This window comes from Scleropages formosus, chromosome 5 (genome assembly GCF_900964775.1).
Source record: "Scleropages formosus chromosome 5, fSclFor1.1, whole genome shotgun sequence".
In the NCBI taxonomy this organism is placed as follows: domain Eukaryota; kingdom Metazoa; phylum Chordata; class Actinopteri; order Osteoglossiformes; family Osteoglossidae; genus Scleropages; species Scleropages formosus.
This window is the reverse complement of record NC_041810.1, coordinates 2216674-2505031: the sequence shown is the minus strand read 5'-3', so window position 1 is coordinate 2505031 and position 288358 is coordinate 2216674. Positions and strand designations below refer to the sequence as shown.

At 44.7% G+C, this 288358-nt stretch overlaps 2 protein-coding genes across 16 annotated transcripts; both read left to right on the top strand.

The window, feature by feature from the left end:
• Positions 1-66134: 66134 nt before the first annotated feature.
• On the top strand, positions 66135-206693 carry LOC108926675 (CUGBP Elav-like family member 2). Of its 11 annotated transcripts, none has more exons than XM_029251839.1 (14): positions 66135-66403; positions 99933-99968; positions 154639-154835; positions 165452-165534; positions 176482-176530; positions 179128-179262; positions 182877-182956; positions 187957-188118; positions 188971-189034; positions 196167-196301; positions 199414-199545; positions 202703-202882; positions 203163-203306; positions 204593-206693. In XM_029251839.1, exons 1-14 carry the CDS (start codon positions 66351-66353, stop codon positions 204718-204720), a joined length of 1578 nt encoding a protein of 525 aa, XP_029107672.1. In that variant the 5' UTR covers positions 66135-66350; the 3' UTR covers positions 204721-206693. The 11 variants fall into 11 exon arrangements, with proteins under 11 accessions (XP_029107672.1, XP_029107670.1, XP_029107671.1 ...); XM_029251837.1 differs by lacking the exons at positions 66135-66403; positions 99933-99968 and adding an exon at positions 120627-120838 and having other exon boundaries at positions 204593-204763; positions 206347-206693; XM_029251838.1 differs by lacking the exons at positions 66135-66403; positions 99933-99968 and adding an exon at positions 120627-120838 and having other exon boundaries at positions 199414-199533.
• Positions 206694-225782: 19089 nt separating this feature from the next.
• LOC108926678 (USP6 N-terminal-like protein) lies at positions 225783-287903 on the top strand. Of its 5 annotated transcripts, XM_018739528.2 has the most exons (16): positions 226421-226846; positions 227269-227396; positions 229678-229761; positions 260977-261044; positions 263568-263650; positions 265117-265156; positions 265777-265857; positions 270490-270597; positions 271428-271537; positions 274798-274846; positions 276238-276358; positions 277505-277599; positions 278823-278888; positions 279305-279404; positions 280927-281079; positions 284239-287903. In XM_018739528.2, exons 2-16 carry the CDS (start codon positions 227387-227389, stop codon positions 285603-285605), a joined length of 2535 nt encoding a protein of 844 aa, XP_018595044.1. In that variant the 5' UTR covers positions 226421-226846; positions 227269-227386; the 3' UTR covers positions 285606-287903. The 5 variants fall into 5 exon arrangements, with proteins under 5 accessions (XP_018595047.1, XP_018595046.1, XP_018595044.1 ...); XM_018739531.2 differs by lacking the exons at positions 226421-226846; positions 227269-227396 and adding an exon at positions 225783-225934; XM_018739530.2 differs by lacking the exons at positions 226421-226846; positions 227269-227396 and adding an exon at positions 226382-226411.
• The last annotated feature ends 455 nt before the right edge of the window (positions 287904-288358 follow it).

Here is a 288358-nt window from a genome sequence, read left to right as displayed (position 1 = left end):
TCTGTAAAGCATCCTTCACACAAGGCAGCTGAACGTATATTAATGATCACCAGTTTCAGTTAATTTTGTGTTTTATTCATATTTTGATTTTTCATATTTATTCATTTCTCTGGTGAGGACAGTCACATTTGCTCATTAGGAATGAATGGGTGAGATCATAATAAAGAACAAAGAGTCCGAAATGAAGAATTCATACACATACGGTATACCTAGAGTTCTACCGTGAGTCTGATCTGAGTCACCATTCATCTTTGGCTGGTATTTTCACAACAGAGGAACACATTTTGAGTTATCACAGACTGGTATAAATCAAAATTTAGCTAAGATACTTGTTTCTAAACCTTTCAAATATTATAGTGCTACATAAATATATAAATTGTGCTATTTCATTCAAATACGGGGCGCTGTGGGACAGCGGGCATGGCTGGGTCCTGCTCTCTGGTGGGTCTGGAGTTTGAGTCCTGCTTGGTGTGCCTTAGACGGACTGGCATCTCGTCCTGGGTGTGTACCTTTCCCCTCCAGCCTTGTGCCCTTTGTTGCCGGGTTAGGCTCCAGTTCATAACAACCCTGCTCAGGACACGTGGTTTCAGACAGTGTGTGTGTGTGTGTGTGTGTGTGTGTGTGTGTGTGTGTGTGTGTATTTCATTCAAAAACAGTGGTAATGTTTCAGGTAAATGAGGTCTGTAGATCTTACTCCAAACCAGTGTAAAAATTATGATAATGACTAGGAATGCAGTTGGTTAAAAAGTGTAATGCAACATAAAGGTGATTATCTATGTTTTATCCAGTTTTGGATGGAACACCAAAAATACGAAGCTGTCTCTAACCAAACCCAAGGTTTAAAGGCAGTAGGCTGGAGCCTTACCCTTGGAGGTTACTTGGTGCTTGGAGAAATCTGTTTTGGTCATTCCAGACTTTGGGTCTTGGCCCTTTGATAGTTTTGGTGTTGGTCCTTTGGGAATGCTCTTCGTCTCTGGTTCTGAAAGCTATGGTCTTAGCGCCAGCTTTATAACAAGCAGTGCATTCCTACTGATGCCCTCACTAGCGTCAGCCATGAACACCTCTGTAAAATAAGACCTTGCAAAGTTCCCCCTGGACAGCTGAGGGCACAAGTTTCATGTGAACTTTAAAAAGCAAACAAATGTACATCTATAATCAAAGGTGATGATACACCCATCCGAAAAAAGGCATAAAATGATATGACTTGTGACTTTTTTTTTTGGCTGTAGCTTCTTTGCTTGTCAACAAATGTTCACCGTTTGCAGCACAAAAAGTAACAAACATACTGGAATGTTAATTTGGGCTGTGAGGCAAAGGGTGGCTTCATGCAAAATCTGTTATATTCTTTGGCGTGGAGTTCATTCACACTTAGCCATCGTGGCATGACTCTGGGTCTCAAATAATAAAAATATCGTATGCTTGCAGTACGTCATGACAGAAAACAGCTGGTGAGCTTTATGCAATATTATATGTAAATTGCCTAGAAAAAGTTTAAAATGTTTAAAAGTCATGGATAGCCAGAGGAATCTCAATTATCTAAGAAAAATTACTTTTTAAAACAATGCATTAGCAAAGGTGTATATCTTGGGCTGGCATCAGCATGATGTCATGTGTTTGAGTATTCTCCTTCTCCTCAGGGGGAATTCGGAAATATACACTGATAAATGACTCTGCTTCTGATAACATCAGGGAGAAATTCTCTGCAAACTTATATCAATCACTGCTCTCCAAATCTGTTCTGTATCTGAAATACACTCAAAAAAATAGTTATCTGTTTCGAGAGCATTTATTTTGCAATGAGATCATAATCTCGAATTGACTGCAAATGCCACGGCTATCATTCCATTACACATAACATCATTTTCCTGTCACACGGCGTGCATTTCTGCTGCACAACATAGTGTTTTTATCAGATGGCTATTGAGCTGTTGACAGCTGTTCCTGTCGACAAACTAAATAAACCCTAATACAGACTGATACGCACATTGCTGAGGTTGGACCACACACCTCAATTAACAGTGCTGAGAATAATGAATATATTTCAAATTCCCTTCACCGTTTTTGCACACGTAACGGTACCCGGCCAATCAGTAATTTTATAATTGGCAAATCATGGGAACTGGAACAGCAGCAAACTTTGGAGCTGTTGGAAGACATAGACATTATTGACAACTTGGATGAGGATCCTCTTGGATCAGTAACCAGCAAGAAATGTAGAAGTCAAGAGATACACTGAAGATGAGCACTTGGCAGAACTCCAATGAAAGACCTGGAAAAGGTCCTCAAATGTGCTTATGTATGAAGATTAAAACTTTTCACGTAGTGGTATTTTCAATAACGCTACCAGGATGCGAAAGCTGTACATTAAAAAGCAGGATAGGAGAAGCATGGACTCCTTTCAACTACAGTGCTGGAGTAGTCTTTTAAGGACACCACGGACAGCCAGAAGAACAAACACTTGGATGTTGGCTCAAATCAAACCAGAACTGTCATTGGAAGCACAAATGCTAAAACAGATAATCACACTTTGGACACAACATGCAAAGATCAGATTCTCCAGAGCAAAGAATGTAATGGTTGGGAAAGCTGGAGGAAGAAGAAGATGATGAGCACTGATCAGATGGATGGATGTGTGATGCATGGCACAGTGACAATGGACACAAGAACACAAATGTAGGACAGAAGTTTAGGGGGACATTCTACACACAATATGCGCTCACCAAGAGTTTACATCAACTTAGAAGCACTTAACAACAACAAAATAATTAGCAAATAAACAAATGAAATGTTCTGTATGATTTTTGATTGGCAATATCTTGAGAAAAAGGATTATTATTTTTATTACTATGAATCCATCTACTTTCGAGAAGTGTGTCCAGTAAACTCAGTAAGACTCAGTCCGGTAAAAGCAGGGTCAACTCTGGATGGGATTCCAGTCTATCACACAGCATATTATTTTTATTTTTATTTTTTAATCATTTTAACAGGTGCCTATCGATAAATATTAGTATTCATTTGTTTCCTTTTATTTCCTTCCAATCAGTTTACCAAGCATCTGTTTTCTTCAAAGGACTTAATATAAATATATAAATTATAACTAAATTCACCTTCTAGGAATGCCATTTGTTCTCGCTGGCATATGTGTTTTGTGTGCACTGCCAGGTTAAAGTGATTAATTTCATCGTACTTTTAAGAGCTTGTCCGGGGAAACATGTTGGCATTTTAGTGAGAGAATAAAGCCCCACCTCCACGTGTCATTAAAGCCAGTTTGATTAAAGTCCGATGTTTAATGCATTCTATTTATTCATTTGCTTCCGCTCTGAAGCCAGAGGAGGTGTATTTAAGAGGCTTTACCCCTGTTCCAGAGAAAAGGGCGCCAAATCTCATCAAATTCCCTTTGAATGGGCCGGGTGACACAATCTACAACCGCTGGAGGCTATTCTCGAACCCCATTCATCTCATGCCATTTCTCCCCGGAACAATGAAACCACCGGACAATGAGGCGGGCTGTCACCTAAATATAGATGATTAACGGGACCTCGTCACTAAAGGCAAACGGATTCCCAGGCCTGTATGACAGCACTTTGCGGAGCGTCTTCTGAAATGTCATTTTGCTTAAATAATCTCCTTGTTTGGTTTTTTAATCAGAGCGGTAGATGGGAAATGTTGAGACTTGTCAGGGATAATTAATCGCTTTCTGAGAAACATCCTTTGTTTTGACTTAAAGGCCAGCAAGCAAAAGGAAATTGAACAGACCGAGTAGCAGCGTTCAAAGGGGACTGTCCTCATCATCTTAAACATGCCTGTCAGACTCTCAGCACACAGTCCCTCACCTGTCTTCTTCTCTGTGCTCCATTATCTCCTTCCTGTTGTCATTCCTTTGGGCCTCACCTGTCGCACTGTCATTGTCCGGTCTCCCAGCTCTGTTGTTCTCCTTCCTCCATTCCTCTCCGGTCTCACCCTCACTGCCCCTTCACCTCCCCTGCCTCGCTGTTGGTTCCTCTCCTGTCTTACCATCACTGCTCCTTTTCCTCCGCTGTCTCACCTCTCACCTCACCTTGCCCATCTTACTCCCGCCGCCCCCACTGTTAATTATTTAGTTTTTTATTCATCTAGCCAATGCTTTCCTCCAAAGTAAATTAATAATACAGGTGGTCCCCGATTTACGACGAGGTTACGTTCCGCGAAACCCATCAGAAGTCGAAAAGATCGCAAGTCGAAAATGCATTTAATACACCAAATACACACCTCTGCGTGACAGACTGGGAGATGCGGATCGCTGCAGCTGCCCAGCATCGCGAGAGAGTATCGCACCGCATATCGCTTGCCCGGGAAAAAAATCAAAATTCAAAATTCGAAGTACGGTTTCTACTGAATGTCTATCGCCAGCTCACCATCGTAAATCAGGGAACACGTGTATTGAGCTACTTACGCAGATTATCCACTTTATACAGCTGGGTACTTTCTGCTGTATCTGGAGATACTGTACTTGTAAGTGCCTTGATCAAGGGTCAGCAGGAGCTGGAGTTCAAACCTGGGTCCTTGGAGTGTAAGGAAGAAGCTGTAATCGCTATGCTACCTGCTGACCCTTGTGATCTTAGGGTAAGAATATTGTCCTAACACAATATAGTAGTGGGAAGGGCAGGATTCAAACCGGCAACCTGCCCAGGTAGTTACTGTCCCTGCTCCTCTCTCACCTTACTCACTATCCCTACTCTTCCGTGATCTCCTGGCATTTTTTCTGATCAGGCTTACATCCCTGGTTACACCTTTACTGAGTCGTAGTGTCATCATTTTCCAGATCTTTCTCGTGCTCGTGCTCATATTCAGCAAACATTAAACAGTATGTGCAGCGAACATGATTTTTGAAATCATGTGTTGAAGAAAAAAAAGACCTGTCACAAACAAAGACATTTTTAGTGACTAGTTTGCTTTGCTGTCAGGGATACACACCTGAGCTGTGCTTCAGTCCTTGATTCGCTTGCCTTATTCTCACTCCTTGGCACTTCACCCGCCTCATTCACAGTACAGAATAGATCACCATCATTTGTAAAATGAATATTCTCACATCTTTGCTGCACATCCCCTCTTTGTCTGTGCTTAGGAGTTAGCGTGTTGCCTGAAAGAAGCTGTGAAATAAGCCGAGAAGTGGGTGTGGGACCCCAATCGATACCTGTGTGAGTGATAAATTGGACAGATAAAGGGCAGCATTAGCAAACACTTCTTAGAAACGCAATAACCGCAGACCACAATGAAGTCGCACTTCCACTGGGGGGGTGCAGACAGAGAGACAGAGAGGGATTCATTCTCTTACTGCTACAGTGACAGTCAAGGCGGGTGAGCTGCTGGTTTGGGTACTGAACAAGTCTCATTATTGGGCATTTTTTGTTGCATTCAGTTTTTTATTTGATGCTTGAATCCTGGCTCTTTGGAGGTGCAATGATGAGATGCAAAGACTTGTATTCAAGGGATATTTATGGCATAGTACTTCGTCAGATGTTATCCTCCTGTGATTGCAGTGTCGTGTCTAAGTTTTTGTTTTGTTGCTGTGTGTTGCTGCTTTTGCAATTTCCTTTGGGATCAATACACTTTTCATTCATTCATTCATTCATTCTGATTTCAGTCAGTAAGCTCCATAAACACTGCAGTCACATCAGCCTTTCTATACTCTCTTGAGCTTCCTAAACAACTGTTACCAACAGGAGCTTTGACTCTCATGACCCTTAGCTTGTATAACATTTTACAGAAACAAGAGCTAATGCAACAATAATGTCGTAACAGAACACACAAACTGGGACAAGTTTATATAACACAAGACATGGATCCATAGCACTGAATAAAGAAAAATGTTAAAAACTGCAGAAAATTGTACTAAGAGTGGTACTTTTGTTACAGGTTAAGTTCAGGGTCAGGCTGAAGTTAGTAACTTTGCTGTGTCCCATATTTTGGTTAGGTCAGTATAACAATATGTCAATTTTTCATTCACCTAAAACCTTGAGCTGGTCTGTGTGTTAGAAGAGCATGTACGAAATGGATTAGCAGTTTAGCTTGAGTTCATGGATGGAGCGACACAAGTGAAGGGTCCAAGCGGTTTAGACTGTTGGCTCCATGATTAGCTGAAGGGCGCAGTTCGCCTATATGCTGCCTTGGGTGTCTGAGTGTGTGGAATAGAAGACGACCGGTCAAGTACATTATTGCACTGCCTGCTGTGAATTGCTCTGTCTTGTCCTCTATAAGAGTTACTTAATAAATGGTATAATCATCAACTTTTCTTTAGAATCCATTCTATCTGTAAAAGTAACAAAAATTATGGGTGCTTCATGTCACTCTCATATGAATCTCATGTGTGATTCCGCATACAAGTCCCAGCTGTTTCCAAGGAGGGAAAGCAAGCAGAGTCTGCCATGTGATGATAAATTCATACTCTACAGCAAACATTTACAGTGCAAACAATGATCACTTCAGAAATCTAGGATTGATTTCAGAGCAAGCATTAAATTCAGTTTAATAATGAACTAATTTTTAAACAAATAATATTAAAATATTGTAATGACCAGTTGCGTTTAAAAGAATAATGAACTGTCAGATTCCAGGCCACCAGACCGTGTCAACTGTCAGTGTTTGTTCAGCAGAGGAAAATCATATCTGCGGTATAATGGTACTAAAGTGTATGTGGTGTACAGGAACTGGGCCTCCAAATGTCGAAGAAACATGTTTTTGCTCGGGCTGACATTACTCAACTTTTATAAAATGTTCTAATTCAAAGAAAGATTTACTTATTTGCTGATTTATGTATTTGTTTGTTTCTTGGAAGACTGAATAAGGCATCTTGAGTTCTTCTCCGGCAAACTGAAAGACTATTTTTCTCTTCCTTCCTCAAGTTCCCCTCCGAGGTTTTTTAATGTGGATAATATGAAAGTGTAGAATGTTTCCCACAGACTTAAAAAGGGTTCTTTCATCTTTATGAGAATGCCTATGATATGTTTTGTTCAAGACTTTGAAACTCTTTGTGCGATTTTCCCCTTTGTGAACAAGCCACATTGCATATGTATAAATCACTGAAGAGTCAGTCTGGTCTATTAATATCAGGTGGTTTCCATTTTAATATCAAAATATAACTTTTTTAGCCTAAGCACAGCCGTACTGGCCTCCATAATGTTCAGCATTTAAATTTGTGAATATTCAGAACGACTTACAGCATATTTCAAAAAAGATATCATTTTGATTTAGCTATACCCTTATGTGGCTTAACATAGCAAATTATACTCTGTACATTTATTTGCCTTTCTTTACAACAGAAGATTGAAAAAGATGGTTTTATACTAGATTTATACACACGAATGCAGAAGAGGGATGTTTATACAGCGATGGGCATCCCGTTTCTTGGTATCTGATCAGTCATCTGTCATTAGCTAATTTAATGAAATAAGCTTTAAACAATGTCTACAGCGCTCTTCCTATATCTTCTGTGAGCAGTGAGGAGAACTGCGACAAAGCAAACATGGAAATGCTGAAACTGGCTTGGAGAACAGCTTTTTATTTATTAAATTACACAGTTTTCCGCTATTGGCAGGACATAAGTGAACCACTGACAAAATCCATAGCTCGGCGGCCAAGTAAGAGAAAGTAAAATAGCAGGTCTTACGTAGGCATGTTAAGTTTAAATAAGGCAGCAATAGGAAAAATATCTAAGATCCATTTACTCCAAAGGTGAAAGGACCTTTGTTTAGGGCAAAAAATGTCAAAGGCTAGCACTTCTCCCTTCCCTATTGCAAAAAAGTTAAAATCTGGTGAGAGAAGAGAAGACAGCTGTTACTACTTCCATCTCTATCCCTAAGTAACCCTATCCTAACCCTATCCTAACCCTATCCTAACCCTATCCTAACCCTCCCATCCTCAGCAACTAGGTAACCACCAGCAGAGTGTGCCTTGGGGCAGTTCCCAAGGATGGTTGGTTAAGGCTTTGGCAGCTGTGTTTAACTACATGAAGGTCATCTCTCTGTTGTCTGTTTGCCTGTGTTCAAAGTATAACATCAATCTGTCTGGCTTCTTCAGGAAGACCTAAGCCTTCCTTCAAGTTGGTGACTCTGTGCCCCAAATACAAAGCTTGATGGAAGTGACATGTGTCAGCTTTGAGTAAAAAGTGGATTAGCTGATCAGACTAGAGTAGAAAGTGTTCTGCTTCTCAGTACTGTGCTGCTTGAGTCCTCAACTGAAGTCCAACTTTTTGGGTCTCAGACTAATATTGAGCACTCGAAATCATAATGTATAGTTTAGGAAGTGTGGCCAGGAGACATGAGTCATTTTTATAAAGACAGAAGTGGCGAGTTTGCACATCTTAGCACTGTCCATTCTGTTATTTTATGAATTGCACTGAACAAGATAAGGTTTTAAGGAATACGCTTAATTAATGTCCTTTAAAAACATTTACATGTCAGCATGAAACACACATATTTACAGTGACGAAAGCAATCCATAAAAAGCATTCATCTTGAAGAATTAAACGCCCACTTTGTACAACGAGGAGCGCCTGTGGCTGATCAGGGGACAGGTACATAAAAGGAAGATGATGAGCGCACGCAGATGCAAAACCTTGTTCAGCATTGTTACTCACCTGCGTACCTTGCCTTTGCTTTCCTGACTTCCCTGAGTCCTCGTCCTCGTTTCCCTGAACCCTCTTCTGTATCTCCACGACTTCCTGGCTTACCACGACTCCTTGCCTGTCTTTGGATTACATCTCTCTGATTCTCCCTTTGAACTTCGTTTGCACATCGGTGACCCTTTGCCTGTTTTTTGACCATGTTTCCTGGATTGCCCCTTGAAAGCCTTTCCTGTGCTCCGCGCTTGGGTCCGACGCTCCTGCCCCGGGGGAATTCCGTGACAAAGAACTTTTAAAGTTTTTAAAATATATGGTGTAATTTGTCTGGGTTTCAGTTCATTCGGTTACTCGAACTCGGGCTATTGACTTACGACTCAAGGTGGTCAAGTGACTCAGACTCAGATTCCAACGAAAAGGACTCAGATTCAATTCTGCTTCACAGTCCACAGGGGGACAACGGATGTCTAAATTACCCTAAATTAAGGTAGCAACTTCATAGACATAAAGTAGTGTATATTAAGCCAATCTGATTAATTAGTGCAAATTAGTGTTCTGGAAGCAAGTACCTCAAATTGGAGTAATTAAAACAAGTAGTACCTTCTATTAAGGTCTTTTCACAGTACTAGTTTTAAGGAAAAAACAAAGCAAATTGATTCAAGTTTAATTAGCTTTTTTTCTCAAGCACAACCAAAACGTAATAGATGCTATTTTATTCTATCCAGAAGCGTCAAGCATAGACTTTGGAGACGATACCTCCATAACCTGTTGACCAGGAATGGACTCCTGACAGAGCACTGATGAGAAGGTGTCAGGTGATGGGGGGTTGACTGCTGAACAGTGAGACTCTGAGCAGTGCATTTGGAGTTCCAGGAGACGTCTGTTTTCTGACAGTATTTCCTCTTCAGATCATGATCCATTAACTGAGTCAACAATGGGCCATGGGTCCACCCCTCCCTTCCAAGCCTCTCCACCTTCCAAAACATTCCCCATCGCTTATGTCTTTTTCCATTCTCCAGATGCATTGACACCCCACCCCACACCCATGATTTTGTCAGCTGGCCATTAGATGATCCTGTTTACACTCCTTTCTCTTAACTCTTATTTCCACTGTAGAGAACAAAACAAGGTAAATGGGTTTCTCCAGTGCCTTATTAAACCAAGAATCCACTTCTGAAAGAGGTCACACCAGGGTCCAAGGAGCCATTGGAGAAGCTGAAAGTATCCAGGGTCATGTTTTTTCTGTGAAATCCATAATTTATATTTGAATTTCCAAAGTTTAAGGCCACAGAAACTATATAAATGCACTGGTATGCACATTGCATAGCACGAAGCCAATTTTCCTTGTTAGTTTACAAATATAATTTCTTCAGAAATAAATAAAAACAAATAAATGTGGGACTGAAAAATGGCCAAGGTTGACATATTACTCGTTCTCATTGCAGTGCCAGCTGTTATAATTGAGGAGCTGAATATTAACGGCAGATTCAAATAGCAGGACAATAACTGCTCTTATGGCCATCAGCAAGGTACTTAACTTGAACTGCTTCAGTAAATGTTCACCCCTATAAATGGGTAAAAGCATGCAGTTGTTAGATGGGTGAGTTTTCTTAAAATGTCTATAAAAATGTCTGCTTAGAAAATAAATTTCACAATGATGTTGCTGTCTGCCAAACAGTTTTGTTAAGTCTCTGGTTCAGCAGAGCTCTGCTTTTAATTGGACTGAGCTAAAGGAGCCAGGCATGCGTGTGTGTGTAATGAGAATATTTTACATGATATGTTTAGATGCACAAAGGATAGCTAAAAAAAAAGGAGGCAAGGCAGAAAGCACAAGAGCTTGATGCTGGCACAGAAAAAAAGGTTTGGAGCTGCCCTGAAAAAAAAATGACATCTGTAAACATGCATTTAGCCATTGACAAGATCGCATTGACGTGCGGTCACATTTATTTACAGAATATCACACTGACGTGCGGTCACACTGGGTTTCGTAAAATCACTCTAAGTCGTGGACACGTGCCTTTGACAAACACCCATTAGCGTGTGCTCACATTTAGTTTGACCAAATTGCATGACGGTATGATCACAATTGGTCTCATGAAATGTGAGACATTAGGTCCAGGAAACAAGCAATAAAAATTGTGATGGTTTGTTCTTTTCATACACAACAGTAACTACACAGAATCTAGTTTTATGTAACAAAGTCTTCTTGAACTGATGGCATCAATAGAAGGAATGTTATATAATTATTTTATATGGGTTTTTCTATCCTGAGCTTTTGGAAGGCATTTCTTTGGAGGGTTAGGGGGTGTTGGGTCATAATTGCTAAAATCTTAACATCCTGTTTAACTGACTGTATTCATGCCCACATGTAGATACTGTAGAAACGGTCTCCATGGTGACTGGCAACATCTCCTCTCCCTTAGCGCTGAGAAAGGCATTCTGTAACTGTTCTGCTCCTTCAGATTTTCTATGGAGGACAAAACTATTTTCCATGGCTCAGTGTTGCTTATCAGATTCATTACTGACCGGTACCCAGGCCTGTAACTCATAAGCAAGAGAAACAAGGATGGCAGTTTCCCTAATTCATAGGCAGTGTGAATTTGTGTGTTTTGTTTTTTTTTTTTTTTTATCTGAGCAATCCCAAAGAGCCGGCTGAACCTGGGTCACCATCACCCAGCAATTACAGAGGCTTCCATGTCCTCTGGCAATGCAGCAACTCACTTGTTTATTGTTATTGATTATAGAGAACTCAGAACCTACCAATTACAGGACATAAAAGAGATGAAATTCCGACAGTTCCCTTCCACGAAGTCTGCCTCTGTATCATCATACTTCAGTGCATGTATGTGAGTCTCATGACACATTAAAGCAAGAACAATCATTTGTTATATAGACAAGCTGGTCCAAATATTCAAAGATAATGAAACAAATGCCATTATTCCCTGTATATTTAAACTGCATTCTCTGACAAGCCCAGATGAATTTAAGTGCGCACTGTTATCCTAATGAGTAAAGCAATGACGGTGGTGACCTCAAAAAAAGCCTTTCTTGTTACTTCTGAACAAAAAGACCTGTTACTGTGAGGTTCTGTGGTCAGGTAATGAATTTCTAGCAAAGTCTCAACCATGAAGACTGAGAAGCTTTCAGAGCAATTCAGGCATAAAGTAACTGAAAAAGCAGAGAACAGAAGGGAACAAAAATACCAGAGTCTCTGAATGTCCCCACAAACACATTCTACACAATAACTGAGAGATGGACAGCACAGTGTACTATCCAGATGTTTGCCTGGATCAGCCTGTCCCTCAATAATGAGAGACTGGGGAAGGAAGAAGCAGTTGAAGGATGCAACTGTGAGTCCAGCTGTGTGAGAATTGCACAGCACAGGGGCTGAGAGTGTCCAAAATGTGTGTCATTAGACAATACACAGGGCACTTCACTAAACTCACCTGTATGACAGGGTGGCAAGACGGAATCCATTCCTAAAAATAAGCTGCCTCCAAGCCTGCAACAGAGCACCCGAGAGTACAAAAACAAATTGAAAAACAAAACAGTCAAAGACACTGAGTGCAGTGAAGCTTGGTGGTAGCAGAATAATGTTATGGGAGTGGCTTTCTTTAGTATGATCTGGAAAAACCTGTCAGTACCAAAGGGACAATGGCGTGGCACAACAAATAGGCCAAAAAGCTGGGATTTCTAGGTAAAAATCTGTTTCCATCTGCTAAAGCCTGAAAACTAAGAGGACCATATCCCATAGCAGAAGAATGGCCCCCAACACAAGGCAACCACTAGAGTGGAGTGATATAAGAATAAGAAATAAATGACCATGTGAGCCGTACTCAAAATCCTAATGGGGAACCTACTGAGAAGCTGTTTCCATGAAGAAACTGGCAAGCAGCTTGAGAGGCCTTGAGCAAATGAGCCAAAAAGAATGGGCAAAAATTTTAGAGTCCATCTGTCGTTTGTGAATGGAGACACATAGGCACAGCACTTGTGAATTCTTTTCACTACTTATGTGTCTGTGCATTCATTTTCTAAAAAAGCTTATCCAATCACTGCTTATGTCATGTGTTATATTGCACAGTATGTCTTTATTTCCAGTATGACCTATATTCAGGGTATTATGTATTCATGAATGCACAGTGGCTTATTAATACATTCATAATGCATTGAACTGAGTGACAGCATGATGGTTTAGCGGGTAATGCTGAAGTAAGCATTCAGTTTCCAATACGTCCGAAGATATCCAGTTCAGGAGAACTGGTGATTCTAAATTGCTCCCTATGTGTGTGAATGCTGTGTAATGGCCTGCCATCCCATCCAGGGTTTATCCTACCTTGTGCCCTGTAGTTCCCAGATTAAATCAGTCTTGTTGCGATCCTGGCCAGGCGAGCAGTTTGTGAAAATGGATGAACTGGACAGAAAATATTCACAGGGCATGTTATCACACTGCGGATATAGACAGATTAGGAGTGTTTGATATGCAGTGTGATAGCTACTGTTTGGCTCAAGCCAGGCACATTTGACTTTTCTGCTTGCTTTTGCTGCAATCTTCTTTAAAGGAAGCTCCACGCAGCTCCTCCGGGTCTGCACGAGAAGAAAATGCCAAGCAAAGGCGAGGGAGAGCGGGTTCAGAAATACTATTTACTCCGGAGTCTCGCGCTCCACACGGAGGACTGCTCTGAAGAAGCGATTTGAAATTAAAATAAAGCTTCTTTCCAGATGGTCCTCACATTACTAACAACACGTATCGATTCCTTTGGAAAAGGCGCTCTGGAAATCATGCTCAGCGTCGCAGAAGAGCTGTTTAGTCAACGTAACGCATATGCGGAGCACCAGTGATCGACGGCCGTATGCAAGCGACGATATAGAAATTTGTAACGCAGCGCATCGCGATGATGATGCGCGATGGCTTAACAAAGTACGGTGGCTGTGGAGCTTGTTTGCCGCACAGGAGGAGCGCTGAGCGAGGCTTAACAGCAGGAAGGGATTTGCTCGGCTGGCCCATCTTGCCCCGTGGTTGTATAAGCACATCCTTCACACTATTATTTTTGGATTGCTTATTTTATATATATAATAGAACATCTTAACTGTTAAGTTCAAGGCACAAAACGAAATACGCGCTTCCTCGTTCTCTGCAGAGCTTCATCTGAAGCACACTGCAGGTTTGTGGTGACAGTAAGTGGTGTCACTTTGCCTTAGATTAAATTTAACAGTAGTAGTCACCACAATGCACCAGAAGAAGGACATTATTAAGATATATGAAATGATGTGATTTTGACCCTGAGAACCAGATAGGTTTGGTAAAACTGCTCAATCACTTGGTTGCTGGACACTTGAAAGAGTGAAAATAAGGTCCTGGTGGTTCAGCTCAAGGTATGAATCCATAGTTGAATCGGGTTCCTTTTGTTGTTGTTGTTGTTGTTGTTGTTGTTGTTGTTGTTGTTGTTGTTGTTTTTCATTAAAAATTTCGGTAAATGGCTTTGTGTCCTTGCACAATATGACAGCAAATCTGTTAATAAATGTAATGAGTTAAGTCCCTGAGAGATTCTTCCACCAGAAGAGCACTTTTAACTACAGCACTTTTCAAAACTCACCTTTTGATTTCTTCTTTAATTTTTCCCAGTAAAATATTTAATGTAAGCCTTTTGGAAAGTAATCATTCATCAGAATACATATCTGGAATGTGTAACTGTGATGGAATTACATAATTAATTTTTGGTTATTTGATTGCACAACCCTCTGACATTTCATTATTCTGCAATGCTTGTACATTAGCTTGGCTGTGGAGGCATTTGGAGAAATGTGACTTTCAAGCCATGCCGTAGGAGGTGCAAATCACTGTAAAAAGGTTTTAATTTTATTATTGCAAAAATATAAAATCTATTGATTTTAAAATGCTTGGTACATGTGCATTTCATGCATTTAGCAGATGAACTTATTCAGAACAACACACATGACCAAAGTGGGAAAAAATTCAATACATTTAGAGCAAATGAGCAATGGAAAAACAACAGTGTAATTTTTATATTTCTAATGTATACATAATATGTGCTAGTATTTCCATGCAAAAAAGCAAACTGCTGAATCTTAACGGGCACACGGTAGTTTTTAGTGTGTTAAAACACAGAAAGTGGTCTGACATTTAATTTCCCAGCACACTTCATACTTTCATGTTCATGTTTCTGCCACATACCTTCAAAATCCTGACTGAGGAGGTGAGATTTAACCATGCAGGGGTGTGGCTTGGCTTTTAAAAAACACAGAATTGAGTGTCAATGTGTCAGTACAATGAATCAGTTCTCAATATTCTGGCTATTCCAGTGAACTCTGAACCAACCAGCAGGGATGGCAAAAAATTATGAAAGACATGATAGTGATAAACGGGGGGCTGACATTGTTTTAGATATTGCCATCATTGAGGTAAATACTTCACTCTGCTTATTTAAACATGAAGGCATTTAAATGTATAACAAAAATCACTTGCAGAATAAACCCCAGTAAAATATTTTTGTATATTAAATAGAAATGCTCCAGCCAAGGTAAATGAATAACAATAAATAATTGAATAGTAATAAAGACTGTTAAAAATGTAATGATTTTGTCAATAAGGAAATGTAACCGGTACAGATATGCTTATTGCATGTTGAGAAATATTGCACACCTGTGGGGTTGTGGCCCTTGGGGGAGGGTGTTACAGGGTAGAGTGAGATTATATCGAGCTGATGACACCCATATCTCTCTCTCTCTCTCTCTCTCTCTCTCTCTCTCTCTCTCTCACACACACACACATACACAGAGTCTGAAACCGCTTGTTCCGGGGGGAGTCGCAGCAAGTCGGATCCTACCCAGGTAACACAGGGGGGTGGAGGGGGAGGGGACACACCCAGGACGGGAAACCAGTGTATCGCAAGGCACCCCACGCATGACTCGAACCCCAGACTCACCAGAGAGCAGGATTCGGCCAAACCCACTGTGCCACCGTACCACCACCACCCCCCCCCACCCTTATCTCAGTGAACCCTTTTTTTCTAATTACTATTTAATTGACAGCCACTGATGATCAGTCCTCAAGAGCAATTGACCATCATGCTTTGAACCTCTCAGTAAACTTAAAAAAGCACTCAGTCATTTTTGCTGCCATTCACGAATGTTCTGGATAGCCCAGAAAGATGTCAGCAGCCCAGAATGAAAACCTGAGAAGGGGGCACCAGTGTTATCCTTCTCCATGAATCACATTCATATTGACCGCATAAACAGGTAAAAATCTACCTAACTCTTGTCACGGCCTTGGGAAGATGACACCAGTGCACTACAGGAGAAGGTCATCAGAGCTAATTCCACAAACATGACAAACACCTGCTCCTCATTTAAACATTATTTAGAAGAACACCTACCCACAGTGCTTGTGGAATCTCACTGAGAGACATTGTTCTTCATTCCTTGGCAAGCACCATTCAGACAATGGTGTCCGCATTTGAATTATGGCTTTTTCAACCACAACTCCATGGGATATGACCTTCACATTCAAACCCTAACTCTTCAGCTCACGACCCTTGCCCTTCGGACCACGACTACAACATTTCTGAAAAAAACGTCTTGCAAGAAACATGACAATTATAACTGAGTTTTTTGGGATTCCGGTAACTGGAAAGGACGAAACTGTTCCTGACTCGCTGATTGCACAACAAGCACTCATCCACATTAATGGAGTGAGCAATAAAATATACAGAAAACACTTTCCTCCAGAGGTGCTAAAGACAGGCATATCGTCATAAGCATAGATATTTAATGGCAAAACATACCTTGTAATTATTGAACCATTTGGCAGACACTTTCCTCCAAAAAACCTTGTAAGGTGTGTTCAACAAACCACTTACAGAGATGTGCGATTTTTAACATGATATACATTGCTTGAGGGTACGACTGCAGGAGGTAGGAATTGAACCTGGATCTTTCAAGTGAAAGGTGACAGCAGTACACCCAAGCATCATCTTCTTAGTTAAATACTTTGTCTCACTCAACTTTGTGCTTTCCGGGGGGCGCGGCGGTACAGCGGGCTTGGCTGGGTCCTGCTCTCTGCTGGGTCTGGGGTTCGAGTCCTGCTGGGGGTGCCTTGCGATGGACTGGCGTCCCGTCCTCGGTGTGTCCCCTCCCCCTCCGGCCTTGCGCCCTGTGTTGCCGGATTAGGATCCGTCTCACTGCAACCTCGCTCGAGACAAGCAGTTGTTGAAGATGGATGGAACTTAATGTTTTTCCATTTTGTATGTGGGTGTTATATTGATTATAAGATAATTGATCAATTAGGAGTAAATATATAGGTACCTTTGGCCAGTGGGTAGCATAGTGGTTATTAGAAAGGGTCTTACCTTAGGACTGTGATGTTAGAGGTTCAAATCTTTCCTCCTGCTGTGGTACTTAGCCTGGACTGATGCAATAAAAATTACTCAGTTATATAGACGGACATGTAACTATAAAAAGCTCAACACTGGAAGGTGCATCAGAGAAAAATATTAGAAAAATAAATAAATGTGAATGCTGAAAGAAAGTGAAGTGCGGAGCGAAGGAGTGAAGTTCAAACCAACGGCTACTATCAAGTCGGAAGGTGATGTGTTCTGTAGGAAGCAGCTAAGTGCGTCTTATTTTCCACAAGCACAAAATAGTTCTCTGTCCTCGCGTCAGAATAACCAGGTGTTGTCTTTTGTTGTCTCGGTGTCGAAAGGACGCCAGCCTGGAAGGACAAGCGAAATGGATCGCGCGCTCCTCAGCTGGAGAGCCGTATGTGAGCTTTTTACCGTGACACCTCTCGACACGGGCGGCCGTGTAGAGCGCATAGGCAAACACGTGTTGTGTCACCCACAGGGGCGTGCAGAACCTGTCATGCCTAGCATCGCTCACTTTCCCCGTCTGTACCCCAGGCAGAGCGGGGGTGTGACATCATTGCGATGCCCTCAGAACATTCCCTCCACATCCTGCCTCTAACGTGTGCTTAAAGTTTTTTTTTTTTTTGGTCTTTCTGTTCTCCATCTTTCTTTTTTGATTTATGTGACAGTGTAAGTGTAAACATAGTGCCTTTCCAGAAGTCTAAGTGGATTTTGTTCTCATGCACTGCTAAGCAATAAAAGTGGCCTTGACCTAAGAAGACAAGGGGAGAGAGTGTTACAGGAGATTTGACGTAGGGTATGGATGGCAGTGTTTTACACATCTTCCCTGCGGATTTGAAGGAGACTGCTCAGGCCTTCGCGCAGGAGCTGTGCAATTTGGCTCCATGAAAAATAAATTAAACTTCAAAATGAAGCGACAGATGCACTAGTCTAAAAGGTGGCGGGGTTTGAACGCAGGCGTGTCGGAGAAGGCGGCTCTCCGCTCGCCGGGATCCGCACCAGGGGCAGGTGAACCAGGCGGGCCTTTGTTGACTCGAGATAATTCGGTTTCACCAGCAGATGTTGGGAGACCCGGCCAACGCCCCCATTAGCAGCCGAACCCCCGAAGGCTGGAGGCTACGAGACAGCCGCATCGTCTCAAAACGTCCTGAGCTTTGCACGGTCCCAAAATTCAACTCACGGGGCCAAATGGCAGGAATGAAAGGAGAGCATCCATGAGGCACAATTCCAAAAAGTGGAATTCTTCATTTAAACACGGACAGAGTATCGACTTTAAATTATGTACAGCCCCCTTAATTAACTTTTAAATACTCCCAAAAGGGGAGTCAACTATGCTTTCATTTGCAACGATGATTCATCCTCAAAAATCCATTCATAAAAGGAAAATTTGTGAGACCAGAAGACAATTCCGGTTACTTCAAAAGTAGAAAATTTTAGCTTGTTCTCTACACCTAGTGTCATAGAAAAATGCTAAAGTCACAAAACAATTTTTAAAAAAAAGCTTGATATACCAAACACGTGTGTCGCACTCTATTGTATTATTTACTGAACGCAACCATTCAGCAGGTTTTTATGTTTCTTAAGGTGACTGCGTGGTGCGGGCAGTGGAGGAGAGAGGTGAGGAGAGTCAATTGGGAGGAATGAAGGTGATTGGCAGGGAAGTGACATTACTGCACCAACGCTTTATCAAGAAGCATCTAGAAACTGGTGCTCTGTAAAATACAAAAAAAAAAAAAACCTTAATTTAATGTAAATGGGGAGAAGGAGAGAAGTAGGTTATTTGTCTTTGTTCTTCAAAATTAGGCAGCCCACTGTAATTCTACATAAAGCAATCATAAAACATAAATGATCTCCTAATGCTGCGTTACACCTTTTAACCAACTTCGTTCCTAGTTATTGTCACATGTTTTATATTTCTTTTTGGAATGTATGGTCTGCAGATCTCCTTTACCCAATGTGTTTGTGTGTGTCTGTCTGTCTGACTCCTGAATCTGTCTCTGTGCTCTTTGTTATAGTCTCACTTATTCATTTCTTCTGGGCAGCCAGAGTTTACCACACACAGATGTACAAAATGTGAACAAAAACAAGTTAAAATTCAGTGGCACCGGTGATCATTAATTGTATGCGTTCAGGAATCTGGTGTGGAGCGCGTCACAAAGCCTTCTGGCAATCCTATTAAAACGACAATATTTATGATAGATAAAAGTTGTAAATGCGTCAAATTCGATCAAAACATGACCCGAGGGTCGAAGCAGCGACTCTGTTAACCATAACCCCCATTTTATTAAATAAGCTCAATTCACCACACTCAACCAGAGATTTAACATTTAAAGGGCCATAACTCCAGGAGTGACAGCTCCCCAGGGCACTTTTTAGTGTGCAGCTCACAAGTGGAGCATTGGTCCCATGGGAAGAGCAGAGGAAGCCCATTCCTTGTCCTATTCTACTACAGTGGACCATCACCTCTACTCTTCTCCTCTTGGGCAAGCAAGTTTTGATCCCTTTCTCTAGCTGCAAACTCCTTGTGAGCAGAAAATGGAGAGATGTGGGACATGCAAAGTAAAGAAGGTCTGTTTTAGTGGCACTGGCCGACAAAAACCAGGGTAAAGGAAGACCCACATGCGGGCCTACACAAGCAGACCAGTCCTGTGGGGAGAGTAGAAAGTGTCCAGGCTGGAGAAGTACATTGGTCAGGCAACACATCACCATCCAACCGGAGAGGTGCGCTAATACATTTTACCAAAGTCCGACTGTCCCGGGACTTCAGGGGAAGGGAGGGTTATCCATTTCTCAACCGCTGACGGCCAGAAGAGAACCCGTTCGATGTGTGTGCAGGCATCTGTGTGCGTGTGTCCGCTCTAGAGCATTTCCCTCAGACATCTCGCAGCCTTCTGGCTGTCCAAACAAACGCCATGCGGCTCCGTTTCAAAGGAAAGCAATCTAATAAGCACGTTCAAAAAAAAGCTAATAAAAAAGCAATATCTCTGAGCTCCCCGTGCGAAGATGTACGGTGAAGACGCTACTCATATCACAGGAATACCCAACATTGTGCTGCACGCCACGCCTGCTGAAGACTGGTGATGGGGAGACGTCTGGGGCACGTCCCTCAGCACTCCAAGACTGAGAGCTCTTGGAATTGATCTTTTTCTCTCCATTCGACGCTCACTGGAGTTTCCAAAAATAAGGCACCAATGAGCTTAAAAAAACTGGTTTATTAAAAATCCGTACTATCTCATCGCTGTTGGTCAGCCGAACCTATAGTTTTCCCATTGCCCCCTTTATATAGCCTCCGCTCTCCTAATCTGCCTGAGCCATAAAACAAGCCATCCAAAGAGGAGCTTGGTATTCCAGAAATTTTCACAGCAAGCAAAGGAAAGTAAGGGAAGACATACAAATAATGCATGACATCAATAATGGATAAATTACATGTAAATGTAATATAGTGAATAATATAATAAAGGCTATGTAAAGCACAATCAAAAGTTAATCATAATGATATAACGAAAAGTAAATATTAATGTGGTTGTAAAAAAGTAAGTACATCACGACGGATCCCACCTTTCCCCTGTAAATATGATTGCACGCTACGACACCCAAGTTTCCACCGTTAGCTGTAATAACTTGCCCGCGTGCTGAAAAATTTTTCATGGTGTCAACCAGTTTGCGAGCAGCCGGCTCAAGGGCTAATCAGCAGTTGTCCTCAGAAAAGGGAAAACAGCGGGCTGTCAGGTTGCGTACAGGAGTCTGAAGGCTGCTGAGTGACAGCCATGGGAGAACGAGGGCTGATCGGGCGTAACGGTCTGGAAATGGGCGTGAGATGAGCGAAGGAAACGCCTGCTAATCTGATTTGCAGAAGTGTTCCTCTGCGGCCGCTGTCAAAGGCACCAGGGAGCCGGAGCTTTCCATCTCTCTGCCGACTCCCTCTCCCCCAAGTTTCATCTCATGCTTGAAAAAAGTTCTCCCCGGCTCATGTGATCGCATGATGTCGCCGACAGAATAAGGGGCTTACTCCATCTAGACGATGTACATGATCGTTCTGGAGGGATTTGCACGTATGTGGAGATTTGCACAATCGCTGTAATTCTCAGTGGGAAAGGCTGTATGGTGGCCGTCTGCGGAGATTCCACTCAGGAAGAGAGACACGTCCAATCTGAAAGGTGGCATTTCCATGGAGTGCATGTGAACCATCTCACCAATTTCTCCGCGATATAAAATCCAATCTCTAGGTTGTGGTCACCTGAACAAACAGGCATCACTAGAACATACCGGCAGTGGATGAGGCAAAGAGACTTTCATTGGCATCAGTGTGATTGTTAAGCATCAATAACTCCATAGCTGGTGACAATAACTTGAAGGGTTTGAGGTAATTAGCACCATATGAGGTGGAAGCCATTTCGGTTGCCACCATTATTCACCTCAAGTGAGAAAATAATTCAGTATCACATTTGGTCGTGATGAACTGATGGAGTCAATGTCATTTATGCACTGGATCGTGATAATGGGCTGAAGGAGTCAATCTCGTTAACTTTGCACGTGCTAATAATTTAAGGAGTCAACATTGAGAATGTTTCAGTTGCTGGTTATAAAATAGATTACTCAGTAAGATGGACATCAAATGCTAAAAGCATAATTTATGTCACGGGTGGTCATAATCTGTGTAAGGAGTCAACCTGACTGAGGGCACGGTCGGGGATCCGTTGAGAAAGTTGACTTAATAGATATTATATGGAGCGACCTAATGGAGACAGTGTCATTAACGTCACACGTGATCGAAACCAAGTTGCGTCTGTAAAAAATTGTTTAAGGGAGTTATCAACTAATGGAGACAGTCATCAATATAACATGGGGAATAACAAAGAGCTACAGTGATGTCGGTATAGCATTAGTAAGTACAATACATTAACGTCACCTAAAGCATTAATAATCCAATAGAATCAATGCCACCAACATCACATGTACTGACAATGAAGTGAAGGATCCAGTCATCAATGTAACATGCTGGGATAACAAAAGGCAAAATAAGCATCAGGAATTCTCACGTATAATGTTAATTAACCAAAAGATTCAGTATCATTAATGTCACATATACTGAGAAACTGAAGGTAACGTCATTAACATAACATGCAGTTATAACAAAGTGGCAGGAACACTATCATTAAAATCACATGCTGAGATTATATATGATCAATAATATAATGTGTACTAATAAATTGGTGGAATTATGATATTAATGTCAATGTGGCAGGCAGAAGCCAGCACACACCCACTCCCTGCCTGGACTCATAGCTGTACCTGGAAAGAGGCATCAGCTGCATACAATTTGGAGGATGAGGACTTTAAAAGACAGACAAGAGTGTTTTAATGCTGAGGAAGCACAGCTTTTGTGATGAGGTTTCATTTTGGGATCTTTTAAATTGCTTTTGCTTTATCGTCAACTACGTTTTTACGTTTAACGTTTCGAAAACGTGAACGTAACGCCTTAAGACGTGTTGATTCGTGACCTTGCACTTTTATAGTTAAAACCCTAATGGCTGATGGTTATTATGGAAAACATCATTTGAGTTTTGTTTCCAATTAAGGAATAAAACTTGGCCAAGTAAAGCGAAGGTGAATTTTTTTTTTTTTTTTTTTACATAATGTGCAGTGACACCAAACGAATGGAATCAGTGTCATGAACACCACATACAGCAGTGGTAAAATCCAGGCTGGAGTCGTTCACTTAACATGGTGATAAATGCCAAGAATCTGGGTCAGTAATATAACATACAAGGATAAACTGAAGATGATGGTCGTTATCATAGGGTAGCTGTGTGGGCAGAACCAGTCACATTTAGGTAATAAATTAAATTGGACTATCATTAATATGATGTACTAATACCTAATCATACAAATGTTGATTTTATCATATGTAGCAATAACAGTCAAAATAACAGGGAAAATGACAGTCACTAATACATGTCCTGATGAAAATTTGCAGAACAATCGATTTTTACATCAATTCTAAAAACGTGGTTACGTTGCGTTGCGTTACGTTACTTCATTTAGCAGACGCTCTTCTCCAAAGCGACTTCTAGTGAACACTATGTAGTGTTATCAGCCTACACCTTATTCATGGTGAATAAAAAACATGATGAAATACACAAACACACACACATTGTCTGAAACCGCTTGTCCCATGCAGGGTCGCGGGGGGCCAGAGCCTAACCCGGCCACATAGGGCGTAAGGCAGGAGGGGGAGAGGACGCGCCCAGGACGGGACGCCAGTCCGTCGCAAGGCACCCCAAGCGGGACTCGAACCCCAGACCCGTCAGAGAGCAGGACCCAGCCAAGCCCGCTGCACCACCGCACCCCCCATGATGAAATAAAACATGCAAAATGAGCTTTCAGTGTGACGTGTAGTGATGTTAATCTAATGGAAATAGTCATCGATGTAACATGTTAGGGTAAAAGAGCAGTATCAGAGTCATTAACATCACATTTGGTGATAAACCAAAGGTGTCAGTCATTAACGTAACAAGCAGTGATACCATACAGAATGAGTCAGTGACATATACAGTGATGATAAACTAAAGGCTGCAGTCATTAATGTAACACGGTGATAAACAGACATAATGTCATTAACGTCACATACAGCAATAATAAACTGAAGGTGACAATACTGTAACATGTGGTGATGGGCAAAATTAGCATCATTAACGTCATGCACGGCGTTAATAATCCATTGGAATCATACATTACGAGCGCTGGTTATAAACGGAAAGAGTCGGCATCATTAAAGGCAAGTTAAGCGGTAATAAACTGGAAGAATCTGAGTCATTTAGAATAGGCAGCGGTCATAAAATTAAAAGCACACATGACGGTTCCCGTGTCGGTCTCCAGCGTTACCTCCGCCGATCCTGTTTGACAACCCATGTCTGATGTATTCTCCATCAGACGCGTTTCCTGTTTTATATTAAGTATTTCATAACCGAACAGGAATGAGATCCTAGGAAGTGTAGAGAAGGCAGAGGGAAATCAGAAAGAACAGAAGTGTGACAGAATATCCCCAGGCCTGACATGTTTACACCTCATCTACATAATCATCTAATAAATAAATGCTGATTTACATGCTTTTGCCTTTCCATTTTGTTGTGTTTATTTAGAAGATCTCTTCATTGCAAAATAAAATCAGTACAGTGCTGGACAATTAAACAGCTTCTTTAAATGTAAATGGTTCCATAAGACATTAGACAGTGTATAAAAAAATTAAACAAATGTCACTGCATGGTTAGAACCTGCCTGATTTGCTTTTTCCGTTCGTGGTAAATACTTAACGTTTTTCTCGGCCTCGCAACTTCTCCCCCGTGACTAAAATATCAGAAGAAAACTGCATCGAACGATATTCCGGAAATCACCAACCGATGAAATCCGTCGCGTTGAAATGTGGAAATTACTGACGGTCGACATACAAACAGAATGCGATGACAAGCAACTTCACCTCTAATTTCAACCCGCTCGTTGATTATTATGAACAGGTTCTTTCAATTATCGGGGCGCTTGAGCTTTACAGTGTGATTATTAAAGTGCCACTGAGAGTGTCTCACACTCCATTATTATTTACTACAAATTGAAAATCGCGCAATAAAAATATTGGCGTGATTTATTCTCTTGCAGGGGTTTCCAACCTTTTTTGGCCAAGGGTCACAATCATTACTGAGAACTGATCTGAGGGCCACGTGTAAAAATCAGTGACTTACTGCATCATAAATGTCTAAGTTGAGAAATTAATTCGTTGTATGTAGGCGTGGACGCGTGGACAAGCATGTTTTTAAAGCAACTGTGCCAGTGTGTGATTCAACAGTATTCATAGTATTGATGGTTATTGTAGTATTTCTCATTTTATACACGTTGTTGCAGACCACGCTATCGGACACCAATCGTTGGACACCCTTGTTCTTTTAGGTATACAAAAAATATACAGCAAACCATCATGACATACGTAAAAAGGGCCAAATTTGCCTTCTGCCTTTGCCAAGTCTCGTTTGCGGCACCAGTGTGTGTGTCCGACACGCTCCCGCCTGCTCGTGAACATCTCAAGTTTTGCATCTGTTTTTGCACAACCACGAAAAAAAAATACCGGGGTTTGCATCCAGTTACCTCCACTTTCCAGTTATAATATTACGTTATTGTCTCTGTCTCTAAGATTACTGTTATGTGTCTCATTCATAACGATCCCTGTTTATAAGCATTGGCGGGAACACGTTTCGTAATCCTTACATTTGCATTTATTCATTTATTTAGCAGACACTTTTCTCCAAAGCGACTTCCAATGAACTCTATGTAGTGTTACCAGCCCACACACCTTATTCACCGCGGTGATTTACACTGCTAGATACACTACTTACACTGGGTCACTCATCCACACATCGGCGGAACGCACTCTCTCTGACACTCACACATTATGGGGGAACCTGAACGTCATGTCTTTGGACTGTGGGAGGAAACCAGAGCAAGCAGAGAAAACCCACGCAGACTCGGGGAGAACACGCAAACTCCACACGGTCCGCAATCCTCCCTGAAATCCCTGCTGATCTTCTTCACTTCTTCTTATCGCAGATCCTCCTGGGATGGTTTTTCACCTGCATCCTTAGCATTTCACTTTCTGCTCGGACTGTGAATGTTTACCGATGGCGAAGAGCTTTGCTGGGCATTTGTGCAGACGAGCTCTACTGTATGGCCCGCGTGGAGGGTGCGTCCGGTGTTCTGGGGACAAGGCATATTGCTATCAAGTAGGGGGACCCTGGGGGGGCTCGCACCACTTCCCCACCCATTCTGCAATTCCAGATCATTAAATTGTGGAGCGTCGCTCACACAGCAGCCTTTTGTGCGCTTTTGAATTCGAGCCGCTCGTTCCCACCAATGCTGAATGGAGCATTATCGCTCTGGAGAATGGCTCGGTTGCCTCTGCGTTCCTCTTTATATACCTGCTCGCCGCTCACCGCTCGCTCGCTCGGTCCCTCTGCCAGGCGGCTGTAAAGAGCCTCTCTCCTCCTCCTTCTCTCGCTCTCTCTTTCTGTCTAACAGACGTGAGGGCGACCGAGTGAACACTTTCCCTTCGCATCTCCACGGCTCCAACTCTCATGAGACTTTTGAAGAGATCAAATATGATGTTTTGGACCGAACACAAATGGCCAGACATTAGTAAACACGGTTGAGTGAAAACGTCTCTCGGTTCGGTGCGATGCGGTCTGGCGAGAACACATGCCGGGTGAAATGGGGGTAACAGAAATCGGAGCCGATTGGCAGAGACGATGCCGGCGGTGTGTTTGAGGAGCGAGAGGATGAACTGGAGAGCACTCGGGGGAGGGTTTATTTCGGGCCTCCCGGATGGAAGTGTGTCTTGTTTGCGTTCCGGGGGTTTGATAGACTGCCTTTTAGTGCGAGGAAGCAACACGCAAACTGTGTGTCGTAGCCGGGGTGCGAGCGGAGCGACGGTGTGCGCGCGTGTGTGTGTGTGTGTGTGTGGGGGGGGGGTGGCATGGATATGGGCATTCAGCATGACGTGGGATCTTGAATGAAAAGTGTAAGCGCTCTGTTGGGTGTGTGTCGGGTGTGTTTGGTGCGTACGCAAGGAAAGGACTCGGCACACGCAGACCACTCACGGTTATCCGACTGACAGCTCATTCCAGCGTATCGTATGATTTTTACCGTTTTATAAATACTTCCAATCTTTAAAACTGTAATAAAATTTCTCTCTGATATTTCAAGTTGTTTGCTTAAAAATGACTGGAGATGTTTATATAAAAGCTTTTTGGGTTTCATTTTGCCTCTTAATGGATTTTTTTTTTTTCTTTTTTCAGGAAAATACACACACACACACACACACACACACACACACACACACACACACACTTTCAGAACCGCTTGTCCCATACAGGGTCGCGGGGAACCGGAGCCTACCCGGCAACACAGGGCGTAAGGCCGGAGGGGGAGGGGACACACCCAGGACGGGACGCCAGTCAGTCGCAAGGCACCCCAAGCGGGACTCGAACCCCAGACCCACCGGAGAGCAGGACCATGGTCCAACCCACTGCACCACTGCACCACCGCACCCCCTTTAGGAAAGTATATTTTAAAAAATGGGGGGTAGAGTGGGTAGTGCTGCTCCCTACAGCATATGTGCTGCCTGGACATGGGTTCAAATCCAGCACAGGCTCTGTGGGGTTTGGATGTTCTCCCCGCGTTCATGTGTATCTCCTCTTGGTGCTCTGGTTTTCACCCTTCCACATTTTTCGGGCAAACTGGTGACTCTGAATGCCTTTACCGTGTGTGGTTACCATGTGAGTAGCATCCTCTTCAGTGTGTACTTTGACTTGCGTTGCACCCTGTGCTTCTGGGATAGGCTCCGGAGCCCCTCGAACCTGACTCTGACTTGTTAGCGACGGTGAGTAAAAGATATTTTCAATAAGTCGTGCTGATGAACTGTACCACCATTAGGGGACATCCAAGGTTTCTTAGAATCTTATGTGATTCCCATGGTCAGGGAAGGTGCAGAACTGCAGGTTAATTTCTGCAAGAATTACGATTGGCTGTGACACATATCTTCAAGATTCAGCATTTCGTGACGCTTGCATTTTTAACATTTCATGAATTTCTGTGATGATCGTGCTCTCCAGCTGCTATCTTCCCCTGCACACCGAGCGCACAGGTTACGTGTGATGCGTGGTTCTCGGTCACCTCAGGCTGGTTCCGTCTTCAGATCACGAGCCGGTTGCAGTAAGGTAGCACTGGATGTACTATGCAAATTACGTTCTCGTAAATAATTTCATTCCGAGACACCCTCTGCCCACAGAGCCGTAACAAAACGACGACAAAATGTTTTGTGCAGTGTTTTGGGGTATTTGCTAACATTGGGTTTTTTTGGATAATATTAATTATTTTTATCGCCATTAAAACCCGTACACCTGGAAGCAGTACTCCCTCCTACCTGAAGGGGGCAGTGTTTATTCCCTCCAGCGATGGCTCAGTGACTCGCTTCCCGGAGCCCTGGCTTCTGCATCGCAGGGCAGTGGTCAGCAGAGACCTGAAGGAGGTGGGCATGTGGATCTTCAACATGTCGATTATTTACGCCGCATTACCCGAGTAATCACTGTGTAATTGTACAACACAAGGCCCAGTTAAACGGACATCTAGTATTCTGTACACTGTTTAAACTTGCGATGCGCTGTCTCCGACTCTCTGGGTAAATCTTCTGGTTTGATCCTGCCCATGACATTTCTTACAGAATGTAAATGACATCATCAGCATATGAAGTTGCAGGTGAGAGTGCAGAGTCCTTACCTGCCTTGGTGTGAGAGCGTGTCCAGCAACCACTGGTCCACAACTCTCTGCTCCTACGCTGCGATCTACCATCAGTCCTTTGGAATCCCATGCCGAGCCAGTACAAGCTAAGCAAAAAAAAAAAAAAATTTAAATACACACCTAGTCCTTGAGTTAGGGCATATCCGGCTTACGAGGATCCGGGCTTACGACAGGTGTCCTATTAAATTGTTCTATTAATTTTGCAGTGCAAAGTCTCATCATAACGTCGAAATCTGACCGCTCCATGTGCTGCACTATAACATCAGAGCATTTCTTTTTGTTTGGGTCTCGGTACTTGGGTGTCCAGCAGCAGCAATTGTGTTTTGTACACAAAAAACGTTTCGCTGGCCATTTCCTTCGTTACTTTTTTAAACGGATGGCGAGCGAAAAAGTGTTCGCGCTGCACCAATGCGTACTGTAAAGTATTAACCATAGTTTTCATGATTACCATACTGTGCATCATTTTATTACTACTGTTTCTTTATAATTCCACATCAGTGTTTTAAAATGGGGGGTGCAGTGGGTTGGACTGGGTCCTGCCTTCCGGTGGGTCTGGGGTTCGAGTCCCGCTTGGGGTGCCTTGCGACAGACTGTCGTCCTGTCCTGGGTGTGTCCCCTCCCCCTCCGGCCTCACGCCCTGTGTTACCGGGTTGGCTCCGGTTCCCCGTGACCCTGTATGGGACAAGCGGTTCTGAAAATGTGTGTGTGTGTGTGTTTTAAAATGAATGATGTGTGGAATTGATCACAGAGTGAAAAAAATATAACGGATCCCTATGACAGAACAGTGCATTAATTGTTTACGCACCCTCGTGGTTCACGTAATGCAGTTAAAGGGGATTTTCAAGTAACAAAGTCAACTTATGACACTGTCATTGGAACAGAACAATGTCACAAGGGGACGCCCCCCCTGTACTGGGAGGGTCTATGCGCTTGGCCCACTCCATAGAGAAAGACCTGGCTGTCAGAGAGGAGAGACTGGAGCCTCTAACCACTTCCTACTCAGAGATGTGTCAGTGTAGGAGGGCAGCGGAGAAGGACATGTTCTCTGGCCCAGAGCCCTCGTTCTCCGCATCTGCTCACAAATCATCGCCAAAATGTAAGTGGAGCACAGAGATATTGGCAGCGAGCAGCCCTGTGGTTATGAGCCGGGCGGGAAGGTGACAGACAGAGTCGCGGGGCGGGCCTCCCTGTGCCGTATTACATCGATAGGAATGTAGCAATAATTTCACTGTATGAATAGGTAAAAGCGGACACTTCGGGTAGTGACAAGTTTGTTAACTGAATATTATAAGTCGCTGTTGGAATACATAAGAAGTGTAATAAATTATTACCATGTTTAGCCATGAAATTTTAATAAAGCCATCAGGTACATGTCATATTTTTCCTGATTTTTTTGTTTTTATCAGAACATTTCTGGAAGTCAGGCTGCAGTTTTATTTATCGGTAAGGAAAGCAGTAATAATCAGTGCTTACTTTATATAATACACCACCTAGTTTATTTGTTGCATCTTGAATACTGTGTGGGGAAAATTCCTTAAATCACTGTAAATGTACTTGTTTTTTAATGTTTCTGAGCTTGTCTTTATGTCAGTTCAAGGCTATCTATACATTAAAAACACAAGAGTAATGTGATGCCTGCAGCATTGATGGCCACAAATATAAAAACAAGTTTAACTGAACAATTCTCTGTTTAATGTTAGTTTCATTGTGTTCATTAATCTCCCTGATTAAACAACGGTTAGCCAAAGGCATGTATTCTAGTGATATGTCAGCAATTGAATTAGAAATGTTATACTGTGGATTTTTTAAAATTATTTTTATTATTTCCCTATGGTTCTTCTTGCAGCATAGTGGAAAGGAAAGAATCGACCAGGTAGAAAAAACTGCTAGACAGATGACAGATTTTATGACTTTGCACACTTTATAGCTATGAAAAGGAAGAATTCAACACAGTAATGCATACAGGACTATAAAAAATAAAGCTTATTGCTGTATTATACATTCCCAGGACACCTAAAGGTCTTCTTTTCATTAAATCACACCACAGTTAGTTTGTTCAAGCTTTGTATGTATAAAAAATATTAAGTGCTCAGTAATATACTCCTTGTGGCCAAAAATGCAGTTCAGACATATTGGAGTACCTGTGCGAGGAGATAAGGTCTCAGCTTATAGGTCACCAGTCACCATTTGCCCCTTCTTCATGAATGCATTTATGATCCGTTTTGCTAGAGTGTCTCCATAACCCTCAGTGCGCTTGTACAGGGAGCGCATTAACTATAAATCAATGTCCCTTCTCATTCATGCCTGCATTTGGGCAAGCTAAAAATTAAAGGTCATTTCCATTTGGAATATCATCTCTTAATGTCACAGGGCTTTTTAAGGGCCCCATATGATCAGCACTGAAAACCAATAAGGTTGCCATCAGTCAAAGGCGTAAGTAGTTTAGATTGCTTTCGGGAAGCGCGTCGACCCAGGGAGCTTTCCACCTCGGCTGCATTAGGCTCTACTCGGAAAATTCCTCAGCGCCTACGATTCTTCTTCTGGCAGGTCTTGTCGTGCTGTAGGTATTAAAGATCATTAGGAGTAGGGGAAAGGAAAGCGATGGTTTAATCATGGCTTTTACTCCATGCAGTCTCCATCGCCCTTCCTACTTGTTAGCTGAACCATGCCAAAGCAATGGAGGGTCCAATAACAAATGAGGGCGTGAAGGTGTGTCACACAGAAGAGGAGAGTTGTTCTTCAGCATCCCATGGTGAAAACAAGGCTTGAAAGACTATGTACACTACAGTGAAGCTGAAGAGTGACCAGAAGTGGAGAAGATGTGTACTATGCAAAAGTTGAGTGATGCACATGTACACACCGAGGAGATCAGTGGGCTGCTGGCAAGTTGAGCCTATTCCTTGAAAAAACCTTTTGAGTGGTCAAGTATGATGTTCAGTTCATGTTTATCTCAGAGCCTTGACATTTTTGTGTGAAATTTCAGGACATCACTAATGAAGGTAAGTGTTAGGGCACGGAATGTGAAAAGGGGAGAAAGTAGAAGGTGGGTGGATTGACTGGTCAATAAACAGCATCAATAAGCTGATTGATTGAATGATTGAATGAATGACTGAATGAATGACTGATTGACTGACCTTTGAATTGTCCCTATCAAAGATGTGTCCAGTATCATCTTCACAACAAGGTATGAGTGATAGTGGGTTGTGTTTTCTTACCACCAGCTGATGTTCATGAACCCTTGGTTGAAAGTTTCCTGCAAGTCTGTTTATGTGATGCTCGAAGTTCTTGCATTGCTCTCTGTAAATCATATTCCTTCTTTCAAAGTGCCCATTGATTTGCTTGTTGTGCAAGAGTGCAGTCCAGTCCATTACATGGGTTATGAGCCACCTGTATGCCATGGGGTCAACACAGTCCAGGGCAAGAACTCAGAGAAATTTCTAATGTACAGTAAGGTGATACTTGTGTGTGGCAAATCAGATGTCACACTTCCACAAACGCTGGGTGTGGAAGCGGTTGTTTTAAAGTTACTAAATTGGCAAGTTTGCATTATTTACAGCTCCCACTCTACGGTGGTCAAAGCCCCTGTCTAATTAATACCACACACTTGTCAGGATAGGCATTACCAGAGTGAGATGGTGTGTAATAACCAAGTGTGTACTCTTTGTACCTATGAAAAAGTAAGATACAGCAGTTTATAGTATACAATACATTTACATTTACATTAATGCATTTGCCAGAGAGTTCTCTCAAAGGCAGTGCACAACTCACAGTAAACAATCACGTGAAGCAATCATGTGTAAAGCATGTTACTTTATTACAAGCCTTTCAGAGTTATTTGCAAATATTATCGTATATAATGACATTATAAACAGTAATCTATTCAGAATTAATATCTCTTTCATGTAAGCAGTGCAAAACAGGTGTTTTTTTCATATCATCTGAATGTTAATTAAAACAGACCCCTGATGCAGTGAGCATCTGGGTGCTTTGGATCATAATCCTTTTTTAATTATTTGTGTTTCTGCAAAGTTGTGAGGTTTACACCAATGATTATCATGATATTGAATTCAACCAAAAGTCAGTGTGCTATTGTGTGCCGTCATCTCCGAAGCATTCCGCAGGAGGATGAAAGTTTTCATTTCATAGCCAAGATGGTTATTGATGTATTTGTTATTTAGTTTTCTTGACATGTGCAGTGATTAGTATTACAGGGACGGGAGATCAGGTTTGGTTCCAGCGTAAATCAGCAGTTTCGGAGAAGAGGGAGGTAGAACCATGGTTTGGGGTGAGGTTGAACTTAATGGACAGCTCCCCACAGCCTCTCCATACCAGTGTCTTGATAACTCTTAGCCAGTAGCTGGTTTTTGTTAACAGGGAGATTGAAGGCACCTGGTCTGACGACTCAAGAGAGCTTTGGGGAGACAATAGGCCATGGTGTAGCGTGTAGGACGTAGGAAATGGTGCCTTGGCTGTAGAGTGCAGGCCGTAGGGACTAGGGCATTAACGGTAGAATGTAGGGCATAGGGCATAGGGAATAGGGTAATGACTAGAGTATAGGACATAGGAAATGGGGCATTGGCTGTAGAGTGTAGGCCAAAGGGACTAGGGTAATGACTACAGTGTAGGACATAGGAACTAGGGCAGTGACTAGAGTGTAGGACATGGGGGATAGGGTAATGACTAGAGTGTAGGACATAGGAAATAGTGCATTGGCTGTAGAGTGTAGGACTAGGACACTGGCGGTAGAGTGTAAGGCATAGGGAATAGGGTAATGACTAGAGTGTTGGGTACTGGACTAGGGCACTGGCTATAGAGAGGATGCCTGTTGCCAGAGTTTTTTTTATTTAAGATGGCCACTTTTTGTTGCTGACATTTGTGTCTGAATTAGCTTTTGGTTGTGGTTGTTGCCTTAAAGGGGCAGTGTTCCCTTTTCATGTTTGAATTAAAATCTTTTATGTGAAAAACCTTCTATCCTTCACTCATGTCCTAACCATGTGGTTACCTTTACCCCGCTTGCCACTTACACACACACACACACACACACACACACACACACACACACACACACACACACACACACACACACACATTTTCGGAACCGCTTGTCCCATACGGGGTCGCAGGGCACTGGAGCCTACCCGGTAACACAGGGTGTATGGCCAGAAGGGGAGGGGACACACCCAGGACGGGACGTCAGTCCGCCGCAAGGCACCCCAAGTGGGACTCGAACCCCAGACCCACCAGAGAGCAGGACCTGGTCCAACCCACACATACACACACAAAAAATATTTTTTTTGTGTACATAAACAAACTGATGCTTTTACATGTTTGCTTCAGTGGTTTTGTTTCTGGAGAGTGATCTTCCGTTTGCAAACATGCTGGCAAAATTTATGCTGAAGGTGTGGATGTTTTTTGCTTAGGTTGCAGGTCAGAAAGTATGCCTGCGTTTCATATTAGTTTGATTTCAGCTTAATGCACACAGAGTCAACACCTTGAAAGTTCCTCAGCTGTGCTCTCTTGGCTATTGACATGTCTTCAGAATCTCAGGGACCTTTGGAGCGAGACCCTACCAGCACATCCAAAATACCACTGTATGCTTTGTATCAGAACTTACCCTGCTCTATCTTTCCTTATATCCCTACACTGGCAATTTAGACCATCTGAAAAGGAACAAGAAGACACGTTCTTCCTGGCATTTCGGATGATTGAGATTTCAGCACCACCTACCTACACAACTTCAGCAAACCATACATTCTATCAAGCCCACTGTGATTTGCAAGTGCAGGCCACCTGTCTTTTGTAGGAAGGGTGAGAAATCCCAGTTGCACTGTGGTGAAGATTCTTTGTGACTGAGGTCTGAAGAATTCACGCCACTTTTGACGAAAATGTTCTGCCCTCCTCTGTAGAATCTAGGCTTTCAATTTTAACATTCATCATGTTTGTGCTGATGACCTCAGTTTTGTGATACACACTTACAGTACTTGTATGCTGTATGCCTGGAGCTTTCAATAAAGGAGACAGCTGCTGTTGGATAAATGAAGCTGTGAATGAGGGAGAGCAGCTCATAGCTTCAGACGGGGGATTACAGTCCAAACATGTCAGCATTTATGAAGTTTGCATTTTTGCGCTTGTTTGCTCATTTCCTCCTTAAGCACATTTTTGCCGGGGGAACTCATACTTCATTGTTGGAGTCCAGACACATCCAGAGCACCAGCTCACACAGCCATACTATTCACCTTTTTTCTGATCTCTACCACCCGTTGTGCACTATTTAAGATACCTCCCTTGCACAGAAATCAAGGGACTCTCAGATGCATCTTAGACAAATCCAACAGTGGGCAAAATACTCTTGCATGAGTTTCAAGGTAATGTGCGGTGCTTCTAATATGCTGTTCCCTTCCAAGGTGCAAAAAATCTTGTGCGCAGGCAATCCCTATGTCCCACACCAAGGATAGAATGTCGGGCAGGAACACACATTTAAAGGCAAACAAAGCCTATAAAGGGCAAAATACTCACACATGAGTTAAACAGTGACACAAAATACATTTCAGATATGGCTCGCAATCAGAGAGGCACTATTCATGTGTGGCGCTCATCTCTGTACACCCACGCACAGTTTCAGGCTGCAACACACATTTCCACAGTTGAACAAATCCTGTAATTGGGTAAACGACTTTTAATTGATTTGTGAGTTCTTACATACTTGTCTACATGTGATATTTATTTACTTTCAGTGTGATTAGGGTGCCTGTCACCGCTTTTTTGTTCTATCATTACATTGTTGTTCTGCAATTATTATTATTGTGTGTGTGTTCTGCTGCAGCTTCATGCAGTTTTTTTTCCAGCATAAATGCATTTCTCATTTGTCTCTCTGTTAATGTATCAACCTATCTATGCATCTCTCTATTCATCTGTGCATCTATGTATCTGCCTATGTACAGACATGCCAATCAGGTGAACCGGTGACCTTAACTGTACTTTGTGCTCCTGTGACTGTATGCATGTGAATGTCCGGAAATGGGCCAGCAACCCATCTAAAGTGGACCTCAGTGGCTCCAGATTAACATAAATTGGAGTTATTGAAGAAGAATGGTTATATAACCCATGACAGCCAAATAAATCCAACTGTGCTGTGTACTATAGTTATTGAGAAATAAAGGGTGTATCTCCTCCGTTTCTTACCGGAAGGCTCTGCATTCAGACCTCGGTGGTTATCACACCTCTGAAGAGGTATTTAACCCAAAGTGCGACTTTAGAATGGGTGTTAAATCATAAGCAATGCATAGTTAATTGCTTTGGATTAAACGTGTACCTCAGGCACTCGGGTAGCCAATTCTAACAGGCTAAGGGTTATTTGCTCTGGATGAAAGCATCAGTAAGAAGTCTGTGCTCTTCTCTGGTAACATCACATCCCATTGATGAGTCCCAGTGCTGCAGTCATATGAACCGAGTGAACTGGGGGGGTGAGGTGGGGGGGCAGCGGCTTATGAACCATTCATTAGCACAAACAGCGTCGCTTGTTTGGGTTTGATTCTAATTGCAATTGACATGCATGAAAGCGTAGCTGCCTATCACTCAAAGGGACAAAATACACTTAGCATTGGAATATTCATGAGAGGACCCACTGTGTGGCCAGAATCATGGCGCTCTAAGCGTCAATGGGCGTCATCAAAGTCAAGTAATGATACCAATGGAGCTCCTGGGGGACCTTAGCTTGGGCTTTATCAGTGCACCTTGGACTGCAACCACTGCCCCACCAGAAGATGCAGTACACGTTACATGCTTCCCAGAGAGGAATTATGCCATGTTGCAAATGAAAAAGCACCTATTTTAATATTAATTAGCTGGGAAACAGTTGCTTGTTTGATTTGCTTTGGATATATGTGGAACTTTGTAATCGCCCAACCATCGTAATGTTCCAGTCCTGAAATTTCAGAGAAAGAACATGGCCAGCTGTCTGGTTTGTTAATGTCTACAGCGATCAAGCAACCCAGCCCATCACATGACCGGTGACCAGAATAGCAGTTTTTTTGGGCCACATTCCACCCTTTTCCTTCCTGCTTAATGACGTCTTTGCACAAGCGATGGATATGAGTGAGATTCCGGCATCACACAGAGTGCAATTCCTGTCATGCACATATACAAATCAACCCCATGGACTAATTTAATGTGTAATATTTGCCAACAGTTTTTACTGGTAAAGTGATGGGTAGAGGTTCAGCTGATCCAACCTTGATGGAAAGATTTGTTTGCCGAACTCTTGAAGTCAGAGTATCCATAGATGGAAGGGTGCCAGAGGAAGTCGCTGAGTCTTTTTGGGAGTGTATTTGATAGATTATCTGGGTCTGGGGCTCCAGCGTCCACCCCGTCTTGGCTTGCCAGCAGTGCTCCTAATGAAAGAGACCACTGAGGCTCCCACTAAATATGTTTGAGGCCGTGAATGAAGTGGTTGTCTGAAACATCGCTTTGATAAAGGCTCCCTTTGTCCCATTGACTTTTCTGTTTGCATCCAATTTTGCCCTTTTGTTCCTCCATTTTCATTTTCATCACCAATTCCCCTGTCCCGTTGTTCCTGACCACAGACTTATGGGTAATTCATGAGATCTGCGGGCAATGCTCGACACTCAAATGGTGTGGGAGTTTCACTCGGGCATTTACGGTAGCTCAGTTAGGCCATACATCCTCGGTTGAAGCACATCTGTAGATGTGCTGCAGCACTGAAGACAAATAAAGAATTCTTATGGAGATCACTTATAGCTATATTTCCATTTTTTTCTTCCTCAACAGCATTACACAAATAAATGAGTCTGCCCAAAGGTACAAAGCCTGGGGAAGAAAGTGTAATCCAGCACTAAGAAACAGTTTGTTTTGCCCATAAACCTGAAGCTTCATTATGCTTAAACAATAGACTCCATTCTTGTGTTCGCTCTGATTTCATCGTCTTCAATTTATGCTAAGTGAGAGGAGTTTCTGCCCACGCTGAATAATTTCTTGGCTTTAAATGTAAAAGTTCACACATACTTCATAGACAATGGGATCATTTTTTTTCTTTCAGCGGGCAGTTCTTTTCGATCATCGACGGAGCGTTTGTGAACGAAGCCCCTTGTTCACCCTGTTTACTCGTGAAGCTGGCGGTCACATGGTTCGCATCACGCGTTCCACATGCCCAGCCACGGGCGGTCTGTGACTTTCGACCCTGCATACTGATTGTGTCTGTGCCTGCAGAGAGGTGCATTGTGGGCTTCACTGTGCCCAGCCTTCTGTCTCCCCCACCTCCAATGGCCCCTATGCATTCTGGGGATGCTGATGATCTTCCCATCTCTCTTTAACCGCGTTGCGACTATCCCCACTGGGATGAAAGCCATTTCCTTGTGCGTAATAATCGAGCCAAGAAAAATTCAAAGTCCGCTGCTCTCTGCCCCACTGCATCCCTCTGCTCAAGTACGAACATTTCTTTCTGAAGGCGATCAAAAATGGGATCAGTCTGCATCTCGTGCATGCAGCTGGAAAACAAAATAACATGTTATATTTGTGATGGCTTTGAAAGCGTTTTCTCCTATTTTCTTAGCTTTGGTAGAATAATACGTGTATTATCAGCTGTATTTCAGAAACCTCTAGTATTGTGACAAAGAAGGCGATCTTTTTCTGTAGGCGATCATGTAACGCTGTTATATGAACTAATCTTCTTTAATACTCTTGCCACAAAGCTAGCCATTAGGCTCATAGTTTGCTTTTGTTGTCCTCGAAATACACAGTCTAATATCATAAGAGTAGCTGCTATAGTAATAGCTGTTAATACTTCGTAATGTCAAAAGGGAATTCTCTAATTAATTGTGCCGCAAATTATAACACTGAAATATTTTTTCTGACGTTCGGTAACTGCTTATTGCTGGCTCAAATTTTTATACACGAGAATGTTGTTCGAGATTAACACATTGATGTTTTTGTTTTTTCATCCACTGATATTGTATTTGACTTGGAAGTGTAACATGTTCCTGCTTGATGGTGCTGAAAATGCGAGAAAGTAACTGCTGCCATATGAAATCTGGTTGACACGTGCCTCCTGCTTACCACATGTAACCTGCTGATCAGCAGCATCATCCCGTTGGGCTGCTGCCTAAACTGAGCTGGTTACTCTTCAAGCCAGCATGGGTGGGTGTGTCAGGCTCGGACAATCTGAGGCCATCCGCCTCTGCCTTATGCGAAAGCCGATGTGTTGACAGGAGCTTGAGGGACGACGGACCTGCGTGCGGACCCGCCGCTTGAAGTGCCACTCGAGATGCTATCTCTGCTTCGCGCAAAGCACATAAATTAAGTGCCTGGGAGCCAGAATTTCTCTTTTACAGCTCCTCGGAGGAAAGTCTGAAACATGCCGTGTTTTATTGCCTGTCCTTCTTTTCCCCCCTCGTTTTATTACCTGTGGATGAGTTATATCCTGCTACCTGTTGGATTGCTCCTGCATGGCCAGACCTGCTGCCTAAGTTTATAGCTCATTTCCACACAGAGTTTCCAAGATTAACAAGGGTAATAAAAGTAAAGATTGAACTGGAAAAAATATTGAAAGGCATGTTATCTAAAAATAAATAATTAAATACAGATAATAGGAATAATGCATACACTGGGGAAGTAAGACCCCCTCCTAATTTTTAATGATTTTGAAATATTTGGATTATTATTACACTTCTGTCATCTCTCAAGTGTCTCTGAAGAACCCTACAAGTTTCATGCAAGCTGATGAGGAATGGTAGCTGGAGGTGTGGAGTCTGCATGGGTCAGCAAGTGACATGCTGCTTGGAGCTGCTGCATTTGAATCCTACCGCTTGCTCAAGATACTTACCTTGAGCTAATATGGTGAAATGTACTCACCTCTATAAATCTGTACTTACATTAATTCATTTAGCTGGTACTTTTCTCCAAAGTAACTTACAATGTTAAGGTATTTACAATTATTTGCCCATTTAGACAGCTGGGGTAATTTTACTAGAGTAATTTAGGGGAAGTACCTTGCTCAAGGGTACTACAGCAAAAAAAAAAAAAGTTGGGGAGTGAACCTGCAACTTTGGGATCCAAAGGCAGTAGCACTAATTATTACACTACCAGCTGTCCCTCTACCTCAGGAGTAACATGTTGACTAAATGAATTAATGTGGCTCTAAGCTCTGTACACTTCCAAAAAGCATATTAGGCCTATAGGCCTTAGGTACATAGAAATGTTGAGCAGCATCACAATCGTCAACATAGTCTTGAGTAGCTTACATTCAACACTCCAGCTAATTTTCATACAGTATCTCTAAGAGTACTGAACACCTTCACAGTTCCAAGGGTCCTGTACTAGGTTCAGATATGGTACTGATCACGCTGTTAACAAGACTGAGGTCATGAGATGGTAATATCAAGAGGTTTGGATATACATATAGTACGCAGAGAACAAGCCACATATAGGTTATCTACTCAAGGCATGATTAGCTAGTAGAAATCATTGAAGGGCTCAATATACATGGGTAACCTACACAGACTAAATGATACAAGGGACTGGATATTGATGCAGATGGTATTGTTGGCTGGATGTGCCAGTACAGGCCAGTCTGATCTCCATATATTTGTATCAGCTCAGACATCATGTTAAAGTCTGGTGTAGGGGTTCAAATGATGATGATACCAAAGGTCCTGCCCCGAGATTAAAGATGTTCCGCTGCAGAGCCTGAATCGGTTGCTGATATGTGCTGTCCTGATAGGATTTTAAGATCTTTTCCTGATATCATGTTATCATGCTTCTGCCCTGAGGTCATCTTGAAAATTCAGTCCAATCCCCTTGTACGAACTAAACATCTGGCTAACATACCTAGATAACTCCTGTTCAGATAGACTCCAGTTTTTCCATATGTGTGCATGGCACATACCCAGGAGTAACTTCTCTGATTCCACTGCAAAAAATTAATGTTGCAGTAAATGAGCTGTTCTATTGGGTTAAAGCTGCCTGGGCTTTAGAAACAGCTTATAGCTAAATAATTACAATATTGCTAAAGTACCTTGGAGTGCAGTTAATTGCATAGAAGTAATCTACCTTATTTCACTCTGGATGTCGAGACTGATTCACATATTAGTCTCTTTTTTCCCCCCATAATGTGCAGATACTCCTACTTAGACATTTCCCCACAGGAATAGCAGTTATGGTGGCTTGACAGGAGCTAGCTGGTTAGTGTAGCTGCCTTTGGATCTGAAGGCTACAGGTTTAAATCTCACCTGATACTGTAATACCTGCTCCAATAAAATCACACAGTTCAATAAAAGGGCAAATAGTTTTCGGTAGCTTGACATTGTAAGTTGCTGTGGAGAAAGCATCAGATAAATGTATACCATTCTTTCACATTCTGTTTAAGCAGTCAAAAGGAACCACGCAATCTGTATTTCTAGCTTAAATTTTCTGTTTGTCGGAACACATGCAGCATTTTGAAGTACCCTCCAAAAAAGGCCTTGCTGTGCTGGGTTCATTGCGGAAGAGGGTGTCTCTGCAGATCTTTGGGTGGAGCGTCACCTCAACCAGATGCCCAGAATGCACTGGGGTGTGCAGAAATCTGGTATCTGGAAGAGACTGCAAGAATATTTACTTAAACAGTAGCTGACTTATAAATACACAGGCAAAGGTCTATAAAGAATTTGAAACATGTTCTATTGTTCTTAGGGAATATTTTATATAGCATGATAAAACATGGGGATATTTTAAAGTCTTGTAAATAAGCTTTTGCGCTTTGATTCTTTGTTGAGTGCCTTTTTTGTTAGCTCAATAAAAGAATGTCATTGCTTGCTCTCTCTCTCACTCTCTCTCTCTCTCTCTCTCTCACACACACACACACACACACACACACACACACACACTTGCTGTCTTTACAGTGTGGACGATCAAACAGAACATGCCCCCCCCCCGCTTGCCTCATGGCTGATCACAGCAGATGTTGCTCTTTCTAAAATTTTGACTCTTTTTGCTTGACAAAAATGAGTCCTATGAAGAGCAAACAAATGCATTCATCACAGCAGAAAATAAATTAAAAACCAATTACAGTCTTAAAAGCAGTTAATTGAGAAAAATGTGGAATTGAAAGTACATGAATTGATATATTAATCTGTATGTAATTTTAAATCAATCAACATGGACAAATATGCGACTGTGCAGACTGGATGCTGGGATGTCAGTATTAACACCTCAAAGGCTTCCACCTCAATGTTTTGGACTGTCAGCATTTCAAATTTCAATTTCTCTTATGGGAGAATTACTATTTTTATTTTTGTCTTTTGTTTTGAAATTATCGTAAGATTTTCATCATTTCAGCCTAGTACCACTAACTCTCTAGTTTCTTGTAACTTGCATTTTATGATGAAATCTGGCTTGGTCTCTTGTGAGACAAAGTTCACTGCGTCTATGCCCACTTTCAACAGAAGTTCAGCTCTGTGTGGGTTTGCCATGCTCTCGTGTTACCTTGTTTAATTTCTTTTACCGTGGTCAGACTTCTCCATTATGGGGCAATGTATTTTTAGCACTATGAAAGACTGGAATCTTCTGTTTCGGCATGAGATCCCCTTAGGTAACGGGCTCGGCTGTAGCGTGGTTGATTTTTTCTGTAGTTCTCCAATTTGACAATTTGTTGTGGTAGCACTGTGCTGACCACTACCAAGTGTGCTGTACTTTCCAAATCATCAAAACTAGGTCCTGTGACCGTCTGGGGGCCATACCGCTGGGAGGACTGCGGCCATTTTCAGCAACACTACTTACTCTGCCAAAAAAAGCAAAAAATACTTTACAGAGTAGAGTCTTCAAAGGTATAAGATGTATTTCTGGGGCTTTGAATGTAAAAATTTCTGTCTCGTTAGTTCATTCCGTGTGTTACACCAGCACATACTCTCTCGCCATCAAATACAAATACGGCCTCACCAGCCACTTTATTAGGTACACCTGGTTGTTTACAGTGTTCTACATTTATGACTTGAATATAAGGTATGCAGACAGGGAGAGAAGGTCCGGTTACTGTGCAAATAAATGTTACAATGCACAAGGCATGTTATCTAAGGGAATGTGGCACTGGTTCCAGCATCACAGAAAAAGCCACACTCCTATGGTTTTTACGCACTGCAATGTCAAGAGTTTACAAGGAGTGGTGCACTAAGCAATTTGTGTATGAAAACACTTTGTTAGTGAGGTCAGAGAAGAATAACCAGATTCATGAAAGCTAAGGATACAAATGCAGACATAAGAGCTTGGTATAACAGTGGCGTGCAGAAAGGCATTTCTCATAAAACTTGGGAGCAGATTGGCTGTAGCAGCTGAAGGTCACACTGGATTCCACTCAAGTGAGCTAAGAACAAAAATAAGAGGTTACATGGGGTATATGATCACCAAGACTGGACAAGTGAAGAGTGGAAAAATTTTGCCTGGTCTGGCAAATCTCGCAACATGCTAATTCTAACTTTAGAAATTGCCCTGAACCTCATGAATCCATGGATCCATCTTGCCTTATGTCAAAGGTACATACTAGTGGTGGAGGTGTACTTGTGTAGGGAATATTTTCTCTGCAAGCAGTTTTTTTTTGTTACCCGTTAAGCATCATTTAAATGCCTTTAACAACCAAAACATGGCTACTCATTACGTGCATCCCTTCATTGCTCTTGTACCATTTTTCAAAGCACTCCTTCCAGCAGAATAATGTGCCATGTCAAAAAACACAAATCATCTCAGGATGGTTCCATAAACACGACAGCACGTTTACTTAAACGGCCTGCACAGCTCCCACCAAGCCAATAAAGCATCGTTGGCATTAGGTGGCAATGTTACCAGAATGAATGTGCTGTCAAAACAGCTACGTATGCTAGGTGAAGATATCAAGCCAACGTGAACCAAGAACCCACTGGAATGTATCTAGCACCATGTTGTGAGGGCAGCAGGAAGCAAAGCAGTTAGAACCATGGCCTTTGGACTCCAGTGAGCCAGCTTGAAATCCCTTATTCTGCTATTTTTCCCCTTTTCAGTAAATCATAAGTTGCTTTGGATAAAAGCACCTGCTAAATTAGTAAGTATAGTTCATGGTATTCTGGAGACCCAGTACTAGGTAAGTGTATCTAATAATGTGGCTAGTGTGTGTATATCCTCATATCTACATACATATATAAACATAGTCACCAACAACCCAAGACACTCAAACACTCATGTCCATAAAAAATGAGCGGAATCATGTAGTTTATGCAGCTCTGAAATGAAGCAAAGAGCTGAAAACAGACTGGCTTCCTCCAACTGAATACATTCACACCTGAATTTCCTCTCAGGGAAACTCTATAAAAAACCAAGCGTGCCTGCGTGACGGAGCTCGTTTTCATAGTAAAGCCACACGAGAGCAAACAGACACAATGGGACACAAAGAAGAAGGAAATCTATTCTAGGTCATTCTGCTGTGTAGTTTTCAGCATGGGAGCGTTTCCTTGGCAGGGCACTTCTCGGCGTTCCTTTCGTACTAATGAGGCAGGTGACATTGTCGTATGGGTTTCAGTAACAGCTGGGAGAAGGACGCCCGTCCTGCAGGCGTTTTTGTTGGTCTATTTGTTTGTTTTATATCCCGGGGAGCTCAGCGCAGCCGACAAGAAGGAGGGGCTTGCATCCTCGTACCAGCCAATCAGCAGCCTAAGGGATGCGGGCACAGCTCCACAGATGGTGTCAGCGTTCCCCCGCAGGTATGACTGACAGCACTGAGCTACTGTAGACACAGGCGTATGAGGAGCAGGTACAGTATTAGTCAAAACACTGAAAATGTACGTTACCCATTCAAATGGGGCAGCGGGTAGTGTCGTGGTTGCAATTTTTAATCCTACCTCCTACGGTAGTCTCTTTAGCAAGGTACTTGCACCCTGAATTGCTCCAATTAAAAAGAAAAATCTTAATCCAGCTGTAAATTAAGTTTTACACTTAATGCTTTGGAGAAAAACATCACCTGTACAATTAAATATAATTCCCTATATAAACATGTTGTATAACTAAGTATGAGTCCCTTGCTGTTTTACATTTTAGCAAGTGCCTGACCATGATTCCATAAAGCTTAAAATGGAATAATGATGACAGCTGAAGCCTATCCGGCAATGCTGGGCGCAAGGGCGAAGGGACACACCCTGGACAGGACGCCAGTCCACTGCAAGGCACACCAAGCAGGACTCGAACCTTGAATCTACACACAGCAGGCACAGGCCAAACCCGCTGCACCACCACACCCTCAATAATAATAATAATAATAATAATAATAATAGACACTTTTGTGGCACAATTAAAAGTAGCATACAAAAGCACTTTACAGCAGGTATACACACACACACATTATCAGAACCGCTTGTCCCTTACAGGGTCACGGGGAACCGGAGCCTACCCGGCAACACAGGGCGTAAGGCCGGAGGGGGGAGGGGACACACCCAGGACGGGACGCCAGTCCGTCGCAAGGTACCCCAAGCGGGACTTGAACCCCAGACCCACTGGACAGCAGGACTGCGGTCCAACCCACTGCGCCACCGCACCCCCCTCCCAGCAGGTATAGTGGAGTGGAAAAACAAAGCTGGCTCCCTACAAGGTTTTGATATTTCAAATATATAAAAGCATAGATTTTTCACAATCATTTAATATCAGTGGATAAAGGTGGCCATATTTAACAAATAACAAAGTACTTTGCAATAATTTATTTAAGTAAGCAGGGGGTGCGGTGGCGCAGTGGGTTGGACCACGGTCCTACTTTCCGGTGGGTCTGGGGTTCGAGTCCCGCTTGGGGTGCCTTGCGACGGACTGGCGTCCCGTCATGGGTGTGTTCCCTCCCCCTCCAGCCTTACACCCTGTGTTACCGGGTAGGCTCCGGTTCCCCGTGACCCCGTACGGGACAAGCGGTTCTGAAAATGTGTGTGTATTTAAGTAAGCTCAGGAGAAATTCAGTTTCCTGTGGTGGAAAAAGAAAGTACACCTGTAGCTGCAACATCTTAATGAATTTTACTTGGCCTTTTGTTCGTTGGAATAGGTGCAAATGATTTTCTAGTTAACAGGATAGCTTAAAGAGCCCAGATTTGAACAGAAGAGAAACTTGGTTTTGAAGTAACTATACTATGAGAGGGAATACATCATGTCAAGGACATGCTGAGCTGTCAGAAGAAAGACTGTTAAAGCCCATGTGTCTGGGAAAGAACATAAAACCATTTCAAAAGATTTACAGGTCCATCACTGTACTATGTGAAAGACAATTTACAAATAGCAGAAAAATTCCAAATCAAGGACAATAGAGAGGAGAGCGAGCCGTCTGACCAAATTCAGCCCATCTGCTAATTTCCGCTCTCAGAAAAAGGACATAAAAGCACATCTCGAGCTTGCTAGAGATCACCTGGGTTTAAAAGATGGCATCTGGTACAATGTGCTCTAGACAGATGAGTCAAAAGTGGAATTATTTGCACATTGTGACACCAAGTTTTGCACCAACGAAACTTTGCCCTTGAACATAATAAACTGAATAACACCAGGTGTTAAAGTGGTGGTGGGAGCCTGATGATTTGGGACTACTTTGATGCCTCAAGGCTTGGCAATTTGTTATTACTGAGTCAGCTATGGATTCCACAATGTACCTGAGAATAGCGGAGCAGAATGTGAAACTGTCCATCAAAAAACATGCTGAATCGGAAAATTCATCTTCCATCGAGGTCCTGCATAGTGCTCTTTGTGGCTGTGAGGGAACCCTCTTCTGAAATGGAGCAGAAGGCAGTCCGGGAAAGGGACGCTCCATCCGCTCTCTCAGGAGTGGATCGCACTTCCCAAAAGCGTGGGCATTTCATCATGCATCACATGCAATGATAAAAAACAGAGTAAGCCACATGAATACATAAATGAATAAAGCTGTGTCTCAGCAGCTGCAGCGTTAAAGAGAGAACTGATCTTCTAGAGATTGTCCTGCGGCTAGAGGGCCCTCACTTTGCATGATCTTCATATTCAGTACCCATCAGTGGGCCTTTCATCACCATCTTTTCAGATCTGTATACACATACACACATAGCGCTGCTTGAAAATATTTGAAACCATCATATCATTCAGTCAATGTAATACTTACCATTTCTGCTCTGAAATCCTTGTTTCAGCGAAAACAGGTTTGACTTTTCTAAAAGAGCATATCCACTAATTCTAAGAGTCATTCAGAAATTCCTAAAGCTCACCTCTTCCTAACGCAGAGTTTCCTGGCTACATATTTACATTACATTTACATTTATTTATACAATATAAATTTTGTCTGTACAACTATGAGAATGTAAGAGTGCATTCAGCAACAGATGAAGGGTTTCAGTTGCAAGCACAGATTTATATGTTATTATATCAGTAATAAGTACCAGTGGAAGAGCAAAGAGTTTCATATATATATATATATATATATATATATATATATATATATATATATATATATATATATAAAATTTATTTATTCTTTTAATTTTTGATTTTTTTTTTTTTAGCAATTAAACAATTTTAATTACAATCCAACCCCCATCTCTAAATTCTAGTCAGGCTTTGGATTTTTGCTCCCAGTAAGTGTGATGTTTTGTAATTTTAGGACAGTTATTGACCAGAATATTGGAGAATTCATCAATAAAATAGCCCAACATATGTCAGCTTTATGTCATTCCAATTAAAGGTTCAAGAGCAATGCAAACTGTGTGCATTATTAGCATATTTTCCACATCTTTATCATTAGGTCTTCTCCTTGACTCTCTTAAGGTGACTACATGCAAAGCTTTGTATCAATAGCATATTTTAGATAATAATAGCTACAGGCCTGAATTAAATAGTCCTTAATTGTAAAAATTGAGGGAAAAAAATATATGGACATATTTTCAAAACTGCCTCTTATCTAGACGACTATCTACAGTGTAAATGTATAATAACTGCCGCTCCACATTGATCCTGCTAGTTAAATATGCAGTTCCTCAGGGTTCTGTGTTGGGACCAGTGTAGTTTTCTTTATATGTGCTAGAGCTGAGGAGGCTCATAGAGAGCTCATAATTAATTTTCAAACATATTTATCAAAGAAAATGAACAACACTGTGTGCTGCTGCCATATTAAACTAGCTTCCTGAGATAAAAATTTGAATAAATGAAAACAGTCTTTAACCATGGACAAATGTCCTGTTGCTTTGGGGAAATGAAGTGGATAAAAATCTATCACCACCCATTAACTCCAAGGGTGTGAACTTTACAGAATCATATTGGACATAAAACAATTTTTCACCAGGGTCTATCCTTTAATGTGAATTCTTTACTCACCGTGTTTCCTGCAGTTTGAGAATATTGCAAAATTACACCTGTTTGTTCTATACAAAATTTTGGAAAAACATTTATACATCTGTCTACAGTAGACTAATATGTTGTAATGTCTTAACTGAGTCCAAGCACCAGCCTTAGCAAGATGCGACAAAGTCACAATGAGAAAATTCAGAATAGTATACTAACCAATGTTAGAGATGCGGTTCAGTTAAAAGCCCTCAAAAGTAGGCTTAAGAGCTACAACATCTATCTTGGTATTAAAGCTGTTAGCACTGCTGTCCATGTTGGACTTTGCCAAGCTGTTTGTCTAACTGTTGTTTAACTGTCTGTCATTATGTGCAGCAGCAAAACACTAAATTATTTCTTCTTCTCCTGTTTGGCTTTTTCCCACTCTTCTTTTTAACTGTGTACAATTGTTGCAGTTGATTAATATTTAAAATTTCTAAAACATATTTTTCCACCTTTTGCACTAAATTATTTCAAGCACTAAGGTTTACAAAGCCACACACATTGTACTAGACATCTCAGTGGGTAGTGTGTACTGAGTATTGTATTTTTTTCACCTTGGCATGAAGTATGCATTCTACAAAGGGCCCCAGTACCACTATTGTATTACTGATCTTAGTATTAATGCTTTCACTGTCTGGGACTATCAACAATATTTTGGCAGTTTTAGTAACATAACTGTGTGGCACTGTATTCGAGTGGTATCATAACTATATAACTGAAAGCTTCATAATCCAAAAAATTTAACTAAGGAAGTACATGATATATCATTGTTGTGTGTGAGTGTATGTTTTTCCCCTCACATGCCCATGTTTTCTGTTACACTTCCTGTTACGCCACATGTAGAACTGGAGTGGGGTCGGCCCAGAAACGAGGTCATTTACCAGGGAGGCATGAGAGAGCAGCGACAGTGGTAGCTTTATCTTAGGGAAGCCATGCGCCGGCCCCTAGGCTGCATCTCAAAGCTATTGACAACCCACCACAACAGATGTTGTGGGCAAATAAGCCTTTTCATTCTTGTGAAACTTCTAATCTTCTTCCAGAATGCCCAAGGGAGATGCCTGTGCAGAAATGTTACTTGTCTTAGCATTGGAAGCACCGTATCCTGGAGACAGGTCCAAATAAGGCTTAAAATAACTATAAGATAATGTAGTGGATAATAATGGACCTATATCCCCAATGTCATGAATTGAGATATGATAAACAGGAAAACATAAAGGTACATTTCCTGGAGTAGAAAGGAGTGCATTGGCTGAAATTGGACTAGTTTCTTTGAATTTATTTTTACTAGATTGATAATTGTGTGTCTGAGCGGCAGGACACTCCTTTGCTCAAGGGTGTACTGATGAGGAGAGTATTGCTTTTCGCAGTACTTGGTGAATGAATTCTTCAATTAAAGTCATCTGACTTATTGCTTCAGGTATGTAGTTTCAGTCACTATTTGAAAGGTAACTCTGAATTCGCATGCAATGCTCTTTCTCCCAAAGGCTCCTGACTGAAAACTCAGACCTCTTGAAAGTATAGGTAGAACATCTGAATCCAGCAGCAATGGTCTATCATCCATATCACAATGTAATAAGTCTGCTGCAAAGTCTGACCTATCAGGTGAAAATCACAACACTGTCACTTACCCTACTGACTATATGCTTACACCATCCTTATCATTGTCCAGATGATGCTTTCAATATAAAGACCCATGAAGCACAGATATGAAATGAGCGGCATCAGTTACTGCTCCACAAGTATGACAGTGTTTCTTAAGTATTATGAATACTCTTTCTAGACCCTGCAATGGATTGAGATTCCATCCTATCTTAGCATACTGCTTCCAGGATAGACTCTGGATCACCACAACCCTGAGGTAGGATAGTTGATTTTGATAGTGAATGAGTGAGTGAGTAACATCTTGATAATATGTAATATACAGCTATACCCCTGGATACGAGGAATCGACTTTACATGGAGTTTCATGAAATAACTTTGCTCCGGCTTACAAGGCATTTTTCACATTTCAGAAGACAAAATTTGGATTTTGGGACCTCCCAGATCACGCTCCTTGTAGTTATGAGGATGATGAGGACAGTGTCCAATCTGTTTTAACCCTACTATCTGTTGTGTTGGGTGTATCGGTAGAAGTGCCACTGAGTTGAGTCCGATTCACAGAGACCACTGACATGGGTTCCAAGACAAGGAAGGAACGGAAGTGGTTTGCTACTGTCTTCTTCCATGCATCCCATGCATATGGAGAAATCCGTAGACTCCACATACCCTGAGCTGGACCCCATGCCCCCTCAAGCAGATCAGGAGCAGTGAGGCACCAGTTTAACCCACTGCACCACCATGTTAGGGTTACATTATTTATTTATTATGTTCATTGTTACACAGCGATTTGTTACTGTTATTTAAATGTAAGGTCAATCAACACATCTTCCAAAACTGTTTATTCCACTGAGGCTTGTGTTTTTCTCCTGTTTGGTTTTTTGGGTTTCGGGAAACACATAATTTTGCCCATAAGTTAAAATAGAAATGGTTTCTTTGTTCAATAGAAATTAACTTAATGGGCAAATTTTAAGGAAATAGCCATTCAGTAAGTGTATTTTCCGTTCATGCAGCTGAAAGCATAGTGAGGCATTTTATGTTAAGATCTTCGCTAAGAATATTTTGGGTAACAAGGAGGACCACCCAGGCTGCAATAAATCGGTGTCTTGACTCATTTTCAGTTGCTGCTTGTCCAGTCCAAGCTCATTGTGATCTTTCCAAGAAGCCTATCCAGGAAGCAGAGGCCATGAGGCAATGTGCAGTGTAATCGCAAGCACACACACTAAGGACAGCTTACAATCACTAATTACATTACAATTTCTTAGCTGACACCTTTGTCCAAGGCAGCTTGTAGTTTCAGGCTGGTGCATTACATTTATTTACATGTTTTATTCAGAAAAATATTATTAAAGCAGTTCAGGATAAGTAAGAGGGTACTGCATGAAAGTCAAACCAAGAGTGTTCCTTTGTTCTTCTTCTTCTCTTCCCCCATCAACCCAGCTGGCTCATTTAACCTCTGAAAGATCAGGAGTTCGTTCAGGGACAGCCGGACATCATTGCTAGAGTGTCTAACAGGCTGGACCCATAATCTGCTCTATTGATTCAAATGCAAACCAGAGGTCTGAGGGATTTAGATAAAGCTTTCCTGAAGTTCTCTTTACGTGACGTAAGTGACTCAGAGGCCGAGATGATGTTGATGGAGCATTATGTGAATCTTTCATACGGCGGGGATTGAGCTGGTTCGTTTCAGTCACCAGTTAATTTAAACTAATCAAAACTTTCTGCTCTCTGCAGCTAAACAGTGCTGTGTGTGTAGGGGGCATGAAAGCACTGGGCCTTCTACGCAGTATCAACACAAATAAGATATTTCACAAGACTTAGATAAGTTATTAGTAAGTAAGATATGAAGCCAGATGCAAGAAGTGCTTTAGGAGCTAGGTTTGGGTGGCATTTTAAATTTTCTTTTGAAATGCAATCCATGGTATCTAATGAGTGTCTAATGAGTAATGAATGTATGAGATATGCATCCAGACTAATGAGATGCTTGTTGAATTTGGTGCTAAATTACCGTACAGCAATGAATGAACTATGAATGATCAATGCCGGAGGAGGGTGTTTGTTGCACGTGGCAAAAGTGTTGTGCCGACATTGCTGTCTTGGGCCGTCTCTGAGACTGTACCCCAGTTCCAGTGCCACTGTTACCTTAAGCTTGGTGAAAGTTCCCCTACAAAGGATGTTTTATGCTTGACCATTTCTTACTAACCTTAAGTGGAGATTTTTTTGGGAAAATGTTCACACAATCATTTCTAATTTTATTTATTTAGTCAATGCTTTTCACGATGCATGCTTCAAAAGAAATCAAGTTTTACTTGGGTGCCGTTAGAAAACATTTCTTGTAATAAAGTGATCCAGTATGAAATCCAATAAAGTGTGTGTATGTGTGTGTGTGTGTGTTTGCATCATTGTCATGAGACATGTGAGCACTGGTTTGTCAAGGTTAGGAAGGGTTCAAGAGGATGTTTACAGAGTCCACCTTCTAACATATAAAAGAATGTGGTAAAGTCTTCTCTCATCCCACGCTTTAACAGTGAGTACAGCTTCAGTCTAGCATCCCTATAGCCTCCTCCTCTCGTTAATGTAACCCTATATCGTGTAATGCAACCCTACGCCTGCATGGGAGAGCTGGAGTTTTCATATAAAGGATTAAGAATGTTGAATGTTACTGTCACACTGCTCTACCCTTGCAAGGCTTTATGGCTTTTCTTTACCCTGTTCTAATCTGTCTTTTGGCTTTGCAGTAGCCCTCAATGTATGTGGAGTATTGCTCCATACATAGGGTTTTGGAAAGAATGCCTAAGGGGAAGGAGAAAGAGCTGGAGCTCTGGATATTAAGCATGATTACTGGGAGAAAGACACTTCCAGTCATGGGACACTGAATACTTGAGCAGTTTTTAAGATTGTTGCCCTAAAATCTGAAGAATCCCAGTATGAATCCCTCTCCTGCCCCAGGAACCTTGAGCAAGGGACTTAACCTGGATTGGTACAGTAAGGATACCCTGCTGTGTAAATGAGTAAATAACTGTGAGTTACTGTGGTAAATGGCATGTTGGATTTGATCATTTTCAGAAAGTTACAGGTTCTTTGGATTTTCAATAATGAGCCGCAAAGAAGCTGAAAAATGGTTTATTAGAGTTCTGCGGAGTCTCCCCAGATGTTAACCCTTCACACATGGCTGCGGCTATAGCCTCTCAACTGTCCCTCATACTGTATAGCCCCTTTATCTATTTGATGCAGTAAAACAGCCCCTTGTTAAATCTGTTTTAAAATTATTGCATTTATATAATTGTTAAATATAAATAATTACTAAAATGGGATTGCTAATAATTACTGAACAGGAGACCTTGGTATTCCGGAAACTTCCACGGCAGACAAAGAAAATGGATGGCCAACTATGTTATAATGTAGTAAAAGCCGTAAATGAAAACCACATAGTGAGCGCAATAATAAAGAGTAACACATACACACACACACACACACACACACACACACACACACACACACACATTTCCAGAACCGCTTGTCCCATACAGGGTCACGGGGGAGCCGGAGCCTACCCGGTAACACAGGGCGTAAGGCCAGAGGGGGAGGGGACACACCCAGGACGGGACGCCAGTCAGTCGCAAGGCACCCCAAGCAGGACTCGAACCCCAGACCCACTGGAGAGCAGGACCCGGTCCAACCCACTGCACCACCGCACCCCCCACTTAATAAAGAGTAAGTAAAGTATAATTAAAAGTAAATCACAATGATATAATGAAGAGTAAATATTGGCATGAGCTAGAAAACAAACAGTATCCATTAGAACAATTTAGTCTTTTCTCCCAAAAATCGCAGAAATCTTGGTCCTGCATCAGCTCTGGGAATGCATCACTCTGCCAAATACAAATTTCAGTTGTCAGAAGTGTGAAAATATATACGCCCTCATTTGACCTTGTCTGGTTCAGGGTTTAATCGGAGACGGTCTCTGGTGTCGAGGGGCACCTGCGTGTGGGTTTTCCTGGTGCTCAGTCATTTCAATCCTGTTTGGCTCTCTGTCTTATCTTATAAACGGCACAGTTTATGGAGCAGTAAAATGCTGACTTAGAGCATGACTTACTTTTGTGCAGATGTTTCTATGACAGACAACATCCAGATAATAAGATATCCATGGCACCCACGCAAAAATATGGGTTCATTTCAGCTTTTCACTGTTCATTTTTCGACATTTTTCAGTTTAAAACAGTGAACGGTCTGAAACAGACTTAAGAAAAAAGGGCCACTGAAAAAAACAACCGTTAAGAGGAAACCGATCTCCAGTCAGTGGCCATCCCCAGGATCGCCCTTCCTACGCCGCGTACTCTCCAAGGCTGTTCGCCGAGACGGAGAAGTTCAACGTCACCCTGGGACGCTGAACTGTGAGACGCCCCACTGACGGGCCGTGGGACCCACGTGCAGTTGGAAGCCACCTGTTTATACAAGTCCGGGCAGCTTGCAAGAAAAAGCAGGAAAAAAACGTGAGCGAGAAACAGTGCACTGCTAAGGAGAAGAGAGGATGCCTTCGAAATACGAAACAGATGACAGTTATCTCTTGAGCCCTGCTGCGCCTGTTCCGGTGGATACTTTACCCTCGGTTATTTTGTCCCACCGATATGTCCCATTTTCACAATGGCCTTTGTAGTCCATTTTTACCCTGTTTTTATCATCATGAGGGGCCGGGAGAGCACTGGCCTGCAGTGAATACCCAAAGGCAGAGGCATTCCTGTTGGCAGTGCTACACTAGATCTGCTTGCAATAAAATATGTGGCTCTAAGCAATGTCTGCGACTGTCAAGGGAGGGCTTCGCTGGCCCGGGGAGCGATGTGCTATCCACCATGAGTCACTCCTCCGAGCAGGAGAAACTGGAGAGAGTCTGCGACGGGGTCGGCAGGAAGAAGACGCAGCACGTCACACAGAGCGCTCTGTACCCTGTTGCTCATCACCAATTAGAAACACATTCCTGCTCTCTTGTTTTGCCTGTTATTTAAATGAGCTGCCTTCCGTGGTGGAAAGCGGTGTTTAGGCAGAATTTACCCTTCTTAGAGTAAGAGGAAGAACACTCTAGGGCTACGGTAGTTAAGAACCAAAATGATTTTTTAGCAACTTTTAAAAGGAGTTTTTGAGGACTAAAAGATTTTTAGATGAAGGCCCAGAAGGATTCTCGAACTGTACAGCTGCTGCTTTCGGCAGAAATATTTTGTTATATACATAAATGAAATTTAAAGTTGAAAAAAGCAAACAGTGCAGTACAGGCAGTCCCTGAGTTGTGAACGTCCAACTTACATACAACCCGCACTTACGAACCACCCCCTTATTGACCGGAAGCTGATTTCTTTTTTTGTCACCTTAAGTAACAATCAAATGAAAACTTCATAATTAAGCTTATTATATTAAAAATCAGAGTTACTGTATACAGAATGGTTTCTAATAATAAACGGGTGCTACTTTGCCAAGCGCATCAAAACATTGCGCGGTTTGTCGGCTCGTGGGCGGGGCGCGTGAGCCCAAGGTAGGAGAGATTTCCTTCTTTTCTCGTTAACAAGTGTCTCATGTGTTACTGTATTTGGCTTTAATTTTTTTTTCTTTTTACTCTCCTAACCATGACACCAAAGTGTAAATGTGATGCCAGTGATGGTGATGCATCCAAGAAAAGGGAAACGATCACAATTGAAACTTAAGTGGAAATAATAAAGCGAAACGCGAAACGCCAACAAACAAAAGCAAACATTGAAGTTTCTTTAATGTTTTGCATGTGCTTTCTCTCTCACACACACACACACACACACACACTCTCCCTCTCTCTCTCTCTCTCTCTCTCTCTCTCTCTCTCTGTGTCTCTGAGAGAGCACTCGGGTACAAAACACACTTCTTCCCAGCTGCGGAATCTCGCTCCAGACAACCCCCCCTGCACGTTCTCAAACCTACCTCGCTTTGCTCTTCAAGTCCTGTCCCTCATCATTCCTCAGTCCCGTTCCACATCTCTTCGATAATGACCGCCCACCTTGCCTCTCGACCACGCTTTCGGATCCTCATCTCAATCCAGTTTGCCAGTCAGCCGACTGCCAATTCGTTCATCCCGACCATGAGAACACGTCTAGTCCTTGATTCTGAATAAACAATACTGCACTTGGGTCCAGCCTCCTCCGTGTCCTCTTTTCATCATGACAGTAACAGTTATTATTATCTCTTTCTATGTCTCTCTCCATTATAAATACTATAGTTACATTTATTATTATTATTGCATTTACATTTATTAATTTAACACATTTTTCTCCAAAGCGACGTACATCTCATCATATTACCATTACATCATTACATTGTATCATTATTATTATTACTGCATTGTTATATTAAAGATGTTTCAGTGTATCCAAAGTGTTTCTTTAATGTTTTTTATGCATGGAAAGGTGCATGATATACGATAATACTAAGTCAAACATACCTAACTGTTCCGACTTACGTCAAAATCCAACTTAAAGACAGACTGAGGACATGGAACTCGTTCGTAATTCAGGGACGGCCTGTACAGTGTCAGCAGCCTAGTGGTTACAGACATATTGTTGATTCAAATCAAGCAGTATTGCGGTTGTACCCTTGAGCAAGGATCTTAACATAAATTGTTCCAGTAAAAAAGCTGCAGCCACACAACCTGTCAATCATTTTATATGAAAGCACCGGCTTGGCCACAAAGTATAAAATTCATTACCGAGGTTTCTCGAAGTAGAAACCACCAATTCTCTCTACAAGTGTATGAGTGTTTATGTGCTATTGTTTCCCTCAATGCCAAAAGCATCCGTTCTGGAGTCGTGTGATAGTCTTGTGGAGAGCACCTGGTCAGCAGTCTGTGGAGCTTCCAGCAGTCGGAGCCCCAACAGCAAACAACAAACGTCAGACAAACTCTGCAAGGGAGGCTTTTTTGCCATGTGTCTGTCCTTGGGGGATTCGAATCAAATGGAAGAAAAGGGGGTTGGGATGGAAGGGATAACCAATGGAGTTGTCAGCCTGGCATCACAGGTGAGCCAGTAGTTGCCACCGTGCTTTGAGACACACACACACACACACACACACAGAGGCTGAAACCGCTTTTTCCCATGCAGGGTCACAGGGAGCCAGAGCCTAACCCGTCAACACAGGGAGTAAGGCTGGAGGGGGAGGGGACACACCCAGGATGGGACACCCGTCCACCACAAGGCACCCCAAGCAGGACACAAACCCCAGACCCACTAGAGAGCAGGCGCAGGCCAAACCCACTGCACCACCACACCCCCTTGCTTTTAGTCAGTCTTCTCTAATTTTCCATTAAATCATATGAGCACAATATGATGAATGCGTTACATACATTGTTCTGCAATCTGTGACTTTAAAGTTTAGAGATTCGACGAACACAAAACAGAAAATGATTACCCTTTTTGTAACGGGCCTTTTCTCAGCGGTGCCTATAAATCCACAAGAATAGAAGATTTCTTGAGACTTTATGTTTTTTTTTTTTTTTTCTCATGCTGCTATTTGATGAAACTATATCTATTGTGATCCTTATAAAAACAGTGGGGAGTGAACAGAACCTGTGGCCTTTGCACTATATATTATATGTTACAATAAGAAAAAGAGACTTTCCAATGTGTGTTTTGGATTGCTTTGACAGGCCAGGTATTGTTTTGTACCACTCGTGTGCCCTTCAGCCGCGCGCTCACCAATAGCCGCTACACTTCCCATTTTGGTTCCTTTAAGTCTACCCTAGGGGCTTTGATTGTAATTTGGGCAAAGCACCCATCAGACCGCTGCCGTGGCCTCCAAACAGCAGCTCTTAGGGGAACTGAAGGACGGGAGAGTGGTTTTTGCTGTGGTCCTGACTCCATTGCCGAGAGGCTCGGGCATCAGAAGAGTTTACTTAAGCCAGACATTCAGCGAGTAAATTTCAGCACATGGGAAAATACCAGGAGCTACACGGTGTCTCCTTGGATTTATTTACAGGCTAGGGGTGAATTGCACCCACACCCAGTGAGTTATAGTGGAAAAAAATTCAGCATAAATTCTTAAAAGTGAAATAAAAACTGACAACTGTATACCTTTCATTTACTGTAATATCCTACTAGCACATTGCGCTGTCGTTCCACTGGATTTCATTTCCACTCTCTTAACCAAAACACACATCCTCTTTGTATTTCAGGTCAGTGCCTGGATGCCCATTTATGATCATTTGCACAGAGAGTACTATAACGTTTTCCATGCAGACTGCTGAAGAGCTCTGTCTTCCCCAGGTACAATATATATGGACACTTTTGATTGCATGAAGTACCCTAGGAACACGTGTAATTCGATCGGATACGATGAAACACTGCTGCAATGGCTTATTAAAATGTATCATGCAATGGGCTTATTATTCAGGACAACAGCATTTTTGCCTGGTTAGCCGGTCATTTTACTTCTGCAACAGGTATTTTATTTGCATTTTATGCTTTATATCACATTCACAGTCTCAACCGATCACAGTCCTCATTAAAGGTAAACGTGAAATCACAAACGAAATAGATTCACTACTGTTATTATGACTACATTTATGCTATAATTTATTTTGCTGACGCTTTTCTTCAAAGCAACTTACATTGCTAAGCCCTTTGCAATGTTTTACCCTTTTATACAGTCGGGTAGGTTTTACAAGCGAAAGTGTGGGTAAGTACTTTACTCAAGGTACTGCAGCAGGAGTACTGGTACTTATGTCAGAAACTGTCCCGCCCCCCAACCGCAGCCCAATTACACACCCCTGGCAGGAATCAACGGAACAGGCTAAAAAGCAGCCAAACCACTGCTCTCGGGTTGCGGATCTCCCAGAGACAACGGCCAATTCTACTCTCACCTGTGGCCCACGACTCTTTCCCGTTTCCTTATCCCACGACTTGACCACTCCGGTTCTGACCATCGCTCCCCACCTCGATTACGACTTGCTAAGCGACTTTGGCACCTCGGTTGCCGAAACTTCGCCCGTTCCTGCCCACGAGTCTTGTCTTTCCCCGCAATCATTAATAAACTCCACCGCAACTGGGTCCAACCTCCTGCCTCCCATCTCGTGGTTGTAACAGAAACGTTATACAGCGCTGCTAACAGCATGGTGTCCACATGTTTCGCAGAGAAAAAGCCAGGCAATGATCTGAAAAATTTAGTGGTTTATATCACAGACGTCTGTGAGCCAAATTGGCACAGTGTTTCCAACCCGGGTGAACCGTTTCACGCCGTCCGCTTCCTGGATAGACTCTAGACCACTGTGGCTCTGCGCTGGACAAGTGGTCATTTCATGAATATAACTGCAAATAATAACATTAAAAGACAAGCTATAAAGAAAAATTTTGTCTGAAGACCCTGTGGTGTTATCATTGTCTTGCGTAAAGATATCTTTTCGTCAACTTTAGATGGCATATTTTAAGTCCGGGAACCAATTATTTTTCCCATAAGAAATTATGGTAATTTGACCGTCTCACTACAGGAATTCACTTGACGGGGTGATTTCACAGAGCAAATTAACCCCATTATATGAGGAATAAGTGCACTTCCATTAAGTCGTTCTTAATTACCGGATCACTGTTGGGGTTAAAAGATTTGAACGGTGAAACGATTCCTCAGTATCTTGTCTTGAGGTATAACAGTTGGAAGATTCTAGAGTAATTTATCCAGCTATGGTTCTGTTCCAACTGACAACCTTTGGATGTTTAGCCGCATCATTGGCGAGCGAAACCACTCGAACGTTGTGATTTCACTTGTGCCTTTCTCTTGCTCTCTCCCACTCTCATTTCATTCGATGAAGGATGTTCATGTCCTTTTTCCCTTTGCCATTTTTTCCCTTCGGATAGCATGACCCTGTTTTGGATCCTACACTATGCAACACGCTGACTAACTTCACCACCATTTCTCAGTGGCATCCAGGATTTTCATTAATATCCAAAAACTGATATTTCTTGTTCTGTATCTAGAAGGAGGTCTTTGGTGCAAAAAACTGCAGCATTTCCTGTATTTTAGCAGAGTATGAGAAACCCTGGGGTCTATTGATTTAACCCAGAGAAACACGTAGAGAGGGTTACTGTAAGGTATGGAATTACGGAAAGCAATAAGAGTAGCAATAACAAGTACAATCAAAGCTCTTTCCAAGAATGCCTGAGACTGTGGAACTCAACAGTAGAACCTTGGAAACCAAACTTTGACTAACGTAAATCATCCTCTACCAATAAATTTTAAGATACTGTATGCAGTACATTATTTTGGGATATGTATTATGTTACTAACACTAAGTCTTAACTATTCTAGTTTATAGCTGGATGTAAGCAGTGGAAAAGTAATTTTCATTCAATGTGCCTATGTATGGGGGGGTGCGGTGGCGCAGTGGGTTGGACCACAGTCCTGCTCTTTGGTGGGTTTGGGGTTTGAGTCCCGCTTGGGGTGCCTTGCGATGGACTGGTGTCCCGTCCTGGGTGTGTCCCCTCCCCCTCCGGCCTTACGCCCTGTGTTACTGGGTAGGCTCCGGTTCCCCGTGACCCCATATGGGACAAGTGGTTCTGAAAGTGTGTGTGTGTGTGTGTGTGTGTGTGTGTGTGTGTGTGTGTGTGTGTGTGTGTGTGCGCCTATGTATTGTCATGCACACACTGCTGAAGGGGAAAGCAGTTTTTGTGCCTGTTGTCCTAGTCCTGATGACCCCGTATCACTTCCCAGAAGGAGCAATTGGAACATGTGATGGCCGGTCAGTCCGTTTCATTGTGGCTTTAAAGTTAATTATAAAATGATCGTTATAAAATTCTGGAAAACTTGAAGCTTACACACATTGACCTATTCTCGGCATAAATAATGAGTAATTAATGCATAAACCAGTCTATACTTTGTATATTTCCGACCAAAGGCGCAGTGGTAGCGTGTGTAGGAGGAAAGGTGGGTGAGAGGGTATATTCTTTCTGCCTGAAACATATGTGTACACTCGTGTGTGAGTGTGTGGCTGTGCGTGTTCTCTAGTGTGAGGACACCGCAACTGGGAACACCTGATGGTGTGTGGGAGTGATAGACACACGTGGGCGGAGCTATGAGACACCACGCTGGCGATGCGTGAGCTGCGAGGGACAGGACGCTCACGCCTGGATGATGAGCTGAAGTCACACAGGAGACTGCTGCGGAAACCCGTTTCAGTAAAATCTGCTCTGAAAAGTGTCTTAACGCTGTAAATAGATTTTCCACCACATTCTAGTGTACAATATGGCTTCAGCACTGGTTATTTTCTAGGGAAACACGATTGCCCTTATTAGCTGTTGAAAATATGACGTTAAAGTGTCTACATCAGCCCATATTGGAGGGACGAGTAAAGCAACCATAAGGCTGTTACCAAACAAGTACGTCTGTCAAGAAGCAGCAACAATGCAATTCTCGTAATGATAGACAGTATCGCCAACTGCACAACAAGGATTTGTAATGCCAGCTTTATTGCGTTACCTTGACACAAGGGCTGCAGATAAACCTCGGGGAATTATAACTCTTTGCACTAAGGCTGCTATGGCTGTCAGACAATTATATAGTTTGTTCTTCATTTCCAGATGCTTCTCCAAAGAAAACTGTAATCTCCCGTGGTCGATCGCAAGACAGTGTGAGGCCCAGCTGCATGCTGGGAGTGCATCGCGCAAACGGTCACATTGGCAGGATCAAAAGCACTTTCATTCCGGACCAATGTCATTTCTGAACATCACCATCCCGCTGTCAGCAGCCCTATAATCTTCAAGCACTAAAAACATTTATGTTGCGCTGCAGATTATCAAATTATGAATTCTTATTTGTTGATAAAACCACAGTAATAAGGCAGCTGGTGGGGCAGTGGTTAGAGCTGCCCTCTTCCACTTGGGCCCACGTTGGAATCCTATCTCCTTCTGCAGTTCCCTTGGTCAAGATACCTACTCTGAATTGACACGGTAAGAATGATCCAGCGGTGTAAATGGGTAAAGTCACGAGTTAATTTGGAGAAATGCATCAGCTAAACAAATGTAATGCAATTAATGAGTAGTAAAATTTGAAAAATGAGTGAAAGTAATCTTTTGCTGGGTGCAAACCCCTTCACCTCACCTGCAAGTAAATGCTTGAAGGAGCTGTGGTTTCACTGTTTAATATAAAAGTTACAAGGTTATTATATTGTTACTTATGTAGCAAAACTGCATAGAAAGTGGCGTAAGATACGGATGACTTGGTAGCAGGTAGCTGTGTCATGTCTTAGTGGCAATATAATAAATGTACTAAAACTCACAATAATTTCTTAAGACATACTGAAGAAGTGACCAAAACATGGTGTCAGAAGTGGGATAGAAGATAGGACCTCATGTTTGCTGGAACAGAGATGCTCAACAAAGAGATGGAGCGAGAAAGGAAGGAGGGGAGAGGTTGCAAAACAGGGAGAGAAGGCAGAGCAACAGCGAGTAAATGGAAAAAAGGGTCAAAAAGGGGGCAAGAAAAAAGGTAAAGCGATATAGTGAGGGGTGACTTGCGGCACAGCCTACGAGGCCGGTTAGGTCTCTTGGACGAGGCAGCAGAGAGGTCTTCCCGCCAGGAGAGCGAGGATGAACGCCGCGTGTTGCGGATGTGTCGGTGACTCAGCCGCGGAAAGGACGCAACAGGCGTACGCAGCATCGCACCCAATCTCTCGCACCCAGCACATTCTGTCAGGCACATTATATCACATTTTATTCACCTAGGCGACAGTCGCATACTGAGCAACTCACACGGCTGTAAAATGCAAAGCTGTACGTGCAAACGACAGTGAACGCCGCATACCGCAGAAACAACAACAAAAAAAAAAAAACCGCGCTATTGAGACTAATCGCACGGCCCATTTGTTCATTCGCACCTGTGTCAAATGTATATAAATGCTGCTGCCACACGATGCATTCGATGCTCTCCATTAGCTGCAAATGTCAGAGCGGAAAGTTCCGGGCCTTTAGTTAACAATTGTTTCGCTCGCCAGTTAAGGGCGAATATCTGCACATAACGCCCTTACTGCCTCATTGGCTAAACTCCCACCTCCAGATTCCCTAACCCCTTCATCCTCCACTCCTCCTCGCCATCCTCCTCTTCCTCAATCCTCCCCACCGCCCACACAGCTCCGGGCCCCAGCGAAAGGCCATATCTATCGATCAGCAGTTGGAAGGCTCCCCATGGCCACCCACTCGCTGTTTCAGACCCAGAAACCACCGAGACCTCGTAAAACACATATTGAGTGAAACGGATCAATGGCACGTAAGAAAGATGCGCCCTTTGTCACAAAGAGTCACTAAGGCCCCCTTCCGCAACCGTTACACACATGTATTCAATCACTGCCCCCCCCCCGCTGCGTGTCATTATGAGGCCGGTGCTGCTATTCGTTGCACATTTTTAATACCTTGTGTACATGAAAAGCGAACAGTAAATCCGTTGTACCTATAAGTCACGTAAAGACTTTTACGTTCCGAACCTGAAAAAGAGATGTGCATCCAACGGTTTTAAAGAGCTCAACGGGCACAGGCAGCCGCATACATATTCACGCTCACACGCATGTACCGTGTGCACATGAAGTCACTCACCCACGCGTAACTGTTGATACCTACACACACGCAAACCTCTGGATGACAGAAGTGCTTGAGCACAGATATCGACATGTAGACGCATGCAGACACGTCCATGTGCGTGCGTAATAGTAATACACACTTCCGAAACACACACAGACGTGTTAGAAACATGCACACGTCCACACACGAACGCACCGCCCACATACCCCCCGACACTCACACACACACGGACTCGCGCACAAATGTGTAACCACAGCGTCGCACGTGCGCGCGCAAGTCACACACGTGCGCCGTGAGCCCATCTGTGTTCACGAGCGGCTGCTCGTCCCTTGAAATGCGCGCAAACTGGCTGAACCGTGTCGCATCCTCCCAGTTCCGGGGATGCTCAGCCAGATGGAGGACCTGATTAGCCACTGCGAGATATTCACACCGAGCGCCCTCCCCAGCCGCCCGCCGCGTTCCCTACACTCCCCACTCGCGCTCAGCTCTGCCTTCGCCGACAGCGAGACAGCGAGACAAACTTCCCGTGAACCTTCTGGCAGCGCACGATCGGTAAACACCAGGCCGGTCCGCCGCCACGCAAAGTAACGCATTCCTCGACTAAGGAGGTCCTTCGGAACGGAGCGTCCGTTAAATAGGAGAGCGAGCGGGCTCGCTCCGCATGGCGAACGCTCCGATAATCATCGGAGGTGCATATTTAAATCAGAAATCCTGTACTTCCATTCCGGCCCCCTGCGGGCTCCTGATTGTGTGTGCGTGTTGGACTCCCCTGCCAGCGGCGCGAGGCCCCTTTCACGAGCCAAACCTGCTATTTCTGCCTTATCAGGGGGGCCCGCGTCGTCGAACCTCTCTGGCTACACGAGCAGAGATGCCCATCTCGAGCGGCCGTAGGAATCCGGGCCGCTCCATCAGCAGGGTCGGCCAGATGCAAAATAAGGAGGCCGGTTTCGATTGCTTCCACGTTATCGACTCGTGTTACAGGCAGCGGTTTCATCTTCAGATTTAATGCGCTTTCAGCTCATACATTCGCTCTCTGCTTTTTGCCTTTCGGGGCCGTGAACAAGACTAACGGCAGCGTTCGGCGTAAACCTCCGTGCCGCGGACCAGCACCCTGTTTTTTTGAGGGGGCCGTTTAAGGTACATGTGTTTTATGTTGTTTCTAGAGAAAAAAAAAAAAAAAAAAATACTAGAGAAAATGTTTCATCAGCCTTGTATGGCATGTGGGTGTTTGGCTTTAGGCGAAACTCAAGGAATCAAACATCTTGCAGATAATGAAGACAGGAAGTGTTGTAGTGACGCGAGCCATCGCCATATTTATAATTCAATCACAGTTTGCCGCATCTCTCAATAGATCTATGTTGGTAGGGGGGGTGGGGGGTGAATCGGGATTATGTGGGTGGCAGCAATTTCAAAATACCTATCCTGCTATGTACTGGGATGGTTCATTATGTATATCTTCTGTGGTGGGCAGATAAACGTTAAATTGCTCGAATCTGATGATGCCGAGCTTAAGAGCCTGGGATCCTGTTGAAACCAGGAAAGATGCGGAAATATTGACACCATTTAAAAATGGAACTGAGAAAAATTGCCAGCGAGGAGTCGGACGACGTGCGCAATTTTACTCCTGTGGATTTTTTTGCTTGTTTGTTTGTTTTATTGTTTCTTCGAAACAATTCTGGTTAAGTGCCTCACACAAGGACAGGCCAGCAGGGCTCCTGCTGGGACGTGAACCGAGGACCTTCTGGTGAAAGGCTTGCACGGAATGTGCTCCATAGGTTCGGTAACAAACCCATATACAGCAGAACTGCACTGTACGATATTTCATGCGTAACAGGAGAAAGTTAGTGTGAAACCGGCGGTTTGGGTATAATAACGTGTAACTGGTTTATACTTATTTACGCGTGGGTAACAAGGCGGATTTATTTATAATACTCTTAGCTTTAAGGCTGCCTTGTGTTTAAGAGTGTGTGTAAGAGGGACCGCTTGCGCGTATCGCAACATGGGCGACGGCTTTGTGTCGTGCACAATGGTGAACGAATGCGTAACAGCGCGTGTTCCTGTGCGGCGTCATTTCCGAGAAGATGGGCACGTATATATTTCCAAGCGTCCAATGACTGGTATTTGGATGATGTCGCGAGAATCGGCACAAATCCGCGCGTAATTACACGCGGCGGAGCTAATTTGTTCGTAGCGTGTTAAAGTGGCCTCTGTGCAATTGCACACGCAACAGCCGCAAGTTGGATCACTGTACGTCGAAGGAAATGTCATTCGTGTCTCACTGCTGTTGGACTGCAGTTTGACAAACAAGCTTGTTAGGTTTCCCTGTTCTTAACACGGTAAAGTATCTGCTCGTACAGGCATGGAGGCACAAGTTGTCTCAAAGGGACACGTGGAGTCGAGTGGCTCATCTGTTTGTTTCCGGCATATAAATAGATATGGCAGCGAGCGCTGGAGCAGAGAAACAATGATTATCTGTGATGCGCACGTGGCGGGGGAGGCGAGGGCGGGCGGCGGGGAGGAGGGGTTGTTGCTGCTTCTGCAGTGCAAGAGGAGCTCGAACCCATCAACAGGATGTGGTCACTGTGAGAAAGAAGAAGCTCGGTTGAAGGAAGAAAGGTGCTCAGGAGAAGTCGGCGCGCATCTCTCGTTTTAACGCCCTTTCCAGTAACTTAGAGCATTTCAGCATCAGCTTCCAAATTTTTATTGTAACGGGTCATCGTAGGCCATCCCAGGTCACACGAGGCCAGCGTGGCCGAGGGCAGAGGGGAGCCAAGGGTTAAAAATGGATTTCACTGATAAGTTCTGTGTGTGTGTGTGTGTGTTGCAACAAGCTTGCGTTTCCATTTTCTCTTCCACTTTAATTTCAACGCTTCGTTTTTCCACACACGCATCGCATTACAAAAACGGGCCGAAGCCAATAATAAGGAAGTAATAAAGAAAAGACGGAAGAAAGAAAGGATTTAAAAATGGCAATGCAATGTTAACACAGTGAATGTTCTTGCGAAAGAAAGAAAGAAAGAAAGAAGTTTACACGAGAACCCCGGAAGGCGGGAGCGCTCGCGCTGCACTGTGACTGTGTGTGTGGTGAGAAAGAGGTTGAGACCAGAACACAAAATAACGGCCTCTTATAATAAAAGGAGCAACGCGACTAAGGGCCCCCTCACACGGGTACGACCGGAACATAACTAGCTACTTTATGAACCAGTACTACACATAACTAGTAGTTAGTCGTCGAGTTTTTCCGTCAAGCGAGGCCCGTCGTTGAAAGACGCACGCGCGCGCTCGGAGAGCATCGCTGCACAGCGCGGCGCGCGCAGGAGAGGGGAGGGGGGAGGGGGGGCGGAGGGACGCCGATGACAGGCGCTTATCAGGCGGGGCGGTGGGCCGGCTCGCAGTGGACCGCCGCGGTCGTTCGCACACGGAGCGCAGCTCTGCTCTTCTCTTCTCCGCCTTCGTAGTCCCCCCGCACGCGCACACGCACCCGAACCCGCAGCCGCAGCCGCTCACGCGCCCTCTCGCACCCCGCGCTGCCTGCCAGCCCGCCGCCCAGCCATGGTTTCTATAATTTCAGACCTGGATCCGCTGAAAAGCTGGAACGTATTAAGGTAGGGCGACCGCTCGCGCGTCCCTGCTTCTCAGAGTCGGTGGTGCTGCTGTCACACTGTTATTTTGATTGCTGTTGTTCTTCTTCTTCTTCTTCTTCCTCTTCCTCTTCTTCTTCTTCTTGTATTTCACGTGCTCGGCGAGAGTCCTCGGCGGAGATCGGATCGCGGCGCGCTGACGGGGAAGGTGGTGGTTTTTGTCTCGCGAAACGGGGTCGTTGTTAAGCGGGCGCCGCGACGGTTTAACGGACCGCGGGGCGTCGCGCGCTCGCGCGCGTTCGGCTGTCGTTCGCGAAAGCATCCCCCTCCCCGTTGGGGGGCGGGGAGGGGGGTCGGGTGCGGATGTTTGGGGTTTGGATGCGGGTCGAGCGATGATGGGAGCAGCGCGCTCCGGGGCTGTCCTGTGCGCGCGCGGCGCGGGGGGCTCCGCTGTGGGCTGCCTGGGGAGGCGATGAGGAGCGGTGACCCACCCCCCTCCCCCCTTCCCGGCGCATCCGTCGTCACCTCCACCTCATGTTCTCGTGGCCGCGACACGCGACACCGCCCATCATCTCCCGCGTTCTCCTTCTACAGCGCGATTCCAGAGGCATTTCATCATAGAGCCGCTGCCGTGTGCGCGAGGCAGCTCTTCCCATTAGAAAGTGCGTCTCTCTCTCCAGATCAATACACGCTTCGATCAGATCAGGTCATGTCAGCGGCGACGATGCCGAGAGGAACTTGTGTGTCAAGTTGCGCTCCAACTAATAAGGAAGCGGCGGGTGGTTCGTGCGCGGTCCGCTGTAGTTCCCTCACGCACACAAACACTGCTTCGGGGAAGCGGCTGCTGTTGCCACACTGTCCTTTTTCTGAGTCTCGGGATGCCTCGTGCCGTCCAGCGTGAGTCCCGTGCGCTGGTCCGGTCCGGAGGGGTGCTCAACTTGGTCTTCAGGCGCGCGGCCCAACCGGATTCCGGGAACCTCTTCGGACCTCCGCCGCGTTGCCGGGGGGCCGTCGAGGAGCCGTCGTAGATTAAAGTGCTTCCCACTTCCTTCTTCCGAGGTCGTCTTCTGCAGCGGACTTTTGCGATCGGGTCCCCTTGAAGCGAGTGGGACGGCGTGCTTCTCGCCGGGTTTGGGTCCCGAGCTTCTCCGCGTCTCAAGTGACCGGCACCGGCACGGCAGAAAAGAGGATGCTCGAGTCCTTGGCCAGAACCTGGCTCCTTCGAACCCTGTTTTGTGTGCGCGAGGTGCCGATACCCTCTAGGCGCGCTCTGCTTACGGTCTCGGTGAACCGTCGAAACCACCCCAATGCCGGTCTCAAAGATGCTCCACATGACGTCCCCAACGGCAGCGCTGGTGCTGTTGAGTTTCTCCCTACCTGTCCCACCACCCGGAGGGTCATTCAGAGGAAGGGGGTGTTTGGCTGCTTCTTGTCGACTGCAGGGTGTAATCTGGCGTTGGGGGACAAGGATAAGAAAGCGATACTAGGAGTTGGGTGGTGGCGGGGGAAGATCGGAATGGGGGTTGGGTGTTTTTGTCTTACCCTCCTTTATTAAACCTCTGGAAATGGGGATTAGCTGTAGGAGCAGCTGCCTCCCGTGAGAAGACAGAAGGATGTTAATGAAAGACCAGCTTTTCAGTTTTCTCCTCGAGTCCCCAGCTCCCCCCCACCCCCCAACGATCCCTTTTTCCCAGGCTTACAGAATCGAGCGCCTCCTTATCCGTTCCAATTTAAGCACCAGACACTATGGCATAGCATTAGCCCACTCAGCTGTGTGTGTGTGTGTGTGTGTGTGTGTGTTTGTGTGTTTGTGTGTATGTGGTTGGGGGGGGGATGGTACTTGATGAGAAATTAATCTGTGCACCTGTGTGGCATAGCTACGCAGTCCGCCGAGGGAATTTGCCGCTGCGCCCCGATAACCCAGCCACCTCCGGATCGCCGAGCCGTCGGGAAGCGACGCTCTTCAAATCCGCGCAAGGCAGCAGAAGTGCCTTCGGCTACATTCAGAGCTGTCATTCTCGCGCCGCGTGTTTTATTTTCTTCTTTTGTGACGGAAGTCTTTGGGAAGCCGATCTGATTTTTATCGCTTAAAGCTTGCGAACCCAGGTAGAGTCATCGCGGATTCATTCGTGGCTTTTCGGTTTGTTGGCTTTCCATCTTTGAAGTTGCTCGAGAGGAATTAAGAGCCGGCGTGCGCGTGTACGTGTACGGCAAGCCCGCCTTCATCGCCGGTTCGTGCTTTGGCGTAGAATCATTGACGGGTTCATTTCACATCGCTCATCGTACCGTTTTTTTTTTGCTCTCTGTCCCAACATCAGAAGTTGGACCCGTTGTCTGGAATGGGCGCACTTGGAACATGATGACAAGTTTATGTACTGCTTGGATCACTTTTTCTCAATTTGTGGGCGAGACAATGTAGGTTATCACTTAAAATATATACACACTCCGACACACACATACAGGAGGTTATGCGACGATCTTGTCTCATTAACTGGCTCCAGACCAGGAACAACTTGATGGAACTTGATGGAACCCATTCTCTCTTGCTGTTTTTTCCTTCCCCCCCCCCCAAGTCTGAATCTTTGGTTCATTAATGATGACATCATCGCTATCGTTACGCAATGGAAATTTTCTGAGAAGCCTCAGTCGAAATTCCACTTTCCCGAACCGGAATATGCTCTTCTGCCTTTTTGTTGTCGTTACCGTTTACTGCCGGCCGTCTACGTTAGACGTCTGTCTCGCACCCGGCGCTGAAAATGTCCTTGGAGTGGAATAGACAGGGTGACTGAGGTGTGGGCCGGACGAGTAGGGGGGCGAGGGGGGGACCTACTGTCTAGAAAGAACCGGAACCCAGAAATAGCAATTCTGCTCAGTAACACGGGCAAGACGTGTGCTTGCATGATGGTTTCCTTGAGTTCACACGGACTGGCTAAGAGAAACAACGTTTTTCTTTTTTCTTTTCTTTTTTTTTTTTTTTTTTTTTTTTTTTTTTTTTTTTTAATGACACACGATTGCCTTGGAATTATACCTTGTAATGGTGACACATTTTAACGCGTGTTACAGGCGGGCCTCGTCTGTAATAACCCAGAATCAGACCAAATTGCACAGCCGCAGGGAGCAGCCGGCCGCCCAGCGGTTGGAGCTGCTCTTTCTGGAACCGAAGGGCGCAGGTTCGAATCCCACCTCCCGCAGTAGCACCTTGAGCAAGGTGCTTGGCCTTAATCCTTCCTGTAAAAAGGACCCCGCTTTATAAAGGGTCACATTTTTTGTAAGTCACCTTGGAGAAAAACATGAGCTGAATGAAGAAGGATAATTATAGCCGGTCGCGTTGAAAACGGAGGCGGGGAGGGGCAGCGGCATCGATGGATGTTACGCCGCTATCACGTCTCTTTCATGTGAAGTGTCTATTGCTGGGTAAGCAAAAACACGGTTAATTAATAGTACACCCACGCGGGCGGGCGGCACCCCTCGTGGAAAAGCAAGTGTGCAGCGAGGGGAGGTAAAATCCGCAGCCGATGGACCCTCGTGGCTTTTGCCACCCGAGCTCCGGTTTAATTAATCCCGTTAATGGCCGTGCCGCACGGTGTCAGTGTGGGATTTGGGCTCTCGGAGCACAGCGAGATGGAAGCGGATGCCTTTAATCTCCCTAATTATCGAGATGAGATGATAAACTGCGCCGGAACACGCGGAGACGGGGCGGCCGGCGCACAGCGCACCTCCTTCCGGAGATCGCGGCCCCCTTTAATGGCCCCCCGTGCACCGGAACACCTTTGCTGTTATATAAGACGGGCCAGAAGTCTAATCCAGCCTTTCTCAATCAATGTATGGCACAAACCTGGCAGGATTCCTATTCTGAAGTTTAATTAACTTTAATTTTATTTTTTTAATAACCTCTTGTGTCGGGGAATTAACTTGTGGAGTGAATCACTCCAGCGGCAAAGTGTTTTCGCATTAACGTTCCGGGCTTCCGCGGCGCCGCCTTTTTCGCGGTCACGTTGGACTCTTCGCCTTCTGCCGGAACTCGCAGAGCCCACGACTTTCCGAGGTTCTTTTTGGGTTCAACGTGGAATTTTTTTCTCCTTTGCAGAGTTAAATTTCATTAAACCGTCGCTCGGCCCGGAATCCGAGAGGCGACGTTACGCGTTTCGCTCCGTACGGCGCGTTTAAGGACGCGGTAATGCTTACCGTTTCTCCTTCTTTCATCTTAAGATGAGCGCGTTTGCAGGACGGGAGGCAATTTGCACTTATTTAGAGGTGTCGGTTTGAGCTCATCCGCGCAGGGCTCGTGGGGAAGTCGAGGAGCGCACTTTGCTGCGGAAAGGTCGACGCGCAGCGGTCCCGGAGCATCGCTCCGGGTGTCGCGAACGTGTCCGCGTGAGCGCTCAGATGGCGGCGGACGCCACGGCGCAGTTGATGAGGTTAATGGTGCGAGGGAGGCGGGTGCCGGCAGGTGAGCGGCGGTTCACCGGACGAAGTGCAGAGGGGGAGACCCTGGCGGGAGGTGTGCGCTTGAACGCCGCGGTCATGTCGGAGTGAGCAGTGGCCTTTGGAATGACTGGTTCGGTACGAACGTGGGGCGAGCCTGCTGCCGGGCAGGGTGACCGGGTGCGAGAGGATGATCGCGCAAATCGGGAAAACTTGGTTAATTTATACTGGGCTTCTGGTTCTCCCCTTGCGTCGGCGCACGACTCCTCTTGGGCCCGCAGTCGGCATTCACACCGGAGCGGAATCCGTCCCTCGTCAGACAGATCCCAACACGCCGAAGACGGTCGCGTTCGGAGAGGGAGAGGAGACCGGGAAGGACGAGCCCGTGCGGAAAAGGGAGGAACGCGTGCCGGGGCGGCAGAAGGACGGCGCGACGGAGACGTGACGGAGGCGGCGCGGACCCGGCCCGTTCCTCGCCGCCGCGGCCGCCGCTCCTCTCTGCCGCTGTCAATCAGCCATTGTTGAGAGTGACACCGCCGGAGCGAGTGGCCGACTCGCTTTGTTTCTCCCTCCGACTTCCCGGGGAACAATGGGCCTGCCGTTGACGCGCTCCGCCGGCGGCGTGCAGATGGGGGCGGGAGATTTCTGAGGCCTCCGTCAATGGAAATGATTGCAAATAAATAGAGTTTAGAAGGGGGACAGGAGATAATCACCCCCTTCTCCCTGTCTTGTTTGGTGAAACGACCGAGGATGCGTCACATTCAGAAGAAAATAAAGGCATTAATTTAAGAATCGGTGCTACCTGTCCGCAGTGTCATTTTTATGCAACTGTTTTTTTATTATTATGATTATGATTATTATTTTTTTTTTTTTTTTTTGAAAATTCTGCACAGCAGCTTGGATCAGGCGCTCGTACTAGGCGCTCTGGGGCAAAAATTCACGCTTGATGTCTCGAACCCAAAAGGTTTTTTGCCCCTCGGTACTGTGAGTCTGGCTGTTTTCCTTTAGTCACATGTTTTTCACAGCAGAACCAACTTTACACTTCCTGTCACACGGACATTCTCGACCACAACCGCCGATTATGGTAAATATAATATGAGATATAAATCACAGTGAAGTGGGAGGATCAGCACTAATTATTGAGCTTTTGTGTTGAGCTACTTAAACCGTTTTACCCATTTATACGCATGTTGTCGAGTCAGACCTGACCCATAGCGACTACCCGCGTGGTCCTCACGGCAAGGGCGGGACAGAGGTGGGTTGCCAGGTCCTTCCTCTGCATGCTGGGGGAGGCACGCGCAGGGAGAAACACGGAACCTCCGTGCAACCCGAGAACTCGAACCCCAGACCCGCCAAACCGTGAGGCACCGGGCAAAGCCACCACGCACGCAACCACACCCTCCGTACAGCCAGGTAATTTTTAGCGTATCAGTTCAGATCAAGTACCTTGTTCTGGGGTACTAATGCAGGAGGTCGGGTTCGAATCTGGATCCGTCGAGCGCAACACAGCGGCCTGATCGCCCCCCCCAATCACCCACCCCAGTTTATCGCCCTTACAGTGAGATGGAGTTTTCCCGACTCGTTTGCGAGAGTTGCTCGACACCTGCTACGAGGCCCAGGCACGTTCCGGAAACAACGCGTTACTTCTGCCCTTCCATCACACTGCCGCTCCGGGTGTCGGCCGGGCCTCGCTCGATGTTCAGGGCCTACGGCGTCCCCGCGCTGACGTACGGGGGAACGTCACGTTGCCCGACGGTTGCCCTCGGTAACATGTAGATGCGATCTTTATTCTCACAGGATAGCAGTGTGGAAGTGTCAACTGACACGTGGAACGGGGGAGGTCTGGATTCCAGTCCCATCCAGAAGGCTGTGCTATATGTGCCGGATCAATCTCAAAAATCCGGATACCGACGATTTTCCGAAACGTCTTTGTCTGGTTCATGGAGCAACCTCCGTCACTGCTCTGAAAGGAGGCTCTCGCAGGCTTTCTCGCGTAATGTTCCCGCGTCTGTCGAACGAGTCGCGGGGCTCCGGGCCACATTCCCGCGTGGAAAAGCGTGCGGGAAGCGGAGACCGTATTTAGCACCAAGCGCCGCTTCCCCTACGCTTTGAGAACAGCGTGTTGCTTTCGTCTGGAAATAATGAGCCGGTGTGAACGCGGGGAGCGCAAAATCTGTTTAATAATGTAATGCCTGAAAAAAAAGTGGGGGGTGGGGACAAAATTACAATGGGTCTTCGGGGGCTGTATTCAAAAGGACTGGTTTTGACAAGGAAAGGCTGCGTGGAGTTTGGGGGGTGCAAGCCGGGATCGCGGGGCTCATCCCAGATACGTAATTAAATTTATTTATTTTTCGGACACTTCTCTCCAAAGCGACTTACATTGTCAAGCTGCTTACATCACTTACCGCTTTATACAGCAGGGTATTTTTTTACTGGAACAGTTTTAGGGTTGGTGCCTCATTCAAGAGCACTACAGCAGAAGGTGGGACTTGAACCCGGCGGTAGCGGCAACCGCTACTCCACCTGCTGGCCCTTCGCACCCATTGATTTAACTGGCAGAGCTCTCAGCGAACTGCTCGTTTCCGGGGCTCCGTCGGCACGAATTACGGAGCTGTTCTCACCGGGTTCGAGCGTTCGGCGAGGGTGGCGGAACCCGAGACGGAGCTCCCGTGCGCCTCGTGACTTGCAAACCTCGTTTTCCGCTTCGAGAGGGAAAAGGAACGCTCCCTGTCCCCCCCTCCCCCCTCCCTCGGCCTGCGTGATAAGAGCTCTGACTTTCGGCGAGCGGCGAGAACGGCGGTAATAAGTGGAGTGGCGAGTCCCCGGAGCCCAGAAGTGTTTCTCCTCCACAGAGCGCGATTCGTGCGGATGAAGGCGTCAGGGCGGGCGGGTCTTCACACCGCGTCGCGCCGCGTCCTCATCTGCCGCTATCATCGCGCGCTCGCCGGTGAACGTCGATACTCGTTTTTCGAGGTTACGTCAGAATCTGGCGCTCGTCGGTGATCAAATGATTGTGTCTTGGTTTGTGTGCAAGTCTGTGTAGAGGCTTGTGTGCGTATGTGCGTGTGTGGTTATTCTGGCAGCGCAGAGGCGCAGAGGAAAATAACACAGCGCACTTTGTGATCCGGAGAGAATGCGCGCGCGCATACACGCACGCACGCACGCACACACACACACACACAGCCTGATGCTGTTCTGTGCTCCCCACTGCGTGCTGTCTGCACACCCTTCCTTGTTACCGTTACACGCATACGAGGGTGATGCTTGCAAACATGACGTGTGGCCTCATTTCCAGGCTCTCAGCCGCAGTGAGAGGAACACACGTGCGCGCACACACACACACACACACACACACACAAACGCTGTTCCGCCCTGACCCCTGAGGATGCGCACTCTTTAGAGGACCCTGGATCCCTAGAGAGACGTCAGCCGGAGACGAGCGGAAGCCGGGGATGGAGAAGCGACAGGGATCAGAGTTATTATTTGTTTTTTTCACAGCTACTAATATTAAGCAACAGAGCAAACTGGTTTATTTAACACTTTTTTTCTAACTTGGTAAACTTTTTGTTTCGTGACCCGTGTCTAAGCAACCTCCAGCAGAGCGAACATAATTATTGTGAGGTACAGGGAGGGACAAAAAAAAGTGTAAACTGCTCTTGTTTCATTAATCTGGCAGGATGCAAAAAAACTGAGAATCCCACCTCGTTACAATGTGCAACGCTGAAAATAATGCAGAAACCGTCGCGGCATTTATTTTACCGGCACGCATCGTAATTTGTGAGAAATTGCCACGTCTTGTCCTCTCCCGATAAATAGTCCCGGCACAGAGAAGAATGAGGATAAGGATGGAGGTGAGAGACGGTGGGGCGGGGATGGTGAGGCTGGAGATGATGTTGAAGGAATGGACTAGGAGAAGGATGTATGAGGGTCGTGATGGAGTTGGAATTAGGAACTGAGCACGTGCGAAGGCAGGGATACGGTAAAGATGGAAAGGAGCTGATGCAAGAACCGATTCCGAGTTTGTCTATTTCCAGCCGTCACCTGGGATGCAATCGGGCGACTCATTTACATTTATTCGTTTTCTGACGCTTTTCTCCCGAGCAACTTGGCGTTAGCGTTACTTACAATCATTTAGCGGGTTACGCAGCTGGGTGGTTTTTACCGTATCGGTTTAGCGGAAGTACCTGCGTTAAGGGTACGGTGGTACTTCTAACCGCTGTGCCCCCTGCTGTTGACTCTGTTCTCCGAAATAAATGAAAAGAAAGAAAACGCTACAAGGAAGGTGACTGTTTTGGGGTGCAGATTAGGAAAGTCACCCATTCCATATGATTTCAAGCACTTTTAATATTTTTACCATGTTTTTTCCTGTTCTTCCTCTTTTTTTGACCCAGCCAGGGCTGTTTCTTTCCCGCTTTAGCAGGCCTGCGGAGCCACATCCCGGTTTGTGCAAGACAAAACCTGCGACGCGCAAGTCCAGCATATTCCGGCGCGTTCCAGTCCTTTCGTATACGTATCTGTAAAAAAAACAAGGTTCGCTATAAAAACAAATCGCAAGCAAAACCAGCTGTTTGGATGGAAAAAAAGAGGCTGTGTTTTGCTGGCCTGTGATGCAATGTGTTTTCATTGGGACCTGAATGTTGCCCAACAGCAAGATTTGATTTGGTGGGGGAGGTGGTGTCAGTGGGGGGGCTCTGGGAAATCAGGTTCAGGCTCCACACGTCCGATCGGCACTCCCGCGCACCCTTTGTCCGTAATCTTGCGCACTTTTCCCAGCCCGGGGATGGATTGGCGGGGGGGGGCATCACCCCCCGATTCTCTCCCCTTCTCACAGAAGGTCTTTGTTTGTTGGCGTAACCATGGCGCCACGCGGGCGAGTCGCGGCTTCATCGGACGCTTCTTCCGGGGTAATTGGTTGAGGGCGGTAGGTGGGGTAGCGGTTAGTGCAGCCACCTTGTACTCCACCTCCTGCTGTAGCGCCCTTGATCGAGGTACTTACCCTGCCTTGAACAGTACAAGGCTGCCCAGTTGTATAAATGGGTAAATCACGGTAAGTAGCGTAGCGTTTTAAGTCGGTCTCGGAGAAGGAAAGTGTCAGTTAAATCGATAAATGTACATAGGTAGCCTCGTATGGGATACAACTGACTTCTTGCGTGCTCTCGACGGGATTTATTTAAAGCGGAACCCCTGCTGGGTGGGTCTCTGAAGCTTTTCTGCCGTGTTGCCTTCATCCTGATGCACTTTAGGTCTATGAAATATCACAAGATGAGTAAATATGTCCGTGTTGCGAGACTCATTTGTTCACGCGCTCCGCAACGTTGTGATGGACGTGTTGTGCTGAATTTGGACCTGCGTTTGTTCTCCTCTGGGGTGGGGTGCGGTAGCGCAGCGGGTTTGGCCCAGTCTCGCTCTCTGGCGGGTCCGGGGTTCGAGCCCTGCTCGGGGTGCCCCGGAACAGACTGGCATCCCGTCCTGGGTGTGCCCCTTCCCCCCCAGCCCCACGCCCTGCACCGCCGGGCTAGGCTCCGGTTCACCACGACCCCGCTTGCAACAAGCGGTTTCAGCCAGCGTGCGTGATTTGTCCTCCTTTGTTTGGGGCCGACTCCACATTTTGCTTTCCTCCCTATTTCTAGCTGAAAAAGTGGTTTTTCCTTGTTTTTCCCCCTCTTTTGTAAGCCAAACTAAAGCGCGAAAGAGTGTCATGTGTTGGGTGGTGACAGATGGCAGCTGCTCCTCTGATGATGTTGCGAAAAGCCGTCTCAAACCAGGAGCCGCCAGGCGCGGACGTGATCGTAACCGGAGGCGCGGTCCAGGCTGGTGACCCCGTGACCCTACGCAGAGATGAGCGCGTGCATGGCACCTGACCCTTGCCCCCCCCCCAACCACGTTCTTCCTAATCGCATGAGGAGCCGTGTAACGTGACCACGGGCGCTCCTCGTTGTCGCAATGGCCGCCGGCCCTTTAATTGCGTGGGGGCGGAGGGGTTCGTCCCGCGGGACCGGGCCACGGCGCAGCCCAATCTTTCTCCGCGGGACCGACTCATTTCTGCAGTAATTGGACTCGTGTCCGCGCGTCTCCCCCGTGGCGCTCCTGCGCTCGGCCTGGCGGCGCGCGTGCGTGCGGTCGGATGCGGAGGCCGCGGCTGCGCCGGTCACGGGCGGACAGAAGCGGAAAAGGATTTATTTTTTTAAACTTCACTTTGCCTTCGCGTGTGTATTTCTACGCGTGCGTTTGTGCGCACCCCGAGCGTTGCAGCTCCGTCGAATTATGGAGCACGTGCGTTTGTGCGTGCCGGCCCTCTCGTTTCGGCTCCGTGATGATTTTGTACCGCCGGCCGATAGTGTGCGTAACGCGATGACCGAAGTGTGCGTTTGAAAGCCACGCACTCCGGCGAGTGGGTCTAAATCACGGTCTGTGGTCATCTGGGTCACACACATCACACGTCTCGTCACACACAGTCCAGTGAGCTGTCACCGTTTAATGCTCCGTCTGGGCCATCCTGCATACATGCCTGGCACCTTAACCGCTGTGGAGAGCGTAGCAAGAGGGAACCGCGGCGGGCTTGGCGGTTAGAGCTGCCGCCTCTCAGCCGACGGACCCGGGTTTGATTCCCACCTCCTGCTGTGGTACCCTTGGTTAAGGCGCTTACCATGAACTGATATAGTAAAAATTACCCAGCTGTATAAATGGGTAAATCACTGTAAGTCCCTTTTAAACCAAGAATCGGGTAAATGAAAAATGATAATATACTAATGATAAAGAAAGAATTCAGTGTTGTTTATTAATGCGTATGACGGAAGAGTAAAAAGCCAAAAAGTGAGGGATGTCAACCGGTTACCGCTTGGGCATCGCCCAATTCGATGCTCCAGTCACATGACCAGATGCTTGGAGCTGATTGGCTGACAAGGAGAGCCGGTTCTTTCTATGCCGAGGAAGCGGCTCTGGAACCCATCTGCTCTGGCCGCCTGCCACGCCACTTTTCCTTCAGGCCCCGGCGCATCCGTTCAGAGCAGTTTAAAACTGGGGCTGCAAGCCGGAACTGCCCCTCCGTGGGCGTACGGGGGCATCGCTGGTGGCGCTGCGCGAGCCCTTCGCACGGCCCGGTGTCTCACGCTCGCACTTTCGTGTTGCCAGGATACAGAGGTTAAGTTATATATTCCACCCCCCGCCGACTTTCCGAAGACAAAGGGGAACGCAGTGACTCGGGAGGCCCATTGTGTTCAGCGAGCCTCGTGTATCTTCATAGCTGTCGTGGGAATAATATAAGTTGGAGACTTATTCATACATACATAAATGTATCAATTTAGCTGAGGCTTGATCAAGGGTACTACAGCAGGAGGTGGGAACCTCTCAGCGGTTCAAATACTTCTCTGAAAGTAAAGCGGTGTAAAGGACAGCTGTAAAGGCGTTGCTTTTGCGGCTGGACCTTGGGGAGTTTTGCTTCACGTAGCAGAGCGGAGGATCGGTGCCATGGCTGGGGGACCCTTAGCTGACACAACTACGGGTGGCAGAGATCCAGCTTCGAATACCGCCTCCTGCCACAGTTGATCGAGGTACCCTGAATCGATGCGGCGAAAATGACGTAAAATCGGAGCCGGTTTCTTTGGAGAAACGCGTCGAACGTGAACGCAAACGGCACTTCGCGGGGAGATCGTGCGATCGGCTGTTCGCGGGCGAGCGGGACGGTGCCGTTCGACAGCGGAGTTTGCCGTCGGAGCCCTCGCCGTGGAATTCCGGCCCGGGTGGCTCGAGGGGGTGGGAGGGAGCGCGGGCTGTTCGAGCTGCCTGTTATCACCTTCACTTGAGGCCCTTGTCCTCATTAATCGCACGCATACGCCGCACTCGGACACCTCTCCCGACCGCAGGAGGACCGCCTCTCGTGCGCTGGATTGGTTTATGTAATCGCTCTCTCGGCTGACCCGCCGCCGAATGGCCGCCGCTCGAGCGGCAGAAATTGCCGTTTCCCCCGGTGCAGAAGCGCTGAAGAACCCTAGAGCCGGTGCCGTCCGTGGATCAGGGCCATCTCCGCGTTCGGTGGAGTACGCGCCCTCCCACGCTCGGAGGCGACACGTCACGGTGGCCGCACTCTCCGATAATGACCGACGGTGGGTACGCGCTGCCCCTGTGCGCCGCAGCGGGTACATTCGCATCCAACACGGTACAGAGCGTACGCCGTCAGCCAGCACTCTGTAGAGCACGCACTCGGCGGACACGACGCGGAGCGTTTGCCCACGGCTCACGCTCCAGGGGGAGCGCACCCCACGTTAATGCGTCACGGCTCGATGGATGGCCTCGGCACATCGAGCACTTTGATTTATGGTCCAAAGGCATCGGATGGTCCGCTCTTCGTTTTTCTCCGTTGACCTCCTGTAGCTGTCCAACACTCTGGGTGTATATCTATGAAGATTCTCAATCATCCAGGTCATGGCATATCAAAAAAAAAAAAAAAAAGCTAAAACAAAGGCAACTGGACTTGCATGAGTTTTCTTGAATACGTTTCACCGCTCATCCAAGTGGCTTCTTCAGTTCTAAAAGACTGGTGGGGAGTTTTGGTTTTAAACTTGGAACATCTATGGGTGGAGCCCATTTGAGACTCACAAGACTGGGGTCTGTTAACAACCCAATAATCACCTGCCAATTGGAGGATGTTAATGAAATTAACCTGGGTGGTGTCCTGTTTTTCTACAATTAGAAGTACTTAACGACCCATTAATGGCCAGAACCACCAGACCCAAGGTGTAAATAGGTGGGAAACCTTTTGGGGACAGATGCTAAAACTGTATTGTATGTGGTTTTAGAAACACTCTGATTATGGCCTACAAAACCTGGATCTACCTACAGAAAATAACAGCTTTATAGACCTCAGTTGGAGCACTATGCTCCTCTACCTCTAGTCACTTGGTGGTCCCACTCGCTAGGCGTCCAACATCGGAAAGCCATAGAATTTCTTGTATTTGGCTGCGTTGTGGTGCAAGGAGCTCCCTCTGTCCCTCGGAGCTGCTGAATCCTCGTCAACGTTCAAGAATGGTATCAAAACACATCTCTTCTGGACTCGTTTCTTTCCTGACCTCCTAACTGCTCCATCAACTTGTACCACAACATCTGTCGCCATCATCTTTGTATTTCCATCAATTCTACATGCAGCTTCTTGCGTAATGTGTTTTGCGCAACGGCGACGGTTACATGTCTATATCTACAGCTCTTTGTTGTACATCCACTTTTATTTTGTCTCAGTCGTTCGTCACTTTGGAGAAAGGTGTCTTCGAAACGAATAAATGTGCACGTGGGTCGCGGACATTGCGGTCCCTCAATCTGCGCTCATACCGGGATGCCTGAGCACATATCCAACATCCATTGTGGTCCCCGTCAAGAAGAAGACGCTCAAGGTCAGTTTTCTTGTCCCCAGTAAAGCGGAGGCAGTTTTGAAGAGGTGCTGCTCTTCCTCCCTTCCACTTGCAGCAATTCAAGGGCGTGATGGGAAGGTGCAGCGACGTTGATGCGGCACGGCGAGCGCCCCGCGTGTTCGCGGAAAACGGCGTCGACCGGATTAATAATTAAAAGATTACTTTGGATGCGACGCGTCAGAGATGGAGGCGCTGCCCTCGGAAGACATCTTTTAATAAGAGGGAACACATTCTTCTTCTTCACAATGAACTCTCCCCCCTCCCGTTCCGCGTGTGTTCTTGCACGGCGACGACGGCCCGCTTTGGGTGCCGGTTGCGCCGCAACGGCGGCAAACAAATCCTATCATCTTTGTGCTTTTAAAAACATCTGTGTTAATCCCCAGACGGGGGCCACGCTAGAGCGTGCTCCTCCCGTTCCGGGTGGGGCGGGCGGTTTGTTTGCGTACGGGAGCAGTCGGCCCTGGCCGCTAACGCGCCCCCGCGCTCGTCAAACGTAGCTTCATTAATTTGCCTGATGGTCTTTGATTTGCTGGGCATTACTAACTCGCATTAAGACACGTATTTCTGAGCTTTTACTTAATGATGCGTCTGGAACCGAAGCAATTAAACAGCGGCGTAAAATGCTCAAAGCCGCCCCTTAATCGCGTTGTTGAGGAACACTTTCGCCAGTGCGGAAAAACAAGTTTGCAATCTGCGCCTCGAAGTGCCGGGGCTTGCCGGAGAGAGGCGCTGTTACGGCAGTCGGGGGGGGAGACGCGCGGCATCGTGGCCATATCCAGTAGCGCTCGCTTAGGGTTATGACGGCCTCACCGACTCTGCACTTGATGATCCTCATTCCAGGATCCTTCTTCAGATTTCCATTTATTCATTTATCTGATGCTTTTTTCCAAAGCTACTGGCAATGTTCATCTAGTAACAATTATTTACCCATTTGTACACCTCAGTAATTTTTACCAGAGCAATTTAGGGTAAATACCTTGCTCAAGGGTACTACAGCCAGAGGTGAGATTCAAACCCGCAACCCCTGGGGCCAAAGGCAGCGGCTCTAATTACTACACTACCAGCTGTTTTTACATCATGTTCACATTTCTTACTTTAGTGGACGCTTTCATCCAAAGCTACTTACAGTTATTGTTAACTGGTTTTTAGCCGACACCCCTGCGTGAGGTGACCTGCAGTGCTAGTGTGCGGCAAACTACCTAGAGTCATTCCCAAATTTATACAGCAGCATAATGTAGCACACACAAACTATGAGCAATTTAGAGTCCTCAACTCATGTCATTGACTGTGGGAGGAAACCAGAGCATCCAGAAGAGAACGCGCACGCTCCACGCAGACTGAGCCGGCTTTAAACAAATCTTCTTTTTTTTTTTTCTCTGCTTCCGTCCTGTCAAACTGTGAACCACCTGGTCTGGTTGTCTTACCGCCCCGGATTTAACCGTCTTTCCGAGCTCTTGGCGTTGAGCTGGAGAACGTGGACTCGAACAATGAGTTGAAAAACTTTGCCTTACCGCATAACGCACTTGCCGGGTTCTTTGCAACCCAGCGTCGCTCTGGATGTGTCGCTATGCCATTCCTTCATGGATCAAATGAATAAAATGTTGCCGCAGTGTCTCCGTGGTGTGGCTTAAATGCTGCGGTCTGGCTGGGCTGCGCAGCGCTTAGGGATGTCCAGGAATGCTATTGCTGGCTTCTCCCTCGCGGGGATTTAGAAAAGCCAAATGGGTTGTTTCTTTTTCTTTTTTTTTTTTTTTTTTTTTATGCAACTGAGCCTGACGTGTGTCTTGAAGGATCTGCTGTATCCTGCACTTGGATCTGGAAAGGAGGGACTTAAACAGGCAATGGGGACATTTTAAGCTGCATGTTAATATATATATAAACCCCCCCATTCTCACTTCATTTGTCATGAATACTTCGACGCTGACATTTACCAGTTTATGGCGGGAGAAAATTTGTCTGCGTCTCCATGTATGAATTTCTGTTCGGAATGAAATCTATTCATTCTGATGTTCGAAATATATATATATATTTTTTTGGTTGTTTGTCTCCAGTGCTCCCCAGTGAAAGAGCGTTGGAAAAAAATCAAGTTTATTTCTTACATATGCTGGCACTTGAAATAAAACTTTGAATAGTTATAGTGTACTTAGAAGGGCAGGAAGTCTTTAATGAGATGGACTTGTAATACGAAGGTTGGTATTAAAAATCCGAGAAGGAACCTTGTTGCCGCTCCCTTGGGCGAGGTACTTAACGCTGAATTGCTCGCATAAAGCATCTCACTACAGAAATGAGTAAAATTCTTTTTTTGGAGTAAAAGAATTGACAAGAAATACTATGTTTATGTTTATATTCTGGTCGTACGTGAATAGATTTAAAAAAAAAAAAAGAAAACAAAAAGAGGTCTCTGTTCTTCATATATGTGTTTCAGTAGATCCTGTGAATGATCATTAGATTCAAAGAGGCTACAAGATATGCAGATTTATGTAAATGATCTTTGGATGGGCTCGTTGTCCTCCCCGGTGCTCAGGGTCTTCCCTGGATGGGAATCAGAACGCTCTTCTGTCCCAGAGAGCCAACTCTGCTGCCGCCGTGAACCATCTCAGCGCGGCGTTCCAGGGCGCGAAGCAGCAACTGACCTCCTCGGGAGGAGTTGTCAGGCTCACCTGCTGTCCAAGTACCCAGCTGGTTCGTATCTCCACCTACAGCTGTCTTGCACTCAGCTGAAATGATCGTAGAGGTTGTTTTTGGACGAGATTATTTAGTTCGGGCAAAATAATGTGCGAGAAAGTGAGAAGATACCTGAAAGTTTGTCGGTTCGGATCCCTTGAGCGGCCAAGCGCACAGGTTTTACCTGGTTCTGTACCACAGATATGTACAGTACATTTCCCTGAAGCTTTTGGGATTAGGTACCTTGCTCTAAGCAAATGATAGTAGAGTGTGTTTAGGAAACCTGCATTGCTATTGCTACCATCTAATTTACATTCCTACATGTATCTCACAGCAGATGAAGGGCCTTAAATACATACACGATTGTTAAAGAATGCTTGGTTTTTCCGAGACCGTTTTTTTACACGTTAAATGAATAGATGCCTATAGAACTGTTACAAAATACAAAGGTGGCCATGACAAATGGTGTAATTTTAAGCAAGGTTATGGAGCTGTTAGAAGATGAGGAGAGAACTGGGTCTGAAAGGGAAGCATTTCGAGATCCATCCAATGTTGAAAAGGATTCAGCAGCTCCGAGGGACAAAGGGAGGTTTTCTGCTTCTTCAAAGTTAAAATCAAGAACCTATAGATTTTTGATTTTGAACTCTGTGTGAGAGGGTTCACCAAGTGTCCAGCGGTAGAAGAGCCAAGTGCTTTTACTGGGGTCTAGGAAGTGCTCAGGTGTTGCACATAGAGGGAGCAGAATGTTTGACCATCTTCTAGGCCATAACCAGAGTGCTGAACTCAGTACTACTGTGGTATGGTGGCACACAAGTAATGCTGCTGTCTCGCAGCGCCTGGGTGATGTGAGAGAATGTGGGTTCGGTCCCTGCTTAGTCTGTGTGGAGTTTGCATGTTCTCCCTGTCTCTGCGTGGGTTTTCTCTGGGTGCTCTTGACTGTGGGAGGAAACCAGAGCACCTGGAGGAAAGTGCTGTTCAGGTTCACCCATAGTGTGTGAGTGTCACAGAGAGAGTGTGTTTCACTGATGTATGGATGAGTGATGCATTGTAAGTAGTGTATCTAGCAGTGTAAGTTACCATGGTGAATAAGGTGTTCGGGCTAATAACACTACATAGAGTTCATTGGAAGTTGCTTTAGAGAAAAGCATCTGCTAAATAAATAAATGTAATGTAATACAAGCAGCTGCAGGAAGACAGTGGAGAGAAACGAGGAGGGGAGACACACGGGAAGGCTTTGGCAGGTCAAACATAACTCGTGTCACGGCATTCCCGATGATTTCTGTGCTTTTTCACCCGGTGTCGTATTCACACACTTCAGACAAATCGCACGTCTAAGGGCTGAAACCAGAAATGTGGAAAGCAAAGTACCGACATGCGTGTTCTTTAACCACACGCTGTAGAGCTCTAACCCTTGGCCCACACAAAGCACAAATGAAAGGGTTATAAGTAATGCCTTCCTTGCCATGTTGGTATTTTTTAGTGTCCTGCTGCTGAGACAGATTGAGCAGAGATGTTGCTGGAGAGCCCTCGGCCCCAGTGCTTCAGCCCTTTCCTCCTGCTGCGGGTGCGATAAATTCAGCGTGTTTTTACTGGATGTCAGACACGAGACGAGCGAGCTGTGGCCGCAGCGGGTTTCCCACGACCGCAGGTTTCTCTTGTAAAAACAGCCGAGTTGCTCCGAAAGGGTGCCGTCGCGTGTTAACGTTTGCATTTTGGAAATTTATACGAGGAGCTGACGGTAGCTGTCAGCTTGTTTCTGTAGCGGAGTGAAATTTCTTTTGCGTTGTGCTCTACTTCGAGTTGTTGAGTTCTAGCCAGGTGCTGATGTTATTATGCGAGTGCCGATACTTTCCAGTGCTGCGGAAAGTCTGTTTTCACCTTCTCGTAAAAGTTGCAGACCACTTTCGTAGCAGAAGGCATTTCATCCGAATGCACCGGTCACTTTCTTATGTACTCCCTGCTCGTACCTGGAGGGACCTGCTTTTCCTCTACAACAGCATGGATCCAGCAACAAAGCGCCGGACACATTCCTCAGGGTTCTTGGTCCATGCTGGTTTGACGGCTTCGCACGATTTCTGCAGATTCCTTGGCGGCTCATTTATTCCGCTAGCATTTTGTTCCACCTCATCCCGAAGATGCTGTAGTGGTTTAGAGGTGGGGGCTATGTGGGACGCTGGAGTAAAGTAAAGGCATCGTCATGTTTGCGGAACCATCCTGAGATGTTCTAAGATGGCGCGTCGTCCTGCCGAAAGTAAGGCTATGAAGGAACGTGAAGGAACGCAGCACCTCCTCCACCGTTCTGTAACTCACAGGTATACCTATTAAAGTGGCCAGTGAGTGTAGATGTTTGGTTTTTTTCTTTTTTTTTTTTTTGGTTTTGGATGTCTCTCGATGAGCAGCTTTAAGGATCTTGTGTGGATTATGTGAAAGGGCAGGTTGCGCCACAACTCATTTTGAACATCTGCATCGAGTTGTGCAAACTTGACACTTATCCGTCGTGGTGCAGACGTGCTCTCCAAAGCCGAGGAGGCCCGTCCGGTTTAAGGGTCGCAAATTTAATTCCCGTCAATGGAGGCGAAAAACTGATTGCTCCTCCACCCCGTTGCCTGCAACGTGTTGGGAAGTCGGCCCGGATACTAAGATTTGGCTCCCGCCTATTATGACGTTACCAAAAATATTCTACCTGGCCCCCCAGCAGAACGCTCACTTTGTCCAACAGGAACCCAAATAGATATATATATGGATGGATGAATATTACAGAAGCAGACTGGTTGCAAAAAGGTAGCACTGTCAGCTTAGTACCACTGGGACACTAAGAGGTCAGTAACATCCCAGCAGAGAGGACTCATTATAGAGCCTAATGGCTGTTGGCACGAGTGACCTCCGGTAGCTCCGTGGAACAGCATAGCGGAGCATAACGACATTGTCTGCCGTGGCACGTGATGTCTGATTTCTCGCTTCGCCGACCGTCTTTTCTCTCTGAATTGTTGAGCGCGTGAGTTTGCGAGAGGTCCCGTGAAAGAACCGCGTCGGCGCCTTGTCATCTGCCCCGCAGCGTAAGTGGCATTAATAGGGGAATAACAAGGCTCTTATTTTCCTTTACAAAAAACGGTTAGAAAGCTCAATTTGACTCGAAACGATTGGTTTTGTCGTTCCGCGTCAGCGCGGGAAGAGACAGTTCCCAATCGATATGTGTTTCTGTTGGGAGGCTCGGGGCCCACCGGAGTCCTGGCTCCACGGTGCCGGAACCGTGCCTGGAAGGGATAAACCTGCCGGCTTTATTTACTCTTTTATTCATTCATTCCCCCGAACAGAGGACACTTATAATGAGGTTTAACCTGTGGTTGATTTGGGTCAGAGGTGACCGCTTCAGCCCTGGAGAGTCTCAGGCCTACCGGTTTCAGAGCACATTTTAATTAGCGTTGCATTTCCAGCTGAAACGCACGTGGAAGAGATGGGGAACGTCGAAACCCCGCACGCCCTGCGCTCTCAAATAGAGTTGCCGACCCCTGATTTTGGCAGCGCGGTTTAGGAAGACAAATGTGTAGTTAAGCACGTGTGTCAGCGATCGGCGGCGTCTCGCTCGGGTCTTCGCCCGGTGATCCTCCGGCTCGGGCGAACGCGCCGCCCCGTGGCACCGTTCCCAGGAGTCCTTTCTCTGGCTGTGACATATTTAAACCGCACCTCTATAAAAAGAACCACGGCCCAGTTTGCTCGAGCGGAGACTCTTGCTACCGCTCCTTGGCCGGAGAAAGCGTTCACTCGTGGTCAGCAGGGAAATCCTGGACTTTGAGCTGTTGCAGTTTTCCTGAACTAAGTGCTGCTCTTGAGGAAATGGGGACTTGCGTATGGAGACGTGTATAGCTTGGGGGGGGGGGGTCTTCTGAAGGGATGACAAGCTGTCGCACCACCAGAAGGCCCCCGGTGTAGATGGCTCTGATTTAAATGCGGCCGAAAGCGGAGGCAGCAGGTGGCGTAGCGGATAGAGCCGCTGCCCTTGCGCTCGAAGGACCGCGGTTTGAATCCGCCCTCCTGCCGTAGCTCCCTTGAACCCGGTATTTTCGCGTGAATCCGCGAACGTAGCTCGATGCTGCAGGTTTGCTTCGGAGGAAAGCGTCCAGCTAATAAACGGATGTAGGCTTACGGGCAACCTGAGGAAGAGCAGCAGGACAAAAGTGAGTCGTGGAGGTGGCGGCGCCTCGTTGAGAGCAGGCTGCGCTCGCGAGCGTTCATTCTGACAACGTTAAACAATAATCAAGGGCGTCTCTCTGGTCCGCCACTCCCATGATGAAGCCTAATTTGATTATAATAACAAATAATATGCAATGCTGCCAGGTCTGCTCTGCAGTTTTCCCAGGGAACCGGGTTCATTTTGAGGAGTAGTCGGTAGTTATTTCAGCTTAATGCTCTAACAGATGAAATACTGCTGTAATAAACTGAAATAAAGAATAACAGCAGCAATAATATTGCATTTCGGAATCAATATTTTTCTGTCAACGGTTTACATTAATACAAGCTCGAATCTCGTTCCCTTCATCTCAGAGGCTGTACATCACTCTCAAACAAGCCATACACTCCCAGGGTTGGCTTGATGTATGTCTTATTAAAGATCTCATATGAGTGATGCCACCTGCTTCATATCTTTTCACCATATGCAAATGATTTGTACGCCTTTTTCATACAGTATTTTACGCTTTTTTCGAACACTTCTGCAGACGATTAGCTACGAACAGGCAGGCTTCTGATTGGCTACATTATCCTACTCTCCCATGCTTCTGATTGGTTACATCATTCCTCTCTCATCTAAGCATCTGATTGGCTGCATGATCATGCCGATGTCATGCGTGCGCCAAGGTGGCGGTGTCGCGAGGCAGGCTTCTGATTGGCTACGTTATCCTACTCTCGCATGCTTCTGATTGGTTACATCATTCCTCTCTCATCTAAGCATCTGATTGGCTACACGATCATGCCGATGTCATGCGTCGCGTCGCTGTCAATCACGCTTCAGACTGGCTGCGAGCCCGTCTCGGCAGGCGTCGGATCGGCGCGCCAAAATTTTTGCAGGAGGTGTGCGAAAGCAGCAGGAGCTGGGTGCTGCAGCAGTCACGTCGGAGGCGAGTGCGTCACAAGTGTTGCGTCCCTCACAGCATCCCGCTTCGGTCGCTCTGCGCCAGAAGTCAAAGAAGCGACGCCCTTCCATCTGATCCGTCTGCCGTTCGTTCTGGAAATCATCCTTTTTTGCCCATCTTTTGTACCCCTCACATACCTTATTTGGCCGCGCGCACGAACGCTCCGTCACGCAGGGGGACGACGCGGCAGCGGCGCAAATACACCCAAATGGCTGCATACTCGCACAATAGGGCCGCCGCCGCACAGCATCCTAATGCTGGACACTGTAGTACAGTGAAAGGACACAAAGCATAAATGCGTCCTAGTGTGTCCTCCCCCTCCGACGCCTCCGCGCCGTCAGACTTATTCAACATGTTTTGCCTGGCTGCGCATTCATTACTCGGTTAAAGAATCATCCCCTTTATTCGGTCGGAGTAAACAGATATGTTTCCTTGGAAACCGATTGTTAGATCGTCAGGGCATCTTTGTCGCCGGGTACTTGGCACATCCAGCCTGCCTTCGCCCCGGAACGCGGTCGCCGTACAGCGGGGCAAATCGGTCGCCCGTTAACAGCGAGCCGAACTCTGCGGCCCGACGTCGAAAGGAGGGGGCCGTTAGGTCGCAAGCGGCGGCGTGTTGCGGTTGCGTGTGTTTCCTGTGATTTGGGATCAGCGGTCGCGCCGCGGCCGCTCGAGAAGCGCCCGGCGAAACCGGTCCGTCCACCGTTACAAGTGCAGGCACGCGCGGTTCGGGCCGCGGTTCTTTCCAGAGACGCGGCGGGCGGATTTATAGGAGCAAATGCGAGCCGGTCCCCCGGGTGGCTGCGGCAAGAGAAACAAACCGAAGGAGTACGCGGAACGACGTGCTCGACCCCCCTCCGCTTCCTCCGGGGCGGAAGACTCGCCGTTTTGGAGCCAATTTTGATTCTGCCGGGTCGCATGGGAGCGAGCAGGAATTCCACTTTGAAACGATTACACGCGTGGCGTTACGCCACCTTCTCCGGAGCATATTTATTAGCGCGGCTCCGCTCCCATGCAGATGTTCGGCAGTCGGGGTTCCACAGCGCGATTCTCCTGAAATGGGATATTCCTTATAAAATTGAGACCTCTCGGCAGATGTGAAATGCGATTACCTCGAGAGAATTGGAAATATATTGGAATTTTGTCTCTGTCCTTTGTCAGCGGTGGGCGGAGCCTCCCATTCATTCGCCTTTCCGATGGAGAACCGAGGCTTCTGCTCCGTGGAGAGAATTGCGTTGAATCTTCTTGCCTATTTTTTTTTTTTTTTTTTTTTAAGCCCAGTGCCCTCATTTCCTGTCAGCTGTCTGTCATCTCCCGTTTCGCTGCTGCCACTCACGGCGTTTCGCGGAGGCGGGATTGTTTACAGAGGAGCGGTCCGGGCGTCGCGGCAAATTACGGCCCACGTCGCGGAACGCTCACGAAAAGTTAACGAATACGGAAGCTCGGCTGGTGGGTCGGCGGGGCGTTCGGCGCGTTTCTCTCCTCCTTGGGCCCGCGCGTGCTCTTTACCATCCCCGCAACCCCCTTGTCACGGCGGGTTAAGCCCCCGATGGTCGATCCTCCCGCCGGGAGTCATTACGTGGCCCCCTTTCCGTCCGGCCGGAGGTGCCCCGTGCGCTCCGCAGCCCGGCGCAGAGGAACTTTCTTCATTTAGTCGACAAGCTCTTGACAGAAACACTTGAAAATGTTTGCGTGTCTGAATGTCATTGATGCGCTGTCTGTCTTGAAAATCACAGTGAAATTGTACGCGAGCAAGAGGACTCCTCCACCGGTCCAGAGGGTGTTGTGTAAAGCAAACCTGCGTAATATATATGTACTTGTGTGTGTGAGTGTTTTTTATCCTCGCATGTGCCTGTGTCCCGCTTCACAAGCGCAACGGGCGACCCCAAAGCGTGACGGTTTTATTGGGTGATCGGCCACACTTTCACGCCACCCAGAGAGCCATAGGCGGCCGTGCTCCAGCTCCGTGCGCGTCGACTGAAAAGGCCCATTGTGGCGCTCATAGACTTCGGCGCAGTGTTTCGCTCTTCCATTTCGGTCAAGCGCGCTCCAGCTCAGCGTAAGCTCTGCGAAGCACCGGTCACCTGTCAGGGCTTCGCACGTTGGAAAAAAACACTTGCGATTTTCTTAAAGCTCTAGAAATCATAGAAGGCGTTCCAGGAATCTGCACCCCGGTACATACAGGACCTGATCGCTCCCTAGACCCGAGCAAGAACGCTGTGCTCTCACACCTTGAGCCGCTCGGTGGGCCCACTCGAAAGGAGGCCAAAACCGAAAATCCGCAGGTCCTCTGTTTTGCCGCCTCCGTCCCTCAGAGCTGCTGGATCCCTCACAACCTTGACAAAGGGTCCCAAACACATCTTTCAGAGCCACTTCTCCCCGGATTTCCTAACAAGTCTATTTGCCGCTACTCGTGTAAACATGGCACTGCTGGGCAAACTGACTGTTTCGACAATGTCTGTATCTGAAGCTTTTGTGCTGTGAAATGTACATTTGTTTACGCTGAGTTTCATGTTGCTTTGGAGAAAAGCGTCTGCTAAACGAATCAATGTATACGTCATCGGTTTTGCGTGGTTCCAGTTTGGGGGAAAGCCCAATGTTCTGTTAAAAACAGCAAAAAGCCCCTTCTTGGGAAAACTTTTTTTTGTTTGGTTTAGTTTCGTTCGCTTGCTGTAGTTGTTGTTGTTTTCCGTTCCTACATCCATATTGCTGTGTGTGGACGCTGTTCTGACAGCACTCATTGTTCAGAATGAGACAGCAGACCTTCAGCCCTGGGAGTCACTGTGCCTCATGAAAGTCAAACACCTCGACTGTCTCTGTCTCCCACCGGGCCGCTCGGTGAAAAACTGCGACAGATAGGCGTCGCGGGTAGAGCTCGCTCCGCGGTCGACATCCATCCGGCCCCAGCGTGAGCGATACCCGGCCCTATTAATAACCGCTGGAGGGGATGCCGGTCCATCACAGGACAGCCACACACACACTTTCTCACACTGCAGGCAATTCCAGAGTGTTCGGTTCACCTGAAACGCATGTCTTCGGACAGACCGAACGGGGATCGAGCTCAAGTCGGGGGTAATAAGTCCGTAAAGCCGCCGGGCATGGAACGAGGCGGGAGCGTTCGTGAGCCTCAACGTTAGAATAATTTATACAGTCAATAAATAAAAGAATGTGGACGCGATCCCGAGGTTAGCCAGCCGTTGTGCCGAGGCGAGCGTAATTAAGACGCCGCGACAATGACAAGAAGATGGCACGGGGACGCGTTGGAGCCACGAGGGCCCGAAGGGAGCGAAGTTGAATTACGCCGAATTATAGCTTCAGAGAAAGGTTACCTGAGGTGCCAGCTTGGAGAGATGAGTTTTTAGTCTTCGGCAAAAGGAGGTGATGGAGTCCGCTACTCTCGGTGAGGGGAATTGGCTTAGTTCCTTAGGGTGGCAAATGGATAATTAGGTCAGCCAATAGTGGTACAACACACATCTTTGCTGTAATCTCTTCCTGCGTTATTTTGTGTCAAACCATTTCTGCGCGCCCTGCGGCTGCGGAGCCCGCGTCACCTATTAAAGTAAAACAAAAAGGATGATGATTTTTCACAATGATCACAAATCGCTTCCGGTGACGGGCTCATAGTGGAGGTCTTCAAAAGCCGTGTCCCTCGTGGAAATGTCAGGAGTGACACTTTGATGAGGATGCAAAAAGCTTCCCAGAAAGGATGGCTGGGCTTGGGCTTGGGGGTTGTGGTTACAAGCTATGGCTGGGGATAGGGTTAGGGTTAGGGGTTACGGTTAGGGTTAGGGATATGGTTAGCCGTTAGGGTTAGGGATATGGTTAGGGGTTAGGGTTAGGGATATGGTTAGGGATATAATTAGGGTTAGGGGTTACGGTTAGGGATATGGTTAGGGGTTAGGGTTAGGGATATGGTTAGGGGTTAGGGTTAGGGATATGGTTAGGGATATAATTAGGGTTAGGGGTTAGGGTTAGGGATATGGTTAGAGGTTAGGGTTAGGGGTTAGGGGTTAGGATTAGGGTTAGGGATATGGTTAAGGATATACTTAGGGTTAGGGATATGGTTAGGGTTAGGGTTAGGATTTGAGGCATTTTCCTGCCCAATAACAGTATGATGGGGAAACGCAGGTGTCACTTGCTCCCCAACAACCCAACCAACGGTGAAAAAAATACAATATAAAGACCGAAAAAATGTGGGCGTCTTTGACAATCCTGAACCCAAATGTGAATAATACCAGCACCCGGCGTACCAGCGAAATACGCGATACCGTTACCGTGTTACGTGGGTGGGGGGCACCGGCTCGGCACGACGTCAAAGCGCCGGGCCCTTCCTCGTAGGGTGGCGGCGGACGTTATCTCCCGAAGAAACTACAGCTCCGGCCCGTCTCGCCTCGCTCCTCCTGCCGGCACTTTATGCAGATGAGGGAAAGCTAATAACATCTGCGTTGTGATGGATGCGCGGAGCGGCGTATCGACAGCGAGACGGACTGCGGGCGAGCTCTGCTTTCAGACGGCGAAGTTTCCTCCCGTCGAGCCGCTTCTTATAAAAGATCTCTTGCTCTCCTCGTATGTATTTTCAATTCGCTTTCTAGCCGGAGCTCATTTAGACGGATGGGTATTTTTAGTTGGCGCCTGCGTGCGGGATCCTCTGAACGCCGGCTGCCTCGCGTTCCGTCGTGTCGGGCTGCGCGCGGCCCGACTTCGCGTTCCTTCCTCGCTCCGCAGATCGTTGCCGTCGAGGCTTCGACGCGGCCGCCCCCGAAGCGCGTCGCGGCGCGGCGCTCCGCCGGTTTGTTTTGTTCGGAACAATTCAAGTTGTCCGCTCGGCCTTCCCAGCCACCTTAATTGATATTGATTAGCTAATCTACTCCCTTGCGATTTAAAAAAAGAAAAAAAAAAGCCCTCGTCGTCCTTCTGTAAAAGAGAACTCGTCTTCAGCACCTATTTTTGTCGACTGTGGTTAAAACGGGGCACGTTGTTCACGGCGAAGAGGATTGTGGGTCCAGTTGTCGTCGGCGAGTTTTCTTTTGCGATGTGATGTGTTTTTTTTTTTTTTTTTTTTAAAGTCATCTCCAGAAGTTAACTTCTTTTCTTAGAATAGGAGGAATGACACTTCAGTAGAAACAGAGGCCATTTACAAGGGAGTGTAAAATATTGTTTTAAGAATTTCCAGAAAAGTCATCCTTTTTGCTTCAGTTAATGCGCTCGTGGTGGAACGGCAGACATAAAGCGGGTACGGTAATAAGGTTATACCACCATTATGACAGAGACCGTCATTTATATTGATGTGTGATCCTTCACATTTCCTCAGTGATGTCACATGTTGCGGTCGCATCAATTTTCCGGTGTATTCGTCGAGACCTCTTCATGGCTCTTTTTCCTTTTTTTTTTCCTTTATTTCACTCTGCCGGGTCATTGGCTACTAAAATTCTCATTCCTAATGACGCTTCATAAACTGGCAATCTCTGCAGGCGAGAACCCGGGGGACAGAACAGATTATAGCAGCCATATCTCATAGAGATCAAAAAGTAATATTAGGCTATTAGGTGGATTACCTTCAACATTTGCATTATGAGTCAAGTGATATTTAAATGCCGGTTTGTTTTAAATATTTTCTCTGATCAACTTTTACGGGAAGTAAATATTTTGCTACTGTTTTAGGGAATGACGGCCTGATTAATACACGCCTTTTATTTTGAAGCTGATGCCTTTAAGACAACAAAGAATACAAGGAATGTTCTATTTTACTTATTTTTGTTATTTACTGGAGAATTTTAGGGTAAATTCATTTATGAAGGGTATTAAAGCAGGAGGGGGATTCAAACTTTATAATGGAGAATGGAAGCTGTGACCTTTTGTTCATTTGTTCGTTCGTTCGTTCGTTCGTTCGTTCGTTTGTTCATTCATTCATTCACTCATTCATTCATATTAGTGTCAGTGTTGTTATTATTTTGAAAGAAGCTCATTGTGAACATTGAAAATATTGCAACTGCCATCAAAGCAAAGACCGGCCCTGTTTGTGGAGCCTGAATAAAGCGACATTATACCTTGATTACTTTTGTTGGCTTGACAAAGACAAAACAAATCCCCGATCGAGTGCCGCCATTAAAGCAATAGAAGGAGGGCTTAAATTAAAGCTCTAATTGCCGCTAATCATAACAAACTGTAATTGTGTCCAATTATGAACGTAGCACGTCAGTCACGACAAGCGGGGTTACCGAACGTGTCAACAGTTGTGTTGTTGTTGAAGGCAGATTAGTCTGATTGGAGTGTAAATGTGGCCACCAGACAGTCTGTAACCCAGAGAGCCAATCAGTTGGACAGATGGACAGATGGACATTAATCCCAAAGGAAGTTGCACGAGGCAACGGCAGTCCATGCATATAACACTTTAATTGGTGGAAGTAAATAAATACCCAGTAAATAGATATCACACTTAGGGTCGTATATAAGACTAAACAAACGAATAAATAATTAATAAAATGAAGCAGTATTTTGTATTTTACTTAACGAGCAGATGCAGTTTATCATGCCAGTGAAAGTACTGAAAATACTGTAAATTTTTTTATTATCGCAGGTGGTAGCATAGTGGTTACAGCTGCTTCCTTCGGACCCGAAGGGCGCAGGTTCGAGCACCACCTCCTGCTGTAGTACCCTTGAGCAAGGTACTTACCCTAAATTGCTGCAGTAAAATTACCCACCTGTATAAATGGGTAAATAATTGTAACCTAAACATTGTCGGTTGCTTTGGAGAAAAGCATCAGCTAAAGTGAATATCTACAGCATTATTACGATCGTCATCTGCAGGATTATCAAATGGGGGTCAAGAAACTGGAAGTGAGATCGGGATGTGACTGGTTCGTTTTTTGGATTATTGAAGTATGACATTTTCCTGGATAACAACGTCTGAGATTGGCAAAAAATGTGAAAACACGACCAACGGGTCATGAGATCTTTTCTCTCAGTAATTATTATATCATCCTTGAGAACTGTCCTTCGACCCTCAGTGAGCAGCCGTGAACGCGAGTGTTTGAGAAACATCGTGGTCCATGATTCATGGACATGGACAGTGAACGGTCTATTCCTTAGTGTTTGGCTGCAGGTGATGTGAAGTCGGGTGTGTACCAGGGTACGGAGCGTGGGATCCCTTGGGTGGACATTTACAGCACGAGTGTATTACTGCCCCCTATTAGTGGCAGTAGCTGTTCGTACTTTACAGGAACAGTAGAGGAACCTTCAGGAGTATCTGTGAGCACCTGACGCTCCGAGCTCGCCGGCCTCGATATAGTAAGTGAATGAAGAAGTTTAACAAAGAGGGTGATGAAGGGAGGACGAGACGGGGGACGGTTACAGGACACGGACCCAGAGCGTGCCGAGAGTCGTCAACCCAGAGAGGTTCGTCCTCCTTCAAGAAGTGTGCGTTTTGTATTCTGTAGAATATTCCTCTGGAAGTTACTCCTTTACATGTTGTTTGCCTTCAAGTTGCAGCGATGTGAGCGAAACGCTTCTGTGGTTCGGTTTCTTTCGCATCTCGGACGACGAGGATGGAATGACGAGGCTTATTTGACTCGCGAGTGCACCTGCTATGCCCCCCCCCCCCACCACCACCACCACCACCTCCTCCATCGCCACGGAAACTGGCCCCGGAAGGCTAATGGATCCTTTTTCGGAGGGAGGGGGGCAGCAGGAGGAGGGATCAGCTGCTGCTCGCTTGGCTCGCTGTGCCAGGAGTACCAGGTACGAGGAGCAGGCCGCACCCCCACAACACACTCGAGCAGAGGGACGTGGGAGTTGAGGGAGTCAAAATGATCTATTCCCTCTTAGGCACCCTCATCTGCTGTCCCAGCAGCCAACAGCGCTCATAAAAACCGAAAGCACCCCCCCCCCCCGCCGCCCCACAATCCCCTGCTGCCACCCTGTGCTCCCGCTTCACCATAAACATTCCCGTGTAATGTATAGCCCGGGGCATTCATAACACAGAATGTGGCTGAAACCCTCATCTGTATCCGAGACTGGCTGCGGGATCGGGGCTAATGGTGCCGATGTGCGTATTTGTAGAGGAGGAGGTCCTCCGTGCCGGGCCTGATGAATGGGCCCCGTCGGCAGGCGGCCGCGCTAATGCGCCCGCAGCGGGGGGTCCTCCGGGCGTGATGCAACTGCCGACGATGGCTGGGGATTTTGACCCGTAAGCTCCGCCTCTCGCAGCTCTCCTGTATCCTTTACCGTGTCCTCTCCGTTTATTTTTCCGGATTGCCGACATACCGGAATGTTCTGCAATTTAATGAAGAGACGGGTACTCTCACGGATGGTGACGTCAACCTCCGGGTCGCCTATTTTTTGTAGTAGTTCGGTAGCCCTCTCTATTGTTCAGAAATAAGGACGAAGAAGCGTAACCGAGTCCCCGTGTCCTTCCTGCGTGGATCAGGGATGCGGCGCGTTGGGATTTCCTTAATGCGGCAATGGTGACGATGCATTTCTCATAGACTGGTCTTCCATGGATCTCCGTGATATGCGTGCAAACGGGTTTTACCGGGATGCACTGCAGCGCAACGGTAGTGAGACCGGGCGTCCTAATCATCATGGCTCACACCTAGCCTCTCCAAAGTACCCTGGCTCCTTAGAAATGTTCGAAGGTGCTCGAAAATGTGTTTTCTTCACTCATCAGAATTTGAGAATGTGACCTGTTTTTTGGCACTGAGCCTTGAGCTGGAAATAAAACCTGCCGAAAGAGAGCCTGAGCCTGGGTCCGGATTAACCGGGCTCCCTTCCGCAGCGTTTGCAGCTCGTGTCCGGCGCTTCTGTGTCAGTGATCAATTACGAAAATGATGACGGGGGTCGCACGTTTACGGGAGAAGTCGGGCAAAAATCGACATTGGAATAGGAAGAGGAGACAACGTATGTTTGTGGAGACACCTTTTTTTTTTTTTTTTTTTAATTCATTTTTAAAATGGTTTTAATGGAACTCGGAGTTTAAATTAAATGAAACGTTAAAAGTTGAATTTTTTTTCTTTTAAATTTTTATACATCAAAGCTATATCCAAGAGTTTTCGAGAACCTGCCTGGCAAATAAATTGAGGTACACTGATGTTTTTATCAGGGGGGTGTGGTGGCGCACCGGGTTTGACCGGGTCCTGCTCTCCAGTGGGTTTGGGGTTCTAGTCCCACTTGGGGTGCCTTGCGATGGACCGGCGTCCCGCCCCGGGTGTGTCCCCTCCCCCTCCAGCCCTATGCCCCGTGTTGACAGGCTAGGCTCCGGCTCCCTGCTACGCCGTATAGGACAAGCGGTTTCGGTGTGCGCACGCTATTTTTACACCTTCATTGATTGCGTAGGTAGCAAAGCCAACTGAAACCGGCCAGATGTTGACAAATGTTACACATGTTGCTTCAAGTTAATTAACGATACTAAAACCAGTGTCCCATCTATGGTTCACCGTACCCCGTGTCCAGGACAGTCTTGGAGCGAATCTTTACATTCATTTCAGCTTCACTTAAGGCTTTTTCACGGCACACCCTGCGAGTGAATTGTTTGAGAACTGCATTATTAAGCTTCTCTTGATTGTGACGTATTGGTTGGATTTACACACAGGTTCCTGTCCCAGGACATGGTGCTGTGGGACAGCTGATGAAAGCAGGATCTCCGTGCTTGGAAATGTCAGGGTGCTTTTGAGACAGAATAAACTTCAACTGTTGACATCGCACCTGAGGCTCGACCGCAGGCGTCCCGGGCACCCTCCCCGCGAAACGGGCCGTGAGATCCGATTGAGGGCGCAGCTTCCTGAACTACGGGCCGTCCAGGTCATTAGCATTCCTTTGTGGCCGCGCGGCACGCAGCGCATAAAGCGCGGGCTCTAATGGGCCACCTGGCACCGGGGTGCAGCGGGGGGGCAGGACATGGGGGAAGGGGAGGGGAAGGGGTGTGTGTGTGTGTGTGTGTGTGTGTGTGTGTGAGTGAGAGAGAGAGAGAGAGAGAGCAGGGGTCTGTATCCTCCTCAAGCTCAGCTCTACGGTAACCTCCACACTATGGCACGGGCACGGAGCACAGATCCCAACAGCACAATTACTGGTCTCGGTGGCCGTCACCGGCCCGTCGGCGAACGCGGTCGATGTATCGATCGAGCTCGGTCAGAATTCCCAGTCAATAAACCGGAGCTCATCCGGGGACAGGGCTGGCTTTTATAAATTGCATGTTTCTACAGGCTCCGCTGTGACAGCTCCGCTTTCCGCCTTCCAAAAATAATATTCCAGGCTGCATTCTAGACATTTTGAAAAGGTGCCAAAAGAAAAAAAAAAAAAACAAGTCTATTCGACAGCAGTCGGTGCTGGAACCTGTAAATAACTATATTTATGTATTGCTAGTTTTCTTGCGTTTCTTTATGGGGGGGAAACTTTTTAGGAACCGCGTAATGACAGATGGATTTGTGCGAGTGGCTCCTGCGCGCGGGGACCCGTTCGCCGCTGCCGCAGGACGGTTGTGTTCTCGACCCGCGCCCCGGCGGGGAGCGGCATTGCCGCGACGACCGGGTCGCTGGTTTCACGCCGACCGAAAGCCCGCAGGGCCTCGATTTTGCAGCGTTGACTTTTTTAAAAGGATGGTTCCGGTCCTCTTTGCCAGGTGAATTCAGTGCAATGGGGAGCTTCCGGCGGTGGCTTTCCTCTGGTCCGACGAGTTCCTGACGAAAGGCCCCTGTGCCGCTTCGCCTCCGTGTCTTTTCCTCCACTGTGACTCTCAGCGTTCTGTCATTTCTTCATTTATGGTTTACCTGGGGGGTGCGGTGGCGCCGTGGCGCAGTGGGATGGACTGGGTCCTGCGCTCCGGTTCGAGTCCCGTTTGGGGTGCCTTATGACAGACTAGCGTCCCGTCCTGGGTGTGTCCCCTCGCCCTCCAGCCTTACACCCTGTGTTGCCGGGTTAGGCTCCGGCTCCCCGCAACCCCATATGGGACAAGCGGTTTCAGATGGTGCGTGTGTGTGTGTGTGTGTGTGTGTGTGTGCGCGGTTTACCTGTTTGTGCAGCAGGGTAATTTTTACTGTGTCCGTTCAAGGTTAGAGCCTTGATCGAGTGTATTTCGGCGCGGGTGGGAGTCGAACCTTTATTCTGCCTTAATAACATGGATATCCATACTTGTGATGCAGTGGAGATCATCTAGCCTTATAGGTTTATTGGTGACGTTCCTCAGCACCTCTGACAGCACAGTGTCTGTATGCTTTCCAGAGTGGAACACTATCTATCTATCTATCTATCTATCTATCTATCTATCTATCTATCTATCTATCTATCTAGTTAGCTGACACATCCCTCCAAACTGACTTAGTGCTCGTCTGCTTATACTGACTTACATATTTATACAGCAAGGTAATTTTTATTGCTTCAATTCAGGGTAAGATCTGTGATCATGGGTACAGTAGGAGGAGGGATCGGAACCCGGGCCCAAAGAGTACAAGGAGCCCTCTGCCGCCCCAATTTATAGGATGATCATCCTATTACTGTATAAGTTTAGACAGCAAAGTTTTTTTTTTTTCCCACATCACAGTTACGGTAATCCCTAGACACGTTCTTTTAGTCCGGTTACCTGAGTAAAAGCACATCTTCTTGCATTCTCCAGTGTTTGGTCTAAATCTGTTTGTGTGGTTTGTCCACTGCCAAAGCCCTGGCTACTGCTGGGAAGCGGCATCAGATGCCGCCTTCGCTCTGTCCACCCCGCTATTTCGGGCCCCACGTACCCGCTGCGGAATCGCCCCGATGCGGATGGACGCGCTCACCTCCGCTCAGAGACACGTACGAAGGAGCTGCCGGAAATAGGACGGCGCGTCTGAGCTGCTCCGTCCGGCTCGAAACCTTCATTGGGCTCCGTGCTCGCCGTACCGCACGTCCACCGTTGTTTGCTAAGTGCCTCAAGCTCATACACAGTCTCTCTCTCTCTCTCTCGCCCCGCAGGCAGGACGCCAGCGAGCTCACCGGGAGCCTACAGAGGTAAGCTGTCGTCAGTCTCCTTGTGACCCCCAGCGCAGCCGGGTGGTCCAAGCGCCGAGGGCTGCCGTTTGACTCGCCTCGTCCCAGCGGGTGGACCGGCCCGGCCTGCGTCGGCACACTTTCCCGGGGGGACGGGACCCCTCTGACTTTATGCAGCGGGGCAAAGTAACGAAAGGAAGGACTCCGGCCACGCAGGACTCGCTATGGGTTGGAGCGAGTGGGGGGGAGCGGTAGGGAGAGCATCGAGGGGGTTCGACCCCATGTGCAGCCCCAGGGGGCAGCGCGAGGATGGAGATAGGAGGCAAGCCGTACTGTTTGTTCCGAGCTGCCGAGCCTGCGCCTCACACGCACGCACACGCACGCCTCGCAGTTCACATCTGTGTGTGACAATATTGAACACTCCATAGTGCCCATGCTTTTGTTACTTTGTGTTTGCACGAGTCTGAGGCATGAGTTTGTGTGGGTATGGGATTGTAGTGTGTGTATTGGTGATGGGTCACTCACTGTCAATTCCTTATTTTTGGCTTATTATTATTATTACTATTATTACTGATTAAGCTGACACTTTTCTCCAAAGTGACCTACTGTGTTAAGCTTTTTCCACTAATTTATCAGTTTAGAATGGAACTGATATCAGTTTAGGGTAAATACCTTGATCAAGGGTACTACAGCAGGAGGTGGGATTCGAACCTATGTCCTTTGAGTGCAAGGTGACATTTCCTACCCGTTGTATAACTCTTCGGTGAACAAAATGAGCTGTGCTGGTGTTGCTGGGTAGTTATCCATGGCTATACCAGGAGAAAAATGATTTAAAGTAGGAAAAAAACAGGATTATTAAGTTATTGTGAATACCGGTGAGAGTTTAATTTGCGACAGTGGGCGATTATCGTAGTTTGGTGACACAAGGCTGCGCGGCACTAATCGTGAGTTGTTCGTGCACAAAAAGGACATGGGAGGTAGTAGTGGGGGAACTGCCGAACAAACGGAGGCATTTAAACGTGCTGCGGCAACACGGGAACCGAACCATCGCTCGCACGGTAGCCTGACTCATTTTAAACTATGACTCTTATTAATAGTAGCATCATTAGATTATGTGAAAGTGGGTGATTATCATCATTTACGTGATTGACATGCATGTATGGCGCTAAATATAGCAGCAAAATACCCCAGCATTTATGACACTTTCCTCCAAAGGGACTTACACTGTTTTACCCATTTATACCGCAGTGTAGTTTTATTCCATCACTTCAGGGTAAGTACCTTGCTCAAGGGCAGTACAGCAGCAGGTGGGATTCGAACCCGGACCCTTTCGAGTACGAGACGGCAGCACTACTCACTACGCCACCTGCTGTCCAAATCTATAGTTACTTTTCAAATTACACATACGACGGACATTTATCCAAAATATCTCAGCAAAGCCCTTGGATTACCACTAGAAGAAGGGTTTCTCGTCTAAATAAAACTTTTTTTTCTATTTCCTCTGCGTATTTCCGTTTCCTCTCAGGTGTATTCAGTTCTCTTTCCTCAACCACCTTACCTGTGCTGCGTCAAAAGGTGCGTTCGTACGTCCTGAAAACCCTTTCGCCCCCCCCGACGCCGCCGGCCCATCCGTGCGTGGACGTCCACTTTGTTTTTACATCATCTCCGCGCGCTGTTGTGTGCAAATGGAACGTGATGTTCGAGTTCAGCGTTACGCCGTATGCATATTTAATATTCCACACTGGTGCTGGGGCAGCGCTCATCAAAGGAACGCCGTCGGTCCGAAAGCAGCATTTTTAGTAGCTCTGCGCTTACACTTATGAATGCGGCAGACGCTCTTCTCCGAAGCGATGCAAAATTCCGAGTAAATGACAATGCATCACCAACACGGCGAGGTCTTAGATGCAGACGTAGGCTGACTGAAGCACGGCCATAATTGATACGGCGACTGTCACAGGGCACGTGCTGTACGTCATGTACGTTTACATTTATTCATTTGGAAGATTCTTTTCTCCAAAATGATGCAAAACACACACACAGAGTCCAAAACCGCTTGTCCCAAGTGGGGTCGTGGTGAACCGGAGCCTAACCAAGCAACACAGGGCGTAAGGCTGGAGGGGGAGGGGACACAGCCGGGACAGGACCAGTCCATCACAAGGCATCCCAAGCAGGACTCGAACCCCAGACCCACCGGAGAGCAGGACCCGGCGCACCACCACACCCCCTGGAATGATGAAAAATTCAACAGTAAAAAGAAAGTACAGAAAGAACACAGAGAGGGATTAGGTACAGTACATACACATGACTGTTGTAGCACAGCTTGTTTGTTGACACCACCGTTGTCATGGCGCACATATTCCAATGGCTACTTATAGAGGTATGACATATGAATAGGAAAACAGATAAATTATTAAGTGGCTCTGAAACAGATGGGTTTTGAGACCCTTCTTGAATACTGAAAGGGATTCAGCAGCTCTGAGGGTCTCCTCATTGTTAGGAAGGAACTGGGAGGGGTGCGCTGCGTCCTAATATGCATTTGCCGTCGAATCGCAGGCCACGGGTACCAGTGGGAATAAACACAGGTTTCATGGTGTGTTTTTTTGTGCGTCTGAGATGTTGTGTGATATAGTGGTCGGCGGAAGTTAACGTCCCTCGCTGCACGATAGCTTGGAGAAGGATGTCTCAGTCTGTCTTTCTCATTTTTCCTCTCAATAATCTGTTTTGTTCTGCCGCCGTGAGTCTGTCTGATCTCATCAGGAAAATCATTAAATGTTTATGGTTCGACTTGTACAAAATTAATGTGAAATAGTTAATTCCTTATGAAACCGGATCAAAAACTATATGCATCTAAAAAGTCTAGAAATGTTGTGAGTGCATGTGGCTGCCAAATGTTGCAAAGTTTAAAAGTAAATATTGTACATTTATTCAACTTACAACATCATTATAACTCGGAGTCCATTTGTACTTTGATTTGTTGTTTAATCCAAAGTCAAGTTTACCATTAGGTCACAATGAAAGCCTAATACAGACATGCTGTGATTGATTCACTTATATTTATGAATTTGGATAAAGCTATAATGGACAACAAAAAAAAAAAAAATCTGCTTTTTTAAAAATTAAGAAAGAATTATTGAAGCCAGTTTTTTATTAAAGACACGCCATACGATTCACTGACACTTCAACAAAAACAAAGAACTCATGCATATCATCACAATCAAAACTAAAAACTAATGATATTTTTTTTTAAAAAAATCATGCAAATTAACAGAACAAGCAACAAAACAACCAAATCAGAAATGCTCTAATTAAAAGTGACAGATAATCATACGCTGAAAAGAACGCATAAACATTTTACATAAACGTAAAAATCTGTCATCTACAGTGTTACTGAATTTAAAAACATCAAATAACATTCATATTTGAAAAAAACATCAAAATGTACAACACTGGAATTATTAAATAGACCAAGTATGGAAATCAAATTAAATTTAAATTTAAAAAAATCAAGTTTTATCCAAAAGTTTCCATTGTTATATGAAACAATATTAAAATGAAAACAAATTTGAAATTACTGAAAACAAAAAATAGGTGACAACCACAAGCGGCTACTCACTTCTGACTGTTGACTGATTCATCCTGTCGCTATGTCCAGTGCTCATCAGCTTTCGGCCACTCTCAACTTTTATTTACACAGTCGATGAAAGCTTAATATTATAAATGTCCAGTTTATTTACGGGTTATGTTCTGTAAAAGTCTCGGGTGAAGCTATAATGGGAAAAAAAATACACTGCAAGACTCTAAGTTAGTATTTTACGGGTGCCATGGTGGCACAGCGAGCAGTGATACTGTTTCACAGTGCCTAGAGGGTGTGGGTTCAATCCCTGCACCTTCTGAAGTTTGCATATTCTCCCTCTATTTGCATGGGTTTACTCTTGAGTGCTCTGGTTTCCACCCACAGTCCAAAGTCATGCTGTTCAGGTTCACCCCTAGTGTGTGTGTTCTACTGATGTATGGATGAGTGACCCATTGTAAGTAGTGTATCTAGCAGTGTAAGTCACCGCGGTGAATAAGGTGTGTGGGCTGATGAGTGTTCATTGGAAGTTGCTTTGAAGAAAAAACGTCTGATAAAATAATGTGTTTTTATTGACTTTGGACCGTGTTAAATTTAAAATGAAAGTGAAAATGCCTCCTCTAAACAAGCCACGACTTCTGATTCATTCGTTCCGTAAGCGTGCGCGCCATTTGGCATTTTAATCACAGATACTCACAAGCTCCACACAGGGAAGCGACCGGGACCAAGGCGCTGCCTTACCGTTGTTCCGCTTCGGTGCGTTGTACTGCCCACTAATGGCCGGGCGTGGAAGTGCAGGTAGCTTTCGCGGGTGACGAGCAGGAAAAAAAACAAAAAAAAACAGCTAAGTGAAGACAATGCCATTGAAAACACATAAGTGATCTGGAATAAACGTTTATTTGTCAAGCGTTCGTAACGTGAGGCGTCGGTGCAGTAAAATGCACGTGACTCCTAGGTCCGAGGTTTGTAGCGGCAAGTAATCAGTTGCAGTTTTGCTCACCCATGTGCCCCTTTGAATGGCAGGGAGGGAGGGAGGGCTGTGGACCGCTGATAATCTCCCTTGCGGCTGGAGGGTACATTTAGGTGTCGGGGGGGGGGGGGTTAATCTGCTAATAGAAGTCAAATAAAATTATTTGATGCCCCGTTTGTCCTGTTCTCGGCAAACGCCTTAACCGAGACCGAAGCAGTGTGCGTCTCAGTGCGTATTTTTGTTTTTTTTTTTTTTGTTTTTTCTCCCCCTTTCCGTTCCTGAAGCCACGGCAGTGCTGCTGCTGCTGTGTCGCACCACCAGGTGTGGGGCAAGGGGACTGGGACTGGGGGGTGGGGGGGGGGGGCTGTCAGCTAATTACTTCTTTCCACAGTGATTATGTTGTCGCGGAGACAATTGCTTGTAATTATGAGCCCATCTTCAGCGAACCTGCACATAGTGTTTATAATCACGTAAGACACATTGGGGGGCAGCTGACCCTGTTTTTACCCCGCCACCCCCCCCCCCCCCCCGCAATTCACAGATTGACAACGCTTATTATCACGTCGGCGGACGCTTGTCAAGAGGGCCATTTGATCTATTTTCGATTTGCAGGCACGCGCTTTAAATGCCGATAAACTCTCGGGATGCTTCTTAAGAGAAACGTGGCCGTAGATGGGGGGGGGGGGGACTCCCAGCGGGCAGCGGGACTTAACAAGGAGCCAGAAGGAGATTGCGAGTGCCGCCATTTACTTGTGGATTTATTTCCTCGGGAAAGTGGGCACACGCTCATAAACGGCATTGTTTTCCATCTCCTGGCGCCTTGAACGAGTGCCGAGACATCTGCCGCTGCTAACGTCACTCCGGGGGGGACGGGGGAGGTGCCCGTGGTCGACGAAGCCTGTCTGGGCTGCCAAAGCGGCGGGGGCCAGCTGTCCTCTGTCGAAGCCCATCCGTGACCCCTTTCACGGGGGCGATGCAGACCACCGTCTTCGGAGACCTCGCCGTCCTGCTGAGGGATGGTCGTGGCTTCGGTGCTCCGCTAACTCGCGTCCCACTCACTCCAGCGGTAACCGCTGGTCCAGGTCAGGGTCACAGTGGTCCGGAGCCTATCCCGAAAGCACACAACACCGGGCTAGCGAAGGACACACGACTTGGTTGGGATGCCCGTCTGTTGTCGTGAATCGCATGTAAGGTCTCTTTCCTGAGTACGGTCCATCCTCCGTGTTCGCAGCGATCGGGAGGATGAGGGTCCGGTCGTCCGATCGACTGCTCCTCCCCGCCCGTCGTACGTTTTGACGTGGCTGCGATCTTGTTATAGATAAATAAAACGTTTTGACAAACGTTTCCGAAAAATTTTTGTGTCTCTTACCGGGGAGAAAAATGACGGATGACCTTAGTGAGGGGAAGGAGGCTGCTGTAAAGTGTCTTCTTCCAGTTTTGCATTCCCCAAAAAAAAAAAAAAATGTTTTGTCGTGTGTATTGAGAATCGTATCCTTGAAAATCACTTAACGTATTTAAATAGTGATTTAATTAAATTCGGGTTTCAGTTCCCTGGGTCCCAAACCAATTTCTCGACTTTTTTTTAAATCCTATAAAACGCATTGTAAAGATCACGTTGTGATGGACTGGACAATCCGCTCATTCCGGCAAGCATCTACCCGAGGTCCAGTCGTGGGTGGATGAACCGTACTTCAGCAAGGATGATCGCGATTAGATAATAGCTTCTCCGATTTCAGCGCTGCCCGCAAGGGGCGTCCCTGCGCTGGCCGGAACCCTGGAGCTTGAGGACGGGCTCCCGTGAGCCGTGGAGGCAGCCCGTGCCTTTCCGCGGTCTTCGGTCGTCTTCGCGCGGCCCCCGTAGGCGGCGGGACCGCCGTGCCGACGGACCCCGGGTGTCGAGCGCGGCAGATTGACGCCGGGGTCCCTGATGTCTCCGGGGTTCGCGCGCCACGTGGAGGAACGGCAGGGGGTCCGGGCCTCGCCTCACAGTTTGACACCACGGTCCCGGAGGGCGTCCCGCTCCCGTACGGAATACCGTTACGGCGCCAGCGGTCCGCGCAGACAGGGACGAGGGAACGTGCCACGGTTTCGGCCCGAGAGCACCGCGTTGTGTCAAATAAAGGAGGTAAATGGCTTCAGCGGGCTTAATAGTGTCGTTTTAATTTTTTTTTTTTCTTTTTTAACCTTTGTATGTATTAATCTGGCAGTGTTCTCCAAAGCAACCGATGGTGTTCGATTATTTACATAGCCGGGCCACTTTTTATTGTATACAGCTCTTTTTTCATACAGTAATTTAGGGTAAGCAAGGGTACTACGGCAAGGGAGTGGGATTCAAACCGAGGTCCTTTTGAGGGCGACGTGGTAGACATAACCACGACACCATCTGTGCTCTCGAAGTGCCCCTGCACTTCTCTTAATTTATATGTATTTATTCGTCTCATTTAATTAGATATTTATTTATGTCATTCTTTAATAAGAAACACTCCAGCAAATGGATACTTTTCATTTTGTTTATTACTATTTGTTCCTTCACCTGATACTGTTTTTTTTTTCTAAAGCGGCACAGTATGTTACTTCTGCTTGTGCTCCTTACTCTGGTTTACCCTTCTATGCATTTATATGCGGACACAGCAAAATGTGAACGAGGGCCCATCAGCTGTACGTTTACCGTGCTGCGACCTCTCGGAGGAGGTGATGTGACGGCGCTTCAGCGTCGAAAACGATTTCGGCGGTGGGAGACGCCGGACGACGGATCGTGCGCAGCGCTGGCAGCGTGTCCGCTCCGTTTACGGAAGGTGAATCGTTCCAACGATCTTAGATTTAAGTGAAAACAAAGCGGCGCGGCCCACGGCGGCCCTCGCCGGGAGAATTGGAACGCCGACGCGGATGACGTTTCCCGCTCGGGCCGAGGTGCGAGCGACTCGCTCGGATCCGGTCCGTGAAAGGATTTGACAAGTGGCGCTTTTCATCGTTTCCTCCCTCGCTAGGAGACGTGATGGAAATCGTGTTTTTCTGTCAACGGCGTCTCGGGCTCTCGTCCAACACGCGCTGTCCCTTTCCGTGTCGGAGGAAGCGGGGAGGGAGGAGGGGGTTACACTCAGCCCGGTGTGAGATTCACAGGTGCTGATAATAAAGGCGATAATTGGGCCGAGGGCCCAGGTGGACCCGAGTCCGCTGCCCCGCCAGGCACGTTGGCTTGCCGCGTTCGGCAGGCGCCATCCCCTCATCCAGGGAGGGTATGCGGGGCGGCGAGGCCGCTCGGCGGGTAGCGCTGGTGCCTCGCGGCATCTGGCACGTGTATTTGGCTGCGGGTTCGAACCTGAGGAGTCGCTGCCGAGCTCTCCATGTGCTCATGCAGGTTGTCTCTGGGTGCTCTGGTTTCCTCTCACCATCTAGAAACACATACAATTCTGAATTGCCCATTCTGTGAGTGTGTTACTGCCGTATAGATGTGTGAATGACTGTAGGCGGTTCACTGTACTGTATCAAACGCTGTAAGTCACTTTGGGTTAAGGTGTCAGTTAAATACAAGTAATAATATTATAATGGGAGACTCGCGGGGTACTGGTGTGTGTCTTTTGAGGGAGGACAGGAGGACTGTCCAATGGAGAGATTTGTCTCAAGCCTCTTCTCTGACAGCCCCCGGTGCCAGATTACACAGCAGGCTTCCCGTCTCATCTCGCCCCATTTTTCAGTCTCGCGTTTTTTTTCTTGTTTCGTCTCATCTCGCGTTTTCTGATCTTGTCTAGACTTGTGCCCTTGCGTCCCGCCTCCTCTTCTGTTCTCTATTCCGCATCGAGCCTGGACTCCTCCGCCCCCTTCCTTGCCTGTAAATACGCAGATGAAGGGTGTATCCTCCTGCCCTGTCTGGCTGCGGGACCTTTACAGGGACACCTGACCGCCACGTCTGGACAAAGAGCTGACAAGTGAGACTGGGAGGCTGCGGTCGCAGGGACCGAATGCTGCCGACGGTGGCGTAGACCTACAGAAACCTGGGCTGATTTGTAACAGTTCAGTGTCTTCTCTCCGATGTGGTGGAACGAGCTCCCCCTGTCCCTCAGAACTGCTGAATCCCTTTCAGCATGCCGTTAATTTCAACATTGAGCCTGTTTTTGGTAAAATGGGGTCAACTCTTTGTATCGCACTGCTGCACTGGGGGCTACAAGCACTGGTGTGCTGGCCTTGAAGCGTATCTGATAATGACTTCCCACTTTGACAGTGACATTCATGTACAAGTGGCCCTCAGAATCTCATTGCGCACCGCCAGGGACCAGTGTGACGTACATATATGAGCATGTAGCGTGTGAGCGGCACGCTCGGTACCCGGTGCGGCGCTCACTGAACTGGGAGCAGGGGCTCCTGACCGTTTGTGTCGGGTTCCACATATTGTGTCCGGTCAGACCCTCACCGGTGCCTCTCGGCAGAAGCGGCAGGAACGCGAACCCAGCCCATTAGCTGTCCTGGCTAAGCGCCGAAAGAGGCGGATCGTGGATGCGGTGGGGCCGACCGGACCCGACCGAGGGAACCGTTTCACTAGATGGCGGTGCGGTCGGCGCGTTGGCGGGGTCTTCAAAAAAGGCTGTAGCGGTGAGGGTGGGGGAGAGGCACCTCTGACCTCCGCAGCTCGGGGTGGCTTTGATACGGAGGGGGCTGATGGCGTTCCCGTTCCGGAGATAAACCTCGTGGTGCAGCTGAGGAAATCGGGCGTTCGCATCTCTTGGAGGCCACCGAGGGAACGAGCGTAGGCCTTTGTGGAGCATCGTGCTGTCATTATTGAGGTTTAAGTGGCGGCTCTGCGGTCTAATTAATCCTCTGAGGGAGACGGGGGGGGGGGGACGTGCCACGGCTGCGCCCGTCTTACCGTGCTGCGTATCGCACTCGATCACTGCGGACCGCACTTTCGAGAAGCGACATAAAATATTCTCTGTGTCGTTTGGAGTGAGGGGGGCACGATGACGCGGCGGGCTTGGCCGGACCTTGCTCTGTGGTGAGTCTGGGGTTCGAGTCCCGCTTGGGGTGCCTTGCGATGGACTGGCGTCCCGTCCTGGGTGTGTCCCCTCCCCCTCCGGCCTCGCACCCCGTGTTGCCGGGTTAGGACAAGCGATTGTAGACATTGTGTGTGTGTGTTCAGAGTGAAGGTCAAATATGGCGAGAAGCACCCCCACTCGACAAGTCAGCCGTCGACATTTGGCGCGTCGATCCGTGCTGCTCCGTCATCATAGAAGCGCCTGCGTTGTTCGTTGTTACGTCTCCAACGAGGTCTAAAAAGTCTAAAACAGAATGAGAGATGTACTCGACTCACGTTGAAACACTATATTAAGTCCATATCAATTTGTGCACCCGTGCTTGGGATACGCTTTGCTCTGATTTCGCGATCGGTTCTGTCGAATACGAATAACTGCGAAAGACTTCCGGAACTTGTGCCGGATTCAATGTTCTCCGGCCGTTGTGAAAAGAGCTTACCTATTACGGTAAGCGGGGAGGGAAAGTTCTGGAAAAGCGCAAAGTGTTGGTCATGCCATTAAAGTGTCATCGAAGGGAGCTGAACTGGGACCAGCCGGTCGCACAGGGAGGGCGGACAGGATGACAAGAGTAGGCATGAACGAGGAAACTTCCGAGAGTTTTCCATCACGCTCGTGCTCCAAAATTACATCGAACTGGCACTTTTCTACAGTGTTTTACACTGATTTACCCACGTGTACGGCCGGGAGACTGGGTTCTTCCGGTGCACGATGGGAGTTCTGACCACTTTTGTACCCGCTGCCCTACTTGTGCTTGCACACACACACACACACACACTCACACACGAAAAGAACAGTATATTCCTGGCAGCCTGAGGTCATGGCTGCTTGTGCGAAGAGGCAGGCGGTTGCTGTACAGCAGGGAATTCTGGGATGTGAGCCGAAGGCCCGCGCGCAAACAAGCTCAACGTGAAGCAGGGCGATAGCCCCGCCCCCATCAGTTACCTTACCCCGAGAACGCGGCGACGGCGGAGGTGCTGTCCCGGAAAGCACGGGCCGCGAGAATCGGCTCGAGCGTTTCCTCTCCCCGAATAAGCGTTTCTCCCGCCGGACGCGCGCGGCTTCGGTGGGAAATTTGTCATCGCGGCCGAGGACATAATGTGAATACGTGCGCTTTACATTCATCCAGGGACAGATGTTCGCAGCGGGACCCGTCATTCCAGAAAGAGCTCGGGTCTGAGCTGTACCAGGACCGGGAAACCGCTCCCTTGCTTAAGATTTCTTTAGGGTTGACTGAGGAATCCGGCAAAGCTTCTTACCTCATACCTCGACTGACACCTTCCTGTTACAACGCTGGCTAATCCAGCAAGCAAGCAAACAAACACACACACACACACACACAGTGTGCAACCACTTGACCCGAGCGGGGGGTCTCGGCGAGCCGGAGCCTAACCCGGCAACACAAGGCACGAGGCTGAAGGGGGGGGACACACCCCCGATGGGACACCGGTCCGCTGAAGGACACCCCGAGCAGGGCTCGAACCCTAGCCCCAGCGCAGAGCGGCCCCGGCCAAACCCGCATCTACACTACAGTATCTACGCTACATAGATAGATAGTGCGACACGTCACCGAGTCTTCGCGCGGGATGACGCTCGGCCTCGGGTTCGTTGAATTGAGTATCGGGCTTTGTTTGCAACAACGTGGGACCGGAACGTGAACGTGGTTAAGAATGTTACAGAGACCTGACCCGGTCCCTCTCTTTCTCACGCCATGTCAGTCAGCACCTGCAAGGGCTTCAGTTGTACCATCGGGAGTCATGGCAACTAGATGTTTGTTTACGGTAACTAGGTGTATGTGGTAGGGTAACACGGTGTGCAGGTATGCAAGTGTTGCTGCGGGTTGGTGTCCTGACCACTGGCATATCACGATCGATAGATAGATAGATAGATAGACCAATTTATTGATGGATGGATGGATGGATGGATACCACATGCACTTGATTTTATTTATGTACATAGCTGTGTTTATGTATGTTTGGATGTATGTGTATATTTTTGTCCGCAGGTGAGTGTTTTAATATATTTTATTTATGGAGTTGTTTTCCAAGTGTGTTTGTGTGCGCTTGTCTACGGGAATATTTTCTCTCTCTCTCTCTCTCTGTGTGTGTGTGTGATTGTCCTCTGTCTGGCCTGCTCATTCTCCCTGGAGTTCCGCACTATCAGAAGCAGCTCCAGCACTGTGTGCTTTTAATCAGCCAAGAATTGCCTCGCTGGGTCAAACGGATCAACCCCCTGCAGTCCAGGAAAGCTTCTTGGCGACTTCAAACGCCGGCACAGAACCTCATCCGCCCGCCGCCATATGCACTCTGCGTGTCTCTCCGTCTCTCCTGACATTTTATATACGTTTCGTCCAACGTGACGCGCTTAATTAGCCGGAACGGGACCGCGCGGCGGCTCAGCGGGTAGCGCCGGCGACTCGCGTCACCTCGGCTGCGCATTTGGACGCGGGTTTGAACGCACCTCGGTCCGCGTGGAATTTTCTCGTTCTCTCTGTGTTCGGGTGGCTTTCCTCCGGATGCTCTGGTTTCCTCCCACAGTCCGAACACACGCGTTTTAAGCGGATTGGCGATCGGTGAATTACCTGCAGTGCGTGTTTTCTGCGTTACGCTGCTCGGTGAGACATGTGAATGACTGTAGATAGTTTACTGTAGCGTATCCAACAGTAATACTTGGGAGAGTTGGTAGCGTAGTGGTTAGAGTGACTAACTTTAGACCTGCAGGTTTGAGCCTTACCTCTGGCTGTAGTACCCTTGAGCAAGGTACTTACCCTGAATTGCTCCAGTAAAAATTACCCAGCTGTATAAATGGGTAAATAATTGTAACCTCAACATTGTAAGTCGCTTTGGAGAAAAGTGTCAGCTAAATGAGTGAATGTACTACTTTATACTCATGTGTTTGGCTTTAGTGGAAAATAAGAACGTGCACAACGCGCAGAGAAGCGCCCGGGTTCTTCTTGTGATCCGAAAGTGAAAAACGGTTCAGGAAACTGCGAGAAGCAGGAGGGGTTCAGCGCGCGCACGTGCATCGTCGAAAGGCACCGCAGAGCTGCTTCTTGCTTGGATCCGTGCTGGAGAATAGTAACAATAATAATTTATTATATGTCCTCCTCATCTGCATGCGTGTATCCTGCCAGGGAGCGGAAGGACTTGCGTAACGCTCAGTGGGAGTGTTTTGCGGTGCATCACGGGACGTGGCTGGCGCGGGGCGGAGGGGCGCCCGCGACCCAGAGGAGGCGTGTCGAGCGAGCGTTACGTAACCGCGTCTTCTCCCCTCCCGCGGGCCTCGCCGGCGTCCGCCAGCGGCGTGTAACGTTTTAAAGGGAAACCAGATGGTGGGAAGACAGGTGGGCCAATTACTGTGTCTCCCATCATGCAACACTCTAGCGAGGCTGCTCAGGGATGCGCGGCACACTTTGCTCGGCCAAGGAAACTACGCTTAACGGCAGTCCTGATGCGGCTCCATTAGTCACCGCCCGCGCGGAGTAAACTGGTTTCCTGTTGCCGATACGGTGCGTGGAGGGACGGGGTGCGCGCGAGGGCGGCTATGCAAATTGGGAGGACGGTCATGAAGTTTGGAGCGCGAACGGATTTGGATTTCGGGGCGCGGTGAAAAATTGCGAACCGCTCGGACGCGCACGCACGTGCGCGAACGCAAAATATCATTTCGTACGAATCGTTTGCATTTAATAACAAAGTGAAAATCCTCCTCATTTGAATTTCTTTCAGAGGAGTAAAGAAAATGTAGACGGAATACAGAGGATCTGTCCCCTATAGCCTCCCATAAACTATACCTCTAAGTAAGTGGCTGTGGACAGAGATGTCAGCGAATATAATAATAATTATTTTATTTATAAGCAGGGGGATGCAGTAGCGCGGTGGTGCAGTGGGTTAGACCGGGTCCTGTTCTCCGGTGGGTCTGGGGTTCGATTCCTGCTTGGGGTGCCTTGCGATGGACTGGCGTCTTGTCCTGGGTGTGTCCCCTCCCCCTCCGGCTTTACGCCCTGTGTTGCCGGATAGGCTCCGGTTCCCCGTACGGGACGAGCGGTTCAGAAAATGTGTGTGTGTATTTATAAGCAATGACAGATGTTATTATTAACATATTGTTTAAACATATCATTAATATTATCAGATGTCTAATGTAGCAGTAACTGTAATAACCGTAGTAATATGTAGTTTAATTATGAACAATTCTAAATCTGTATGCTTTTGTTTGTTTATGGTTGTTACTAATAAAAATAATAATAATTGTGTGAATCCATTTAGCATCATACATGAACAAAACCCATGTGACTGAATAATAATAGAATTTTTCAGATTTTTAATATATATCAGACCATCATTTTCTAACCATTTTACCCATCAGACTGGACTTCTATCACTAACACATTAGATGGTCAGAATTTCAAGCACTTTTCCTGCAAGATTTTGAATGTGCTTTTTTTGTACCTAATACATTTCTCAGATTTAATGTACTGCTAATAATAATAATAATAATAATAATGCTGTATATGAGGGCTGTGTTGCATGTTACCATGTCAAGTTGAGCTGAGTAAACTGTAAGGTGTACATGTGTGCCTGGCTGATCGGAAAGCGTGCTGCACGTTGCGGCATGACGGACAGCGAGAGAGTGTTCGCTGCAACGTGTCGCTACACGCGCCACACACGGCGCTTCTTTCCGTTCGCAGAGATGGGCTCTATAGGCTGCGCTGGGGATGCAGCAAGTTTCGCGAAACTCCGACGACTCTTCTCGGAAAACGACACACGCGTTTCTGCGAAATGCTCTTTTCTTTCTCCCCCAGAAGGGAGCGGTGCGCAGGAGGAGGGGGTTGATCCCCTGCAGGGAGCGTTATTGCGGGCAGTAAGGCCGTTGCCCGTTTGCCCGAGCTTGCATTGAAACGTCGAGGCCTCCCGCCTGCAAGGGCCCCAGCGTCGGCTTGACAGGCGGCGCTGCGGGGCGAGACCTTTTCGACCGCGAGGTTGTCGGCGCGAGGGAGCCGTGGTGGAAGCGTGCGAGAATGAGCTGGCGTTCAGCACGCACAGAATGCCCCTCTCCGCAGCGTGAAGGCTCAGTCAACATGAGTGCACCTTGTGTACCTGCCTGCATCTTCGCACACCTGGGCCACAGACATTCCACCAGGATGCACTGGGTCTCCCGGGGGCTTCGGTACATTTACATTTATTTATTTATCAGACACTTTTCTCCAATGCAACTGCCAATGAACTCTATGTAGTGTTATCAGCCCACACACCTTATTCACCATGGTGACTTACACTGCTAGATACACTACATAACAATGGGTCACTCATCCATACATCAGTGGAACACACACAATGGGTGAACCTAAACAGCATGTATTTGGACTGTGGGAGGAAACCAGAGCACCCTGGAGGAAACCCATTCAGACACAAGGAGAACAGGCAAACTCCACACAGACCGAGCAGGGATCGGACCCACGTCCCCTCGCGCCACCCAGGTGCAGCCAGACAGCAGCGCTACTTGCTGTGCCACCGCTCTGCCCATGGTACCCTCTCCCCAGTGTTTTGGGAGAATCGGTCAAGCAGCAGGAGGCTTGCGGGCCACCTCACACCCCCGCCCAGGAGAGAACTACGAACGGGGCCGTTTCTCATTGGCTCCCATACGACTGTTACGGTTACGCGTGAACGTTATGATGTTCTGCTGAATTTAGCTAGTTTATGAGCTTAAGATCGAGATGCGATTATTAAGATTAACGTGGCGGCGCTTCCCTTGCCTGGTAATTGCGCACACATCAGTTTGTGTATCAACCCAAATGAACCCCGCTCATGTCTGCGCTCCCACAGCATCCCCAGATCGCTCTCCGCAATATTACAGATAAGCGTACCCATGGATCATCTGTACCGGCGACGTCAGAGGCCGCGCAACATATTCGATGTGCCTCCATAAATCAGCTGCTCCGCTTTCGCTGGAATTTGGGATTCTGTTTGCCTGCGCTCGCCCCGCGGAGGTTTCCGTTTACCGAGATGAATTCCGCGCATAAGCAGAGCCGATTGCAAAGAATGACGGCGGGCGCCTGGATGCTCCGGGTCCCGCCCCTTTCACGCAAAAACCGCAACGTTAAATTATTTATACGTGTTTTGGTGCATTTCTCTCCTAAAGAAGGAGGCGAGAGAGGGAGCAGGAGGGGAGCTGCGTGTGAAGATCTGCGCTCGGCTCTCCGGCGGCTGCACGGCAGCGGCATACAGATTCGGGAGGAGACGCAGAGTTTTCCTCCCTGGCTGGAATCGGGGCCAGATGAGGCTTTGAAAGGAGAACGCAGAGGAAAAGGAAGATGGAAAGTGGGGGAAGAAAGAAAGAAAGAAAGAAAGAAAGGGGGGGGGGAAGAAACCCAAGTGTGCAAACTTTGTTTAATCCTTCTCTTTATTGATAAGAGCTCTTAGTGAAACACACAGAGACAAAACCGTAACGTGTTTGACAAGGACGAACACCAGAGCTTCGCCTCGACTCCGGGTTCGTACACCTCTCTGAAAAGATGTTCTACATTTAATATCGCATTTCTTCATTGAGCAGATGCTTTTCTCCAAAGTGACTTACCATGTTAAGATTACAATTTTTACCCACTTTATAGAGCTGGGTAATATTACTGGGGCAATTGAGGGTAAGTACCATGCTCAAAGGTACTGCCCCCCAGAAAAGGGAATCAAACCTACAACCTGAGAGCCCGAAGGCAGTAACTCTAACCACTACGTTACCAGCTGTCCCCGTAGAGCCAGCATCACCATTATAATGCTTCGTATGTGGAGCTGTAGGAATAAAATTCTGCCGGCACGGAACAGAAATAAGCAACATAGAACGAACTGCTGCAGACATGAAATCGCATTGTGCATAAATGGAGGAAAACATCAATATGCAATGGGTGCGTCTCTGCGCACGATTGACAGTTGAGCGTTAGGCTCAACTTTTGACGATCAGCTGACCTTTCGGGCCTCTAACCTTTAACTAGACAGCTCTGCACATTATTAGAGGGAATCTCTTTTTGGGAGATGGTAAATTACCCCGTTATTTGTATCGCTGTTCATCTTGGAAGCTAAATTTAGTGGCGCAACTTAAAGTGCGAAATGAATCGGCATGAGCGAGTGAACGTGACCGCTGTCTCGACATGTCTAATGGCACGCCGGCATCTCTAAGGCTCGGAAGACGTGGCCGGTTTGCAGAGATGCCGCGCGCGACGTTGCTCGCCGAGATACCTCGATCTTGTTCGGTTTAGCTTTTTAACTCGAGATGCTGTTTGTGTTTTGTATTAAAAGTTTCACGATCTTTCTTCAGAGCATAAATAAAGCATGCGCTATTGACGGATCCGTCGGAAGCCGTGCGATTGTGTTGGGTCCAAGGTCGGTGGACCCATGTTTGGTCACGATCGGTCCTTTTTCTTTCCCCGCGTCGCCGTGGAGATCTCCGGAGTACCTCTTTCTCTCGCTCAGTCTGCCTTGGCGCGCAAAGCCTGTACCTTCCCGCACTGATAGAGAAGGTGTTCGGATAGTTGTTGCAGGAAAACGAGGAAGAGGATGGAAGAGCACCGCTGCACGGGTTGCGTGGCTCTTCTCCGGATGGAGAACGGATTCCTCAGCACTTCATGACCTGCAGGGTTTGTTTACGGTGAAAGGCTGTCGTTCAGAATTACCCGTGATGCACGGTTTATTTACAGCGAAAGGTTATTGTTTGTTGCGAGCAGTTCCCATGTTTCGGAGCCTTTCGGCGACTGAAGGTCATGCAGAATTCGGTGCGCCGAAGGGATTATTTTCGGCGAAAGGCTGTAATGCCGAATTGCGCGCGATACCGCGGTTACTTACAGCGGAAGTTGTTATGCAGCCCTTCCACGCACAGCGGGATTTCCACCCAATGGCTCGGGTGTCGAATTCCACGTGACAGTTTGTGTTTACGGTGGGAGGCCGTTGTGCGCAGTTCGCGTTACGCATGGTTTATTTACAGTGTGGCGCCGTTATGCAGCACTTTGTGCGTCGCGCTCTTTCTGCAGCGAAGGGCGGCGAAAAGGCAAGCCTCCTCCTTCCCCCGGCTGAGATATAAGTCTGCTGCATGAATGGAAAGAGCCCGCTCGACTTCCGGCCTGCTTAGAAATGCAAAAACAGCAGGATTTCATCGCTTTTATCCATGCGGCCGCTTTGAATAATGCATGCTCGTAGTTCCGAGTGGGCTGAACAGCGCCGGTCGGCGTTTCGGCGTCGGGTTATAACCGGGGGATTCGGTGCATTGTTTTCGCTTTGCCTCGCTCCCAGGGCCAGAGGACCGCAAGCGAGGGGGCAGGCATTTTGATGGAGGAGCCAATGAAACGGTGCACTCTCCCCCCGTCCTCCACTTTGCGATCCTTACTCTGGTGTTAAACACTCACTGTGGGCAGAGGACCGGGCCTTGTTGTACTCACCAGTCAAAGCAGCCACACAAAGCTTGAGGGGTTACCATGACAACAGCTGCACATCAGATAGCGCTGGCCCTTGTGTAGCCAATGGGCAATGGCCTTTTGCTGTCAAACTGTATTAGATGCAATGTTGTGTGCAGGAAAGGGAAAGAGAGCGAGAGAGAGAGCGAGCGAGCGAGAGAGAACGAATGGGGGGGGGGGGGGGCGGGGGGCAGCATCCTTATCTAGGTCATTTCGCAAAACTGTAAACACAATGAGGATGACATGCAGTTCTATTTATTGACTCTACAGAAGCTAAAATGGTGTCATCATGGAACTCGGTGTTATCTGTGGAACAGATGTGTTCCGCTGTGATCTCTGTGTTTAGTACACTGTGCTCCGCAGTGAGCGATCACTGTGTTAAAGTAGCACACTGAGCTCCACTTTGATCGCTGTAGACGGTGCTGCTCTGGTCCAGCCACATGAGCATCACCAAACGTCTTCACTCACACTCATCTGCAGTCGCATCCTTGCTTGAGGTTACTGCGTAGCAAACCAACTCCTAACTATGTCAGATAATGGTAAAAGACCATAGTGAAGCTGTGGCAGCAGTATGGTACTAAAGGCCTCTCTGCAGCAGTGCTCCTCAGTCCTCCAAAAAAAAATAAATAAATAAAAAATACTTGGACAAAATTCATTCTTTATTCTCGGCCAATTTGCTAAAGGATTTTCTCCTCCGCATGTGACAGCGAGCCCGATATTGAATAAAGCACCTTATTTAGAACCAGCAGGAACATGTGATAAGAAATTTGGCATTCCAATTTGCCAGTTTTGTAACTTAACAGAATTTAAAGAATGAATGTCATTGTTCATGTGCGTATATGTAAAATAGTAAACCTGGGTTTTAGGCTCATATTAAAACCAAATCAAAAGGAATAGCTGGGTGAATTAAACCTCTGGATACAAGGACTATGGGCAACAAGGCAAAATAAAGGTTAGAACGGTGAACAAGCAACGTAAGTGGGTGTTTACAACAGCTGAAGTACAATGGATTTCGACTGTGGGAAATGATCAGAACCGTGGACTCTGCTGTTTGTTACGTGTTATAAGAGATTGTATACAGACTGAATTGATTAGTCTTGCTAATGAGATCCATGTGAGAGACAGCTGTTGCTCCCTTGTTCTGTCAAAAACCCCAGTTGTTTAAATGGTCTCAGCACATTAAAAATGCAGTGCTATAAAACTGCCCTGGCATCAACTGGTCAGATAAAAGTCTTTACAAAGCCTTCCAGACTATGTATGTCTCTGACAGACTGAGTGAAATAGCGGTGAAGAAAATGGTACCCTGATCCTCGTGGTGGCAGAAGTGGGATCGCTCACCCCTCTACTGACTCACAGAGAGTATATGAGCTAGATGACTGTGTGGCCTCTTGTTCCCCTCTGTTTCTCAGCGTATCCAGTTCATTGTGTTGACAATAGCTATTGCATGGTGTAACATTCATTTTCTGAGTGGGTGTAACAGCGTAATTGTTTTCACTCGGCTTCCAAATATGCTGTTTGAGCATTACGTAAAGTTACATCTCAGCATGCATGACCTTCTTCCAATGACTAAATTCATATGGAAGCCATTCGGATTTTTCTATGCGTATTACTTATGAAAGGACCATAAAACTCAAAAAATGATGATAGTTGTGTCACGTTATGACTTGCAGCAGATGGTTTACATATTAATAAACAGTTTTCCAACAGTTTTGAGTGATAAGAACAAATTTTAAATGCAACATCTTGCTAGCAGAACTGGTTCTTTCCCCCTCGAGAGCGTGCAGACACACGATACACACATCCCATATTTCGTAACTTCATGAAAACTTCATGAACTATGTTTTTAATTTAAAAAGATTGAGCCGGGGGGGGGAGGGCGGAGTGCTGCAGCGGGTTTGGCTGGGTCTTGCTCTCTGGTGGATCTGGGGTTCGAGTCCCGCTTGGGGTACCTTGTGACGAACTTGCATCCCGTCTTGGGTGTGTCCCGTCTCTCTCCAGCCCTCTGTTGCCGGGTTAGGCTCCAGTTCGCCACGACCCCACTTGGGACAAGCGGTTTCAGCCAGCGGGGGTGCGTGCGTGCGTGTGTGTACTGAGACATTTGAAGGTATACAAGGGGTTAGTGACTAGAACGAAGCTACAATGACACTCATGTGGACCAAACCATTTTAGGGCCCTTCCTCCAGTTTCAGGAGTGATCTTAATTTGAACACAGCGGGAGGAACTATCTGAATTTTTCCAATTCGCTGACAAAGGGTTGCCCTTCTGTTCGCATTTGACCTCATCGGAAACGCGAACAGACCTCGTTCCGCACCTTTGATCCAAGCCCCCAGTCCGACAACAGGAATAACGAGCCCTCTTCCATCTCCTTGCTCGAGTTTCAGCCTGTGCGCTCCTGCTCCTGCTTCGGCAGAACAACGGGGCAGACCTCCGCCCATCCCCTCGCTCTGCTGGCTGTGGATGGCAATTAGGCAAACGCGGTGATCGGCCAGCGCTTCCAGCCTGTAGACTGGGGTGGGCAGCGCGATGCATTAGCGTACGATCTGCCCCAAACAACATGAACTGTCAGAAGGGATTATTTCAGCTGGTTGAGTCAGGAGGGGCCCACTGCTCAACTGCTTCACACTGAGAAGGAAGAGGGAGGGAGGAAGGGCTGTGAGAGAAGGGGGGAGGGAGAGCGAGACGGGGGGAAGGTGCAATAGGAGAGAGAGAGAGAGAGCAAGAGAGAGCGTCTGAGTGCAGGAGTGGGAGGAAGAGTGGCTGTTAGCCAGGAGCTACGAGCGGAGCAGCGATGTTGGAACACTCTTCCGAGCTGGGCTTTGTGCAGGGCGTCTGCGGGGAAGGCACTCGCTGCCCCGCCTCCATGACCGTCGCCGGGAGGAACGAGGAGCTGCTCCTGAGGTACGCCTGCTGAGCTTGCGTCGGGTCCACCGTGGTACTCCCTGTCCGATCCGGGCCGCCGGGTGACACGAGGGGATGGGGATGGGGGTGGGAGGGTGCTCTTGCCCCGATGTGTGCTCAGGGCGGCGTGTCCTATTTTTTTTTTTTTTTTTTGTCCTATTTACTTCCCTCATTTAAATACCCCGACTCACCCCTCTGGGGAACAAAAAAAAAAAAAAAAACAAAAGCTGGAAGAATGAAGAAGAGGAGAATTAGGATTCGGCAGAGCAGACTTTGCGCTCACGGGGAGCGGTGGCACGGACCGTTGGCCGAGTTTACCTTTGTTCCGTGCGCCTCTGGCTGTACTTGTTATTGGGGTACTTACAGTAATGTATACATGGCAAAGCGAAGGGAGGCAACGGACATCGTATCAGGCCTAACTAAAGCAGAACATCCCCGCTGTAATCCGCCTTCATCCCGGAAACACAGTTTGCGCCCTTGTTTACGTGCGGAATTGACGCCGCTCGCTGCCACTCCGTGCCGCATGACGGGCTCCGAGAGGAACGCGCAAAACGGGGCGTCCCGCCGTTTGAGAAAATGTCTGCTTTTGTTTTGTTTGGGTCTCGGGCGCCCGCTGTGGGGGTGGCGGGGGGTGCCGAATGCATCCTCGACAATGGGACAGCCGAACAATAGCACCGTCGGGCACTTCATCGCTCGTTCTCACCTCTGCCGCCGCCTCCTTTCTTTCCCCAGTTCCTCTCCTATTTGAGTCATTATGGAACGGAGAGCTATTGTGTGCTGCAAAAGCGGTTCGCTCTATTTGTTTTTGTGTAACCCGTGATAAACAAATCGTTCCCTTTTACGTGTCATGTTTTCTAGTCTTTAATGTATCATCCTGCATATTAAAATCAAGGCAGCCGCTTTAAATGGGAGGTTTCTAGCTGGTTCGGGTAGGGTAAACATCGAAGGACGACGCGCAATCGCGGGTATCGCTGGGCTTTTTCTGTCCGACTGAATTCTGCCCGGAAAAAGGTAGATCTCCTGCCAATGTGACACGGTCAGAAAGTACAGTAAAAGTACACACGGTGCTGCTGTAATACACCACCTGCTTTGGTTTCTTTTAAGACATTCAGTGCCCCGTTTAAATGAATATGACCGCCAGTAAAGACGTATGGCTGTGAGATACAGATGCTTACCTACAAAACAGAGATGTTCATAATTTCGAACCGGATGCCCTAGTGAGCGTTTCAGTGTTTAGAAGGCTCCTTTGCTTGGGGCATTGCTGATTCAGGTTTCTAATACCTGGTTATGTAGTTTTCGTTGCTTCCGGCCAACTTAACGCATCAGCGGTCATTTTTTGTAGAACACAGTTAACACATCATATATTGTTAACATCAGAACACGGGCGGACTAGTATGGATATTAACTTTTTAGTTGCCTCAGTGCTTCCGGGCAGCAAGGTTTGTGACCGTTAGGCTGCAAGTGTTTAAGCGCGAGAGTGAAAATGCTGCTTCTCGGAAAATAAGCTGGCTGCGTACATACAAACGCAAAGGCGTAATAACCGTGGTGATAATGGCACCCGTCAGGTGCTCGTGTAACCCAGTAAGAGTAAAAATAATGTGTGCTGTACTTAGGAAGCGTATGTGATACAGTGTGAAAGGCAGCACGGCGATGAAGAAATGGCTATTTTGCAGAAGGTTGCAGGGTTGTACCCTTGAAAGGGACACTTTGCTCTAATTGCTTCTGCTGCTTAAAATGTTAAATTATGAGCCCCAGAACATGCCCTGCTTAAGAGCGTCTTTCAAGTAAGTGCATAATAAATAATAACTTCCGTTTCAGCCCCAGGGGGGTGGGGTGGGTTTGGCCAGGGCCTGTTCTCTAGTGGGTGTGGGGTTCGAGTCCTGCTTGGGGTGCCTTGTGACAGACTGGCGTTCCATCCTGGGTGTGTCCCCTCCCCCTCCGGCCATGCCCCCCGTGTTGCCGCCACCCTGCTTGGGACAAGCGGTTTCAGACAGCGTGTGTTTTGTCCCCAACACTACACAGAGGTTATCAGTTACAAGCTAGGAGCTCCCTTGAAGACCAAGTCCTGGCGACGGAGCGGACTTCAGCACAGGTACCCCGAGGGCTGATCTGGGATCAAACGGGGGCGCAGAGAAACATTTGATGATAGCTGTCCCCCGCGAGCCCACTCTGTGGAATGAGGTCTTAATCCACTTGCTCACCCAGCGCTGAGAACCGAGAGAGGCCAGAAGCTTTGGACAAAATCCGGGCGGCCTTTAGGGACCGGTCTGTAATTTGCAGTCTGTAATTAGTGGCTGGGCCTCACTGTTGTGGCGACAAAGTGTGTCAGTTGAGCCTTCATTCTGCGTTATCCGAAAGAGTGGCGTACAACACCTGCCCCCCCCACCAAGCCGATCCCGTAGGGCCAGTGCGTCTGCTTGTCCTGAAAACCTCCTGCGTGACCACGACTTCCACCGTAACCCCGCGTCGCAGGTGACTGGGTGAAGGGCCGACGTGTCGGAAATAAATCATCGACGAGGAAGTCGATACCGATTTCCCCAACGTGAGCAGGTTAATTACAAGGTAGGGAGGAGCGCCCGACGGACATTTACCGCCTGTGTGGCGCCGTTTTAGTTTGGAGTAACCGGGCAGCAAGACCCACTTCGGGGGGGGGGGGGGGGGTCACATCCTCTAGCTCATAGGGATCACTGGATCTGCAGGACTTTCAAATGGAAATGCGCCGGGGAGGGCGGAGGCAACCACTCATGTTTCCAGGGTGCGATTTTAATGAGGGAAAGGCGAGCAAGGGAATAAAATACACCTTTTAATGAATGCGCGACACACGGATGAGGGGTTTTGCTTTAAGTCCGGTGCTCTGTGTCACCGGGAAGAGAACCAATTAAAAACGGGCTCTGCTTGGTGGAGCCTCGCCGGGGCGGACCCTGTCCGCCTCCTCTGAAAAGGGAGGCCGTGGCAGGAACACGGCGAACACGGGGGCACGGCCGGAGCCCGAGATCAATGCCGTCCTGCAACAGCCAGAGACACGCTTCGTTTTTAAAACGGCACAAACCCTTCTGCACGGAACCCAAAAACAGAAGGCTTGCCAGCTTCAGCCGCCTGCGACGGCATTGGGTCCGCCGCTGGCATGGGCTAACGTGCGCGCTTGCCCAAACATGCGCTCGCCTCGGCGGTAACTCGAGCCTAAAAACATCCGACGAATTCGGCAGCCGTTAGCGTTACACTGACCCGCGCGGCGTCAGCTGGAACATGGAGAGGATGTCAGGTGTGGACCGGGTCTGGTTCCACTCAACAGCTCTGTTAATTCCCCATTTCAGCAGATCTTCAAGTGGCTGCTCAGCTGCCATGGAAGAGGGCATTTATGAGGTGCAGGAGAGCCTGGAAAGAGCTGTTGGGGCATCTGGGTGACAGGTGACCGTTTCGTCCTGTCTGAGACAGGGCACGTGAAGGGGGCAGCGCTGAAAAACCGACGGTGCTCGGACTCGTGTTGATTAGTCTAACAGATCACTCAGTCAACGAGAATCCAATGAATGTGACACACATAATAATAGGTAGTGTAATAATAATAATATTAAGGATAATAATAGGTGATGTATTGTGGCTCAGTATAATGCATGTAATATAACTCCTGGGTGCAATACTTACATAACTCATATCCCATTTGAGCCAGCATGTGCTATAATGGTTAGAGCTGCTGCCTCTGGCCTTTGAGTTTGTATGTTCCTCCTGCTGTAGTATTCTTGAGCAAGGTACTTAACCTGAATTGGAACAATAGAAATTACCCTGCTTCATACATGGGTAAATCACTCTGAGCAGCTAATTGTATGTCAGTTTGGAGAAAACGCACACACATTGTCTGAAACCACTTGTCCCAAGCGGGGTTGCGGCAAACCAGAGCCTAGCCCAGCAACACAGGGCTCAAGACTGGAGGGGGAGGGGACACACCCAGGACAGGACGCCAGTCCATCACAAGGCACCCCAAGCGGAACTCGAACCCCAGACCCACCAGAGAGCAGGCCCTGGCCAAACCCGCTGCGCCACCGCACCCCTCGCTTTGTAGAAAAGTATCGGCTAAATAAATGCATGCATTATTTTTTAAAATACCAAGTCAATTCCTTTATCACCTGTAATGGAACTTCACTACGCGGTCCTCCTTCCAAGGGTAAAACATCTGATTTTACCCCTAAAAACGGAATTTAGGGGAAGTGTAATGCAGACCACTTTGTGTGGGCCACCAAAGAAAACGCTTTGGTTTGTTGTTGCAGACACAAACTGTATTTACAGCAGGTATAAATACAGCAGGTATCAACTGACATATATATTTGCTGGCATTGAAGACAGTTGGTCGGGTTCTTCGCTGCTCCTTCCAGGTCTAAGAAAACAGTGTAACCCCCAAGGAACGTTCAACTGCCATCGTGAGAAAATATCAATGTGCCTTTCTGAGCTATTCTGTCCAGCACCTGTATTACTTGTCCATAATCTGAGAAAGCAATATAAAAAAATTATAATAATTCTGTCCAGTACTAAGCTCATTATACTGTGTAGATATAACATAGCTTTAAAATGAAATGGTTTGTCAGTGCTGAGAAAAAGTGCTACGGCATAATCGGATTCCTGCAAACTGCAGAAAAACATTTGAATTTCTGCGTTAATAAACCCAGGGAAGGGGAGCGTGGTGGCGCAATGGGTTGGACCGGGTCCTGCTCTCCGGTGGGTCTGGGGGTTCGAATCCCGCTTGGGTTGCCTTGCGACGGACTGGCGTCCCGTCCTGGGTGTGCCCCCTCCCCCTCTGGCCTTACGCCCTGTGTTGCCGGGTAGGTTCTGGTTCCCCGTGACCCCGTATGGGACAAGCAGTTCAGAAAACGTGTGTGTGTAAACCCAAGGATCGCAAAAGGAAAAACTGGCTTGATGCGTCTTAACCGGGAATGCATGATGGGGGACTTTATATTCTGACTTTTGCAACCAAGTTCCAGTTAAAAAGTTTCACAAAAGGACGCTCTGAAAAAATGATTACATCAAAAACGGCATGTTGAAGGGCACACCTATGATCGCACGCCAAACTCTCCTCCTTCCCAACACGAGAGGTGTTGCTTCGTGGTACATTTACTAAATGCAAACTGGTGTGATTCATTACAAATTCCTATGAAAAGTGAAGCTCTATTTGCAGTTTTCTGTCAGTGTCACCAGTCGAGACTTTGGCCCCAAGCATGAGACGAACGGTGTCACGTGACCTTTTTAGTGATGAACGGTGAATTAGAAGAAACCTTATTTTATCCAACTGGTCTTTAAGGAAGAAGAAGTCCCTTCATTAGGGGTGGTGCCTCCGCTCAAACAGTTTATTTAACTGCTTTGGACAGAAAGGCGCTGGGGAAGAGGGACTGCACATCGTGCTTCTGCGATATAAGTCGGCAAAAATACACAGCTTATATACGGCTATGTTTTGGTGTTGGGAATCTTGATGGCGGTGGAATCCAACTTTCATCTGTTGCTGTGCAACAGAGGGGTGGAGATCAGGGGGGCACAAAGCACCGAAGGAGGTTGGAGTGATGAAAGGAAAGTAACCTGAATGGTAGTGAATCTTCAAGAGGGAAATTATGTACCAAGGTCACCGAAAGAGGAGTTTATCTTTGATGTACATCCAGGACCGCAGCTAAACAACAGCACAGCTCACGAGGGTCACCATCACTACTCTACGGATTACTTATCTCTGAAATAGTCTACTTTTTTCCATTTAATTAATTTCCTTTTTCTCTGGAAATGTCACCCAGTAAGGCATGACTAATCCAGTAATGAGGTCACGCTTGAGCTCTAGTATGTCGAAACGGCGTATAGTGCATATACTGTACGTTCAGTTTCGCAAAAGCCCGCTCGTCGAGCCGGAATATTAATTTGTTTACACACTTAATCGGCTACTTTATATCTGCGCGGAACAACTGCTAAACAAACGACGGCTCTGCTCGGCAACCTCTCCGCTTCCAATCAATTAGGTACGGCGCAAGCAACGCGCGAAGTGTGATGACAAATGCGATTTGCCGTTAACTCGTGCGACAGAGGAGAACGCAGCGGTACGCGCGGTGCAGGGGTGGAATTACAGGCCTGAATAGTGACAAGGCGTTTGCGACCTCGGCTATTAGCAAACCGGTATTGAAAGTATCCGACCATTATCACCATTCGGAGAGCTGTAAATCTCAAAGATGAAGGGCACGGTAACGGGGACAAGAGTACACAGTGATTGAGTTACAGGGATTCAGTGCTGAAAACAATCAAAATGTCAGCCTATTGTGCTATATATATCAATACTGTATGTAGTTTTATTATTATTATTATTATTATTATTATTGCTCATAGGGTTTGCAAAAAACAAGACGTTCGTGAACATTACTTAATTATTGCTCCATTAAGATCACTCGCAGACGGATAGAGACAAAGGCACAGGAAGATTTTCAAGCCATTAATAATATTTCAAGTTTAATAGCAACAAATGAAAGTTATTAATGATTTGAGAAACTGCGAAGGCCCGGGCGCGTGCAACAAAGCCGTGACGGAAAGCACCGCAAGAGGGAAACGCCACGGTCGGACGGCGAGATGTTATTTGTCGAGTGCATTTCCTGCGCTTGCGGAAGACATAAATGGTGCTGCTATAATTACAGGCCAAAGGTGTGATAAGACTGTGCTTTCTCGCTGACTGACTCACTTGCGACCCAGCCAGTGTGTCCCTCAAGGAGTCATTGGGGACCAGTTGGGCCGTCAACTTCGGCCAAGAGGACGTGCAAGAGCAGCTGGGGATTCTGGGAATTCTGCCCTTTTGGATCAGCTGATCCTCTCGTAATGAAAAGCAATGTAAATTCGTCAGCGGGGATGGATGATGTTAGGGACGCACGTGGCAACAGCCAAATATTACCGCAGTTTAACTTTGCACGTTGACTTACAGTATTCTCTCTCTCTATCTCTCTCACACACACACACACACACACACACACACACACTGTGCTGCTTCAGCGCGGCGAGCCCATTTACAGTGGACGAATAACAGTAATCATCATCACCGTTGCAATTTTTCATTATCTAAGGCACTGGAGGAGAGATTGCGTCTGCCTGTGACGTCACTCTGGACTCCTGCGCGCACGCCAGCGCGGCGCGAGCAGTCCACGCGGCGGTCGCGAGACGAACGAGCCACGCCCGCCGTGCGGGGAGCTGGGTTTTCCACGCGCGGCCGCGGGAACGCGAAGCTGGAAAGGAGGGGAGGGAGACGAGGGGAGGCGAGGCGAGGCGCGGCGGGACGGAAAAGATATTGCAACAACTGGCGAGCGAGCACCTGTCCTCCTCCGTCTCCCGCCGGCCCCGCGCGGCAGCTCGAGTGGACGCGCACAGCGCGGGACCGCGCCCGCACACACTCGCCCACACGGAGCACAGGAGGAGCGGACGAACATGACTTCTTCTTACGGTCTGGATTTTCTGCCCGATCTGATGGTGGAGAGCCGCCTGCTCGGCTCCGGCGACGCGATGTAAGTACACGAGCGAAGCGTCCCACGAGGCGCCCGTCGTCGATGCCATCATCAAGTGAGAAATATAACATGAATATGATGAGTGCCAGCAGCAGCGGCACGGCTTCGAGAAAGGACGGACGCGGACGGTGCTCTGGCTTAGTCAGCGTGTACGGGATGTCTGCGTATAGTAAACCTGGCCATTAATAAATAATCAACTCGGTCGGTGGCATTTCGTCGAACAGCTAAGCTAGTTGCTCCAACACGAGCGTTCAGCAGGACACCGACCGACTCCGAGAACAATAAAACAGAGCGAATAAAATTATTCGTCCGCCTTTTACGCTGCGATGGTGGCAGCTGTCCTTCGCGGGGTATTTAAACTTAAAAGTTGCAAGTTCACTTTACACTGATGCTCGAAGCCAACACTGTTGTACATCCGTCATGTGCTAAAGCGTCGCTAATTCTCAGACTGCAGTGCATGCAGCCCGACTGTTACCCTGCTTTTACCCCTTTGCCTGCCTGTTTTACTCACCACACTTGTCTTGCCTCGTCGGACTTGACACGGTTCCTTCCTTCCTCCTGTCATTCGGTAGAGCGAACTTACAGCATACGCTTCGTCACCTTCTCCTACTCACCTTCACCGACACCGTAATTTGATATTGATTAATTCGTGGTTATAAACGGCTTTTTTTTATAATCCTGTAACGGTGCTTGTTTTTCTCAGAATCGACGATTCCAGGCTGGGAAAGCGGTGTGTTCGGTGCGGTTTGATAAATCAGATACTGAGAGATAACTGTACGCGAAAATTGTTCGCTTGACCAGCTCAGTCCGTGCAAGTGACAAAAAGCGGCCCTCGTGTCGCCACAATAGCGGCTTCTGTCTTCCGATTGCAGGTCCTCGGTCCGTCGCCCGGTTCGCGTCGGAGAGACGCGCGCTTCCTTGGTAGCTCGAGCGCCGCGCTTCCGGCAGCTTTTGGCGGGCAGTCGGATGTGGGAGAGAGCGAGCGCGCGCCTAGTCACCCCAGGCTCGCGTCGGTAACTGACGCGCTTCGGTACTTGTAATGCGTCTAGTTTTATGCGTCTCTGAATAAAACTTGTCCCTATGACGATTTCTTTTCGTTCATTTTCGTGTGAGGCAGAGTTTCGTGGAAAACGTGTGTGAAGCGCAGCATTTGTTGGTGGCGAACTGACAGGTGAGAGTCACGGGACGGACGGTGCCTCAGCCCGCTCCTCCCGCTTGCCTCGGTACATCGCCCTGTTTTATTTCACCAGGGGTTTTCTCGCTCTCTCTGTCCCTCACACACAAACACACAGAGAGTAGTTGCCCAGCTGTATGTATAAAATAATTGTAACCTTAACACACTGTGAGTCGCATTCGAGAAAACTGCTATAGTATAGATGCACTGAGGCAGCAGGTTACTATCAGCTAGAACCATCACCTTCTGCACCTGAATGATCCATGATGTTTGAGCCTCAGCACCTGCTGCGAGTGTCCTTGAGGAAGCTTCTTGCCTGAATTGATACAGTAAAAATTACCCTGCTGTATAAAATGGGTAAGTTGACATAAGACGCTTGACATACAAGTTGCTTCAGAGAAAAACCGTCAGCTATACACACAGTAGAGTGTAACACGCATGGTGTGATCTTCTTGGTAATTATCAAGAATTGAATAATACCCTGCTGTATTATAACTGGCTAAGGGCACTAAAGTTATTTATCCAGCATTCTGTCACCTTGGACAAAGTTGTCAGGTTAATATGATTAGTACACTTTTCCCCACTTGCAACTAATGTGTTCCTGAGAAAACCTTTGCAATAACTCGAAGATGGAATAACCTCCCGTTGAAGTGAATGGTAATGTTCCTGTGCCCTACTGATGCCTGTTTTTACTGAGATACCACCAAATTGTGTTATAATGGAAACGTACTTCAGTACCTAGTTATTTATAATAATTCAGTGTTATAAGGCAGTTCTGCTTCATTACTCTTTAATTCTGCTTCTTGTCCACCTGTGCAAGCATTTAGCATTTAGATCTTTTGTGACTGACATAGCATACACGTAATACTCACAAACAAAACATTTATACGTGTGATAGTGCTTATATATTAATTTACCGTAACCTTTACTGCAAAGAGTAGAACAATAAAGGCAAAAGAAATAAGTAAAAATTATGCAAATGAATTTGTACTGACTGAACAAGTTGACATCTGTGATTTGCCATGGGTTCAGTCCCAGATCAGAGTTTTCATGTTCTCCTGGTTGTTTGCATCAGTTTAACCCCACCAGTCCAAATACATGTCAGGCGTATTCATGACTCTAAATGGGCATGTGTGTGTGTGTGTGTGCACGTTCACGTGATCTATTGCCCTGGTGTATAAATTAGTTTATTACTTTAAGTTTACTATGGTATATGTAATACTTTGTCACCTTGGGTTAATGTGTCAGCTAAATACTACATAATCATTAAGTAATTTTGGAGAAAATGTTTTGTTAAATAATTAATATAAGGTCTTGTTTTTTCAGCTGTCATGATGCACATGAAATCCAAATTTGGAAACGCCTCATAAGCCAAAGTAGGAGTATTACATTAAACTCTTTGTAGAGAAGTTGAATTCTTAACTTGGATGAGTATATTCAGGGTTTGACTTATAAGAAATGTACTGAGTTGTATGTTTTGGTGTGATTCAAAATCCCCATCAGAATTAAATGTATGGGTCAATAATTACAACACCCACTGCTTGTTACTTTGTATAGCTACGAAAAACTATATTTTTAGCTCCATTCTACTTTTTACTGTTTGATGTTTTTGACTTTTATTTGCTGATTGTTAATAGCAATGCTATTCAAATAGCATCCTCTATTCTAATTTGGCACCTCACTGCCATATATGAGGGTGTTTCTTGCCGCTGCCAACACTAGTTGGAAATTGCTCTGACACTCAGAATACACACTAATCCTCTTCTATTGTGTTTAGCTGTTTGTCAGCTCACCCTGGTCACAGTGCTGCTCAGCATTCAGCAAGCGAGAAACTGCAGAATGCTCTGGATTGAATGCACATAGTTAAATCTTTTTAAGCGCATTCGTCGTCAATCGCTTTTGTAATTCCAAAAGATTGTTAGCTGCCTTTTTTTATGCAACGTTTACTTTGCACGGCTGGCCATTTGACTGCACTGTCAGTACAGACAAAATGCACTTAGAAAGGGTTTTTTCACTGTGGTTTGTTTGTGGCAGTTTGGGTTCAGCCTACAATGCTCAGTGCAGTTTATTAAAGGTATAATGTTTACTGTTGAGTGGTCAGTGTTCTTCCTCACTTTGGTGAATGCTGTCAGACTTGTGAGACTGTACACTCCTGGAATACATTGAAGAAGAAGAGTTTCTTCTCTCCTTGACTTCAGGCTCTTGTTTTCAGATTTAACAGCTTCTCTGGGAAATGTGAGCTTTAACCTTTGACTCCGCTGCATTCAGAATTGGAGCTGTAAGACAAATCACCTTGTGTCCCAAAGGGTCCCTCCAGTACCCTTTGCCACAAGTTGGCCTTCTCCCTTGGTCAGGAGATACAATGAGTGTGCATGCTCCTTCTTTCAAGAGTAGCTAGTTACCCTTTTATTCAGCAGGTAGTGTAGTGGCTAGAGCAGCTGTCTTCCTTCCAAAAGATGCAAGTTCTATTCTCGCCCCTTGCTGTAGTACTCTTAAACGAGGTACTTGCTCTGAATTGCTCCAGTAAAAATTACTCAACTGTGTGCAAAAGTCATTGTAAACAACTTATTATTGTAAATCGCTTTGGAGGAATGAGTCAGCTAAAAGAATAAATAGTTGTAATGGTTTTCAGGGAGAGGTGCAGATGCTGTATATCTCTCTCATCATGTAGGTATTACTGCTAGAGCGGAAACATCCTGGGCCCATAGCACCCATCATAGATGCAGCTGGCTTCCCACTCTTCTGTTTCCTACAGACTGCACTGTGTTGTACTGCTGGGTGCCACAGTAGCACTAGGTGTTGCCTGTTCAGGAACCTGTTGTACATATCTGCTGACTGAAATGTACAGGTGTTTCAGTAACAGCTGTTGAATTTGGTGAAATTTGAAATAAGGTGTAATGTTGTTTGCTAAGCAACGGAACTACGTGAATTAAAATTTCATCCATTATGGTCCTTGGATGGTGAACTGAAACTGAATGCTGGGATGAAAGTGTGTGGAATGTGAAGGACAGTCCCAACAGTGTCTGACAGACCATTCTTGGTTCACTTTGGCGCTGGGGTTTGGTTCGATTTAGCCTTGATGTGTTTTCACCTCAGTTCTAAGTGACTAACACAAAGAAATGCGTATCCTGTATGACTATGAGCTTTTCTCTCAACTGCGGGAGTGTTTCACTTGAGGCCTTGAGATGAGTGAAACGAACAGACAGCCTTCATATCGTTCTTGCACTCCCTCTCCCTTTTCCCTTTCATGAAAAGGGAAAGAATTAGTTTCAACAAAATGGCGCTGTTTTGAAGCCAGACCCGTCTGCTGTTTCTTCGCTTTTCCTCGCGTGTTCAAACTGCTGTGTGAGAGGATCATGTTGGTCACGTTTGCCTGCTCGTTCGGCAACGTCAGATGTTTTCACAGCTTTGCTCTCCTCCTCGGCCTCTGACTTCCAGGGATATGAAATACAGTGTGAAAGGGACGCTGAAGGGCCGATTATGCCCTCCCGTGGCCTCTTTGGTTGACACAGGCCAATATGCCAGCAGTACGGAGATCCTAGCTTAGCCGCCCTGCCAGCTGTTCTGCTGGCAAATGTGTATGTTCCCAAGCCTCTGTGTGGAGGGGGATTAGTTCCACCACTCCCTTGTGCAGTGTGTCCGATACCCATGAACATGCGTGCATGCATGTATGCATACCTCGGCTGCCTTTCACATTATGTAGACATCGTGAGGTTAAGTCTCTGCTGCCCACATTTATGTGCCCAGGTACAGTACATGGTGGTGATAATCCATCAATTTAACAACAGTTCTTTTTGGACATTGTATTCAGGCAACAATAGGAATTGATGAAATATAACAAAAGTTCTAGCGTGACCCCTGCCTTCCTGACAGCAATGGTGCAGAACTGTGGGGTGTAATAATTTAAATTTTGAATTACAATTAGCAAAAAAATCCTTTGAAGGGGAAAATGAATATGGAATTGGGGTAGGGAAGTGCGCTAGCTATGGGGGTGGGGGCGGGGGATGTACGGGAGTCCCAAACCCAGTAATGAGCTGCATGTGGGCTGGAGTACTGCTTTGAAATTTAACTCATCTTACGTCTGCAATTTGCCAAAAGGTCACGACCGGCTCCTTTTCAAAGCCGTAATGCAGTGCAGCACAAAAATAGCGTGCACTGGAAACCCAGAAAGTGCTCCCAGGCTGATTTCTCACAAAGTGTCACCGGAATACTTAATACCTTTCAGTGCCCACTAAAGAAATCCAAATAAATAAAGTAATACTTTTCTTTCCCTCACCAAAATGGGAGGGATTTGAAGGCTGGCTCTCCTGGCTTATTTCTGTGTTCTGATGTGCCATCTTTTCCTCTTTCTCTAAGTATGTACCAGGTCTGCTCTATAACCATGTGCTCTTTGTGTGAGCTTTTCCTGAGGACTCTGAGCCCACGGGGACCTTAGGAGCTTTCTACCTTCAAAGGCCGAAGTCTCTTGTCAAAATTAATGTTGCTGCCAGCACTCACAAGCAACAATAACCCTACCATTCCCTAGCAGCATTCTGATATCTGTCCCTGCATTTCGTGATGAAAGAAACAATGACTTCCTCATTTACTCAGAATACGCACACTGGGGTGGAAAGGTTCGATTAAGACGTTATCCTTGTCAATGTCTTCTGATGACAGAAGAATCCTCGGGCGCTGTATTTGCTAAGGACATGCATGACTTGGACCTTTTATCTGAATGCTCCCTCTGGTGTTTCTCCTTTTCAGATCGACAGCCCATTGGCGCATCCCTGATCTGCCCTAGATTGATGTAATTGAAAATCCTCTGCCCACTGCCCCTCTCTCGTGCCATTCCAAGAGTTACATAAACGGGCCATTAGTTTTGCCTGCTAACGGCTACAATGCTTGGCTTCCCGAGCTGGACCTGGCAGGCTATGGCAGCCACCGCTTTTTGAAGAGGCAGGCTGCGGAGGAAAGCTTATCGAAGCACCCCTCCCCCCTCTCGTTCAGCCTCTCCATTCTGTGAAAAGTAGGCCACAGTCCTTAGCCTCAAATAGGCTCTGCAGGGGGAAAGTGCTGTCAAAGCTAACCTTGACTCCTACACAGAGACGCTCTCCGAGTCAGGAGACGAATTGCCTCTGTATTTAACCACCAGAATGTATCATTTGTGTTCCTTTTATGTCGAAAGATGAAATCACTCATTAAACTGATGATTTTTGAAATGCTGGATTTGCTTAGGAGTCACCCTTAACCAGTGTGATTTGTAACATTTCTGGTTTCACACACTTCCCATGAATTAAGGCTGTTTAATTACTGGAAGAGTTGTGGTCAGGTTTCCAGTTCAGGGTCTGCCCAGGACTAGCACTGTGCAACAGTGTTTGCCCTGTAGCTGTAGGCCATATCTGGTATAATGTGCTGTAATGACCACATCGGACATCCTTGGCTTAGTGTCCCAAAGCATTTCACAGATGGGCTGAAGTGAAGATCTTGATCTGATGTTAAGTGAGCCCTAGTTAATAGGGACATGAGTTTAGATGTGGACATTTTTTGCTCGAAATTGAGGAAACAAAAAGTTCTATATCGACGTGAGATAACAGGACTAGTGCAGTGTTGGCGCAGTGCCATCATTTTTATTTCTTTCCACTTTTTTAAAATTAAATCCCTTGAGAGGCATTTGAGGAGGGGGTTGTGACTGTTTTATTGAAATAGTTGATCTACAGTGGAACTCCCAGGCACTCAAATGCAGTTAGGAGGAGAGGACAGGGACGAGAGACGTCGCTCCACAGTGTGGAAGAGACTTACGAGGAGTCTTTGGCCCGGAGGGTTTCCGCACTCATAATCGTAATCACATTTTCACTGGAAGTGCAATTCTGGCTGTTGTACCCCTGCAGCAGCTGAGTGGGTACCCTGTTAGGGTAGAGGGGGATTTAAGGCAGTCTTTCCATATCTGTTTAGGGGAGAATCGTTGCTGGCAGCACTTTGGCTTTATTGGTAACACAGGACAGAGTAACAGTTTTCTTTTGGTGCTGGTTTTTTCTTTCTAAGATGGGAAAGCAGGAACTGTGTGTGCAATCAAAAAATTTGATGCTATGGTTGTCTGTGTGGAGTCCTTACGAGTGCCCCAGTTGGGTGAGTCTCTTGTTGGCAGCTGGGCCCTTGGGCTTCAGCCCACCCTGCTGCAGACATCTTTGGCTCGCTTGGCTGCACATTAACCCAGCAAACACACTTTGCCTTCTTACTACCACTAGCAGGAGTCAGCTGTCTACGTGACTAGGGTTTGGTATGGCAGCTGTGCTGCTGGGCCCAGGATGGATCCAGTGGTAAGCAGGCAGGTGAGCCACAGGAAGCAACCCTAAACACATAAGTCCTCTTGAGTGCTACTCTGTAGTCCTACCGATCTGGACCTCCTTCAGCTCCACAAGGCAAAACAAACAACTCTGTGTATCAGTGGATGCCGTGATAAGCGTGGCATGTTGAAGTTTCAGTAAAGCATCCATACGTTTTGGTCCACGTCATTTTTCTTTGCCAGCTGCTAGCTTAGCCATTGTTCATACCTGCACTTGTTTCCCTCAGTATTCTCTGCGTGGCCCCTAACCTGCTTGTGCAGCTGTGCCTCACAGGCGTCGATTCAACACCCTCACTGGAGATCAGCAGAGATGAAAATACAGACATCTGGTACCGGTAACGAGTCTGCCTGCCCTTGGTAGAATTGTCAGTTGTTGAGGGCAGTTTGATTGCCCTTATGCTCCGAGAGAATCAACGTCAGCGGGGAAAATTGTAGTTGCTCTTGCTGATGTCTGAGTGCTGTGGGGTTTGTGTCTGCTTTATATACATTTGCATCATTATGCAATATTTTCGGAAGTGATTAGAACATGTTACACAAGCACTTTGGCTGTTGAGGTGCTGTTGGCATGGTGAACGAGAGTCAATACCTTCCATTGTATGGCTCGGAGAACCACGTGTGCATCACTTTCATTTCTTTGTTACCAGTGACTGAAAGTTCCAAAAGCAAGCTGTGAGATGTATTTAGCTGTGTCAATAAAATCCCAATTTTGGCAAAAGCCTCTAGCACTGTAAAAGGATTCCAAGTGGGGGAATTATCAGTATGTATGTGCACACTTTAGGGGAGGGAGGAAGTAAAAGGGGTTTAAGTGTGGATTGTGTGTTGTAGCTGGGGTAATCTTTTGAACTGGTGCAGTAAAACTCGAGTTCCCCAAATGTAGCTCAGTTGTGAAAGAACTGGAGTTGCACTTGAGACCAAACACTATTTAAACTTGAATTTCTTCAGGAGAGAATACCCGTTATGTAAATGGGTAAAAATGTTAAGTTAAATCTGTTTTGTTTAATTGCCTGCTAAGCAACAAAGATTAATAAAGTGCCATGGATAAGGTATGCAAGATCATGTAACAGTAGTCAGCAAAAGGGTTTTTGACATTCTTTGAAAGTGCCCCCCCCCCCCCCCCCCCCCTTTTTTTTTTTTTTTTTTTTTTTTTTGTTTTGTTGCCACTGAGATGCTTAAGGATGTGGGTGGAGCAGTCATTGCAGGGTGATTGGACTGTTGACATCATCCCTGGAGTTCTCTCCGGTGGATGTTGCAGTAGGAACCATTGAGATTCAGCCCCCCCCCACCTCAAAGCCTTAAAGTAGCAGAGCACATTGGAACCTCCAGCGGTTCATAACAGTGATTAGCCCAGAGGGAAGGGATGATAGACCCCAGTCAGTCTGTTGACTATGGTTGGTGTTTCTGTTGTAATGAATTTGTGTTGAAGTGTTTCTGCTATAATTAACCCCAAATATAGTTTGTCTCTGGACCACTACACTACCCATTACCCAGGCTGTACACAGATTATGTATTTAGAAGTCTCTAGCTGTCACTGTTAGTATTCTTTGCCCTGGCCTTATCATCTTGATAGATAGGAACTTCATTGATCCGGTACGAAGTGGCACAAGGCTACAGCAGCACACATGGAATAGCTTAATGAAGAAACTGGAATAAAAAATAGTACAAAAGTTTACCATGAATAGTGCGGAAACTGACTTCAAATTAGAAGAAAAGTAAGAAGTAGTACAGGCATGTTAGTACCACCCCAACAGCAAGAGGACTCATTACAGAGCTTAATGGCTGCTGGCAGGAATGACCTCGGGTAGTGGTCCTTGGAGCAGCAAAACTGGCCCAGTCTGTCTGTGAACATTCTCTTTTTAGCTGGAGTGGTTGTGGTGATTATGATGATGGCGGTTAATAATAGTTTTCATGGCTGTGCAATGGGTGCTCACCCTCACCAGATTTGTCTTTTGGAATAAACATCATGTGTCCGAGTTGCCGTTTTAAAGGTCCAAGCCAGTGCACTAACACTTAGCCAAATGTTTGTGTAAATGGATGTATTAAAATTTCATAAGAATAACTAGAATGTTGTCTGTGAAATGCATTCATGGTGAAAAAGTGAAGGATAATTCTTCTACTTTTTTGTTTTTAACCTCCACATTTTGCCATATGTTAGCTGCAGTCCTATGGGATGGTGCATGTCCCAGAATGGAGGCCGGGCTACTGGTTTGATGGATTCTCGCAGTGCTGTTTCCCCATAAAGGTGTTTCTTAAAAGAGATGCTGTCACACCACCGCCATGAATATTTCACAACCCTCAAGCTGAAGGTCAAAGCTAGACCAAGCAAGGGGGAAATATCGAGAGGCGTGTTATTAAATTTCCTTTCAAATCCATTTCCGCTTGACATTAGCCTGTGAAAATTACACGCTTTTAAAAGTTTTAAAGAGGAGAGAGTAACATTTTGAACCTGGTAATTTAGCAGGAGGGGTTCCATATCTCCTCTGGGTGCAGAGATTGTGGACTCCTCAGCACATGCTGAAAAGACAGAGAGTAAAGCAGTAGCTTCGCTTTGGTGTCTGAAAAATATTCCTTCAGCAAAACATGCTTAACCTTTCCACTGAAGAAGTATTACATCACAAAATAACATAGATGGTCTGACTTCATATTTTGCTTAAATCCAGAACTATTTCTGAAAGTTAAAAATTTGAAATTACATTTGATAACTTGATTTTTGCTACAGTTCCATTTACATTTATTCATTTAACTGATGCCTTTTTTCCTCAAATTGACTTTGAGTGTTGAGCTACTTTCACTGAATTACCCATTTATATAGCTGGGTAATTCTTTCTGGAGCAATGCAGGGTAATAACCTTGATCAGGACTACTTCGGTAAGAGGTGGAATTCGAGCATTGTAACACTTCTAGTGTATATCACACTAACTAGAGGTTTTCTTTAGGTCGGGTGATATTTTCCTTTGATTGCAGCACAAAGAAGTGTTCAAATTTTACAGTACTGTTTACAGGGCATGCATGTTTTCTTTGTCTTCTCTTTAATATTCTGGGCTACTTTATGGTTCAGTAAACATTAACTCCTGGGATAAAACTAATCAGGTAACTTTTTTTAGGTTTACCCAGAGTCTGTCGAAGCAAAACAGTCGTCAGTTTTCTTTTATAATGTCACATTCTTTTTGAATTCTCTTTTGCAAGGTGTTCCATTTTGTTCTGTAGGACCCTGAACAAAATGTAATGAGATTGATTACTGGAAAATAAATGGTGCAGCTCTGAAATGGGGGACTTGGAAGAACCATTTTTGTGGTCCTTTGGCACACCAGTGTAGGTCAGTGTATTGGAGCAGTGTTTTTTTGGCTTTGCTTTGTCTGGTGTCTCAGTGCCTGAGAGCAGTCATACAGTGTTAAACCACTTAGATGTGTTTATGACCCAGTGTAGCTGGACCACTGTGGTGTGTCAACAGCCTTGTGTGGTTCTGTGGTGTTGCTCCACTCATGTCAGGCTTGAAAATCTCAGTGGGGAGGGGGTTTCCTATTTCAAATCCTCAATTCCATTCTCTGCTGTTCTGCCAGATGTTTAGGGCAGGGTTTGGTTTGTCCTTTACCACCTCTGAAGCTGCCATTCTCTGGGTTTTATACAACCACTGCCTAGTTAAACTGTTGGTCCAAACCCACACAACTAACCTCCACCTTGGGATCTTGCATCCTACAGGCCAGTTTGACAGAGTCCTGTTTTTAACCTTTGTCAGATAGCCATTTCTGCATGTAAAGTTGGAAAAAAAATCAAAAGCCAGTCCCTAAGGGAGATCCTTTTCTTCTGGGACTTTGAAACTGTAACTCCTAATCCTGATACAGGCCTTGGCATAATGTCCTTGTATGGCTTTCTGCAGTAAATGTCGTCTAGCTTTATAAATGGATAACTTGTACTTATCTGTTTGAATGACAAAGGAATAACAAAGAATCCCGCAGGACCTTCTCACTGGGAGTGCGCTCTGTGGACTGGTCAGACAAGAGCTGTGGCATTGCTTTTCACTCTGCACTACAGCTCACTAGGTCTTGCAGGTTACTTCCTGCTCCTTACGGTCAGCCAGGTACCCCTGTCTGATTGTAGCTCAGTTATTTATTTATTTTTAATCCATAACCCATGAAGGGTCCATTGAAGCAAATGTGCTCAGCACATGCAACTTGGTGGTTAGCTGTGCATCGACAGCTTGGATGTGAAGAGAGGGGAGGCACAGCAGAGCCCTCCACTGGGAGCAGGTACAAGGGGAGATGGGGCTTCTGAAGTGTCGGGGTAGCACGCTGGCAAGTGGCCGCAGATGAAAGGGAATAATAATCTCCATTAGCGTGCACAGGGAGTTTTCTAAGCTTTTGTATTTTTCCGCTTGTTTAATCGCCGGCTGTCATTGGCCTTGTTGTCCCAGTAACCTGGTAATGAAGCTCTGAGATGCAGCCCTTGCAAGGCTTGAAGAACTGGCTCACTTTCTCAGAATGGGATTGTGTGTGTGTTCATCTGTGTGTTTCTTCAAATTTTCTTAAAACCACCGCATAACACTTTAAACAGAACAGAGAATTGCAGAGCAGATGTGCTTCATCTCCTGTCATAAAGGAATGGTCTAATACAGTATTATTAAAATCCTGTGGTACGAGTTTATTGTATCAGATCTAGAGCTGCTACAAAAATAGAACTGCACAGCACTAATAGATGGGAATGTCTTCAGGGCATTTTGCTGCAAAGCATTGTGGGTGATCATTTTCACATACCACCCCAGATTCTCTCATCTAATGTCTTTGTGTCCTGTGCTGCTTATCTATCTCTTGTATTTTCTTAGTTCTGTTTGCAGTGCCTCCTTGGCATGTTATATTGTCCTTCATTGAACTGCAACCTTGAACCCTGCAGGCCAGCCAAAGCCCAGTCAGCAAGCAAAGGAAATATTGATTATCTGAAGCGGAGGCTTCAAAGTGAAGGCCCTTTTATGCATCTCATGTGCTTTCTATGGACAAGACAAGGGTGAGGCCCCTTTGACTGTGACAGGAGCAGGGGGTCCATGGCTGCCCTTTGGCTGGGCCCACTGATCTTCGGTGCTGCCGTGTCAGAGGACCGCACTTCTACATCTATCTGCGTCTCCGCCATATGGGTGCACGTAGGATGGAGGTATCGGGCGAATCGGTTGTGCCAGAGAGGAATGTTGTCTGGTTCATCTGACATGGCTGCATCTCCTTGGGATCTGCTCCAAATGCTGACTGCATTAGGGTTAGCTTTGAAAATGGTCAATGTTTTTGGTGTCCTTTTCAGTGGAGATGCTGCTTCATTTAATAATTAAGATTGGACAGGGACAGCTGATAGCATAGTGGTTAGAACTGCTGCTTTTGGATGCAAAGGTTGCGGGTTCAATTTCCACCTCCATCTGTAGTACCCTTGATCAAGGTACTTACCCTAAAATTACTCCAGTAAGATTACTCAGCTGTATAAATGGCTAAAAATACTTAGCTTAACATTGTAAGTTGCTTTGTAGAAAAACGTCAGCTAAATGAATGAATGTAAGATGATCCCGGGAATGAATGTGTGCTGTGGCGAAAGGGTTTACAGAGTAAATTGTGAGTGTACATGTTCTTTATCTGCCTGCCCTTTTTTTTTTTTTTTTTTTTTCCTTCCCCCAAACTAGGGTACATGTTATAGATGGAGACCTAAGAACATATACACCCTTATGTTATCCTTTGAAGAATAGAGGTGACAAAATGTGAGAAAGCAGAAAGAGGAGGTGGCAGCAGGTGATGCGGTAGTTATCTTTGTAACCTTTCACTTCAAGGTTTTAAGTTTCAACCCCATCTTTTGCTGTAGTACACTTGATCAAGGTGTTTACTCCAGACTGTTCCTGTGAAAACATCCAAGCTGTATAAATGGGTAAATCTGTAAGTACCTTAACATTGTAAGTTGCTTTGAAAAAGAGCATCATGAATAAATAATAATGCAGTCTGTGCACAGAAAACAAGCCCACTGCCCCTGGACTGACCTTATTGTTGGGTAAAAACTGAAATCTCTGCTTTCTTCAAGCCGTCAAACCTATCAGCAGCATGCTGAATTGAATGACCATCAAATCTCTTCTGGTTGGTAAAATATACATAAATTTTCTCTTGGCACTGAACAAGGCAAACACAGTACGTGGCCAAGATTCAGATTTCAAGGTCTATAAACATGGCTACCTCAAATCTTGCCTGTCTTTGCTGGCCGGTCTCTCTCTCATCTTGTTTGTGTGATTAGACAGATTTGTGCTGAGCACCTGTAGTCTTTTAAAAGGAATTATTTTGTGTGGTTGTACCGGATTTGATCTGACCTGATTACTGGTTGAAGCCCTGTTACTATGTGAAAGTTTAATAATATCTCTGGTGGGGAGGGATTGTTTCAACTTCATTAATCAGCCCTGCTTTTACATCTCCCCCCAGCATGTTGGAACTGTCTGCCAATATTGTATTTTACATTATCTCTGTAAATGAATAGACTCCCACGTAACAGCTTGATCACAATCCATACTGCCTTACAGGTGTCTAACCTTGAGTTGAATACTCAGCAGGAGAGTTTATAGGGCATTAATTAGAGCGCTGCTTGGCTAATTATTTCTAAATCGACCCATACAGGCTAGGAAGAAATACACTAATTCCCATCACTAAGTTCTGTTTTTTTGTTTGTTTTCCCCCTTCTATTTGTTTTTCAGGCTGTCTTTACTGGTATAATGAAGTAAGATTTAAGGATGTTTGCCTTTCTGAAGAGGGGAGAAACATGCATGCATTTACAGGCATAAAATTAAACGTCTAGATTTTGTATAGCCACATACTCGTACAGGGATATATTCCATGGAGCTGACCAGCTACAAAATATACGTTTACACTCACAGGGTATCTCTGAGATATAAGTTAATAAAGTTAATGAAAGTACACATGTGTACAGTGAAGATATCGGCAGGTTGTGTTCTAGTTAGAGCTGCTGCCTTGCACTCAAAGGGCGAAGGTTTGAGTCTAATCACCTGTTGTACATTTGTGTAAGGCACTTACTCTGAACTGGTATAATGAAAATTGCCTAGCTGCATGAATGGCTAAATTTATTGTAAGTATTCAAACATTGCAACTCACTTTTCGGGGGATGTAAGCTAAATAGCCATGCTGACAGAAACAATGAGCTGACATTTCTATTTAGTGGTGTTCTTTTGCAGAAATAGATTGAAATCCCCGAGCCTGCGTGTTCTAGGTAGGGATGTCATACATTTTACCATACGGTAAATTTTCAGTGTCTAAGACATCTTTAAATCCAGTTTTTAGGACTTGGTGAATAGCACAGCAGGCAGAGGTTCTATGGGACTGAAGTACACCCTTACTTACTGCCTTCAAAGCCTGTTTGTCTATGGCAGTTATCATATATGCCTATGGTAATTTGTTGACATACAGATTAAAGGAAGTGTAAGTAAGGGTTTAACTGATGCAGCTTCTTGACTTGTAAATAAAGGAAGATATGTTTTTCCTCCAGCATGAGATGTACGGCATAGCTTAGGCATCCTGTGGACACCAGAGCATTAAACAGTCATAAGGGGCAGGACTTGGTCAAAGTGGGACCCATCCTGCTGAAGGAAACCACTCTCACCTTGCAGCCTCCAGAATTAGAGTTATTGAATGGCTAGAGCATTGCTGTGATTTAAATCACCACAGAAAATGTTCTGTAGCCAAACTGTTGATAATGAATAACACTAAATTCAGTTGTTTTGTTGTGTGGTAAACTGAGCTCTGTAGTTTGGGTGGAACCTTTTACTTCTCAGGAAAGATTTTTCTGTCTTTGCAAAAGCTCACTATGTCAGTTTCAAACTTCACAAGTTTTATTGACTTGTCATTCCCCATCTTGGAATAATTTGCAGAAGTTGCACGTGCCAGTGATGCATTTTTGTCCGTACGTGAGCATTTTGTGTTCCCTAAAGTCTGATGACTTGTGTGCCTAAGAAACAGCTGAATTGTTAAACAAGCGGGTTTGGACTCTGTGATTATGTTTGAATGAGTTGTAAGAAGCTACTGAGATTTGTGGTCAGGTGGATTATATTTAAATGTGTCATTTAGGGACTGATAATATCCCGCGAGTCCTCCATGTAAAGATAATGAGATGTAATGCAAATGAGTGTATATTTAGACAACAGCTGGATTCTGGCTTGCCGGGTTTTAAGTCCCACTAGAGGCCCCAAGAAGCTACGGGTGATCTGACAAAATCTTCTGTAAGTAGTTATTAAATGTATGCAACAGGCTGCTGACATTTAGTGGACTTGGTCTAGAATGTGACCTTTAAAAAACACTGCATGATATTACATTATGAGTTTGTTTGGTTGTTGCTCTCATTCAAAGCAACCTTTAAAACATTATCTTGTACATGTTCAGCCTGAGAGTTTATTCAACTGGTCATGCTAGTTGTACCGTGCTGCTTGAAAGTATGTGTCCCCTACTTTTACCACTAAATTTTTTTTTATCACAACCAGTCTTTCTCATCTGACACAATAGGTGTGCAATTACCAATTCCATATGTTGCTTTTGAAGAAATAATCTGTGTAGCAGAAAAACTGAAGTAGATACAGAAAATAAGTGAACCCCAAGTTGCATTGGTTAAAGTTGGTAAGTAGAATCAGGTGTGAATCATTTATTAATTTTACATTTTCATTTATTCACTTAGCAGACGCTTTTCTCCAAAGTGACTTACAATGCATACTATGTAGTGTTACTAGCCCACACCCCTTTATTCACCTAGGTGACTTAGACTGCTTTTACGTTTATTTTCAGACTTAGCTTTTGTAAGCTTATTTTAAGTTTAAAGAGTAATGACTAGATTAAGAGTACAAGAGTAATGGTCTTCTCTGTAGGGTTCACATACTTTCAAGAAGCACTGTTTATAGCCCTGAATGTTTGTTCAAGCTGTGTGAGTGGAGAACAGGCACACGAAAGAAAACTGCCAACAGAGTGCATACTTACGAGGCCACTATGTCATCACATAAATAGCAGAAAGGCCCATGTTTTTGCACCATGGTCATTATGAGATATGAGGACAATATGTTGCTGTGTTTGATTGCAGTGAAGTGATATGGTCCTATATGACCGCCAGGGTACAATCTGGAGGAACAGATGGGCTGATAGACTCTGGGAGGCAAGTCTTCTCTGGGTTGCTTTCTATTGTTTGGCTGATTGATTATAATTGAACTTGTCCTCCATTCAGACTGTCTTTCATCCCAGTGTTGTAGTGCTGTGTATTCACACAGCAGGACATTCACAGTTGTATGTCCTAAGAACATGTTTGTTTATTAGTTTTCTATTTTGGATTTAGTATAATTAGAGATACAGCTGAAGAGGTACATGTACTGACTCAGCAAGAAATGCAGCAGCAGTGTTACACACATCCTTAAAACGCATGCAATAGCAACGAAAACAGTGAAGAGCCACCATCTTTTGTTAAAGAAATTTAACAGTTTGCCTAATGTTATGAAAATGTTTTAAGCTAAATTCATCTGCATTTTGTGCTTGAGGCAGTTCGATTAAGTTCCTGCCTTGAGAAATATAATGGAGCCATAAACTTAAAGGTTTTGATTACAAACCTAAGTCCTTCAATGCTGTACTGATCTTCTACCTGGATACATAATATTACTGATTAGTTGGGTCTTTAAACCCAAAGAAACTTCCAGAGAAGGAAAGAAGTAACTCAAACTATTTTGGAAACAGCTGCTGGGTCTATCTTGGCCAGGCGTACCCCCCAATACACACACACACATACCATGAGCCTAAAGCGCCATGTAACACCATTGCTGCCCCACAAATGGCTTTTCTATTACATTATACTGCCAGCATATGGCTCTTTATCTGTGGGATGGGTAGCAGATTGTTGTGAGCCCTGCAGGTCAGGGAGCTGGATGATGGGATGAAACTATGCTCCTCTGGGCCTTGGTGGGACTCTGACACATCTGGGCTTGACTGTGGGTCAGACCTGGTGAATTGGCATAAACTTTTTATCCATCGCCAACGTGTTTATTCTTCCATCAATAGCGTAAAGCATTACAAAGGGATGTTCGTTTTAGGTGTGTACAAATGAAGAACATGTGCAGCTTTGTTTGTGTGAACCTCAACCTGGTGCAGGGTATGCTCTTCCAACTACACTGTATGACACCATTTTTCCAGCCCATAAAGTGCCATTAAAACACACTTCTGCCTTAAATGCATCAATGGTTATATGAGGGTTATTACCCCCCCAGGCTTCATTAGAGGGACAGTAATCCACCACGTCGGATGAGCTAATTTTTTATCTGCAGGGGCGTGTCTGTCTGTCTGTGGTGAAGCAGATTTATTGCATTTGGCTTGAGTGCAGACAGCATTGTGTTCCTATCCTCACCCCTCGTTCCCATCACATCATATTCAGTGTGTTTTCCCTCTTCATACTGACGGCATGCACAAGGAATTGAGCCTCCAAGCACAAATAACAGGGCCTTTAAAAGATACCCAGTACAACCCTTATTTCTTCTGTGAAATTGCAGATATGAATCATCTCAGGCAGGTACCTAATGGGCATGAACAGGTTTATGGGGAACTTTGTTTTCCATGCTTTTCTCTCTGTAGAATGGAGTACCATAGAAGCCGTTTAATTTCCCTCTAACTGGTTAATCTTTGTAGGTTTGGCAGAGTTTGTCCCAGAGTGACTAAAACACAAGTGCAAATTATGCAACAAAACTTCAGGGAGTAGAAATGTAATTTCTCAGTTGTTGGTGGATTGAGGCAGGAACAGTGGAATGGAGTTCTCATCCATCTTTTTTCCTTTGGTCTCTTTGTCATCAATTGGCCATTGGGAGGGAGGATGCCATTATCCCCTTTCTATGAGCTTTGCTGAAATAAAAAAAAAAAAAAAAAAAAATAGTGGCGCAACCTCTCCCAAGAGGAGGCTGCTGTTGGTGTTATCAGTATTGGAAGTTTTTGCAGCTCAGTGAGTTTGAATGTGTGTTCTGCTCTGCATCTGTTGTGTGACTACTGTGCATTTTCTCACATTTTCATTGCAGTGCTGAGGATCGCATATATGAGTTCATATCTAATTGAAGATGAACACAGTTGTGGTCAGGCTAGCCAAAGAACAGATTAAGTTACAACTGTGTTTGTAAGTTGAGGACCCAGCATATGATATTTGTGTAAAACTTGTTAAGGTAACCATAGGTTATCCTCTGGTGTGGCATGAGTTTGTCGTGCGCACACACACACACACACACACACTGGCTGAAACCACTTGTCCCGCATGGGGTTGTGGCAAACTGGAGCCCAACACGGTGCAAAGGGGGAGGGGAAATGCCCAGGATGGGATGCCAGTCCGTTGCAAGGCACCCCAAGCAGGGCTTGAACCCCAGACCCGCTAGAGAGTAGGAACAGGCAAAACCCACCGTGTTCCCCACGCGGTATTTTTTTTTTTTTTTCTTTTCTTTATACCTCTTAACAGTATATTGTTTCTGTTATTTGGCATTTTAGATTAGCAGCTATGTGTTTCTGGGAGATATAAAGCTGGATATTAGCCATCTGTATAATTGGGTAGATGCTAAAACTATAAATAAGACATTTTTACTTGAATTCAACAGTGGAGACTAGGCTGGGTTTTCAACTTGCTGTTTTCTTCCCCCAAACATCCATTTTCTTTAAACAGTTGTTCCTTCTGCTGTGTAACCCACATGCCAGCCCCTGAAAACATATTGGGTTTTGCCTGTTTCCCAAAACTATCCCCCCTGACCTGGTTCACTGGGCTTCCATGAACAGTGTCATCCTGTTAAATGGGTTTTGGCAGAACACAAATCTCTGTTCCACAAAGCAATCAAAGGGAGGTTGTCGACACATGGGCTCCAATTGCCATGTGGAATGAGTAACTGCAGCCTAATGATTCTGTACACAGCTCATTTAAAAGCAAACAAGGAGACATATCCATGAGCCCAGGTAAGGTGAACACAGAGGGGTGGGGGATAGAGCAGTCAAGGAAAAGCAGGCATAAGACATGCCTGTCTGTCTCTAGGTATGGGCTGGTCCTTTCCAGCTGTAAAGACTTGACTTTGCTAACATGTCACCGGTTTTAAATCTGCTGAGCCATCTGGCAGTCAGGGTGGTTGGCTGGGTCTGTGTGATCTGATGTGTGTGTTAACCACATGACGTAACAGCTGGGAGGCTGCCAAAGTTTAATACAGAATGGGGATTGTAGAAGAAGGTCCAAACTAGGGTGGGGAAGATCTGGAGACTAGAACATCCATCCTGGCAGGAAAGCATGCAGATGAGTTGACATTGAAGAACGAAGTGGTGTTTGAATACACTCGCCAACATGAGTGCTCCATGTAATGACATTAGTTTAAAGGAACTTGCAGTTCAGTGCTTGTCCCCCTTTCGTTCAGTTTACTCCCCAGGGGTCTGCTCCTTGTGAATAGTTCCGTGGGCATGTTTGTGGGAATTTTGAAGCTGATGGCTGAAGCTGGTGGATAGCAGCTACTTGGGTTGTGTGTCTGGTGGTGGTTTCCATGCTAATGCAGCAGTCAAAGATGATCCCCATGTCACTCAGCCTGGGCTCTGATTTTCTGCGGAAGCGACATTCTCCTCGTTAGCACCACATTCACAAGCTGTCCGCTCTGTTGCCGTTGTTCCCATGGAAACCAGACTGATGTGTGGGGGATTATGTAATCGCTTTAGTGTTATTGGGATCTGGACTGCCTTGTCATCTGTGGCAGCTCAGGGTGCTCTAAATCCACTCAGTTAATGGTGATGCCGTGGCGTATGGAGCAAACATGCTAGTCTTGGTATTGCTGACATAAATGACCGCTTGCCCAGAGCTCCGCAAAGGCAGTCACAAGTAGAGTGCAGCTTTAACACTGAAGCACTTAAATGCTTTCATTGCAAGCCCTGTGTTTTTCTGACAGTCATGCCACTCTGAGAGTTACAGTAAATTGTGTTATTATGCTCTAGAATATTCTGCTAATGTATTGTAATAGTGCTGTCATCTGGCACATTGCATTTATTTGCTACTGTGACTTCGGTTCATCAGTCACTTAATCTGCCAGTCAGTCAGTTTCTTTTTGATACAGCACCCATATGAAAAGCAGTGAAACATACGGACCAGTATCTGGCCAAAAGTGCAATATTACAAAGACACGATTAAAATCCAACTGGTTGTCAACTTTACTGGGAGGGGTGTGGTTTACTGAGGGAATGAAACTATCCTGTTCATCATGAAACTCTTCTTTTTCTGTTCATTGGTCATTTTGAGGGCTGATGGAGAAAGCTGTGCCTCGAGAGGACCAAGAGAGCTCATGCTTTGGGGAAGTGCCCAGATCATCAGTAGCAGCTGTTAGTGCTGCTATGGCTACTGTGTATCTGACTGACAGATATTTGTTTACACCATGCTGACAACTTATTGAGACTAACTCAATACCTTAAGCAAATTGGTCATGGGTAGGTCATTGTTTCACCTGTGGTGTAAATGTGAGGCAAGTTGGCTCTTCTGCTTCCTGTCTGCAGAGTTCTTGAGGCATAGCACAACTTGGTCTTGTTCTAACAGCCTTCATAAATGTGGATGCCAGAGAAAGAGGTTTGTTTTTATTTCACTTTGTAAGAAAGATGACACAGAATCATCCTTTCACAGCTGGTGATCCCAAGTGCCCATTAACCTTTCTGTGGGTGTAAACTAATTTGGTCTGTTCCATGTGGGTGGGTTTTATGCACTTGCAGTGGTACCTTCCTGTCCTGCTCTAGGAATTTGTTTACATCCACACACATGCTGCTGTGGTACATTTTCATCTCTTCTCATTCACCTTTGTGCCTTGCTTAGTCCCTTTTGTTGGTAGTTTTGGTTCTTGAGAAGATATGTAGGCCCTGGACATACACTATGTTTGTACTGTACAAGTTCTGTGAAGCCCTGCAAAAATGAATGTAAAGCTGCTGTCAAGTAAGAATTAGTTTGATACACACCCTGTTAGAGCTTTTCTTTATGGCTATTCCTCTGCTTGACTGAGAAATAAGACTAAATCAATGGTCACAGCAGGGTCCTTCGGAAGTGATGCATTTGGCCGCTGTCCAGTGGGTGTTGGACACGACACGCAGGTTCAAATGCTTGAGGCACGGATCAGCTGAACGAAGGGCTTCTGAGAGGTTCAACGGGGTTAAAGCACTCTTTCCCTATAGTCTAGCGTTTTAGATGGTTTTCCAAATAGGACCTTTATTGCAATATGCAGACACAAACGGACTCACAGGCATGCATGCATCTTCAGCAAGAGTTTGATGTGCATTTGATTGGATACAATCCCTGTAAATATAGGAGAAAAAACACACTTCTGCAAGTGTGACTTAGTTTTCTAAAACCAAGGAATGTGAGTGCCACAATTAATTTTTATTTAGGGAAGAATTAATTTAGGTATGTTAAGCAGAGTATTGCCATTAGAATAGTTCAAATGTTGCTGAAGTGTCTTTTTAACATTTTCATTGAAATGATATGGCTTCGTACTAGGCTACATCTGCTTTAGTACCTCATGCAGTCAGCACTTATTCCCTCTGCGTCATGACATGCGACTTGCAGAGTTCGCATAGATGAACATGGTGTTTGGAGGGCGGAAGTTTTCAGAATGATGCAAGCTAGGATTTTTCTGAAGCTGGCTTTGTGTTTCATGAATCCTCTGGCAGAGTATTGTGACTGAAACAGGTTGGCCCCAGACATATTTTAGTGACCATCGGTAGAGCTGTTGCAAATTTTATGGCCAAGTTCGCAGGAGTCTGGCCTAGCCAGGCTAGCACTCATCCTGGTGGTATCTGCCATCACACCAGTGGTTTCAAGAATATCATCGCCACCCCATGACCGTCCGTGCTTTATTATCAGGCATCGGAGGTTGTTTGAGGAAGTCATCCGACAGAGGTGACACTCTCCTCATTAGCACTTGCCCATATTCTCCTCGTTAGCAAGGGTTGGGGGATTGACATGTCAGCGCAGCTTCATTAACGGCATGACATTTATCTGATTTTCCCACATCGTTCCTTGGTGTGTCTCCATGGTTACATTCCAGATGAATCTAATGGAATGATCTGCGCTAGCTCGGGCCTTGCCATCACTAAGGCTGATGTGAGGTAACGAGCCTGTTGAGTTTGGCGTCCCCTTGCTCTTCACCAAAAACTTGTGAAACACTTACCTTTCTGGTTATTATAATGACTACAGTGGGCTCCTGAATTGCATTGTCTTTGTGCTGATATATACATAATAGCAGTGCTGCTGAAATAAAGATGGTTTTGAAAGTCAAGAAATGCTTTCGAAGAAGTCTCCTCAGTGCACACTCTTTGTTGAAAAATCTTTCGGAAACATGCATTTGGAGCTCACCCATTTGAAAATGTGGTGCGCAGTTACTAAAGCACTTTTTACTAAATGCCTTTCTCCCTCCTATTACCCATAAATTAGTTATTAGTAATACAGGGAACATTTTTATGTCGGTAGTAGATCCATGGAAACTTTCAGTGGGTAAATAGTATGCCAGAAGTTTTTTATTTATTTTTTATTAAATATATACATGGTTTATATACTTAAGTAATGGGATGAATTTATTTAATATAACATCTTTATTTTAAGCATTATATTTGGTTTGGCTCAAATGCTTTTACCCCCCATTTAAAAGAGATTTTAAAAAGGCCACGTGCCATTAATGAAATGAGGATGTCACTGTGGTTACTGCTGTGGGTCACTTTGTGAGAAATCTTTTAGTCTAGAACAGCAGAGAAATTACTTCATTGCAAACTGTGTTTCCTTGCCATGGTGCTGGCTTGTTTTGTTGCAAATGAGATTAATTAGGATCATGAAGCGTTGCCGATTATGGTTATTAAGCAGTCACCTGTCAGTGCTGCCCTAAAATAAGCGCATTTGAAGGGCGAGGCGGGAGAGGGAAGCGTCCCCTGCTGGCACAGCTGTGGGCAGGCTGTTAACTCTGGCCCATTTTCTTCCTGCTGGCACATGGAAATTGCCTTTTGTTTCAACCCACCAAGATGAGAAGTCTGAAGGAATTATGGAGAAAATTTTTTTCCTTAAGCATGCAACGTTTCGATTGCAAATTAGTCTTACAGTTGTTCCAATGGAAACCCAGTGTTACAAATTTTAAAAATATTTTTAAACATTTTTTGCTGGTTAAAAAGTATTGTAGTATATGCCTCATATTCTACTACTGAACAAAAAATAAAGAATATTGCACATCCATAAATCAATGTACGCAGTGGGCACTTTATTAGGTGCACTGAGCTAGTGTCGGGAGGACCTGCTTTTGCCTCCAGAACTTGCATGATTTCAGTCGCCAGGTGCCGGACACATTCCACGGTCTTCCTAGCCCGCACTGGCTTGACAGCTTCACGTATTTTTTGTTGAATTTTTGGCAGCAAATTCATTTTACTTGCATTGCTTGCATCATTTTCTTCTTCTTAGCAAGAAACAGTGAAACCCAGTGTGGTCTTCTGCTGCTGTAGCCTATCTGCTTCAGGGTTTGACAAGTTGTGTATTAAGAGTTGCTTTTCTTCACACCACTGTTGTACTGAGCTGTTATATTTGTACTTGTGGCCTTTCTGTTAGCTTTAATAAGCCTTGCCACTTTTCTGTGACCTGCCATTAACAAGGTGTTTCCACCCAGAGAAGAGGCACTGAATGTTTTTATTTATAGCACCGTCCCTTTGTAAGCTCTTGTATTGTGCAAAAACCTCAGGAGGGTGGCCTTACTGAGATGGTGGAACCAGTGCAGCTGGCACTAACGAACATGCCACATTTAAAGTCCATTAGATCACGTCTTGTCCATTGTAATGCTCATTCAAATAGCAACAAGTCTCTTAGTTCTGCCTGCATGCTTTACATTCTGAGTCATAGCCATGTCACTTAGTAACTGTGAGGGGAGAGCTGTATGTGTAAATGTCCAGGTGTACCTTTCAAAGTGACCACTGAATGCAAGTACTGCTGGGGCATTGCTTAATTGTCTTGTCTTGAGTCTGTGTATCCAGGGATTGCGTGACTGTGTGGAGTAATTATGGATGCCCGCTGTGAAATTAGAAAATATATCCTGAAAAGTGTAATACACACTTCAGAGAGATGAAAGATGTTCACTTTTTTTGATTCTGAAACCTCTTTCGGAAGGACTTGACTGCTATGTGATGGGTCACCCAGGTATAAAGACATAGTTTCTCTGTCTGCCAGCCAGCTCCATTGTTCTCCTTTTAGCACACGCATACATAACTCCCCCCCAAACAAGTAAGATGTATGGAATAAAGGGTAATAAGAGTAACTAACTGCAGCTATTGGTTAGGATAGAAATCTCAATGGAAACACACATCTGAATTGCTATGCACGATGCATGCCATGTCTCCCCCCCCTTTTTTTCTATTTGAAAAAGGCTGCTGGATTGCTCCATTTATCACAACTGCTTTCCTGGACATTTCATGTTTTTCTTTTTTTTTTTTTTTTTTTTTTTAAAAAGTCAATTCATTCAGTGCTGTATTAATCATTATTACAGTTATTTGCCTATTTATATGATTGTCACAGAATGATTTGTGTTGACGCTTTCATTTCTTATTGCTGTTGCTTCATCAGAATCCAGCAGGATTCCTTATTTTTAACTGCTGACCACTATTAAATCACAAATTTTCACAGATCACTCTTACAAGACAGTTGTTCCTGCAGATTCTACTGTTAACTTTCGTTTCTCTGGTCAAGTCAATTAGCATCATTCAACATGTTTTTGCTGGCTGATGTTTAGTTCTTAAATTACCATTTCTAGCAGGTACATTGTGGTTCAGAGATGCTGCCTTCTATTTAAATAATATTTTTCACAAACAAACTAATAAGGAAATGTTTAAAATGCTTACCTGCAACTTTTATCAATGAGTTTTCTTAAGCAATAATTGTCAAGGAATAGTTGTTTAAGTGCTTTGGCATGCAGTTTTGGCTGCATTTTTACATTTTGGAATAATATTCTTATTTTTCTTATTAATTTCAAACTCACAGATTGTATGTTGAAATATGACCTCTAGTTGGCACATTATAATTGCAATGACTATTATAATTTTAGTTAGGATTTTTGTTGTGTGTAATGTGCAATAACTGTACTCTGAGTTTTAGTCTGACAAACTAAATGCAGAATTCTGTACATACTGTACAGGTGTTCATTGTGTATATTTTTTGAGGTCTGTATATTTGTAATTTATGCCAAACAACTGCGGAGAACGCGCCAAAGATTTTCACCACCTGTACACTTGTGCATATGGTGAAGTGACAAAGTGGTTTGATTTTGAAAATTCAGCACAATAGAAACCCAGAATCATAATCCGTTTCAGATCCAATCTCTTTTATGGGTGGGCCTTGATTACTGGATGTGTTGGTTAACTATAGATAATTGATATATGCCAGCTTCTTTGGCAAAATGCAGAGAACATTCCTTTAATGTTCTGATGAGGTTTGCTCTTTGCAGGATCTGTTCCATTGTCTGTGACTCTCCTGTAATCAACATATACATACATGCATTAGATCATATGACATTGCGTGGAGCAGGTCACTGTTGCTCTTGCCTGTCAAACCTAAGCACTACCAGAGCCACGGAAATACCTCTGTAGCTTGAGACTGCTATTATTATTTTCTAAAAATTTTTTTTCTGATGCTAAATACATGATGCAACATGTATTGGTATATGCAACATGCTGCTATACCAGGGCTCACTCTTGCCATCTCTGTTTCACCTGTTATTGTGAGTGATAGATTAAGTGCACACATCTAAACCGTGATCCCTTCTCTGTCCCAACAGTAACGGCACTGGCAGCAAAATGAATGGGGCGCTGGAGCACTCAGACCAGCCTGACCCCGATGCCATCAAGATGTTCGTGGGCCAGATTCCACGTTCCTGGTCTGAGAAGGAGCTGAAGGAGCTTTTTGAGCCCTACGGGGCTGTGTACCAGATCAACATACTCCGTGACCGGAGCCAGAATCCACCACAGAGCAAAGGTAACACGCTGACCAGACTTCACCAGGCCAGGTCCTCACCCTTACTCACAGGGTATGGTCATGATTTAAACACCTACACCTCTGGTTTTCTCCTCTACACAGAATTTTTCTCTTTTTTTCCTTCAAGTCTAAATAACCACAAGTCGAGTCATTTCCCCAGTCTAGGAAACACATTGTTTCGAACGTTGTGTCAGCGTACAAGATTCGATATAGTTCAACAGACAGACAAAATGTCAGTCAGCAGATCACAGTGGCCTGTCTGTGGAACTTGTATACATACCTTCTCCTTTTTTCATGGCTCTCAGCCCTGCTCATAGCTCGGTCCTGTCTTTATAGGTGCAGCTTAACTCCCTCCTTCTTGCCCTTCAAGACATCCTGTATCTTAAAAAATTCCTGGAATAGCTGTACCATGGTACCAGTACCAACCTTCCTTTTAAAACATACCTGGCATGTCCCTGGTATATCCGGTGAATATATACTGGAGTACAGTAGACTCTGCAAATGAGCTTTAAGATTTGTTCCTGGGTTCTGGGGGGGGAAGAGCAGACAGGGAAGACTTTACCACATATACATTTACATTTTTTTATTTAGCTAATGCCTTTTTCCAAAGCATCTTAAAATGTTAATCTACTTACTGTTATTTACTCATTTATACAGTTCGCTAATTTTAGTGAGGCAATTTATGGTAAGTACCTTGCTCAAAAGGATACTACAGCCAAAGGTGAGATTTGAACCTGCAACCTTTGGGTCCAAACCACTACTTTAACCACTATGCTACCAGCTAGTTAGTGTCAAGGTAGCTTGTGCATCTGGAACAGCCTGGGGAGAGGAACATTTGAATCATTTTTTGCTTTTAATTCTCTTCCTTTCTTTGTTTTACTACTTGACAGTTTTTTGTAGGAATAAGTTAAGGACTCTCGCTTTTATTTTGTCGCATATTCTACAGTGTCTGACTGCCTGTCTCTAGCTAAACCTGTTTGTGAGCAGACTGGTATCAGCGCAGGACTGTTTTCCAGTGATGTATATCTATGGTTATGATGAGGAGCAAGAGGAGGATGATTTCTGCTTGGCGCTGCTGTTGAAAACGTATGTGTCATGTTCTTAGTTTCCAGGAAGTCCTATACCCACTTCCTCCCACTCTTGCCATCCAGACACACTTTACTGGCTCTCTGAGAACATCCGTAGACACATACAGGTCAAAGAATCTCATGCTTATCAGTGCAGCCTGAAGGCTTATGGCATTTCTCTCATATACATCCTCTTATGGTGCTGCCAGCACACTGTACTAATGGGCAGTGAGGTAGTAAAGCAAGGCCACCACCTGGGGTCTTGAGTCTGGCTTTCTCCTCAAACATTTTTCCAGTGCTATGTCAAGAATTTGAGTGCAGTTTTCATTTTAGTGGGATATGCTAATTAGTTAGGAGCAGGTGGCTGTAGTTTTTGGTAATGTTCGTGTAAAGTCACGGCAACTGTAACATGCGAGCACCATTTGTGTGAGAATCCATTTGGATCCAAGATGGCGGTGCGACACTAGCATTTTTGTTTCTTAGCCTGACTTTCTTTACTTTTATGGCACATGGACATCGGCGCAACCGGTGTTTGTGTCTATCATCGCCAGACACTGCTCCAGTACAGAAATAAATTAATAACCAACCTGCATGATAATGTACTGGAAAAGCTACATGATCTCTGCTTGCTGCGGGGACCAGGCCCCCAGTCCTTAGTGTTGCCTGATGCCAGAGAGGGGACATCGTAGGCGATGTGCGAGGAAGCAGAAGCGCAGCAACAGGGCGGGGATCTGTGCTAGGCTAAATACAAACCTTCGCTGTCCGGTTCTCTCGTCCATTCTACTCTCCAATGTCTGCTTCCTGGACTACAAGTCAGACTACATCCAACTCCAGCAGGCTGCGTGGCGTGAGTTTGAGCCTGTGACAGTGATGCCTCCCTTCCAGATGTGCTGAACAACTCCTACGCTCAGTGTGAGGCGTACAATGACGTGGCGGTGAGGAAGACTATCCCTCCTCCCAACAACCAGGTGCTGTGTCTTATCTCCGCCAATGTGAGGAAAACTCTACGCAGAGTCAACCCATGGAAAGCTGCTGGGCCAGATAACATTCCTGGCAGATTGCTCCAAAGATGTGCAGACTAGCTGGCAGATGTTCTCACTAACATCTTCAACATCTCCCTGAGTAGCGCCATCATTCCAACATGCTTCAAGGCCACAACCATCGTCCCCATGCTAAAGAAGTCTTCAGTGTCCTGCCTCAACGACTACCGTCCTGTCGCGATCACACCCATCATCTTGAAGTGCTTCGAGAGGCTTGTCATGAGGCACCATCCCCACCACCCTCCATCTGGCCCTCATACATGTGGACAAAAAGGACACACATTCGAATGCTGTTCATAGACTTCAGCGCAGCGTTCAATACAATCATTCCTCAGCACCTGATCAAAAAGCTGAGCCTACTAGGCCCGAATATCCCTCTCTGCAATTGGATCCTAGACTTCCTGACTGAGAGACCTCAATTAGTCTGGATCAGGAGCAGCATCTCTAACACCATCACACTGAGCACTGGAGCCCCCTAAGGCCGAGTGCTCAGTCCGCTGATGTTCACTCTGTTGCCTCACGACTGTGTAGTAATGCACAGCTCGAATCACATTGTTAAGGTTGTCGATGACACGACCATGGTGGGCCTTATCAGCAAGAATGATGAGTCAGCAAACAGAGGAGGTGCAGCAGCTAACGGATTGGTGCAGAGCCAACAACCTATCCCTGAACGTGGACAAAACAAAAGAGATGGTTGTTGACTTCAGGAGAGCACGGAGCAACCACTCTCCGCTGAACATCGATGGCCCTTCTGTGGAGTTCAGGAGCACCAAATTCCTTGTTCACTTGGCAGAGAACCTCACTTGGTCCCTCAACACCAGCTCCATAGCCTCCCAGCAGCATCTCTACTTTCTGTGAAGGTTGAGAAAGGCCCATCTCCCACCCCACTTCCTCGCCATGTTCTACAGAGGGACTATTGAGAGCATCTCGTGCAGCTGCATCACTGCCTGGTTTGGAAATTGCACCATTTTGGATTGCAAGATCCTGCGGTGGATAGTGAGGACATCTGAGAAGATGATCAGGGTCTCTCTTCCCTCTATCAGACATTTACACTGCACACTGCATCTGCAAAGTCACCAGCATTGCTGATGACCCCACGCACCCCTCACACCAACTCTTCACGCTCCTGCCATCTGGCAAAAGGTACCAAAGCATTCAGGCCCTCATGGCCAAACTGTGTAACAGTTTTTTTTCCCCCAAGCAGTCAGACTCCTCAATACTCAGGGACTGAACTTGAGTACTGGTCGGTGCTGAACTGCCCATCATTGTGCCTTTTGTCCTATTTTAGTAATTGTTGTAATGTCTAGCACTGTTTGCAGAAGTACACTTCATGTAGTTTGTATAGGTAACTCTTGTGTTTAATGTAGCACCATGATCCTAGTGGAAGTTGTTTCGTTTTGCTGTGTGTTGTACCAGCTGTATATGGTTGAAATGACAGTAATGCCTCTCTTGACTTGACTCTTGACTTGACTTGAGCAGGCTTCTCATCCGGCATGTCTTGCCAAATGTGGGAATACTTGTGCACAATCAGGGTTGGCTGCCTGCTTCAAAACATTGCATTCTTTCACCAGCTCCAAAGGACTGTCCTTTCCACATCTGAAAAAGCTGCCTTTCTGTCCTTTCCTGTACTTACTTTGTAAAGATGAGTCACAACTTGTGTATGGTGTAGGATTTTGTTTTCATTCAAGTCTCCTTGTGTAAAATGGAGATCTGAGCCTATGCTTGTGAAACAAGCTGCGCTGATTAAATAATTCAGGAAGCCATTCAGTGCTCATTTAAGAGTGCAATGTAATAGTCACTTGTGAGTAGGGGTTTGATGGTTCCTTAAGTCCATGGTTTTGTGGTGGACTGTTGCCCTGCATAGAGCATATTCTGTGTCACACCCTATCCTTCCTGGATAGGCTGTGGACCACTATGACCCCACACTGGACAAATGGCTGCTAATGAAGAAAAAAGTAATACATTCCTCCATTTATTCATGGTCTAGTCATGTTCTTTAGAAGTACATGGTTGTAAGTATAGTACAATCTGTGGGCAGAGAGGACTTTCATATTATTAGTAAACCAAAATACTCTAAAGCACATTGCCCTTGTAACTGAGCACAGAAAATGGTGCAGTTGGATTGAATGAGCTGCTCCATCCTACTGATAAATGTTGAATTTGGTCCAGTCTACTATTGTTTATTTATTGTTAAATACAACAGCTGAAGTTGCTCCGAAAGGGTGCCTCTGAGGTTCAGACATCGCAAGATTACTCAGAGAGTCAGTATGGTTTCTCCAGGGGTCAGTCCCTGGTGTGCATGGTGATTTGACTTACATTAGTGACTGCTGCTTTAGAAATGTTAGAATGAAGGAGAATGCTTATATTTTTGTTTTTCAACAGTGCTCAGATGCTCCATAAGCTTTGATTCCTGGGGTACAGGTGTGTGTGTCTTACAAAATAAGAAAATGGATGTAGCTGAAGAGATGCAGTTACATAAAACTATTTGCTGTGTATTAAAATGAATACTCCTTATTCAAATAAGGAGATGTGTTGTAAATGCAAAAATAAAGGTAGTATAAGACTCAAGAATGGAATTGCATTTTCTATGATAGAACTAGAAGATGTTTGGTAAGCTTTGACCTCAGAGTTTATGAGGCAAATCCTTTGAGGAATTTTACGTCATTTGGGAAGATCTGAATTTTGTCCAGAATCTGAGCTTTCACTATAGATAAACCATTTATTTGGGAGGTCCCCCTTGGAAGAAGTCTGCTTGTTTTGACATAGTGATTGCTCTAGATCAGGAGTTCTGAACCTGGATTCAATGTACCCTTTGGAGATTTGTGTATGGATTTGCTTCTAGAGCAAAAACCCATCCAGAAAACACAAGCTTACTTGGAAAATAACTTTAAAGAAAAGTTACGGAGGACAGCTGGTAGCGTAGTGGTTAGAGTTGCCATCTTTGTATCCGAAGGTTGCAGGTTTGATTTCCACCTACAGCTGTAGCAACCTTGAGCCAAGGCACCTACCCTAAATTGTTCCAGTAAAATGGCCCAGCTGTATAAATGGGAAAACAATTGTAGGTAGTTTAACATTGTAAATTGCTTTAGAGAAAAGAGTCAGCTAAATTAATAAATGTAAAAAAAAATTCCAAATGAAATATTACTGTGGCTATTACTAGCTGTTAGATTAATCAAATTTCAGTGCAATAAATTGAGTGCTATCTTTTACATAAATTTATTTATCAACATTTTTCTAAGATACTTTTACTGGATTCTTAATTTTTGGCCACAGACCCCATTAAGAACTTCTGTTCTAGTTCTGGTCTCAGTTTTGTTCAGACCAGTTTTAATCAACACTCTTCTGCAGAAACTGTACATGTATCTTGACTGATATGCGTTGTTCATACGCACTGAATTTGGGAGTGCAGAAGATGCTAGGAAAAAGATGAGTGATGGTGGTATTGAACTTTTTTGTAGTTTTTTTTTTTTTTTTTTTTTTTTTTTTTTGTGCTTTTCAGAAACAGTTTCTCAAAGCACTTTACAGTAAGAAGAAGGATTTAGGGCCACAGGTGCAACAGTAAACAAATTGATAAACTTGTACAAAGGGAGAATGGAACAGATAATAGTAAAAGAGACATCACAGGTAGGGGGGGGGGGGAAGGAAGCTGTAGTATGATGCAAGTTGTGAAATCTAGTACAGGATGGCAAAAGATGCATTCAAAGAGAAAGACAGACGAGGTATTTGTGAAGGGATGGCGCGCCACCTAGTCTGAAGAGTAGTTTTAATTCTCTTCAGAAAGTCATGAACAATTTGCCCTGTTGTCTTTTTTGTTCTGTTTTTCATCCTTGCCTACAGTTTACCATGATTTTGAAGGTAGCAAGTCACAGCTACAGCTGTGAGCTAGTTTGTTATTTTTACAAACCTGCTCTTGAGTCCAGAAGTCTGGGAAGAGCTACTTCTTCCATTATGTAAAAGTAATTTATTACTCCATTAGATGTGTCTTTTGCAAGTGAAGAAAGCATCTAACTGTAAGCTTTGTAACTTAATCTGTATGAGTGTGTTCTTAAGAGCATGCTGAAATGTTTTTTTTTTTTTTTTTGGGTGATTCTTTAATTTGTACTCTCAAACTCTCCCTAGAAACAATTGGACTTCCTGCAACCGTATTTTTCTGGAAAAGGCCTTTAGTGTTCAGTTATGTCCATATCCACTGTGTATTCAGAAATCTTTTTTCTGATTATATTTACATTATAGCTGGTGATTTAAACATTAATATAGGAAGGATTTTTTTTGGGTACAAGTTCAAAGTAAGTTCCTTGATTAAGGGTATGAAGATGGGATTTGAACCTGGTTACTTAGAGTGCAAGGTGGCAGCTTTAACTACTGAAGCACCTTGTGCTCCCAGGTTAGTTGTTTGTCTGACCCACTGAAGAACTAAAGTGGTTGTTGCATTTTTTTTCTGGAGAATTGGAATGGTGATGGGGTGGAAGGGGTTGACTTTTAACTAAAAGAAGGCAGAACTTACACATCCACCTGCTTCCAGGGGTTCTTACTCATTCTCCTTCCAGCATTGGGTCTCTGTGCTGGTGCTTCAGGGTGAGCCAACTGGGAGTAATCTGACACCACAGTTGTCTGCCGAATGACCACTCCAGGAGCTGGTGGAGGAAGGGAAACAGTCCTTCACTTGCTTGCTACTGTGGGAAACTGCAGAAGGATTCAAACGGCACAGCTTCTTGGTGTGAGGCACAGGTCTCTCGTAAAAGCTACTCCATTATGAGTTGTGTGAATGTTGGGAAGTGTGTATTGTGGGTGGCAGAAAACCTCAGGTGTGTCAGCGAATGAAACAAAAGATATTAATTTCACACGTGTTCCAGAGCCAGTGAGAACAAAGAGTGTGAGGGCCAGTTGAAGGACAGCATTTGTAATGTTTACCAAGCTGTGACCTGTGAGAAGTCTGAAGCTGTGCAGAGCTATTTTTTTATTTATTTATTAGTGGAATGTTGTCAGAGGAGCATGGCCTCATTGAGATGTAAATACATTCTAATAGATTATTTGGCATAATTACAGTAACATTTTGGCATTCTTTCAGTGAGTTCAGCCTAGCACAATAGCATCCTTCCACAATCTTTGTGTTATGTGATGAGGTCAACGGAGCATTTTCATACACAAGTCGTATAGAGGAAAAGCTGCTCTTAGCTCTGCATCCTCATGTCCTTGCAGTGTGTTATGGATGACAAAAAACCAAGCTGTTGGCCTTAATGGTACTAAACATCGAGTCCTCTAATCAGGTTGTGTGTCTCTGCGGAGGACCATGACTCACATGCTGCAATTTCCTTTCACCACAGCTGTTCACTTGGATCGCATGTGCGGGAATGCGGCTTTGAGGATTACCAAAGCTAAAACTGCAGGGACGCAGGGATTCAAGGCTGCTGCGGTGCCTTGTCCTTCAGGAAGAGGAACATGGGTAAACCAAAGTTTAGAGATGGGGAGCTCCCAAAGTCCCAGCTGGCAGGCCAGCATAGCGGGGAACAATCGTTGTGTCGGCGCTTGCCAACAAAATGTAAATGCAACATTTTGGTGTATTGGCTCCATCTAATGACAAACGTGAAGGTGTTTCCTTCAGTGGTTCAAAATTTACAAAATATTTTCAGTATTGAATAAGAAGCTTGTCAAGTACACGTCTCAGCAAGTACACCGTTGCTCAAATAACCAAATTTATTAATTCATAATCGATGCCGTTAATATAGATACATGTATAATATCTACATGTGTAATATCTGTTTACCATATTAGATATATAGTGTTTTATGACTTAGAAAAATTACTTCTTAAAATTTTTTTCCTCTTCCATTTTGGCTGCCATTGAGTCCTGGCATCCATCTTCTAAACTAAGAAGTAACAGCTCAAACTTTAGAGGGATAACGTAGTAAATAATCGTAAAGTAATATATAAAATGCCATCAGTTACATCTGTTTATATTTTGTACTGCTGCTGTTTTCTCCTCTGTGGCCATATTACTTTCATATTTGCAGACACATCCTTGTCAGTATTTGTACCATTTGTGTAATATTGTATTTTATTTAAATGTTGCCACTTTGTTTTAATATCGTGTCAAATGTTTAAATGAACATCCACCACCTTGTGTGCGTAAATGTAAATAAAAATGCACTAGGTAACTGTTCTGGTTAAAGAAGTTCTCTTCTGTACTTCCCAAAGAGGGGGAAGTATGTAAAAGGAGTTATGGATTCTCCTGGACTTTTTTTGTTACCCCCCCCCCCCCCCCACCTTTTTTTTTTTTTTTTTTTTTTTTTTAAAAAAAAAAAAAAAAAAAAGCCTTTTCTCCAGCACAGCTGCCAGTTCTGCTCTCCTGGGCTCCACGCTGTGTTTTACCAGCCCTCCATACCCGCTTTCTACTTCACAACTGTCAGGTTGCCTTCCAGCGGAGATCTGTTCTTCTGAGACTGACAGGCTAGCCTATCCAGGCGTGAAGCATATGTGTGTTTCAGTGTGAGAGTGGGTGAGTGTATTGGTCGGTGTGATGTTGGCAGCAGAACTAAGCTTGTCTAAATGTAAACCATAGGTCATAGATGGTACAGGAAACTTGTAAAAAGCTGTTGAGCAGAAAAGCTTTTTTAACTGTATTTTGTTAGGGAAAGGGTTAGCGTGGTTTGGTGGAGGAACCCCAGTAAATGTTGCCAGGTTATACATCCTCCTGTCAATATGGGTTCTTTGTCAGGTGTCAGCTACATTGTGGCACATGTGCAGGACAGAGAGACTATTACCCTGAAAGCCTTGTCCACCCTTTTGTCTTCCCAGCCCTCCGGCTTTTTAGGAGAAATCTCCTGGTTTAACACATCATCTTCCCGCTGCATTCATTCAGCAGCTCCGTATGTGAGGACAAAATACAGATACACACCCTGGTTTGATGTTTTAAAGCTTATTCATTCAAGTTTTCTTAAAAATGGGAGATCAGAAATTTGGCCCATATGCCATTGCTGCTGTGTGTACCACTTACTTCTGCCATTAGCATGATGACGGGCAGAGATGGCTGAGAGAAGTATTACAGAAATGCTGCAATTCCAAATACTTACACAAACACACATACCCACGCACAGCCCTGTGCTCATTTAGTTCTCCCACATGCTTCTAAATGGCTCAAGCTGTGGTTTTAGGGGATTGATCACGGTTTTAGCTGGACTCACCATTCATACAGCTTAGTGTCCCGGCAGTCGAATCTGGTCCCTAGCCCTAGAAACGGCCCCACAGGGGATGTTCCTTCTCCCAAGCATTTTTCCAGTTTAAATGATGGTTAGTGTGAATGTTGTCAGGCTGCTAGCCAGCTAGACTCAGTGTGCTCAAGCTGGGTGTCCCCATGCACAGATTGAAGCTTGACAGCCTCAGGTACTGCTGTCGTGGGTTTTTAACTGGAGCTGCTGCCATGCTTGTCATCTGGTACCCAGAGGTACAGTAATTGGCTGAATCCATTTTGTCTTGGCTGAGCACAGAGTTGATATCGTCTTCAGGATGAACTGTTTTACATTACTTACCTGGCATTCAGCGTAGTCATATAAATGTGCAAGGGAAACAAGGTTCGAGATCGCTTTTTGCTCTCGCATGGTTCGGATGAAAGGTACTGCATCTAGTGAACCCCATAGCTGGATGGAGAGAGTGAATTGTGAATATTGGCAGTTTTTTGAAAGATCGTAACAAAATATGCAGAGGTCTGCTCAGACTTTTGTTCAGTTTGTATTTAATAATTTAACTGACTTTTCTCTAATGTGTGTGTTAAGATCCCAGCACTTATTTACCCATTTATACAACAGGGTCATTTTTACAGTATGAGTTCGGGGTAAGTACAGGTGTGTGTTTTGAACGTGGGTTCTTGGAGTGCGAGGTGGCGGGAAATCAGTTTAAGTAGCTTGCAAGTTGCAAGAAAAGTGTCAGATAAATGAAACAGTGAGTATTAGTATTGAAACTGATATTTCCTGATGTAATTTCTTAATCTCTGTGATTGCTTGTAATTGTCAATTATATATTGTCCTATACATATGTGTTTATTTATGTATATGAAGTAAGAAGTATGTATAATGTGGTTGGTTTTGTTACCTAAAAGTGTGACGGTTACACTTGATTTAACCAGAAAATAGTCAGATTGTCTTTCTCTGCTGTTTTTATTTTTATGACCTTTGAAGTAACTTTTGGGAAGGAAACTACACAATAAAACATTGAAACTAAACAGATTTTTGATTTTGCTTGCAAAAATGCAGGGTCTCAGAACATGTTGGGATTCACAGTGATGACACATACACATCAGATTTTTTTTTTTTTTTTTTTCCTCTCCCAGTCCCCTTCGGCAGCTGTTTTGTGATGTGTTCTACAAATGCTCTTTTTCTCTCCCTGTCCTACTTTTTTCCCAGGCTTTTGTTTCTTCAAGTTTAATATAATGCTTGTTCTTAGACGTGGGGAGACACCTTCATTCTGTCTCACTCCACTGACTGTAATCACTGAATGCCTTTGTCTCTTACTGCAGGCTGCTGTTTTGTCACATTTTACACGAGAAAGGCAGCCCTGGAGGCCCAAAATGCACTGCACAACATAAAGACCTTATCTGGGGTGAGTGTCCTTCTCTGAGTAATTCTTTACTTGCATTTATTTGACTGGTATGACTGTCTTTGTCTGAGGTGAATGTCTTGTGCAGGAGCAGATTTACCTTGGTGACTACTGATCCACTTAGGAGTTTTAGGTATACTGCTGATCAGGTTCTGTGTTATCTGTAGCTGTTTTACACATAGCCAGCTTTTGTTATAACTGTGAGCTTATTCAGCAAGTTTGACACTAAATTGAATTGTGCTTTCACTGGAGTAGAGGTACTGGTGTTGGGCTTATGCTCAACCCCTGAGGTGTATTTGAGGACCCAAACCGCTAGCTAGTTAGGCAGGGAATTAATGTGCTTTGTATTGATACTCTGGGTCATCATCTTAATGCACCGTTGGGACCAGAGGTCTGTTTTTGTAAATCCAGCCATAGTGTCACAATGAATGTAAACTTTCATCAAATGAGGACCCAGTGAACTGACATTACAGAACTGACTTTCAGTCACTTGACTGAAGTAACACTGCATTTTTGTACAAAAGGGATATTTATCACAAGCCTAGAGCAAAAAGTCACCTCCGTAGGGGGCCAGGCAGAAAGGGATGGGTGTCAAAGTCCGACAAGCCAAAACATTTTTGTTTCAGCCAAATTAACTTATGTAAATTTAGTCAGTTTAGTCAAAATACATATTTTCATGGAAAAAGTTCATGCACCTTTTATATTCATAGTTTCATAACTTTCTTTGTTTCTTAATCATTACTTGTATAATTTCTTGCATGTCTGGCATGCAACGAGTTGCAGCTTGGAGAGTATTTATAGCGGTTCGAAAGGTATGAGTATTCACAAGTCTCCCTGGCCTCCTTTTTCGATCTTTCAGTTCCCATCCTGTCGAGGGTGTCTGTTACTAAAGCTACCCCAGGCAAAATCAATGGCAACGTAATCGTAGAGCTCCGAATGTCTCCCACATTCCTGTCTACTACTTGCGTGTCTCCAGCATCCACAGCCCTAATGTATGAGGTGCTCATCCTTGCGACTTGTGAGAACAGCGGCTTAAATGAAGTATATCATCCTGGGTTTGTAGCCTGCTGGAAGGCGTGTAATAAATGAAAACCGACTCCGGGTCATTAAGCATTGTCTTATGTCTGTGTCCTCAGGAGCTGTGCGATTGGCCTTTTAAAGGGCAAGAACATATGTAGAGCACATGCACTTGAGTGTGTGTTATTACCCCAGTTCAGCTGCGCTGATCTATACGATTTCCACTTCAGGCTATAGTCTAATGACTCTCACCTGTATGGGCTAAAACAGAGCTTTGCTGCCAGGGAGGAACCTGACGGCTTTGAGAATGCATCTGCGCAGTTTGTCGTTACTTATGGTGGGAGGGCAGACAGATTGTTGAGGCCTTTCAGTGGCCTGCTGCGACTTAGCAAGACAGGCATAAATCGGTCTGAGAGCGCAGAGAAGTCGCTTGTACACTATCCTCTTGCAGCAAACAGGTTTTGAAGTGGTCAACAATCTGGTTCTGACAGGAATGTCTACCCAGCCATGCGTAAGACAAGGTTGTCTGTCTCTCTTTTAATGGCAAATTTAACATCTCATTAACTTCTCACAGATGTTTCAGTTGATGCCTGTCACTTTCAGGCTTGGTTGGAAGTCTGCTGGTGTCTGTTCAGGCTTCAACCTGCGAGTGCATTAGCTATTTCAGTGGCATGCCCTTTAAACTCTAGCCATGAGCTCAGCTCCAATGCCACTGCACCTAGAACTTGACAGCTGTTTTATGTAGGGTCCTTTGTGCGGGATTGCGAAAGAGTGAAGTCAGATCCCATCAGCGTACCACTGATTACTAATTTTTATATATAATAGTGTGTGTGTGTGTGTGTGTGTATATATATATATATATATATATATATATATATATATATATATATTTTTTTTTTAATCAGCTGCTAGCTAACAGCTGATGAATTTTAAAAACAGGCTGGATGACAGCAGCCTGACCCATCTGCCTTCTTTCTGTTAGAGCCATCGTCATCTTGTTCGTCATCCAGCTTTTTATGGACTGAGGTTGAACTGCACTTACTACATCTTAGCGGAACAAAGGCCTCAAACATTTCATATATCAAGGAAATTTAAAATTTGGAGATGAGCTTGAAGGAGTCTGGTGTAGGTGGGGCACCAGGTGGCATAGTGGCTTGAACTACTGTCTGGTGCTTGATGGAGCCAGATTCAGATTTCATGTACTTTTGAGATTCCTCTTGAACATGGTACTTACCCTATATTGATACAGTAAAAAAAAAAAAAAAAAAAAAAAGCCCTGCTGTATAAATGGTTAACACTGTAAGTCGATTTGGAGAAAAGTGTCAAGTGAATAAATGCAGATGGTGATGGGTTAGAGTTCAGCTCGGGTGCAGAGTGATTCCCTACATACCAAAGGAGCAATGGCTACTTTGTGTATATGAATAGGCCATGTGATGGCCAGTTATGGAGCTGATTTCTTTTTTTCTTTTTTTTTTTTTTTTGCCCAGATCTTTGGCTGCTGAATGGTTTTATGCTGACCTCGAAGAACCGGTGACAATTCAGTTTTACTTGGAACAAACACCAAAAGTGTCCCAATCACTGAAATGTCAGCAAAGAGGAAATGTGCTCCTCTGAATGGGCAGAAAAACAGATCATTATCGCACTCAAGACTGGATACCAGTGAAAATAAACAGTACTTCAGAACTTCAGGCATGTGTTAAAAAGGATTGTCTGACATTGATGTTAGCAGCACTAAGAATCCAGTTGTCTTGTAAGGAAAAGCACTAGATGGTACATGCAGTGATCTATCAGATAATAGGGCTGGGTAGACTTGCTTACTTGATATGTGCTGACATACTGTTTTCTTGTATGTGTTATCAGGTTCTCTCCTTTTTTTTTTTTTTAAGGTTTTGTTGTTGGCATAGAATGAGATTGCCAACTTGTCCATTACGTGGCAGGAGAGTCTGGGTGTTGTGGGATTCATGCCTTTAAATAACACTGCAGATGAGGTGTTTTTTTGGTAATGCAATCCCAAAGAATGCTTTGTAAGGTAAATTCTCATAAATTCAAGAAATCATTGCCATTAGTTTCAGTGGGAAAATGTTATGTGCTCCAGGTCCCAAAATTGCCATCCAGTTACTTCGATAGTAATGACTGTCCACCAGTGCCCTTTCAGCTCTGTTTGTAGCTATTGTGTACCATACACTTAACACTGACAAAACATACATACATACATACGCTTCTAAATGTTTATATACTAATTCAACCTTTAATGTAAAAAAAAATAAATAAATAAATAAATAAAACACTCAGAACAGAAAATACAAAAGGAATCAGTAGAACAGTGCAAATGAATTCACACTCACTGAACAAGCTGGAATGGTGCGTCACAGCACCTGGACTACACAGTTTGATGTGGGTTTGATCCCTGACCAGTCTATGGAGTTTGCATGTCCTTTCTGTGTTTGTGTGGGTTTCCTTCTACAATCCAAAGATATGGTAAAGGTGAATTGCTGTCTCAGTTGCCATTTCTGTGTGTGTGTGCATGTGCTACATTTCTCTGCTGTATAAATGTGTGATTGACTCTCTGGAGTGATTACTTCATTGTAAACACTAAGTTACCTTGAAATAAGGTGTCCTCTCAATACTAGTTAATAATCATTCTACATCAGTTTGGCTAAATGCTATGCTAAATTAGTAAATGCATCACGCTGCTCAGCTGTTGGGAGGTGCAGAATCCAAATGTAGTTCTCCATCGATGAAAGAAGCGCTTGTAAGCGAAAGAAGGGGTGTTAAATGAAACTTCTTACAAAGTCAAATTCTCATAACTTGAATGGGCATATCTTGGTGTATGATTGAATTTTAAATAAGTAATGAATGTACCTTCAATTTATAATGTGCTCTAAATGTTATGCATTAGTAATCATTTATCACTTTTTTTTTGGTCCCCATCCAGTTGACTCTAAATGCAGTTTTAATTTCTCCATGCTGTGAGATCTGGACTTGAAATGACAAATATTTTCAAGTTCCTGGCTGATAATGACAACCACATGATAGCTTGCAGAATTACTGAAAAGAAAAAAAAAACCATGGTGAGGTAATAAGCCAGTTTTTTTTTTTTTTTTTTTTTGACAGTCAAAATACATTTCTTGTCAATTCAGAATTCTTTTTGCAAGTTATAAGAAATGGGATTTGTCATTCACTCCATCATTTACATGACTAATTTACAACCAACAGCCACTCTTAAGCCAAAACACTTCACAGTTTAAAGACAAAAGCATGAAGGTATAAGAAGCTTTCTGCTGCTAATTTCCCCTCGGGGATCAATAAAGTATCTGTCTGTCTATTAACCTGGTCATTATTGCTCATAATTTTATTAAAGCAGTGATTGTGTGGAAAAATAAATGCACAAAAACAAAGTTAAAGCTTGAACTTAATAACACAACCTTATCAGCATGCTGCTGATACTAGTAAATGCCTTTGGGACCCATAAATCCTCCTCTTGTCCTAATTAATATCAGAAAAATGGTACACCCATTCTTTGCCTAATGGGGTGAATTCATTCTATGAAATTACTGTAAGGCAATTTCCTGTTGTGAGGGGGTTGAATTACCATTGTTTATTATAAAAAATAAAATGTGTTCCTGGCAAAAAATATGCCACCAAAAATTCATTATAATGCTGAAATATATTTTTATACCTGACAGTGATACCAACAGCATATTTTCTAATATTGGTAACAAAATTTTTTTTTTGTGATACCCAGGTGTGTATCTTTGCTTGTGATAGAAGCTGTGCAAAGTACCCATTGCTGAAATAAAATGACTGTAAAAATGTTTTAAAAAGTTAAGAAATGCCCTTTTTTTTTAATTTTTTTAATCAGTTGCTGTGAGGTTTACGATGTACAGGGTCATCTTGTGAGGGCTCGATGTAAAATGGTTGTTTTGCATTGCAGTGAACAGTGTGTTTTGTCTGGGGGTAACACATACATGTACAGATGGGTCTTCGGCAGCCATTAAGAGACAGGTAAGGTGGAAGTCAGCTGAGAGTGCAGTTTATATCAGGTAGTTGCACACAATCTGCTCATGCTGCACTTTCACACGTTGGCAGAAGCAGGCCCAGCACTTCTCTGGTTCTGTAAGTGTGAAGGTACTGCTAGGTTGCAATCCCCCCCTGAGCGTTTGAGTCCAGTGGAAGTGTTGGATTTTTGCTGCCCCCCCACCCACAATGCTTCTGTTGCACCGAGCACATGGGATCAATTCCATTTCCTGCATCTGCACACTCCTCGTTTCTTGCGCCGCCTCACTGAGCCCCATGTAAACACGCTCCGAGAGCGTTTTTCGCCGTCATATCCTTACAAAGCAAACCCCATCGCGCTACCATTACTGACACTCATCGCAGCAATCAATTTAATTAGGGCCATAATTGCAGGAACGGAGAGCAAATGCCTCTCCAAACAAGACTGTAGAAGGCGAAGCCAGCCGATGTGGTGCTTGCCCAAATGTATCAGGCACTGTATTAATTGGGCTTTTTGCTTTAACATACAGGCCTTACTTGCACACTAGAGAGACACGTTTCTGTAAAGTACTGATTAAGATTCTGCACCAGTGAACACAGCTACATTTACATTTATACATTTAGCAGACGCTTTTCTCCAAAGCGACGTACATCTCGGTGAAAATACAATTTCTGCATTACATTAAATAATTAAATAACTTAGAACTAGCTAAATGTGTTGGTTGTGCAGAAGAGCAGAGCGGAATTCCTGGTATGCGATCAGTAATGGCTGCAGGGATGCAGGTCACCCTCTGCCACTTCAACCACTTAGCAATTTCTCTCTTCACTGTCCTTAAACTCAGTGTCATATTGCACTGAAAGACCACAAAATGTAAATTTTGGCTGTTGAAGCAGCAGAGTCCATCTGAAAGGCCGACATGCATATTGTTGAAATTCTGGTGTCATTCTGTGCCCCATCCCCCCATGTGCTGGTCATTGATCTTGAGCTCATGCAGAGCAGCCCATCTGTCTGGCTTGGAGACGGTCAGCAGAAAGCATGCCCATGATTCCGTTGCCCCCTTGCACCCGCCTGCCACACCACATGGGGAAAGAGGCCTACAGGCCGCATGTCCACACAACGCACCTCAGCGCACCTTCCCACACTGTCGACATACTGCCTTGAGTTTCTCTGAGGTTGCATAATAATTAACAAGTCAGGATGAGTGTCTGCTGTTTGCTTGATGCACATACTCTGTTGTGTAAAGATTGCCTCTTGTATTACTTCAGTGCCTGCTGTATTGAGCGACAATACTAAAGATACCATTACATTGCATTTTAATCATCAATAAATGATTGTATTTATTCATTTTCTAGTTAATTTGTCAACTGCCAGTGGTGGTTCTTGTGAATGTTACATGATTAACAGCGTACAGAATTGGAAAAACAAAAATTATAACACATGGTCTGATGCAAGTTTATAAAGCAGATTAGGACAGAGATACATTTTGAGACCCTTCCTCAATATTGAAAGGGATTCAGCAGCTCTGAGGAAAGGAGAGCTCATTCCACCACATCGAAGTCCAACGCTGGTCCGAGAACCGATGGCCTTTTGATTTTGGACCCCTTTTGAATGACATCACAAGTGGCCAGAAGTAGAGGAGAACATCGCTCTTTTTGGGGTCTCTGGAGTGGTCATGTCTTGCAGGTTTTAACCAGAGTCTTGAACTTCTGTGGCATCTATAGGAAGCCAATGGAGAGAGTAGAGGAAAAGTTCAATATTACTTAATATTTACTTTTAATTATTGTCCCCCAAAGTCCTTCCTTGACATCTTGGTAAACTGAATAGCAAATAAAATTTGAATGCTAGTGTGCCAAGAAGCATTTGTTACGAAGTGTTGTTACTGTGGCATTTTGCCAGCACTATTTTTTTTAAGCACAAATTCTGTGTATGACTGCTCCAAAGATTCATAATGTGACATTACTTCTAGCACCAATGCTGTGTGTCATCCGTGGCAAGGCAAGCTCTGTATTCTATGTGAATTGTTTCAGGGTTATACTGAACACCTTCTCGAAGGTACAGTAGCAAGATTCAGTATTCTCCTTTTCATATTTGGTCCGCTCTCCAGTTCTGCCGTGAGCTGCGATGTGCAGATAGAGATTATGCTTGTCTACTTCAGCGCTAGCACGTCAGCAGGCTGAAAGGCCAGCTCTGACCTTTTGAAGTAATGGCCTCAGCTTCATGTATAGTCCTGCTTGAAAGTAGACGTTTTCCACCAGAGTGGATGTGTAAGGTCGGGATTAGATCACCGAAGGAGATGTTGGAAAATGAACAGTAACATTATTTTTATTTTATTAGCATCTCAGACTGGCTGCAGTCTCCTTGGACCAAGCATGGTCCAGTCTGTTGGCTTTGTGTTTGTGTAAGGGAATAGTCTTCATGTCAGTCCTGGAGTCTGCCTGGCAGGGTGCCACCTCTTCAAGATTTTTTCTTCTTTTTTTTTTTTTTTTTTTTTTTTTTTGTTTTATTCTCAAACTTGTTGGTTTAACTATCAGTTCAGCCTTTTGGACTGGGTGATGAGTTGGGTTTGGGGGAAGAAGCAGTCACTCAAAAACACAAATGAAGATAGATCTTGAAGTCTGAACCAACAAAGCAGGCTGGTTATTTTACCTAGCAGTTCTCTAAATGACATGTGTTGAACAATTTTCTGGGGATCTCAGGATGGTATAGTAGCCCTTTGCATTTCTCTGCTGACATACTAGCCTGAGATGATTTGTTACAAAACCAATATACATCCAAGCCAGGGGCAAAACTTTGGAGCAGTATGGTTTACACACGTTGGTTCCTTTACCCCCACATAAACTAGTTCAACAGCTTAAGAACACAACTGGGGCAGTTTTGTAACTTTTTTAAATCTATAGCCAGTCCAAAGTTAGTCTTTTAACACTAAGTTGTGATAAAGAATAAAATTTAGAGATCCCTAAATTATTCACTGGTTTTATGCACTGTTAATACCTCAAACAAACCCAAAATGAGGGCATATTATAGGCTGTAGGGTAGCTAGTTGCATAGTGATTAGAGCTGCTGCCTTTGCAACACAGGGTCGCCAATCCCACCTCCAACTGTGAGACCATTGAACAAAATACATACCCTAAATTGCTCCAGTAAAATTACCCAGCTGAATAAATAGGTAAATAGTTGTGGGTAACAACACATTTGCTTTGGAAAAAGTGTCAGCTAATTGGATAAATGTACATTGTTTTTTAAAAATATATATATTACATTATTATTAACTTCAAATATTAAAATTACTGATAATACAAATGCTATAATTTTCAGAAACTCCAAATCAATCCTGATAGTCAGCTAATTCATCCTGTAAATGTGTGCAGTATTTGTCAGCGTCTGGACACCTTTAACTTTATTATGTAAACAAAATTGTCATAATACAGACACCCCATCATTTATATGTGGGTCAGGTTCTGTAAAAGTCAAGAAAAAAATCTTTAAAATGTTGACTTTTCAACTTTTTTTTTTATTTTTATTTTTTACTTAACTACATTTAAGTTAAAAACAAATTTTATAATTACTGAGAAATTAATGTTTTCCACAAACACCTATTTAGTGCTGGTTTTTGACAGATTCATCTCAACACTTTCAACATGTCATTATTGATTGATACTTAAACACCAGACACAATCTGTATACACTGTGGAAGGGAGCTGTATGAAATCGGTGAAAGTGGTGCCAACTGATGGAAGCATTAGGAAATTTTTTCTACAACAGATGGAAATTTTTTAAAACTAAAGAAAATTAATCATCTGGAAAATTTGTATCATTGAAATTTTTAAGTCAAATCATATTTTTAGCAACTATTTCCAATGAATTTCATTGCTTTGAAGACTGAATACAGTAGACTAAGACAAATTAGTTTGTTGCCAGTTTTGTCATTGTTAACCTGGTACTGGTATGTAAGTGTTTGAGTCAGCTAAATGTGCATGAATCCCATTCCAAAAGCTGTGAGTAATGGTTGAGGTTGGTCGCAGTTCATGGTGAAAGTATCTTGGTATGTGTCACTTCTATCCCAGTCTCTGGCATTTTTATAAGTGTGCCAGTGAAGTGTGTAGTGTGGGTGTAGTGGATGTCATCACATGATGAATTAACCAGAAGAATGCGGTCTGCTTTTTCTCCGTTTTAAATTATTAATAGAGCAGATGCATAAGAGTGCAATAAATGTCATTTGACATTACAAATATGAACTGACTGCATTTTAGAAGGGCTGTGACATATCAAAGTAGTTGACAGTTTCGTTTTTTTATCGTAATGGGCACGTTGGTAGTCATAGTGAGCATGTTTATTATAGGTGATAATTTTGTATCCTGGATACCAGCCTGTCTGTGTGCTGGTCCATCTTTGTTGTCTGTCTGGTCTGTCTAAGGTGTGGAGGATGTGTGTGGCATATTGCTCTGTTTTGTTAAAAGCTTCTACCCCCAGATCAGGTGCATGTAATGAGAGGCGCTACTGTCAAAGTCCTTGGGTAGACTGGGTAGACTTACTGCCTGGTTTTTTTTTTATTTTATGCTGCTGTGATGCCAAGTGTTTACAGTGAAAAGCATACAAGACCTATATAAGTGGAATAATGCTTCTGGGCTCACTGTCAATAAGCTGGAAGTTTAGACCATTTTATTTGGGGGCCCAGATTTCTGTATTGTCAGGTGTCCTCAGGTGGCCCTCAGTTTTCTAGCATTTTCATACAAGTTCATCGCCTGGGAGTTGAGGAGGAGGTTTTAAATCCTGTAACAGAGGGACGCATTTGCAGGTGTTTGTGTACTTCCTGTGGTGTTGAACCTGATGGATCCACGTTCTCTGTTCTTGACATGTTCCATGGTTAGTCAGACTATCTGATACAGGTGTTTGGTTGACTATTTTTTAATGAAGCATGACCCTAGGGAGTTTTGCAGGAGTTGGGTGGGGTTCTTTAATTAGTGACAGCTCTCACTGACAGGAAAAAAGTTCCCTGGAAAGAAGCTGTTCCCTTGGGCTTTGAAAACAGAGGCCTGCTGTAGTCTAAAGGTTGGAAATTCCTTAGTCCTTCCTTCCAGCCACAGTCAAGATGCCAAGGATTTGATAATAATCATAATTCACAATCCGTGTCCATTACTACAAAAACTGGAGTTTTTGCTCAGGCTGAGTCTAAAGTTTGGGGTAAATCTTGTAACTCATTTTCTTTTGGCAGGAGAAGTGACAGCCACTGTCAAAATAGACCTGTGGCCTTTTCTTTGTGTTGGCTGCTGGTGAGGACTGCAGAAAGCCTGACTGATGGAGGAACTTTGTGAAGTTTACACTAAAAGGAAGATGAAAGCCTTGTGCTCCTTGGCGGGGAGGTAGCTCTCTGGGATCCTGTGTAAACTTCAGGAGTTCCAGAAAGATCTAACTTAAAGCACCACCTCTCCCTTTGGTGTCAGCAGAGGTCTGAGGCTTCTTAAATGGGCCTGAGCAGGGTGATTGATTGCCATGTATAGATCTGGAGTCCATTTTACTGCACTTACCACAGATCACACAGCTGGCGTGTGTAATGAGAAGAGGAGTGATGCAAAAATGGGAACATGCTGCATGCCATTTGTCCTGATGTATCCGAAATCCAGGCCCAGGCCACCGATTAGGTGGACTTCTGTAATTTGATTTTTAAACTAGTTTGTCTTAATGGAGAGGAGTACAGAATTTGGGACAGGAAATGCGCATCCAGCTGAACAGATTATGTATACATAATGTTTACCTCACATTATTCCACTGTCAATAGGTGCCAGCTTAAAGCTAAGTCAGGGGAAAAGTCAGGAAGGTGAAACCATCAAGAAGAACAGGGTGATCTGTACCTTTTCCAGATTTGACAGGATTCTCAGCTCCTATTGCACTGGTACTATGGTGACACCTGAGTGATGCCTGTTCCTTTTCACCCCCAGATGCATCATCCCATTCAGATGAAGCCGGCAGACAGCGAGAAGTCTAATGGTGAGTGTGTCATGGGAGGAAAGAGGCGATAGATGAATCAGGCAGGATAAAGTCATTCTGGTAGTTTACCTGGTTCATGACCACCTCCAGATTCCTCCTAGTAAAGAGGACATTGGGTAAAAAAAAAAAAAACTTACACAAAGTTAAGTGTCTGTTTCAATGATCTATAGTAAGGTGACTGTTTAGGCTTAAACAATGTATTGGGACAAGTGCAAGGTCAATCTCAATAGCTGTGTTGCTACTAAAAAGCCAAAAGCCCTTTACAAGGGTTGGTTTTGACTTGGGCACTTGTACCATTGCTTTGGGAGAAGTAATTACTTATTAAAATAATAAAATTCTTTTGTGTGCATATTCTATGTTGGTGTTTTACGGTTTTGTTGGCTTTAAACCGTAAAATGAAACCTGACATTTGATAGAGTTCCATATGTAAGCTTTAAAATGAACCAGCCTTACAGCTGTATTCAAGTTGCTTTCTTGATATCAAAGCAAAATTTGTTTCTATCAGCTAAAAATCCTTCAAACTAAAGTCGACCAGGAAGGGCAGAGATTCTCAGTCATAACTACAGTAGGCTGAATTTCTCTGTTTACACTTGTTTTATGAAAGTTGAAAGAAATTTCAGATGTAAGTTTTAGCAAATATTCAGTGACAAGTTTTTGAAAAAGTTACTTCAGTGGTGCCACTGAATATGAGCAAAGCATTTTTGTTTTTGCTTGCTTGAATCACACTTTTCATTTTTTTCTTGTTTATATGCATTAATTATGTTCCAGAGACTCCTTAATTTTTTCCCAGGGGTGATAAAGTCCATGTACAAAGGCACAAAGCTTTTGAAACCATATGAAACAATATTTATCTTTTACATATCCTGACGGTGTGTTTAAAATGCACAAACAATTCTAACAACAGAATAAGTATGATATTGATTTCCCAGAGTGCACCAGGCTGCTTATCTCCTTGGCCTCCTGGTAAGAGCTGACAGTTTTTCCTCATTAAAAATGAATTGGATTAGCATCACATCGAATGTGTTGGAGGGACCATACAAAGCAGTCTGTGAAAGCACACACACAGATAGTGGACCTGGCTTTGTCAGGCACACAAAGATACATGTGTACATAAGAATTCACACACACATATGGAACTGCAGCAACTGCTGGAAGCAGAACCACATAACTGCACACTGGCTGCTCAAGAGCACTATTGGGACTGAAAGTCTGTTCTTAAATTAATTTTGTTTGTAAATCCAAAGTCTCTCTGACCATCAGTTCTCGGTGTATAAAGATGTCCCTCAGTTTATTTGCTGGTCAGATTCTGTTTTTAAAAAAAAAAAAAAAAAAAAAAAAAACTTGGGTAAAGCCATAATAAATAGCTCATAAGACCAATGTCATTATTTTATTAGCTTTTAAACTAGTTTAAGGTTGCAGAAAATGAAAACAAAAAAGACATTTCCACACCTCCTAATCAGTCAGCGACTTGTCCCATAAGTCTGTGCAACGTGCATCATCCTCTGGACAATATTGACCATTATATCTACATTTTTTTTTTCTTTTAGCTGATGCTTTTTTCCAAAATAACTTAGTGTTAAGATTACAATTCTCACAAGCTTACAATTATTTACCCATTTATATAGTTGGGTAGTTTTACTGGAGCAATTTTTCTCAAGGTAAGTACCTTGGTCAAGGGTAATAGAGTAGGAGGTGAGGATCGGACCTGCGACCTTTAGATCTAACAGCAGCATCTCTAACCACTGCGCTACCGGCTATCCCCAGAAAGTGATATCTGATCACTTTCTGCCGTCTTCAGTATCTACACTATCAATAAAACAGAAATCATCTTTTTTTTTTTGTGGTTTGGATTCTGTAATCTGTAAGAATATAGCTATAAAATATATATGTCTGGACAACGTTTGTGTCTTTGAAAATACATTGCTCACCCGTGGGCAGTACGGTGGCACAGCGAGTAGCGCTACTGTCTCACAGTGCCTGGGTGGTGCGAGAGAACGTGGGTTCGATCCCCAGTCAGTCTGTGTGGACTTTGCATGTTCTTTTTGTGTCTGTGAGGGTTTCCTCCCACAGTCCAAAGACATGCTGTTCAGGTTCCCCCATAGTGTGCGAGTGACACAGAGAGAGTGTGTTTCACGTGGATGGATGAGTGACCCATTGTAAGTAGTGTATCTGGCAGTCTAAGTCACCTTGGTGAATAAGGTGTGTGGGCTGGTAACACTACATAGTATCCATTGTTAGGCACTTTGGAGAAAAGCGTCTGCTAAGTAAATAAACGTAAACGTTTGTAACACAAGGAGCCAGTGTACTGAGCTACAGAGCTTGCTGTGTGACATTCACTTGTGGCAGAAACATGGGTCCATGATGGAAAGAACATGTTTTTGTTGCCAGAGTCACACAGAGCCAGCTAGGCACCCCATTGAAAAGGACTTGTTGTACTGGGAGTGTGAGGAGAGAGGACAAGGTGCCATGATGAGGTGGGGATGGGCAAAGGGTAGGGGCACCAGCAGAGGTAGGAGAGGCTAGTTTGTTGTGGTACTGAGCAGTGGACAATGTTTCCTTTATCTTCCTTTACTTCATTATCACTCCTTTTCATCCAGCTGTGGAAGACAGAAAATTGTTCATTGGAATGGTGTCAAAGAAGTGCAACGAGAATGACATCAGGGTGATGTTCTCTGCGTTCGGGCAGATCGAGGAGTGCCGGATCCTCCGTGGGCCAGATGGGCTAAGCAGAGGTGAGAGCGCCCGTGAATCAGCACCCTTATTCACAAGCCCTTCCCCTCCCACCATTCTAGCCCCACCCCTGTGCTGAGCCCCGCCCCCCCACAAAGCCTGTTTTGCTGCCGTCACCCACCCAGCGGGGTCCGCAGAGGAGGTCCGGGGGGGGTCATCATGGCAGGTCAAGACGGGACTGGCAGTAGTACCAGCACTACACTGCTGTGGTTCACCCTCCTTTCTAATTGCTTCCAGTTTCCTTCTAGTTGTAGATGTAGACATGATCAATGTAAGAACACTTTCTCTTTCTTCTTTTTACTCTCTCTATTTGACTTGCATGCACACTGGTTTCTGACCTCTGTGAGACACCACTAGCTTAGAGACAGCCAGGTTGTGACTGGTCCCAGGGATCCATGATGGTGTTGCCCTGGCGACCCAAAATGTTGAGCCCCCAGCATGGAGCTCCCCCACCCGTATGCAGGAATGGGACAGGTGCAGCTTTGAGAGAAGGGAAAATAAAAGCGCTCCTAATACTATCTGTCAGACCCCCACAGGGCCTCTGCTATTTTTAAACCTCCTCTCAGACACCAAAAGCGCAAAGATGTCAGCCTCCCCTCGTCTGTCCTGGTGTGAAAGTGACGGCTCTGTTCCTGTCACTCGGGCTATGCTGCTGCTGCTGCTGCTCTTGTGTTTCTCTGGTTGTTGCTCTTGTTGTTTTTGTTGTTGTTGTTGCTTTTCTCTGTGTCCTTCCTTGTCTGCTTGCTGTCCAGCCACGCTGTTGTCCCTCGTTCCCCCACTTCCTCCCAGCATCATCTAGACTATCCTCCACATTCCCAGCATCCCCTCTGCCATCCTCTGCTCCTCTTCTCCTGTAGGTCCTTTCTTTTGTGCTCATGAATATTTGACTGGTGCAGCTCATCCCCTGAGTTAGCAGCATCCTCAGGGGGAAAGGAGAGAGATCTATTTAAGGACATTTCAGAGGGAGAAAATTCCATTTCCAGAAAATGGAGAGCAAAACACAATCTAGCAGATAAAAGGATCATGGGAAAGGCAAGGCTGCAGCACTTGCAGACACTGACAAATAGGCCTCGGAGTCCTTCAAGTGGGCCAGCCGTTCATCCCTGTTGGCCCAGAACTCTGGCCCAACCCCCTTCCAGTACTGAACAGCACTATCAATCAGGCCACGCTTCTCCTACCTGCTATTAATGAAATGTGGAGCAGTTCACATGTGGGCACAGCGGGCCTGGGGACCTACCCTACTTTTATCTGAGGATGGCACTCGTGGTCCCGGCTGGAGCGCCACCGCAGTCCCCCCTCTGCCGAATAAAGCAGGAGCAGAAAAATATTTCACAGGAAGCCAGGCACTGTTTTGCACTTTGGCCAACTAATTGAAAAAGTTAGTTTCTTAAAAAAAGATCTCATGCGTCAAGCAAATGGGTCACTGCAGATAAGGTTTCCTGCTGAGGGCAAACCTTATGCAGTTATTTCCTTGTTTAAAGAAATATTTAAATATGGCAGCAGGTGGTGTAGCAGTTAAAGCTACTGCCTTGTACTCAAAGAAACTGGGTACAACACCCACCTCCTGCCATAGTTTTATTAAGGTAATTAACCTTGATTGATACATTAAAATTACCTAGCTGGATAAATGGCTAAATTGGTGTAGGTAGCTTAACACTGTAAGTCACTTTGAAGGAAAGTATCAGCTAAATAAATATGTAATGTAAATATGTAAAATGTGAATATAAAGTGTTAAATTCTCTAAAGGAAGTTCAGTGTAAATTTCCTTCCATTATAGTTTGCATTGCTGTTAACTATACTCTCAATACTGTAGTTGGAGTATGAACCCTGGTCTAAATACAGAAAGAGGGTCATGGATTCAGATGTGAATGGACTCCACTGAAGCAGCTTTGTTCTTGTCAGTCCAGACTGAAGAACTATGGAGGAAGTCACATTCTCTCCTCTCCCTCTTCTCTCTTCTCACTTTTCTCATCTCGCTCTTTCTGCCTCTGCTCAGGTTCCTGCTATGTGTTTCACTTGACACTCTAGTCATGGCTTGTTGATCTAGCAGCTCCTGTCTGCTCCCATGTATAGCCACGCACCAGTAACATAACTCTGTGTGTACACCTCTTCAGATGCCACCGCACCCCTGTTAAGCCTTTTCCTGCCTCCTTCATATTTTGTTTATTTATAGGGGCTGCAGTCAGTAATACCCATTAGAAGATTTGGTTCATGTTGTATGGCAAAGTACACTGGGTCCTCAACAGTTTTGACCGGAAGTCTGTTTGTAAATCCAGTCACTATTTTGCAGTCAGTAGAAGTTTAACATCCCTCTATTTATTCACAAGTTCGGTTTTTTTTTAATTGCATCTGTTGTTCGTGGTATGCAGGGTTGCTGCGTTCCAGAGCCTATCCTGGAAACGTAGGGTATGAGACAGGGAGCACTGTGGATGGGATGGCAGTCTGTCACAGGACTTTTATATTGTATTTTATTAACTTGCAATGGCACATACAATGTTGAACACAACAGCATCTGGCTACTTTGTTAGCTTTTTTTTCTCTATGCAATCAATAAAAGTGCAATAATGGAGATGTACCTTGATTTATTCACTGGATGGGTTCTTTAAAAGTATAGCTAAAATAAATAAAATACACTAAATATTTTTCACTTCAAAGTACATTGAAATTAAAACTAACTGAAAGTATAAATGCATCATCTCCACAAATCTCTCTCTAATGCTGAATGTTGTCCGTCAGATATGTCAGCTTTTTACAGATCACCAACACAGGAGTACCAGACACAACCTGGAAATGAGTTGCATTAATCCCTCTCACATGCCTACTTTGTTTGGGTGTGTGTGTTTTTTTTTTTTTTTTTTTTTTCCTGCCAGCTAATGGCTGCATGTTGAAGCATTGTTTGCTCTGCAACAAATTTAAAAAATAGACAGGTGAGGATTGTTCAGTAGAAAACAATTAAAAATAAACAAAAAAATGTACCTGCACAAATGTGTAACTCGAACGGTTATAAAACGAGGACCCAGTGTAGTTTTCGTGGCCAATATTACTTGGAGGCCCACAGTCAGCCCTGTTCTGGATGGTTTCAGTCTGTGCCATCTTAGTGGGAATGGACTGGATCCCTAGCTGCTCACCAGCACCAGGAATGCTCTGAAGGCCATCATGTTGTACACCAATTGAAGGAGCAGAACCCTATCAGTTTTTGACAAACCAGTCTATGTTTCGGTCCTCCCCCCTTTCAGCAGGCAATGAAACGGGCTCCATTTGCCAGGCTTGGGTGTTCTGGGTGTAAAGCTGCCAGGAAACAGCAGTGAACATCAGTGTAAACGGAGGACCTTCCTCCTCATACAGCAGAAGGAAGGCTGAGAGTCTCCTTGCTGTTGTGTACGTTGTCACTGGAGCTCCGCTAGATGAACACGTCCAGGCTGGAGTGGGAGGGAAAAGAGCTCTTGTTGATGTTCTTTGTACTGCCTGCTGTGAATAGTGTTGTCTCCTTGTGGATTCGTTCTCTGTGCAATCTCGTGTTTTGGGGTTTATAACAACGATGTGTCCAACCCTCTTGTCTTGTTCTGTTTTTTTTCTTGTCTCTCCTCCTGCTCCTCTCCTGTTGTCCCCCCTACAGGCTGTGCGTTTGTCACGTTTTCTACCAGGGCTATGGCACAGAATGCAATCAAAGCCATGCATCAGTCACAGACCATGGAGGTACTGTACCCTCGGCCCTCTTTTCTTTTTTCCCCATCTCTCCTCACATTCTCTTTCATTCTTTCTCTGTTGCATCTGTGTCCTGGAATCAGTGGTGCAAAATAGCCACAGCCTTTCAATCAGTCCCAAGTTACTCCAAATACATTTACTCACATTGCAACCAGTAGTGGGGAAAAAAAAATCAAACAAGATGTTGTTCTGTTCTCTCTTCTCTCTCTCTCGTGCTCTTTCTCTCTCTGTCTCACATCACTGTTGTTGAAACAACCTGGTTTCCTGATTTAGAGGCTTCTGCAAACAGCTGAGATTCCCAATTATTACAGCTATTGTCAAATTGGGTTGGGCCTCAGTCGGAGAGAAATAGCTTGGAAATGTTAACCATAAAAACTCCTGAGACTAGGCTTTCATGCTATCAGAGATGTTTTCTGGACACAGAGATCTAACAGGTGGTCCAGCTCACAGGATTCATTGATAGAAACTCCTTCCCTCGATATGACGACAAATCAGGCCCAAATGACTGCCTTCTAAGCGACCCTGTTTGTATAAATTAAAATAACCCCTAATTATTTAGACAGTCTTGGCTTCTGTTAAAAGGTTTGAGCCTCTGTGTGAAAGTACAAGAAGACGGTGAAATTTTTGTACCATATGCTGCCCTTCCCACCCAAACTGTATGACAAACCCAATAAACATCAGACTCCCTTGAGAACAAGTGTTTTATTTATTCTGCTTCGAACATTTACAGGCAAATATTACACTGAAAACATAATTTTTTCCTTTCTCAGATGTGGGGGCTATGGCTAAGGGCAAGAAAATGGTCACATCTTTCTGCATTGTTCATGTTCCCATTTGGCAATTTAATATGTAATTTCTTTGGGCAAAATGGGCATCCCTGAATTCTATGGCTTGCATTGTCTATTAGTTTTTCTGTTAGTCTTTTGTTTTCTGTTCGTAGTATTGGATGGAAGCTACATATTGAACACTTCACCAGCAAAATGCAAAAAGCAAGGCTTAAATTCTGTTAAACAGCAAGTTAACAGTGGATGTGTTGTGGGGATCTGAAACTGCTGGGGGGTTGTTTAGGAGAGCCTGTGAATTATGCATGAGACTTAGCGGTATGTTTACTGTGTCGACTGTGTTTAAGCTGTGTCACTTTAATTTGGCTATTAATTTTATTCATGTGTTTGAGGAATGATTTGCTGGATTTTATGCAGAGCCATCTTCTCAAGTTACATTTTGCAGAGAGAGACATGATGTGGGGCCATGTGGCTGTCAGACTTCATTAATGACAGACTAGATTTTGACACACAGTTTCAACTGTAATTTTCACAAGACAAGAACTGAGTCCTGTTTTCTCTGGAAGCTTTCTTCCTGCTTCCCACAAATGTTGTGTTTTATTTGTTCTACTTGGTAGATTATGACATCTTTTTGCCTTTGAAAGTGAGTGGTGAAAACTATCTATAGCTTGACTTTCACTATTCAGACTGCATCTATCAAAATAGCATAGCACATGCAAGGAATTTGATGTGTTCAGTGCTCTTTAAAACACATGTAACAGCAAAAAAATAATGGAGTAAGAATAAAGTAGCAAAGCTTGAAGATAATGCAATAATGCTATATAAATAGTAAAATTATTTACAGGGATGTTAATGAATATATCTCAGTACAATGAGCGCAGAGGTGGAAAGAGGTGGTCATAATGCCAAATACAAACAGGTGTGGTCAGTGACGCTTCAGTGAAAAGTCTTAACTGCAGTCTGTTAGTTTAGGTGCTGGATGCCGACAGTGGAATCTGAACGTTCATTCAAGTGTCTTTATGGATTATGGTGGGCACTTCAAATGTTGATAACTGACACTGATAGAGGTTTAAAGTTATTTTTGCGCCTTGTTTGAGACATGATGGCCCTGTATCGCTGCCTAGAAGGAGGGATTGGAACATGTGATGGAATGGGTGGGAAGGGTTTGTGGCTATCTTGCCCTTTTTCACAATCTGTGTTCCTGAAACTGCACAGATAAAATTCTAAAGATTGTTTTGATGGTTGATTAAGGTTAGACTTAATTAACCTTGGACAAGTTTAATATCTGTCTGTTAAAGCTGATGTTAGACATATATCCAGTCCAGTTCTCCTCTTGTTGTGTGTGTCTGATCTACAGGTCCACATGACTAAAGCAGAACAGGTACCAGTCTCCCATGGCGTGTGCTGGCCAATCCTTCCACAGTCATGAGTTTTTTGAATATGGCTAACTCTGCCAGGGATGAGTGGCATCCCTCAATTAACAGACACTGATGCTTTCTGGCACATTGAGAGAACCTTTGTGCTCACCTGATTTTAATTTCGAATTGCCAAGATGAATTTGGAGATGTTGGAGAGAATCCAGAAATAAACAGCTGAGTTCAACCTGAAATCTGTGTTTACTGTTGGAAGAGGAGTCATTGTTTTGGTTGTCCAGTCCTCCACTGGCTTTCACTGTATGCAGCAAACTGAGAGTTGTACCTAAGAAACCAATGAGAAAAGACCTATATATTGCTCAGAATCCATGTTTGATTGATTTGGTTTCATTGTGTCATGTCTGTTTGCAACAGAAATTGTATGATTTAGACTAGCAAAGCTGACACACCACTAAAACTGTACATAATACAGGGTCTTTGTTACAAATGTTTGCATTGTGAATTTTTGAAGATACAAAAATAAATAAAATTTTAATTCTTGCAGCACATTGTTTATGATAGATATGTCTGAGTCTCCCCAGCAAATAAAGTGGGGTTAATCTCTATTATTATACTTTAAATGGTTACAGATAATAAGGCAAAGTGGCCAGATGCTGATGAATGTTTCACATATTGTTTCAAGTCAATAAAAGACAAATGTTTTTTTTTTTTCTAGATAGGCTCTAGAACATAGCTACTCTGCGTAGATGACCAGTGGGTGAAAATGAAATGTCTTACTTTTTTCTTTAATTGTACCTTTAACTGAGGTTTTTACAGAACTTAACCTCTGAAGGAATTGACATCTTTTATTAGGTTTTTCACTGTGATTTAGTGGTTGGAGTTACAAACAAATCAACGTATTAACAGGCTTCATGATGCAGTTGTGTCTGTAAGTTGAAGACCTAGTGTATACCACCATCACCAGTTTCAAACTACTGAAATACCTCTTTGTACCACTTACTGCCGGTGGTTTGTATATCACTGAATACTGTCGTGTAATGCTGTCTGCTGGAGCTGGATGCTGCCAGCCACTCCACAGATATGATGATGTACTACAGGTAACCATTTCAATCTGGAGAAATGTCAGGCAAAGTAATGAGATATTTAACAGAGTGATGGCCATCTCCTTGGGGTATGAAGACAGAAACAGACCCAACTGATTGACACATCTGATTTTTTTCATTCTTTTCACTTGACAAAAAAGAATAGTGCACTGAGAAATGCATAAACATCTCGAAGCTGCTTATTTCCAGACTCAACCCAACAGTTAAGGAGGTTTTTTAGTCATTAAACTGCGTGATGCTAAATTTGAGACAATGCTTAAAAGCATATTAATAATCCAGGTATAGATCAGTTGGCATGATCTAACATTGTTTTAATTACACTACATGTGCCTGTCAGTTGTGTGTTCGATGATGTCATTCTGGCTTTCACCTCTTAATTTGCTTAAGGTAAAGCTTTTTCTTTCTAGGAATGAGTTTAGGTTGACCTGAGGACCTACCATCATAGCTTACTTTGTGTTGCATGCAGTAAATATATTTATTGTGATTTCCAAACTCCTGGAGCATCTGCGTTGGGCGCATTTGCATTTATTCACTAACTATGATTGTTAGCGACTCGCCTGGCTGCGCCAAAATTGTTTCCATGAGCTGATAAGTCTAGATGTACAGTGCTGGAAGTCAGACTAGTACTTGGTGTGGTGTTAGATAAGTGTGTTTGTGTGTGTGAGAGAATCTTAACAAAACTGATAAATGATGCTGGATACCTCCTCCTGTGTCATATCTTACATTTTATATTCATATATTTACATTTTCTCATTTAGCTGACGCTTTTCTCCAAAGTGACTTCCAATGTTAAGGTATTTAGTTATACACCCATTTATACAGCTGGGTAATTGTACTGGAGCAGTTTAGGGTAAGTTCCTTGCTCAAGGTTATTACAGCTGGAGGTGAGATTCAAACCTTTGTGTCCAACGGCAACAACTTTAACCACTGTGCTGATAACTGACATACTTTCACATCCTCCTAAATCTTCACTTGTATGTTGCATGTAAATATGCGCAACACTTCACATCACATGCCCTGTAACATAAGGGAACAACGTGGGCTGTTTCCATACTCTTGAGCAGTCTAAAAGGGCATTTGGTTGCGTGGTTTGGTTAATACTCTCCCCTTGTAGTTAAAGGGCCCAGGTAGTACCCTTAAAGATCAGCTTACCTGTTCTGACATGATAAAGTCCAAATTGTACAGCTCTAAATAATTGAGTAGCCTAACCCCCTGACTCTGTCTTATACATTTCACCACAATATCTCACTCCAGTCCCAGTCATATACACCAGCCTCTGTAGTTGTGCCTTCCCTTCTAAGTCATGACAGTGTACCACCATCACCGAAAGGCTGACACACTGGTGTTTTGTACCTCTCCTGTCATAGTGTGGGGAGGTGTGCCCAGTTAACGCTTTCCTGGCACAGTATGCAGTATGCTTATAGCACCCAAGCAGTGCTGCGGAGTGGCTCGGACTACGCTATGGCTCAGCTACACCGAAAGGCTTTGATGCTCATCTGCCAGAGCTGCTTGTGCTCTCCCGGTTCATACTGGGATGATGAAATAGCGTGATAATTGAGGAAATGGCTCTCTTCAGAGAAACACAGCTCCCAAAGTAGGAATGAGAAAGTCCTCTTTTACAAGAGGGGGCACCGTGTCTTCCACGCTCTTCTTTACTGTGCGTGTGCCGAACTGTGTATCCATAAACTGATGGCTCCTTCTCATCTCCCCCAACTCCCCACCCTACCCCACAGGGCTGCTCATCGCCCATCGTGGTGAAGTTCGCCGACACACAGAAAGACAAGGAGCAGCGGCGTCTGCAGCAGCAGCTCGCCCAGCAGATGCAGCAGCTCAACAGCGCCACCACCTGGGGGAACCTGACAGGCCTAGGTGGCCTGACCCCCCAGTATCTGGCAGTAAGGAACCCCACCTCAGTCATCGTATCATTCTCTACATACTGCAGCCCCTCCAGTGTGGTGCAGTCAGGCTGCATCCTAAGCTCTGCTCTGCCCCCATGAACCCCTTTTGTCACAAACTACCTTCTCCTCTCCACTGCGTAGCCCACAGCTCTTTGGTGGTACAGAAATCTGTTCAAATAAAGCGACTCTCTGCCACTGGTGTTGTAGTTAAGCTATATTGCTGCCTGTTAAGCCTCTTTAATAGAGAGACATATTGATGTTATTTTAATGTTTACCAACACGCAATTTTTAGTGCCCTGTTGATCTCTCATGAAGCTATTTTTTTATACAGAGGAGGCAGTATAGCCCCCATTTGGTGCCATTAAGCATGTGCACTTTTAACAGGTCTAAATCAGCATAGTGTAGCACTAACAGTGATCAACTGACTGCAGTACTGTTCTGATTTAGACCTGTTAAAAGTGCAAATGCTTTATGGCACCAAATGGGGACATTCAGTGTAGTTGAACTGTGTACAGTGGCACCAGGTGGTCTAGTAGCTAGTGTCCAAAGACTCAAAGCACTCCACCCCCCCATTGAAGAAGCAACTGTGGCTTAAATTTAAAAGCCATCACATTTAAGTAGCCAGTGAAGAAATGCCGCACTTCCACACACCTGCTGTGACGGTGTCAAGACTTGGGAAAACATAAGATCACTTGCGTTACTTTTGAAGATATCGGTCAATGTTTGTGTTTGCACACACCCCACTGTAGGTGTTACAGTATATATGCAGCATGCATTCCTATTCACCAGCTTTTCACCTTGTTTAAATGACGATGTTGCTAACCCGGTACTCTTTTTCTCACTCCACAGCTGCTCCAACAAGCCACCTCCTCCAGTAACTTAGGAGCCTTCAGTGGCATTCAGCAGATGGCAGGTGAGTCCGATCTCGTACCCTCATCTCCGCGAGCCCAGCTCTTAACTCACGTAGAGAGTCCTGCACACACTTTGCCCGGAGCCCCAAAAGCCCAGCTGCAGTATCGTTCTGTTGTCCTCTTCTTTTGGTAGATTAGACGGGCATACAGGTTTGAAATGAAGAAATGGTCAAGGTAATGTGTTGAACAGTAACTAGGCGGAGGACAGCTCAATGATGTGTTGCTGTCTTGTATGTATGTCAGTATATCACTATATCCATTTTGCAAAGCCATACAATATTTCAGAATTTACACTTGGCCTGTGTGTGTGACTCCAGGATAATTCTTTGTGTGTAATCACAGCTGTCTTTTGAGTGCAGATAAGAGGAGGGGCAAAGAACTTGTTTTGCAGTTTTAAATAAAAGGTCGTATCTATTAATATCCCAAACATGCAAATTCAGTGTAAGTATTCATTATACACATGCATGCATAAATAACATTTTCTTGCCTTCCTAGCAGTTATTTTAATATTTCACACTCGCTGTCACTGCTGTTGTTACACTTGCTGAATTGTGGTGAACTCAGAGTACAACTGAGGCTGGTAATGTATTTCCACTAGGGTTGGGGTGCCATGATTGAGGATTTGACTGAATGCTCTGTACACCTCAAATCACATTAAACTGAACACATTTGTTGAGAACAGTTGCATTAAGCCAAATTAAATTGTAGTGAACAGTTGCAGCTGGATTTATGATAATAAAATATCCCCCCTTTATTTGGACAATTAAATGGAACATAATAATCCAGTATTTTTAGGATTTATAGTTCTCAGTTTTTTCAGTGACTAAAAAATTATTTGCTCATTAACTGGAACTTTACTAAATTTTAAAAGCAGTTACAGAAAAACACTTTTTTTAATAGAAACATCTTTTCACTATTAGCGTACAGTTACTTATTGATTTGAGACCAATTTGGGTTAACACAACTTAAAATGATAGCAAGTTCTTAAGTTACACTGTTGATTTAACATAATTTGAATTATGTGGTCTATTGAATGAAGATACAACTCAGAAGAGTGTTATCTGCTCAGTTACAGTGAGAGACAGCATGGGGCCACAAGGACAAGGGATATCTTACCACTTTCTTGCTATGTACAGAGCATATAAAAGTCAGCTGTGGTGTTCCTCAGTACCTCAGTTCAGCTGTCAAGCAGTTTTTGCTTTATCAGACTTTCAGTTTGATAAGTTCAGAATTTTAATTAGCAGAATATTACGGGAAATTTTAAATGCTGAAGTTGATGAAATGGAAAACATAAAAGGGTTAAATATGCTGTGATGATTAATCGCTACCTGTATAGTTCACTATCAGCCACACAATTGTGAATGGACCATAGCCCAGTACAAACATTGCCATCCGACTTTGTGGGCCATGTCAACGTCTTGCACCCGGGTTCTGACTTAATTTCTAGCTTTGGTCCTGACTCGATAACTGTTTGTCATGCTAAACATGACGAGAACAAATAACAGCTTTTAGGTCCCTCCATAAAATATTTAAAACAGGATGTCTGTTGTCACTGATGATGTGTTCTTGGGAATGAAAAGTTACTTCACTGGCTTGAGTTTAAAGGTAAGTTGATGGTCCTTCACTCCAAAGTAGAAGTTTATTATAGGAAACTGTTATAAATTTGTGTCAGTTTCTCTCTGCTGGAGAAAAGCAATTAAAACATACTTGATGCTGAAATTTTACTGTAACCAGTAGTGCAATTATTATTAATGTTTATTTAAATTACATGTTCATCCAAAACCATTTGCAAGGATAAGTTAATGCAAGATTGGTAAAACAGTACCGTCTACCTTCTTGCTGCCCAACACTGCCCCACACGGGCTTTTGGGAAGATGTTTTTGTAAGTTTTCAGTTGAAACTGGAACAGTAACCAGTGAGGTTAGACTGCCCCACCTGTGACCAGACAGTACACCAGTAGGAAGCTGGGACATGAAGGGAAGAGTGTGTGTTCAATCTGCGTAGAGCAGAGCATACCACTGTTTTATTCTCAGCCCTCAACCATGTGTTGGGTTCTTCTACTTCAGATTCATACCACAACAAAATAAACACTTGAGTTTGACTTGAGCATTCATGCTCTTATCCTTGCAAACATTATTAGGAGTGCTATTGGAGGTTCTGGCAGTAACTAAGGAATTAAGATATGAAGTGGCTTCATAGAGGCAGCTGCTTGGAATGTGCGTATGTATGTGTGAATTTGTGCTTGCAGTGTGTGACTGCTGGCGACAAATAGGGATTTTGTGCATTTATGAGGATTGTTGTGTGTAGAGAGAAATTGGAGTGGTTATGAAGAGCCTTGTCTGGAAAGCTGTGACCTGTGGACCTTAACCGCATGGCTGCCATATTTAATTGAAAATGAGGTTGGGTTTGGAAGACAGTGATTTTCTAATATACACAATTAAGTGGGCTATAAATACAGCGCACACGCATCCTGTAACACTCCGATACCAAGTATGAAGCTACCATACAGAAACATACCTGGCACATTGTGTTATTGTCATCTCATTTCAGAGGCTTGAAAAGTGTATTAGTGCATGGGGTAACTATATACTGTATAACATGTTGTTTTATTTGGCACATAACTAGATGAGATGTAAATTTGAAGAAAAATTATGGTTTTGTTGAGATTTCCAGATTTTGTTGCAGCTGCCAGCTATGGTTTATCTGTGGAATGTTAACAAGTCAAGCTATGGTTTTCGCAAGAGCTCCTTTTGGCTTCCTGGGCTTTTTGCAGCAGCTAACATTGACATTGTGGTTATCCAACTAGCATTACATCACTTTATTACTAATGCTCAAGGGGAAAGTGGTGATTAGCTTTGTTTCTTGACAATCAGAATAAAATTAGTGGCTCTGAGGATTAGCTACAAAACTAGGTAACATTTGAACAAGCTGTATAAGCTACCTAGTGCCGTAGGTTCAGTGTCTTATTTAGGCAAACTTGCTGGAAGAGTTGGTTAGCTAAATGGGAATCAGAAACAAGATTGATCTGCCTCCCTTTGATCTCATAATGAAAGCTGGTGTCATTGTAAGAGTTGTATTCAGCACCTCCATCTTAGCCTTTGCGTTCTTCCATGAATTTTAGAGGTGATGCCAGACTAAGATTAAATAACCACCATCCCAACAGTGCATTTACAAACCGATGGGACCATATGACTCTCTCACTGGCAAGTTGAGCAAGTCACGCAAGAAGGTCTACATGAGTGGATGGACTTCTGTTGCTGACCCAGCGAACAATGGGGAGGTGTTCCATACATGCAGACAAGCAGAGTTAACTCTTGCTGTGGGTATTGGCTTGACTCCAGCAACTCATTGTGTGGTACAAAGTAATGTTGGTGGTTCTACAGTTGAAGGAACTGTGGTACAACTTGCCAGTCATGGTACACAGTCATTGGCTTGATGGCACACAACACATGGGTGAAGTATTGACAGCTCCTATTATAGCAAGGCACAGTTCCACGTTTACATTAATATTTATTCACTCAGCAGATGCTTTTGTCCAAAACATCATACAACTTGGTGTAAACAAAAGTGCATTTCACAGCAGGTGAAAAACTTTACATACAGGTACATAATTGTCAAATATCGGTGCTTTTGCCAGCACACCTTACAGTAGTGACTGTACATAGAACTGATAGGAGAACTGGAGAGAAGCTGGTCTGAAAGAGATGTATTTTCAAATCATTCTTGAATGTTGAAAGGAGTTCAGTTGCTCTGAGGAACAGAGGGAGCTAATTTCACCTCATTGATGCCAAAGCCTACAGACTTTTGATTTTGGACCTCTTTTGAGTCAAGCATTGAGAGTTGGATGTGCGTAGCACTCTTTCTGGAGAGTAGAGAATGAACTGCTCCTGCATATACTAAGGAGCAAATCCTTGACCATCTTGTAGGATGTAACCAGAGTGTTGAATTTGATAGATGCAGCTACAAGAAGCTTCTTTTTCCACTTACGTACCATTAGTCTGAAGCACAGGTTCTATTATACCCTGACAGTAATATGCAGACACAATACCCAGACTCTGTGTAACATATATGCAGAAACACACCTTTACAGTCTCACTCGCTCTCTCTCACACACACACACACACACTGCCCAGGCTGGTGGTGAGATGCAGATCTTGCATCTGACTGAAACCAGGTTGGCTGGTTGGTTGGTTATTTATTTTTTTTTTAATTTATTTAAATGCCTGTGTTCTTGCCCACAGCTGGTGCTGGGGGCTGAATCTGTGGCTGCAGGCTCCTGTTATTAGCACTGCTTATGCCCAGGAGCATTCAGGCCCCGGCAGCATTGGGCATCCCAGCAGCTGCCTGCCCTGGCACTGTCAGCTCCTAATTGTATACTGTTTAGCTGCCTGTCAGCAAGTGTGGGAGAAGAACATTTATAGAAACTGTCTGGACAAATTGCCAGTGGATACGATGGGGGGCTGTATCATAACACCGCATTGAAATGAAGCTTATTCCTTAGTTATTTATTTATTTTACTTTGGCCTCCTGACTTTTGAGTGTCATCTGCATTTTTCAATAGTTTAAAAATGATCCTGTAAGTATCGGGCCCATTTGTGTGGCTTGGCTCTGCCTGGGTTGTTTTTTTGTCACTCTCCGTCAAGATGGGAGCGATTGAATTCTAATGGATTGCACATTTCTCCTGAATTCCTGCCAGCAGGCTTGGCAAACATTTCTGCTCTCTCCCAACCAAAGTCTGAGAGTGAGTAATGAAGTTGAGTACCTTCATAGATTAATGCTGTCCTTTATTATTGTGATTAGTGAACCCAGAATAGAAGGGATATTCCTGCTGCTCTAACAACTTCAGTAGATAGGGCTGTAAATGTTTACTATTGTTAAATATTTGTCTCTTATATATGGAGGGGTTTGGGGCTCTGGCAGGAAGAAGGCATTGAGTTAAATTGCAAGGTTTAATTGTACAAGGACTTTTACTTGTAACACCAACAAAAGGGCTATACATATGGAAGTTTTTTTTTTTTTTTTTTTTTTTGTTTCTGTGGAGCAACCCCTCCAAAAAGGTGCTTGAAGACCTCCTGAAGTCTTGACCAAAGTGAAAGGACAGGAGACATCTGTCAACACCATCTTATCCTCAATCATTTAAGCACTGCTTAGGTGGTGGCACAAGAGGAGAGCGGTCACGTGCAAGTACCATACTTCTCAATCTGTCACTCAGCAACCAGCTTTGATTGGCAGGCAATTGAATCGCAGGCATCTGTTCTGGGTCCCTTAGCAGGCTTATCCTTTTGCTGCAAAGAGTTCAATTAGCAGAGGTTGGTTCGCTCGCTACCATCTTTCCTCTAAATAGACCCACACAGAGGCAGTTGCCGAGGTGCGCAGGCCCATCTCCCATTGTGACATTGTTCTTGAGCAAAGCAGAGATGCTCGCTCCTTAGAGGTGCAACATGTCTGCAAGTGGGAATAATGATGACGTAGTTGTGTTATTAGAAGCACCTCATGTTGCACAGGAGTTGCTAACAGCAGCTGTTTTCAACAGTTCACATCTCTTTACAGTTGCAAAAGCTGGCTGATTGGAGAATATTTAGGTGACATTGGGAGTCAGCTAGGAAATAAGTTACCTGTTGTCTGTAATAAGCACATTTTAGTTTTTTTTGTGCAATGGCCCTAGTGGGTAACAAGTCCCTTGTACTGCTCATTTAAAGCACATCCAGGCCCTGTAGGATTAATATTTGTGAACCAGAACACTGTGGATGTACAAGCAAATATACCACAAGAGTAGTTTGAGACATTTCAAGTGTTGAACACTTTACTTTTGTATAACTTCCTATTTTATTTTGCGATTGAGCCCATTCTGACCTTCTGGTCATCTTCTTGAAAGCCCCTGGATGAGGGGTGTTCCAGAAAATGTATCAAATACTGCTGCTGTTTTTTCTTTGCGCTTTCTTCTTCCCGTCTTATTTTCCTTCATTTCAGAATTTTGTCAACGTATCGGTGAGTTATTTGGGGAGGTCAAGTTGACTGTTGCTTCTGGTCTGAATCCACCACTGTCCAAGGCAACGCTTGTTAGAATAATCCCAGAAGGAAGGGTAGACACACAAAATGTCAAGACATCTGCTTCTGGAACTGCCAGGGTTCCTTACGGAGGGCTCGGCTTGAATGTTCAGTGCAGTTTCATACCGTAACCCTATCAATGACGTTTGCAGTGTTGGTCCTCAACATCTTGATCTGCTTTCCTCTGCACTAAAATATGTTATGCAGACCTATGGCATATTTGTATTTCTATTCCCCTCTGTGTGTGTATGTTTATACATGTGTGTCTGTTTGTGTATGTATATATAAAATATGTATATATACATGATATATACATTCTGGTTGTATATACAGGACTTGATGCACATTTGACTAAGTCCTCTTCATCAGATGTTTGTATTAGTACATCTGCTGATGGTTTGTTGGTTGTTGAACATCGTTAAGTGGTTTGATTCGGCCACGAAGGGGTCAGTATCTGCTATTTCTGCATGAACTGATACACACAGGAATTGAATGACTATAGCTGTAGGTTCATCAGATGTTTCAGTGGTCCAGGAGACCCAGCTGGCAATGCACTGGGACAAAATGTGTGAAACGCAATGATAATTTTGTCTTAATACGATGTTGTTGGGTGAGCATAGAAGAGTCTAAGGTCCGAGTCCAGCATTTTTCATAATAAATGAACACTGGTTTATCATGTATTTACAGTACAAAAGACGGGTGTTTATTTCCAATGCATTGGAAGTTTCAGGCCAAATTGAGTACTCCGGTAACTGATACGGTATAGCCTGGCATATTTTCCACAAGTGATGAGTGTGGAGCTGCTAAAAATGTGGCGCTCGATGATGAAAGCACACCACTTGTTTTGTGCGCCCAGTCCTGGTTTGACGATGGGTTGCCCATTGCTCCGTCATGACAGCACCCTTTTTGTGCTGTTGCTAAAGGCCAAGCAAAGGGTCTCTGTCCTCATTAACGACTGGGAGTTTGCACAACCCATCACATGAAGAGCTGAGGCAGCCCCTCCCCACAGTGGACCGAGTGAGAACCAGGTAGCAGGAGACGGCCCCGGGTCCAATTTGACGAGCCCTCTCTGGTTCCTCTTTTTAGGTATCAGTGCTCTGCAGTTGCAGAACCTGGCAGCCTTAGCAGCAGCTGCTGCGGCAGCCCAGAGCTCCGCCAGCCCCTCCAGTGCAAACCCCTTATCCTCCAGCGGGGGTGCCCTTGGAGCGCTGGCCAGCCCAGGTAAAGCGCCCGTGGTGCCCAGTCCTGGGGAGGGAGGTGGTGGGTAGCCCATCTGTTTGTTACTCATCCCATTGTGTGCAGTGAGCCCACCTCCGGCACCACGCACCATAGCGTCCCCTCTCACTGTTCTCATTAGCCATTGGCCACCTTCTCTAGCGGGATTTGTTTTCATTGGTTTACTGCACGACTTCACTGGGATTTTTACGTGTCATCATTCTTTGATCATCCTGTTTGCATGTTTGTCAAGGAATGTGTCTGCACATTCTTCCTCATGTCGGTTGTCCTTTTAACGCTCTCTTCAAACATGCTATGTGATGTAGAAATAGTGATATATGTTTGATTACTAGGTGAATGCAGGGGTTAGCATTTTTGGTGCAAACGCTTCATTACCAATCAGTGACATCAAAGGGACCTTGGCTGTTGGCCTTTTTGGGTTTCTAGTTATGTTGAACCTGTCCATCTGGGCTGAGACTCTATTGTGTGAGCTCTCCTTTCATTGTCTCATAGGCTGCTTATAGATCAGTGTGCCCACACACTGAATTTAGTCTGGAGAACCAGACTTCCAGAAACTTCCACCACAATCCTCTATCACCTTTTTTCAGCTCACTGAGAAAACACCACGTACCTTTGATTGGGGCACAATGAAGGTTTTGGTCCAGTCCAGTTGTAGATGTAGACAAGTAGAGTTTCTGGAAGCCTGCTTCTCCAGACCAGATTCAGCTTGCACTTTGATGCTTCTTACAAGCCGGTGAGAGGTGAGGAGCTCAAACAGCAGGGTCTCTCTTGGGGCAGGCTGGATCAAAACATCCAAGAACTTGAAAAGGGCAATGGGCGCACCAAAATGACCAATCTTGAGCTTCATCTAATCGCAGTGGTTCCCCAAAGCTACAGATCTTCTGTTCTATCACTAAGCAAGATCTGTTGTTTGCATGTGTTCAAATCCCTTGGTAAACTGGAACAAAAATGCTGCCTAACTATTTGCTGGAGTTGATATCTGTTCTCGTATGATCCTGTGTGCCAGTGCATTCAGGTGCTTCACATTTGTCAGTAAATCCATTGTTCACACTCCTTTCTTACAACTGTCTTGCACACATACACTCACATACATGTTACATGTGCTGCTCTGGCTGTGTTGACATGCAGGGACTGATCACCTCTGTATCATGTGCTAAGCATGAGCTCTCTGCATGCATGAAAGTGAGCAGAGTGCAGAGTCACTGGGAGGCAGAGCTTGGATCAGCTCTTTAGGTGCAGCCATATCTGGGGAGGGGAGGCTGTCTGATCTATAATGTTTACAGAATGGCAGAGATCTCTACTGTGGCTTATGAGTTTGCTGAACGAGGACAATCGTTGTAGAGGCACAGTACAGGGCAGGTCATAACATAAACAAACTGACTATTGTTATTATATCTTTATCATATTGATAAAGATTGCTAGATGGTGCTTTGACTGTATGCGGGAAATTCAGTGGACCTGGCTTGGATCATGCTGTGCATTAGGTAACGACTGAGAACCTTGTGTGCATGAACATCCTTGTTTGTGTGTGTGCGCGTGTGCCTGCCTGTTTTCTCTATGTCTTGTTCTGTGGATGATCTGATCAAAGCTACCCTGCTTGCTGCAGTGTACAGTTGTGCTTCATTGAGCTACTTTTTTCACACCTCTATTGATGAAGTTGTTGATAAAGTCTCCAGCTCTCAAACCCTATGCAGGTTGCCTGATCCTCTCAGGTCTGTGAAGAGCTTTGGGGGACACCACCATCAAAGCTCCTCCTTGTGTCTGCGCAAACGTCTTTGACAAAAATCATGGTTTATTTGCTTTTTATTCTCTTTTGCTGACATTTTATACTTTTTGCCCATAAACAGTCTACATTAAATGTTTTTTTTACCGTGATGTTGAGAATTATAACATCTGGGAAGTTTCTGTCCTCTTGTTTTTGCTAGTCTCTGCCCTCCAGTTTGTCTGCACTTGAAAGTAGCGAGTCTCCTACTACTAAGTGCAGAATCAGCAGCAAGGTGGAGGTGATGTTTCCACGTGCTGTTAAGTATTTACATTACTCTTTGTAATGTAAATCTGTGCGAAGACTGCCCAGGTTATGGCTCAAAACTTGCCCACTCTCGCAGTTATTTTTATTTGATTAGCAGATGCTTCTAGAAGCAGCTTGTAGTAAACAAAAGGGTGTTTCACTACAGGCAAAGACTTTTGAATACATTGTGAAAGTATAGCCAGTCAATCCAATGCCAAAGTTTTTGCCAGCACCTGTTATACAAGTAGCTGCATATAGAATTGATGGGAAATAAAAAAGTGATGGTGGCAGATAGTGAGATGCAAGTTTGTGGAGCTGTTAGGAGATCATAAGAGAATTAAATTTAAAACACATGGGTTCGAGACCCTTCTTGAATGTTTAAAGGGATTCAAGTATTTCAGAACCAAAATGTAGAATTTTCAGACTTTTGATTTTGAGTGGGGTCACCAAGTATCTAGTTGTTTAGGAGCACAGTGTTCCTGCTGCGCTGGAGGGAATGATGAGCTCCAATAGGTATCGTAGAGCAGATCCTTTTGATGGTCTTGTAGGCCGTGACCACAGTGCTGGACTGGCAGCTACAGGAAGCCAGTGTAGAGAGACACATGACAGTTCTTTGGCAGGTGAAACAACAACTCATATTGCAGTATTCTGGGTCAGCTATAGAGCCTTCATGGCAGAGGCCAGAAGACCATGCAGAAAGGAGTTGCAGTAGTCGAGGTTTGATGTCACCATGGCCTTGACCAGGAGCTATGCTGAGTTTGTTGTTCACACTCTTCACTAAAACTGATGTAGCCCCACTGAAAGAGGGGAGTGGGAACTTCTGCATGATGACTGAACTGATTGCTTCCTGTGGTTGGTTGGTTGATTGGTTTACATCAGGCCTTCAGGCACTGCAGGGGGCTGAACGGGGTGTAGAATTATAAAGAATGAATTGAGGAGGAAAAATCACAGCTCAACATGTATGTCCTCATTGTGCTCCATGGTCACTTCACCATCACCTTCACAGCTCTGTGCCGTTTGGTTTATGACTTCTTTGCATCTCTGTCTCTGTCCCCACCCGCCCAAACCCCCACAACCTTGACCCTCCAGCAGCCGGCACGACAGCCAACTCCAACGCAGGAGCAGCTATGAACTCGCTGACCTCGCTGGGCACCCTGCAGGGGCTTGCTGGCGCCACAGTGGGGCTCAACAACATTAATGCACTAGCAGGTAGCGTCAACAGTGAGTATTCACCGTTCATCTGCTGAGGCCCCACCCACATGCGTCATGTGACTCATGGCCAGGCTCGCTTTCATCATGGCCCCATCTCAGAAAGGCACCCGGCCCCACACCTCAGAGCCAAACGCATCAAGACTGCAGCGTGCCTCTTTCAAACAAAGCAATACTTATACAGTAAACAGCATTCCAAGAGAATACACTAGGTCCTCACATTACAAATGTTCACGTTATGAGTTTTTGGAGATACTAACAGTCTTCTGTTTGTTTAGTTATTACTGTATTTTTCTATCTTGTCTATTTAAAAATTCTTTGTGGCTGAGCAAACATCACCTCTGTTTATACATCCAGCCGTGAATTAATGGTAAAATGTACCCAAGTAAGACAGGATTAATTCAGTTCGCTTCTGCATTGTGTTCAGGTTGCGTTTGTTGTTTGAGTGTTGATGGTGAAAAATTAAGTGACATGGTTATGGGATAAATCAGTCAACATGCAACCTTAAACAGGAATTTGTGGAGATGTGTTCTTAATTTGTCATTTTATATTAATTTTAATGTAACGTGAAGTTGTTAAATTAAGAACACGTCTTTGACTTAGTTTTTTGTTAAAGTTATTGTATCTATATGTAAGGTTTTTACAGAACCTAACCGGAGAGAGACATCTCTGTTAAGGTGCATTTTATGGACATAGAGATGATAAAAAATTTTAATTGACCAGATGCTGCCAAGTGTTATACATGTTCTTTCAAGCTAATAAAAGATAATGTAATAAGTCTTAAGATGAATTGGTGTCCTATCCATTGCCTCACTCCTAGAATTTCCAAAATAGGCACCGGAGGAGGGGTGCAACATAGCATAAGTGGTTCACAAAAAATGGAATCAGTAAGTCTTGCAACAAATGTTTAATTCATTATCTTTTTTTCCTGAGATTTTTACAGAACCTAACTCGTGAATAAATTGAGAGATGTCTATTTTTAAAGCTGAGTTGATTGTGACACAGTGGTGAGTCTTATGAGAAGACTGAGTTAAAAACAGGCTCTTGGTAAATGCATAGATGTCTTTCCATTGTGACCTGTCTGAAGAGTGCCCACTTTAAACTAAGCTTGACACCTAGAGCAGGCAGCTGATGCCTTACCGACCGTCAGTTCAGTTCCATCTTGTCTGAGATGGAGAACCACCTGCTTGCATACCTAGTGGCTCTCTCACACTCTACCGCCCAAGTGAAGGATGATTAAACACACATGTTTGATTTAGGGTCCCTTCAACATCACTTAGATTCACAGACAGCCACCAGCAATAGAAGCAGGTTGCACAGAGGTGTATGGGGCAGCTAGGATGATCCGTCTCACTCTGCCCCTGTCCCAGGTGAGGCACCATTCTGCGTAAGTGTGAGTACAGTGGCCGCACTGCAGTCTCTCTGAGATGGGGGGCTGCTGCTTGTCTTGGCTTTGTTTGTGCTGTCTGTCGGTGCTGCTTGGGTTTTGAAGAACTTTTTGGGGGGGGGTGGCTAAAATGCTGTTGAAGCTGCAGCCTTCCTGTGGAAGAGCTTCAGTTAGAGGTCAGAGGTCAAACAGTATAGTATCGTCAAGAGATGTGGATAGAAAACAAGGTTATAACACTGTACTGGCAGCATTGTTAGACAGTATTGCAGTTCATCCTCACATGACTAGACTAATGGACAGAGGGGAGTTCTGGTTGTGCAATTGACAGCTCGGTCCGATGTGTTAAATGCTTGATTTATTAAATCATTTTGATATAATATTGAGATAAAATGTTAATGAAATGTTTAATTTCAACACATTAACAAATTGTAATATGTTTTGTGTTGCATAATTCAAGTTGCACACTTGCAAATCTTTGTAAACAAGTTGTTTCATTTTCTCCAGTACTCTACCACTGTGAAGAAAGATTATTGGTCATCTTCATGAGAGAAAGGAAGCTGATGCAAAAAATACAATCACTCCTTGTAATTCTGCATTTCCTAAAAAAAAAAAAAAAAAAAAAAAAAAAAATCATGTATTGAGAGCTATATGCTTAAAAGTCAGTGGTAATATTTCAGTAATTTTTTTTTCTTCATTATTTGGCCTTTACCAACCCAAATTAACCAGCCATGTTTTTGCTTTTTTTTTTTCCTGTAAATTCTGGGGGAAATGCATATATAAATATTGTGGTGCACTGGACTGTCGGTCATTCCAGTATCCGGTCACTCAAGGTCCAGCTGTGCACGGATGAGCCGCATTAAGGTAGCGGGATGAGAACAGGATGCGTTCAGTCAAGAGTTCTTGCCCATTTCCCGATTATGGAGAGCTTGTTAAATTAGTCTGTTTCATGGTAAATGACAAAAGAGCTTTTCCAGCTACTCTAGTCACCACGTTGGTTCTTATCAATCACCTGGCCTGTAAATGGGATGGTCGATTAATATATGCTTTTTAAAATTTAATCTTCCACATCCCAGTTTGCTTGTAATTTTAAGCACATCCACCGTGTAATTAAATAGGGAAAGGTCACGGCTGCAATTGCTGAATACATTAGCAGTGCCCTGCTCTGTCCACGGCCATTACTGTGTGTGTTTTTGGCCAAAGCCGAGCACTTATTTGCCTCCGTGGTAGACGTCAGCTGTTACCGATAAATCCACACGGAGAGTGTCAGTTTAATCTCATCGTTGTACCCAGTTTCACAGCATGGAAGAGGCAGCAATCTCGTGGAAGACAGTAATTGTCGTTTAATCCCCATAATCTCTCTGATTAGAAACGTTGTTTGTTGTGCAGCTTTAACTGGTGGTGACAAAGCTTTGGGCGTGTCTGTGTCAATGGTGTTGTGGCAAAGCAGCGGTTGCTTCAGCACATGTGTGTCATGCCACATCCATAACTGCCACAGTGGGGGTGTCATGGTGGCTACGCTCTGCCGTTTGGTGATCCGTGCTCTCCATTAGCCTTTTTGTTTTGTGTGTATGCTTGTGGGTCTCTGTTCTGTTTTCTGTTGTGCGTGTGGACATGTGTGGTGTTTTCGTGTTTTGTGGCTGTCTGCGTCTCGGTGCCTGTTATGGTGAGCGTGTTCGTCTCTGCGTGTGTCTGGAACAGGATCTTGGGTGAAGCGCTGATGAATAAGTTCAATCTTCTTTCTTTATTGTTGGGTTTTATGTAAAGTTGCTCAAATGCTCTCAGGTATGGCGGCCCTGAACGGGGGTCTGGGGGCCGCAGGGCTGGCCAACGGCTCGGCCGGCTCCATGGACGCCCTGAGCCAGGCCTACTCAGGGATCCAGCAGTACGCCGCCGCTGCCCTGCCCACGCTCTACAGTCAGTCCCTTCTGCAGCAGCAGGGTGCTGCTGGTAGCCAGAAGGAGGGTGAGTCACCAGTACCCTCTTGGGCCAAACACCATGGCCCAGGTGCACTTTTCTGGGAAACTTTTGGCTCACATTTCTTATATATAACTCCCTTTTTGCCCCTTGCCTTTCCTGCCTGCCTCCTCTCACCTTTTCCATCCCCCACCTCTGAATATTCTGACTGTCCCCTGTAGCATCCTCCTTCTAAGGCCCAGTTTTGTCCCTGCCTTTGACTCCCTCTGCTGGACACAGTGCTTCACTGCCTGACAGCAAAATTGTCCCTTCCTCTATTTGCCTCCAGGTCCAGAGGGTGCCAACCTCTTCATCTACCACCTGCCCCAGGAGTTTGGGGATCAGGATATCCTCCAAATGTTCATGCCTTTCGGAAACGTGGTCTCCGCCAAAGTCTTCATCGACAAACAGACCAATCTGAGCAAGTGCTTTGGTATGTACGATATGTTTCCACAAATAGGCAAATCACATGTGAAAGCGTCACAGAGGGAGTGTGTGGGAACTGAAATTCAAAACCTTAGATGACAGAAGATGAAGTGACAAGGGGTGTTGAGCTCAGCAACACTCTAAACGTCAGATGAATTTGAGAAATGACAGATATGACGAGGTGCCAGTTGTCGACGTGGAGCTAAATCTCCAGTCTGTCTATTTTTCCAGCCCACAGTACAGTATTAATCCTTGTGGTGCACTCCCCTCTGCTCCACTGCAAATAAAATCTGTAAGCCCCGCTGATTAATGTTTGATTACCTGTTTTACATGTCTCTCTGGACAGCTGTACATATTCAGTGAAAACAGATTAATGTTGTGCTAAGTGATGTCAAACCCGGGATGCAGACCTCTTAGTTGCCAACTACAGTCTGGGAGTTTTTGCTATGTTGTCAGCCACAAAATGGGTCTAATCCCTGAAAATTAGGCTTCAGATGAAAGGATTCACTGTGTATGTGATTCAAATTGTTTCTGAGCTCTGACGTGCTTCATTTTGTAAATAAAAGATGCTTTCCCTCCTCAGGGTGGCTTTCCTTGTGTATTTTAGCTTAGAAATGGTCTGATTTTAACCGTTCATCTGTGGGTGGGGGAGAGCTACCAAAATATGATCATGTAGTGACCCTAGTTTGAGTTAACTGGCTTTCAGTGTAAAATGTCATGGGGGGTGAGTTTTATTTTGGTAATTAATTAACTGGATGCTCCTCACCAAAGCATTGATTTCCCCATTTATACAGCAGGGCCATTTTTACTGTATTGGTTCAGGGTAAGTACCTTGATCAGGGGTACTACAGCGGGAAGTGGGATTAGAACCTGGATTCTTTGAGTGCAAGGCAGCAGCTCGGATTATGAAGCCACCTGCTGTCCCACAGTTAATTTTTCTTGATTGTTTTGCTTGTGAGGAGGGTGCAGTGGCACAGTGGGTTTGACCGGGTCCTGCAGTGCAGTGGGTCTGGGGTTCAAGTCCCGCTTGGGGTGTTTTGTAATGGACTGGCGTCCCATCCTGGGTGTATCCCCTCCAGCCTTGTGCCCTGTGTTGCTGGGTTAGGCTCCGGCTCCCCGCGACCCCTCATGGGACTAGCGGTTTCAGTTGTGTGTGTCTGTGTGTGTTTTGATTGTTAAACTAGCACTTAACAACCACATGTTACATTTTTGTGCTCTTTTTGTCATTTCACTGTGCTCTGTCTGTGCCTCAACCAGCCACTGTCTGTCTGCCTCTCCCACACCTCTCCACAGGCTTCGTCAGCTATGACAATCCTGTGTCGGCACAGGCGGCCATCCAGGCCATGAATGGCTTCCAGATCGGCATGAAGCGACTGAAGGTGCAGCTGAAGCGCTCCAAGAACGACAGCAAACCGTACTGATGTTAGCGCTAGGGCCTTTGCCGCTCATGTTAGCACTGCTAGGGTAAGTCCTCAACAAGCCAAGGCCGCCTCACTGGAGACTGGGGACTGGGGATGGGTGGGTGGAGGGTTGGGGGGGTTGGGTGTTGTGTGACAATGTTTCACCACCAGAGGGAGACACTGTCTCATTTACTTCTGAGCAGTGATTAGGATTAATACGATTTCCTTAATTTTTTCACGACCGCTTCCATTCCCACCATTCTTTCTATTTTTTCATGCGGCTTGCAACAGATGAGTAATGGTAGCCTTCGAGTTGTCTGAACAGTACAGTTTTTTGTTTGTTTTTGTTTTTTTGTTTTTTTTGTTTTTTTACTTGCTGTTAACATTTTGTTGCACAAGAGGAACAAAAAACTACAATGCAATGTTTATCTCCATGAACCTGACACCTGAAGAACATGTCTTAAAATGGCTCAGATGGAGAGATGCACTTTAACCCTGACGCTCTGGAGACAGTCTAGGACTTCCACTGCTTCTCTGAGCCCCTCTCTCCCTTCTACTGGCCCCAGGGAGTGAAGGGTTAAAACTGCACTCATCTGTCCAAAGTCGATGGCAGCAAAAGCCCAAATATGTAACCCTGCAGATGTGCCAACCATGAAGTTATTTGTGTTAGGACTATTTTTATTTTACAAATTTGAAAACTATTCATTACTTGGTCAGATCACATTGGTCTTTGTTGGAATGCGATATTGTGTAGGACATAAAACAATACATTTTAAATCCGTCTAATGTTACAAAAATAGTGTTATTGGGGGGGAAACTGAAAATACTTGATGCTTCTTGAAGGATAAAATTACAGTACAGAAAGCCACAGGCCTGTAAATTTTATTTGTAAAAAAAGCAGTTCTATTTTTATACAAAAAAATTTTTACTGCCTCAGAAAACGGACTTTATTTATTGCCTGTTAATTTATTGGGTACCTATAGAGCAGATCTCACTGGCTTAGATAGAAACTCGTGAAGTAGTCTTCTAGAAGTCGGAAGTGTCTCGTGCCAGCAGGACGTGCGACCCTTTCCCCTGCTCTCTACCCCGGCGCTCCAGAGCTGCACAAAGCCTCGCTTCTTACTTCTGTCCCTGTCGCGTTCTCCTGTGCCGCTTTGTGTGCGTTTCTGCTCTCTCCATCAGTAGCGACTCTTCAGCCGCACAGCCTTCCATCGCCCCCTTCCGTCCGTCCGTCCGTTTGTCGCTCCACGATCTCACTGGTTTTCTGCCAAAATGCCATCCATCTCGCTGCCTTCCCACAGAGGCTCCTTTCCGATGGATTGCTTTGGGTGCTGTGCGTGGCGTAGCGTGGCGTTGCGTGCGTGTTGTATGTACTACACGGCGTGTGCTTTTTTTCCCATTTTTTCCTCTCCAGATGTTTACGTGTGTTTTTAAATGCAAATTCTAATGTGAATCCTAGCTCCCGTTATAACCTGGTGATTTGCATTGTTGTTCCTGTTGTTGTTGTTTGTACTTGTTGGTGGTGGTGGTGGTGGTGGTAGTGTTGTTCTTGTTGGTGTTGTTTCTTGTGCCCATGGTTGAAATGATTCTTCAGCAGCTCCGGACCCCTATGTGTAACTCTCTCCTCTCCCCTGTTTTCTCCCCTAGAACATCTCCATGCCTGTTAGCTCATCGTTTGCCTAGCATGTCTCCGTGGCGTCAAAAACAAACCCCCAAAAACGTCTCATCGTCCCGTTATTGTTTCTGGTGTCTTTCTGAGCTCACCTGATCATAACCTGGTCCTCTCCTACTGACGTTTGAACCTAGCTTGACCTTTTTGGAATTTTTTGCATGTGACCTCGTTTTGAGCTTTTGAATTTTGGAAAGGGGGAGGGGGTGGGCAGGAAATTAAAAAATAATAATCAATTTAATGTGAAAGCTTTGCAGTATTCATACATAAGACTGAAATCTTTTAGAAAGAAAACCAGAAAAAAATAGATTTAAAATGAAAACCTGTGGCAAAATCTTTTTTTTTTTTTTTTTGTTTTTTTGTTTTGTTTTTTTTCTTTTTTTTTTTTTGTTCCTTTTGTTTTTAAATGTGTCTCACTTTTTGGGTTTCTTTTTGTTTTCTTTCATGAAAGTAAACTTGAAAGTACAATACAGGGATTGACATTTGGTCAAGCTACTGGCACCACTAGCAATATGAGGCCAGGAGTAACCCATGTCAGTTTCTAGGATAAATAGACTACTTCCAAACAGTTTTAAAGAAAAACTGTCTGATTAATATTAGAATCTCTCTCAGAGCTCTGTAATGGTTTTTACATTTTTCAGGCAGTGTAAAGCTTTTTGATAAGGCCATTTGAAGTGGCTTCCTTTCTGATTTAAATCTATATACAAAACCACTTTTTTCTAGAGTAGTTTAAGGTAAAAAAAAAAATAAAAAAAAAGATTTGCCCTGTTTGGGTGGAAAATGCTACCTACTTGTGTCACCTTTTGCTGAACTGATTCACAGTTAGACAATCCGTGGTTAAATGCACATGAAAATGACCTATATTTTATACTGTTTAAATGTATAGATAAAAAAAACACAAGTGTAACCTGCGTTAACGTTGGTGCTTTTTGTGGATTAAGTTGTGGTATCATCACAAGTCCAAGGGTCTTAAATGTTCCATGTTTATAAAGACGACTAAAAATCAGTTTACTTGAACAATAGTAAAAGCCTTTCATATTATTGTTATTATCATTCATTTTCCCTTTTTACAAGTCCCTTTTTTTTCGCAAAATTTCTTGTTCGGTAATTAGCTATTTGAAATTCCAAAAAAGTATTGTCAGCTTGTGAAGCATCGATGTCATTATTATTATTATTATTTTCTTTCTATCGTGGGAAACAATACGTAGATGTGTTTTGTTGTTCAGCAAAATGTGATTTTTTTTTTTTCCTTTTTGGTTTTGTTTTTCTTATAAAGGAGAAAAAAAAACATCAGTGGAATTCAGTGCCAAATTCCAGAGGTACTTCCTGCCTAGCTTCAGTGTATTTCCTGTAAACTTATTTGATAACATGGTATTTTATTACTTACGTGTTTTGTATGGATCCCTCATATTTAAAGATATAGATTTAAAAGAAGAGTTTAACTTGCTATTCTGTGGTCTTGTTGCCTGAAACTGTTCATGTTTTTGCTTTTTCTTTTTTTGTAAAGATGTAAAAAAAAAAAAAATAATAAAAGTGCCCGTGTCTTACACACACACACACACACACACACACACACACACACACACAAAACCTGTGCTGTACAAGCAGACCTCACAGTCCACTTTTCTTTGAAAGCCCTAAAAGGTGAGAGCCTCCACAGACCACCCCCGTGACAAGTCCACACATTGGTTTTTCTCACTTTCTCCTGTTCTCCCCCTCACCATATCACTCGATCGCTCGCTGCCTCACCAGCCTCCAGTGTGAAGTAGTTACCAGCTGTGCTGAAGGACCCAAATCAGAACCCTCCTTTCATCTTGCTCATAATAGATCGGTGGAATAGTGTTGCAGTTACCATTGTTAGTGTAACACCCCTGAGGTGCGGACCAGGACCTTAGACACGTTATACACACCCCAAACACACCCCAGGAAAGGCCAGTGCACAGCGGGCTACAGAGACGATGCTCCATAGTATTCTCTATTTAAACGTTCCCCGTCTCTGACTTGAAGGTACAGCAAAAGGGAAATGAAGAGGAACTCAGTGTTGTTGAAGAACACGCTTGGCGCTTTGTTGGTCTGAGACCAAACATGAACTTTAATGTTCTCTCAGTTATTTTTGAAAAGTGGGGCTGCCATCAAGGAGAAATCCTTTGAATTCTGTCTGATGTGTGTAAAAGCGTCAGCGGTGAAATGTAAGGTTTGGTTTAGCCTGTTAGCTAACACAGATGAGAGAACGTTATGTGGTGTCTCCTGTTAAACCTTAACAGTTTCCTTACGCCAAAGTTATTTGTTTACTCCTGTAACAGTCTAAAAGTTTACAAGGCACAGGGCAGCGATGGTGTCCATCTGCAGTGTTGCAACATGAAGCGTGTGAAGACACAGAGGTCTGCACATTTGCCCCCATGCACCGCTGACCTTGCCGGAGACCTGTTTACGGGCAGTTTTTAACAGAACTCACCCAGCGCCTTAACGGAGCCTCCCAAGTGCCAGTGTTTCGGACCCTTTCGGAAGCTGGCGGCTGCCAATGGCATGTCGGAGAGCCGCGCTGTCAGCTCTCTCTGTTCTCCGGTACTGTTTAATAGTCATCTGTACATGTAGCTGGGACTGTGACCCTTAATCACACCGGCTTTGAGTGCAACATCAGAACCAGAGCTTTATGCACTCCTTATACTGCAGTGATGTTGTTTGCGGAAGCAGTACTAAGATTGTCTGTATCACTGTTGTGCTCATCAAGTTGCATCATAAGTTTATAAATATTACCTTAACTCAGCTTTTTGTTTCATTTGACTTGTATGGTCCACCTCCTTCTGCTGTACCCTTGATCAGTTCACTTACCCTGAATTGATGCAGTAAAAATTACCCATCTGTAAAAATAGGTCCACCTTCTGCTGCTGTACCCTTGATCAATTCACTTATGCTGAATTGATGCAGTAAAAATTACCCAGCTGTAAAAATGGGTAACTTATAGTAAGTACCTTAACGTTGTACGTTTCTTTGTAGAAAAATGTCAGATAAATGTAAATATATATCCAGACAAGTCAAAGTTAAGCAGCACAAATCAATACATTTTGTCAGTGAAGTTCAGTTTTTAATGTGGAAAAACTGCCTGTGGGCATTTCACCCCATTGCTATAGCAACACGTGGAGGCAAACTTTTTGTTCCAGTAGCAAACTGGCTGCCACTTGGTCTACAGTTTGGCAAGGGTTCAGTGCCACACAGCTCCAAACAGTCCTTTAACGTCCTCTCCCCCAAGAGATACTTCAACCCCCCCAGCGTTTACCTTCCCTAAGAATGCCACACAGCGTTAACCCTCATTGAAGTCTATTCCATGGCCTCCACTACTTTAAGAACCCTTTAATGTCATGTTTTTTCCTCTTTCCTTTTTTTTTTTTTTTGACAGTAGTACACAGCTCTAATAGTTCTTCAAATTCAGCTACAATTCCTGTGTATTCATTGAAGGTGATATTTATGTTAAACAACAGCAGGTGGAATAGTGACTCGAGCTGCAACCTTGAACTTGAGAGATCCAAGTTCAAATCCCACCTCATGTTGTAGCACCAGGGAGAAAAAGGTACTGACCCTGAACCAATGAAAGAAAAATGACCTTATTGTAAAAATGAGTAAACTACTGTAATTAGCTCTATGCTGTACGTTGCTTTGGAGAAGAAAAGTATCAGATAAATAAGTAATTATAACTATAGATTGTCGTGTAAAATTTCCCTCCATATCCTCCACTTCCACAAACTTGCCTTTCTCATCTGTCCTCCGCATTTTGAGAAATCAGCACCCTTTCATCACCAATTTAAACTGGAAAACACAGTAGAACATGGTAGTGCACACTTGAGACACTGCTGATGTCCTGTCCTGTGTCACTGAGAGGGAGGCATCTGTCAGATGTTAAAAAGCACAATTTTCACAGGGTCTGTGGACAGGTTTCCGTGGAGTCTCTCACCTCGGGGTCGAGCATCAAGCTTGTTGGATCTGAACTTTGTCACCGTTTGTTTTCTGTTTTTTTTTTTCTTTCTTTCTTTCTTTCTTTCTGCTTATCTTAAGTGCTATTTAATGATGAGAGAATAAACGCTGTAGTTTCTTTGCATTTCTGATTTATTATGTCAACATTTTTGGGAAACTTATGTATGTGATTACTCTCCTGTGCTGTAAGAGCTTGTTGTCTGTGGATTAATATCATTTTGTTTATGATTAAGGATTTCAGTAGTTTTAAGTATTGTCTTGAGAAAAGCCAAAGTCAATGCATTACAGTGGATTATGTCGGTGTGATTTATGTTTAACAACACTTCGAACTCTGTCACTGGATGGGATTTTAAAAGTACAAAAAGCAGGCTTTCCTATTTCTACAACAGATTGTACTTATGCATTTTGTAACAGTGGAACTTTTTATACGGAGATTAAAGGAAAAAAAAAGGAAAATTGTCTGGCCTCGTCGTTGGGCCGGACTGTGACTGGTTCTCGAGTTTGATTTCTAGCTGGCGCCGAGAAGGTTGGGTTTTGATACAGTCTAAGATTTTCTAGAAGAACTTTGGCTCGATTTGCTTAAAGCTGTTCTGTTCCCTCACCTTATGAGTTGTGTTTCTTTGGAAAACGGGCGGGGAGTGTTGCTTTTCCTTTCGCTCATACGAAATAATACGAGTTTGTCTATACAGAAGCGGTAAGTTTCATTTAATGTATTGTGCCGTTTACACGATAAGACGACTAGGATTAGACGTATTTAGTCACCTTCAGTGGATAAATGTATTAGTTTAACAAAGATAAACTAATTAGAGGTTTTTTGCTTTTAGCTGTTTAGATTTTTCTGGTTCCTCTGTCCTTCGCTGTGAACTTAACTGTGTAGCTGGAACAGTCAGACTTATTTTTGTAACGTATGTTCTTGTGTGATGCAGTTTTTTGCTTCTGTCTCCAATATTAAACCATTTTTCCTAATACTTGTCTCTCTTTGCGTGTTGTGTTGTTCTGGTGCTCGTCATATGTTGTAATAACATTCACGGAGCTCCCAGTGTTTCACATCCTCCCGTTTTTTATCTTTCTGTGTTCTTTCGTTGTCGTCGCTTCCTACGAGCTACAGTCGATTCCATCTCAGTGGATGCTCATTCAGTGTTGTTTTGGAAAACACATGGAATATACATATGTGCTGTATGTATATTTCTGTGTGACTCACCTTGTGAGAGCGACAAGACGTCTCACAAGCATGTTTCCACTGTATTGCCAACCAGCAACATGTGGTCACATTGTCAGCAGCCAATAGTGCTGATGTATTCATTGCTACCAACTTTTGCATAGTGTACTTTACAAAGCACTTATTGGATTAAATCACAAAAGTGGCTCCTACTGGGGTCCAGAACTTGCTTTCGAGCACCATGTGATGACCTTCTGACCAGTAGTGTTTGGTGCAGAGGCCGAAATGAGACAGGAACTGTTCCTGATGAGCGAAGCGCCACCGGCAGCCGTCCTCGGTTCCCTCATCAGGAGTCGACTGTACCGTGTTGTTCTGTACCGACGCTCTTGGCGTGGCTTCCTCTGTCTCTCATCCCTGTTCTGGGTCACCTCTGTACTGTGTGCCTGTCCTACTGCATCCCTCGTAGGCGTGCGAGCTGCAGGAGGGGCCTCCGTGCCCTAGACGGCAGACGTAGATGAGCTACGAGTCCCGTTTCCTGTAAGGAGTTCTGCTCTTGGAATTGATCTCTTTCAGATGATTCCTGATTCTTTGGAGACTAAGTGACGAGGCGCAATAAAGCTTTGAGGTATTTCATTTGCACACTTCCTGCAGGTGGTACCCGTCAGGTAGCTGCCCGGTTGTATTTTGCACACAGACCTGCCCGTGCTCGCAGTCTCACGCACTCTTATCGACCAAAACTTTCCTTATCACTCCTAGTCGGCAAGGTCACACGCTCACACATCCACTTAGTTGAAAAATTACCAGAAACAAGGGTGCTTTGTCTGGGACTTTGTACCATATTCAATAGCAGTGTGTGTAAAGGAGACACAAAAAGGAAATAAATGCATATAATGGGAGATAAATAATAAAAGGTGCATAATGGGGTAAATAATGAAGAGGTGAATACACTCACTGCGACTGAAAAAATGATTCGCACAGAGGTCAGGAAATGTCTCATCACAGCAGCTTCAAAGTATTGTTTGAGTGAAAATGAAGTGCAGTGTCAATTCTGATATGGAATAACCAAATTGCCCCTTTTTAGAACAACGTCTTCAGTGCGTTACAACAGGTTCCAGCTGCTTCGGTTGCTTCCTGCACACAGACGGCCCAGAAACGAAGACCTCAATGGATATGGATTTATGACTTTGTTCAACAGTGCAGTTTAGTCTAGTGCAGCTAATGTGGTACATTTACAGACTAGGTAACCACAGTATTTATCTGAGCGGCTTGTGGGCTCAGCGCCCATCCATACCTCCTCCAGAGTCCCGAGTGCTGCTCCACACCGCTACAGGGTGAGCCTTTCTACATTTTGTCTGCGCTACATCATTTCTAGTCTCACACACTCCTTAATCGTCTTAGTGTCAGCCATACGCTATCATTTGATTTTTCTTGGGGAAAGCTAGCTTTATACAGCCAAAGATACCATAGTAAGTGGCTCAACTTTTCATCTCAATGAAGAGATGAAAACCAACGTGACCCACCGACTTGTTAGCATTTACACCTTTTCATCACAACTTGACACTGAGAATGGGCATAAATAATTTAAAATGAAAACATATAGTTCATTGATACTGGAGTAGGTATACAAGAAGGTGAGGAAGTTATTTCTGTGTGTCAAATTACCACATTGTTTAACAGATCCAGTAACCTGCAAAATGAGCTTTGCAACATGGGGACCTCCTCTCTCTCCTGGTTTGTTCATTGGGAAAAAAAAAAGGTAAGTTGCCATCCTCCCGAAGCGTACATGGTGTTTCAGGGGAAAGCTATCATAGGCCAGGTACAGAATACAGTAAGGTGTACAAAATACCAAGCACATAATATCATAGTAAGGTGGACCATTAAGTACACATTCCTAATGTGGAGTATTTTTGAAGTTCGGACTACAGAATACACACACACCCATCAATTTATAGTATTGACCACAGAATACAATGCAAGTCAGTTGTAAGAGTTGACTGTAGCTCAACATACAGTAACTAATACGTTATACTACTATACTGTACATACATCAAGTTCCTTGATCACAGCCAACATACTGCAGGACATATGAAAACAATATAAAACACCAGTCATAGTACTTACTAATATATAGTGTGTACAGCACAGGACCTGATTCACTGTATATGACATGATGATCTCAGCAGTGTAAATAAATGCATGAAGTATCAAATACACCCTAAAGTAATGAAAAAGAAATGGAAAGGGTCCTGACTCTAGATTAAATTTAGATTAAAGTACATTTTAATTTCTGTTCCATCAGCCAGAGCAGTCATTAGCGCTAATGAATGATTAATAAACCCCAACTATAATGTATTGCCCTTATGCATTGTATTATGGCTTCTCGTGTGAGAGGATCTGACAACACCACGCATTTGACCTTTCTATTGGTCCGTGTATATTGGGTCCGTGTATATAAAGCAGGATAGAATATACAGTAGCTGCTGTCTAATGTGCTTCTGAACTGTACCCGAAGTGAAAAACACCGCTGTGCTCGCTGAAAGTCTTACTTCTCTCTCGAACATCGTCCAGGGCAATTCTTTTCAAACGCTTTTCCAATGAAATCAAGGAAAATTATTAGCCATTTCTCTTGCTTAAAAAATCTGTTCATGAAATAAGCAACCAAGAAGTGATGTGCTGCAGTAATAGCTTGCAGTGCCCAGGAACTGTATTTATCTAGGTTCTGCATCACAGACAGTTTGTAATCATGCAAGAGAAACGTTTTCTACAATTCATAACAAATCCATACAATAAACATGTCAACCAATTTAAAATTAAACCCTTACAAGTAACACAACCGTAGGCACGTGTGCATTTGAGAGTACCGCTTGGCTTTGGAGTCATTATCCAAGATATGTTCGTTCATATGACTGACACTGATGAGGAATTTGGAGGGATAGATTGGTTCCCACCTCTTCGCAAAGCATAACTTTAGCGTGTTACCAAGAAGCAAATGAGGTTCTGTACATTTTGGATTATTAAAGACTTGTTTTTTATAGACATAGTGTTAGCCAAGTGGAACCAGTTCCATTCTGCATAATTTTTTTTTTTAAAAAAAAGTCATTTTTGACCAGTGTGAGGTTACTTAGCCTACTGTGTTTGTCAATTGAAAATCTAAATAATTTATATCGTATATGGAACAATTGTTACATAAATTACAAACTGAAAGATAAATGAGAAGCGTTAGTGATACTTTAAACAGCTCAAGCAAAATGAGCCCTGTTAGGGGTCCCTGCATTTATAGGGGATGACTCCTTTTCTGCAGTGTTTGCCACGTGAACCTTAAAAAGCATTTTAAAAAATTTGCCAGCTGTACAAATGTGTAAATCGGTGTAAGAAGCTTAATGCTTTAAGTCGCATTAGAGAAAAGTGACAGATAAATGACTAAAGGTAACAGGGCTCAGTGGACCGGCCAGGCTGCGAAGGGGTGTCTAATGTGAGGAATGTGAGTTCTGAACACCTCCCCATGTGTCTGTCTGTCTGTCTGTCTCTGTCTGTGTCTGTGTTTACCTGCCTGCCTACACACTGTGGGCTCCCTCCCTTGAGATGCACTGTCCCTGTAAACCTCATTTCAGCATCCCAGCCTTACAAATATACCGGCCAGCAGCCTCTTCCAAAAGGTACGTTTCCCTCAAGGTGCATCTGCTCAAAGATGCTAGTTGTGCTTTGGATTGCATTGCAGCAGCAAACTTTAATTTCCACAAATCCCAGTTCGCTCAGTCCCCTCGGTGCTGGTGCTTTTCGGGACTTTCCTTCTTTACCAAGCAATTGATTCAAACCGACAACAAAAAAAAAAAAAACTAGGTACATTCCTGAGAGCAGCCAGCACATGATAAATAACTTTGGGCAACAGAGGTTCTGTTTTCCTGCACTGTCGTCGGGACGTGTAAGGAAACACACCTACAGCGGGACTAATAAAGGCAGCGTTCGCCCCGACAGCTGCTGCCGGTGGCCTTCCTCGGCGGGGGTAGCCTCGGTTCCCTGCCGTTCGCTCTCCTCTGTGGAGCAGCTTTCTGCAGCCCGCGAGCGACAGCGCACAAGAGTGGGAGGTAGGTGTCAGGAATCACAAAGCCACGGGAGACCCCTGCACAACGAATGCGTTATTTCCTTTCCTTAACTACCGCTAGTAGTGCATTAATTTCTCTGTATTAGACGGTAACATTTTGGCCAGAGCTGGGAAAAGTACTTCTGTAGCTTTGATATGTTCAGCTCAAAAACGGCTGCACTCATGCAAGGTCAACTGAGAAGTTAATTGTAGTCAGCCGAAGTGCCCGCGCACCCTGTGCCTGCGGTGCGACGCCGGTCATAGTTGAGGCCCGGTGCCTGGACACGTAGTAGGAGTCGAGCCCCTATTTTGCGATGACGGTTGCAAGTGATGTTTCTTCAAAGACGTGCAGCTGAATCTGGTGTAAAGCTCACCACTGTAGGTGTTTGATGATGCATGTGGAACAGTTATTAATTATTATCAGCAGCATGGTGTAAGGAAATTTTCAGCTGATGAAGAGGTCGGAAAAAAAAAAGCCGTCACATACAGAACGACAGGTACAGCCCCTAAACTATTGGGTGAAGCCTCATGTAAAAAGCCCATTGGTCGAAGGTCGGTCACGAGCTTCCAGCCGCTTTGCAAAGCCGACAAAGATGCTGCTGCGAGCCGAGATGCTGCAGACTCAGCAACGCGGCAGCAACTTGCAGTAGTGCCTTCCAGGGCCCCGTGCGCTTTACTCTCTTCTAATGGATGTTGTTACATGACTACAGGCGGGAGCTCATGTCCCAGCGATGGACGAGTGCTCCGCTGGGTGAGCCACTCACGCATTTGTAGTAACAAGCAAGAGATGTAGCGGCGCCCGGCTCCTTGCTCTGCTTATTGTTGCACATGAATGGTGTCTGATTGTGGATCTCGGTCGCCCCAAGACGAGTTTGCCAGCGTGGGATCCTCTCTGAGGGAGAGGCGTTCATTCGCCTTCACCCCATAGTTAGAGAAGTGAACGCTAACCTGGGAAAGGATGATGGGCAGCTGTGTTTTTACCAGCTGCAGCACTAAGGAACTATGTAATTGCACAGTAAACAATGGTATTGACAGCTGCGCCTATTTGTGTGCAGTTCATTCTTTCTTGGTTGTGCGCACCAGTATAAGCTGATTTAGCTCTTCAGCGGGGTAATTTTTACTGTATCAATTGAGGGTAAGTACCTTGATCAAGGGTACTACAGCAGGAGGTAGGATTTGAATCTAGATCCTTGGAGTGCAAGGTAGCAGATGTGACCACTCTATGAATGGGTAAATCAGTGTAAGTAGCTGAGCATTTTAAGTGTCCACTAAATTAATAAATGTTACATAAATTATAATGAACGGAGATGGAGATTATTGCAGAAACCGACAGTCTGACCCTTCTGGTCAAATGTGTGAAAACACTTTGCTGGAAATTCGTTTCCCTGCAATTGCACTGGCAGCCAGAGTGTTTTATTTCTTTCAATGCAAGTTTCACCAGAGCTTCACACACTGCGTGCGTGTCAGTGTGAACCGCTCAGCTCTCAGGGAACTCTTACAGTGCTCTTCACTCTGCGAAGGAGGACACTGGCTCCCGAGGAACTACGGTACTCTAATGTAAGTCAAGGTATCATTGCAGGTACACCAACAAAAATGTACACATTCACAGCTGGAATGAAACCACTGACTCTCCCTGTATATATTGTGGCACACGGCGCCGTGGGCTTGGATGGGGCGAAGGAGGACGTACGAGCAGCGTTCATCTCAAACGGTCATTTGAATACTGACACAGAAGGAAATAATGCTCTCAGTGCAAGGACCCCGTTTCTTCCAGAACCTATGCACCAAATCAGCCTTCCTAGCCAGCTTTGCGTCCTGGGTCCCCCCGCCAAACACGGACACCCTTTTTTTCTGCCTGTAAGTCCCCCCAGTGGTTGCACACTTTACTCATTTTTCCCATAATGCATCTATTTACGTTTAACAAATCTTCCCGTTCAAACAAACAGTGACACGGGTCATTACAATACTCTGTGTGTGTGTGTGTAAAATCATTACAGTATACAGAGAAACACTAATAAATACACATCCATGAAGCTTTTTTGCTGCTGTGACTGTTAAGTAACCCCCAAATACACACCATCTCCTGTTGTGTTGCCTGCCACTCGTGTCCTGCCAGGGTGCAGACAGTCCGGGGGGAGGCAGGCAGGCAGGCAGGCAGGCTTATTTTCATCACTCCAGCAGAGTCTCGCGCCAAGACACCAAGCCGAACTTCACAAACAGTCCCCATCTAGAGACAGCCTTTTTCGAACCTCTGTCCTGAACCGTTACACTACTGGTGTGTTTTGCTACCATCTAGTGGCCGGTTTTTGTGTTTTGCCGCGCGTCACCCCGACAGCTCCAGTGCTCTGTAGTGCTGGGGAGGGCAGTCAGAAATGGAACATAAAACAAACTCCAGCAAATAGAAAAGTATTCTTCCACACATTTACTTGAGCAAAACTCGAAACATTTCTTGTTTTAAATAAGCCAGTAGCAAGTTTTGTTTATGGAAATCATGTTTGTTTATTTTAACAGCTTTAATGAATATGTCGATATTGTTTTAGCTCATGATAAAAATATGTACATATCTTTTCTGTAAATTAGATTTACCCATCAAGTTAGATGTCATCAATCAATCAGAGTAATCCAATACTAAACAAAGAGCATGTCTGTTAGTTTTTATTAACTATTATTTAGCTGACACCTTTCTCCAAGACAACTTAGTGTCAGGTTTGTACACTAAGCCACTTAGTTATTTGAGCCATTCATTCAGCAGGGTTAATTTTTACTATCAATTCAAGATGAGAACCTTGATCAAGGGTACTACAGGAGGAGGTGGGATTCAACAGAAGATGACTGCTTGAGCCGCTACCCCACTTGCAGTTTTCATTTCAAAATGCCTGACATATTTATAAAAAAATTTTGGATGTTCATATGCTGGAAGGAGCAACCAAACGGAGCCCACAAACAAATATCCAGCACGAACCTCCTGCTGCAGTTTGTAAGGCAAGAACAAGTCTTTAAAGAGAGCGAATTATTAGGGGACGGCCTCTTCCGCTCCTTCTGCCGAGGGGGAAGAAGAGTTATTTTGTTTAAAGAAGCTTTTCCTCCACCTGACACAACCTGTGACAGAGACCTCTTTATAATGCTCCTTGGGAGTACTGGGAAATCCTGCGGTGAACTGGTGAACCATCTTGCATGAAAGACATTCACTATCCCATCATGCATGTTATGCATTCTCAAAAATACAACCATTACCAGATTGTGTATTCATTTGTTTTTTACTTTTTTTATGATTATAAGAGGTGTCCCCACCCATTAAGTTAGACAGCAAGGCTCTCTTAAAGTGACAGTACACCCTTAATATTTATATTTACATATTTAGCAGATGGTGGGGGTGCGGTGGCGCAGTGGGTTGGACCGCAGTCCTGCTGTCTAGTGGGTCTGGGGTTCAAGTCCCGCTTGGGGTACCTTGCGACGGACTGGCGTCCCGTCCTGGGTGTGTCCCCTTCCCCCTCCGGCCTTACGCCCTGTGTTGCCGGGTAGGCTCCGGTTCCCCGTGACCCCGTAAGGGACAAGCGGTTCTGAAAATGTGTGTGTGTGTGTGTATTTAGCAGATGCTTTTCTCCAAAGTGACTACCAATGAATTCTATGTAGTGTTGTTTGCCCACACACCTTATTCACTGTGGTGACATACACTGCTAGATACACTACTTACAATGAGTCCCTCATCCATACATCAGTGGAACACACACACACTGTCAGTCTGCTAGTCTTTGGACTGTGGGGGAAAACCACACAGACACAAGGAGAAATGCAAACTCCACACAGACTGTGGAGGGATCGAATCCACGTCCTTTCACACCAGCCAAGCACTGTGAAACAAGTGCTAATATCAAAGATGTTCAAGAAAGAAGGGGAAAGGAAACTTTGAGAACACAGCACACATGGAATGGCGGCCTGCTTTGAGATCCTACTCCTGGAGAAATGAGCAAAATTAGCCTGTCGACATGAACCTGCTGACAGGCACCATCAGGTCTCTATAAGATGAATGACAAAAGCTTGCAGATTCTCCGACTAGAGCTATAAACGCAACAAATGGTGGTAGGCAGTATAATTACAGCACTGCTGCATTTTATGGAATACAAAATAACTGCAGATGTTAGTGGCCATGCTTCAGTGAGGACAGGCTGCACTTTGGGTATGAATGAGAAATTTGGCAAAAAGCTGAGGCTCACGATTGAAGAAATGGACCGTTGAGGTGTTGTGCTCTGTTGTAACTCCTCTGGATGCTTTCGGCATTTAATTTTGCATGTGAGAAATCTTAAATGTTATCAACTGGTTTTGTACCTTGCAGGCCCAGGGATGCCAGTCCATTGCAAGGTACAAAACCGGTTGATAATATTTAAGATTTTGAAAGGAATGTATAAAAAACATTGCTTATTAATAGTGTGTGAGGGTAAGTGTGTTCTTTATAAAAGCTATTATGAGCTATAATTTTAATACAAGGCATTCCTGAGGAATGATCCTTGCATTCATGGAACATTTCACAAAAAAAAAGGAAATGGGGAGTGCGGGGAAACATCTTCATAAACATCTTTGTACCAGTTGCGGGGTCTGAAATGGGTTAGTATTTGAGCCTCTGGTAAATTAGTGTAAATGCTGTAATTACATTATGGTAACACAGAAAAATCAAACCCAACAGCAGCAGGAGAGAACGGCCAAGTGTCATTGCTGTAGAAAATACGTACCTGTAACCCCTCTACTAAACTTACTTATTTTTGGGGAAAAAACTATGTTTAGATGGTTTTATTCCTTCTTTTTTTAAATGATATTTGAAATTAAGGGTGCACTGTCCCTTTAGGAGAGTCTCGCTTTCTAACTTAGTGGGAGGGAATATAATCATAAAAAACAATTTTAAAAAAGTAAATTGGCACAGGTCAAATAATTGTGTTGGACAAATGGAAATATCTGTCATCATTATATCTTACACTATATGTACATTATTAAAATATGGTGTTCGCTGAAAATAATTACACACTTTGTTTCAGGTTTTTAATCAGTTATTGTGACAAATCTCTTAGTACTATTAGCATAATATAGCTATAGTATAGATCATTTTTACAGTGGTTACAGTTTATGTTTATCAAACAAACTGCAGTCTGATGAGGACCTGCAGGAGGGTTCATTTGCTGCAGGTGTACATGTGAAGAGGAACTTGCACTGTAAATAAGACACTGATACTCTGCACACATCTAATGTGTTCAAATATTCTAAAATATATTGTTTGTCTTAAATTTTCTGTACAGTGCAGTACATCACAGTTATGTTGTGTTGTTAGAATTATTGAATTATCTTGCATTCGCTAGTTTATTTTCAAAGCAGCGTGATGGGTGCATACAAGGTTAGGGTTTGGTCTAATGATGTTATTTCTTAACAATACAAACACAGAACAAAAAGGAAATTGAATGCCAGGGGAATGAATGTCCCTTCCCAGATTGGGGCCTTGGCGTGGCAGAAGGGCTTGCGTGATCTAGGATCTCCAAAGCTATGTCGTTGGGAGCACTATGCTCCTGGTAGGGTCTCCCAGGGCGAACAGGTCTGGAGTGAAGATCCAGACTAACACGATCCAAAGACCTCCATGGAAAAAGTAAACAGGAGATTGTTTACCCTGCCCAGAATAGGGTCACCGGGACCTACCCCTGGAGTCAGGCCTGGGGTAGTGTTCCTAGGCGAGTGCCTGGTGGCCAGGCAGCCCACGTAGCCCAGCTGGGCTCAGCCCGAAAAGGCATCGTGGGGGGGCCATGTGGGCCCACCACCTGCAAGGTCCAGCATGGGGGTCGGGTACAATGTATACCTGACAGCGGGAGGGGGTGGGGTGGCGCGTGGCGTCGTAGCCCCTCACAACGGAAACTGGCTCTTGGTACATGGAACGTCACCTTACCTGGGGGTAAGGAGCCAGAACTGGTGCGGGAGGTTGAGAAATACCAACTAGATATAGTTGGGCTCACCTCCACTCACAGTGTTGGCTCTGAAACCAAACTCCTCGATAGGGGGTGGTCCCTCTTCTACTCAGGAGTTGCATGTGGTGAGAGGCGCCAGGTGGGTGTGGGGATACTCACAAGCCCCCGACTGGCTGCCATACAGTTGGAGTTTGCCCCGGTGGACGAGAGGGTCGCCTCAATGCGACTTAGGGTCGCAGAGAGGAAAACTTTGACTGTTGTGTGTGCTTATGCACCAAACAGCAGTTCGGAGTATTCGGCCTTCTTGAAGAAGGTGGGAGGGGTTCTGGATAGGGCCCCACCTACAGACTCCATAGTCCTGCTGGGGGACTTCAACGCTCACATTTGCAATGACTGGGAAATCTGGCGGGGGATGATTGGGAAGAACGGCCTGCCCGATCTGAACCCAAATGGTGAAATGTTACTGGACTTCTGTGCTAGTCATGGTTTGTCCATAACAAACACCATGCTTGAACACAAGAATGCTCACAAGTGTACTTGGTACCAGAGCTCCTTGGGCCAAAGGTCAATGATAGACTTTGTAGTCGTTTCTTCTGACTTGATGCCATATGTTCTGGACACTCGGGTGAAGAAAGGTGCTGAGCTGTCAACAGATCACCATCTGATGATGAGTTGGATCAGGTGGTGGGGAAAACTGATGGACAGACCCGGTAGGCCCATACGTTTAATTAGGGTGTGCTGGGAACGACTATCAGAGGACCTTGTCCAGAATGATTTTAACTTGCACCTCCGGGAGAGCTTCTCCCATGTCCCGGAGGAGGTAGGGGACATGGAGTCTCTGAATGGACCCTGTTCAAAACCTCCAGTGTGGAAGCAGCAAGGCACAGCTGTGGCCAAAAGCTTGTTGGTGCCAGCCAGGGTGGCAACCCAAGAACCCGCTGATGGACACCGGTGGTGAGGGAAGCCGTCAAGCTGAAAAAGGAGGCCTCTAGGGTCTGGTTGGCTCTGGGGACTCCTGACTCAGCAGACAGGTACTGGCAGGCGAAAAAGGCAGCAGCGGCTGCGGTTGCAGAAGCAAAATCCCGGGCATGGGAGGAGTTTGGAGAGGCCATGGAAAACGACTATCGGTCGGCTTCAAAGAGGTTCTGGAGAACCATCCTGCAGCTCAGAAGGGGTCAGAGGAGTTTCGCTCAGGCTGTGTTTAGCAGGAGTGGAGAAACTGACATATGATGAGGACATTGTCGGGAGGTGGAAGGGGCACTTTGAAGAACTCTTAAACCCGAGTAATATGCCTCCCTTACAGGAGTCAGGGCCAGAGGCTTTCAGGCTGTCAGAGTTCATTTCCCTGATGGAAGTCACTGAGGTAGTTGGTAAGCTCCACAGTGGCAAGGCACCGGGGGTGGATGAGATCCGCCCGGAAATGCTTAAGGTCCTGGATGTTGCAGGGCTGTCATGGTTGACACGCCTCTGTAATGTTGCATGGACCTCGGGGACAGTGCCCTTGGATTGGCAAATTGGGGTGGTGGTCCCTATCTTTAAGAAAGGGGACCGGAGAGTGTGTGCTAACTATCGGGGCATCACACTTCTCAGCCTCCCTGGGAAAGTCTATGCCAGGGTGCTGGAGAGGAGGCTCCAGCCAATAGTTGAACCTCAGATTGAAGAGGAACAATGCAGATTCCGCCCTGGCCGTGGAACAGTGGACCAGCTTTTTACCCTCTCACAGATCATTGAAGGGGCATGGGAATTTGCTAATCCAGTCTACGTGTGTTTTGTGGACTTGGAGAAGGCCTATGACCGTATTCCCCGGGAAATTCTGTGGGAGGTGCTTCGGGAGTATGGGGTACCGGGGCCACTACTGCGGGCCATTCGGTCCTTGTACATACGGAGCGAAAGCTGTGTCCGCAAACTCGGCATTAAGTCAAGTCTGTTCAGTGTGGGTGTTGGACTCCGCCAAGGTTGTGCCTTGTCTCCACTCCTGTTTGTGGTTTTCATGGATAGCATATCAAGGCGCAGTCGAGGTCAGGAGAACATTCTGTGTGGGAGTCGGAAGGTGACGTCTCTGCTTTTTGCAGATGATGTTGTCCTTTTGGCACCGTCACTTGGCTGCCTCCAGCACGCACTGAAACGGTTTGCAGCCGAGTGTGAAGCGGTAGGGATGAGGATCAGCACCTCAAAGTCTGAGTCCATGGTTCTCTCACGGAAAAGGATGGTATGCCCCCTCCAGGTAAGGGGAGAGTTTTTGCCCCAGGTGGAGGAGTTCAAGTATCTTGGGGTCTTGTTCACGAGTGAGGGGAGAAGGGAGCGTGAGATCGGCCACAGACTGGGAGCAGCGGCAGCAGTAATGCGGTCACTGAACCGGACTGTAGTGGTGAAGGGGGAGCTGAGGCATAAGGCGAAGCTCTCCATTTACTGGTCGATCTATGTCCCTACCCTCACCTATGGCCATCAACTTTGGGTGATGACCGAAAGAATAAGATCGTGGATGCAAGCGGCTGAAATGAGTTTTCTCCGCAGGGTGTTGGGACTCACTCTCCGTGACAGGGTGAGGAGTTCGGACATCCGGGAGGAGCTCAGAGTAGAACCGCTACTCCTCCACATTGAGAGGAGCCAGTTGATGTGGTTTGGGCATCTGATAAGGATGCCCCCTGGATGCCTCCCTTTGGAGGTATACCAGGCACGGCCAACTGGGACGAGGCCCCGAGGTCGGCCCAGGACCCGCTGGAGGGATTATATCTCACAGTTAGCCTGGGAACGGCTGGGGATCCCCCAGGCTGAGCTGGAGGAAGTTGCGGGGGACAGGGGCGGCTGGGCCTCTCTGCTCTCCCTGCTGCCACTGCGACCCTTTTAGGACAAGCGGGACAGAAGATGAGATGAGATGAGATTGGAATGAATGTTAGACAAAAACCTTGGAATTAACTATATAATTACAGTTTTAGGGCTTCACAGTTAGTAGAGGTCAAGATAGGGACAGCTGGTAGTATATTGGTTAGCGCTATTACCTGTAGAGCCAAAGGTTTATAGGTTTGATCTCCACCTCTGGCTGTAGTACTCTTGAGTAAGGTAATTACCCTGAATTGCTCCAGTAAAATTACCCAGCTGTATAAATTGATAAATAATTTTAAGTTTGTAATAACCTTAACATTGCAAGTCGCTTTGGAGAAAAGCGACAGCTAAATGAGAGAGCTTGAAATCATAGGATACAACACAGAGTTTTCGCTACTGATTTTACTTTGTTCACATTTATTCATTTAGTTGACACTTTAACTTACCTACAGTTATTTATTCATTTATAGAGAAGGATCATTTTACCAGCCCAATTTTTTTAGAGTAACTACCTTGCTCAAGGGTACTACAATCAGGGGGGGAAATCAAACCTGCAGTCCTTGGGTCCAAAGGCAGACACTCTAACTACTATGCTACCAGCTGTCCCTGTTAAATAAAAAATTTCACAATAACACTGACCAGGAAGTAGTCTCTTTCCCCTTATTGATGAAGCCAAGCAGGTCATATCAAAACAAGAAAGAGAAATTATGACACAAATGATCACTGAAGAATCTACATAGGTCTTTCCAGGGTCATGGAAAAGAGCACCTGGTCTCAGTACTTTCTTGCATTTTGTGGGTAAAACCTATTTCATTTATACAATATTTCTAGTACTTTATTGAAAATTAGCTAGAAATGCTGTCTCACCGCGCTTGGGTGGTGTGAGAATGTGGGTTCAATCCCCGCTCAGTCTGTGTCGAGCTTCCATGTTCTACCCATATCTGTGTGGGTTTCTGGGTGCTCTGGTTTCCTCCCACAGTCCAAAGACATGCTTTTGATGTTCACCCATAGTGTGTGAGTGACAGAGAGAGTGTGTTGCACTGATGTATGGATGAGTGACCCAGTGTAAGTAGTGTATCTAGCAGTGTAAGTCACCACGGTGGATAAGCTGTGTGGGCTGATAACACTACATAGAGTTCATTGGAAGTCACTTTGGAGAGAAGCATCTGCTAAATAAATAAATGTAAAACTAAATATTTAAATTGTATGGTCCATGCTTTTTTCTCCATTATTTTCCACAAAATTTGCATAACATAATAGCACCACTGGGGATTTTTTTTTTTATATTATTATTATTGTGTATTTTATAAATACATACTATGTAAAAATTACATATAATTTCTTTACTCGTGTTTCCCATTAGGTTACAGTCAGTCAGCTGGTTGGGCTGCGCTCCTCCCCCTACAGGTGAGCGCGGCGGGGGGCGCTTCACCACCTGCCTCGGACGGCCGTCCGTGCTGAGCGTCGGGAGCGCGAGTATGTGTGCGCGCGCGGTCTGAGCGCAGCGCTCGCACTTCCTCATCCTGGATCATACCCCCCCTCCACAGCTTACTGCGCCGGGGGAGACGAGGCGGTCGCTCGGGCTCTGGGTCAAGGTGAGTGCTGGTTTCGTGGACACGGACACACACACACACACACACCGTTTTTAAGGCCGAAGTTCTGTGCACGCGGCGGTGTCAGGCTGCTATACACACACACACTCTGCCCGGTCCTCCTACATCCGAAATAAAACACACCGATCGGACAGCCCAGCCGATGCGCACCTGTCCAGTAGTGTCACTGAAGGAGAGAGAAATGACGTTTGTTTGCGCACGTTTCGCTCGCGAGCGCCTTAGAAGTTACACTTGACAAAGTTCCACGTCTTTTCTATTCATTGCGGCCTAACGAGTCGAGCCCGCCCACCGGCAGGAGGGAGGGCTGGGCTTGTGCACCGAGCGAGAAACGCGATTGGCCGCACTGTCCCGCTTTAGTCATTTTATTGGCTCAGCCCTGCTGTCACTTGTTTTCCGTGCCCCTTGACGTCATACATTTGTCTAAATGAACGTACCTCAGAGCTACCTATTCGGCATCAGGTAGCCTCGTAAAAATATTAATATACGTGTGTTTAATAGAAACTTTTGCGGGCGTCTTGAGAAAGTATTTATGTTCATATTCCCGAATCAAGTGGGGCTGCGGTGGGTAAAGCGGATTAGGCGTTACAGCCGTCAGTGTGATGAGTAGAATATCTGCGCGAGACGAGGTGGTGTTCGGTGACTCTCCGTCGGCACGCGCCGTGAGCCCGATCCGTCTCGCGTTGAGCGGCCACTCGCCTCGTCAGACCCGACCGCTTCTTCTTCTTCTTCTTCTTCTTCTTCTTCTTCTTCTGTCCTGTTCTATTCTATTATATTTATAATTGTAGCCGCTGTAGACGCTCTTGACTTAACTTTCGCGTTTCTTATTTACTTCCAAAAAGATAAACGTACAGACAGAGTTGTGTAGGTAGCGCGCGCCCTTTTCCCTGCGAGACGGTAACCTTTAACTCATTTTTGTGACTTAAATAATACTGTAATTTAAAAAAAAAGTGATACATCGCAAACTAATAAATGTGCTTACGTCGTAATTAGTCAGATGTTGTTGTGGTAGAAATGGATGCAGGCGACATTACATCATTGTGTCGGACAGCTGGTACCGCAGTTGTAGTACCCTTGAGCAAGGTACTTACCCTAAAATTACTCCAGTTAAATTACCCAGCTGTATAAATGGGTAAATAACTGTAAGTATCTTAACATGGTGAGTTGCTTTGGAAGAAGTGTCAGCTAAAGGGTACTACAACTGGAGGCGGGGATCGAACCTGTGACCTTTTGGATCCAAAGCAAAGGCAGCACTTTAGTAAAGTTCTGCTAAAATAAAAGAAGGAATAAAGCTGATGTAAATGTATGTTCTTCTTCAGGATGGTGTTCATGGCAGTTTGAGGCCCAAGTTAACCCACGATTGTCTACTTTGTAATGATTCGCAGTGGATCGTCACTTAGTTGTCGTGCGAGTTTGAAAGCTGACAGCAGATGAAAGATGAATCCAGGTGAATAAGTAGATTTTTAGCCTGATTTTCCTTTACCATTCATGTGGAAGGTGCCAGAAGCATTGTACTCGTTGCTGACCGCTTGGGTCGGGTTTGTTGGTTGGAGGAGAATCGCGATCCTCGGCTAGTCGGCTGTGCTGAACTTTGAGCACTTTGAGTCTGAAAAGAAGGGGTGGCTGATGGCTCCGGGGTGAGTCTCGCAGTGTTCAGCACATTCCAGGTCCTTGACCTCTGCCAGAAGGTTATCGGACCTCTCGCCAACCAAGTGTCGGAGCGCTGTGCCGGAGTGGCTTATGGGAAACTGTCTGGAGTGTTGGACATCTATGGCTACAGGAAGGCCATGGATGGCGGCGCAGAGCACCGTGAAACACAATAGCATGTAATCGAGCCTCATTAGTGGGACTGTAGAGCTCGGTGAGATGTTGCAGGAGTACAGCCCTCCTACTGGATGGGCACTGAGCTCTTATTTTAGAACGATCTCAACCGAAAAACCACAAGGACAAAGTAGACCAGCTCCTACACTTGCCAGCACAACGGGGACTAAAATCTTTAGCTGGATTTGTTCCTTCCGTTTTTTTTCCCTAGGTTCCTTCTGTGAAAATCTCAGATACAGTGTTAAATTAAAAGTAAAAAAAAATGTGCGCAAGACTTAACATTTTTATTGTCAAGCTATGTCAAAATTAAAACTAATATTACTAAAAATTGAAGTATTTTGCATCATAAAATACCCATTTAATGCTGATTGTTGACTGATTTATCTCATAAACATGTGCAACGTTTGTCATCTTATTGCTCACCAATACTCAGGAGCACCAAACATAAGCTGTAAGCACTGTGGAAGAGAGTTGACTTAGTCTGGTCCCACATTCCTCCTCTCTTTGGGGGTGTTATACTGCCAGCTGACGGCTCCTCCGCTGTCTTTTGAAACCAGACAGGGGAAGAAAGTACAATTAAAAACAAAGAAATAGGAAAAATGTAGCATCTTTGAAAATTGCACATTTATATGTTTGTAACACAGGCTTTCCCAGTCTTTTGCATGTCGAGTTTCTCACATGCTATAGAAAATGACCTCTGATCTCTGCTTGTTAGTTTTACTGTGTACATTTTTCATATTATTTGAAATCTATTAGAAATCAGATAACCTCCTTTTGCTGTGGATGCAGTATAGCACTATATACTGAGGTAACGTTCTGCTGAAATTGGTCATCATCTCCTGCTGATTACGTTGAACCACCTGCTACTGATTCTCTGCGATTCAGTTTATTCTCAGACTATAACCTCAATAAAAAGTGAGTTGGCAGTACAATAGGAGGAGACGGGTGGCTCTGCTTAAGGACACTCTTTAGACACCGATCAGTCTGTAAAATGTGATTGACCGTGATGCCAGTTAGTGATACCAACCCCTCTGCTCCCCGCATTGTAGCTATAAAGATTGATGGTAAAATAGGAGGTAAAGTATGGTTATTGATGGATCTCTGTTCTCTTGAGTTACTGAGTAACGTTGGCCAGCATCTATCACTCCTGCTGTGATTGTGAATTCGACTGGTTTCTCCCTGCTCTTCAGTCAATGCAGGAGTTGCACCTTTACCAATCTGGACCACACATTCCAGTTCCTGGGAACCGCTGCCCGCTCCACTGAGGTCTTGCAAGGTCCAATGCGTACATGTGGCACTGTCGCAGCGCTTCGAACCACAGTCCCTGCCTTCGGGCCCAGGATTTGAGATAGCCTTCCGACTAAACCTGCGAAAGGAGCGCTGTGCCTTCGCTAAAATGATTAACGCAGCTTAATTAGCATGCTTTAATGTTATTTAAATGAACGCATTTTGGCACCGTAGGCTTGTGTAAGAAAATAAAAGCGTGTATTAAAGGAATGGAGTTGCAAACAAAGCGCCTGCTAGTGAGCATTTGGTTTTGGACTCGAACACCTCCTCCCCATGGTCCAATCCAGCACGCGCCTGGGCAATTCACTCAGCTGCGTCGTGGCGCTTCACTAGGTGCTGCTCCGTGGGGTCATCAGTGCCGCGGTCCATCATTTCCTGCCCCGGGAATCTCTGAGGAAATCATCAAATTACTGTTATTACCCCCGGAGCAAGATGACACCCCCATTCATCACTGGATTACCATTATTTACCGTCGGATGCCGGCTTCTGATTAAACTGCTCGTTGGGCCGCTCGATGAATGTGTGTCTTTGTGCTGAAATCTGATCTGTGTGTCACTGTGGGGCACCCACCACGTCATTTTGTGTGTGTGTAATCACCTTCATGCTTGTGTGTAATGCAGGTCATGAGTTCCTCCAGGGGTGGATCTGCGGAGAGAAACTTCACCTGTCTGAAACCCCATCGAGACCCCAGCCTCCCACCATGAGTGAGTACCTGCTTGCCTCTTCTGTCAAGCGGCACGCACACGGTGACACACAGTTGTCCAGGACATCTGCACAGGTGTGGATGATGTCAGAGTGGTGAATGAAGGCATTTGAGGTTCCCAGTGGAGTGGTTTGTCATGCTGCGCTCCTGGAACGATGAGCCCACTGTGGCGATGGGGTACTACCAAGGTGTGTAATATGGTATCTGATGGTAAACTCTTACTGATTGAACACCAGGTGTGTGTGTCTGTGTGTGCATGCGTGGTTTGGAGCGATCTTCTCCTAAAGCTCAATGTGTAAGTTTGGTAATGAGGTGGTGACTTTTGATGGGATTCTGTTCCAGTGACCTTGTCGTAATTCCCCTTTATACCTTGTTATATAAACCATGAGGTACATAAACCCTTAGCGTGCGTTAGTGCAGCATTCTATAATAGGGCTTTGTTCACTAATTTTGCACATTATATTAAAATTATTCTCATATAGATCAATAATATAGATGCAGTGCAGTATTATGTCTTGCGGCATTATGTTTTTCTTTCATTTCAAAATATGTTTTCTTTTGCTTCTTTACTGCACCAGCAGAACTCCCATTTTGGCTTGTTAGCCATCGAAGAAAGGAGCTTGACTGGAGTCAAGAAGGAAATGTGACTGTAAATAAAAGAGGCTGGCTGACGCACACGCTTGCTGAGTTGATAAGAAATATTGTTCCCTGCAGCAGTGTCACCAGCCGATGTTATTGTTCGGCGGACGGAGCGGTTGTCCTCAGACGTTACAACCAAACGTCGGCACTTGAAAATAATATAATCAGTTTGATGGGACAGCCGTTGGAGGTTGGGGGTGTTGCAAGTCGAGGAGCAGCTGTATGTACATCAGTCGGGACTTGTGGTCTGATATAGAGTTAGAGCACGTTTAGAGGTATTCCTTCAAAGTCGCTCTTTAATATTCCCATTTTAGCATGCATTCCGACATCTGTACACCATTGTCCTGTGTGTCTGGACAACTGGGGATGTAGTCATCCTCTGTGTGTTCTTCGCGCCTTTGAGCATTCAGTGCCTTGTACTGCGTTTTTATTGTGTGGTTGTAACGGAACAGAGGCAGATATGAGCTGGCTGGAATGGCGGGAGCGTATTGATCTCTGGCTCCGAACCCTCTTGTCAAGCACATATTTCAGTGTGTCCACAGGTTTGAAAGGTTTCCACACATCTCTGTATAAATAATACGATCCAGGCTTTTTCACCTCATGGGGTCCAAGTTCCAGCCATCCAGGGTTTGGGACGTGCTCCTTTTTAAAATGCGGATCGAGTGTCTTTCCGCTGCCCGGGCTTCCAAGTGCTGTGCTGTAAGTGGCGAGTGATGATACATACATTTTATAACTATTAAATATTGAATCAAAGAGTTTGTAGAAAATGATGAGACTGCTAGGTACTGAGAGACTTTTCCTTTGAAGTAATGGTTGCTCAGGGCCACACTGAGGTACTACCTGGCCAGACCTCACTGGATTCTCCTCACATACACTGCCAAGCAAGGCTAGATTGGCCACGCTGTCGTTTTTTTTTAAGCTGTTGGTGACTCTTGGAGACCACATATCTAGCGTCTCCAGAATGTTCCGTCCTTGTCTATTTCTTGGGCTGGATGGGGGTATGTCCATTGGTGGACATGGCTGTGTCCACCTTTCTGGTTTGTGGTCATCCTCTTTCTTCTCTTCCTCATGGCGAGTCCAAAGTACAATAACCTCATTCTTGCTCTTTGTGCTGTGATTAGATCTTAGGTCTGTTTGTTTTCCCGACTGTCCATGGTGTCCTTAAGAGTGTCTTCCAGCACCAAGGTTTCCGTGTCTTCCTGCCCCATTCTTCCGTGTCAAGGCTTCGCATCCTTAGAGAAGAACTGAAAATAAATAACGATTGTATGTTGATTCTGTGTACATGTTCACATATTTCAGGTTGTTTTCCAGACCTTATGTCACAGGTCTGCCAGGTGTCAAGTCTTTGGCTTTTCTCTTCACTCCAATATCCCTTGTTTTTGATCTTCGATCCCAAGAGGCTCGTGCCACCTACCAAAACTACACAGCCTCGGTCACACCCTGACCGTGTAGACGAAAGAAGAGGGTCGCAGCCTTTTTTTTTTTTTTTTTTTTTTTTTTGTACTGCGGCTTAGAGATTCTGGAGACAAGGTTAGGGACCTGTACCCCCCTTGTCTGTAGATGATCTGCTGGATCAGTGGTCCTTCATTTCCGTTTCCTTAGTTTTGTAAGCAGTAGCTCCGCTGATTTATACTTTCACAGTGGTCCTCAGTCCGAAACGGTAAGTCACCGTACACATTCATATTGTCAGTTCTTCTCAGCTATGTGGGGTTTTTAAATTGTCCTCAGTGGTGGAGATGAATTTGTAGATTCTGTTCTTTGGTGGAGGTTCGGTCCTGTTTCTCTGTGCTCCAGTCGTGGACAATGAGGCATGCTGTTGTCTCTTGTGCTCCCTGCCCTCAGATGTTTGTGACCACAAGCTTTGATCCTTCCTGAGCTTCTGCCCCCTAAACTGAGAGAACAGCTATCAGGTGGCTGTTTTTTTTTTTTTTTTTTTTTTCCCTCCCCTCTCCAGCCCGAGCAACAGGCGCATCAACATGCTGCAAATAAAAAGGACTGATAAAATTTGATTCGACTTGTGTTGGATAAAGGAAACGGGATGCGCTGTGAGGTATGGCGGAAAGAAAGCACTTCCCGGGTGTGTGACGCAGCTAAAAGTTGGTGCGACAACAACAACAAATGTATTTAAAACGGTTTCTTTAGCACATGTGAAACAGGCGTTTTCTTGAGTGTCTCTTGCGTGATTACCTGAGTTTTACTTTTCATAGGGTTAATTGGACCATTAGTTGCCTAATGTGCCAACTTACTCCAGACATCCTTTGTCGTTGACATCTTGAGGTAATTTACCTAATTGCTGCCCCCCCGCAGCGGATGGGAATTTACACAACAATAAGTCACGTTAATTAGCCGTGGATGAGTCATAGCCTACGAACAGGACGGGGACAGCTTCCTGTGTGAACATCCTGTGGGATAGCACTACAGGCAAGACACTTCGGTCTTTTGCCCCAATTCGTTGTCTGTAAAGAGTTGCGTGTGTCCTGGTCGGGCTGCCAAACAAGGACAGGAACGTCTATTCTGGAGCCAGAGAAAGCAGGAGACTACAGCAGCACACATACAATAGTTAGGGACGGAAGACATGGATGCTGGACGTGATCTTTTTCAGACAATGCTTGGTTCTTTGGAGTCTCAACGATGAGACACAATATAGTCTCAAGGTGATTTTATTACTGTTTTCTGTCTTTTTTTTTTTTTTGTCCATCGCGAACACACACTCCTGCACAGGACACGTATGCGGTGGCGTCAATTGATACAGCCTGAAATGTAGTTATCTACTTGTTCTCTGAACAAGAACCATTCAAGGTCTTTTAGCCACCAATAACTGCATGTGGAATTTTACCAAAGGTTGTTTTATTTTTTCAACATCTTTCCACAGCATGCGGTTCATAGTAATGTACTCGAGAAGGAAAATAAATAATGAAAGATATAAGAGCATAAGATGATGGAAGAATACATATGTCAATAAGAATAAATACTAAAGAGTAAATAAGGATTATGGACTATGCTCTATCAGCCCCCCTTTTGATGCTAAAAAAACATTTAATCGGAATCATTGTAAAGGGAGCTGAAATTATGCACATAGTCATAACCTAAAGAAACAAAACAAACTTCTGAACAATCATCCAGAGGTGTTCTGCTCACACTTATAGCCAACACGGGAAGAATCGAAACACTGAATGATTAGAAAGATAAAACAATAGCAGTGTAGAGTAGCACAGAGTCTGACTGACCAATGAAGCACCAAGAGACATGAGTTGTTGTTGAAGAGTTTCTTAAATAAATTCATTTAGAGATAATGTTGAACAAAAACACTCTGTTTTCACTCTTCCTCTGTGAACCTGCCTGCTAATGACATCCACCCTGTCAGTTGTGGATGATGGTTTGTAACCTGATGGCTGCTGGTTCAAATCCTGCTCTAGTGTTTTTGGGCAGCGCCCTTTTCCTGAACTGCCCCGGTACAATACCCTGCTGTGCAGACAGTTGTAAATCCTTTGGAAAAATGCATCGGCTAAACAGCAATAAAATGATATGTGTTTGTTTGAGGCAGTATAAGGCGCTACCGTACACTCAAAACATTCAGGTTCGGATCCCACCTCCTGCTGTAGTACCCTTCATCAAGGTATATACCCTGACTTACTGTAGTAAATGTTACCCAGCTGTGAATGGGTGAATCATCTCAGTTGTTGAATGATCTAAGTCCGTTGGAAGAAAGACATCAGATGAATAAACATAAATGTTTGTGGCTGCGGATTTGGAGTCGGGCGCCATGCTGTGCATCAGTATCTACAGCAAGTTCTTTTCAGTCCTCCTTGACTCTTTGTGTGGATATTTCAGGTTGATGCATGAAATTGCCACGGTTTGCATGTCACACTGGCGTGCCCCAGGCGGGTTGGGGGGTTGTTAAAGCGCAGTACAGGTCTGACAGGTCCGCACTTTTCTTCTGAAACACAGTGGCTTGTGTTTTGCAGTTGACAGTTTTGGTTTAACATGAAAGAGAAGCCTTTTTTAAAAAAAAAAAAAGAAAACAAAAAAATCTAAATCATGTAAGTTGTCTGCTGTTGACTTCCAGCTGTAAACTAATTTAATTGAAATTTGCAGTAGAGGCAAAGTGTATAGACTGAAGTAATATATTTATTGTGTCACTACACCTTTTTAATCTTGCTGTTTCCAACTCTCTGCTCGTATTATTTATTCTCATAACTTCCCTTTAAAAAATTTTGCTGCGTGTTTTATTTATTGCATCTCCTTCAGAATGTGTTACACTATGGTAACCCTAGCTTCTTTGATGTCTTTTTATGTAAAATGTGAATGAGCATCCACTGTCACACTCCTTCAGTTTCTTCGCTTGTCTGTTTTTGAAAATGTATTTGTTGTGGAGGGAAAGCTACCTGCAGTTCCCTGTCCAGCCATTAGTTGGCAGAAAAATGCATCATGAGCGAGTAATTCAACTAGTTTGTGACCTTTTTACAGACTGAGTTTGGTGTTCTTCAATGCTGGTCATCAAGATGAGTAACGGTTCACATGTTTGTGTGATAAATCATTAAACAGTCGACACTGAATGGAAATTTGTGGAGGCATTTTTTTAATTCTCACTCATTTTAAATTAGTATTATCGATAAGGTAGCTTGACATTAATAAAAATGTCAAGTCTTGCAGCTCCTTTTTAATCCTTTAAAGCTTTATCCTACCATGTGAATAAATGGAGGTACATCTGTACTATTGAGCTTTTATTTGTTGTCTTGTGGCGATTAGATTTACGAACAAACTTCTTAATTACAGATTTCCGATGCCAGTTCACTTTGAAAGTTGAGGACCCAGTCCACTCCATGTCCCAGTTCATGAATTTTCATTTCTGGACCATGGTTGTCTTGAACATTCAGGGAGAAGACTAACTGAAAAGAAACATGCTGGATGAAAACACTGAAAAATGTGTTGAAACTCTTTTCTGTTTAAGTTCAATTTATTTTTATTGAGCGCTCTTCTCACACAGTAACAGGGCGCTGAACCAAGGATCAGAAGACAATACAAATAAGTTTGGCTACACATTAAATTACTACTGGAACGATATTAATTAACAACGCTGTGATTTAGCCTACTGGCCATGGAGGAAAGGAACAAAAATACTCTTAACTGAAAGGCACGGGAGAAAAAACCTCTGGGGGTCCAAGTCTTAAGTGTCTTCCCATCCTTCCTGGGCATTTTAGACAGGAATAAACACTTTGAAGTCAACTTAAAGAGCTATTTATAACATAACATTCATTAGATGTTAATAAATTGACAAGTTGATGCCCCAGTTCACATAGGTCCATCTGCCAACATGGTATGGTTGCTGGTGTCACGATCACCAAAGTTCTTACCCTGAACTGAGACAGTGAAAGCTGTGGAGTGTGTATCTGTAAGAGGTAAGCGTTACCTACATGGGCATGTATGGAGAGAAATCTTTATTCACGGGCAGGGAGTGTAAATAGTCTGTGGAGCAGGTTCTTCCTGGGGGCCAGTGCCAACTTCTGCCTGATAGTTTCAGTTCCATCATACCCTTCACCCTCACCTATCTTCTTTTCAAGCATTTTATTCTTTCCCTTTCAGAAGCACAAACAATATGAAAGCCTGTCACTTAAAGTATATCTGCATATAATAATGGTTTTATGTTTTCTACAGAATTAACTAGAAATAAGGGGCCGCGGTGGTGCAGCGGGTTCGGCCGGGGCCTGCTCCATGGTGGGTTTGGGGTTCGAGTCCTGCTTGGGGTGCCTTGTGGCAGACTCTGGTGTCCCATCCAGGGTGTGTCCCCTCCCCCTCCAGCTTTGTGCCCTGTGTTGCCGGGGTTACACTCTGTTTCTCCGTGACCCCACTCTGGACAAGTGTGTTTGTGTGTGTGAGAGAGAACTGGAAATATGCAGCAGTTTCCTTTGCTAAGAAAGGACACGTAAACAACAATGAATCAAATAATTAGGCTTAAATAGTTGTGAATTGCTGTTGCGAAGTAAGTCAATACAGTTATAATACAGTACATAACCCTTAATACAAACATGTAACTTCAAAGATGAGGCCCCCCCCGTTAATTTACTGTTCATGTGCAGAAAGCTTTGCATTGTTGCTCTGGTTTTATGGTTTTCGAACAGCAAACAAGTATATAGGAAATATTTAATATTTTACACATCATTAATGTCTTCAGTTTAAATATAAGCAAAGTTCTTACATTGATCAGTGAAAGAAACTGAATACCTCATTTTGTTTTGTTTGTCATACCAGTTCCAAATGAGATATTAAACGTGTCTCATATTTATAGCTGCTGTGTGGTAATGCTTCCTTTTCAATAGCTCAGCTGGTTTTAATTTAGTTCATATGAAACTTCCTGACTGTAAGGCAATTAAATTGGTTTTAATTCCCATGTCTCGACAGTAATTTCTAATATAACTCTACCTGCATAAGCCTTTTTTTTTTTTTTAATAAAAGCAGCAGAGGCAGAGAAGAGCTCTCCATCCTGGAATTTAGATTAGAGGGAAAGTGCCGTAGGAATACTTTTTTCCCAAGGTTCACGCTGTGAAGTTTCTACAAAGCGTTTTTAATGTAATGCAGTTGCACTCTGGCTCCTGTTTTCCTTCAGATATGTCGCTGTGCAAGAGTGCGTGCTGTCAAAATGCTCGTATTATAGATTTAATTATGCTCAACATTTAATTATACGATATGCCAGATTTTTATATATATATGTACGGTATATATCTATCTATATATATATATATATATACACACACACACACACACACACACACACACACACACACACACACACTATATGCCATGAGGTACTTGTGCCTGTGTGTGCTTAATCTGTGTTTATTGCTAATGCTGTCATAGCCGATTTGTTATATGATGCCGGTGGACCACAGGGACTCGTAAATTCTCGCACTGCAGTGTCGAGAGCCGACAAGCTGGTGGCTTCTCTAGTCACACACAATGGAAGGCGGGTGGTTCTCGAGAGAGACGTTCTTCGCTTGTCTTCTGCTGGTTTGTGGGCTCTGATGAATGGCGTGCGCTTCTAGAAAAAGGTTATTGACTTTGTGATTCGTTCCATGTTGTGTGGGGCGCTCGTAGTGCTGTGGTTGTGCCAGTGTTGTGCTGCACGCTCACCGCTCGGTTTTTGTAGCCGAAGTCCTCTAGGTTCTCCCCTTTGGAACATAGTTGGGACCAGAAGTCTGTTCGTAACTCAGTCTGTTTGTAAGTCCAACCAAAAGTGTAACAATAACGAAGTCCCTCAGGTCATTGACAGGTTGGGTTCTGTAAAAACCTCAGATGAAGCAATAATTTATTTATTCCATTTGTATCAGCTGCCAGGTTCATGTTTCAGAGCCTGTCCTGGAAACACAGGACTTGAGGCAGGGAACACCGTGGATGGGATGCCAGTCCATTACAGGACTTGTGTTATCTTTTATTAACTTGCAACAACACGCGTGACATTTGTCAGCATCTGGGTCACTTTGCATAAATAAAGCAACCAGTAAAAGTGTAATAATAGATATGTGCATACAGACACCCCTCAATTATGCAAATAGACTGTTCTTCAATTTCTTACGTAAGTTGAAATTTACGTATGTCGGATTCCCCCTCCCCCTCCGTTACAGAGCCAAGCCTTCTCGTTTCCTTCGCATTTGTTGCAAAACGAGTATAAAAAAAAATTAGTCTAATTCTCTAGTAAATGTCGGACATTAAATACTGTAATCAGACATAGGCCTAGTCAATGAAAAAATTTTTTACATTTCTATAAAGCATAAATTTAATTTAAAAAAGCCTACTGCATGCAGTATGCGTACGGTATTGTACTATACATGCTTACCTTATATCTAGTAGTATGCTGGCACACAAGAGGGTGCTGTTGTTGTGTAATTTATCATTTTTCCATCTCAGTTATTGCACCTTAGCATTTCTTTGTTGTTTTCATGCTAGCTGTAAATTTCACGTGTTCCTTTATATGTGCAGCATCCTTCAGTGTCGTATTCACAGTCGATATGGCTGAACTTTGTTCTCCTGCTATAGACCATAATCTTTGTCCACCTTAATACTTCCTCATTATGTTTAATTTTGCCTCCAAATCATTTTCTGTATGCTTGCGAGACGGTTCTCGTTTTTCTTCAAGTGCACATTTACTACCAGGCATTCTAAATAATGAAAATAATAAAAAAAAATATGCGAAAAATGCACTACACTAAGGAGAGGAGATGCATGTTTTGAGCCATGAACACAAGAACTGGGATAATACAGCTTCCTGCCTTTTCTGGCTTCGCCGACTTACGCGTAACAGATTTCAGATGTTTTGCATAAAATAAAAGTGCTATCTGTAAATAATGTGTATTCTGGGAATTTTTTATGGAAATCAAAGTTATGTAAGTAGAGGTTTGTCTGTATATTGATTTGCAAGATAAACAAATACACTGTAAAACTTAATATTTCTATTAATTTTAAGCGACTTTCAAATTAAAACTTAGAATTAATGAAAACTATCTTCATGGGACTTGTTATCCTTACTTCCTTTAGCTTTATTAATTTAGTGATGTTCCACTGTTGTGGTCTGTATCTGAATGTTCTTCTGTAAAACAGTGTATGCTGACCCAAGAGATGCATTTTCTTTTTCCTAGGATAATTAATAATTAATCTGCATTATAATTTATATGAATGGTGGACTCCTCTTTGATTAGTTTTGGACAATTGGTTTCACTACAGATTTTAGAAGGCACGGTGATTTATGTCATTCATTCATTGTAGCTGTAATAATTTTGATTATCCATGTTCTTTATTCATAAACAACAGTAATATTAGTGCTGACATGGGAAGCACGCTGGATCAAAAAGTTAACATCTGGGGTCCATCACTTGGGAGTCCTTAGTCTCTGTATTGAGATGCCACCAAATAAAGACGCAAATTGTTGAGAACAAGAACGATGCACTCAGTTCATAGAGGGCAGATGTTTCCCTGGTTATTGCTTCTGCTGCCTCACGTAATTAGAACATTTATGCTAGCAATGCATCTCAATAATATTGTGTCATTCACAGCGTTCTCTTTCCATCGTGAGCACAGAGCCGGACACAGAAAGCAGAGAGAGGGAGTTATAGAGGGAAATGTTCTCCTCTGCCGTTTCCCCATTTGCTTTGCTCTCATGTCCTTTATCCTTTGAGCCTGATGAACAAGTCTTTACTTAGTTCAAATACAGTGACCTTCCTAGTGTGTTTGACACCCAGGTGGAAACCAGCTGGAGGGCTTTGTGGCAGTGCAGTCCTACTGTGTGGGCCAGCTGTTTTGGTGTGAGCCTGCTCTTGTGCACGAGAGGGATGGATATAGAGAGACAGATACAGACAGATGGGTAGATAGATGGATACATGGGTGAGAGATAAATATATAGTCGACGGCTGATCGATGGAGCGGATTTTTATTAATCCTGTAAAAAATTGCATGATGCTACAGCAGCTTAGTGACAGGGACACTGGAGTCACACTCTAAGTGAATAAAATAAATTTTTTGAAAGAATGAAGCAATAAGTAAAAGGCAGTAGGAAGTAAAAGTAACCGCTCAGTAATGGGAAAGGGAGGGCCCGCATATCGAAGAGTAGGAAAATGGACAGATGTGTAAATATGCAAGTCCTCTTCTGTGAAAACTGTTTAAGGCTTAGCCATTAAAAGGAAATATGCATTGATAATGGCATGAATTCGTGCCCTTAAGCAAAGGTGAGGCGAGGAGAGGGACAACGAGAGGAAACGATTCCGAAAAGGATGCTGTATCGTTTATTCTCCAGAAAAATCGATGTGTGGATGGATAGATGGTGTGACGTAAGTTTAGCCGTTAGGAGAGAAGTAGGTCCAAAAATGCATTTTGAGACCCTTCATGAATGTTGAAAGGGATTCAGCAGCTCAGAGGGACAGAATGAGCTTATTCCACCACATCTGAGACAAAACTGAGAACCTGTGGACTTTTTCAAGCTGTCATGCTGGCAGATTTAGTTTCAGCTGAGCTCTTCATTAAATGTACTTGACTGAACTGCTGAATGAATGGGGAAAAGAGAATGAAGATGACAATTCAAACCACATTAATCCTCATTAAATGAGTTATCAGAGGGTCTTGTAAACACTTTGGAAGTTAATTGCTGTGTTTGCACAAGTTTCATTTGTTCGATTAATTATTAAACCCAAGCAAAATAGTTAATACCGAGCCTGATTTCGATCCTCAACCCTTAATAAAGTTGGGTTAGTGCTGGACTAGTAGCGTAGCCTGGAAGACTTTTACACTCCAAACAGGCAGACAGAAACGCAGAAGACCACTGGAGGAGCATCGCTGTATGTGACCGGTCCCCCCTCCCCGTTCCGCACCGCTGTCTCAGAGATGGCCATTGTCCAGCCAGGAACAGCCGGGCTGTATGAATGAAGACGCGTTTGAGGACTGGGGCGGGCCATTAGTTTCCACGACTACCGGAAAACACCAAACATGGCTCGTATCAGCTTGTCCTTCGTAGACCTCTGAGCAGTGACTACACTGTCGGTGACACGTTTACTGTGATGAATGTGACCGCAGTGCTTGGGATGTCTAACGTTCCCTTACCGTTCCCTTTGCCATTTGTTTGGTTGAACCCATCATTGCTGCTCGATTATTGTCGTTTCTGTGGTTATTGCCGAGGGTCACAAAAGCGATCAACAGCCCAGCAGTCTTACTCACCATTGGCGCTCTTGGAGCCCCTTGTGGTTTGGAGCCCCTTGTTTTTGCTGAAGTCGACCTGAGTAGACATCCCTTTACTGTGGTATTGATCTTTTTTCCCCACTTTGGCCACCTTGGAGTCTGGGGGACCATGATGAAGGGGACGCAGTCGATAGTGGTTTGGCCTCAATCTCCTCATCGTCGCAAATTTAATCATGTTTTTTCCCCACACACGAGCTGTATAGCAATATACGAACACGCAGTGATGTACTGGTTAAATGTTAATAAGATGGGAATGGGATATGCTGATATTTTGCTTAGTCTTGCACAATCTTAGTCTAATTATACTGCCCTTAGTCTAATTATTCTAAGCACTGTTGGTAAGAAGAGCATGAATACCTTGTTCTTACTTCCAAGACCATACTGTAGTTTAATTTTACCATCATAGCTTCCACTGAATTACTGGCGCAGAAGACATCCTTCCCATCATCTCCTGCTTTTCATCTTACGATCATAAAAGCACAATTGTTCAAATAAAGAATAAAGAAGGAAGTTGATGTTTTTGTCTTGTAGAGTTAAAAATATTCCTTTGTCCTTCGCTCTTTTTTACCGTGGCTCTTCAGTTCACAAAAAAAAAAAAAATCACATGAGTAAAACCATGAAGCGTTGAAGTTTAGATTTTTGCTAATGTTACATAATTCTCATGGAACACAACGGGGATCGATGTCAGCAGTGACTCTTAAACTCTTTTTTTTTTCTTTATTTTTTTTTTTTAAACATTTCCTCGGGTTTTTTCCCTCGTGCAGCACACTGCCCTGAGCCACAGTGTTGCCGCAGTGCTGCCGTTCGCCTGTAGCTCGCCGGCCCCGGGTCCGTTCCACGAGTGACACGAGCTGAAGAAGGCTGGGAAGGCGGAGCGTTCATCACTCTGGTTGCGTAGGAACGGTGACTGCCCCCCTTTTGCTTTCCAGCAATGTCTAATTGATTTAGAAACCATGTGACTTTTGGTGAGATTCTTGCACTGTGTTCACACCAGGCACGCACCCTGCTGCCGCTTTCCACATGTTGAAATACCATAGGAAATTGTCATGTGCGAATGTTGAATAGAGATGACTTTAACAGTACCGCAGTTAACCTGCACGTCACCACACCTCGGAATGATCCGACAGTCTAGCGCGTCACAAGATTATGTTTTAAACAATTTTTATTAAAAGCGAAATGTGAAAATCAGAAGATGTGGCTGGTTAATCAATTAAATAAATCCCAAATTGGGGGGAAAAACTTGAAGTAGTTTTCAAGCATACGCCGCTTAATGCGTAACAGTTTTTTTTTTTTTTTTTTTTTGCAAATGCAGAATCGGAAGGAATCGGATTCGTTGCACAAGTCTCATTCCTCTTATCCCTCTCATCACCATCACCGGCCGTTTTTGTCCTTCGTAGGACAGGATGTTGGACAAAAAGAAGCACAATTTTTTAAAACATCTATAAATAAATGTTATATAGCTTTTCTCAGTAATTCAAGGGATCTGCATGTCTACATTCCTAAATACACAACACAATGAACATTTAATGTATTAGATGTATTAAATGTGTAAACATTGTGTTAACATGCAACAGGATTACTGTTATATCAACATTTTTTTTTTAAACATGATCCTAGGAAGCGACCTGTCAGTGGCGTGACTGGGGAACCGCTACCCCCCAGTACTTTGATATGAGATGAAATATAATATACACTTAAATACATTCCTGTGCTAACATCTCGCCTTTGTAATAAATCACATGAGTAAAACCATTTTCAGTGGAACTGGTGTCTTCGAAATGAAAGTGCTGGTCTTTCGCTGGTGTCTCACACCACCTTTGAACCCTTCACATATCTGTTGCAACAAGCAGGTTAAAACTGCGGTCCGCAGTGCTGGCTCTGATCCGTGTTTTACCCTGTTCACCTTGCTCCTCTACATTTGTGTATGTGCACACTTAACAGTGTGTTCTGTTGCACCTTTTCTGCCCCTACCAACCAGCCTGTTCATTGACCGTAGAGCCATAATAGACCACGGAGCCATAATAAACCATACACTATGGAGCAGTAATGGATCATAGACCGTGTAGCAGTAATATACCAGAGACCACGTACCATAATAGGCCATAGATCATAGAGCCGTAGCAAACCATAGAGCCAAATAAGTGATTAGAATGTGACCGCGGTCAGGAACGTGAGCTCAGCATGTACTCAGTACTTCAGTCCTACCGAGTATAACCAGCACAGCAGCACTAATTTACGATTAATTTACATCTATTAATTTAGCAGACACTTCTCTCCGTAGTGACCAGCAGTTATTTTTAATGAGTATTTATCCGACACCTTAATCCAAGGTGACTTAGTGTTAGATACACTGTAGTAAACTGCCTGCAGTCATTCACACATCTGAACAGCATAGCAGTGTAACACGCACAGGCTACGGGCAATTTAGTCACCGGTTCGCCTGGAACGTGTGTCTGGGCTGCGGGAGGAAACCAGAGCATCTTGACCCTAGCTGAACCCTAACCCTAAAATCAAGCAAACATGGTGGAGCTCCTGCAAACTCTCCACTGACTGAGCCAGATCCAAACCCCGAGTACTGGAGCTGTGAGGCACCAGTGCTACCTGCTGTGCCGTTGTGCCGCCCAATGAATTTAAACCCTAGTTGAGCTCTGGATGCAGTAGACCTTGATTTCCTCTTTCATTAACTGCATCAGCCTCTTCTCAGCAGGAATGTGTTCATGGTGGTCAGATGCCATCTCAGAAAGTAACCATTGAAAAAGCTCTGGTTGCACAAAGCTCAAACACTCCGTCCCTACCCTGCTGTGAAACAGCAGGTGAGCTGTGGTCCGGGTTCGACCGCACAGGGGTCCCGGGTCTCGGAGTCGGCCGGTAATGAGGTTTGATGCTCAAAAGCAAAGAGCGGCAAGCAGTGGGAGCCCTGATGCTAATTGCCCAAAACACACACACAGAGACAGGATGTTACACATGCATACACTTTAACGGTACCGGGCTGCAATTCCAGTTCCTGCTGGGGTACCCTTAATCAAGCTACTTATCCTGAAATGATGAAGTGTCAGATAAAGGAATACATTTAAATATGCAGATAAACAGCAAACAGAGCTCTAATGGGATTGTGGCTCTGGACCGTCCCAGGTCAGCGTGCCCTTTGCACCACCCAAGGTATTGCACTACGGGTTTGCTTGCGCGGCCTCTTAGGAGCCCAGCCGGGGCTGGTGCTCATGTTGAAATTGATCTTTCCAGACTCTTCCAGGTTCTTTGGCATTTCAGCAATGAGGCACAAATAACCTTAAAGGAATTGGTGTTTGTTTTTTTTTTTTTTTTTTTTGGCCGGTCTGTATAATATCACCAGATGTGACCCGTCTCAGCCGTCCGTGCCTGCAGCCTCTCCGCTGCCCCTTATATACCCTTTCGACCCCTTTGTCTGCAACACACATCATCTGGGCGTCTCTTTGGAGCCAATCCCAGTAAATAGAATTCACCAGTTGCAGAGCTGCTGCTTTCTGGAAAATTCCACAACACGGACATGTATGCACCCTAGAAGAGTAAAAGGCATACAGGTAGTATCTAATAGGGTAAAACAAAATGCAACAGAAATTAGTGCCATATCACGAACAATAAAACCAAGAATAATTTAAAGCAAATCATAATAATATGATAAAGAGTAAAGGGTAATAAAAGTGTTACAAAAGTGCACTCAGTAGTAGTGACAATAATAATAATAATAACGGTGACACAGTCTGAACCCAACAAAATAATAGTGAGACAGGTATAACAGGGTAAATGCTGTGTTGTTTGTTTTCCCTACTGATCCAAATGAAGCCTTGGCTGACAAACGAAAAACCCGAGACACCACAGAGGGAATTTCTGGAACGTGAATCATCACCTTTCTCGGTCTTTTTCTCCAACGATCCAAAATATAATTAAGCTGTACAAACAGGACATTCTTGTATTCTGTTGATGCTGATTCGTGTGTGTGTGTAGATGTGATGGACTATAGACAGTTTACTGTGGAAGTCACCTTGGACAAAGGTATCAGCTAAATACTAGTTAATAGTAATAATATTTGCACTTTCTTTGTGGGAAGGTAAATCCTACCATTATCCATTTGCAGTGTATTCACCAGGGGAGAGAGAGAGAGAGAGAGAGAGACACACACACACCTGTAGTTGAGGCGCTACAGACTACCTGCAGGCCTACACCCCCACGTGATTTCTCACATGGCTGAGAAGTGTGTGAAATGGGGGTGGCGAGTGTGTGTGTGCCACCGGTCTAGGCTGTGCTTGCTGCTAATTTGAAGTTGGAGGCGAGAGAGGGAGAAAGCAGTGAGCGAGCGAGAGAGAGAGAGAGAGAGAGAGAGAGAGAGAGAGAGAAGAGGGGGGGTTGCTGGGTAGCAGCTCACGCAGCCGGTTCCTGAGACCCCGCTCTCTTGTGGAACCGTCTCAGCGACCAGTCCTGCCCGCGCCCAGGGTCATGCCTTCAGCGCCTCCCGTCTTGCAGCGGCTCGGCCGACTGGCGGGGAAGGGGCGTCTAGGGGAGATGGTGCCTGGGGCGCTCCCCTCCCTGCGCACCCGCAGTTAATGCTCCTGCTTCTCTGCCGTGGATGTTCTGTGTGCTGGAGAACTGCTGTCTTCTGAAGAGCGGCACCTTCCAAGCACGTGCGATCTTCTCTTGCTCTCACTCCCGCCTGTTCACAGAGGTGCGAGGACCCAGGGTGAAGGGGGGGACTTTTGGCTACTGCCCCACGGGGCAAAGCACTGGGATTTGTCCATCACCTGTCCATCCTTCAGAGAGGAGGAACGAGGAACAAGGACAAGGGGTTGCAGGAAGGCATCCCAGGTGCTGGGCGTGTGAGAGCTCCTCTGCTGCAAGTCAGCCAGGGGGCCCCGGGGGGGAGGGGGGGGGTAGGAATGGGGCCCGGAGGATGCGCAGAGGTGGCTGAGTTCTACAGGAGCTCCAAGACCTGTGTCGGCCGCCCTGCTGCCCACTGAAGATGCAAGTGTTCCAGATGGTCCGGGAGCTGGTGTCTCCCTCCCGCCGGAGAGCTGCAGCCAGCCGTGGAGGTGTGTGTGTGTGGGTGTTGTTGGGGTCGCTGCTGGTACATATAGATTTTTCAGGCTGTGTGTGTGTGTTTGTGAGCGAGAGAATGTTACGGAGGCTCCAGCGACTGCCTAGGTGTGTGGCTGACATCTTAAAATATCAGGTGTTTTTATGCGACTTTTACCAGTCATGTAACACTCATGTAACCAGTATTTCATGTGCAACTGTACATAAAGTTGTGTTGGTGTGCGTGTGTGTGTTTGCTTTTGCGTGTACAGCTTCCTCACTGCTTGGTGTGATTTTTATGTATAGACACATAACAAACATTACATCACAGTGCATATTTACTTTGTTATACTTTTTAGTTTCCTGCGCTCTTCTCTCGTGCTCAGCCGTGTAAATGAGCTGGGGTGCAGGTGAACCCAGTTATTGTAATAGTCACCGTCTTCGTGGTACAGCTCCATCCTTTGGATCTGAAGGTTCGGGTTTGAATCTCACTTATTTCTGTAGTTCCCTTGAGGAATGTACCGACTCTGAATTTATACAGTAAAAATTACGACGCTGCAGAAATGGGTAAATCACTGTACGATGCTTAACACTGTCAGTCATTTTGGAGAAAAGTGTCAGGTAAATAAACGTTAATGCAATATAACGTGGGCCCTGTTGTCCTGCTTCCGGAAGCTTCCCTGCAATGGGCCCCCCAGCTCCATAGAGGACCAGATTAACTCTTAGGAGTGGGAGAGGCGGTAGCGTAGTGGTTAAAGCTACTGCCTTTGGACCCAAAGCTTGCAGGTTCAATCCCCACCTCCAGCTCTAGTACTGTTGAGCAAGGTATTTACTCTCAATTATAAATGGGTAAATAACTGTAAGCTTGTAATAATTGTAAGTCGCTTTGGAGAAAAGCATCAGCTAAATGAGTAAATGTAAATGTAGGAGTGTCACAAGGGTACTGAGGTCTAGGGTTGCACTTTGGATAAGTGGTGTTATGTGTGAATGGTGTAATGAGTTATGTGTGATGTAACGGAGGACCCCAGGGATCAGGGTGACTCTGGGTAACGGATCAGCACTATGTTGATGGTTAGCTGCCTCATCACCACTCTAGTTGATTGTGTTTTTCTGACTTGTATCTCGCCTTCTTCTACCCAATTCATGGCTCTAGTTTGGCTCCTCTCCAGCCGACTGGGATCTCCTCCCAAGTGACTACATTTACTTCTGAACACTGAGCAAGGGATATTTCTGCTCCTGAAAGCATTGTTTCTTTCCCAAGTGAGCATGGATAGGTTTGTGTACCACTAGAGATCCTCTCCAACTGTGCACCACTAGAGATCATCTCCAGTTGTGCACCACTAGAGATCATCTCCAGTTGTGCACCACTAGAGATCATCTCCAGTTGTGCACCACTAGAGATAATCTCCATTTGTGTATCAGTTGATGTCATCTCCATTTCTGGTAGAAATCCAAAATGCCCAACGGTTTTTTTTTTTTCTTTTTTCATCCCCCCATGGATCTAGTACTTCACTTTATATCTTTAAGTGTTAATTACTCTGGTTATACCTTGCATTCAGGACTTGCTGTAGAAACCATTTCAGATTGTGTAAAGATAGGGTTGGAGCTGTGTTGTTCTTGTTCTCTTTTACCATGGCAGAGGGACTCTTCAGTAATATCTTGGCGTAGGAAAGATGTGCACAAGACTTTTCTTGTTCCTTTTTCATAACAAATGTCTTGATCAAACAAGCTGTCTGTGTGCAGCAGCATGTTAGCAGAACTGCTGATTAAAGTTTTCATGACCGTGGGTCCGTGAACCCATGTGAACTTCTCGAATAAACTAATTCGGCCTCTGGATTATAACCGTAACCCTGTTTCAGTATTTTTCAACGCCGAGACATAGAATGGGGTCTAATAGTTGTTGTGGACGCAGATTTTCCACATCAGAGCACACAATTGGATTGAGACCTTGAAGACATGATTGAGACTGGTTTGTTACTGGGGTAAAATTTATTATTGATTTCTACTGCGCAGCAGTAGAGGGTCAGTTGAGTGGATTCATCACCTTGATTCCACTATTGCTTGTAATCTGCCTTCTGCTGCCTTTCAGCAGGTACTCCCTGTCAGCACACTTAGCTAAGTCCGATCCACCAGGGTATTTTTTGTTTTTGTTGCTGCTGTCTTTCCACACCGTTTCCTTGTGTATAATTGGCTGGTTGGTTGCACCTTCTGGCCCGCCTGTACGCTTCAAAGTGTAACGGCAGTGGCTTTCAGTCATTTATTCAAAAACAGATGGACAATTTACAGTTATTGCCATTGATTGCAGAGAGCTTTTAGGTCCACAATTATTGGTCTGTGTGAGGAAAAGTGAAATTTCCTTTATTCTGTAAAGCATGATGTTTGGACTGAGGTGGGTCTTATGGTTCTCTTACTTTTCCAGCTTGATTCGCAATATGTAAAGGTGTATTGAATTGTGTGGGGAAAGGAGGAGAACGTCCAGTGGAACCGATATGTTATACCTGAATATTTGCTATCGCAGGTGGTCTCCGTTTTACGATGGGGTTACGTTACGCGAAACACATCATGATTTGAAAATATCGTAAGTCGAAAATGCATTTTATACACCTATAACCTACCGAACATCATAGCCTAGCATACGTGCGATGGCCATTACGGGCTTGCTGCCTTCATGCTCAGCAATTATCTTGAGTTTATCCTCAAGAGTAATTGCCCTCCTCCTTCCCAGCAGTAGCAGGAGACACAGATGGGCGTTGCTGTGAAATTATGGATGCACACAACACGACGTAGATACAGTACAGGGGGTATCTGTATAGTGACCGCGTGCTAGACTGGGAGATGCAGATCGCTGCTGCTGCGAAGCATTGTGAGAGAGTATCACACCACATATCGCTTTCCCGAGAAAAAATTAAAATTCAAAATTCGAAGTATGGTTTCTATTGAATGTCTGTCGCCAGCTCACTATCGTAAAGTCGACAAAACCGTTAAGTGGAACTATCGTAAATCAGGGACCACCTGCATACAGTTGAGTATCCTGGGTCTTACGGATGGAGAAAAAGTGATATAGGTGAGCTCCAGATGTGCTCTCATGTTCGTTTAGGATTTTTAAAGTATTGTACAATGTGGAGTAAATAAAGATATGCGATTTTATGGACTGATTAGGGGATCTGAAAGAATTGCTTATCTTAAAGAAATGCTTTCTGAGACTCTTCTTGAATTTTGAGAGGATTCGGCAGCCCTGGGGACGGAAGGAGTCTATTCCACCACAAAGGGGCCAAACTGAAAATCATCTGATTTTTTGGACCCCTTGTGAGTGGGAGCATCAGGCAACCAGGGGTGGTCAACAATTCTAGCTACATTTGGAGCTCCGACAGATGGAGGAAACCCAGAGAGATATTTTGATTCAGCCACCAGAGGTTCGTATAGGATGCTTGGAACTTGGATTGAACATTCTGCTCCTCTCACTAATACTCAGCAGCACGATTAAAAGGCACTTTCGGACACCTTATCAGATTTTTTTTTTTTTCCCATCCTTCTCTTCATAAGTCCAGATTGAGAAGCTTGTTTTTTCGAACGAACATAAACTCTCCTCTTGTCAAACTCAAGTGGTCTCAAAGAACAAAATCACAATCTTCAAATCTAAATTATGCATACTGAAGATGTTCTCCCCCCCCCACAAAGAGCTGTAAAAATTTTGAACGGCTGGGGGAAAACTTGCTTTAATTATTCAAATACACCAGCAGTGCCGAGAGCTGAAAAGCCGATTTCTCTGCATCGAGTTGCGCAGTCGACCGCGTCTTCCCAAACACCGAAATGTGTTTCCTGTCATAAGGGCATCGTTTTGAAAGGTGAACTTTGCTCATCATGCAAAAACCTGCTCTCAGCAACTTGTAAAGGAGTAAAAGTGTAAAATGTACGAACATTTGTTATGAAGTGGGACTAGATTGTGCAGTGGCCAGCGGTGATGTCGTTGAGATACTGGTTCCACCGTGGTTCGTCCAGCATGGCCAGCAGATGCAGAAATAAAAGCGGTGTTTGGTGCAGTTTTATAGCACCGTCACATAAAAATGGTTGATTATGCAACTTAGGGTTTTTGAGTTTCCCTCACCATATCTGCTCATGTTTTGCGTTCCATCCTGCGTTGCGGACGTATGACACAACCTGCCATTGTCCCGTTTGGCCTTATTCTCCACCTTTCCTTACTGTTTAGACATGTCTTTATTCCTTCTCTGATGCCTCGGATTTGTCAGATCTACCTGGACTCAATGACATCACACCTCAACGTGACTGACTGATTGATTCTCATTGTACTGCTTTGCAATACAACGAAATTACAGAGTGGGCATGAACCCCCTCGTGTTCCTCAAGGCTCGTTGTTGTGTCTGTTGCAGTGTATCCAGGGATATTGTGAAAATGTGATGTTTTGACCCTATAATAAGGTAGGAGACTTTTCTGCACTGCAGGGAATAAAAACTTGTGTTGAGTAATAGTGTCCTTCTACCTCGGTGTGAAAAAGCGGACCCCCGGGGCAATTAAGTGCCTTCTTTCAGAAGGGTGTAGGTTCCATGCGTCAGCCCGATCTCTCGGTGCTCGTTGAGTGTGACACTTGTGTCGCTTGCCTTTATGTGAATTGTGGACTCAACCTGGTTCTGTCGCGGTCCTCTTTGGATCATGTGGCAGCGCTTGGCATAAATTTGTTGTGCTTGACTGTCCACGGGGTAGGTATATTTTACATTGGAACTGTTCCATCAGATATTGCCCCTCTCTAATTTTGGAACGTATCAAGAAGACAATTAGTATATGTCTGTGTGTAAAATACCATTGTAAATTGTAATGGAAACGAGGCGATCGGGAAACCACGTAAAAGGAAGCGTACTTGCAGAAAGGCTTCGGGCTAAAGAAATCGCCCAAAAGACCAACACTTTTTTTAATTTTTTTTTTTTTTTTTTTTGGGACAAAATTGGCCTCTCTCTGGCAAGGGAGTGATTTGAAATTAAAATGCAGCGAATTCAGCCAGTGACATCACAGTTTTATCGTTATGATGCTGTTAGCTGTTTTTCATGTCTTTTCTTAATATTCTACTTTCATTTACCGTCCAGCTGTCCCTCAGACAGGTATCGCAACAAATCTGCCTGTCCGACTGCGTGTGTTTGAGGAAATTACCGGTTCCGGACAGTCGGACAACCATTTTACCGTTTAAATGAAGCCCTGTGTGGTACAGGACACGGGGCACGGGACTGCCTGGGATCTCGGTTAGAATAGCACCTCAAGAAAAAATGTTCATCGTGAGACGTTGGTCCACTGCTCTGCTCTTTATTAACTGTGTGTCATTACCACGGTAGTTTTGCTTGTGGCGTGCCGTTGCACTTTTGCGTTCTGTGCTAAGCGCTTTGAGGCGAGACATTGGAAAGGGTGCGGTGCAAAAATAAATTGAAATGAACAGCAGGGGGACTGTAATAACTCTATTGACTGTCTTGGGGCTGGTGGGCAGTTTATCGGGCAATTGTGGTTTATTACAGCACTTCTATTTCCATAAAAAATGAATAGTTTACAGCGCAGGTGATGTCAAGGTACATTAGACAGGAATGGTGGGCTCCGCGGTTGGCCTTTTCACGGTTGCGTGGGCTTGGGATGCGCTATGGATTCAGCATCGATTTGCAGCGAAGGGCTCCGCTGCGCATGTCCGCTCGCCTCTTTCCGCAGGGAGAGGGCGAGCGGCTCTTCCCAAAGCTCACGTCTCCGTTCGCGCGCGACGCCTTGCGGGAGAGAGGCTTCGCTGACTTGAAATGCGATTCTCAGACCCCTGTTAACTGAGAACGTCACGCTCCGAGAATCACGGCGTCATGGGCGCGAGTTTCACACCCTTCCAAAAGATTTGCCTGCCCCCAAGGAATTTTTTTTAAATTATTATTTATTGTTTATTGAGCCAAAAATCATAACGTGCGGCTTTGATGAAGTTTCAGTTTCGAAGGAGAAAAAAGGGACCTGCCATCGCCACACCGTGTACCTCGGCGGTATCCGTAGCTTCTCATGGTGATGTTTCGTCACCTCTCTGATTTACATTTATTTGTCGGTCACTTTTGCTGCTAAGCTACTTACAGTTATTTGTCGATGTTTACAGCTGGGTAGTTTGCACTGGAGGGCACGGTGGCGCAGTGGGTTGAACCGGGGCCTGCTCTCCGGTGGGTGTGGGGTTCGAGTCCCGCTTCGGGTACCTTGCAACGGACTGGTTTCCTGTCCTGGGTTTGTCCCCTCGCCCTCCAGCCTTACGCCCCGTGTTGCCGGGTTAGGCTCCGGCTACCTGCGACCCCGAATGGGACAAGCGGTTCAGACAACGTGTGTGAGTGTAGTTTGTACTGTATGAAGTCAGGGTAGGTAACTTGATCAAGGGTACTATGGCAGGAGGTTGGATTCAAACCCAGGTCCTTGAAGTGGAAGGTGGTACCTCTAACCATGATGCCACCTGCTGCCTAGTTTCTCAGGCCAGCCGCTAGCATTACAGTTGCTGGTTTCTCTTGAGCAAAGTTGTCCTTTGGCCTTTGCAGTGAAATGCATTCGTAGGGCAACTGAAACGTGCAGCAGTGGACTTCTGTCCGAAAACGTTAAACTTTGCAGCTATGGGTGAACGCATCTTCCGGGCAACGTGGTGGAAGTAATTTGTATATTGTAGTACAGTTATAATTCACAGGGGTATTTTACCCTGGAGGGGGTGGTGGTGTAGCAGGTTTGCCTGGGTCCCATTCTCTGGCGGGTCTGGGGCTCGAGTCCCGCTTGAGGTGCCTTGCGACGGACTGGCGTCCCGTCCTGAGTGCGTCCCCTCCCCCTCCAGCCCTGCGCCCCGTGTTGCCGGGTCAGGCTCCGGTTCGCTTCGACCCCGCTTGGGATAAGCGATTTCCGACTGCGTGTGTGTATTTTACTTGGGACCGAAAGAGTATATCTCAGGTCACATGTGTTTTTCTCCGTTATAGACGTGGCAGAGTTCAAGGGCAGTTCACTGCCTGTTGCGTTGACTTTGCTGTTTTATTCCTAGATAGATAAGGGTCAGTCAGTGCCCCCCCCCCAATCCCCCGGAAGGCATTTCCTGTCGGGATGGACGGATGCATGAGGGGGTGCTATGCTTCGCGTCATCTCTCTCCCAGATCTACTGGACAGGCTTCAATGAGGGTTCTTGTTTGTTTATGGGGCTGGAATGTAACATGTGGGACCGGGAGTAGCTCCGCCCCGCCAGTGAGCGGTAGCGCCGTCCAGGCACGCTGTCCCCGCGGTCTCTTCCTCGCTTTTCTCACTTCTGCTTGTGGGCAGCATGGCGTAAGGTCCCCTGTCCGCCCATCACTCGCTCTCCGTCTGACTCCGGGGCGCATTTGGAGCCACTCTCAGGAGGCTGCCGGCCGGCTCTCCTCCAATGGGAATGGGGTAAACGGCGTTTGTCTCACAGCAGCCGCCAATGAGGACAAAGGACAGGTCTCGCAAAGGTGAGAATCTCTGCTGTGTGTTTCAAAGAGAGACTTTGTAATCACACACACACATTTTCAGAACCGCTTGTCCCTTACGGGGTCACGGGGAACCGGAGCCTAACCCGGCAACACAGGGCGTAAGGCCGGAGGGGGAGGGGACACACCCAGGACGGGACGCCAGTCCGCCGCAAGGACTTTGTAATCATGCACTGAGTATTTGTATTTGTACGTGACACTCTGTTAACTTAGGGAAAGTCTCTTGCCTGCCATCTGTCCCTCGATTAATTACATATATTTAAAAAAACAAATCCAGGAGCATCCAGGAGCTCTGGTTACAGTGGATCCCAAAGAGTCATTTCTGATTATTTGTGCTATATTAATTTTACGCAACAAGTGATAGTACTGTAGGGTTCTGCCTAGTGACAGTGTTGTCACTGAGTGTGAATTGTAGCACTGTGTGGTGAACAGGAAGGCAACTGCTCTGTTTGCTTAGTTATTTAATTTCCTCTTTGTCTCTGGACACAAGCTACTTGTTTTCTCTGTGTACAGTAACACACACACAGTCTTTAGTATCTAACATTGTTCATGTTCGATTACCTTGCTCAAGTGCAGTTGTGCCCCACTAAAAATTCTCTCCCTCTGTGTCACGGTGATGGGTTTTTGCTTTTGCTACTGTTATTTTTTGTTCACGTTTTAACATTTCTCTTTTTTGCGAACGAATGCTGTACGAGTCATTTTGAAAGAGATGTTGAGAGACCCCTTCCTAATCCCACAGATCATGAGAAAAGAGGGAACTGCAGGAGAATAAATTTATCCTAATTGGCTCTACATTTCAAACATGCCTAATTAACACTTCTGATCACATTTGGTGGAAAAATAATAAAGACTGGAACTTCGGAAATTTAATAAGGGAAGCTGGAAAACATTTTCAGCCAGAGGAGACACTTTTGGGAAGATAAAATGGAGAACTTGTCCCTGCGGTGTCTCCCATCCAAGTGCTATAAAATTGGGGGGGTTTAAATTATTTTTTTATAAAATATCTGAATTCCAGAGGGTTCTTTCTGTTTCTCCCCACAAGACAACCTGTTCCGTCAGTCCGAAGTTAAGCTTAACTGTGTCCCACAGCCCATCTGGGAAAGAGGGAGAAGCTTTAAAGCACATCCAGCATCTTCACAGCCATTCTCTTCTGTCAGAAGTTAAGGAGTTCTTAGTGTGGGGGGGGGGAGGAGGGAGGGAGGGAGGGGTTGACGGAAACACGAGACTAAGAGATCCTTTAATCGCAGCTTTGCGGAGACACATAAGTGCCCAAATTACCTGCAATTTCCGGTGCTCTTGTCTCCGTGTAGCACACAGGATGAAATGGGCTGTGTCATCCTGGGCAGTAAGAAGTTGGAAGACGAGAACTGCGTGGTGCCGGGCTTCATGTGAAGTTTTTAATGCATTATGGAAAAACACATTTTTGCTGATAAAGTGTTTAAGGTTTCTCCCCATTTTTGTTTGTGGGACAATGACAGTGCGGCAGAGGCTGTGCTGACTTCTGTCTTTGTTAATGTGAGAATATGAGCATTTATATCTACCGTCGTGTAACGCATATTTTCTCAGAGTTCCCTATCTGAAATAAAGGTGCTTGTTTGAATTTTCATGCAAGAAAAAATTCCACGTATCAAACGCGTAGGTGGTCCTTAGATGATAAATACTCGCTGCAATCACCTAACCTTATGTTCTGCATAGAGAGTGTTTGCGAGTGCCACTGTAATTCCAAGATGATGTGCAGTGTGAAGGTGCCGTTCTTAAAGCCAGTCAGTGTTGTGTACACTCTTGTTTTTACCTCCGTTTGTGTGTTTGTTTACCTGGACTTTGTGGAGGAGTCCCTGTATTTGTACCAGCCTCCCTCCCGAGAGAGGGGTCTTTTTCAGCCCGAGTGGTGCGTTTATCCGCTGAAAATTGCCGCGGATACGTGGGATGCGCAGCCAAGGTCTTGTTTGAGTGTCCAGCCAGAGGCAGGATGGGAGAGCACTGTCGTGCATGAGGACCTTAGAGATATTTCCATGATTGTGGAAGTGGAAAGAGATCTGTAAGCAGTAGTGCTCAAAAACATAAAAAGGAAAAAGAAAAAAATCCCTGTACACCAAAGAACATTGTACTATTCAGTGCATTTGGGGTCCAAATAGCTGGCAAGACCGGAGCAGCCCCTACTTTAAGAAAGGGCTTGAACCCTTTTCATGTTGAGGAATTTTAGGTTGCGGCACCCTGGAAACTGTAATCCGATTTAGAAAAAAACTTTCATTTCAAACAAGTTCCCTATTGTACGCCTCCTATTGCCAATACTCTGCCCTTTCTTACTTGCCCTGTTTTTACTTGGCTCCAGGCTGGACCCATCTTTCACTACCATTCTTGGCGTTTGCAGTCCTGTCATAAAAATTCCACCGACTTCTAGAATGATCTTTTGTTGAGGTCGATTGATATTCCACAAGCAACCCGCCAACTCAGCCCATCCATACTGTGTCTTTTTGGTGCTTCAGCCTACTGGAAGGAGCTGATGCAGAATGGTTCCTCCTGAATATTTACAAAGATTTTAACAACTAAGATCTTAAAGCTCCTGGAAACTTTTAAATTGAACCATTCCATCTTTTGGGATGTTCATGATTTGTGGGTGTAGTCATTACCAGCCTTTTATCCATGCAATCTGGCTACTCATGGCTCACACAAGAACTGCAGACAGCTTGCTTGCCTCACATACAGTATAATTCCCTGTAAAGGGCAGTTTGTTGAAGGCTTTAGTCTGAGATGTTTTACTGAACAGGTGCAGAAGAGGAATCTCTTGCAATAATGAGGATCATCTGGCTCTCTTCCAGTGAGCTGACTGATACATTTAAATTTATTCATTTAGCAGAAGCTTTTCTTCAACGCAACAAAAAACTACATATATATATATATATATATGTATCAACAACAGACAAAGAGCTTTAGATACAGACAAGTGATTATTGAAGCAAAGGCAGTTTGTCCAATACCAACTTTTTTTGCTGGCGCACATTAAGCAAGTAGCTGCATGTAGAATTGAACGGAAATACAAATGTGATCGTGACAGATGATTTAGTGCAAGTTTATGGAGCTGTTGGGAGATCAGGTGGGTCTGAAAGAAATGTCTTCCTTGGAAGTTGGAAGGGCTTCAGTATCTCTGAGAAACAGAGAAGCTCATTACGTTACACCTATAGGCTGAGAACCTACAGACCCGTAGATTTTGGACCCTTTTGAGTGCGACCACCAAGCGGCCAGAGGTGGAGGAGCACAGCGCTCAGTCTGAGGTGTAGGGAGGAATCATTTCCTGTAGGTGTCAAGGTGCAGCTCCTTTGACTGTCTTGTAGGCTGTAACCAGAGTTTTGAACTTGATGTGGGCAGCAGCAGGAAGCCAATGGAGGGGAAACGCAACGCTTTGGCAAGTGGAACACAAATGGATCACTTGGTGTACTTGATGCAATTTACATTCACTTATTTAGCGGATGTTCTTCTCCAAAGCGACTTGCAATGTTAAGCTGCTTTCGGTGATTTAACCATTGAAACAGGTGGGATTTTTAATTTAGTTTTAATTTGTCGGTGTTGCGTATCGATCATCTCAGTTTGGTTATCTTTCTATAGTATTGGCATGATCATCTTGTAAAGTATTTTTGCACATTACTTACTTACTTCCTTTGTTTTTATGCTGTGTGAGGGTAGGGTGCCGCTTGGAGATGTTTTCTTTTCAGGATTGCTGCTCTTACTCCCATATGAATAAAGTACAATGGTGCGTTCACACAGTTGACATGAGCCTGCTGAGTAGGATGCAGACTTGGCCTCTGCGTTAACCTTCTGTCAAGCAATTTAAAAGCAGTCCACAGCTACTTATTTAAGCATACATTAGTGCTCTGACTGATAGGGACTGTCTGCGACAGGACGATTTAGGGGCCCAGGGAGTTGAATAGTGGCAGGCGCATAATTGGGTTGCCTCTTCACTGGCCATTAAAAGTGCTATGGATGCATATTAAATGTGCAAACAGATGAGTTCGCCAGGCGTCATGTAAATTAGGATTATTTAGTAGGCTTTCCAGAAGTGTTTATGTAATTACTCATTTAACTCGCACTTTGTGCAGCTTTTAAAGCCCGTGCCTTTGGTTTTCTGCTCTGCAGTTCATTTAAACTCAGAAGCAGTGCTGGTTGTGTGGCTCCTCTGCCTTCAGCTTTGTTTTTGCAGCCAAGCGAGCAGGCCAAAGCCCCCCAGGGCTGCAAGCAGCTACTCGAGCAGCCTCATCAGAGGCAACCAGGGTGCATATGTTGGACATTGCTGTGGAATTCTGGGTAACTCAAACCACCAGGAGAAGACTGGCTCAAGATTATAGGCTGCGGTGGCATTTGCAGTGGTTTATGATGCAGCAAAAGTCAGTTAGCCATGGGGTTCACAGCAGGTTTTGGATTGAGAACCTTGGCGGAGCTCTGCTCTTCCCTAGAACTGAACTGCAGATTAAGGAAAGACAGATGGGTACCATAGAGGAATAGATTCATGGCCAAGTACCTTTACAAAGTGCATGGTCCTTCAGACATATTCAACGCACAGAATAACATCCAGCTAAGGTAGGGTAACAGTGTGAATAAAAGCACAACAAATGAATGGTGTAGAAACTGTTGCTTTCAGGGATGTCTGTGCAGATATGTAAATAATACGGGAATATAGGTGGAAATGGAAAGATTAAAGATCAGCATAAATGTATTACTTTAGGATATACTGTACTGTGCTACCAGTGCAAAGTCCAAAGTGCATCTGTTAGTTCATTCTTTTAGTCTTAATGCGCGTTCAGGTGTGGATATGGATTGTGATGGGCACTTCAAGGCCGATGAGGGACGCTGCTGCAGGGAAAATTCAGTTTTTATGCCTTGTTGTCTTTATGCCTTGAGTCCTGAAGGCTGTGTATCGTTGTGTATGGAGCACATATTATGGCCTGGGTAGGAAAAGCCAGTAATCACCTGGCCTCGCACTGTGGTGCTGGAACCGTAGAGGTGCTGGAGTTGTTGCTGTAAGACACGTGATGTGAGCGACTCTGGATTTCAGTGTCTGTAAAATAAAAGAACGAGACGGTTTCCGTTCTCTGGGCTTTGCATGCTTCAGGAAGTGGAGATGGTTCTGATTTCAGAACATTCCCACGCCTGGAGCAAAGCAGACAAAAACTCTTTAATGTAGAAAATTCAAATGCAGCAGAAAGTTTACCATGGGGTGCTGGCAAAATGTTTTCCCTTTCATGTACTTCAACTTGTGATGTGTTGTATGAAATCGTTCCTTATCTGTACTTTAATAGCTGGCCAAATATATCTCTCTTTTGATCAAAACAGTTCATGATGCAAATGAAATTTGCTCTTACTCATATTTACTCATGCTTCCTTGACTTGTGTATTTAGAGCAAAAGATATGTATATAATATCATGCATCAAGGCAACAATATTCCACTTCTGTGCCTCTGTTATCAGAAAATCGTGTGGTTCGAGTCGAACTGAACTTGACAGCACTAACTAGTGTTACTCAACAAAGTACATGCTTTTCATTATTGTTTTTCTGATTATAACTGGTCAAAAACGTTTGCGCAAACAAGGATTTTGACTTGCTTGGCACTCATACAGTCACACTTAACAAATACAAAACATCAAGACTTTACAAACATTACACAACATTAAAATAACAAGTATAAAGTGACACTGCACAGTGATTCCTGGAATAGGGTATGCACCACCGCGACCCTGACCAGGTGGAGCATTTAATGAAAGTGAGCGAGCGAGCATAAAGTAACAGAGAATACAATAAATATTACACAAATAACAGTATATCCATATCTAAATAATATGAGCATAAAGGTAGAAGTAGCAGAGGTACTAAACAGATGTAACTGGTGATTCTATAATATGTTGTTTCAGTGCTTACACAATGTTACCAGTGTAATTTTTCAGTTGCATTCTGTAATTTAGAGCTGGGTGGCAACAGTGTAATTTTGAAATTGTAGCAGTTTTCTGTTAGTTTAGGAGCTGCACCAACCAAGTGGATATGGATTATAATATGAACTTTAGTGCTTCATTAGGGACATTAAAGTCCCTTAATGACTTTAAAGTAATGCAGTAAGTATAAATGGAAGATGGAAGAAAATACAGTAACTACAGGGTTGTGCGTGTGCATATGTACATAATTTGACTATCGATGCTGAAATGACATTGGGGTTAAATTTAAATAGGTGTGATTGGTGACGCTCGGACGTTACGGACAGGACCGAATGGAAGATGCGGTTCTTGCAAGGTTTGATCATGCAGAACTTAATGATGGAGGGAGAAGTGTGTCCTGGAAGTCCCGCAGACAGCACGAAATGGGAAAGTGCCAAGGCCTCTTTATATTTTGCTTTGTAATTTTTTTTTCTTCCCCACACTGCTTCGCTTCCTTCCAACATCAAAATATGTGGAAAGTGCAGCGCGTGAGTTATCACCCTGTTCTCTTAGAGGTGCATCTCGCTGTATAATCTGTTCCTGGCCAGGCAGTGTGACTCAGTAGCCCGAAAACAAATGGTGTGGAGGGAAAAATATCTATCTGTATATATATTATTTATATATATATGAAATCTATTTTATTTTTTTAAGGGACTGGCTCCTTATGCTGACTTCATACACTTTGCAAGCGCAAAGGACGATCATGATTTTTCTTCCTTTTTCAGTGCCGTCACCTTGAGCAGCTCCGTGGGCCGAGCGTGCGGACTCTAATCTCTTTTTCACTCCGACACAAGACAGTAATTCAAAATCTGAGTGACGGCGAGGGAAGGAGAGCGAGGGATTACCCGTGCGTGGCCGCTTTGTCGAGGATTTGAGCAGCTGTTCGACTGCAGCGTTTGAACTATGCAGTCCAGCAGGTCTTGGCTGCGCTGTGCACAGAGCCTCCGGTTCACTCTGCTCATACACACCTGCACGCAACAAAACACGTTTTGAGCCGTCCCCGCTGCGGGTTAATTACTGGTTTATGACGCGTCGCTGGCAGACGAGCGTTATTTTTAACCGCACAGCGGTGAGCGTGCCAGCGTGAGCCACCTCCAGGTCACAGCCTCGACCCCACAGACTACCCGGTGTCACCTTAGGAAAATACATTCTCATTTCCGTGGTGTTGTGTGCTGTAAATAATACAGCTCCGCCTGGAGTTTGCAGTAATGTTTAAAAATGTATGAAACTGAGTTCAGTGCCGTGGACATTAAGGGCAACAAAAGTGGGTGGTTCTCACGGGCAAAATATGGCACTGGGGGCCCTTGTTGACAGATGTAAATGAGCCTTCCGTGGTAAAGTGATGCGTATACACTCTTTCCCACCGTTTTCAGACACGGAATCGGATGCTGCCACCAAGCTGGAGCAGGAGCGGGCCGAAATCCTGGCCAAGTATGACAGGGTGAGTGCAGCGGGTCCCGGGTGACAGGGCTGAACGTGAAGACTGGGTGGGTGGGTGAGTGAGCGAGCGAGCGAGTGAGAAATTGCACAAGGCCACCACAGCACGAACATTTGACAAATTTGGGGACAGAGACAAAAAACTGGAATCACACTGGAAGTAAATAAATAAGCACATTTAAACAAGCATATAAAAATATACTTGCCCCCATTAGCTTTTATATAAAAACATAACAAAAACCAAAGTGTGTGCTCTCCTAAATTGTAGTGCTGATTGAGTATGATTATTTTAATTATTTTGTGTCTTCTAACCAGAGCAACTGACAGTTTTATCTATTTATATGGATGGATGGATGGATGGATGGAAACTACTCATCCCTAAGGAAACTGCATGATGCTACAGCAGCCCACATACAATAAATGAGTGAGAAAACTTGACACAAGTGACAGAACATAAAGCAAATAGTGGCACACAGGGACACTGGACTAACACAGGAAAATATCATATGAAGCAAACAAACAATGAATAGTTAAAAATAAAAGAGTAACGCAAACAAGTGAAATAAAGTAGTACTGTCAGATCACTGCCACTCTTGCAGTAAGAGTTTACAGTTTTACTGTTATCCTACTTGTCCCCATCTATTTATTTGTGTTCCATTAGATCTTAATGTACTTTATGCATTTAGTCCCTCTAAAATATTAACTTAATTTGGTTCATTTCATTATTCCAAGTCCCAAAAGCCAGAGTTGGCGCCCGAGGTTTGGGTCGGCCGGGCACTCGGCCCCGACCGCTTCCCAAATCACAACGCACCGGCCCCTTATGTCCTCTCCGGCAGGTGGTGAGCCCACCGAAGAGCGGCTCCACGTCTTGGCTTCGGGCTAAGCCCGGCCAGGCCCCGTGGGCATAGACCTGGCCACCAGGCGCTCGCATGCGAGCCCCCCCGCCAGGCCTGGCTCCAGGGTGGGGCCCCGGTGACCCCATACCGAGCGGGGTGAACGAGATCCTTGATTTAATAGTCATAAGGGGATTTTGAACTGCGCTTTGTCTCGTCTGTCACCCAGGACCTGTTTGCCTTGGGAGACTCTACCAGGGGTATATAGCCCCAGGCAACATAGCTCCTGAGATCATTCAGGCACTCAAACCCCTCCACCACGGTAAGGTGGCAGTTCGCGGAGAGTCGGAAAAAGGTGGATTGCCCCCTCCGGGTTAGGGGGGAGCTCCTCCCTCAAGTGGAGGAGTTTAAGTATCTCGGGGTCTTATTCACGAGTGAGGGAAAAATGGAGCGGCAGGTTGACAGACGGATCGGTGCGGCGTCCGCAGTAATGCGGTCATTGTACCGGTCTGTTGTGGTGAAGAGGGAGCTGAGTCGTAAGGCGAAGCTCTCAATTTACCGGTCGATCTACGTTCCTACCCTCACCTATGGTCATGAACTCTGGATCGTGACCGAAAGAACGAGATCGCGGATACAAGCGGCAGAAATGAGTTTCCTCCGCAGAGTGGCTGGGCGCACCCTTAGGGATAGGGTGAGGAGCTCAGTCACCCGGGAGGAGCTCGGAGTAGAGCCGCTGCTCCTCCGCATCGAGAGGAGCCAGTTGAGGTGGCTCGGGCATCTGTTCCGGATGCCTCCTGGACGCCTCCCTGGGGAGGTGTTCCGGGCTTGTCCCACTGGGAGGAGGCCTCGGGGCAGACCCAGGACACGTTGGAGAGACTACGTCTCCCGGCTGGCCTGGGAACGCCTTGGGGTTCCCCCAGAGGAGCTGGAGGAGGTGTGCAGGGAGAGGGAAGTCTGGGGGGCTCTGCTTGGACTACTGCCCCCGCGACCCGGTCCCGGATAAGCGGAGGAAGATGGATGGATGGTTCATTTCATTTTAGTTAACAGTTTAGAATTGTTAAGACCCTCTTACATGATGTAGTCATCGCCTTGGCTTTCCTGTGATTGCTAGTGGTCCTGCTGTTGCACCCTTGATTCAGGACGCTTGAGCTGAAGTGATTGAGAAAAAGTCCACCTCAAATGGCTCCAAGTGTCAAATTGCATGTTCCGAGTCCCACTTGGGTGCGACATGCAATTGAATGTATTTTTAGTTATTTTTCAAGATAGATGCTCAAATGAAAAAAGGCACACAGCACGTGGAGGATTTGTACAGTCCTTGTTAAGTTTCTACATCTATTTTAGGTTGTTTGCCATGCAGACTGTAACCAAGCACATTTATATATAATATTGGCTTTGAACCAGCTCTTTAACTAAGCCTTCATTACAAACTATACAAGCTGTGATTAAGCCCACGTTTATATCACACAAGTTGTGATTTAAGCCAGGTCTGCTTCATATAGACTGTACAAAAGCCTGGGTTTGTTCCCTACACTCTTTTACCGTGCACACTTATTTACAGCTTTGTGTAATATTCTTCTTTTTAAGGCTGATCCCATTGTTAGCCAATATACCGGCATTCAAGTCATCACATACTGAACTGAAAGAATGATTAAAATGTAAAGCATCTTAATCCGTTCTTGTGCCTTCAACTACAGGGGAAAGAAGGAGCGACGGTGGAGCCCTGGGAAGATGCTGACTTCCGCCTGTACAAGGTCATCGACCGCTTTGGCTTCCTGCAGTGAGTCCTTACCCTGTTCGCCCAGAGCATTCAGTCACTCTCCCATACTCCTGGTACTGTAAACAGGGTGCCAAACAGGAAATATGAGAATGTATTCTCAATATATTATATTAGCCATTATAAACACAAAATTTTTAGATGTAGACATGACTGATGTGCTGTGTCGAGGAGTATGACATGTTTATTGGTTCGGGTATTGTTTTGTGTTCTGGGTTCAATATTCAAGGTGAACTCAACAGCGCTGTGGGTTTTTCAGGTTGTTGAAGGTCATGCGATGCAAGTATTTGGGATGAGACCCAGAGAAACTTGGGTCTGCAATCAAGGTTTTGTAGGGTTAAGGGATTTTGGGGGTAGACCCATGGACTCCCCATGGACATGCAAGACCTTGAACTTGGGAAAGAGGGATGGTGAAGCGTTATGGGGACAGATGGTCACAAAGGTAGGACATTAACTTTCCAAACTCTTTCCAGGCTCCCACTGTCGGGCATACTTACTGTCACCCAGAATGGGTAGATGTAGTCCTGTCCAAGGACACGTGGGTTTTTTTCAGTTACAGCTGACTGATCATGGGGACCTTCAGATTTGGACTCAAAGTGAGAAAAGCCTCTTTTTGCCACATTTGGCTGAGGAAAACAGCAGAAACCCGGTCTACGGCTCACTGATAGCTTGGGATAGTTAAGGAGCTCACGATTCGTAGGCAGTGATGCCAAAGCAGCTGCGAGCAAGCCAGACCACTGAAAGCTTGAAATCTTCATGGAGCCCAACTGGGAGTGCATCCCTGCCAAAGACAGAACGGTAAAGATCTTAATTGGAGCTTCTTGGCAAGAAAGTCCAGTCGTCATCAGAGAGCTATATGTCTTTTGTGTTTTGTCAACAAGAACAGTGTGAGTGGCAGCTGAGTTCTAGTGTGCAATGGTGGTGGTGAGAGAGCTGACGTTTGAGTAATGACTCTGTGTCTAACCAGACCATGGGTTTGAAAACTGTGTGCATTTTTCCCTGCTCTTTTGGGATGAGAAGAGGTCGGATAAAAATGAAAGCGAGGGAACATCTTAATCTGTTATTTCCTTCTCGTGTAGCCACCGGGTCGCCAAAGTCAGTTCTGTGGAACCGGATCTGGGGGTCATTCGGGATCCGCTCATTCAACCGGCACATTGGATGATTGTTTCTCTCTAAGCTTCCAAAGTTGCGTCTCTTATCAGTATGATGGAGCGTGATGTCGGGATCAGGTAGTTAGATGGAGGCGCGCACTCCACATCTTCCCTGGGACATACATCCCTTTATACTGGCCTTCAGCGGTCAGTGGCGTTTCAGACCCCCAACAGAGAGAAAGCGGTTTGTACTTTGTGGAATATCTGACTGTCCTTGCCAACTGAAGACTGATGAATATTCATCTGTGTCTCTGAGCTTCCTGTCTTTGACAAGCAGTTATATAACCTATTGTGCTGTTGCTTCTTCTCCTCCGGCAGCGAGAACGAACTGCCGTCCTACGACTCCGTGGAGGAAAAGGTTAGCGTTGCTGGCTTCTCTCTCGAGTTCACCGTCAACTCCTGCATTTGCGCTTCCCGCTCTTGTTCTCTTTACTTCTGCTTCCTTTTCTGAGAATAACAAGCCGGATTGTACCTGTAATACACGGAAGCGTTACTTCACCAGAGTGAGCCGTGGTTTTCGCTGTTTGAGAGCTGTGTCAGAGAAAGGCCATTGTTAATGCAGGTCATCCTCGCATGTCTCCACTAATAGGGGTCGGGGGGTCCGGTAGTTTGTTTGACCGCTGCTTCCAATGTGTCGTATAGATAATTTTTTGGGGATTTGTGTATAATTTGTAATGTGTAAATAAAGTGAAGAATTATATGCTTTTTAAATTGTTTTAATTGTTATATTTTAACAGTTTGGGTTTTCTTTCCAAAAATTGAAATTACGCCATTAAGTCTAATGCTAGTAAATCACTTCAGATTGTGACATTTAGTTCTTCGTTTTAACCATTTTTACTCCGCCGTCTGGTCATTCGTGTCCGGATGAACTGCATGTTGTGTGACTGTGAATGCCATGTTGTTCGTGTTGTTTCAGTCTGACTTGATAACTCCGCCAGAATATAATTAAGACTTTGACCGGTTCTGTCCTGCCTCTAGCAAAAGCAACAGGAAGTGGAGAGAACGGCAAAGTGGCTGAAGATGCTGAAGAGCTGGGATAAATATAAGAACAGCGAGAAGGTGAGGGCACCGATGCTGGGCCTCGTGTGACGCCTTTCACTTCGGCACAAGGTTCAAGTTTCTGTATCCAGAGCAGACTATTAGTGGATCTAAGCAGAGCGTTACGAGTCCCTCAAAGCAGAACTTGTACATGTCATGATTAAATGTTGGTGTCGCGCCGAAGCTCATTCAGAGGGTCGTGTGAGAATCATCGCCGGAGAGCGAGATTATTGCACGGTGACATTGGTGTACGGAACGCAGTTACTGCTGCAGTGTCACCTGGCAACAGACCGAGATACTGGTCGGAAATGAATGATTGCACATAATTTTAGTGTACTTTAATTTTACGCTCCGTGTGTCTGTCTTTTAACTCTTGTCTCCCTTTATAGTGACAGGCTCCTCCTGTAACCGTCGAACCCCTACTGTATTTCCATTGAGAACTACTGATTTTTTTCTCCCAAATACTTGAGTTATGTCACTTTAAAATCTGTACTTAAAGTGTTTCTGCCCCTTAATACAATTTGCATACCCCTTACCTCATATAATAATATGTAAGCACGCTTGTATTTGTGTATAACTGTACTGAGCACTGTTGTCCCAAAAGGTTATGTCACTGTTTATGACCCATGTTTAGTGTTTCTCTTGTGTCATATACTTTTTTAAAGTTTTAAAAAAAAAAAAAGAAGAACCAAGTTTAATCGGGGGGGGGGAGAAAAAAGCGTTACCCGGAATTTAAGAGGATCTGTTTAATTACCATGTTACTAAAAGTAGGCAGGGAAAAATAACCAGTGCAGAGCTGCTGCAGGACTTTGATCTGTTTGGCCTCCAAATATAATGCCGTCTGTCTGTCTCTGTCTGTCTGAATAAGCTGTATAAGGAGGATTACATGAAAGATGATTTTTGAACACGAAGCCATCTGCATGAACACACTAAGGTCGACTGAGATCGTTTGTCTTCCTAGACAGAATGCTGCTGTTCTTCGGCGCAGTTAATATCTATACTCCTCCACAGAATGAACTTTTCTCTGTCAGAATTAGGCTCGTAACGCTTCCGACTTTGAAGCGGGTTGCCTTGGAGATGAATTGAATGGAAGGAGACGGTCTGTGGCCACGAGGCCGGCGGAATTGGACAGTCACGGAGAGTTGAACTGAGCCCCCCCCCCTGCATTCTTACCCCAATGAGCTTTTAATTTGATTGAAAGAGAGTTGAAGGTGTAATAAAAAAGTTTAATGTCTCACCATAAAAGCACAAATGTGTGTGCTCTGATCCGCTTTGCCGGATTATGTTTTTCTGCAGCAGTACGTTAAATATGGCTCTTTATTGGCTTGAAAATTTAGTATTCCGGCTCGCGTAATTCTGCTGAGGCTTCAGTGACTCCTCTTATGTTATTGAAGCCCCACTGATTTAGCTTTGAACCATAAAAGATGTTGCAGGTATCTCATTCGCACTATTTTTGATGCCTGAAAGACTTCTGAAAGTCAGTTTAATTTATTTTTTTTTGGTAACCTTTTCATGTCACTCTGTTTTTATCTGTCCTCATAACCTTCAGGTTTATTCCCCCCCCCCCCCCCCCCTTTCCCTGAGTAAGAAATGCGTCCTTGCATATCTGTCTTCACACCATATGTCTCCCAGAATTCCACTTCTCTGAAATAACCGCGGCCTCCACAGACGTCCTTCCACATGTTCTCCCTCACAGTTTCTTGTGAATTCAGGGGGTCCGATGGGCTCGTGTGGCATTGCTGCCCTTCACATCCTGCAGGGGAGTCTTGCGGCTGCTACCCGCCGTGGTTCCAAGCCCCGCTGCCCTATAATTAGAAAGCTGTCGTTGCCCTAGAAACGGCAAGGAAGCAGTGCGGTCCAGAAGCCTTCGTGTTTCTGAGGGCATTCCTTCATCAGATAAAGGGATAAAGGGAATTGGAGTTTAAACAGGGCAACCTGTTGCTGTTGCGAAGCTACTGCCTCTCATTGAAATAGCTTACTGAGGCATTATGGGAAATGTCCTTTATGGTTACAAGTGTTTGCATTTGGCATTCTGAACCGGGTGGGAAACCCTTTTTTTTCTTGAACATTTTTGTGGTTAGTGAACGACAGAAATGACCACATCTTTTTTTTTTTTTTATTTAAATTTCCCTAAATAAGCTCATTTCAGAACTCTAAAGATGTTCAAATATATACATAACATCTGAACTTTTTGCACACACGCACGCACACTGGCTGAAGCCGCTCGTCCTATACGGGGTCACGGGGAACCGGAGCCTAACCCAGCAACACAGGGCACAAGGCCAGAGGGGGAGGGGACACACCCAGGGTGGGACGCCAGTCCATCACAAGGCACCCCAAGCAGGACCCGAACCCCAGACCCACCAGAGAGCAGGACCCGGCCAAACCCGCTGCGCTCCCATACCCCCTCTGAATTTTTTCTGGATAATTTTTTTTTGGTTTTTTATTATGAAATTTTTACTGCATCAGTATTTCATGGAAAATGTGATTTTTTTTTTTTTTGGTAAATATTTTGGGAAAAATGGTTTAGTAAAGTCTTAAAATGACACACACTTATACTGTATATACATATAGAGAGAGAGAGAGCACAATAATTAGATTCACCAAAATTTAGTTGGTCCCGCATTTTTTCCAAAATGCCCACACATCCATTGTGGCCGTTGGTCAGCGGGCTTTCGACCGCTCTCAGCTAAGCCCTTCTAGTGACTGTACCACAACCCGACACATATGTGAGCTATCAATCCATCTCACGCTCTTAAACTCAGGAGCTGAGAGCCAATATGAACCATTAATTGATTTAACAGCATCAGAACAACTGATCTTTGCACAATGACTTTACCTCGAGTCTTAATCAATATGCACCAGCAATGTTTCCTTTTAGTACTGACATCTAATGAAAGATGGGAACCGCTGAAAAGCGCTGCTCTACCTAGACAAGACACGATCGATGCCCACCTGTGATCTGATTAAATCACGTTGGAGAAGAACCCAAATGGCAGGAACGCTCAATGGCAATAATATATATTTATATTCGGTGCAGATTGTTTACTTATTTACCCCAAATACTTGTGCAACGTGTTACTTTGTTGTTGATCGCTGATAACGAATATATGTAAACAGTTTAAGACAGCTGAATTAACCCACAGCCCTGCTCTGTTTGGGCACATTTTATTGCCAGCTAATGGTTGGATCTGGAACCAGAAGATGTAGAATTTTTGCAAATACCAGAGTGAAGAAAACATCCTTAAAAATTAAACATGAAAATGTTTGTCTTCAAAAATTTGTGGCTTGCATGATCAAACATGAGGGATCACCAAGTGACCAGAGATGGAGGAGCGCATCCCTCCTGCTGCGGTGTAGGGAGTGGTCGGGTCCTGTAAGTACCGTGGCGCAGCTCCTTTGACCGCCTTGTACACTGTAAGCGCAGCTGCGTACGTCCAGAGGAAGTTCTGGTTCCGCTTTGACGCACAGTTTCATGAATTTGCGCTGCAGGGACTTCTGCTCGGCAGGTCTCCACACACTTCTTCAGAGTGGTTTTCAGCCTGACCTTCAGAAAAAGGTTCTAATAATTTGTTTTTGGCCGCTTTTAATATTCCCCTAATGACCCATGGATTTTTTTTTTTTTCCCCCTAAGGATTTAATGCCTGTATTGATCACTTTCAGAACAATGCGTCTGCTCGTTGATAATCGGTGTCAGTTTCGGGTTTTTTTGAGCGTTATGCAGAATTCCCAGGATCCACTGGGGAAATGGTGGGGCTCTACATCAGCCAGACCGATTCAAATGCTAGCATGCTCTGTGATGATGGCGGTCAATATTAATGAGGTGGTTCTGTGTTTAGTGCGTGCTGGATGTGGCAACTCTGTGACGGTCAGCGTTATTAGTAGGACTCGGTGCCGGAGCACATTAGCCCAAATGAAAGGAAGACGAGGATGAGAGTGGGTATGGGAATAATTGGTTTCTCACAAGTTAAAATGAATAGAACATTAATTAATGTCAGTCTTGGTATTCATCAAATGAGGATTCATGATGCAGCAAAAAGTTTAAAATGAAGAGTGTCACCATCATTCTTGTATTACATAAGCTATAAACTCATACCAAAATCACCCAGCTTCTATACATATATTTATATTCATAGAGAGAGATCTCATTCTATTATGTATATAGATTTACGTTTACTCATTTAACAGACACTTTCCCCAAAGCGACGTACATCTCATAGAAAATACAATTTGTGCAATAGATGCACACAATGTATCCTTTATGTATTCTGCAGAAACCAGATGCAATATATATTATTATTATTACTGCTGTAATACCCTTAATCCAGGTACTTCTGTTGAACTGATATTTAAAACTACCCTGCTGTATAAATGGGTAGATTACTGCAAGTATCTTTCCGTCAGATGAATATAAACGTTTTTATAGCTGAGTCGACATGCTTCTCTTACAGGATGTGTAGAAATTTGAAGCTGCTAGCTGAGACATTCTGGAAGATGCAGGTCCAGACCACACACTGTGATCCTGGTGGTCCCTGCAGACCCACTAGCCTCCTTGTGGCAGCATCAGTGGTGTGAAACTAATGTGGGATTGTTCATACACTGTGGACCTCCATGTGTAAGGTGCTTCTGAGGGTCTTCCCACTTTGTCCTCAGCTGGTGAGAAGAATCTACAAGGGCATCCCCCTGCAGCTCCGGGGGGAGGTGTGGGGACTGCTGCTGGATGTGCCCAAGATGAAGGAAGAGAAGAAGGATTTCTATGAGGTGAGGTAGAGTTTAGCCTTGGGCGAAAGGTGGAGCTGTGTTAACGGTCTATTACCTTTTGCTGGTGGTGAGAGAGAACAAATCCCACCCCCTGCTCTAGGACCCTTGTTCAAGGTAATTACCCTGAGCTGATAGAGGGAAAATTGTCCCTCTCTATACAGGTAAATCACTGTCAGTAGGTTAAGACTAAGTTTCTCTGGAGGAAAGTGTCCGCAAATTGGACAGGAAAGCCACTTTAGTTGAAAGTGTCCCTTAAGCAAACATTTACGTTAATTCATTTAGCTGACACTTTTCTCCAGAGCAATTTACGCTGTTAAGCTACTTAGCAATTATTTACTTACTCATTTATACAGCTGGGTAATTTCACTGGAACATTTTATGGTAAGTACCTTGGTCATGGGTACGACAGCCTGCGGTGACATTCGAACCTACCAGCTGTCTAAGCGAGTCAAGGCAATAATAATGTGACACATAGCTGTTACTGTTTTGTTGCTGCCTGCTTTACAGTGCTCATGCAAACATTATATTCAAATTACACCAATAATAATTCTGCAGTCACACATATATAAAAAGAGAGTTTTATGGTCCATCCAAAAAAAAAAAAATGAATAGGAAATTTATTTGCTTTATTGTGAAGTTCCTTTTTCATTGCTCCTGATTTTTAAAAAAAAATCACAATAAGTGACATTACTGATATTGCTGTTTAATAATTAACTCGAAACTAAATAATAAATAAATGAATAGATATTCTGTATGCAACTTTTCAAACCTTTATGAGTGATTATTTTAAGCATTACAAGTTTTTTTTTTTTGCTTTTTCTTGTTGATAGAACCTGAAGCTCAGGGCAAGAGGGCTGTCGCCAGATATCCGTCAGATTGACCTCGATGTGAATCGCACTTATCGGGACCATATCATGTTCATGCACCGCTATGATGTCAAGTAAGTATTGTGCTAATGTCATGTTTTTACTTCTGAACCAATTTGATTGTCTTCCCCTCCTTACGAAGTAGATTTGTTCCTGAAAAATCCTTTGTAAGGTGAATTCTCATAAATCAGAGGCATAATTACCGCCAGCTTCAATAAAAATTAAAATCTGAGCCCCAACAGTGATACCCATTTATGCTAAAATATCCCTAAATCCCATTTAAATGGACAGAGTACTTCAATAGTTAATATTAGTTATCATAACACAGCGTAACAAGGCGGTTTCCCTGCTGTATACTCTGTATACTCTGTTACAGCGTATGCCTGTGTACCTGCACTCGTTCAACTCTTTCGTAGCTGTTACGTACCGTACACTTAGCTAACGCTCGCCAACGAAACATAAAAACATACGATACTCAGTATTTATGTATTACTTCAACCTTTAATGCAGTAAACGTGAAACACGACGGTAAAGACAAAAGACAGCAAAGGAAACGATGCAACTGAATTGACGCTCTCCAATCGTGAGACGGTTCGGACGGTCCGGGCGGGACCGCGATCGCTGAGATTATAACGGGTGAAAGTATCAAACAAGGGCCGATGGAGGTTGCGAACTTGGCGCAGAATGAGCCAAACTATAATTGTGAAGAAGACCACGTGGTGGCTGTAGTCTCCCGGCAAAAATCCATCCAGGCCATCCAAACCATCCAAAATCGGTCCTCGTAAATGCGAAGAAACGCCCCGTAAACAGGAGGAGAGGTATTAAATGGAACTCCTCGTGAAGCCGAGTTCTCGTTCCCCCGATGAGCACATCTCGGGGGATGAGCGTACTACGGTAACATTGCCAGCGTAACTGAAATAATTTTTTACCGCATGAAAGCGAGAGACGGCCCTGTCTGCTGAGTGTGTCACAGCCAGTTTTGTGTGTGTTCTTTTGTCAGTTCGTAAGTTACTTCCGACTGGTGTCGCCCGAATAAACATTTTTCACGTTTAAATAAAGAGGCCGATTTATGTCGCTTGTCACCTGCTGTTTTTGCGGTGCTTTAAACTCGATGTATTTGCATCCCGGTATGAGCCCAAAGGGACAGTTAAAAAGTTTATTTTCCTGCCAGAGTTCATCGAATATCAGCATTAAACGCGACATCATTTTGACAGATTTCGAAGAGCCTCGTCTTTTATGCGGCTGTTTATGCCGCAAATGGTCGTTTCTATTTTGAGCAAGATGCCGTTTCATGAGGTTTTACATGCGCTTTGGAACCGTGAGGGAAGCGCATTCTATTTCAGCCACCGAGTTACGTGACATTTCCATAAATGGAAGAGAAACGCCGTTCCAGAGGAAAAGTGTCCTCATCGAAACTAAGTCACTGCGCTGCAGAAGTGTGTTTGCTGCTGCCTTCAGCACTGAAACATCTGCGTGTGATTCCCCTTCTGATGCTGTGCATTCTGGCCCCATGGTGTCTTCTACATTACATATTTACATTTATTGATTTAGAAGACACTTTTCTCCAAAGCAACTTCCAACAAACTCTATGTAGTGTTATCAGCCCAAACACCTGTCATTCACACACTATGGGTGAATCTGAACAGCACTTTCCTCCAGGTGCTCTGGTTTCCTCCCACAGACTCTGAGAGGAAACCCACACGGACACAGGGAGTACATGCAAACTCTGTACAGATTGAGCAGGGATTGAACCCACATCCCCTTGCACCACGCAGGTAGTGTGAGATAGCAGTAGTACTCGCTGTGCCACCGTGCTGCCCGATTCTGACAGATAGTGTTTTTCTTCATTTCTTCAAGTCCCAATGACTTTCCCCCGTTTTCTTTTTTCTGTACAATTGATGCGGATAGATATCTGACATTTTTGTGATCTTGTTGGCCTTAGTGCTCTGCTTCCCATAAGGTACTCTTATCGACCGTTAATCGTGAAAGTCCTGATCCGTTCCTGAAAACCAAACAAATACTGAAAAACCGGATAACGAGATGTCTAATTCCATTGTTGTTAATGGGAAAAATTACAGTTTGTTCCAAGCCCATTGCAACTTCACCCAAAAATCACCCTGAACAATCCCTAATATCATAAGGAAAAATTATTGTAACACAAATTCCATTTTTACGTTTTTACTTTTTTCTCAGACTGTTCCCAGAATATAATTATAAAAATGTTTTTTTTATTGTTTTAAATAGTTTCCATGTCCGGAAAGCTTTTTTTGAATTGCTGGCATGTTTTTTAGTAGCAAATATGGGCCTTTATATAACAGGTTCCTCACCATTCTCCATCTCGAGAGTTTTTTTTTTTCCCTTCGTTTTAAATAGAGGTGAGAAAGTGAATTTTCTTTTTTTATTTTGTTTTATTTTTATCTTCATTTTTCTTCTACTCTAGCAATAAGTGCGGAAATTAGATAAAGATTGTTACAGTGGCTATTTTTTTTCTTCTTGCCCCCCTCACTGCTACTGTCAGAATCCCCCACAAAGCACATTTTGAGGCTGTTGGGTAACTGTGAGTTAGAAATTTCATTTAAAAAGCATCTTATATGTAAAATACACACACACACACACATTGACTGGAGCTAACCCGGCAACACAGGGCGTAAGGCCGGAGGGGGAGGGGACACACCCAGGACGGGACGCCACTCTGTCATAAGGCACCCCAAGCGGGACTTGAACCCCAGACCCACCGGAGAGCAGAACCCAGTCAAACCCGCTGTGTCACCGCACCCCTCGTATGTAAAATAATTAACAAAAAATAATGATACCAAAAATAAACTTACCATGATAGTGCGCTACAGACAGCTTTGAGGAAGACAAAGGCTGTATGTCACATTTGAATGAATGAATAATAAGAAAACTAAAGCACAGTATGTCACTGTATCACACAGTCACCTTGCACAATTTTTTTTTGTGATCTCAGTTTAACGTTCCGGATCAAATATCGTGGCCCGAACCACATGTGGCAGACCCGTAAATAACAGTTTGGGCCGAGCAGCAATTAGTGGTGTCCATAATTTCAGACCGGATACGCAAAAAACTGAACATAGGAGGATGGTGTTCTTTGCCCTTGAGGTTATTCTGAATTGTTGTATATAAATTGCGTGCAGCAGACGGTAATCTGCTATAACTGTGTGTGTGTGTGTGTGTGTGTGTGTGTGTGTGTGTGTGTGTGTGTGTGTGTGTGTGTGTGTGTGAGAGAGAGAGAGAGCGTGTGAGAGGGAGTAAAGTGAGTTGGTTATACGGTCAGAACTGAGCGATGACAGTGACTGGTGTCATTCATTTCCAGACAGCAGGCTCTGTTCCACGTGCTCACGGCTTACTCCATGTACAACACGGTAAGGCATGTCCTCATTTTTCCACCAGCAATTCACACTGCATTCCCGCTACATGTTTTTGACAGTGAAATCTCCAGCTGCCTATTTATAATTAATTTATTGCAGCAAAATGGTCACTTTATGAAAGATGATGAAATTGGCTGCTACCGGCTCTGCGTGTGTGTCTTGCTCGTGTCTCTCCGTTTGTTGGATTGTTCAGTACATTTTTCGTGTGTGTCGGTTAGATAGAGCCAGTTCTTTCCGGAATGTATAGTATACGGGGTCTTCATGCTACAAAAAGTCAAAGTATAAATTTTTGTCAATACAAACATTTTTCTTTTCAATTATTATTTGTATTTTCTTCATTTGTTTTGAACAATTTGTTATGCAGCAAGCATCTCTGTTTCCTCAGCCACCCATTATTTGACCGTTAGTTAAATAGAACTAAAAATTTTGAGATCGGATTAATTCACGTCACTTCCACGGTGTTAACAGCTCTTGTCTGGTGTTTCTCTGTGTCGGTGATCAATAACAAGATGAGCAACATTGCGCATGTTTATGGGTGAAATTAAAACGGGCATTTAAATAAGAATTTGCAGAATACCTATTTAATTGTGTCATTTTAAATTTGTTTTAATTTAAATGTAGCTTAAAATTAATAATTTTGAGTCTTAATGTGAATGTGTTATCTAATATAGTTACATCTAAGAAGTTTATAGAACCTGTCGAATGACTCCCTGTGATTTCAGGAGTCTCTGGAATACCGCAACCCTGTATAAGACAAGTTGATAATGAAAATTAGATAAATAAGTAAAATTTTAATGAACTGTAGATTCGTCTGAGGTTTTTGCTAAACTTAACCCACAAATAAACTGATGGACAACTATGTTATGTTTCTACTGACTATAAGGTAGTAGTTGGATTTACGAACAAATTGAGTCACAAACTGACTTCCTATCCCGATTGTGTTTGTAAGCTGAGGACCGGTGGTCCTTTCTTTATGGAAATTTGAGGAAATTAATAGACTAGCTAAGGACAGACGTACCTTAAACACAGTATTAAAACTTCAAAGAGAAATCGTGCTTTCCCCCAAGTGTCTCTCTTTTGTTGGAGTAACTTTAAACCACTATAATTTCAGTCAGAAAGGCTTTTATCAAATTATTTGTGCTGTGTGCAGCAGATGTTTAAAAAAGTAAAAAATAAAATTTTTATGGAGCTCTGTGGGAGGCTGGCAGCCTGCAGCGGAGTCTTTTTTATCCAGCGTCTGGTTTGTGGTCGGGGGGTGACGGGACCAGCTGCCATGAATCTGAGGGGCTGAGGTGGGCGGGTGGGTGCATGAGTGTGAGCTTCCGGGGGGAGCATGTGCGGATTTGATACTGTGTGTGTGTGTGTGTGTGTGTGTCTCCATGCAGGAGGTGGGCTACTGCCAGGGCATGAGCCAGATCACCGCTTTGCTGCTCATCTATATGAACGAGGAGGACGCTTTCTGGGCCCTGGTCAAGCTGCTCTCTGGGCAGAAACACGCCATGCACGGTACACACAACCGCAAAGCCAGTGCTGTTCACATGACCAGTATGCCAAACAACAAAATGAAATGCATCATGCACTGTACAAATGACCACAGTGCTATTATAAATAGAGCTGTACAACACTAATTACAGGTTAAAAAATTGCACCGATACACAGACACTGTATTGTGGGAGGAAAAATGATGCTGAAATGCTGTAAATATGAATACGCTGCTGTTACCAGTGTTTGAGTTACAAGTTTTTGAAGACACATTTTTAAAGCGTTTTATTTCTCTGCTTTTAGTTGCCCTCCCTTGTCCATTTTGTAAAATTTGTGTCTGTTGCCGAGTGAAATTGACCTCCGTTTCCGTGCCTAGCTCATAGTTGGCAATGAAATGCACTCAGAATAGAAGCATGGAATCAGAATGGTTCGGTTCAGTTCCACAGTGTTTACTGCCCCAACCAGGTGTTTGTCGTCAATATCGAGTGAGGAACATTGCATACGTTTATGGGATATCGCAGTCATCAGCATTTAAGAGGAGTTTGCGTGCGAAGACTATTTTTTTTAGAGCCATTTTCATTTAATTTTAATTTTAACGTACATCAAAGTGTAGAGGAATCCCATCGTCTTGCATATGTTGAAGACGGATAAATAGCAGATAAATAACCCACGTAAAAGAATGGTAGGTACATAAGCACAGTGAATTTCACACTGGAGAGTTGAGTGAACTGAAGTGGTACAAGCTGTACCGAAATGGCGTAGATGAAATGTTACTAACATTTTAATTGTGTAGATAATATTTGAAAGTAGCTAGAAGCTGATTAACATTGGACAAGATGTTTCAAGTATGATCATTGTGGTAATCGATTTTTCTCAGTCACGGAGAACTGCTTATAGCTTTACCTTTTTTAGTAAAGTGAGGGACACCTATATTACTAAGCTTTTATTCATGGTCAATTAGTGGTAAAAGTGACTTTGGATATATGAGCAAATCAAATTAAGAACACACTTGTGGTCCTAATTGTGCAAGTTGAGGAGCCGGTGCCCACGCTATAACTATAGACATGTTGTGAACAGATCATACATTTGTCTTTAGTTACTAGTATTAACTGCTATGTTTAAATGCCCCAGAAGTGTGGTCATTTGAAGGTTTCAGTCTTTGCTCCACAGGTTTCTTTGTTCCTGGCTTCCCAAAACTCCTAAGGTTCCAGGAGCACCACGACCGCATCCTGAAGAAGCTGTTGCCCAAACTCAAACAGCATCTGGTGAGAGGCACAAAACAATCACAGGACCAAATTTATTATGGTTATAATGTAGCTGTCATACCAAATCATATTATAATTTAGAAATAATTTAGACAACAATGAAAAAAATATGTTTCTAAAATATTATTTTGCTATTTAAAATGAGCATTTCTTTGTTTTATTGGTTATCCATCAGTGCTTAACATTTTTACTTTTCAAATTAAACCTGAACAAAATACATTTTTTGTTTCATAACTGAACAAATAAAGGCAACATATTAACATACAAGTATATGCAATTCATATCCAAAGTTTAGCTTGCTTTAACATGATTGAAAAACATTGTTTTATTGCATTATTCTTATTAGCTGTATTAAAAATAACCTGAAATCTACTAGTGTATCATTTCCTTCCTTGTTTGATTGTTCACTTTAATGTGATTTGAATCATGTGACACATTCTATCAAAATCCCTATTAATGCTGAGTAATTAAGAGCTTAGATTCAAAACCAGAGTACCTGCTGGGACACAGCCCCTGCTAGAAACTAAACCCATTAAACTGAAAAAGCATTCACCACTCAACTGTACTCTTTATCGTCGTGAAACTCCCTACCAAAGTGCTTCTTTATTTTGCTTTCTTAGTGATTTACTTGCTCTTGTTGCTTTGTGGTCTGGTGATCTACTGTAAATAATGACATTTTGTTTCTTCAGCACCTACACAGGTTGGTCAAATTTATATTGTCAGCTGCGGTATGTGAGCACACATGGGATTAGAGATTAAAACTGGCTTTGACAAATGGCTTTGGACACAAGTGTTGCTTTCTGCTGCCATCATTTCCTAAAGTGGTGAGGATCATCATGGCTGGAGAACTTTTGAGATCTTGAACCAAAAGTGGCAGTGAAATGCAGGAGTAAGAGGTCAAAAGTTTCGACTGAAACCTCTGAAGTAGTCTACAGGGGTCTTTGGTCGACTCATTGTGATTTTTTCAGGGTGTTCCAGGAGACCCTTGGAGGTGATGGTTTCAGCCATGATTGAGAAATAAAGGAGGGCTTTGGATAAGAGATGTTAAAGCACAGTGGCAAGGGATCAAAACGAAAGGGACACGGGCTTGCAATGTTAACGCAGAAGTTCTGGCCTTTGAGGTGGTCTGATATTCATCTAAGTCATCATAATACTCTAATAATATATAATATCTATATTTATCATTCTAATATATGTCAAACAAATGCCAATTTTTCCCTCAGGACAACCAGGAAGTATTCACCAGCCTGTACACCATGAAGTGGTTTTTCCAGTGTTTCCTCGACAGGGTGAGTGATCTTCAGCTGGTCCCTCATGCGATGGTGGTCATTGGATTTCTGCTTTCTATGGAAATCGTGTTATTGAACCACACATCTTGTAGTACCTTTAGCTTGAGTACTCTATATGCTGACAGAGAGGTCCTTATTGCATGTGTAAAAATTTCGCTTGTGAGCAACAGGTGACGTAGTGGTTAGAGCATAGAACTTGAAGGACTAAATTCCACCTCCTGCTGTAGAACCTTTCAATAAAGGACTTTCCTGAATAGCTTGAGTTAAAATCACCCTGTTGTATAAATGGGTAGATCACTTTAAGTAGGTTAACACTGTAAATTGCTTTGGAGAAAAGATAAATGAATAAATATATATGTATGTAACTTTAACAGAGGAAATGCAACAGCTTGATATCTCATGCCTATGGCTTACAGACCCCATTCACCTTGACGCTAAGGATTTGGGACATTTACATCCTGGAGGGAGAGCGAGTTCTCACAGCCATGTCCTATACTGTCCTTAAGCTCCACAAAAGTAAGGTCCTTCTTTCTCCTCAAGCATCATCAGTGTAAGATCTTTTGTTGTTTTCAAGGTCCACTGAAGTTATGTGGTAAACTCTCCCCAGACTCAAAAGTGAAGTCACCTAGAGTTCATAAACTCAACACAGAATTCTGTTATCATCCTCAGTGACCATTAAATTAGGTTCTCTGACTCTTTGGAGCCAGCAATCCAAGCTGCAGTTCATGAGATCCCTACAACCCTGAAGACCTTCTAGGCCCATGAGTCCTCCTGTAGAACTGCAGGCCAAATTAAACAAGTTGCCTTCTGCATGACCGGTACCAAACTGTTCAGCTGCAGTCATCAGCTCCCCACACTCCCCACACACTCATTTCAGTCAACAGAGAAAGGCGACGGTTGAACTCCATCACCATAGCAGCGTCGCACCAGCAGTGTGGTCTCATGGGTGGTTGAGGGCTGCATACTTTGCACTGCAAAGACTTGGGTCAAGTTTCATGGACACCCAGAGCATCCCATTTGGAAGCTTGCTTTCACAGTGGTCAAGAATGTCTGGCTTTCTTGTGCTCATTTTATTTTTAGCACTAGTTATTTATTCTGCATCATTTGTGATCAGAGCAGATAGGCAGGTTTTGCTTCTCTGTTTCTGTATCACTTTATTGTGTTTCCTTCCTTCTGAAAGTCTCCACCTCCCTATGTCATCTGTGGACTTTGGCTTGGTTAATAAGTAATTTTTGCACAACTGTTATACATGCCACTACACTGGGTCATCTTACAAACAAAATTTGGACCGAAGGTCTGTTTGCAGCTCAGTTTGGTTGCAGATCTAACCACTAAGTCACAGTCGATAAAAGCTTAAAACGAATGCCCCTTGATTTATTCATCGTCTAGGTTTTGTAAAAAACCGCAGGTAAAGCTATAATAAATAAAAAATGTATCTAATGGTTGTGTAAAAGTCTTGAGTATAGCTATTTATTAACTTTATTAGCTACATTAAAATTGGAACTAATTCAAAATGATGGAAAATAAAAAAAAAAAAAAAAATGGTCTCCACAAACCCCTACTGAATGCAGATTATTGATTCATCCCATACACACGTGCACTGTTTCTCATCTTGTTACTGCTCACCGACACTCAGGAGCACAAGCCGCCAGCTGTAAACATTGTGGAAGTGAGTTGAGTTGCTAAAGTCCTGCATTACTATTCTGTCTGGGTGCTCTTTACTACTAATGACTGTTTGCGAAACTGCAGGCGAGAAAAGCACCGCAAGACATTTTTCAATATAGATAAGTGAAGAAAATGCTGTTAAAAATAATAAGTGACCCTAAGAATGTTTCTACATGTAAAAATTTCCCACGTGAATGTTTCAAACATGATGACCCAGTATACTTAAAGTGTCTTGGCTCCCTTCATATGTCTGTTCTCCCATCTATGGCTTTTTTGTCATCTTCCTCTTTGGGTGCTTTTCCTTTCACTTTTTCTGTTCTCTGTCCGTGTCTGTCCTTGTCCAACCGCTCCACATTGTGGTCGGATTGTGTAGAGCACCTGATGAAGCTGTCCATGGAGGAGCTGGTGGAGTTCCTGCAGGTCACCCTTTCCAAGGACTTCTTTTTCGACGATGACTTCGTGATCGAACAGCTGCAGAACTCCATGTCGGAGCTGAGGCGGTCCAAACTGGAGCTGCCCCCACCAGGTACTGCATGCTTCAGCCAAATCTGGACGGCGAACCTCCACTCACCCCGTTACTCAGTTTCCCAGTTCCTGTTTTGTCACTTATTTAGTCAATAATAAAGTCAGTCGGTCTAGATTTTCATCTAAACGGCATTTGAAAATTATGCCAAGAGACTGAATGAGAGAGTGAGAGCCGCAGTGCATTGTGGGAACTGTGTACCCACGCTCTCAGTTATGTTGTGGCTTTTTAGTCTTGTTTCCATACTTGCGTGTTTCTTTGCGTCTTCCGTTTGCACCACTTTTAATATTAGAATTATTAATTTATTAAATGTGGCATATAGCCTTCGTGTTCCTCACGTCAGTCCTTGCACACTGTCACAATGTTTATTAAATCGTTATTTTTTCAGATTTATATAATTCCATTATTTGTTTTATTTTTTAAGTTACACACCTTTTCGTATTGACATTAGTAATCATTTAGGGTTATTGTGGGGTGAGCATGGGATGACCTTGAAACAAACTGGAATTATTTCCTCTTAAATGGAATAGGAAATTTCATTGTCTAGTGTTTCGATATTCAGTCCTTTTTCAGGAGAAATAAGGATGCAGTGTCAGGATAACTGTATTTCTTAAACTGAATTAGGCCCATATATTGCAGCTGGAAGAAGTAACTTGCACAGTAAGACCTGTGAGGCATGCAGAATCCATTTCTAGTTTTGTTGTTCTAAGATTGCTCTGAGTTTATGGTTCTCCTAACCATTTATGCTTCATCTCACTACCAGGGTTAGGGAGGTAGGTGGCCGTCTGGCCTAGACTCATACAATTGATGTAGTGAGTGACTGCAGATTTACACCAGTCTGCAGTTTTTGTTTTCATCTCCTATGTTGTCACCTGGCCACTTCAACACCGTAAAGTATAATGATTATGACAATTTTTTCTTACATTTATAGAAGTGTCTGTCAGCTTATTCAGCGCATTCTTTTGTCAGTTTTATTTTGGTTTTATTTTAGAACTTTTAGTGTTTTTTTTTTTTTTTTTTTGAATATATAATATTAATAGCATGCGCAGTATGTGTTGGTATATGTAATGACTTGTCAGTTTCTTTATGTGTAGCAAAATTTTTATTTTTTTTTTACTTTTTTTTTTATTTTATTGTACTGTATAGGTCTCCCTTTAGTGTCTGGGCATGAGCTTACTTTTCTGTGGTATCCCTGGACTGTTGCATAGGATTGAAACTTATGGTGAAAACTATCTTGACAGTCAGGAAATTATTGTTGTTCTTATTTTTTATTTAGCTGACACCTTTATCTACTGTCATGTTTAATGTTAAGTTTGTAACCTACATAAGGGAAATGATCTCTGCTAGTCCAGGGATGCATCTTATTTGACCTGTCAAAGAATAAAAAAACAACAACAATTTATCCGAAGACATTGGCGCACATATTCTCAAACGCACTCGCTTTGGTTGTGTCCTTCAAAACTCAACAGAGACCCTCCTTTGCTGCAATGAGGTCTACGAAATGTCAGGCCAGTCATTGGAACCCAGTAAGATACACGTGTACAGTAAAATACACCCTGTGTGGAAGTGTCACGCGGTGATGCTGTTAAACTTCTTTTTCACTCTGTCTCTTGTTCCCTGCTTGGCCAACCCTCTCAACCAGTCTACAAAACAGTGGGTGGAGCTCAGATCCACTCCTACAACACTAACCGGTGGGCAAATGTCAGAAGTATTCCCTTCATGCTCATTTGTTTCTTCGTCTGCTTGTCCGTCCACTCGACTGACAGTCTCCACCACAGGGCTTCTTTGTCTCCCCTGTCTAAAGTTCTGTCCTTTTTCTTCGAAAGCGACGTGCCACAACCTGTCGAACTCGGATCACCTGCCTGCTGAGAAATTTGCAATTCAGGGAACAGGGCTGTTTAGGGTTAATTGCTTCACTGTTTGGAAACAATCGGGAATGGTTTCCACATGACGTTTGTTTCTGTTTTTGGGCATCTAAAATAAAGGAAAGGTAAAGGAAAGATGGAAATGGCAAGGCTTCAAATGTGTAGAGCTTCTTCTTTGTTCTCCTTGTCATATTTTCATAGTGATCGTACTCCCATTCCTTCCAGTTTGTGGATGTTCATCACTGAATGTAATCATTGGATATACTGTGTGTCTTGCCAGTTTTGTGGTCAGTGTTGAATGTTGACCTGCTTTGAAACAGGTTTATTAGGAAATGCTGAAATGGCTTAAGGTCACTATATCTGCTATGGGTGCAGTTCCTAGAGCTTGTTCATGGGTTTTCTTGGAGAAGATTCTATATATCAGTCAAACTATTGCCCGTCTACTGTATATGCTTCTTAATTGTTCCATTAGAAGAGATTAACACAGTCGTAAAGTCACAATATATAAATGTGTTATATAAATATATGCTATAGAAAGATTCACAATTTGTATTTATATAACTGGCCTATAGCTGGCAACAAAACATACAAAACCATGTCTGGTGTTCCTGACTATTGGTGATAAGGAACAACATGAATGTTGCTGATGGGATGAATCGATCAACAGCATTAAGTAGCAGTTTCTGAAGGACACGTTTTCAGTCATTCTAGATTCATTTTGTCTTAGTGTCGCGTGATTTAAGTTCAGTTAAAAATAAAAGGCCTGTAAAGTACACACACACATTTTCTGAACCGCTTGTCCCAGACGGGGTCGCGGGGAACCGGAGCCTACCCGGCAACACAGGGCGTAAGGCCGGAGGGGACACACCCAGGACGGGACGCCAGTCTGTCGCAAGGCACCCCAAGCGGGACTCGAACCCCAGACCCACCAGAGAGCAGGACCCGGTCCAACCCACTGCGCCACTGCGCCACCGCGCCCCCTACGCCTGCAGAGTATTGCTTTAAATATAGCTATATCTGAGACTTTTACAGAAATAAATGGGGGGAGGTCAGTACCATGTAGTCTTTATTGATTTGGTGGATAGTGGTAGAAGTGACTTTGGATTTATGAGCAAAATGAGTTCTGAAACAGGTCCCAGTAGTGTTTGTAAGGTGAGGATTACAGTGTACTTTGAAAGTTTTCCTCTTGAGCGTTGTGGTTAGATGCAAACTATTATTGCATTTTATTTTGAGCACAATAGTTGAAGTAGACTTTAAGAGCTTTATTGAAATGTTCATTCTTATCTCTCCTGGACAGCTAAGGAGGAGGAGTTTCCCAAGAAGTTACTGGGGCAACTCCCTCCAGAGCCCCTGGCCGCCACTAACCACATAGTCAACGGGCAGAGCCTTAGCAACCAGTCAGCAGCCACAAACTTGCCGAAGATGGATGTAGACCGAAGGGTTGACCCAGGGGAAGTGTCTGAACGTCCAAGGGATGGTAAAGCCAGCAGCCGGGCATCAAGACATTCCATTGAGCGCTTTACAAAGCCAGACAGGGTAGAAAAGAAGGAGTCTTTCTCTCAGCCTTCAATGGAGGAAGAGCCCAAAAGGCAGCCAGTCCATGTCACCCCCATGCTCCCCACCAAGCCGTACAGCCACGCAGTAGCCAACCACAACTCCAACGCCACTTCCAACACACACAAGGACATGGGTCCCCGCTGGGTGAAACCTTCTGAGGTCAAGCTGGCAGAAGCCAGCAAAGGCCAAGGGATTCCCCATGCTCAGTTCAGATTGCCAGTACCCTCGTCAATGCCTGCGTCGTTGCCCTCGCTATCCAGTGTGGAAGGGTCTGATCAGTACCAACGTCAGCCTGGGTCTCGAACCCACGGCTTTGTACCAGGGTCCAACCGGGGCTCCAACGCCTCTCAATACGACAACGTGCAGGAGACGGACCTGGAGGTCCTCGAGGTGCTGGAGTTGGAACAGCCTCCCACTCAGAGACTCCGCGATGGGGGACAGGCCAGCGCTTGGGTCGCAAAGCAGGGCAGTCCGACTCGGGCATCCGACAGCACCAGAACCGGGCCACGGTTCCAGAAACACGGACCAGCGGTTGATGGTCAGAACCTGCGAACCCCAGGAAAAGTCCCACCCAATTTCTTCCCTGCAGCATACCATGGGGCTCCTCATCAGCTGGAGGATCGGCAGTACAAAGCACCATTGGAGAGCCTCGTTGGCACTGCCTCGGTAGAACAACCATATGGAAACATGCTGCATCTTCCCACCCGACTCTCCCCCATCAGAGACTCTGAGAATCCTACCGGCTACCCGAGACAGCCCACCAGGCTGATCGGTGCATCCTCACACCTATCCCGGGATCGCCAACAGGAGTATCAGGGGACAGCAACACACTCACCACAATATAGGCCACAGTGGCGGCAGGGTGGCGGCAGGGAGCCGTTGGGTCGTGCCGCTGATGGCCGTCGTCCACCCGGGGGCTTTCCCCGATCCCCCAGCTTTCACAAGGCGCAGATGTCACCTGTTTCAGAGTTCAGCTGTCCACCCCCACAAGATGCCCAGCTGCGACCCAGGAAACACTACCAAGGACAGCAGCCCCTCGTATTTGGAGGACCGCACTACAGTCACGATCAGGATCAGTTTCCAGTGAAAGAGTCTATGCTGCTTTGAGAACTGTGAACAAGACGATAAACTGCGTCAGGATCGTCTGAGTACAGGAAAACAGTGTATGGATACTGCTGTAGGTTTTTGTGTTTGTTTATGGCACTGGTCCTAAATAATGACATTCTAGAAGGTCTCTTATGGAGACACAGTTTCTTCGCTATAAAAAGTAAACTAAATGGTTTGTTTATTGTTGTTAAATCTTTAACAGCGCTGTTCATTTTATACTGTTGAATGAAATGTACAGTAAGATGAGTTTTGGTGACAATCTGAACTCTTTAAAAAGGTTCATTCTACATATATATATATAGAATATATAGAATAGGGGTTTTTGCCCCATAAAGAGAGAAATTTTAGAAAGATTGTATATAAATATATTTTATTTTTTTATTGGATTCCATCCAAATGTCTAATTTAGAAGTTAGTTTATTTTATATGAGAATATCATATTTTCAGATAAGTGGAAATAAAATTACTATAATGTAGCGCATTAGTTTCAAATATTGTCACTATTTCTCAGCGGCTTCAGTGGCAAGGCACCAGCATACCGTTATAAATTAGTGTAAATGTGTTTCAGATATTGAAAGTTTAAAGAGACTGTTTTTCCAGGTAATTAGTTATAATTAGTTCTAATATGTTTCTGTCGTCCACAGGAATCAGCAATGTGTCCCCTGAGGGTGGTTGTCTGCCAGTTTTCGTTTTACAGGATGTCTTTGTTTGTGTGTGTGTGTGAAACAAAGTTATTTCATTTAATCTGAAGTGCAGTTTATGGTGTGACACAGACATTAGGAATATTACAGAATGAACACATGTAGAAAAAAAAAAAAGGTGCTAAAAACCAATGCTCTGGCTCACTACCCATCTCTTCTGCACCTCTGTATGAGAAATATTTCTTAATGCAAAGTTTACTGCTGCTCATCCTGTAACATCATTAAGGGCATCATATCCTGTGTCTTAAAGCTGAAAAGGTAATTTCAGAAAAATTGCAGTACAGATTCCTTACTTTCAAGTTGATGAAAAGCTCCCACCACCGAAGCAGCAAAATATAGTTATCAAGCTTTTACCGTCCCATTCCTTAACCGCTCCAGCGACACATTCATAGCATTATCTGGGAACTAGCAGTAAAGAACATAGCTATAGTTTAAGACACTACATTTATTTGACCCGTCCGCCTTACGGGACGGCATTCCGTGTCCTCTTTTATCTTAGCTTTCATTTATATATACAGTACTTTCGGATCACGGGACAGTTTCTGTGCTTTAAAGGTCTCTCCCTGTGTGAATTCAGATTTTGTGAGGTTCGTTAAACACAAATATGTGAAAGTTTACGTATGGGAGTCTGGTCCAGGGCGATCCCTGTTTTGCACCCTATGCTTCCAGGATAGACTCTGGACCGCCGTACCCCTGCTTTGACGAGCAGTGATGATGAATGGATGGATGGTTACAGCCCACTGGCTGAAGTCTGTTATAGAGGTGTCTACATGTTCTTTGCGGGGCAAAAACGTGCTGGTGTACTGTTCCCTTTCTTTACGTACGTTATGGCACAAGCATTTGCTACTCGCTGTGTCCCGCTGGCTTTTTCTCAGCCATCGCGTTGTTCGTATCGTTTCCAAATGACCCGTCGTTCAGTTTCGGGGAGCGCGATGTAAAATTCCAAGATGTACCCGAGCCGGCCCTGCATTTTACAGTACTTCCACCACGAGTGTTGTCGCCCAGCCTTTACACTTTGTTCTTACTCATGTGTTCGGTCAGCTGTGTGTGGAGGCTACTCCGGCCAAGTGCCTTGATCAAGGGTACAACTGTGGAGCTCCTTGGGAGCTTTCAATCTGCAACGGTTAAGGTACTCACTATACGCCTTGTACCTTAGCATTATGCCACCGTCATCTTAATTCTGGAGAAGTTCCTGTCCACTTGTCCACCGGCAGATCTGCTCTGTCCTCTTGCAGTATGGCTGAAAGATGTTGTGCAGCACCTCTGCTGCTTTTGGACTCAATATGAATGTACGTCCTACGTCATTCCGGCTACCGCAGTCGTCGTCAGGTCGACACTTTCATTCGGAAGCCAGAATGAAAGAGAGCTCTGCCGCTGCTTCTCTGTGTGGTTTGAGTTTACGATGCCCCTGCACCCCGGCGTGCTGAACCCCACAGCTCTGACAACGTCACCCTTGGCGTGCATTTTTTTTTTTTTTTTTTTTTTTTTTTTTGTTTTTTGGTTGTCTGTTTGTTCTACAAACGATGCCCGTTTTTGGTCAACACTGGAGATCAGCACAAGAGGAAGACCAATAAATATTAAAGTATGATTAAAATTACCGCTGTGTGTGTGAGCCATGTTTTGTGTACCGGTGTACAAAAGAAAGGAAAGTTTGTTTGGGACGTGCGAGAGGATGTGGGTTCGATGCTCACTGTCTGTGTTGAGTTTGCATGTTCTCCCTGTGTCTGCGTGGGTTTCTTCCAGGTGCCCTGGTTTCCTCCCACACTCCAAAGACATGCCGTTCAGGTTCCCCATAGTGTGTGAGTGACAGAGAGAGTGTCTCCCACTGACGTATGGATGAGTGACCCAGTGTAAGTAGTGTATCTAGCAGTGTAAATCACCTTGGTGAATACGGTGTGTGGGCTGGTAACACTACATAGAGTTCACTGGAAATCACTCTGGAGGAAAGTGTAAACATTATAAATTTTGATCTGAGTACAATAAATATTTCTGCAATGGACTGATGTCCCAGCCAGGGTGAACCCCTCCTAGCCTACTACCCAGATTCTGGGA

Excerpts from the sequence above, each read along its gene's own strand:
- LOC108926675 (XM_029251837.1), top strand. The coding sequence starts at position 120,729 with ATGTTGGAACACTCTTCCGAGCTGGGCTTTGTGCAGGGCGTCTGCGGG. Across the intron at positions 176,531-179,127 it reads AGACAGCGAGAAGTCTAATG|CTGTGGAAGACAGAAAATTG; the intron begins GTGAGTGTGTCA and ends CTTTTCATCCAG. Across the intron at positions 179,263-182,876 it reads GCCAGATGGGCTAAGCAGAG|GCTGTGCGTTTGTCACGTTT; the intron begins GTGAGAGCGCCC and ends TCCCCCCTACAG.
- LOC108926678 (XM_018739528.2), top strand. Across the intron at positions 265,157-265,776 it reads ACGACTCCGTGGAGGAAAAG|CAAAAGCAACAGGAAGTGGA; the intron begins GTTAGCGTTGCT and ends TCCTGCCTCTAG. Across the intron at positions 277,600-278,822 it reads CCAAACTCAAACAGCATCTG|GACAACCAGGAAGTATTCAC; the intron begins GTGAGAGGCACA and ends TTTTTCCCTCAG.